Raw genomic sequence first — 215998 nt, forward strand, 5'->3', positions numbered from 1 at the left:
CTTTTTAATACCGGTTGGAGTCTATAACCTTCGTAACGACAGTATATCGACCGTTTATAGGGTTAGGGTAATAAAAGGATTAATTAAATTACGAGAGGGGTAGGAGTAGAGGGTATATTACTACGGGAGGATAAGGTAGTAAGGATTTTATTAGTAGGTAAATCGGTTAACTAAAATTTAAATAATATAATAAAATAATAATACTAGCTAATATAGTAAAGGTACAATTTTATAACGGTTTTATATCTAATATTATTATACTTATTATAAAAATCCTTCCCGGAAATAGTTTTATTATATATAATAACCCGGGCGCGGCAGTTATTATAAATAGCGGTAATATATATAATATTATATAAAGAAATTAATTACTTTATTCCTACGGTTATATTATCGCTAATAATATCTTTTATATAATTTCGCTATATATATAAAATCTTACTAAATAGTATCGTCCTAAACCATTATTTATAAAATTCGCTATTATTTTACTTAATTTTAACCTTTTTAAATAAATTACGTTCTTTAATAGTAGGTAATTTAGTACGGCTAGCGGTAATATATAAACCGACTATATTAAATTAAACCTATATTAAATTAGAATATTTAAAATACAACAGCGGCGGTACTATAGTAATCGGTTTATAAGCAGCGCAGGGCTAGACTAGTAGTACTAAGGTAATTAACTTAATTAAAAAGGCTATTTCACTATTATTATTACCCAATAAATAAAATAAAATATTAAGAACCCGTTTTTTAAAAGTAAAACGGACGGAGAACTATTATTTAACCTTATTATTATTATTAAAATCCTCTTCGTTATTAAAAATTTTAATAAGTATTACGGATTTAAAGGAGGATAATAGCAATTCTAAGATTAGAATTAAAATTAGTTTTAGCGCGGTAGCCTTCCCCTTCTTAACGGCGGTCTTTTTAATAACGGTTTTCTTAACGGTAGTCTTAATAGGAATAATCTTTTTTTTAGGTAGAATAATTTTAAGGATAATTTTAATAAACTACTTAATTTTATAACTCTTTTTTTTAGGGTGGGATGAGGCGCGTTATAGAATTATTAAGCTAGGATCTTCCTAATTTTAATCTTCATGAAAATAAATTATTAATATACTATTTTAAATATAAGATTACTTTATACTAACGGGTTTTAAATTAAAGATTATTTTAGGAGGTATTATTATGATAGATTTAATTAATTATTAGTATTGTAATTACTTTGCATATTGAAATAGCTTTAAATTAATATAGAAATTGTTGTAAAATGATGAATTTTAATAAAGTTGTGCAATATAGAAGTGTGGTGTGTGTGTGTGTGTGTGTACGCACACACACCTCTTGCCAAGACTGCACAGGCGATTGAGTGTGGGAACATGTCATCTTCGACTGCAGTGCCTGGTTCATAACCGAATAAACGACGCAACGAACTTGAGCGTCTAGTCCAAGTACTACTACCTCTACCACAGTGGATTCCGCGCACAATGAGCTGAAATAGGAAGGCGACGTCCGTCGAATTGATCTTTCCCAAACGAGGTAATCTGGTGAATGATTGATGTGTTATATGTACACTACCTGGAGGTAGGTATAAGCCCTTCTTCGTTCATACCCGAATTTCCACCTCAAGCTCGCTATCAACATCCTGTGTTCCTGTCAGACCAAGTCACCTTCATTTCAAGCCAATCCCCAAGGGCACTCAGTCGTCTCCCAACCGCGGTATCTTGCACCCTCTATCTAGGAGCAACCAGTGGCGCGATTAGAGAGGCACTGGGTAGTGCAAGTATTTCCAATCAAGGTATCCCTGGTCAATGCGCTGACATAGCTGTCGCTAACACAGCCATTCAGCGCCTTCCGGGCCGCGGACTGCAGGTACCAGAACTGCGCATCCTGGACGACATTCGCCCAGCTGATGCAGCACTGGTTGCCGCCCTGGCTCAAGCAGACCGAGCGAGGAGACTGCGGGATGGTCTGGCTCGAAAGACCGTTGATCAAGTTGGTGCACACGGGCGCGTAGGCCCGGTGGGAACCGGAGCAGGTCACGGCGTTGGAGCCGCAGCGTTTGTCGAGCTCGGGTGACGGGGTGAAGCGGGCCGTGATGGGAGTCGATTCATCGCCATACCTGGCGGGAGAGGGGTTAGTGGCCACCTATGGTGCGGACGTGAAGGGGATGAAAAGGGGTAATCTACCAGGTGATGGTTCCGTTTTCGGTCTTGGTCTGCTCAATGATGATGAGACCGTCCTCAGCGGGAGCCGGAACAGGGCTAGCGAAGGCAATGGCGGCCAGGAAGGCGCTGAAAGCGAGGATCTGCTTGGGGAGCATCTTGAGGGTTGTTCTGCTGAAGTGCGTTAGCTCTGGCTCAAATCCGGCAAGATGGTCTTGACTCTTGAGCCTACCAGTTCAAAAGGGCTTCGAAGCGGTGGGTTGAGGACTTCTAAGGATCCTGCCGCAGAGGATGGTGATGAAAGTGAGATCTTCAGACCAAACTCGAGCGGCGACTCTAACATTTATACACGAATCTTCTCTCTATGACCAAAGGCCTGGGCGGAGATGCACCCACCATAACCAGGCCTCTCAGTGTCGAGTCGTCGGCACCTCTTATCCAGAAAATAGCCATCTACACTCGAGACCTATGGTGTATGAGCCTCTCGGCAAGGGTGTATGACACATAGTCAACCATTTATTTGACCCATCCGACACACGTGCATGTTACAGAGTGTCATCGTGGGCTACACTTTGGTGTTGAGGATGGTCTTCATATCGTGGCATCAGTCACAAACCTTGGTTGACATGGATAACTTGCTGACCTCGCATGAGCCTCAATACTTCAAGCCAATATTGCTGAGTAACGTACTCTGTATCCTTCTCATGCCCCGTGATCGGTTTTCCTGTAGTAGCTAAACTCCGAGCCGTTTTAGTTTCCTCATTCGGCAACTTGAGTACCTCTAAGCATGCTGAGTAAGTCTCTTCCAACCCCGGGAATTGACTTGACCCTATGGGAAGGCCATGGAGCGCAGCACGTAGTGTGAAAATCTCATCTCCGGACACATTTATGTACGATGTGGTGCCGGTGAGCCAGTACGCTTGGTACCTACCTCTAGTCGACTCAAAGTGCCGAGTAAATGATCAAACCACTAAATCCATTGATGTTACCTGTCGAAGGATTATTTGCACCGGTGAAGAGTGGTAGTTGCGAGCCGCACATGTAAAGTGGCATTGGTGCTACCACTGTCAGCACTATACGCCCGTCAACCCATGTCCATGTCGGTCTATGCTTATGCACTATATCATCAATTAGGGTACTCTCCGTTCGCTTATCGTTTCTCCTGGGCTTTCCTGTCGTCTTCTCTCCATGCCTTCCTCTTCAGTTACTCCTATCTACTCCTATCCCTTCCATTTTAAGAGCTTTACCTCTACGGACATCCATCAGGCCTATTACCCAAACACTGTACCGTACATGCTCCTCCCTTCCCCCATCCTACACGAGTATTCCTCGTTAGCCCGCTTACCATATCTTTCCCATCCCTTAGAAATCGGCAGTGAACAATCAGCTGTTCTGCCGGGCCCTTGAGTTTTGTCTGCTCGCCTCAGATACGCATCCTGCCAGGATATACAACTTTGGTAGCCCTTGTTGTCTCTTTTACAAATGAAGCGTGTGTCCTTCTTGAAGTTTTCGCCTGTGAGCGTGTTTGTGACGTCAAGGCAGGCATCGCGGCTGGCGGCAAAGTCGTCTCGACAGGTGAGGTCAAGCTGATCATTGCGGCAGTTGAGGCTTTGATAGGCGGTGGTTTCGTAGGGAATTTGCAGCCTCTCAGATGGCCTCCATGATATGTAATCCAATGCATCAGTCAACGAATCTCCCAAGAGCGATGTTTTCTCATAAGTTTGTTGCCAACTCGACCCGTTGGAATGCTACCTGCCCAACGCAGACTGTGGGGGATTGATCGCGCAGGCAGGATAGTGCCAACAGAGCGTTAGTCTGTGAACGCATGAGGTCGTGTCTATTTCTAGAGAAGCAAAACGCCAACGGAATACCTGTCCGGATTTCCAAAGGTGTTGTCTTTCCCCGTTGCGTTCTTGAGGTAGCAATAATCGCCTTCTGTCGGTATCGGACGGTAACGGCTTCTCGTTAGCTGGGTGTTCCCCTTGATCAAGACCAGCATGTTTGTGTGCGAAAGTACCCTAGGTAAACTTGGTATTGTTGCCACTCACCGCTTTTTACTATAGCAACACTCCTGCACAGTCCCATATCTGTTCCATCCTGTGCTCCTCCCGGTCTTTGCGGCCTGTTTTCCTGGTAAACAATATTGTACGTTGCGCAAGCATCAATACACGCTTCCAGCGTAGGCAGGTAAAGTTTCATAATGTCCAAAGTGTCTGGGTTGCCGTGGGGTGCTCCGGCCGGATAGTTCCTGTTACAGATGCGAACGAAGGATTGAACCTTTGTAAGGCCGCCCGGGTTAATCGCTACGGTCATGCTGTTTCCTAAGGCATCGAGGGGGGTGTATTGGGTGTTGTTAACGGAGGGACAGTTGTCGCTTGGAGCGGGCGAAGGACCGAAGGCGGTTAACTGCGTGCCAGTGGTGGTCGTTGGCGATGTCGTCGTCGTAAGTAGAGGAGAGGCTGATTCTGATTGCGATGGTGGACTAGCGATTGTTGCTGTTGTCGTGGTCGATGAGATGCTTGATCCGGAGATGGACAAGGATGATGGTGGTGATGCCTTGGACTCTGAAGAGTGTTGGCTTGCAGCCAGACCGCCGCCTATGCCTCCGCCAATGGCTCCAGCGAGCAACATGACTAACCCAATGACAACCGTCCAGAATACTGGCACTGACAATCCAAGCAGTTTCGTGTCTTGGGGTTGTTGCGGGTAGGCATCAGCTCCGCCTTCTAGCCCGGACGTAGCATAAGAGGGAAAATTTCCAAAGCTGCTGGGCTGCCCCTGCCTCTGCGGATGGTATGCTACTTCTAGATTGGAATGACCCGGGTTGTAGCATTTCGCGTTGATCATGTCAGGGTCCGCCATGATGTCATGGGAGATGTGATTTGGAAAGAATGTGTAAAAGAACGGAAGTGGATGAAAAGAGAGCAGAACAGCCAGGCACACAAGAAGGAGAACATGGAAAGCGAGTGGACGCAGGATACCTCTACCTATTTGTTTCGTGTGTCTGATAGACCCCAAATGAACCGTGCCGCCGCCTGAACACGAGATAGGCCATTTCTGGACGAACCAGATACCTACTCTCTGAACGAGAGAGCTTCATTGCTCAAGGAAGCTCTGCCTCATCGATGGCTTCATTCCGTGCCGCACAAAACCTGAGCACCTCATCGCCGGGCTCAGCCTTCCGCTTCAGCTCCAGCGCCGGAAATGCTGCGCTGAAACGTGGAGTCCTGGCGTGAATAACCATCGGCGAGTGTTTTCCAGAAGCACTGCATTGAGTGGCACCCGTCTTTTCTCGATCCAGGTTCGGGAGACATCTAAGATCCGTCCGCCGGGTTTGACGGAACGAAGCATGGAAGCGCCGCTGCCGTGGGCTGAATGCCGATTTTGGTGGGTAAGACGGGAAGAGCCATGGCCCGTGATCGATGCAGGGGCCTGATGCCCTTAAAACTTCAAGTTGGGCAACCGCAGTGAATGCTTCAGTGCTGTGCTCCTTGTTTGGGGGGGGGGGCTTTTCCCCGCCGGCAGGCACTGCAGGAACTGAATGCAGATGTAGGGCGAGACTCCACTCGAAGGCTCCCTATTTGAGTCCGTTGATTGGTCAGTCTCGTCCACGACAAGAATATTTTGGGACCTTCCACTGCACTGAACAAGCTTCAAGCTCCAACTGGGCTGTGCCCCCTGCGTCTACCATCGCTTCACTTTTCTTCCCTTCCACCAACCGGACCTGGGATAACCAAACCTAGGTATCTTACCTACAGGTATTGATTGATTGTGAATACCATCCCACCCACGGAAACATACCTACGTAAATTCTGCGACATTTCTCTTGACACCTTCGCTAGTATATTCGACTCAGTCTCCCATACCCAGAGCTTGCCTTCTTGTCCTGCGCCTCTTTACTGCACCCTGCACCGAGCCAGGCACTGGTAACAACAACATCAACAAGTCATCAAGAAACAATACCCACCCCCTGCGCCGGCGCGGATCGTCATAGTGGGGCACGCCGGACCGACAAGTGGTCATTCCCTCACGGCATCCGGGCCCAAGCTCCCGTTTCCGCCAGCACTCTCTCTTCCCGTCCCAACTTGAGCTGCACCTCTCTGTCAGGGACCCTTGCTTCCGTCCTACCAATCGGAATCCTTCCTTGTGGTATTCATTCAACATGCCCGTCGAAGTCTTCCTCATCACCGTCGTGCCTGCAGCCGATACCACCAAAGCCCGCTCGGTCCTCCACGGCTACACCGAGACGCGTCCCGTCACGCACCGTTTCACCCGTGTGCGGCACGTTCGTCGCCTCGACCAGTCTATCCGGGGCATCCCCATCCTGAGGTCCCTGCAGTCCTCGAACCCCAAGCCCGACAGCCTAGCACAATGGCAGGACCTGCACTCGACGCTGTCTAGGCAGCAATACATGCTGACTGAACGTGTGGATATAACCCAAGACGCCGAGGCTGCCGTGGCTGCTGGTCAGCCGGTGCCCATGTCGGAGCAGACGCAAAAAGGCGAGAGGATCCTGCGCTTCAATGACTTTCCTGATCCTCCCAACCCCCGAGTCCCACAGACGGTGATGCAGCGCAAACAAATCGACATCCGCGAGCCCGGCCCCTTGCTCGAGCAGCACATGGCCGATTCCGGCTTCTCTGTGGCCAACGAGTACATTGAAGAGACGTACCACTGGTGGGACAACAACAACCTCGAGTTCGTTCTGTGGAGGCAGTACAACGACCTTCCGAATCCCACTCCGGCGCCGCTTGTCCAAGTTGCCGGTCAAGCGAACTGGATGGTGCCTGACATGAGCAAGATGGAGCCTGTGGCGCCTTTCTGGATGTTGTATGTGCGTGCCCTGGTAGATGCCAACCCGGTAGACAGGATGGCAGAAAGAATGGCGGAGGCGCATGGCAGGTTGGGAAAGGTGGAGAAGGAGCTGGAGGGCGTGTTCAGCTTTATGGTATTTGACCGCAGGGCGCTTGACACAAGGTATACGGGGGAGGACCCGGAGTAAGAAGTAGAATACTGAGCCTTGGGGGGAAAATATCGGTACGAGTGAAGAGGAAGATGGTGCCAAAGACGACGCGGTACTTCAAAATGTATAATTTCATGGTCAAACACTGATCATTAGCATCTGATGTAACCTATACGGGCTAGTATCAACCCTCCATGATGGAAGAAACAACATTGACTTGATATCGAAACGCCTGGTCAAGCTGACCAAAGGTTTCGAGCCAACAAACGTGATCGGTTTCTAGTTTGCTCGTTGTCAAAAACAGCACCAGGACGGAGGTACCGCGTCGGCTCTGGCCCCAGGTTAGTGTAGTATGTGTTTTGCTCGGGGTACAGAGCTAACACATAACCATCTGCGAAGGTTTTCACTTTGACAAGAACCTCTGCTCACCTCTTTTTCAGAAATGGACATCTCGCATGGGCTACTAAATGGAATACCTTTACACTACAGGACCATACCGCTTGAAGTATGGGGAAGAGGGGTTGGATTCTAGTAGTCATATACAAACAGCTACACTAAATAGGTACTCCAGTGATCAAACCATCCTTAAGTCTAGCGTAGCGGGACATGGGCTTAATCTCAATAAGTACCTACCTCTATGTATTGTTACAGCCAACTTGGCGATTGTGTGTGATGAATGGAAATGGTCAGTGGGTTCGACAGCGTGATGCCGGTGATACCTCTAACACTGACTCGTCCTCGCTCGAATTCCGCAAGTGCGGGATGGCCGCGCGACTGATCGGCAGTCGGCAGGCCGCGGGTCGATCGGGGCGGGAAGTTCCACTTGTAGAAACCGTCCATCCGATTGGCGAGTTCCGAGCACTGGCACCCGACGCTAAGTACCTATTCGAATTTAGTGCACATTTCAATTGCGCCGCGGCGGCCATTCTCCGGCTGTTCATTTTTCGGTTCCCTACCCAAGTACGGCGTCACCGCTTCGTTATACGAATTCCGTCGTGTCGCTCAATGAAACAGCATCATGATGTTCATTGTTCCTTCTCGAATTCTCAAACTTGAGTTCCATTTTACAAAAACGGGGCGAGTCCCGTCGACGCTCACCAGGTCGGGTGCAACACAACTTGGACACTAGTCGGCCGATCGTCTCGTCGAGCCCCGCACACCGATACGACGCTGCGCTACCGTACCGAGGCTTAGTACATACCTACATGCCTCGCTACAGACCTCTAGACGACGCTAAGCACTGGACACACGACGCTCCCTCAGTCCCGGTCGATGGTCTCACGTCCGGCGAGTATAGCAGCGTGTAACGTAGAGGAATCAATGTACTTTGGCTACAAGTAAGTGTCCTTACTGGGCGGATATAGTTACCTAGAGATATCAAGAAAGGTGGCAAGGCAGTCAGAGCTAATGATCATCAACGGTATTACCAGGAACGAAAAGGATGGACGAAAGCCGGACGTTCAAAAATAACATAGCCCGCTCAGCCATGGAAGCAGCCGAAGCAACGTTGGCGCCTGAAACATCCCCTGCAGAATCCACCTCGGCAGCCCCAGAACGCCAGAGACAGCCATCCATCATGTCTTTGGCGTCATGGTGGTGAAACTCAGAGAACACAGGAGCCGACCGTCCATGCCAGTGAGCCAACGGCGGGCCAAGGAGCCCAATCGTCGCCATCGAGACCGCACCCACCAGTAGCAGATCTTATACTACGAAGTCATCACGTCTTTTGACCGATCTGGAATCTCGGACGAAGATGTCAACATCGATTCCATCATCCACACATCGACCGTTGAAAGAGCCCCGCAGCATGCAGGCCGCCAGGCCCCCGCCGCCGACCCTTGATCCCAGTACACTGCAGCGTCACATCCAAGACACTTCAAACGGTCAACTCCTGGCGACAGACAGGACCCCAGGCCGGCATTCCCCTTCCCTGGCAACTCTTTCCAACATTGAACCACACCTCATGTTCCAACGACAAGCTAAAGTCAATCTCTTCTCATCTATCTTCAGCTCCTCCGCCCTCCGTCTCCCAGTTCAATTGCCTTTTATGTCGATCGATTCGAGATGGTCTACGGCGGAAAGCCCTCGCGGGGCTGTCGAACATGTCGCGCTCGCCGTATCAAGGTACGTCGTGCTCTTGCACGCCCCGGCTTTTTCCCTTGCGCGGACGACTGACTGACCCATTTCCCCCCTTCTCGCAGTGCGATGAAGGTAAACCAACATGCAAGCAATGCGCAAAGTCAAAGCGTGAATGCGCCGGCTATCGAAACGAATTTGAGATCGTCCACCGCGACCAGACAAAGTCTACCGTCCGCCGAATGACTAAAGCTCTCAACAAGTCTCGCTCTACTACCACCTCGACCCTGCCGAGTCCCCGTCCGTCTCCCACACGACAACAAACGCCCGATCCCATCGCGACGCTCACAGTCCCCCTCGCTCAACGCGCAATCTGCTATTTTGCCTCCAACTTCCTATACGTGCCGCTGGGCCACATGCCACATGGTCATATGGACTACCTCGTGCCCTTGATCGACTGCGCACCCCCCGATAGCGCCCTCCGAAGCGCCTTCAATGCTTGTGCTATAGCCGCCCTCGGGAATAGAGAAAAAGCAAACAATGTCAACCTCACCAATCTTTCTCTCCGAGAACACACTGTGGCCCTGGCAAAGACGCATGCCGCCCTGGGGAATCCCGCCACTGCCAGTTCCGATGCAACGCTCGCTACAGTGCTTCTGCTGGGTTTGTACGAGGTTCGTCTGTCAACTGCGACTTTCTCCATCTGCGTGGCCCATCCGCTAACGGTTGGCTTGAACAGAGCATCACGGCGATTAAGGAGTCGCGTATGCTGGCATGGCGTTCACATGTTGACGGAGCAATTCAGATTGTCAAGCTGCGAGGCCGAGAACAAATGCGCAGCACCAAAACCGGAACGCTCTTGTTCCAAGCAGTGAGGCATCAAGTGGTACGAACCGCGCTTTCTCCCCAGACAAGCACATACTGACGGCAGGCATACACAGCTCGGCCGCGCACTAACATCGGGTACGCCTCCGCCACTAGGGTCCGATTGGTGGATGGACGACATAGGTGATGGGAGCCATCTCTTGCCTGGTGCCGCCATGCACCGCTTCGCCCTTCGAGCCAGTGAACTGCGAGCCGAGGCAGCTGCTCTGTTGAATGGTATCACGCGGACCGTCGAGAATATCGCACTGATGCAAAACATGGCCCATCGAGTGTATTTGCTAGACCAAGAGATAGCTTCCTGTCTTCTTGCTCTGCCGCCAAACCTACGCTTCAAGACGCTATGCTGGCTATCCTACGAGGAGGTAGGTTTATCGCCAGGGCGACCGAACAACTACTCCAAACTCGAAGTATTCCCCGGCCGTGTGGACATGTACCCCGACTTTGTAACCGCCCGTACATGGAACACTGCGCGCACCATACGCCTTGTGCTAGCCTCCCTCGGCATCCGCCTAGCAGCATGGCTCAACATGCCCGCCGACTATCGCACAACTGCCGAGTATGCCAGGTCGAAAGCCATCTGTGAAGACACCATTGCCGACGTCATTGCCTCGGTTCCATACCATCTCGGATGGCACACCAAGCAACCGGGTCTGTTCGGCAACGATACTGACCGCTCTGGCTTCGTTTGTGGTTACGAGGATGCGATCAAGGCCCTTCCAGCTTGGTTCCTGGTCTGGGCCCTGACTTGTGTCAAAAACCATGATATGGCGACTGACGAGCAGCGCGTTTGGGTGAAGGGCCGGCTTCGGTACATTGCCGACCATGTCGGTATGAAGTATGCCAACCTCGTTAACGACGTAGGTTATTTCCTGCCCTCCCAAGTTGCACCTTGTCATTACTTGCTTGACTAACGCCCAACGTCCGACAGCTTGAACTTCGCTTCCCATCAATGTTCATCCGCCAGGACGGCACCATGCCTTCGGCTGATCCACTGAGGGCCGGGACGTTCAAAGGCCGCCCAGACCCCGTAAGCGCAACGCGCACCGCCGTCACTACTCCTCGGACTCCTGAAAGCATGGTTTCTGGAGGAAGGCGTCCGTCGCCTTGATAGGATGACGTTTAGGTTCATTTTTCGATCCCTCTACCATAACACCGGATCAGGAACCACATGGACCGGCCGGAAGATATTCCCGGCGCGGTGAACGGTAGAGGCATGCAACTACTTTGCTGCAAAATGTCGTTGCTTCAATTGATGAGGAAACGAGGACCTCCGGTTGAACAACGCCTTATGGCCACCAAAACTAGAGTGGGAGCCCTTGCCTTCCGATAGCCAATCGGCCAAGAGCTAACCCAGGCATCAGGCATTTAACAGCATAGAAACCATGAGCTTCTGCCGGTACACTCGGTGCTACCACGACCGACAACGCGGCTCACTGTCGAAGTCGACTTGCATATACCCTACACCCAGCCTCGTTGACGCGGCATTGAAATCCAGGGTGGAAAGCGACATTTGCATTTTTTTTTTTTTTTCAGCAACGACTGGTGTAGAAGACAGAAGGATCACTAGCAAACGTTCGGAAGACGGACCGGTTTTACCTTCGAGTCGACATGCCAATCGCTCCCAGCCGCCGGGCAGTTCAATGTTCAGCACGTACAGTAGATCTGTTGAGTGTAATCCAAAGAATGACTTTTTCAACCTTCAGCACTGCGTATTCATCCCTCTTTACCTTGCTTTTTCCCTACTTCTTCATAGTAGTGCCCATCAAGAACATCGATGCTCAACAATGTCCTTGAGCTCGTACATCAAGTGCAGCCCTCCCTTCGCGCAGCTCAACTGTATACCTCTAAGATAAAGCTTCTGGAAGATGAGATCCAAACCATCGAGAACTCTATTGCAAGCGCCAACAGTCCACGAGTTGCCTACACCAACTCGGGATCGGGTTTCCAGTCAATTCATTCTAGCCGTGGCACTCAGAACAACAACAATGGTAGCGGGTTGTTCGTTAACGGCCCCTCTCCGTATCCGCAAACTTCCACTGGGGAGGATCCCTTCAGCCAGCTGAGCCAAAACCTGCTCCCTGATAGCCAAACCTCAGGGTGCACATGCTCGGCTTGATTAGGTACCTCCCTTACCTAGGTACCTATTTGCGGGATACAACCCCCTAACTCTTTCCATCTGGCAGAAGCCCCGCGGAGAGCCAACGGCAGGCTATCTAAGATGTTGCTGGGGAGCCCATGTCTCTAGCCGAAAGCACTGCAGTGGCGTGTGTTTGCGATGTTTCAGTCTGATGCCCTTTATAACGGCCCATCCCCTTCCGTGTCGTTTTCGGGAGCTGGGGGCGCTCTTTCTTTACCAGGGCAGAACGATCGACGGTGCTTCAGCTAGAGGTAAGTACGTTACCTACACTCAGCCACCGCCATACTTCTCGCTTACCTACTACGTGGCTTTAACCAGTGTTCAGCATGATCACATGGTTGCGTCGAGTTGCACCGGTTCGGTGGGCACATGATCGCGGTGAGCTGACTCCTTTAACGCTGCCAGTGAGTGTTTGGGTGATCTCCGTTCGGCGTCCGCTCCCACTGCTACCCTCGGCGCGTGACGTCATGCATGCCCGTCCCTTCCCGACTCCGATATTCAACGGCCCCGTTTAACGGTGCAACGGCGCATCCCCTCCTCTCATCACAACGAAGAAACCCGACATCCGGAAGCCAGCCCTTCCCGTACACCAAAATGTCATCAACCGTCGACCCCGCCATCTTCCGCGCTCTGGCCCTGGATCCCAACTCCGCCTCCGCCAGCATCACGTCCCACGGCGGCTCCGGCTTCTCCTCGACTTATAAGCTCCTTATAACCACTCCTGATGGCAACAACAAAAGGGCATACTTTGTCAAAACCGGCACCGGGCCCGACGCCGCCGCCATGTTCCTTGGGGAACACCACTCCCTCAATGCGATCCATTCCGCCATCTCCTCCTTCTGTCCACGCTCTTATGCCAACGGGACCATGTCCTCCAACTCTAACCAGCATTTCTTGGTGACTGATTTCCTCAATCTCCGCTCTAGCGGTGGTTCGGCCAGATCTGGCAGTGGTGAATCCTTTGCAGCAAAGCTGGCCAAGATGCACACCATCCCCGCCCCGATCCCCGAGGGGTACGACAAGCCCATGTTCGGCTTTCCCGTCCCTACATACTGCGGAGCGACGGAGCAGGACAATACCTGGAAGGAGGACTGGGCAGAGTTCTACGCTGAAAACCGGTTACGCCATGTGCTGAAAGAAGGTGAGAGGATAAATGGAAAGAACAAAGAGTTGCACGACGCGGTGGACAAGGTCGCATCGATGGTGGTGCCCAGACTTTTGGGGGAACAGACGATAGGAAAGGTGACGCCGGTGTTGATACATGGGGATTTGTGGAGTGGGAATCAGGGACGGGGTAGGTTTTCCGAGGAAGGGGGCGTTGAGGAGGTCATCTATGACCCAGCAGCGGTTTATGGGCACTCGGAGTATGAGCTGGGCATCATGAAGATGTTTGGCGGGTTTGGCGGGGGGTTTTGGAAGGAGTATGGGGAGTTGATGCCGAAGCAGGAACCGAAAGAGGAGTGGGAGGATCGAATTGCCTTGTATGAGCTGTGAGTGTTGCGGTGATCTGACCTGCCTGCTGAGATGCTGTGACGAGTCTGATTTGCTAATGGGGCTCGACAGGTACCACCATTTGAACCACTATGCGTTGTTTGGAGGCGGGTATCGCGGCGGCGCCATGTCCATTATGAAGAAGCTTATTGCAAAGTATGCGTAGCTGGGATGTTCGACTTGGCTGGCGAATGGTCCTCAGAAACCGAACATGTGAAAGTCCGCATATCAACCTCGAGTATCAGGTACTCATCGCGCATCCATGTGTCTTTGCAACACCGTGGTACCAAACATTATTGAAATGTCAAAATGTGTTGATGTAGGTGGGTATGGTCTGGCGCCAGTCGTCTGTTCAATGTTAGGATTGATGAAGAGCGCGTTGGTCCATTGTTTGATGCTCGGCCAAAGATATTCTAGGGGCCTAAAGTAGACATGAGAAGCAACGTGGCCCTCCACTAACAGATTTAAGAAAAGCCCAATGCGAAATCTGTTAGTGGTCTCGTGTAGGTGATAAATGGCCATTGTTGATCGCATTTCGCAAAGACGCCATCCATAACATGTTCTAGCTGATAACGAAATGAAGAGCGATTAGTTGTCGCTAAAGCTGGAGAATACTACATGATGACTGACAGAAGCCAACCAGCTGGTCTCAAGACTCACATTCAACACGTGGAAATGTCAGGTCGAGACAAGTGAAACCCCTATAGCGTGATGTCTCTCTTTGTGAGTCCTCCCAAACTGACACTTTTTGACACGCCGGCATCCATCCGATCGATTGCATGTTCACATGGACGTCATCCGTCTCCCAGCGATAATTGTTAAGGATAGCTTGCCGTGCACAGACCATACATGTCACTGTCCAGGTGTTCAATGCATGTCATTGCAGCCGCCAAGAGGTGTCGTTCCCCTGTCAGCGAGTGACAGCAACGATCCACATCATCTTGTGAGAGCTCCATTCTGAGAAGCGACCAGACCATGCAAGCAACGAACCCACATCCAATCCATGACGGGCAGCTTGTAGGTTCCCCCTTTGGACACCCTTTGGGCCTCGATTCTCTGCTTGACAGTTGGCACTCGATACCACCCCCTCCTCAGCCCGAAGCGTGTGGTCCACGACGACGGGACAACAGCAGCAGCACTAGAAGCACCACCAAGTCGGACCACACCCCTCCCCTCCCCTCCCCCCTCTTCTTCTTCTTCTTCTTCTTTGCTGTAGTACAGCCAACTTTCTAATATCACCACCACCCATTCCTTTCTTCTTCTCCTTCCCCTTCTTCCTCTCTCTCAGTCTGTCTTGTTGCTACCTACCCGCCCTCTCCCCGTCGCGTCGTCCGTCCTCTTCTCCGCCACCCCAGCCAGACAACCAACCACGCGCCGCATCATACGAGACATCACGAAACCACCGCCATGAACGGCCACTTCGCCGCCGTCGACAACGGCAACGGGTCGTCGCCCGACAGCAACGCCCACAACTTTGAACACGGTATCCAGGTCATCAACGAGGACAAGCAATACAACACCAACCTCAATGAGTACCTCAACGAGACACACGTTGCCGAGGCCGGCTTCAACTACCACCTCATCTCCGTCTTCGGCTCCCAGTCCACTGGCAAGTCAACCCTCCTGAACCACCTGTTCGGCACCCAGTTCAGCGTCATGTCCGAGCGAGAGCGTCGCCAGACTACAAAGGGCATCTGGATGTCCAAGAACAAGAACGAGGGAAAGATGGCCGACAACATCCTGGTCATGGACGTCGAAGGCACCGATGGTCGCGAGCGTGGCGAGGACCAGGATTTTGAGCGCAAGAGTGCCCTCTTCGCCCTTGCTACGAGTGAGGTCTTGATCGTCAACATCTGGGAACACCAGGTTGGTCTGTACCAGGGCGCAAACATGGGCCTGCTCAAGACTGTTTTTGAGGTCAATATGCAGTTGTTCTTGAAGGATAAGCAGTAGGTTTCCTGTGGTGCGCCCCTAACCGATGTTCACTTACTAACAGTTTAGAAACCAAACCCGCTCCCTCCTCTTCTTCGTTATCCGCGACCATATCGGCGTCACCCCTCTCGCAAACTTGCGCAACACCTTGATCCAGGATCTGACCCACATCTGGTCCTCCATCTCCAAGCCCGCCGGCCTCGAGAACTCCAAGATCGAGGACTACTTCGACTTTGCCTTTGCCGCCCTCCCGCACAAAATCCTGCAACCCGATAAGTTCATCTCCGAGGTTCAGAAACTCGGCTCCCGCTTTATTGCCGGCCACCGCAACAAGGACTCAGATGCCACCGACGACCAAGAACTCACCGGTGGCGTCTTCCTCCCCGAATACCATCGCCGTATCCCTGCCGACGGCCTCTCCATCTACGCCGAGGGCATCTGGGACCAGATCGTCTCCAACAAGGATCTCGACTTGCCCACGCAACAAGAACTTCTCGCGCAGTTCCGCTGTGACGAGATTGCGCGCGAGGTGCAAATCGCCTTTGACGCCGCCATTGCTCCCCTCGAAGAACAACAGGCCGAGTCCACCCGCGCCGGCAAGCCCGCCGTCCTTCCCGATCTCGGTCAAATCGGCGCCGAGGCCCGTGAGAAGTGCGTCAAGAACTTTGAGACTCAGGCCTCCCGCTACCACAAGGGCGTGTACACCACGAAGCGCGCCGAGCTCGAAGACAAAATCGACAACCGCCTCAAGGCTCTTTACCAAGCCCATCTCACCGCCGCTCACAAGGCGGGCGTGACTGCCTTCTCCGATGCCGTCACCAACGCTGTCAAGGCAGGGCAAAAGGCGGGCGGTGCTTACGAGTTCGCCGAGATTGTCGAGAAGCAAAAGACCAAGACTCTTGAAATTTTCAAGAAGGAGGCGCAGTCCCTCGCCATCCCCGGAGTGGCCTGGTCCAACTTCAAGCCACAGTACCTCATCTTTGAAAAGGAGCTCGACGAAGTCTCTGCGCGCTTGCGCAAGGAGGAGATGCGCCGCTTGGCGATTCGTGTAGAGCGGTGGGTCAAGTCCCGCCTAGGCGACGCGATTGGGCTGGAATTCAACAAGCTCGGGTCCGGTCGTGGTGGGTCTGGTGCTCCGGAGTCTGGTGAGAAACCCGCTACCGAGAAGGACATTTGGGATCGTGTATGGAAGGCCTTTATCAGCATTGTGGGTGAAGCCGAGAGCAGGTTTACCGATCGCGCCAAGAGCTTCGAAGCTAGCGACGATGAAGTCCAAGTCGGCCTCTGGCGCCTCCGCCGCAAGTCGTGGGTCGCGCTGCGCGAGAAGATCGAAGAAGAAGTAATGGAGTCCAACATTCTCATGAAGCTTCGCGAAAACTTCGAAGACAAGTTCCGCTACGACGAAGATGGAGTGCCACGCATTTGGCGGCCGTCGGATGACATTGAAGGGATTTACACGCGCGCGCGCGAGTCGACGCTCGGTCTCGTCCCGCTGCTATCCCGCTTCCGCCTGACATCCACCAGTGCCCCTCCGGATTTGATCGAGTTTGTCGGTCCCCAACCGCACGGCGTCGAGCCAGGTGATGAAGAGGACCTGACGCCGATTGGTGGCGTTGACGAGGACGAGGGTAAGTCCCTCGAGGAGGAGACGACGATTTTGAGCGAGCCCAAGAAGCAGGATTTGGTGGTGAGGTTTAAGAAGATGGCAGATGGAGTGTATGTTGAAGCCAAGAGGAGCGCGATTGGCGGGATCACGCAGGTGCCGCTCTACTTTTATGCTGTGTTGTTGGTGCTGGGTTGGAACGAGTTCGTTATGGGTAAGCTTTCCTCCTCCGCCTTTTCTCTTTCTTTTACGCTTCTTGACCCGAGCACTGACCAATTGCAAACAGTCCTCCGTAACCCGATCCTCTTTCTCCTCCTCCTGCTTATCAGCGGCGGCACCTACGTCGCCTACAGCCTCAACCTCCTTGGGCCAATGATGCAGATGGCCAATGCCGCTTCCAGACAAGGCATGGAGATCGGCAAGGCCAAGTTGAGGGACTTTTTGGAGAACCACGAGGGAGCCAGGGGGGCTTTGGGGATGCCTCCAAAGAACGCCCAGAGAGTTGAGAGTGGAATCAGTATGGATACGCTGGATAGCAACGGCAAGAGGAAGGAGACAGGGCTGGGGGCTGAGGATGACATCTAGGTGATATCGGAGAGGTAAATCCTGTTCGGAAGGAAACAAGTGGGGAGAAAAAGGAGTTGAGTGTACCGAGTTACAGCCAGCAAGCGGATGATCACCTGTTGTGGGAGTGTTAGTGCCTGGGTGGGTTGGTATGGTATAGAAAGCTATAAAGTCACTTTATGTTGTTGTTTACCTAGATATAGGAGTTGCCATCCTTTTTTGGTATATCATTTGGGTTCATTTAACGTCTAGTCTACACGTCCCTCACATCTCCAGTTTCGAGACTGAGCTTCCGGCCTTCCCAGCTTGTGACTGAACATGCCAGTTGGTGCCCTCAGGAGAGCCTGGCCGTTGAACGTGATGGACACTATGGCAGACGAGTTAGTGGCACGCATGTGAATGACAATGTTCGCTCCCATGTTTGAATTTACTAAGCCTGCTTATGGAATCTATAGTTTCCAGCCTGCTTCGACTTACCCACTCGCGCAGCAATCCGGTAATGCTGCCAACGGCAACAGCAATCTATAATAGGACATGAACGGTAGAAAAGGATTCGAGCCAATGTAATACAAGACCAAGAACAGGAGAAAAGCGCCCCCCTCCAATACCCCATTTTAGACTCCAATCCCAATCAGCAAAAGCAGAGCAAAGAGGTAAGTAACCTGACAGCGCGGCTTGTGAACAGCGACGGCAGGGAAATGAATAGCAGGGAGTTGGAAAGGTACTCAAGCAAGCATCTGTGTGTGTTTATGTCACTTCTGTGACACTGAGATTTCCCAATGACTGCACAGCAACCTGGAAAACCGGGAACTCGGACAAGAAGACAAAATAACAAGCGAAGAATTGGACCCAAGAAATGCCGGACACCCAAAGACCAAGATGACCGACCGGTAGAGCGAACGACAGGCTAAGGTAGGTAACCCGCAACTATCATGACAAGGAAAGAAAGCCAACAATTGCTTGATTAAACTACGCCCAAAAAAGCGAAAGAAGGGAGGTTCAAGCATCCGAACAACTCACTCCCCCTGTGTACTTCGACTCCATTCAAACATGCCATCACCTAAGCAGAAGCAGAAGCGGCAGCAGATGTGTCCAACACGGAGTTCTCTGCCCCACTGACACCTTCGTCGCCCTCCGAGGATGGCCTAACCTGCACCTCGCACCCTTGCGAGAAGAAGACGCGAGCGGGTTGGTCGTAGTCGTTTTCAATTGAGTAGTAGTTGCCTGTTTTCGTGCACCAGTGTCAGTGTCAGTTCTGTCAAGAACAAATCAGAGTACCAATAGCGTGGGAAGGTGATGGCCAAGAAAGAAAAAGAAAAGGAAGAAAAAAACATACCCCTCGGCACAAACCACATCCCCCCCTTTCCAATCCTAAACACCGTCTCATTCACCGTCACCAACACCCTCCCCGTATACACAAAAAAGGTCATGAACATTTTACGTGAGTTCTTGGGCCTCTTGACCGCTCCGGGGGGCAGATCCACCACGCCCGCGCCAAAGAAGCCTTCGTTGACCGTCTTCGCATACCTAAACGCCGCGTCCTTGACTTTCTGCGTGCGAATGGCTCGACCCGAAATAGCCAGCTGCTTCTCCTGCACTTCGACCTCGTCGTCCAGCGCGGGCGGGTGGAACTCGTGTTGCGGGTACCAGGTGACGACATCGCCTCCGAGAATGCCGGGGTTGAGTTCCCAGGGTTCTGGAGGGGAAGGGTCTTCGTCTCTTTGGGCCCGGCGAGAGGTTCCACCAGCGGCAGCATTGTTGCCGCCGCGCTTGGTACCCCGGCCACGGCTGCGAGAGAAATCCACGACTTCTTCCTCCACGCGCACGACTTCTTTGATGGTGGGCAGAACAAATTTCCTCTTGCGCGCCACCTCCCCGGCACTAGATCCCTTGGAGGACTTGGGCGCGTGGTCGGCGACGAATTCGTCTTCCTCGTATTCGTAATCGACGTGCTCGTTGCGCCAGTAGGCGAGGGGCTTGAAGGAGTGGCGACCGGAACGGGTGCGGATGATGGCGTTGCTGTCGCCGGGGACTTCGCGCCTGTTGATGACGAGACCGCGAGACTTGGGGAGGGGAGGGCCGCGGGGAATGGCAATCGAGGTATCGGCATCGGCGGCGGGTGCGGGAGAGGGTTGGCGCTTGCGGCCACCTTTCGGTTTCGTGGCCTTGGTGGCCTTGGTGACCTTCTCGTTGACGGGTTCGGCGGCGGGGGTTGGGGCCCTACCCTTTCCTTTGGCGGCCCTGGATCGCGAGGGACCGCCTTCAACGGGTTCTGGTTCTGGTTTCTCGACTTCTTTCGGCGCGGGAGTGAGTGATTTCCTCGGCCTTCCTCTGCCCTTGGCGGGCGCAGGCGCGGTCTCGGTACGTTGGCGCTTGGGTTGGCGACTGGAGGAGGACTCTTCAGCATCGGTAGCGGGTTCTTCCACGGTGCGCCGTTTCCTGCCTGGTTTGGCTGCGGGGGCCGGTTCTTCCACGGCTGCGGCCTTGCCCTTGGCTCCCCTTCCTCGCTTTCCAGCAACCTGGGGCGCGACTTCTTCTGGTTCACCCTCTGCCTCTTTCTCTTCCTCCCGCTCCTCCTCTTCTACTACGGGCGCAGCAGGTTTCCGCCCACGCTTTACAGCTGCGGGTGCTGGTGAGGGTTCCTTGGCCTTGGGCTTCCTTCCAGGCTTCTTCTTGGCGGCGGGCACAGACACAGCTTCGGGAGCTTCGTCTGGTTCCTCCTCTTCCCGGTCTGCCGGCTGCTCCTCCTCAACTTCCCCATTATCCTCCAACATGGCCATAGACTCCTCAATGAACGCATCAGTCTCATCCGGCACCGCAGTGTTTTCTTGCTCCTCTTCCTCCGCTTCATCGTGATAGCCATTTAGCCCGTTGACGCCGTTCGTCGTAGTCGGTTGAGACAGGGAGCGTCCACCAGCCTTGAGAGCCTCAAAGTTCAGTCTCCGCCTGGCAGTGTTGATATCTTCTGCAGGCTGGGAAGAGGAACCGCGATCGTAGTTTTCTTTGTTGGCGCCAAGGGATCCACGAGTGGGCGACGAGCTGCGCGCCATTAGACGGTTCCGCGCGGGCGAGTTGACGACAACCTTGACCGGGGATCGGTTGGTGCGGCTGACGGGGAGGGGAAGTCGGCTGGCGTTGCCGTTGAGGAGAGCTGCTGGGGCGATGCCGGAGGCTATTTCACAGAATAGAGTCAGCAATTACGCGGCGTGTTGGGTGTCCGTGTGACTATGTTGGGAAAACGCACTAGTGGTAATGTCCATGTCCTCGCTATCTGCCCTACCATCCTCCGAGGCGCCACCATCTTCGTCGTCTTCGCCTTCGTCTTCATCGCGGTCCTCGGTCGGCTTGTGGGGAGAGGAAAAGAGGTCCTCAAGGGGTTGCATGCCATGTTCGTCGCGGATGCCCGAGTCTTTCAGGGTGACACCGGTTTTGCTGGAGAGTTGGTTAGCATACCCAGGTATCCTCGGAGAGATGAAGAGAGAGACCCGTGAGCGCATACCGGCCAGCAACTCCCAACTCGTACACATGCTCTGGCTCGGGGAACAGACTGCGCCGCGCTCCTGACGGCCGTGGCGCCATCTTGTTGATTTGTTGTCTGTCGTCGGGATAACGCTGATTTTCGTCCGCCCTTCAGTCGATTGTCGCGTGTTGTTGCACGTGGGTGGGTGGGTGGGTGTGTACTCAGTGTGAAGAGAGCAATTGAAGTGATTGCGCGGGCGGCCGAAGGAGCAGGCAACTAAGTGGAACAGCAGCAAGCACAACTGAATGGAGATGTACAGGAACCAAGCAGCAGGCAAATAATCAATGGCGGGATGCTAGGTGCTGAAGGTTTCTCAATGGAAAGGTTAGTTGCTTACTTGGGGGGTTCTGGGCGCCAAGCTTCCTTTCCCCCCTACAAATCGACTTTGTAGGGGGCGGCAAAAAATTGGGACAGTATTTTAATATGGGACACCCCACATAGAAATTTACTAGCAAAGTAACCCATCCACATACTTAACACCCTACTTATACATGGGGATTTATTAATATAACGTTATTGGGAAGCCTAATAAACTACCCAAATAGGAAGGGCATATATGTAATAATAAATTTAATAATTTATTTTACTTATTTGAGTATATTATAGTATTATACTGGCTAATTAAAGTCCTTCTTTACTTGTATATGCCTTAGATTATCTCCTCCTACCTTAACGAGGTTTGCCCCGGCCATTGCCCGTTTAAATGCCTTATTCTAAATCGGATTGTACCTTTAATTAATAGTTTTATTGTATTTCCCTATATAGTATCCTCGAATCTACGTTCTTGTAAGAGGAGAGGAGTTATAGGGGTAATTACTAAGGAGGGACTATTAGATTTGGGTAATAAGGTTATATTAATAGTAGGGAGTATATACTATTCAAATTTCTTTTTAGGAATTAGTATAATTAGGGGTTTAATTAATTGACCGGCTAGTTTAATCCTTTTTTTACTAGGTAGAAGTTTGTTACCTTCCTCGTCCCTATTGTCGTTATCCTCCTCCTCCTCCTCCTCCTCCTCGTTATTAATTTTTTTATTTATTACTATAGCGATATTATCCTTATAAAAATCCTTAATAAGAATTTTATTTATTTTATCTTTTAATTGTATTTATACGCGGGGATTTTTAATAATTTGAGAGAAAATTTCTAATTGGGCGGCTGTTTATATTAATTGGGCGGTTGGTTAGTAGTTAGTAATAATTTTAATATCCTTATTATTAAAAATAATTAGTAGGGGGTGCTTTGTATAGTATTAGGCTTGCTAGTGAGTTAGCGGCTTACCCTCTTTATTTATTTAATAAGGGGGATTCTCTTCTATGTTAAATATATCGTTATTGTGAATTGGGATATACTTCTACTAGTAATTTTTCTTATACTTTTTAAATTAAATATTCTATATAATTTTAATTAACTTCCCCCTTTCTTTATTATCTTTCTATTACTCTTTAAACTATTTTTATATAATATTATTAATTCTTTTTATAATTTACTCTTACTACTTTATTTCATTTTATATCTCTCATTAAATTCTCTCGATTACTATAGTATTAAATTAGTCTTTTAAAAGAAATAGAGATAATTTACCGGTGGGGATTTTATATATTTTTTTCTTTATACGACGGTTGAAGTTAGCCTCCTTCTTGCGATTATGCCGGTTTCTTTTTTAAATTTTATTATAGTTAAATATAGCTTCCCTTATAATTTAGAATACGTAAGGGTAATTAATACAGGTAGGAGAATTAAATGTATAAGAATAATAGTTAGTAATATAGTTAATAATTTTAATAGCCTTTTTAAACCAATCTTCGTATAGTATTATATTAGGATAGGTGGGGTTGAATTTAAGAGAGCGCTATTTAGTTTTAATTTATAATAATACCCTTTATTTATTAATTAATTAAAATTTAATATTTTTAAATTTATTTATAATATTATAAATTGTAAAATTATTAGTAATAATATTATTAAACTTATGAATAAAAGTTATACGGTTAAAATTATATTTACTCTATTAAATAAATTTATAAAATACTTTTTAGTAATATAATTTGAAAGAGGAGAAGATTCCTATATTAAGCAGTTGTATAATATAGGTAGAGTACGGCGGTAAGGCGAGGATATAGATATTAAATGCTTTAGTATACTATTTGATTGCTATATTGTAGTAGCTATTAAAGTTATTAATAATAAGTAATTGATATATAGGATCTATATTGGGGAACTACCTTTTACTAATACTAATAGTATAATCTTTTAATTAATAGCCGTTAATATTATATTTATATTAATTGCAACCGAATTAATTTATAAAGCTATACCCGGTCTTCTTAAATATTAGCGATATTTTAAAGCTATATAAATTAAAATACTTTAATTAATCGAATATAATCTCTATATTCGAAAAGCCGGTAAGTAACTTTATAAATTGTATATCGCTAAGGAGATTATTAATAGTAAATTCCTTAATAGGATTAATTTTAAAAATAAAGTAGATAGGAATATAATTACTAATAGTATTTATACTAGTAATTAGAATATATAATTCTCTATTAACTAAATTAAATATTTTTAATTGGAATTAACCATTAATATATTACAATTAGAAGGGATTATACTCAATTAAATTAAATTTCTCCTACTAACCTTCCTTTTATCCCCTAACTCTTTTAATATAATAATTTTTATATAATTATTTAATACACAACTAATACAAATACTATATTTGTTGCTATTCTAATAATTATAAGGAAGGATGGTGGTAGTAATATTCTTATATTTATTGAATTAATTATTTACTAATTCGGTATTTAATTCCTAAAAGCGATACTTAAAATCTATAGCACAATACATTATTAAATATAATTCCGGATAATCAGTTATAAACCTTATAAACTAGCGTTTATTAAGCTTGGTCGTTGGTAAGTTTATTCTTATCGACTTTAATTAATTAATAGTAACTATTATTATTAATTATAATGTAAAGAATTTTCCTCTAAAATAGAAGATTATATACGCGACGATAGCCTCCTCTTTATTATATATCAGCGACCGTAGGCGCCTTTATAGCCGTAATAATACTGTTGGCTTACTAACTTCCCGCAGTAATTTCGCATACCGACTAATTAAACTACGAAATTCCCTAGTTATACGTATAATATTTTTTATAGAAGGAGGTTTCCTATAGCTATTACTAGATTTAAGAGAACCGTACCGGTTATACGTATTGAAATACTACTAGGCAGCGGTTATACTAGTATAGGGGACGAAGGAGTAATTTACAAGTATTAGTACTAATAAGTTAATTAGCGATTCAATTAATTTATAAATATATAAAAGTTTTATTAATTTATAGTTTTATAGGGTAATATGATAATGAAAAATAGTAATTGGGCACTGTTGTTAGCGTTGTTATTAAGCGAAATTTATAATATAAAAAAGCGATTTTGCGCGGCGTTAATAGGCGAATGTGCATGGGTTATTTCGGCACTGTCCCATATTAAAATATTGTCCCAATTTTTTGCCGCCCCCTACAAAGTCGATTTGTAGGGGGGAAAGGAAGCTTGGCGCCCAGAACCCCCCAAGTAGGTGTTGATGCTGGGCGTGTCGTGCTTCTTCAGTGCCCGTTACCCACTGGAAAGAGACCGTGACGGGGAGACCAGACCACCTCCAGGATGTGGAGACCTTGGGCTCAACGGGAGTGGGGCATCAGCTCTGAGACCTGGAGCTTGCAATTGGTCGGCGCGTTACCAGACGCGTTCCCCCAACGTCAACTTTGTTTTCTGTGACAACCATCAATTCATCGTACAAGCACCCAATTCTTGCCCACGCAGCGCCTCGAGTCTTCGAACAACCGTAGTCGTATCCGCCCTCCATTTCACAATAAGAACCACTATTAGTCACAACAACAGCCCGTACCGACCCCGACGACCAGCTATTATGGCCGACATCCAAGGCGAAGCAGGACCCTTCCTGCCCCCGACCATATCCCCTCCCGCCCTCCTTTCCGGCGTTTCCCAAGCCTACTTCTCGCCAATTCCTCCTCAACTCCTCGCCGACAACACCCCATGCTGCCTAGGCGTTGACGAAGCCGGCCGTGGTCCTGTCCTTGGCCCCATGGTCTACTCGGCCTTCTACCTCCCTCTCACGCTCTCCGATTCGCTCCTAAAACAGAAGCACAGCTTTGACGACTCCAAAGTCCTGACTCCCACCGTCCGCCTATCCCTAATGAAGGAACTTTGCACCAAAGATACCGAGCTACACGACAACTGCGGGTATGCAACGTCGTCGTTGAGTCCGTTGTCAATCTCGAGCGGCATGCTCAAAGCCAGTAAAGCCCAGATCTACAACCTCAACCAACAAGCCATGGACGCTACCATTGCTCTGATAAAGGGTATCTATGAACGAGGCGTCAACGTTACGGATATCTTTATCGACACGATTGGACAGCCGGCGGCATATCAAAAGAAGCTGGAACGGGTGTTCCCGACGGCCAAGATCACGGTCGCGAAGAAGGCAGATTCGCTGTACCCCGTGGTGTCGGCGGCGTCAGTAGTGGCCAAGGTTACAAGAGATATTGCGCTCGAGGTCCTGTGGGCGGATCGGAGTAAGCAGATGCGGAAGAGGAAAAGGGACGACGAGGCTGGGCTTGGGAAGCGGGCAAAGCTGGAGAGAGGGGACACAACAGGCACAAATGGCACAGATGCTATGGATGTTGACGAGCCATCACAAACTCAAAGCGGTTCGCCAAAGCCAGCAGAGGAGGAGGATGAGGAAGAGGAGGTGGAGACAAACGAAGCGATGGCATGGGGCTCTGGCTACCCCTCCGACAGCAAATGCGTCTCTTGGCTCAAGCAGAACATGCATCCGGTTTTCGGCTGGGGTCCTGAATGCCGATTCTCTTGGGGAACAGCAAAAGACATGTTGGAAACCAAGGGAGGGGTGAAGGTGGATTGGCCGGAGGAAGAGGAGGAGGAGACACAAAAGTTAACCGACTTCTTCATGGCCAAGAGAGACCAAGCAGAGGTGGATGTGGATGACTTAGGGACATGGTTCGGTGCGCCTGCTGGGGTAGAATGTTTCTAGGTGTAGTGGTTCCCTTCCAGATCTTCTGTCAGTCAATGCCTCCCCCTTTATGTCATGTCAACGATTGCGTGTTAACCGACATCTGCCCAGGTTTCTCGAAACAGCCAAGTGACTAGAACTTCTAATACTAAGTTCAACCCAGGCGAATAGTCGTCAAAATAAACCAAACACATTACGGTCAATACAATACACCCGGGCATACCCCCTATCACGCATTCAAGCATCTTCAGTTTACCCTTGAATCTGGATTCTAGGCAGTTCCTGAATGGAAGAATCTCTAAACAACTCTGGCCGATGCGTTCCGTTTATTCTTATAGCCGCTCGCCAGCGTAGCAGCTCGGCAATCATCACTCATCGCCTATCACCCCTCCCTCGGCACTCGTTACTCCTCACTGATGGTATCCAATCTCTCCCGCGCCCAACTGTTGACTAATTCCGATGCACAAATACCTCTACATACATGTCCAGTAGACTTCGGACATCCGGATGAGCACATAGGCCGCAATGACCAAGAAGCTACCTCTAGCCTGCGAAATGCGAGGCAGCAGTGGATCACGACAGAGCATGCAGCCACGAAACGAGTCCCAAAGTCTTCCGTCAACCAACGCCCAGTACCGTTATAAAGGACTCTTGTTCCCACCCAAATGCCCATTGACCTTCCTCATTTGCAAGCCCTGCTGAAACTCAACAACACGACCCCAACCACAACACCAAACCCGAAAATCCAAAATGTCTTGGCGACCACCCCCTATGTCCTCCACTGCGCGCCTCATTGTCCCCTTGCGCACCCCTATCCACACCTCCGATGACGCCTGTAACAACGCCGCCGTCCAGCTGCCGGCCTTTTGCCAGCACACCGGTCTTCAGGTCTATGCCTACGCAACCAACTCTGACGCCCCCAGCCCTTTGGCGACTGCTGTGAACGTCCGGTTGAGCTCGATTCCGGTGGAAGATGAGGGTTGGAGCCGGTATGTGGTGTTGAATGGGTTGACGCTTCCTCGGACTGGGAGGTGGAGGGTGTTTCTTTATGGGGTGGTCCCGCTTCACAGGAAAGTTTGGCAACCCAAGGGCGACGGGACTTGGACCCTCAACTCAACCCCATTGTCCGACGCCCCAAGTAGGTCTTGCCGCATCGTCCAGTCCCTTGGACGTGGGCGTGTAGTCCTAGAGGTTGACATGTCCGATTGTCCGTCGTCCCGCGGCTCGTGTCGGCAACCGAAGCGCATCAGCAAGTACGAAGGCAAGTGCGAAGGCAAGAACGACCTGAAGTGGCCTCAAGGACCGCCGCGAGAACCGCATTTGTACCTACCTAGAGGTACCTCTGTGTAAGCAGCTGAGGATGCGGTCATCATTGACAGGTTCAGTTGCTTGATTTCCGTCCAGGCGGGTGCACGGTGCAATACAATTATTAATCAAAATGGGGAGGCGGCACGGAATCCTTTCTTTCCAGATACTGCAATGGACTGCAGTCCATCCTGCACCGGGCAATCATGTCCGGTTTTTATCGAACGCTGCAGATATTGCAGTCCGCAGTTCCTTGCCAGTCATCTTCCTCTTGCCACTTGACTCACTCGGCGGGCATTCGTTCAATTTTGTCTGGACACTGTTTCCCATCGGGCTCCCCTCCGCCATATAAAGTGGCGGCACAACCTGGAAGGTGAGAACAAAAAGCTTTCCACTGGCCATTTCCCAAACTGGTGTCTCCAGCTCCCTCTTTTCCTGCTAACCCGAGCCTTCTCGAACCCTCGCCGGTACCATCCCCAATCGATACGAACCGCGACAAACATGACCACCTTGACCGAGTTCCACCTCTTTCCCTTCCTCCCGTGGGAGATGAGAAACAGAATCTGGGAACTCGCCGTTCGCCCACTCGACCGACCCAGCGCCCACGTCTTCGATGTCGACTGCGTTTTGCTCGATGAGGAGCGACTAGAAGAAGGTGGCTCCTACAGTCAGTGGCGGGACAAACGCTATCAGTTCGACACGAAGCAAAAAGAGAAGGACAAGCAAGAGCGCCGTCTGGCCCTGAAAGAAGGCGATATTTGGGTCTCGCCAATACGCCAAGACTGTTTCTCCATTAACTGGGTCTCCATTGATAGAGGCTACATTTCTGACACGTATCAGTATCATCTTCTATCTGCCCGTGTTCCTGCAGCCACGCTACCCGCCCCCGGGGTCGCTGGTAGTAACCCGTCGGTATACATGGTTGATGGAGGACTTTGGACCGCTTGCAAGCAATCTCGTGAAGTAATGAAGAAAGCTTTCGATAGTGACAAGTGGGACAAGTTGAGGATGAACCATAAGCAGTTCGAATGGCGATCTGTTCGTGGAAGCGACTCCACTTTCGGGGAGGGGTTACCATACGCGGGTTTGAGTAGGGAAGGAATTTCCAAGATGGCGTCGACCTTCTACACGTCTAGCTCGTTGCCGTCATCATCAACATCATCTAGCGGCAGCACCACTATCACCGGTACCACTACAAACCCAAAGGAAGACAACAGCAACGTTGCATCTCCTACTACCATACTTGGCAAGCGCTACTTCACCGTCCTCCCCCATCAAGATCTTTTCATCTTCAGACTGTCTACCGGGGTCATGACGTCTTCTTGGGACGAGCTATTCTGGGATACTCTTGCCGAAAAACTCCCCCTGTGCGCGCAACACAATGGGTTCCTCGGCTTGACTAACTTTGCAATCGAATTCAACCCAGCCTGGGGACAGTCTGATGCCTACCAAAGCCTCGATAAATGTCCGCAGGTTACAAACATGACAAAGGCCACAGAAGCCCTCGGAGTGTTACACGATCGCAATTATTACGGCAAGACCGGAATTGAAAGACACGACTGCGTTCTGTGGTTTATCGATTACCGGCTGGTTCCCAAGCCCAAAGCAGGCACTGCCAGCACCATCATCACAACCCCTATCATCTCTGACACCTGGGGCACTGCGTCCTGCTCTTCCCAAATGGTCTTTCACGATGGAAACGGTGGCCGCTACGTACCCGTAGAGGAATGGACGATGGATTTCTTGGACTCTATTGAGCAGACATACGCTTCTGCGGAGGAGTACTTCTACCCAGAGGGCTCGCTGAAGCCCATCAAGTATGAAGATGGTGGAGAGTACACGGACTCATGCCGTGATTTTATTTGCAAGGCACTCTACCCATATTGGTTTGACGCGCACGAAGAGTACATGGACCGGGGTAGTGGGACGCCGCCAGAACAAGCAATGCCGTGGGCGGCGCAATGGGGAATTTTGGCTTATCTACCGCCTGGGACAGAGGAAGGGACAGGCATACATACATCATGAGGTGTGCTTGAGAGAGTAGTCTACTGTATGGATTCATTGCGAAATACAGAATCCGAAGTCGGGTAACGGGTTGCCGAGAGTGACTAGAAAAGCAAACTTCCCAGATCATCATCATCGAGGCAACCTCCGACTTGGTTACCTTGATCTCGCAAGCCCATAGGAAACTCCAGATTAGCACGCAATGATCCAACAGTGTTCTATTTAATCTGCTTGTTTTCTTTTCCGATTAGCTCGAACCCTTGGGATGCTTGGGTCAACGTTTGTACACATTTCCGTACTTCTACCATCACACCAATACACGCATATCTTTCCACGATGAAAGACAAGTCTCATTTTGAGCACGCAAATACCTGTTACCTGTGCTGATATTCCACGCCTAAAATTGAAGCTCATTGACGCATTCTAACTATGTACCTATCCAAGCTGGCAGTCTCATGCATCGTCGTGAGGTTTCATAGGACGGGCCACATGCAAGATGACCTGAACCTCGTACAGAGTCCCAGAACTACCAAGCTAACATTGAACCCGAACCAGACCAACATGGTGACACGGGGAGGGATTGGGACATGAATAGCCGGCGATGACTTGGATCTAGAGGGACTGAAATCGCACTGCCCTGGACATATTACGTCGGAAGGGTTTCTTCAGTTCATACTTATGAAGTGGAAATTGACTCGAATTTCGGAGAATGGCATCTCTTCCTCTTGGGTTGCGCTTGGCTCAGCATGGCATTTGGCGCCCCGACCGCAATTAAAGTTAGGATCTCTTGTTCGCAACATCACTCACTCCTTCCTCGCCAAGCCAACTGGGAAGCCAGAAACAGTAAAGGTAACTTCCTTCCCAACACTTCAGTTAACGAGCCGCACGACTGCGCGCCATTCATTTTCGCCATTGGCTGATGAGGGAGTGAAGTCTACCCACTGTGAGCTAAGAAACTGAGCGTACGATTCTTGTGGCTGGGATGGAAACATTGTCATCAATTGAAACGATGCGGGCTTTTCACTTGCTAAAAACAAGCGAGAATGTGGTAGAAAAAAAGAAGAGATGTGACTTGGCTCGGGGTCAAAGCCATGACTTCCAAGTGATTTGCGTTGAAATGGCTACTTCTAAGTAAGAGTTGTTAATGTGTTTGTTGGTTCTGGTGATGCATGCATGGTATTCGGATTGGAGGTAGATGAAGCTTGGCGTATGTAGAGGTATTCTTCAATTTCGTGGGCCCTCGACATCTTGGGAACTCGCTAATTCGTGTATTGTGCTGTAATTACGGCCTGCAAGTAGTCCGTGCACACCACACAAGCCCAATAATTCAGCCAGAACAAAGCGCAACACCAAGCTGGATGAGTTTCGAGACCTTAAGATGCAAGACCCCTTTCTTGAATCCAAAGAGCCCTTCGGAAAGGAACCCAACAAATCGAATGTGTTTCATCCTTGATTTCCTTTCGAGGTTGTGATTTTCTTGTGTGCGAATATGTGGGAGTTTCCCTTCTCCAAGACAAATTCGACAAAGAATGTCTGCAGCATCACCACAATGATGCTCTTGTCATTGCAGCCGCCCAGGCCGCTGGATGTTATATGGATGGGAACTTAGTAAGGCAATTCATAGTAATAAGAGCAGTTGCCGTCGAAGCTTAAAGGTACAATGCAAATCACATTTTTTGCGTCACATTCGGACAGGTGGATGTTATTTTGAACAATCATGAATGAATTGTCTTCATCAAAAGGAAAAGTGATAACCATGGGAATCGTGATTAAATACAAAGCCATGCAAATGTTTCGTTTTTGCCCTCCTCCTTCTCCATTCATAACACTTTTTCCCTCTTTTGTTCTCTTTATGAGACGGACTGAGACTGCAAAAGCAAAGCAGATCTAGGCCTTGTGACTTAAAACCCATACCCGTTTAACTCCGCGTAAGTACCTAAGACCACACCATGTGCGATCGATCGTGCCAATCTACTGCGCGTAGTGTGAAATAAAAATGGGAAATAAGAGATAAAAGGAAAAGGTCGATGAGGATGCATTACTTCAGATCGTGGACGAATGCATTTAGTCGACCTCCTCGACGGTGGGGCCCTCGTTGTCGTTGGAGCCAGGGGCGCCGCCGGGGAAGCCACCGGGGGCAGCACCGGGCATGCCACCGGGAGCACCGCCAGCACCGTAGAACTTCATCATGATGGGGTTGGCAATAGCCTCGAGCTCCTTCTGGCGGTCCTCGTACTCCTCACGAGTAGCCTGCTGGTTCTCATCGAGCCAGGCGACAATCTTGTCGATCTCGGACTTGAGCTTCTCCTTGTCGGCAGCGTCAAGCTTCTCGTCGACCTTGGAGTCGCTGAGGGTGTTGCGGAGAGAGTAGGCGTACGACTCGAGGCCGTTCTTGGCAGCGACACGCTTGGCCTCAGCCTCATCCTCCTCCTTGAACTTCTCGGCCTCAGCAAGCATGCGCTCGATCTCCTCCTTGGACAAGCGGCCCTTGTCGTTGGTAATGGTGATCTGGTTGGTCTTGCCGGTGCCCTTCTCGAGGGCAGAGACGTTCATGATACCGTTGGCATCAACATCGAAGGTAACCTCGATCTGGGGAACACCGCGGGGAGCGGGGGGAATGCCGGTAAGCTCGAACTTGCCGAGAAGGTTGTTGTCCTTGGTGCGCTGACGCTCACCCTCGTAGACCTGGATAAGAACACCGGGCTGGTTGTCGGAGAAGGTGGAGAAGACCTCGGACTTCTTGGTAGGAATGGTGGTGTTGCGGGGGATGAGCTTGGTCATCATGCCACCAGCAGTCTCGATACCGAGGGAAAGAGGGGCAACGTCGAGAAGAAGAATCTCGGAGGTGGACTTGGAAGAAGTGTCACCGGAAAGAATAGCGGCCTGAACGGCAGCACCGTAGGCAACGGCCTCGTCAGGGTTGATGCTTTTGTTTGGTTCCTTCCCTCCCTCCATTGAAGAAAAAAAAAGAGTTAGTTTTGCGGTTGGGCTGAGGGCGGGAGAAAAGACTTACAAAGTAGTCGGAGATCAACTTCTGGATGCGAGGAATGCGAGTCGAGCCACCAACCAGAACGATCTCATGAACCTGAGACTTGTCGATCTTGGCATCAGTGAGGACGCGGTCAACAGGCTGAAGAGTAGAGCGGAAAAGATCCTGGCACAGCTCTTCGAAGCGGGCACGGGTGATCGAAGTGTAGAAGTCGATACCCTCGAAGAGAGAGTCGATCTCAATGGAGGTCTGGGCAGAAGAAGAGAGAGTACGCTTGGCACGCTCGCAAGCAGTGCGGAGACGGCGGAGAGCACGAGCGTTGGTGGAGAGGTCCTTCTTGTGCTGTGAGGGGGTTAGCATCTGACAATATGCATTAAATAAGACGTTTCATGCCATGAGCCAAATGGTTTAGGCATTGAACTCAGTCTTCCAGGCATTACTGACCTTGCGCTTGAACTCCTGAACAAAGTGGTTGACGAGACGGTTGTCGAAATCCTCACCACCCAAGTGAGTGTCACCGGCAGTAGACTTGACCTCAAAGATACCCTCCTCGATGGTAAGGAGAGAGACATCGAAGGTACCACCACCGAGATCGAAGATGAGGACGTTGCGCTCACCCTCAACCTTCTTATCGAGACCGTAGGCAATGGCGGCAGCGGTGGGCTCGTTGATGATACGGAGGACGTTGAGGCCAGCAATGAGACCAGCATCCTTGGTAGCCTGACGCTGAGAGTCGTTGAAGTAGGCGGGAACGGTGATGACGGCGTTGTTAACGGTGCCGCCGAGGTAGGCCTCAGCGGTCTCCTTCATCTTCTGGAGGATCATGGCGGAGATCTCCTCGGGGGTGAAGACTTTGGTCTCGCCCTTGAACTCGACCTGGATGACGGGCTTGCCACCACGGTCGATGACCTTGAAGGGGAAGTGCTTCATATCGGCCTGGACCTCGGGGTCGGAGAACTTGCGACCAATGAGACGCTTGGCATCGAAGACGGTGTTGGCCGGGTTCATGGCGACCTGGTTCTTGGCGGCATCACCGACGAGACGCTCGGTGTCGGTGAAAGCGACGAACGAGGGGGTAGTGCGGTTACCCTGGTCATTGGCAATGATTTCGCAGCTGGTCAAGATGAGTTAGTAACTTTCAAGGTGAGCCAAGGTGAGCCGTCAGGGTGCTGTAACATACCGGTCCTCACGGAAGACACCGACGCAAGAGTACGTCGTACCAAGATCGATACCGACGGCGGGAGCCATTGTGAATGTGTGAGATGTGCTGAAAAAGGGAAATGGGTATCGTTAGGAGAAAAAGAGAAAAAAAGGTCGTCGTTGAGTGAGTTGAGAACGCTTTTCAACAATTCCCAGAATGTGACTGGAAAAGTAGAAAAAAAAAAAGAGAAAAGCTGAGATCGAGTTTGGTTTGCGTGGAGGGAAGTCGCAATTATTTGTTTGCTGAACAGTGGTCTGAGAAAGAAGCCAAGGTGGGCTGTGGAGGGGCAGACGGAGCTCCAGAATTTAACTTGGTGGTCGAGCTTGGTCGTTCTTGCTTCTACGAGCTTCTGTTAGTTTCCTGGCTCCACTACGCCGGGGTACATCAGGGTACTTGTGCGCGCCGGGGCGCATTCTGTCGCATGCTGTCGCATCCAGTCGCATTGCCCAGTCGCAAACCGTACCAACCGGTTCCCGCTCGCCGCCTCCAGATGCTAATCGAACCTTCTTTCACGCGCCAGCAACGTCTTTTTTGGTTTGTTAGCAATCTGACAATCCCTTCACTACAAGGCTCTGGGAGCCGCCTCGCGCGATTCACTGCAAGTAGCTTGGTAATTCGATATGTAAAAGTTGGCTGACCTGGATTTGCGCCTGAACAAAAAAGGTACGTACCTCGGTTACTATTGGCGCGCGAATGGCCCGTTCACTCTCCGCCAAGCCAAAGATGGAGACAGCCTGTAGAGGTACGTACCTTGAATAGACTCAAACGAAGGGTCACACTTTTTCTGATGTGGGCGCCCAGACAAGGCAAGGCTCGAATTGCCCCAGACTTTGATTGCCATGTTCACGGAAGATGGGACTTGCATGTGTTGTGTGTCTGTCAGCCCATGGCCGCCCCATAGTTCCAGCTAGACGGCTCTCGCATGAAGCTGTTCTGCCCTACGGCCTTGTTGAGCCTGGATGTTCACGGTCAGGGGAAGCCCACTATGGGTGATACGTGCCCGTGGGTGGTGGTGAAGGACTTTGACAGCCATGTTGTGAACTACATCGTCCAAAACTTCAAGCAATGTATTGAAAGTATGTAATTATTTACAGTATTGATGATGATTACCTCGCGTGGAAGGCTTCGGTTGCCGTTTGCGACTCTGCAACTACCCCCTTTCTTTTGTTTACATTGCCCCTTTTTTCATAATTCCCCCATTCAGTCGCAGCCTCAACAGCTTCAAATTGCGCCAACGGTCAGACGATGCGATGTTGCGATTTAGGTATATTAACAGCGACCGGCATGTCTGTCTGCATGTTGTAAACTTCCAAATCTTTTTAATTGCTGTTGTGCCTTTTCAGTGGTTACAAGCATAACAAAGAGGCCCCCCCAAGCTCTGTCGCAAACTGGTCGCAAAATGCGGCTGTGTACCTCAGCTTCTTCTCCAGGCTGTGTGCGCGAGGGGTGCAGTGGTTTGTGGTTTGCGCGCGCGCGCTTGGCGATTGCGATCAGTTGCGACAGGTTTCTAGAAGTACCTCGACGTACCTGGCCGCTAAACTTGGATACTCACCCTTGAACTCACCCTTGCATCATGGGCGAGCTGGCAGTGGAATGTGGGGTTTCTGTTTACAGATGGAAAGTCATGACGGTTTCGATGCCTGATTTCTGACGGAGAGATCGAGATTGGTCAAGACCGAGAGTCTCGAGGCTGATTGTTTTTTTTTTCTTTCTTAGTTACGTACGCTTCATCGTTTAACTTCTAATTGTATATCGGTTTGCCGGCGTCTTGATTGGAACTCTTTGCCTTTCTGTATTTTTCAGCTTTCGTTCTTCGGTTCCTTTCAGCTCCAGAAGATGAAAGAAGCCCGAGGTCCCGTCTCCACCAACCCCATTCCAGCATTGCCCGCCGGCCCCACAGCGGCCCATGAAGTCATGGCCCGGGATTGCGATAAGTGGGATAAGGCACTAGCGTGCCCCGCAATCTGACATTGTGAGGCCGAGGGGCAAAGGAGGGCGGGGCGGGGCAGGCAAGAAGTCCCCTCGCTAAAGACTGGCGGGACGGGAGCATCAGAGATGGAGAGCTGACTACTATTGAAGAATTGGAAGCGAGGAGAGGGATCGATTTCGGTTTCCAGGTCCGTCCGAGTCAGCGCTGGATCTTGATCCCAGTCCTCCCCATCGTCTTTCGCGTCAAAGCTCCCATCATCTCTTTGGTCAAACCCTACCTATCCAGCATCATCGACGAGAGACAGGAGCTCCGACCGCACCGCCCATCATGTTGATCAAGGAGAGCTACGCCGACGTCAAGACCTCTGCCAATGGCAAGGAGTCGACGATGAGTTAGTCAAATCACCTCCTTTTGCCTCGCACGTCGAACCCGATGCGCTCCGTTACTCATGAAATTTCGAGTTCCACGCCCCGTCGCAAACACCCATCCCATTCCATAGTCCAGCTTGAATCTGACTGCGCCGAACAATACAATACAGGAATCTTCCTCTTCCACCCAACCATCCCCGGATATCCCAATGCGTGAGCACCACCGTGACATCTAGACATCTAAACGTGCCTCGTCTCATACGTCTTTCCGCTTTGCAGGCGCTTCCCCGGAGTCGCCCTCTTCAGTGAAATCTACCAAGGTCAGACCGATCTTAAGAGCTCCCATGCCCGGCCCCATTCCTTGCGATGCCTACATACCCCACGGACCCCGTGGAGGGATGGAGCTGTTCGAGCTCTAGGCTGGAGAATGGACCACGCGGGAGGTTCTTTGCGGGCAGATGCTCCGGGCGCAAGGGAATCCTTGGTGGCTGGTACCGGTGACCACCGATAAGCTGACGATGACTTTGCGCCCGAACAGTGACCGGTCCCGTTGCCCGTTTTGCCCGCCAAATCGCCGGTCAAGGCTACATCGTCGCCGCCCCGAGTAGCTATCACGACTTTACCGGCCCCGAGCCTCTCGCCTATGATGTTCCCGGCACCGATCAAGGCAATGAGTGGAAGGTAGTCAAGACGCTGGACTCGTACGATGAAGACTCGCGCAGGACGGTAGACTACCTCCTGTCCCTGCCGACCTGCACTGGGCGCATTGGCGCGACGGGTATGTGTCTGGGCGGCCATCTTGCGCTCAGAGCTGCTGTATGTCTCACATTCTTGCTGACCGTCATAAATCAAGCTCCAATAACTAACTTTACACAACACAGCTCGACCCTCGCATAACCGCTGCCATTCCCTACTTCGGCACCGACATCCACTCGCGTACCCTCGGTCCCAACGACGGCCCCAACACCTCACCCTCCGCTCCCGCTCTTCGCCCCGATCCGACAACTGCGTCTGGCTTTGTCGCCCCTCACACCATTGACCAGTTCGACAAACTCAGGCACTGCGAAGTGGCCATGATCTTCGGTGTCAAGGACACACACGTGCCCGACACCGGGCGCGATCTAATTCGCGCCAAGCTGCGCGACGCCGGAGTGACGTTCAGCTTCTACGAGTTTGCGTGGGCGCAACACGCGTTTATCAGGGACGAGTTGAGCAAGGGGCGGTACGATCCCGCGATCACTAAGGTTTGCTTTGAGGTTTTATTGGAGACCTTTGGGCGGGTTTTGAAGACGGACCTGGGCCAGGGGACGGGCGAAAAGGAGGAGGTGGAGCACGTTTGTTAGGTCATGGAACGGAACAAACAAGAAGAGGAGGTGGAGGCGAGTGCTGTGCGAGTGTCCAGTACATCATGCACCACTGGAAACAGGAATTTCGGCTCTTCCAGGTGAGTTCCCGTTGGCTGGCAATAGACTAAAAGACCGCCGAAGCAAAAAGCACCCCCGAGGCGATACCGTTTCGCTGTGTCCTACAAAAGGAAGATCAACAGCCCGACACGATCGAAATAGACAGAGAATATGGCAAGCCACGAACATCAGCGCTAGGGCTGAGTCTCGACATGTGATGGCGAACAGATACATATCTCTTTCTTCTTGAATATGGGCTGGGGATCTCTTATGAGGAACATCATTTCTTCATCACACTAGCTGAAAAGCAGAAAATATCTGTCCTCTTCTGAGCATATACTCCCATCCAGAGTCCATGGATGTTAGCGCTTCGGTTCCATCGGTTTATACACATTCTCCGCGAATAAGTCAGAGCTTTTGTCCGGAATCGAGCGATATTGCCATGCTGTGCCCTCCATCGTGATATAACTTGCTGGATTTTATCTCCGATCTGTCGCCGATCCAGAGATCATATCCTTAGTAGCTTTTGAGTCCAAGAGGAGAGAGATGAGAAGATCATTACGAATCGCCAACGACGGTGATTGTGGATGCAAAGTATTTGATGCTTTGATGGATGGGGTCTGGGCTTTGGACTTCGGACCGGAATGCTTAAGACTCGACATCGAGATACCGAATACAAAGATGCCTATCTGTTACTTGATTTGGTGGTAGAGTAATCTTGCCATACCCTGATCTGAGGAGTTTTGGCCTGAAGACTGAAAAGAGGGTGGGTGATTGGAGTCACGACAAGTTGGGGGGCATGGCTGTTACGGTACTACTTCTGGAGTATCAGATTTGAAGACGATAGATAGCAGGAAGAATCAGTTGAAGCAAACATGATGATAGCGAAGGTGAGCCATTGGACAGGATTGAGATTGCAACAACCCTTCAACTTACGCGAATAACTGTTGAGACGGCTGGCAATGCCCATTGTGAAATTTGATAACAATGACATCCCAAGAACCTTATAGACAACACCCATAACCAACCTGGTATATCAACATCCTTCCTTGCCAGTTCCCACTCTCCGTTTCCTCACTTCTCATCCAACCCAAGTTGTTCCCGTATCAGCCTCCTCCTCTCCACTTCCCTCCTCTTGAACTCCTCATCACTGACCTTTTCCGGGCCCTCCCATGACTGCCTAAACTCACTATCCCACTCGACCCTCGTCTCCCTACTCTCCCACACATCCTCACTACTCGGCTGTCCGCCGCCATACTTGGCCTCCTCCTTGCTTCGGTAGTACTCCTTGACGGCCTCCGCCTTCATCTCGGGACCGAACGATTTGGTGCGCATGCAAAACCAGAAATCGTCCCACAGCTCCGAGCAGTTCTTCATGGTGCCGTACCGGTACACGGCGTTGAACTGCGCACCCGGCGTCTGGCAGTGCCAGGCGTAGTCGAAGGCGTCGCGACAGGACATGGTGGTGGGAAGACAGTGCTCAGACATGGCGAGGGAGGTTGGGGAGCGCGTCTTTTTGGGCGCTGCTGCTGCTTCGGGTTCTGTGGCCGCCGGGTCGTCTTTGATGAGGAGCGAGGAAAAGGGGATGTAGGCCTTGTACTTTGCGAGGACGGAGGCGGAAGCTGTCCCTGCTGGTTCGGAAGAGGTTGTTGGGGATGGTGTTTGTTGCTGCTGTTGTTGTTGGAATGATTGGGAGGACTTCCTGGTGGCGCCGTCACCTTGGAGCAATTCGAGGAACTTTTGGATTTCGGCGTCGCCGGAGGAGGAGACGGCGGAAGACTGAGACGGTGTTGGTGGTGTTTGTTGCGCTGAGGGGGCAGCAACTGGTTGTGTGGTGGTGGTGGTAGGGAGAGGTGAGGTCTCGGTGGGCTTTACGCCTGAAGAGACTGCCGAAGAGGAGGGGGAGGACCAAAACCAGCCCATGGTTGTCTTTTTCTCTTTTCGAAGGTGTAAAGTTTGTAGATGTAGAGTTCGATCGGGTTGCGGTTCGAAAGCGGAATTTGAGAGGGGGTATTGTCGTCGAGATTGAAGCGAGGAGCAGTCGATATTCGGATTGAACAAAATGAGGGGTAGCGAAGCCTCAATGCGGTAGCTGTTGGTGTCGACCGGTCGGCCAAGTCTCGTGATTTTTGGCTGTTGTGTTACCAGTCTTCACTTTTTATTGTTGATGTTGCGCGGCATCAAGTGCTTCCAGCGAGAAAGATGAACAATCTGGGCCAATCAGACTGTCAGTGGAGGAAAATGTCGGGAGCCGCGGCAGGCAACGGCGCACCCGTTATCACAGCCGAATGGACGATAAAGGGCTTGGCAATGCCCCTCCCGATGACGTTGCACCTCAATGGTCAGCTCAAGGTACCTACCTGGCTCACCTGGATATGTAACCGCTTCCAGGGATCAGTTGAGGAGATCAAAGCCTTGAACGGGCGTGTTTACTCTACACTACTTGTGGACTAGGTTATCTCCTACCCTGCTGTCGCCATGTTGTGGTAAGGCGGGGTAGCTAGGTAGGTACAGTACCTCACTTTTTGACTTCCTACACTACCACTCCCGCCACATTCTTTCAACCATACGATGAACCTGCAATGATATCAGCACACATTCTCTCCCGGCAGGCGACAAGACCTGGCCACGGGGGTCCCAGGTTCACCACTCACTCTACTGCCCTCTTGGTCCAACGTTCACTTGGCCAAGGGCTCCCACTCGCTCACAAGAGAACGATCCGAGCTTGGGAGAGCACCTCATCCTCGACGGCTTCCACCGGTTCTCACAAGGAGAGCGGCCATATTGACACTGCCCCTCACGAATCCCTCTTGTTCTTCAACAGTGAGTCCACCCCATCTCACACCCTCACTCACTCAAGATTAACACGAACAGACCTCTTTCCCCTCAAGCTCAGCTCCATCCTCATCTGGCGGCCATGGACGAGCGAGGACCTCCTCCAACGCTTCGAACAATCCTCCTACAGTTTCATCGACCCCATCAGACTAGTCAAGCGAGCTATCAACACCCACGATCAAGTCCCCATCGAGGTCACCCAGATCATCCCTCGCCTCAAGGATGGCGGCGCATTCGTCAAGTTCACTCATCCAAGTGACATGTCCGCTGCCGTAGTCGAAAGCAAACTGTCCGAACTCCTACAGAACAACCCCATAAAACCATGGTTCAACCCCTTCGGCAGGGTTAAGGCGGGCCTCGTTGAAGGCGTTCCCTGGCTAGAAGACCTGTACAGACTTCCTCGCAGCCGTATACGGGTTGAGTTTGTGGCCGCCAAGGACGATGCATCTCCGGCCGAACTGTCGCAGGAAACGCTCTACAGCATCTTCCGCAAATTCGGCAAGATCACTGAAATCACGTCTCAGCCGACAGACTCCAAAGTCTTGCCCCGCTTTGCCTACATCGACTTCGTCCTGGTCCGAGACGCCATCATGGCAAGGAATTGCATGCATGGGTTCGTCTTGCGCGAACAGGGAAGTAAGAATGCAACAAAGTTACGGCTTTCGTACGAGCAACGAGTCAAGGCCCATCACATCTGGGCCTGGTTCACAAGCCACCCTAGGATCGTGATCCCGCTCGTCGCCGCCCTGATAGCGGCCTTTACTGTTGCTGTGTTTGATCCCATTCGGGAGTTCTTTGTCAAGGTGTGTGCAAAAAAAGAAAACATCATATCCCTGATCGCCAAGTCTCCATCGCCAAAAAGATAAACAACTCGATCCACCCAGGGGTCGAACCTGGAACCTCCTGATTCGTAGTCAGACGCTCTGCCATTGAGCCAGCGGACCTTGTTGAAGCTGCGGTCGAGATGTTGTACTTCTGAACGCGATCGCATCCCAGCGGGTGTAGAGGTAAACAACTGCTAACGTTTAGTTCCATAGGCACACGTCCAAAAATACTTTGAGTTCACAAACTCCCGTCTCTACAAATGGTTCAAGTCCCAGACGTCCGATATCCTCGCCTTTCGTCGGCGCAAGACCGAAGACGCCGGTCTCAACGCCCTCTTCACCCACCGCAAAGACCTGATCGACTCCATCCAAACCGGCCTTCTCGAGTCTGTCGATACATTCACTGTCGTCCATGGTCCGCGCGGCTCCGGCAAGAAGGAACTCATCCTCGATCAAGTGCTCAAGGAACGCAGTAATGTGTTGCATATTGATTGCAAGCCGGTCGTGGAAGCGCGCGGTGAAGCGGGAACCATCGGTCGTCTCGCCTTCGAAGTCGGTTACCGTCCTGTGTTCTCTTGGTCCAACAACATCAGCAGCCTAGTCGACCTCGCCGTGCAAAGCACCACGGGAGTGAAAGCTAACTTCTCCGAGAACCTGGAATCGCAAGTCGTCAAGATTTTGCAGACGACCGCATCGGCGCTTAAGCAAGTCGGTCTTTCAGAGCGCAAGAAGGAAGACAAGGATGCCGATCTCTCGGAGGATGCGTACCTAGAAGCTCACCCCGAACGGCGTCCAGTGATCGTCATTGATCACTTCCTCCACAAGAGTGAGGAGAAGGGTGTCATCTACGACCGTATCGCCGACTGGGCCGCGGCGTTGGTGCAGTCCAACATTGCCCATGTCATTTTCCTGACGGACGATGCCTCCTACTCCAAGCCTCTTCAGAGATCCCTTCCCGACCGCGTCTTCCGCTCCGTGACCCTCGGCGACCTGTCTCCTGACGTAGCCAAGAAATTCGTCATCTCCCAGCTGCAGACGGACACCAAGTTTGCGCATGACGGGCAGCAGAAGGATTCGGAATCGGGCGATCAGGATAATGACAACAAAAACCAAAAGAAGGACTCCAACACCCCGGCCCCCCTGGACCCAGCCCTCCTCAAAGAACTAGACACCTGCATCACCGCCCTCGGTGGCCGCCTCACAGACCTGCAAGTTCTTGCCCGCCGTCTGAAGATCGGGCAATCCCCGCGAAAGGCCGTGCAAGAGATCATCGACTCGACCGCCTCCGACATCCTGCGCATGTTCCTCTTATCCAAGTCTTCCTCTTCCGAAAGAAAGTACACGACCGAACAAGCCTGGTACCTGATCTCCCATCTCGCTGCTTCCCCCTCCTCTTCGATCCCTTACAACTCCGTCCTTCTCTCCAACACCTTTGCGTCGTCACCCGAAACAGCCCTCGAGGCGCTGGCCAACGCAGAGTTGATAACCGTCAAATCACAAAACGGCATGCCTTCGGAGATCAAGGCCGGTAAACCAGTTTACCAGGCAGCCTTCCAGAAGCTGGCGAGCGACGAAAAGGTCAAAGCGCGCATGGACTTGCTGGTGTTGACCGAGCTGGCCAAGATGGAAACGCAAAAGATCGAAAAGGTCGAGCAGGAGCTGGTGATGCTGCAGGGACTGATGGCGAGGAGGCCCGGCGATGTGAGCGAGCGGGTGGAGTACCTGCTGGAGAAGATGAAGGGTGGGCAGGCGAAGTTGAAGGGCTTGGAGGAGGAGATGGGGGTTGTTAAGGGGCGATTGATCAAGGGTTAGGAACTGAGCGGGATGTCCATGTCGGCGAAGTTAAGAGCTAAGGGTGGAGGGGTGAGTGTTGTTAGGTATTTGAGATACCTTGGTGTTTCTGTTTGCCAGGCGTGTATACTCTTCTCCCATCACTCATGTTTCGATCAGATATTTTTGTAAGCAATGCCAACCGTACTAAATTTTGTTGATGATTCAATCCGATAGAAGTCGAACTGATATATAGAGATATATACCTACTGATTGGGCTCCCAGCCGCCAAACCCAAGCTCGGGATTAACAGGCCGTTTGGGGTCGTACTTTCAGGGGTATCACGTAGCCTGGTTCGCCAACTGGCCTGCAACTCCAGCCGCGATTATTCATTGTACAGGCCAGCCAAAGGTCTTAGTGAGGCTCGTCCCTGACAAAACTGCTAAGATTTTTCATATTATACCTCTGGTCTACTCTGACTACGCATCCAAGCGTCTTTGATACACCTTTGAACTTAGAGGTAGTTTTTAGGCAACTCCTAGTTAGAAATAACCCAAAGCGACTTTGGCTAATGTGTTTTCGAATTGTCGTAATCCCTATCACAGTTTTGCAACGGCTTTTCTAAACCAACATTGTGTCTCTGTCTCTTTCTATCTCTGTCCCTCGTACCCATCTTCATCTCCTCCTCTCTCACAGCTCTTCGGTCATTCCTAGGGGGAAGAAAGTGGTGGAGGTAGCGGTGGTGGCAGGGGTTAGAGCGATAGTAGTTCCATCTTCGGCAGTGTACTGGCTTATGAAGGACGTTTGTTTCTGGGACACAGAAGTTAGGCATGCTTCGGTGTCAGGTATCAGGTAATGACTGGACTGTAGACTTACATCTTGTTGGATGGCAGGAAATTGCTGAAGAGCACAAAGGCTCAGGCGTAAGAGGATCGCCAATACGGCGAGGGGGTTGTGGAAAGACAAGCAACAGGCGAGAGACCCGAACAAGAATAGCTCCATATGGGAGATGAAAAGAGAATTGTGAAAGAGAAGTGTAGAAAGGGGTCTTCGTAAAGATGTGAAGACAAGGCACACACCACACTGACACATACACTGACACGGAGGGAAGTTGGAACTGACCATTGTAGGGAACTTGACAGCAAGCTGTATGTTGATCGAGAAGAACTGTGATTGAGAAGGGTGCTGAACTCTGCAGTCGTCGATACCACAAGACAGCCCATGTATGTCGAAAGCCGAAATTGCACAGATTTGGAGCACGATGAGGAAGTGTAGGGGTCGGCGGATGGTGCTTGTTGTCGAGACCTTCTCATGGGCTGTGCCGCTGTGGATGCCAGATCGAGGTCACGCCGAAAGCAAGTGTGATGCTGATGGAAAAAGGTACATGTAGGTGGGTGTTTTCGGTCTCGAGGCACTAGACGGGTGTATGGGTCAGTCGCTGAATGAGCATGGCGGGTGTGCCGGGGGCTGAGGGAATGACAGACGTACCTCGTTGATGACGCCGATTAGGGCAGTTCCCCATGACGCAAGCTGCTTATGCAACACCCAGCTGAAGTTGCCGTGAGGCGTGGGAGATGTCAAGCTTAGGTAGTGTTTGTGTCGACACAGAGCTGGGCGGTGAAAGACACTCGAAAGGAAGATGAAGCAGTTGGATGTTCGGTCTCTTGGAGGGCACTACTACCAGTGACTAGAAAGGAAGATAAAAGAAGTGGAAGACATGACGTTTGGAGGGGAGCTGATATACTCGTACTTTACAAAATCAGACTCAGAGAATCTGTGTGCCACAGAGAGCACCAAGGGCTCGCACGGGATGATGGCTACAGTACATTTCGAACACCTTCCCAAAATGATAAAGCCATGGAGTGGTAGAAGGTACCTTTTGACAGACTGAGTCGTCGTAACGCAGTCTGGGATTTGCCCCCATATTTGTCGAAGCCAGGAGGCGGGAGCAGGTCGCCGCAGTTCTCAACAAGTACACTCTTGAACAAGCGCCAACACTCCTGCACCTTCCACACGTCCAGCTCACCAGTGTCGACGCTGTCTCGTACCCTTTTCGTTCCCCGAGTATCGTATCGATCGTCGATTACATATGGCGCAGCCTGAACGAGGTGATCCTCCACCCTGTCCACCAGCTGTTGCATCACGTGTCTTTGTTCTTGATATCTATCACCCTGCATCAAATCCTTCACCATTTCGCCTTTCACATGCTCACGTATGGCGTGCACCGCCTCGTTGACCGGCAACGACAGGCGCCCCTTGGAAATGTTACACTGTTTGCTGACGTGTAGTAAAGCCAGCAGAAATGCGTAGTTGCCGGCTGCGTTGACCATGGCGCGGTTAGCGGCTGGCGTGCCCTCTGCGCCATGTCGCGGAAGCTGAGCGCATATGAACTTAAATGAAATCTTGACGGAATGAAGCGCTTCTTCTAACAGGAGGTAGTAGACGAAGAGAACGGATCTGCCCTTGTGGGTGAGAACGAGCTTGGTTCGGTCGAAAGTGGCCTTCCGCAGAAGGGCGTCGGCAGGCCGCTCGAGAGACGGAAGGATGGCGGCGGTAGTAACTGCTTTGTACGGGGGTGGTGGTGGTGATGGTTGTCGAAGTGGACTCCTTCCAGGCTCGTCCCCGGCGCCCTTGGATTCACATTTGGACGCCCAAAGGAGCCGAAGCGTATCGAGTAACTTCTGGAACAACATGGTGGTGATTCTTGATCGAATTAAGAAAGACAACACCGGAGAAGTCGGAGGTGGGGATTCTTGAAGTAATAGGAGAAAGTGGAAAGTAAGAGCAAAACACGTTGGAGTTGGGGAAGGGAACGGAACTGCCTGGGGAAGGTGGCAGGCAGGCACCCTTTAAATACCTAGGTACCTACCATGACGTAACATGTAGGTACGGAAGAATACCAGACCTCAGGTACCCCTCAGTTTTCTAATGAGCACCTGCAAGAACTCTTTCCACTCCACTCCGCAGTCATCTGCACGAGAAACTTGCAGGTCGTTCCGAGAATGGGAACAAGGCCACGGGAAAAGTCAATGAACAAATTCTTAGGACAGGTTAGCGCTTGAAGACGTATATTAATATAGAGATAACCAACTTTTCAGGTTTCTGCGGTACTTGATAGCAACTTGCTAGGTTGACTGGAGAGAAAAATACATCAGTACAAGTACCTGCTAAATAGAGCAAGAAGCATCCCCAAGGAAATCCATCTGATCTAGTATTGTCCATGGTGATCCTATTTTCCAGTATCAGACGAAATCTTTCAAATACATGTAGGATATTGCTTGTAGTGCAAGGACTAAAAGGGTACCTCTCTTCGTGTACGCTCTAAACTGTGAGAGGGAAAGGGTTGAGTGATGCTAAGTGTAAACCGAAAATAGACAGACCAAGACCACTCGCCTTCGTCAAGAAAGGCCGTCGCAGTAATGTGATTGTAATATGACTCCGGCTCTGAGTCATACAAAGTGGGAGGCACATTGGCTAGGCTCGTCCCTAACAAAATTGGCATCACCCAAGTCCAAATTGAAACTTCAAGTTGGGCAGTCTAAACGCAGGAAACTACCTTCGACAAATGGAATGACTAGGTACATGTAAACATCCCGAGTCTTACATGACTGCAAATTTTTGGAAGGCACCTTTGCTAGGTATTCGACGCGCTAGGTAGCAACACAAATTATTGATTTCCGTAGTGTTTTAGCCCAGTTTAGTTATCTGGGTAGTGGACTCGGGTGCCATCAGCATCAATCCTGTCAGGGACGAGCCCGGGTCTGTTGGGGATTCTTTGCTCCTAGAAAGTGGAAGGTTTTGAATTTCGACTGGAGTCAAAGGTGTATTCAAGATCAATGAGTGCATGCAAGAGCATCCTCATCATATAGGCGTATTCTATTTATTACACATGAAGTGTGCGATCAGGTAGTGAAAGCGAGCAATTGACAGTTCCTGCCCTCCATGTCCTTGATCATGTTATGTGATAATCGAAAAGGAAGGTCCAGGCAGACCTCATAGTTTTAGTGAGCGACCAAACTGGTAAGAGACTATAATAAACAATTTCCTCCCTTTGCTGCCAATTCGTTTTGCTGGCCTTTTTTTTTTTTTCTTTTTTTTTTTTTTTTTTTTCTAATCTCCAACCACATCACACTGAAACCACATACACTGACTGACGAACTGGACTTGATAGGGCACTGGAATACAACAACAACAACAACAACAACAACAACAACAACAACAACAACAACAACAACAACAACCCAGGAAAAACATGTTTTCATGGGAAAAGATCACCACGCTGTTATATCAAGTAGTCATGGGCACATCTGCTGTGCTTGATTATTTTTATAACAAAAGGGAGATGGAGAAGGAGAAGGAGAAGAGGGAGCAGGCGCAGCAGGCTGTGGTTGAGCAGACGGACAGGGCGCTAGCGGCGGAGGAGCGGGTGAGGAGAACCGAGGTTGAGATTGGGAATGAGAGGGCTGAGAAGGAGACGTGGAGACAAAGGGCCAAGAAGGCTGAAGAGAGGCTGGCCCGGGTGACCAGAGATTTGAAAATAAGGGCGGAGGATGATGCGAAGATGGTTCAAGAGGCTGAGGAGAAGGCCGAGAAGGCCGAGACAGAGAAGAAGGAAATGGAAAGAAGGGCTGAGAGAGCTGAAGGACTGCTGAGGGAGATCGAAGAAGAGAGAGAGAGACAGAGGCAGGAGCAGGACAACATGGTTTTTAGATCACTATACTCGTAGGTAGTATCTCGTCACCGAGCTACCATATCATTCTAAGCCAGCACTGCTCAATCGAGAAATAGAGGTAGCGACAGTTCCTCCACTAATATCCTGCACAGCGCTACAGCACTCAGCAGTCTTGAATCGGGTGGTAGAGGAATGTGAACCGGCAGTTTATCCCGAGATCGGATTTCAACCACTGGACCACCCGGGAATGAAGTATAAGAGAACTCGTTGGGCCACGTGCTGCAAGCTGTGAGCTGTCCCAGTGGTGGTCTTGACTTATTACCTCTATGCACCCTGCTATCGAAAACGGCAGGACCCATCTCAGCATCTTCAACATGCTTGCTCCTCGACGGCTGCTGTGCTTGGCTTCAAGGACCCAAAGATGCAGGTCCTTTGCGACAACCACGTCAGGGCCCCTGAATCTTCCCCACGTCATCAAGCCCTCTCTCGCCGAACAGCAGCAGCGGCAGCTCAACCCTCGTAACCTCGAGGCAGCCGTTCACCACATGCACCGCGATGGCCTAGTCGTCGTTGAGGATGCCGTTCCTCTAAATGACCTAGACCACCTGAACCGCAAGATGGTTCAAGATGCCCGCACCCTGCAGGCTCGCGGCAAAGACGGCCCCTTCAACTACAACCAGGGGAATCTCCAACAAGACGCCCCTCCGGTAGCCGAGTACTTTTCCACCTCGGTTTTCGCCAGTACGTCCTCACCATTCTGCATGTACTTTGTGTTGTACAACCTGACTCCCCTCTCTAGACCCCATCGCAACCCAGATAACCTCCCATATCCTCGGCCCGCGCCCCAAATGGACCTTCTGCTCCGCCAACGCCGCCATGCCGCCCCTCCCTGGCGCGGACCCTCAGCGCCAACCCGTCCACTCAGACGCCGACTTCGCCCACCCGGCGCACCCCTTTGCGCTCGTCATCAACGTGCCCCTCATCACCATGACGCCTGACAACGGATCCACCGAGCTCTGGCTAGGCACGCACAACCTCGTCGGGGAGGATAGCAGTGGCCACGCGGCGCAGGAGGGTGCCCACGGCGAGCGTGCCAGCGAGCGCATCCGCCCGGAGCTTCTGGCGCGGCGGGCGGCGGTGCGCGCGCGCGCCGTGCCAGCCGACGGTGAGGAAGGGGAGTATCGTGGTGCGGGACCTGCGGCTGTGGCATGCGGGGATGCCGAACCGGACTTCCGGGGAGGTGCGGATCATGCTGGCCATGATTCATTTTGCGCCGTGGTATCGGAATCGGATGAGGTTAGAGTTGGGGGAGGATGTGAGGCCCGTGCTGGAGCGGGAGGATCTGGGGTTGGAGGTGCCGGTGGATTGGGTCGGGAGGGAGGAGGTGTTGGAGAGGTATCTGAATAGGGGGTTTGGAAATAGTTATGATTTTGATCAGGAGGCTTAGAGGGTTCTGAAAGAAAAACCAAGGATCTGACAGGTTTTCATAGGCTATGAACATGTCGTCCCATCATGGCGCCATCACACTCACTTTCACCATCAAAACAAGGTTTTGAAGGGTCTTTTTGAGTGTCCTAAGGGAATCCCTGCCACACAGCTCTTTGTTCCGTTTTTCCATGAACTGGCAGGACCGGAATGTTGCGTTTCAGGGAATTCATGCCCTTGGGCAAGAAGATGGAATGTGTAGTGTGCGCCTTCCAACTTCAAAATTGACTGACGGTAGAGGCATCTGAAAATGTCCCTGCTCTCTGCCTTCAATTCATCACACATCACCTTTGAGAGTTCAAGGCTGTACTGGCGTGACCCAGAAGCATCCCATTTGGAACCTCAACACTCATGAAGACGGACTGACAGAGATGGACCCTGCAGGATTGTTGCAGTGGTCTACATATAGTAAGACCCGAGACACAGTTCATTTTTCTCATCGTGATTCTCTCCTTCGGCTCCCAACACAACCAAAACTGCACACACACACACGCACACTGACATACTCACTGGCGCTGCACCACCATCGCAACCATGAGCTCCACCACCATTCCCGGATTCTGCGTTTTCTACCAGCATCTCGTCACCACCTGCGCCCCCGCCGCCACCACCACCTACAACGCGGTCACCGAAACCGTCACCGCTGAGATCACCACAGTCACCGATATTACCATGGTCATCCCCACACAAACATGCCCGTCGTCATCGGCGACTGGGTTTTCAGCGTCCCCTTCACCCCCACCGTCATCGTCCCCATCGTCGCCCCCATCATTCACCCACCCACCACCCACACCGTCACCGTCACTATTACCCCGACTCCCACCCGCAGCTCTCTCGGCTATTGGGACTATTGGCTCAATTGGATTTGAAAAGGGATCAAAGGGGGTAGGGAGTAAGATGAATGAACGATGCAGTCTACTTTCATCCTAATATAGGACAATGAGGAAACAAAGCCATCCATCTTAACGCGTGCAAAAAGCTTTCTTACATGTAGTGCGTGATTCACAACCCTTGGTGCGTGTGATATGACTTCTACTATTAGGTAACCTCTTAGTTGTCGTTTGGTTCTTCCATTGCCACTCCTATGTCTGGGTACTTTCAAAGTAACACTCCAATGAAAGCTCGGAACTTGGAGATAAGGTTGATTATCTTGAGAAATGTTCCCTATCTCCTAAAAACAATGATCTAGAAGGTAGATGGATATTACCATATTGGTTTTGGGTAAGATATTGAGGAGTGTCTACAGGTACCTAGTGTACTGCCCATGGGGACAGGCAGACTGGGTCCAGGAAATTTATACTGGGTGCACACAGCAGAATAGTATGGGTAAAGGGGTGGTACGTGCACGGTGGGTTGTTCTAATCTGTTTCGAGAGTCTTACTTCATATGCTAACGGGTCAAGGTATGCTCATCTAACATCATCCTCTCCATCTCGGCTCCGCCACAGCACAACCAGGCCTTTTTATCATTCAGAGCATTTGACATTCCTTCAGTGCCTCACTTGCATTATGTCTTCTTCTTCTTCTTCTAGTTTGCCTTCTCCATGTCTTGTCTTGTCTTTTTTCCAGTCCCAATTCCAGCCCCAGTTCCATTCCCGATCAGTACCCGTATCAGTTTCAGATTACCTAGGTATCAATAGTATCCATCCACCCATCCATCCATCCATCCCAATATCGTCTTTATCGTACATCAAATATCCATCCCCATAAGCTATAAAATTTACAAGAAAAAGAAATATCTCAAAATCGCAAATTTGCCCACCGATTCTCCTCCTTCTTGCTCCAGGAACTTCCACTCCTACTACGACTACCCTGACTCCTTTCCTCATCCCTCTGACTTCGTATTTGTGGCCAATTGGAAGGATGAGTCGCTGATCTCATCCTCGACGCCGGCTTTGGTCTCTCTGGTGACGAGGGTCCCTAACCAATCGGGAGAACCGGGGGAGCAGGAGGAGCCTGGAGAGCCGACTGGGCAGGGGCAGCAGGGACGGTACTACCAGGGCGGTGCTTCTGATTCTATCTGTGTTCCTGGTTGTGAGAGGTTTGGGTTTGAGTCAAGTCGGAGCCCGTCACTGCGGCCGCAGCTTGCTGGGGTAAGTTCCCTGGGAGTTGGGCTTGCGGTGGTTGTCCCTGCTGAGTCTGCTGTGTCTGTCCTTGCGGAGGAGCAGTAGTTGTCGTAGGTCTGTTCACTCCCGCTGTCGGGTTAGATATACTCGCCCCCCTCGGCCTTGCTCCCACCGGTCCTCCTGTCCCGTTTGTCCCGCTTGGACCGGGTGTGGGGGTTGGGCTGAGCGTCATAGGCGACGGAGCGGGCAAGGTCTGCGGTGGTGGAACCGTCGTGGCAGTTGCTCCAGGGGCGGTGTAAACTGGCTGAGGAGTCTGTGGCTGCTGTGAAAGAGGAGACAAAGTCGACTGTCCCGCGTACAATCCACCACTGGTGATGGGCGAGCTAGGACTCATCGGTTGTTGATTCTGTTGCGCGCCATAAGCTGCCCCGGCGTATTGCGACACACTCGGCCCTGGCTGTCCTTGCCCAGCATATCCCTGGCCGTAGCTGTAGGTACCGGGGCTGATTCCGGCTTCGCCTCTCTCTACGTCAAAGGAAAGGTTGGAGCGGCGGCCAGTGTTCGGGCTATGAATGCTGCCGAAGCCACTGCCGACGCCACTGCCGACAGAGGGACGAGTGACGTGCACGCTCAGGGACCTATTCCCGGACGGCAGTCCCTCGCCTGGTTTTCTGCGTCCGCGCTGGGACTCACGGACCGACAAGTAGTTCCGGCGGGCGATGGAAGAGGCGGCATCGTCACCGGCGCGGCCGACGGGGGAAGCGTCACGCGAGCGCAGGGTGGCCCTGTCGTAGCCCCAATCGTCTAGCGCCTCGGCGACGGGATCGGAGGCGTTGATGTTGGCGACTGCTTGTTGCTCGGCTTCCAGCTTGCTGCTTCCTGTTTTGCCGCTGCCCGAAATGTCATCATCCTCCTGCTGGCGTAGTTTGTTAACCATTTTGGCCGCCGCCTTATCCTTGTCCGCCTTTTCTCTAGCCGTCGCAGCGAAATCATCGGTTACAGCAACAGAGTAAGTCGGGTTGTTAGGACCGCCCAACGCCTCACCACCACCGCCGGGGCCGTTGATGGGGACCGCCTTGAGGGCCAAGGCCAAAGCGCACATGAATTTGGAGCGACGGGTGCAACGCACAGCCTCGTTGTGCCAGTTGGACTTGTGCTTGATTTGAATCTTAAGCGTCATCTTATCCAAGTTGCCGACGTCGTTGATCATAATGTTGATGTCGGGCTGGAAGTCACGGCTATTATCGGGCGAGCGGACAAACTTTTCGAGTTCGAGGCGGAGAAGCTCAATATCTTCGAATGAGGTATCATATGATACGGCGACGTCGACGGTTTCTTTCATGGCCTTGGATCGCGTGACGTTTTCGATCCAGAGGTTGTTGAGTTGGATGTTGGGAACCTACATGGCCGTTAGCATATGGACAGGAGGGTTGAGAAGAGGTGTAAAAGGGATAAGAGACATACCTGAACAACTTGCATCTTGTCAATACGGGTAAAGACCGTGTAGAGGAGAGAGATCTTCTCAACAATGAGCTGCTCAGCATCGGGACCCTTGATATCAACACGATCGCCAACATCATACGGATGCTTGACGAACAGGAAGATGCAAGAACCGAGGAACTCCTGCGTGGTAACGGCGAAAACGAAGGACAACGACAAAAGCGTGGTGCCAGCCGTGGCCAGAGTTGTCACAAAGCTGCTCTGGAAGACAACCAAGAAGATAATGATCACAATGATCAGCACCACAAACAGCAAGACCTTATCAAACACCGTCAAGGCTTGACTGATGTCCTTCATGCTGTGAGCGATTGCCTTCCTCTCCTTACCGATATCAACAACCTTGCGGATCATCTCGTCGAGACTAATGTCGCCGTTTTGGTCGGCATCGATAGCGTTAAAGCACTCCTCGGCCTCTTCGCGGTGGTGGGGGCCCAGCACTTCGATGATGTCGTCCAGCAAAAGGGCCTCCTCGCCTTCGGCCGCGAAGGACATCCAGATACGACGGGCCATGGCCTCGGAGCTGCGGACTTTTTCGAGCGCTTCAATGACGATGGAGTGCGCGGACGTGGGGTTGAAGACGTTCTTGCCCGTGATCTCGGAGGCAATGTTGCCGAACACCGAGGTGATCTTGTCGCCGATGCGGTGGACGTCGCCGACAATACGCATGGGGGTGCTGGTGCCTCCGGGGCGCATCTTCTCGGCTCGGTCGCGCATGAGGAGAGCGTTGATACTATCGCTGATGACATAGTCCTCGTCGGCAAACTCGGGGCAGTACATGGGGAAGAGAGTCCTCGAAGCGTCGTAGAGGAGACCCAGGAGGTAGATGTCGCGCTTGGAGTCCTGGATGCGGTTGTGAAAGGAGCGTTGGTGGTACGAAATGCTGATAAGCTGAACAATGGCCTTTTCTCCCAGCAAGACGCCAAACGAGATGAAGAGGGATAGCAGGATGCGCTTGATGGTGTGGACCCATTCGATGCTGTCGTCTGTAAAGCGGAACTTGAACACGAGCCAAGAGGCCAGTAGCCAGAGAAACAAGGACAAATTGATCTCGAGAGCGGCCAGCACGTTGGCGTACTTGCGGGTTCCAGCGCTGACGACACCGCAGAGAAACATGAAGATGTGAGGGAGAACGTGGGCGACGAGCTTGGCGGTCCAGAGCGACAGCCACGAGATTTCGATCCAGAGAAAAAGCCAAAAGAGAGTGTAGTTTTCCTTGTCGCTGTCGCTGGTGCCGAGCTGGATGTTATCCACGTTGCCCGTAAAGGGCAGCACAAAGAGGGGGATAGCGAACAGGAAGGCGATGGGGATGATGTAGATGAGGTAGCGGGTGACGAAGGGAAAGCTGACAACCTTGCGATAGAAGCGACCCAGCGCGTTCAGCTTGTGATCCTCACTCATATTGGTGCCCGGCCGGCTCAGATCTCGCACACGGCGCCGTCCAGAAGGCCCGGCCTGGCGGTGGCTGGCCTTGCTGGGTTTGTGAAAGAGGCCATGCTTCTCGGTGGGGGACGACGATGAGTCGACGGCGCCGCCCAGGGTGTTGGAGAGAGTCTGGTCAGCCTTTCGAACACCACCACCGTTGGAGGACCTCGAGGCAGTAGATGCGTTGGTACGGATGGGTCGTAGTGGGATATCATTAAGTTGATCCATTTCAACGTCGGAGTCAGTGTTGGAAGGGATATGGTGGAATCCCCGATGCCCGGTTGGCGACTTCGTACTTCTTAAGGACATAGCTGAAGAGGTACTACAGCACTAGTAGTTGGACGCGGACGTCAGAGGGGTGGGTCCAGGTCGCCGTCGATGGTTTGGTGGAATGTGTGGGGAAACAGGCCGCGGCGGTGATCTCAGGACCTGGACGGGCGGCCTTGGCGAACGAGAGTCGGTGAAGTGGAGCAGATGGCCGGAGTTTATCGAAGCTTTTTCTCTTCTAAATTTGAACTTGAAGGATGAGTGGTGATCAACATCAAAGAGACGGAGGGAGAGCGAGACAAAGACTGTGGTTGGCTGGTGATGCGGCAACGCAACGGTAGCAGCGCCGAGGGAACGAATGTGGAGAGTAATGAACGCGATTGGATGTGGTATTCCCAGGTTATTGATGAATGATGAGAGGGTGAACACAAAGATGATTGTCAAGGAAAGGAGAAAAGAAAAGCGAAGAGGATTGAAGGTGAGAGCGAGAAGTGGGAGGAATTCAAGGGACTTATTGTTGTTCATCTTCAAAAGTTTAGTTTTTTTTTTCTTCCTCAGTTCCCTTCGTTCTTTGACGGTACAGTATCGTAACTGTGCAAGTACTGTATCGTATCAGTCCCGGCCGTCACTTGGTACTACTACTACTATCCCATACTTACTGGCTTCTCTACTATACAGTAGTGTACTGTGTAGGCATTATCAAAATGAATACATCGTATTGGATCTTGTTGATGACTTGGCTTTCGGATCCTGACCTAGCCATTTTCGTGTTGAAGACTGAAGCTGCTTCTGTTCCTCACAATAAGTAGAATACAACACCCATCCTACTTGTTGGTCCTTGTAAGGCTTAGTAGTAGGAATGATACTGCCGTAAGGTATTGCTCTGTACAGTCAGTACCGTGTCAGTGTGTGAATGTGCCTTCCCGGATCGCATGTTTCTCGTTGTTTCCAGTTTCAGTTTGCCTTTTCGCGGTTTGCATTTCTGACAACGGTGGGGCCCTCTGGCCATTCGTTTTGGGATTAGCCCGGCCTCCATCTTAATCCAGGGGTGCAGCAGTCTCCTGTGGATCTTTTCCCCCAGGTTCAGCCACTGAACGCCTCAGGCCGGTTAGCGACATCCGTTCCCTGTTTCACATAACAGATGGACCCCGATTTGTCAAGCCCGGTGTGTGTGATTGGTCAGTGCTCTCTTTATGTGGCTGCTTGGGGTCCACACCTCCATCAGCCTGCCTTTTTTTCTTCTTCTTTCTTTTCAGTTGACTTCGTTGTGGCATGCCAGTGTCTTCTGTTGACATTCCTCTGGCATTCCGTGGTGGGTGTGGTGTGGTGTCGTGTGGGTGTCTCTTCAGGTTCCTGAACCACCATACTACGATGAAGTTGAAATAGTACTTATTAGTGTGCATATCGGGAATATGCAGCTCGTTCATCCTGTGTTATGTACAGTACCTATGCACTCCAACTTGGCTTGTGCAGTCCGACCCGAGTCCCTGACATCACTCCATCTCTGACCACGAATGGATACACAACATGTGTCTTGTCCTCTGTCATGTCAACAACAAGATGTTCAACCGAGAACGGTGAATAGTCAACACACTCAACCAACGCTTCTTCGATTTAATACTCAGTCATTTACTGTATGTAGCATACTGCACAGTACAAGCAACCAGCCCTTGACACTGCCAACAGCCGCCAGCTGGAATTGCGATCAACACTCGGCATCCTCTCAAGTCCACCAGCTGAACTCAATAGTAACCGTGAAGTGTGTCTCGAGTGTGTGCATAGTATGCTATGTCCTACAATGGACTACGTCACAGCCCATGCCGGAATCCCGTCTCTGCCGTCCCACGGAGCCCTAAGAGCCCACCGTTGGGGACGTAGGTGCGTTAGTCTGTCAATAAAGTCGATGGTTTTTCTGCATCCGAGATTTCGATCTGATGCCAACGACCACTTTGCCACTCCATCTCTCACCGGGTGGATCATGCGAACAATGTTTTTGTCGATAGTGTGTCGTGATCCACCCCGCGACTGTCGCGTTTGAGAGATCAAAGAAGAGCGGCGTCGGAACAGAGTTCGGTTTTCGGTTTGGGAGAGAATTGGCTAATCTCGGAGGGTTTGCCTTGGCTGGGGAAGGGAAGACCCCTGGTGTGGAGGCAGATGGAGGCGCGTGCTTGGCCATCTCTCTGGGATCTGGCAGCAAAGCTGAGACGGGGTGAGAGATCTAGATTTGATGCATCCTCGCCGTCTTGGCGTGAATCATAATGGTGTTTCTGATATAGCTGAGAGCAGTGTACTGTACGTATTGTATGTAGTGTATGTATGCAGGTACGATTGCTTGCTGAGGTGATGGCATTCAAAAGGTTGTCCGTCGTTGGAAACCGCCCGCATTCTGCCGTCCCGTGCCGTGCCGTGTTGAGGCTGAAGAACGGCACTAATACATAGTAGACTACCTACTGTAGTGTGCACCACCAACGAGACTATTGAGGTCGACAATATTGAACATGACGTCAGAGTAGCCATCGTGAAAGTGGTCCAATCCAGTTCGCTTGAGTCAATGGACGGGAGATGCACAGACCATTTGCCGCGGCTGACGACGACTAGCCGAATTACAATCCATAACGTTCAATCAAGGCCTCGACATGCTGTTTTGTCACTGTTACACGTACTGTTACCGTAACTGCAACCGTTACAGTCGCACACTCCAATTCAATGCATGGAATGATGAAAGCTCGCTGTTGGTCATAGCTCCCGCCCACCCGTCCTGTTCTCTCCACTTAATTTTCCCCGCGATAAGGTGTCACAATAACCTCGATAACGACCGTTGTCTCGTCAACCACCACGACTTCAGAACTCAGCTGCTAGTAGAGTCAGTCCGTAGACTCGTATCTACTTAATACCTTATAACATTCACATCAACAACGTCAATCGCCCACCCACCATGAGACCGTCGCGACTGGCCATGCGGCCCTACACCTGTCTCCAATGCCTCTCCCGGACACGCCCCGTCTTCCGCCGACCTACCACTGCTACCTCTATACAAACACCGCGCATCGCTTCCCTCCATAACAGCTCCCGCTTCCTTCAACAGCAACAACAACAACAATCCTCAGACTCCCCAGCTGCTGCTTCTCGACCAAGCATAGCCCCCAAGCCCGTCGTCGATATCAAGCACATCCGCCAAAACCCAGACCTCTACGCCCAAAACTGCATCGACCGCAACTATCACCAACAAGCCTCCTACCCACAACGCATCAACGACCTCCACGCCCAATGGCAAGCCAAGCAGCGCGAGGCTCGCTCTCTGCGTGAACGCTCCAATATCCTGCGCCGCCAGCTCACCGACCCCGGTTCCATCCGCGACGAAAATGCCGACACCATCGCCGCGGGCACCAAGTTCCTGACGAGGGACGAACTCATTGCCGAAGCCCGCAAGCTCAAGTCCCTCCTCTCGACCATCGAAACCGAAGAAACACGTATTCTATCCGAGATCGAGTCCCTCGCCCTGGCCATCCCCAACCTCACCTCGGAAGAATCCCCCCGGGGCCCCGAACCCAAACTTCTGTCCTTGATCAACGAACACCCCGAACCCGTCCCTTCGGCCTCCGACCGCGTCTGGCGTTCCCACGTTCACATTGGCAACGAGCTGGGTCTTCTCGACTTCGCCTCCGCCGGTACCACCTCCGGCTGGGGTTGGTACTTCCTCCTTGACGAAGCTGCCCAGCTCGAGCAAGCACTCATCGCCTACGCCCTCGACCTCGCCGTGCGCTCCGGCTGGCGCCAAGTCAGCCCGCCCTCCATGGTCTACTCGCACATCGCCTCGGCCTGCGGTTTCCAGCCGCGCGACCAGAACGGCGAAACGCAGATCTATGCCCTCGCCCAATCTGCCGACGACGCCGCCCGCGGCAAGCCCGAGCTCTCCATGGCCGGCACCTCAGAGATCCCGCTCGCGGGCATGCACGCCTCCAAAATGCTTCTCTGCCCCGGCGACATCTCCGAGTTTTCTCCCCTGAAATACGTCGCCGTCTCGCGCTGCTATCGTGCCGAAGCCGGCTCCCGCGGCCTCGAGACCAAGGGCTTGTATCGCGTGCACGAATTCACCAAAGTCGAGCTCTTCGGATGGACGTACCCCTCTCTCGACTCGGCGACCGACGTGTTCAACGAGATTGTCGACTTGCAAACCGACCTCTTGTCTTCCCTCGGTCTGCACTGCCGCGTGCTAGAGATGCCCACGCACGACCTCGGCGCTTCGGCCACGCGCAAGATTGACATTGAGGCCTTTTTCCCCAGCAGAAGGGAACGCAACGAAGGGTGGGGCGAGGTCACGAGCGCGAGCATATGCACTGATTATCAGGCTAGAAGGCTGGCGACGAGGCTAAAGGGCGAGGATGGCAAGATGATTGAGGGCGGTTATCCGTTTACGGTGAACGGGACGGCCATGGCGGTGCCGAGAGTGCTGGCCGCGTTGTTGGAGAATGGCTGGGATGAGGAGACTGGAACGGTGGTCATCCCCGAGGTGTTGAGGGGGTGGATGGGTGGGAAGGAGAGAATTGGGCCCAAGGCACCGACTAAGAAGGGGTTGGGAGTTGGTGTTTAGTAGATGTCAAGGGGGTAGGTATGGTCTTTGGGACATGGCAAGGGGATAAAAAGGAGTTTATCGGTGGTGTATGATACAGATGTATGGTTGGTTATATTATTTTGGCAGGAAAAGCATGCTAATGGAGTACGGTTACTTGTTTGTATTGCACATCCCGCCTACTGCTCACTGCCGTGATGCCTCTGGCAGTCCCATTTGGGGAGGTGAGGGACCTCGCTTTGCTCGAAGGACTGGGTTGAAGATTCTGGCATGTTGTCTATCCAAGATTCATATGCATTCCGCTATAATAGTGAGTGTCTACATCAATCCGTGTCTCAACTTTTTCCAGGTCTAATTGGGCCGTTAATATCCCATGACAATGTTTGTTCCGGTCGCCCATCTGTACTTCAGACATATCTAGCTACCTACAAGAGACTGATGGTGTCTCAAACTGTACCTAGGTAGTGCCCTTGGTATTTCTCGGCCCAGCCCCCATGGACTGAACCTGTCTGTCGGTCTTACCCACCTCCTATTGTCCTATCGTGCAGCGTGCCGCTTATGCTGTAATTTCTTTCGCCCTTTGATTGACAAATAAAGCAAGGTTTCGCCGAAGCTGGGTACAGATAACTGCGTGGTAGGGACGGTATAAAAAAACACAATGCCCGACCCTCTTATAAAGCCTCGAGGTAGGATTTGGTTACAGTACTCGGAAATCCGGTGATGCATATGCCGCAAAGAATCGGGCAACATATCCGCTTTTAACTTCCAGGGAATTCAGACATAGTGGTAAAGGTACCTAGGTAGCAGGCAACCCCATGCAGACAGACATGCGTATGCCAGCCAAAAAAAATATTTCGGGAGACGTGTTGCAGCCCCGAAATACTGTAGATTCAATTTCCCAAGTGCCTTATCTTCTTCTACCCGGCATAAATGTTGCAGTATGCTTACAAACCACATATATGCCTGCTTCCTTGGTGGTTGAGAACGGATGGCACGAGTCTTTGCAGGAGCCTCGCGTTCGTGTTACATGTGCCTCATGTATGATTAAAAAATCGAGCATTTTCTTTATGCCCGTACTGACCTCTACAAAACCTCCAGAATATCTCTACCTAGAGGTATGTATAGTCGGAAGTCCGGTTATACGTCGGTGTACGCCCACCACGACGCATACTACATGTAGGTACCTTCTAGAGCACATTCAAACAGCCCCGAGAACATATAAGAATTCCTCAATGCCCACCCTTAATCCCAAGACTTTCCTCTCCCCTCTTCTCTTCAGTCTTCAGACACACTCCCATAGAGGTACCAAGGCCAAATACGCCACCACACTACCACAGCATCCGCTCTCGACCTGATCATTCTCTTTCCTCATTCTCTCTTTGATACTCGCTCCCTCTACTTGAACACCAACGAAGCAGTAACACCTCACACGTCGACCTCGGACTTCCCTCTTTTCTCTTCGGTCTACACCCCGTTCCACCTACCAAGTCCGAACACCCCACCACATCACCTCCGGCAACAAAGCGATAACAATGTCGAACGAAGCGGAGATCGAATGGCAGTCCAGGCCTGCGGGCGAGATTGCCGATGAATCGCAGCGACTTATCAACCTGTTTACGACCTCGGATATACTGAATTCACCCACACTGGTCTCGGCCTTGCAGCTTCTTCACACCGAGGCTAGCAAAATGAGCCGTGAATCGGTTGTTCAGGACGGAGCCTTTTATCTCTTTGTCAAGCTTCTCTTCGAAAGAGTCGTCAAGCATGTTTCGGACAAGAAACATGAAGTCAAAGCGAAACTTGTATATGAAATGCACGAAGGGGCGGCTACTGTTGTACGTTGGGCCTTTGACGAAAAGGATGAGAAAAAAGCCAGAGAAGCCCACAAGAAGGAACGCAAGAAGGCGCACCAAAAAGCCTTGAAAAACAAAGGGGTGCGCGCCAACGATAAGAAGTGCAAAGAGGATGCAAAGAAGGAAACGGGTTGGTCGTGGTTCGACTTGCAGGACACTGAGCACCAAGTCCCCTTTATTGAGCGGGAGTTGGAGGCTCTTAAAGGCTGGAAGGACAGCGATGTTAAACCGCCCACCCCGGTCCTCGACCGTCTCTATTTCTGCTTGAAAGAATCAGACAGGCATTTCACCTTGGAGGAATATGTGGAAGCCTGCATCTGGAACGCGCGGTACACCGAGCTCACCACTACGCACCACACCAGCGGCGGCCCTCCCAAGTTGCGCGACTTTGTCAACGGGTCAGTTCTCGAGATTCAGCAAATGTGCGACCTATGCCAGGCCAGAGTGGCAGAGCTCGATAGATATCTGGAGCGCGGCCAAATCACGCAGGCCATGTACGACTTGAGCCGTCCTGTCTTCGATCGGTGGCGTGTCTCGATTGAAAATTTGTCGCCGGATGAAAGGCAAGAAGCTGTTAGCGAAGCGACGGCTATTCGGTCCACAAAGGAAAAGTTGGAACAAGCATACGAGTCTGAGCTTCGGGTACCGTCGTCCATCGTCGGCGGCCGTGAGAGGTACACGGGATTGCTTGAGGGAAACCCGGTCGATCGCGCCTTGTCTCGAGAGATTGAGGTGCACTTGTACCATTGAAATGGTACCTATTCACGCAGATGTATTTTGGACCACTTCCACTGCGAGTTGGCTTTTGGCTGGGTTTACCGGATTAGGGGAGAAAGGACAGGGCATCTTGATAGAACTGAAGTGGGAGGTGTAGACATGTTATGAAGGAAGGAGGGGTTTGCTAGGTAGTGTAGAAGGGCACCTGCCTTACAGACTCTTGCACATCCCTATTGCAATTTTAATACATTGTACCTATGTGACTCGAGAAATTCAAAACATTTTTCGGATTAAATACATACCTCTATGGAGGTTGCTTTGACCTAGCATCGACTGGAGTGATTCGACAGATCAATGCCGTGTGAAATACGTGCCTTGGTGGTCGGCGGCGTAAGTAACTTGAAACCCGATTTCTCTCACTGCAAGAAATGGAGGTATCATCTGCACTCAAGAACATGATGACCTGGTTGTGTGAGTATGGCGAGGACCAGCTGGCTGGTTGCTAACTGGACTGGGAGCACGAGGAGAGAGTATGGAGAGGAGAAGGCCATAAATAAGGGGAGTGAAGGTCTCTACAGTTACGACTGGATGGTGGTATCAACCTCACATTTTCTTTTGTCAAAAACCCTTAATGTACCTGAAGTAGGAGCATGCGTATATTCATCAAGGGGTATTGTCCCTGGTTATATCTCTGTTCATCCTTTCCCAATTCATTTCTCATTGCCAACATAGTATCCCGTTACTCGTAGGTAGGTAGTTATTACCAATCCTCAGCATCCCACCACCACCCCGTCTTCAATATCGAACCCCCTTCTCAATCTGTTCCTTGATCCTCCTGACAATCGCCTCCCTCCCCACCCTCTCCTTCTCCTCCTTCTCCCTTCTCTTCCATTCCTTATCCTCCCCATACTTCACCCCCGGACAACTTTTCTCGATGAACTTGCACTGCTTCTCAGCTAGCGCCTCCTCCTTGTGTGCATTCTGCTCGCGAACGTGCTTCGGCGGGCGACTACGACCGTTGCCGCTTCCACCCTTCTTTCCCGCCTTGAGTTCAGCGCGGGAGGCGGCAAAGTAATCGAGGCCTTGCAGCCAGAGGACGCGGCCGGGCTGGGAGCCGGGCATGCAGCCAGGAAAGAAAACGGGGCGCGGGTCGTTCTTCTTGGGGCCGACGGTCTTGGTCTTGGTCTTCTTCTTGGGAGAAGCAGCGGAGGCAGCGGCGCGAGCAGCCTTGCGGGCGCGGAGAGCGGCGAGCAGTGGGAGGGTGACAAGGTTGCCCTCGTCATCGCGGGGAGGACGGAGAAAGTCTGCCGTAGAGGGCTTCTGTGAATTGGGGAGTGAGGTTAGTATTTCTTTTTCACCAAGGAAGGATGGGGGAGAGGGATGAATTCGAACTGACCTTGCTCTCCGTGGGGGCAAAGATGGGCTTGCCATCTGCATCCGTTGGCGGCGAGTAGCGCGGCGCGGGGATGGAAATGGCGTCATGCTCGAGCCAAGGCTTGGTCATGGCCGTGGTGGAAGCCATTTGGCTGACTTTCTGTGAGTGGAGGAGATGGTTGGAGAAAATGAGAAAAGGTTGTGATGACTTTGGTGTGTGAGTTCGAAGTAATGTGGTTTCCAGTTCTCGAGAAGAGACGACGTTCGACTTCGGGTCCAAGTCTTGATGGAAAGATTTTATAGATGGGGAAGGACGAGCATTGAATGATCCTGCCAGCTGCCACACATTTCACTTGCAGGTTCTTGATGGACGGTAACCTTATTCACATTCACCTATTGACAGATTTCCATCCCATGTCTCACGAGAGGCACAATAGAACAACAGAACCACAATAGGAAGGGGATTACCCAGAGTACGCTCCGATCTAGGGCAAACGTCCAAGGCGGCACGCCACACAGCCAAAGGCGGTCTGTTCCATCCACTGGGGGACGAGGCGAGCCGGTACAAATTCCGAGGCTTCTGGTATGTTGGAATGGTGGATAGAATTGCCCATCTCACACAACCCGATGGTAAGCCGTAGCAGGCCACTAGGGAACGCGTTGAGCAGGAAACGACCAGCAGTGCCGTCATCAAGAAGCTAACTTCCCGAAGCCACCCTCTCAAGAACCTGCTGAGTGATGGGGTGCTGATTTTAAGGGGTGCCAAGGACTTGGGGGTTCAAATCGACCAGGAAAAGGCCGTGGTCAAAGAGAAGCCACCAAAGTTCAACTATGACGACTTCCGTCGTACCTAGGTATGATTGGGCTAATGAGGACATCGAGGGAGGAAATAGTCGGAGTCTTACGACCAACGGAAGTCGAAATCCCAAGAAAATTGGCAAGGGAAAACGGACGCAATTACTTCAAGTTGTCGGCACGACGGACACAAGAGTGCCGTGAGGAAGGTAGTACCCTAGACGTATCTATTATCTCCGCTTTTCTTTTCATGTTCCGAGTCCTGCCTTGTATGCTATTCCTGCCTGCTCCTTTCCCTGTCAACCGCTCTCTCCTTCTTCTGGGACGCCTTCTAGAGGTACTAGCCACGCCATTCTGATCTCCAGGGCATCTACCCCTCCAGCCCAGGCGCAACTGCCTGTAGATACAGTAGAGGTACCTACCTCTAGGTACACTTCTAGACTCTCAATGATACCGTGATGGACGTCCTCTGTCCTTGTCAATCGGCTTCACAAGACATCCGTCGGGTCCCTCCTACACTCCCGTCCTTTCCCAGGTCCTGACTGATTCTAGCGAAGCAACTCCAATCTTCCTTTCCCCCAACACCCTGGACTCCATCATACACTCTTTCCTCGCTCCCGTCCCCAAGTGGACTTGCTCATCCCAACTACCTAGGTAGAGGTACCCTCTCCTCCAAATTCCCAAACCCCCTCCTCTACTCCTCCTCCTCCTCCATCTTGATCGTAGGCTCAATCGAGTTCTGGGCCGTTCCCATAGCAGCGGCGGGCATAGCAGCGGTAGGCGTGGGCGACTGGCGACGGAGCTTGGACGGCTTGCGGAATCGCGAGCTAGAGCCATGCTTGCGGCGGCGGAGGGCCATGCGCGTGATGGTGGAAATCTCCCACTTTCTCATCAGTGCTTTCCAGGCTTGAGATCTGGCGGCTTTGGAGGCCCGCGGGATCTTCCTCTTGGGTTGGGGATGACGGACGACGGTGGGTTCTTCTGAGACGTCTTCATCTGGGAGATAGAGAGCGGGCACAGCGGGAATGGCTGGAATAGCGGGAACAGCAGGAACAGCAGGAACAGCAGGAATATCAGGAATACCAGGAAAGCCTGGAAAGCCTGGGAAGCCTGGGAAGCCTGGAATGGCGGGAATAGCGGGGACTGCCGGTACGGCGGGCACAGCGGGCACACCCAGCTGCTGGTAGATTCCGTTAACGCTTGGCTCTGGTTTGCTTGGAGGATGGATGGGGATGATGGGTGGGTGAACACTTACCATGTTCAAGTTCGGAACGTCGACTGGCTCGTACTGGAGCTCCTCCAGATTACGGATCGGTGCCTGTACGAAATCATGCCCATGGTTGTGGATGTCGAGGAAGTCGACATTTTGGAAGACAACAGGATGAAAGTTGAGCTCAGCCGGCGGGTGCTGATTCTGGTACCACGTAGGTAGCAGATATCTGATTAGTATACGCCTCCCCTTCTAATGCGAAGAAGATGGCGGGGGACGTGTAGGTAGTAAGGTAAAGGCAGAGATAGGTTGTAAACACTTACCAAATACTGTCCGGTAACAAGCGTAAACGTGAAGCTTTGAGCGCCCGAAACGGTGACGTCTATGACGACGTTCTGGTTCGTGTCTCTCAAGTAGATGGATTGTTCGATTGGAGCCGACATTTTGAAGATGGGGGGCGATTGGATGCAATGCGACGAGACCAGTTGCGCGTGATGAGAATGGTGTTTTCTTTTGAGTCGAGATTACCTCTAGTCGAGAAAATAGAGGTGTTTAATGGCGAAGACGACGTTTTGTGATAGCGCGTATCAGAAGTTGTCAACTGAGGTTGGTTGATATTTGTTTCTCGAAGTGCGATATTCGAGGTAAGTTTGAAAACCGCGAGCAACCAGGAAGGAAGGAGTTTATCTTGCAGACTCGAGCTTTCGCATTTTCCACATTCACTTCCCGACCTGGAACCGTTAACCTGATATTGAATTACCTACCTATTCTTGGCTTTTCATCTGGTGTTCATGGACAACCAGTGTATGTTCACGGACAATAGGTGTGTATTCACGATAATAGGTACCTCGAGGTGGATATTCAGGTTCTTGGCTCCATTTCTTCCTTCGGTGACTGACTATCGACATCCTGACGCGATCAAAGTCTTCCATCCGATATTCGAACATTATTTGTACATTTCACCATCGTCAGCTCCAACACCAGCAGAAGCACCAGTAGCTCCAACAGCATCACCAGCACCAGAACCACTCACTACCACCGCTACCACCACCACCAACACCACCACCACAATGTCTTCCAGCAAGAGCCACCACTTTGGCGAACGTGCCCACCGTGCCCGCCAGGGAAAAACCGCCAAGCGGATTGCCCAGTTCGAGCGGGATGCCAGCATCAGCACCATCAGCACCATCACCACCAACCACCACCATGTCTCCCAAAAAGACTGCCCGTCAAGTCGCTGAGATTGCCGGCAAGGGCAAGACTGCCAAGCGCGTGGCCAAGTTTGAGCGGGATGATGCGTTGGGTGTCACGGCCCACGCTACTGTTGAACTGGCTGCCTTGGAAGCCGACCGCCGGGACCAGAAGCTGGTTCGGGAGGCTGATACCGTTGAACGGCGCGTCAACAAAAGGAAAATGGCGATTACTCGGTTCGAGTCCGAGAACCAGCCGAAAGTGGTTACCACCTCACCCACACTGCTGTCCTGGCGTCCTTCCCAATCCCCGAACCCTCCAATCGGGCACTCTCTCGTCCATCCTATGGACGATGCACCCAATCGAGGATCCAAAACGGCCATACCGCTCCATGTCGGTCTGGCCAACCGACGAATTGCCCTGGACGGGGCTTTGCTCCCACCATTGTCTCACGGAATTCGCAAGAGGGTCAATGACCCATTTGACCATCAAACAACCTAACGAACGGAAATTTTCGACCGTTCAGAAGCAACAACAAGCGGCGGCTCAAAAAATTGCGGCAGAGGTCGGATCGAAACCCGGCCTCTATCAAGGCCTTTACAGCACGGTCCAACGCAAAGTGGAACCCCGTCGAGCACGCCAAAAGAAAATTGGTCAAAAAAGCCCGCCTCCTTTTTTGCGAAGCTTGTTCGGTGGCCTTTCCATCGGATTGGCACCAACGCCATTACAATTCCCTGCCTCGCCACAAGGCAAATGTGGCGGCCGCAAAGGCCAGAGAAGACGCCGAGGCTGGCTGGGAAGACGAGTTTGACGATTGACTACCTAGAGGTAGTTCGAATCCGAGAACCAGCCGACCACGGCTGGTAAAAGTCAACGGTTAGCCGACCAAGTGGCTGCGACCCCGTCTACTTTCCTCGAAAAGTTGGCGTTTGTTGGATGGAGCATAGTCCAGGATCTGAAAAAGATCCATCCCAACTATCGGCCTCTCTTTGGTGATGAAAAGCAATTGGCGAGTTTGTTGCTTTGGTCCGATTTGGAGTTTGCCCCTGGGTTCGAATCCCTACTCAATAAACCAACGCCGCCGCCTCTAGCCTATTTTAAAGGCCTTTCACCTATTTGCGGGCAAGACCTTTGGGGGGTATACCTCCTTATTCTTAAGAAGAATGGGGACAATCGCCCACGCCTATACATCGGTAGTGGTACGGCTACGGCCAACCACGGCCTAATTTGCCGCATACAGAGCCATCTTTCTGGCAACCTCCAAGTCATGCCCAGCAAAGTCATGTTGAGGAGCACAACAAGGCCCCTTCGGAGGCCGAAGTCCCGAAGAAGAAGAAGAGGTGGGACAAGGATCCATGTGGGCAGTTTAATAGATTCTGTCGCAGAAGAGACCGTCAACAAGAGAACGATGACGCTGCGAGATACTTCCAGCCCTTTTGGATTTCACAACCGGGTGCGAGGTATTGGGGCATCTGATATGTTCCAAGTAATCGCCGGCGTCTTGAGGAAAAGACGTTCTGTCTTATAAGTAGGGATGAAAGTTTTCCGACTGGACAGTAAGGTACGGACAGGAGCAGGGTGTCGATGAGTCGCGGCGGGAGAGGTGGACGGCCGGGGCCGCGCGAGTGATGAGGTCCTTGGGAATTTGGGAAGGAAAGGACTCGATCCACTTCTGGGCACGTTTCGTGTCCGTCTTGAAAGTCATTATCCCGTACAACTGGATGTGCCGCGAACGGCCCCTTCTTCAGCCCATGGGAGAGATGAACCGTATGGATTTTCATGGGGGAATGTCCGCCGATGGGTAGGACATCGAACCATTGGGAAGCTTAAGTAGGGTCGTCATACCCCTGTTGACGATCAGTACCTGCGTTTGGCGCATAATTTTGGTAATCAACTTTGGCAGAGTCGGTAGAGGCGATGGTTGCTTGCACCTGCGGGTGCAGGTACCACCACTTAAATCCCCGCCTGTGCTCGATGTCTCGCAAGGCCTTACGACGTCATCCTTGTGAGCTCGTTGCCGTCTGTTCACGTCCCATTTCACGTCTGGGGCAGGGAGAAGACGCAGAGGATGAAATTTCTCATGAAAGGTGTCGGACTCCTGATCAGACATGGTGCCCTTGTCGCTGAACAAGTTCTGACGAGGGATTATGGCCCGGTTCCACTAGGAGAAAGCTCAAATTTTGAAGGAGAGGCAGAATGGGCATAGGTGCAGAGCGGGGAATTGGAAGGAGATGAACTTTGAGGAGAACCGGGCTTTTGGGTTTGATTAGGGCTTTGGCGTGGGACGGACCAACTGTCTTGACCGAAGTCAGCGTCAACATTTCTGCGCCAGCTAGTACGGTCGTAATGTTGACGAGTGTAGGGTTGATGGCCCTCCAGTTTTCATGTTATTTCCCGCTCGACACTTGCCTGTTCACCCTTCTCTTTCGCCTACGTATTCGGCTATGGGTACTTCAGTCATCAATGACACCTCATCAACAGAAGTAGCATTTCAGGGGCCGGGTCTGGTAAGGGCCCTGAGCGATGACTGAAATGATCCCATCGCGGGAATGAAGATGGTCACTGGACACTGCTGAATAACGCGGGGAGGAGAAGGTATACGCCACTCGAAAAGGCGTAGACAGCGAGTGACTACCATGATCTGCTGTCGGAAAGGGTTGACGATAGGTGAGTCATCTTGTGAGTATCTGTTTCTGCACTCTGATAGTACGAAAAGTACATATTGAGGCATGGAGCTGGCCGTGGAAGCAGCGCGCGACATCCAGCTGGCGAATGGGCAGCATGAAAGCCTATCAGGTATGAAGATTGCGTTTCTCAACCGGCAGCCATGGGAGTTCAAGCGTGGTAGGGTTGTTGAAGAAAACCGGTCGACTCACGATGTAGGACCATGATGCCGATGCTGATGATGTCGCAATTCCGAGCCGTCTGTTATCGGCGTCAACAGAGTACAGGGGTAATCAGGTAATTGGTGTAACGAGTTGACGATGAGAATGACCGATGAAAAAGCAAACGAGAAGAAGTGAACAGTAGTCGAGCTTGTCGGGTATCTAGAGCCCGTGTTTGGGGTTCATGATCTGTAGGTCGAGGTTTTGGTGAAAGAGGAAGGAAAGAGGTGACGACGTTGAAGTCGAAGTGCAGATGTTCCACCCCCTAACGTACCCCGGGGGTGAGGAGTTCCATGCTCATAGCTTAGTTTTGTGTTAAACGGGTAATCGAGGGACGAAGCCGGGACAGATCGACGTAGCGGACAAAGGACCTTTCAACATGTCTAAGAAAAACCATAAATATTCTAAACACTGCTTAGTCTAAGCAAACGTATCCCAATACAAAGTGACACGTTTTCTGGTCCTCGAGCCGTCAACGATCCCGTCCGTATGGCGTCTCCATTGTAAAAGTCACAAACTGCCCTGTGTCGCACTAACAATTTCTGCAGGGGCGCATCGCAAACTCAGGGCGGGTCTGCAGGGTTCATGCAGCGGATGAACAGCGGGAAAAGACCACCTGTGCCTACGGGTAAGTACCTAGTGAGTTAAGCCCCAGCGGAGGTTCTGGACTCCAATCGATGGATGCGGGACACAGGCCGGCCGTGACAACCTCATTTTTGAAATCTCCAAATCTGATATCCCCGTCGACGTCACTCACTCACTCACTCACCCCAACATCACGACATTACAAAACACACCCCTCACAACTTCACACCTACCGAGTAATTCAACATGAGCTCAACCCCTCTCAAGATCGACCCCGCTCGGGCCTCCGCGCTCGTTTCCCAGCTCCAAAGCGTGCAAGACCGCATCCTCGCCGTCGCCAAAGGTCGCCCTGTCCGGCTCGTGGCCGTGTCCAAGCTCAAGCCCGCCAACGACATTTTGGCGCTTCACCAGGCTCCCCAAGTCCAGCATGCCCATTTCGGCGAAAACTATGCGCAGGAGCTGCAGCAGAAGGCGGAACTCTTGCCGCGGAGTATCCAGTGGCATTTCATTGGTGGCCTTCAGACCAGTATGTCTTTTTTTTTCTTTTTTCTTTTTTTTTTTTTTCCCACGCGTTTCAGTTAGGCCTTCACCTGCAGAGTATTATGAGGAAGGTGACTACAAATTAACGGAACGAACAGCCCACTGCAAGTCTCTAGCCCGCATCCCCAACCTTTGGGCCGTGTCCTCCTTGGACTCCCTCAAAAAGGCCCAGACCCTCAACCGCGTCCGCGGCGAAGTCATCTCCTCAGACCCCTCTATTCCCAAGTTGAACGTCCACGTGCAAGTCAACACCTCGGGCGAGGAGTCCAAATCCGGATGCTCTCCAGGTCAAGAAACCATCGATCTGTGCAAGGCCATCGTCACGGAGTGTCCTCACTTGAATCTGCTGGGACTGATGACGATTGGTGCCATTGCGAGGAGCAAGGCGACGACTCCCGAAAACGAAAATGAGGATTTCATGGTGCTGAGGGGGCAGAGGGACCTGGTGGAAAAGGAGTTGGGGCTGGACAAGGGAAGTCTGGAGTTGAGTATGGGCATGAGTGAGGATTTCGAGGGGGCGATTGCCATGGGGAGTGGGGAGGTGAGAGTGGGCAGCACGATTTTTGGAGAGAGGGGGAGTAGGCAAGATGCGAAGCTTGTTGTCTAGAGAGGGGATGATGAGATGGGGATTGTGTATTGCATTTAATGGTTCACGGAAAAACAAAGCATGGTTTGGTTTGGCGTTGAAGAGTGGTGGTGTTCAAGTTCGTTATGTGTGGTCTTTGGGGTTTGTGACTTGGGTTGCCACTTGAATGTCGACGGGAGGCTTTGTCAAACTCTCGTGGGAAGTTGTGTGCACTTTCCGTGTTGCAGCCGGCTAGATGCATCCCACCGCAGTTTTTCAATACTTGGGCATTTCACATGATAGTTGGAAACAGCCATCAAGTGCGTTAAGTTTTCATCTTGGCGACATGAAAAATGGTAGCGCACTCGATCCCTCAAACGTCTCACAAACTGATGGAATCCCAAGGACTGGAAGACGGGAGATGCAATGGAAGTCCCAAAAAGCAAGAGCTTCCTCCAGTCTGCTGCTTCTGCAGGACCACTGCAAATCAGTGGAGCACAATGCTGGACTCGGAGTTTGTGCGCCTTGAAGCTTGGGCCACCTGAAGGGAGCTTGGACCTGTGGCAGTGACGACAGAGCTTGGATACCTACCTAACAATTCTTGCGGTGAGCGTCACCAACATTTGATACGTACCTCTACCGCATTCACGTCTCAACTGTCGCATCTGTTTTCTTCACCTTTTCAAGCCAAGACTTCACCACTCATGATCGATGAGGGAAAGACATGGAGGATGACGCGCAGCTCTTCCCCCCTTGTTCCTTTTTCACTTAGCCTTATCGATAAGCAACTAGAGCCTGTGATCCGACGGTGACCTCCTGGGCTACTGTAGGGGGGGGGAATGACTAGGTAGAACTGCGCTCTGAGGTCACACATGGAGGCCAACCCTGGTTCGCGACTAACCGCGCGTTGCTAGGGTGCCTTTTGTGCAGAGCAACGACAGAGGGAAAGAGCACAAACAATCAACAGACATTTGAGACGATGATTGGCTCATTGGTCTCTCCAAATGGGGTCAGAGAGCTCAAATGGACAGATTGATTGGTTGGGCGGAAGGGAGCCAGTGATGTGATTGATGGTTTCCCGTGTGAACCATGGAAGGTGGGCTGCCGTCCACCACGGCTCGACATTTAGTGGACTGGCTGCCCTGAAAGACCCCTGCTTGGCCCTTGACCAACCCACACCCACCCACCCACCCCAGCCTCCCCTCTGGGCCTGGGCGGGCGGCCCCTCGCCGAGAAAGAAACGTGGGTTGGAAATTCTTGGGGACAGGTTTGGCAGGAACAGGCAAGGTTGGGTTCTCGTCAGGGTTTGTCGCAAGAAAAGAACAAGGGCAAGAACGAGTGCAATATCGAGGTAGGTGGTCATCAGGTCGCGAGTCGGATTTCTTTGATTTTAGTTGAGGAAGGAACCGACTGAATTTCAGGTTGCTCGTCCCCCTCCTTCCTGGCACTCGTCAGTCCAAGTTTTCACTTCTGCCACACAGCGAGTTGTTGCCTGGCCAAGTCAAAGCAGCGAGAAAGGAGGTCAGCCAGCCAGCTGTTCGCTCTTCGCACCAAAGCAAACACCATCAACATCAGACCAACGAAGCTTCCTTGGAACGGACGGCATCATCCATTCACTCAGCTCGCTGTCACTTTCAGCGACTGGAGTTCACTCTGTCTGACTTAGCATTGACCATTATACCCTGCTTTGCGCCATCTGCTGCAGTACACTGGACTTGGACAACCAGAAACAAGGAAGGCTTAGAGCTGCTGTGCTAAGTCCTTTTCTTTTTTTCTTATTTTTTTTTTTTTCTTTGGCGATTTTGCTGCTTTGCGACTCTTCGAAAGGATATACCCCTCCAGCCATACAACAGGAGACAGTCAGTCACGTCAACCGACATAGTCCTTGTGTGGTTTGTTTTTTCATTTGGTCGATTTTCCTTATCTCCGTTTTCCATATTGCAGCTTGGATTCTGGATTCACTACTTCTACTACTACGACGACACCTGAGGAGTCCATCGGATATTTGCACTGCCTATCTGCCTGAGGGAACAATCGAACAACAGCTGCTGTGTTGCCTTCAACAACTCTGGAACCCAACCGAAAAGAGGAAACGGAACAGAGACGGGAGACCAGACAACAACGAACAGACGGCAACTGAAAGAAGAAGAGCACGGATCGATATCCCAGGTTGATCAAGGTTCCCGTACCGCCCATCAACGCCTCCTGGTTCTGTTCCAACTTGTCTCAGCCCTGGAAATTGTTTGCCATACCATATCACGCATCATAATACATACTTGTACCCGTCATACCGTATTTACAGTACCGGTCCGATATCCAAACAGCAAGGTCACCCTTCATCTTGGGTCTCGGCTTCAGCAAACAGGGGTCGGTAATCAGGTACCGATTCGGATTACCAACCTCTTACTGTTCAGTACCAGAAACATTACTTCCCATCTCGGCCTCGTCCTATCAAGCCATCCTCCACTATTGCGACACCACACACCCGACCCAGGATCCTACCGCGTTTCCGTCCTTGTTGTTGGCGTAACCAACCGCACAGACCGGACCCTACTACTATCTACACTAGTTCTCCGGCAGAAAGACCCTGGTCCTTGGTCGACCACCCCGGTTCATCCCCAGCTTAGGCCAGGAACAGATTGACTCTCAAACACCTCTGGGTGGTAGTTCTGTTCGCGCCCACCACGCCAGCCAGGCCGCGCCCGCCCTACCGCCCTGGGCTCCCTTCCCTCTCTCACTCCCTCCCTCGTTTTCCCGACACACACCTCCCACACAGCTGAAGCCATGCCGCCCGCTGGCTCAGAGAGGGACCACCATGGGCACCATCAGCTCCCCCGAGATTTAAGACACTCGCATTCCGCCTCGTTTGATAATCATGGCCGTGCCATGATCCCAATGTAGGATGCTTCCCCTCTTTTCCCCAAAACACCAACAGCAGACCATCATGGTGTCATGTCCCTCTTGTTCAAGGAACTAATGAAAAATAGGTGGGATAGCTCAGACCCCGAGAGGGCACCACCGCCGCTTCCACTCAACCCTCAGTCTCCCGGTGTCTCTAGAGCTGGCACCTCGAGTGCGATCCAGTCTGCCCATGCTGCCTTGCAGGAAAAGGCCCGTGAGAGTGCTAACCTGGTACCACACATCCCCAAGCGCGCCGCGGGTGACCCTTCTCCAGAGAGGACAGAGAGGCCCCCTTTGCGCAACACAGCTACGGCTGCGTCACATCGCCGTTTGAATTCCCTTCAGAACAGCACTGTCAAGGATATTAGTTTGATGCTTGAGAGTGGTTACGTCTCCAATACATCAGCCTCACGATCACCAGAGAAGCACGACTTCAAGCACGACTTAAAGCACGACTTCAAATTCGATAGCAAACTCGACACCAAGTTTGACAAGTACGAAAAGCAAGAAAACAACAAACACGATAAGTACGAGAGCAAGTACGAGAGCATATACGAGAGGCCATCCACCCCTACGAGGAGTCGTGAGAACCACGTCGAATTCAAGGACGAAAAGGAAGACACCCTAAAACCCGCCCCCACCATGGGTTCACCACGAACGGGTCCTAGTTTGACCCCCGGCAGCATCCTCCGCCAAGCCAACAGCACCAGCAACATGCGGCGACCACATCAGAGCATCCTCGGCGAGAACACTCCTCCTCAGTCGGCCACCATGCTCGCCCTTCAGAACATGAGTAGTGCCAGCAACCTCGGAACGTCGTCGTCGGTCAGGGACTCGGATCCCCTCGCTAACATCACTAACGGCTCCAGCGGAGTGACCAAGACGACTGTAACACCCCTAGGCCTCGAGGCTCTGTCGAGCCAGCTCATCACCCTTACCAACATTGCTTCGGCTCTTCAACGAGAAATGTCGGCGCTTAGCAGGCGCAGCAGAGATAATGCTACAGACTTGCTCAGCTTGAAAGAGGCCACCAATCAGCGCGATGAGGACATTCGCAGGAGCTTGCGAGAGTTGATCACCGAGGCCAAGTCGAGGGCTGCGCAGAGGGAAGCGTACGGTGGGGGTCCACCATCGCCTACGTCGCTAAAGTCGCGACCGTTTTCCCTACCGCGGATACCTTCGCCACATAGCTTTGGAGCGTCGCTTGATCGAGAGTCGCTATTAAGCACACCATCACTGGTGGCCGATACATCGTCGATTGCTCTTCTAGAAAAGATCCTTCGCGACATGGGAACGAAAGAGGGCCAAGAATCGCTTCTCTCGAGACTTAATGAACTCGCCCGTCAGCTCTCCGGCTTTTCCATGTCTGAAAAGCTAGAGGAGATCATCCGTTTGGTCAAAGCCAATCAGCAACATGCTCTCGTACCAGCTACTGGCGGAGGAGGGAGAGGTGGTGGTGGCGGCGGTCGCAATAAGGCCTGGAGCTTCAGCGAAGACGAAGACGGCCGAAACTCTCGCGTAGGCCGATTCCTCGAAGAATCTGGAAATTCACCAACTCAAACCCTCAGCTCCCGTGCCACCGATTCCATGAATGATGAAATCCTCTCCGCCCTGCGCGTAGTCAAGGACCACCTGGCCCAAGGCGGTAGCCTTACCAGTGACGTCAAGTCTCTCGTCAAGGAACTGCGCGGCGAGGTCCTCGACATGGGCCAAGAAATCGGTCGCCGACTTAACGAAGTCTCCTCCAAGTCCCCTCAAACCCTCCCCGTAGACAATTCTACAAAGGAAGCCATGAACAAGATTGTCTCGGACGGCCTGGAGGAAATGCGCCAGAACATGGTCAGCATCGTGCACGAACACCGCAAGAAGGCGCAGGAGACAGTTGCGGCAGCGCCTCGAATCGACTCCATGATCGATTACAGGGAGATCTACAATAGCATGCGTGCTGCACTCAAGGATTCGCAAGCCAACAAGCCGCGCGTGCAGGAGCTTCGTAGGGAGGACGTTGTACAAGCAGTGCAAGATGCTTTCGAAAAGTACAAACCCGAAATTGAGATCCAGCAGATCGGGTTGGAAAGGCACGAGGTGCTGGATTGTTTGAAGGAGGGGCTAGGGATGTATCTGCCAAAGGAGACAGCTTCCAAGCAAGACGTGTTCGCTGCTATCAACGAAGGGTTCAGCAAGTTTGAGGCGGTCTCCCGGGACGATGTCCTCGAATCTGTCAGGGAATGTCTGGATGAGTTTGACTTCCCGGTCACTCCCCAACTTTCGAAAGACGACATTCTGAGTGCGGTCAAGGATGGTTTGAGCGACCTCCCCAAGCCCCTGAAGCGTCAAGAGGTGGTGAACGCAATGGACGAGAGCCTCAACAAGTTCGACTTCACTGTTGACATGGCCGAAGCCGTGCAAGATGGTGTAAGGTCTCTGGATCTGCCAAAGGACATGCAAACCGCCGTCACCAAAGCGCTGGAGACATTCGACTTTTCCTCTGCCGGCCCATCAAGCGAAGACATGATCGATGCTGTCCAGGAAGCTATCGAAACCATGGATCTTCCCTGCGATGTCACACGCGCCGTCGTCAAAGCATTGCAAACCCCCGAGTTCGCACAGCATATCGCTTCTTACCTCCCCCGCCCTGATCTGTCGCGTGTCGACCTTGCTGATGCCGTCCGCGAAGGATTTGATGCGCTTGATATTTCAGGAGATGTCGCCCGCGCTGTCAAAGAGAGTCTGAAAGAACTAGACCTCTCCGATCTCTCCGGCTCACATTCCAAAGCTCTCGTCCGCCACGGCACCACGCCTCCTTCCATCCTGAAGCCCGAAACTGAAGAAATCATTGAGCGACTGTACGAAATCCGTGACTCGCTAAGAGATGAGTTCCGCGCCTTCTCAGAAAACAGCAAACCCACCTCCCGTGGTGGTGACGCTGAGCGGACTACGCCTGGTATTACCATGGACGATTTCGAGAAACTGAGGCATGACATCGAAGCGTACGTCGACCGCGCCCGCACCGACGGCAACTCCGACGATTTGATCCCGCACATGACTGAAACATTGGAGAGATTTAGGGAGGAAGTGGCGGAGTTGGTCAAGAAGGCTTCTCAGAGCACCAATGATCTGCTAAGGGAGGAACTTGAATCACTCCGCGACGTCGTCAACGGCACCTTGGTCCCCGTAACGACACTCGCGCAGCCCGGCAGCAATGCCGAGATTCTCGAGGCCATTGGTGCTATTCGTAAGGAGATGAATACCACCTCTCAGCACACCGGTGAGGCGGCGGAGACGAAAATCCTCCAAGCTCTGCAAGAGGGACTCGGCGATTTGAAAAAGAGTATTGACAAGCTCTCTAACAAAGCCGGTGACCTCTCGGCTAATGACGAGATTCTGGATGCGCTCAAGGAGGGCCTGAAGGGCGTCAGAGCTGATCTCGAAGAGCTTAGAGCAGGAGGCGGGTTTGATGACGAATTCGCGCTGACGCCCTTTAGCAAGGATGGTGATCAACCTTCAAAGCAGCTTGGCCATGGAAGCGTCGAGGAGATTAGAAGTCTCCATGCTATGGTTGATAAGCTTGGGAAGAAGGTCGAGGCTATGGAAAGTGGTGCTGGCTCGTCAAAGGCTGCGGCGGGTGCCAGAACTGCTACATCCAAGTCTGAGCTAGGCGACGTCGAGGCCTTACTAAGGAAGCTGATCGATTCCGTCGCCTCTCTTGCTGCCCGCGAACAAAAGCAGCAGAAGATCAACCTGTCACCCCTCGAAGAAACAATTCGCTCTCTCCAGACTTCCGTTGACACCGCGATTGGGGGTCTGAGAAAGTCCATTGATGAGTGGACCAAGGCAAGATCGTCATCAGCCGCGCCTAAGCAGCCCGAGCCTGAGCTGCTTCCCACCAGCGACCCTACCGATCCGGCTACGAAAGAAGATGTCCAGGCAATTGAGACCATTCTGAGGAATACCAAGGACAGCTTGGATGATTTTGTGAGCGCCCAGGGACTACAGAAGGAGCTAGTCAGGAAAGAGCATGTGGATGCACTTCAAGTCTTGTTGGTAGAGACGAAGTCGAACTTGGGAGATTTGTCGAAGCAAGTGGAATGTGTGTCCAGGAAGGAGGATGTTTCCGCTCTCGAGTCGCTCATCGCCAAGATGACGATTGCCTTCGACGAAATGAGGACCCGTGACGAGAAAGAAGACTCCGACAAGCTCACCAAAGCTGATCTCGAGGCTGTTGAGACTGTTTGTCTCGAAGTCAAGTCCCTCGTTTCATCGAGACCCGCCACCACTGATGCCACCACCGACTCTCCGACAGCCACAGCCAGCCGCCCCGACATGGACAGCAACTTCAAGACCTTGACTGAGAAGCTCGAAGCTCAAGCCGAGGCTACTACCAAGGCAAACGGCGACATCACCGACCGCGTGTCCGAAGTCAAATTCCTCCTCGAAGAGTTTCATGAAGTCATCAAAGCTAAACTCACTGATGGAGCCAAGGGGGTGGATTCTATCCACAAAGTTCTGGCTCCGATGAGCGAAATTGTCAAGAAGAACGCGACGCTGCAGGATGAGCTCATGGAATTGTGGGGTGGCATGAAGGAGGGTTTCGAGGAAGGTCGCACGACTATCAACAAGGCGAAGACTGACATTGAGACTAAGATCGAGGAGCTTCAGAAGGCGCAGGTCGGCGAGATCAAAGAGACCGTTGCGACAAAGGGTCAAATGGAGGAGCTCAAGACTGCGCTGGAGCCTCTTAGCGGTACGGTCACGGAGGCTGTGGAAAAGATGGAAGTCAGCTCAAAGACTGTTTTCGAAAGGGTGGATGAGCTGGTGTGCAAGGCCGATGAGAATCATCTCGATATCAAGACTGAGCATGCCCTTACTCGAGAGCAGGTGCAGGAGATGACTGGCAAGTTGGACGGCTTGCAGAGCCTTGTTGCCGAACATCAGCCTAAAGTCGCCGAGAACCTCCAGGAGGTTCTTGCCCTTGTTGGTCAGCATTTTGAGCATTCCAAGACGACAACGGAGGGCCTGCAGACCAAGGTCATCAACGCCATGCCCACTGTCAACGAGAAGCTTGAAAAGCTCGTTGGTCATACCGGCGAAGCGGAGAAGGCTTTCGCTCATCTCGAAGATGTCCACAAACAAGTCAAGAATACCTCCGCCGAGCTCGCTGAGTTTATCGCTACCCAGACTCAGCGCGCTGTCGAAGAGGATGAGAACAAAAAGAAGATACTGCAAGAGACTACGATTGCTCTTGAGCGTCAGCTGGCTGAAAAGGAAGCAATCGAGGTTCGTTTGGCTGAGCTCAAAGAGGAGGAAGCCCGCGTTAAGGAGAGCATCAATGTTACTTTGCGTGAGGAGCAGGATCAGCTCAAGTCCCAGTTCTTAGAAAACCTCCAACAGGAACAGGCACGTCTGAAGCAGATGAATGAGTCTCTGAAGCAGGAACAGGAAGAGCTCAAGTCTACGTTCTTGGCCAACTTGGCTGAGGAGGAGCATCGCCTCAAGACGCTGAATGAATCCCTAAGAAAGGAGCACGAGGAGGCCAAGGCGGTGTTCATGGCCGGTCTCAAGGCGGAGGAGACAAGGCTGAAAGAACTCAATGCTTCTCTCAAGGAAGAGCACGAAACCTTGAAAAAGACGTTCACAACTAATCTTGAAGAGGAACGTGACCGCCTGATGGAAATAAACGTGTCCCTCAAAGAAGAACAAGACACCATGAAGAAGACCTTCGCTGCTAACCTCCGCGATGAGCGCGACCGTTTGATCGAGCTCAATTCCGCCCTCAAAGCCGAGCACGAGTCGCTCAAGCGGAGCTTCCTTGCTGTTTTGAAAGACGAAGAAGCCCGTCTGAAGGAGTCGAACGATGCTTTGCGAGAAGAGCAGCAAGCTCTCAAGGATAAGTTCCTCAAGAATTTGCGCGAGGAGGAGTCTTTGCTCAAGGAAGTCAATGAAGGTCTCAGGCAAGAGCAGAAAGAACTTAGGAGCTCTTTCCTTGCCGCTTTCAAGGAGGAAGAGAGGCGTCTCAAGGAGATCAACGCCAGCCTGCGGGAAGAGCAAGAAGAAATGAAGGCAATCTTCCGTGAAGAGCAGGAGAAGCTGAAGGTGGATCTGCTCGCTAACCTGATGGAGGAGGAGTGTCGCCTTAAGGAACGCAACGAGGCACTGCGCAAGGAGCATGACAAACTTAAGGAGCAGTTCTTGGCTGATTTGAGGGCTGAGCAGCAGGGTATTAAACACAACCTTGTTGAGCTCCGCGGGGAGCAAGAGGAGCTGGTGCGCAAGAAATCCAGACTTACGGCGGACTTGTCCTCCCTCGACACTGCCCTCCGCCTCCGAAGAGAAGAGCTCCACGAGATGGAAACCCGCGCCGAAACGCTCGAGCGCCGTATCCTCGAGGGAGTCATGGACCATTCACGCTTACTTCTCATGGCCAAAGGCAAGCGCTTCACCACGGGCGTCGGTCGGGAGTCAATGAACCGCAAGCGCGTCCCCTCGCAGATGTCCACCCGCGCTCCCAGCGTCGTTTCACGCATGGAGTCAAGACAGCCCACGTCGGCACTCAACATGGCTGCTATCAACGCCAAGACCAGAACCCCTAAGATGGGCACGGGTGCGGGATCGTCGGCGTCTAACAGACGGATTCTGTCACTCAGTCAAATGGTCAGCGGAGCTCTACCGGGCGGCAGCATCAAGCGCAGCAATAGCGTTAGGAACGGGGCTGGCGGTGGTGGTGTCGCGGCGGTCAAGGCGGCGGTAGCTGCTCATCATGGTGATGACGGTTCTTCCGGTACTTCGAGACCTAAGGCTAGAGAGAGAAAGGGGAGCTGGGCGACGACGAGTTCGAAGTCCACGGCGAAGGGATATGGTGGTCTATCGAAAGAGGATAGAGACGTCTCCCTGAAGGACACGGATGATGAGGACGAGGAGGGGTATGACACCGCTACTCCACCAGTTGATGTGCGCTCCGGGTCAGATGAGGACATGGTTCACGTCGACGACGACGCGCGCACCGAGTCCTCTTCCCGTTACGGCGGCGACGAAGACCACAACGAAACCGAAACTGAAACTGAGGCGGACGAAACAGCCACTCTACGTCGCTCCTCCCAGGGCACGACGGTCATCACTTCCTCTTCCCGCTCCGGCCCTCGTTCGGCTCGATCCGGTCGCTCAAATGGCAGTCGAGATGACGACAGAGAAAGCCAGTATAGCCAGGACCACGACCAAGATGACGAAGACGACAACTACTCGGACTACGAAACAGGCGACGATAGTGAAGACGACTGGACCGAGAGGGGTAGTGCCATTTCGGGCATGACTGGTACCACGGGCACGAGCAGGACGGGGCGCAGTAGTGTTAGCGCGCCGTCGATTGCGCCGAGTGCGTCGGTCATGAGTGTGGCGAGTTCAAAGATGTCCAAGGCTAGTAAGATGAGCAAGGACTCGGCTATTTCGGGGATTCCTAGGGCGAGTCCGAAGAAGGGGAAAAAGGTTGGAAAGTGAGGTGGGAAGGATGAGGTGGGAAGGATGACGGGTGAACGGTGAGGTGGGAAGGATGAGGTGGGAAGGATGACGGGTGAACGATGAAGATGGATGGATGGTTTGGTCATGATACCTGCTTGGCTTTCGTTTTTCTTGTTTTATTATTCTGTTCGGATAACATGTTTGAACGGTTACGTCTATGGGTGTGGGCTTTTTCCGGTTCGGTTGGTATTGATTGCTATGATGGCTTGATGCTTGGTTGCTTGTAGTTTATGCGATTACCCCTTTAGAACGGCAGAGCAATGGATGATAGATGATAGCACCCACGATGGCAATGGGGTTCTTTATGGGAATTCACCAGGCTACGTGTCAAATTACTTGTTGCTTTTACTTTACTGATCTTGGCTGGTGACCGGGTGATTTTTTTGCTCGCCTGGCAAAGATGAACTATGCTCACCTGCTCGTGTCCCGTGCCGAGTGTGCTGCAGTGTCCTTGAACGATTTCGTAGAGGTAGATCTGGCCCATTCATCACCGCACTCTCATCAACCGTAACCTCTAAACCAAATAAATCGACATCTCCAGTCACGTAAGAGGTATGTATATTGCCTGCATGCGTGTAGGTATGCAGTACAATCCCGGGCGCGGCATCAGTATTAGTATTGGGGTGCAGTACCGAAGCAGTACCGAAGCAGCCGAGTGGTATGTAGTGAAGTCCGAAAATTACACGCGAGCATTGAACAGTTGGTCATTTGAATTCGATTTGACTACGGCTTGCTCTGGTCAGGTAGAGGTAGGCACATGCAAGGCCGGTACAAAACTGGGATATGCCGTGTACTACCTGGTAACTTGGAAGTCTGTCGGCTGCAGTATCTGAAGTATTTGTTCCTCTAGGCACGCTGCTCATGCACACATGCCTACACAAGGTAGTGTACAGGTATCCAGAAAGTTTTTCTATAGTATATGTCTGCATACCTAGGTACATATGCATGTGTACTGAGCCCTATGGCCCCCGACCGACTGGAGGCCCGAGCATTAGGTAGCTCCGTTCGTCCATCAGGGTGCAGTACCCCCTGAAGGTAGGCGTGCATTAAGATGACTGGACCGTGCAGCGACCCGTGTGCACCAGATCTGGACGCCAGAACCAGCACGACCGACACGACTCGGACACTCGACGTTTTGGTCCCCTTTGCACTGGTTTGTGAGAAAAACAAAAAGATCAGGGGATGAACCGGGGAAAGAGGTCTTGAAACCTCCTTTTTTTTGATTTTTTTTTTTTTTTTTTTTTTTTTTTTGTTGGAATGCAAAACCTACCTTCTATGAGCTGCTTAGTAACACCAGTTCCAATCAGTCAAGTGCATGGATCAGGGGGGGGGGGGGGCAAACCAAAAAGAAAAGGACAACATGCGGGAACAAAACCAACTGTTAGCGAAGAGAGGATGCTCATGTCTTCATCATTCATGTTTCTACTTTCTACCAGCCAGGTGGCTGCATACCTCTAGTTAGTCCCTCGGTGTTCGGCGGTAAACATACAAGTAGAGCTCGGCTCGGCTCCAGTCTTTCTTGCACCCTTTGTTTCCCCTCCTCCTGACACGTTTGTCTGATCAGTCGTCAAGCAGAGATTTCAAGATGAAGTGCAGATTCTAGCCTTGCAGATGCGCATAAGGGAGGGCTTCGGAACACTCGGCTGTCCGCGAAGCAAGGCTGCGAACATGAGGTACTAGGGTATCTAGAGGTGACGTATTACCTTTTTGATACCTCTACTTGCGTTGTTTCTATACCTATGTGCTCGCATCCAGTGCAGCAAAGTCGGAAACGGCGAATTTCAATAGTTGTCCTTATGTCTCGTTGCCTTACGGCAGTAGCTCGGAAGACTCGTTGTCCGATGGCTGATGCTTGACTAGGTACCTACCTCTAGGTAGGTAGAGGTATGCTCGAGTTTTCATCAGCCATCGCTCCTTCCGATGAGCGCCGAACTGTTTGGAAGCTACCGTCCGACCTTGCCTCCGACTGTTCTTGAGCCTCTCTGGTGCATGAAGTCCATGCCTACCTCTACATGTATAGACACGTATGAATAGAAGCATTGCAGAGATCATGGAAAGCTCTCTCCAACTTCCAAGGAATCGCTCAGTCAAGTACCATGCAATGCAAAGGCGAGAAAGAACAGTGATACCTGTCTTCAACTACTAGTAGGCAACGTGCAGCCAAGGTCTGATTACAGACGTGTTTTGTTTTTCCCTTTCTCTCTAAATTTCTTATAAAAGAACGGACTCCCCCTGCTCCCTTCCAAGATCCAAGGTACTCGTCAACTCATCGTCTCTCCTCTCACTCCATTAGTTCACTTTCAGAGTCAACTCTCCGCACCCATCTTCCAACTCCAACATTATCGAACTCAACATCGAAGTCTCTGCACCAAAATTCCAACTCCAACAACTCGACATTGCAAATTTAAAAAACCTTCTTCAAATCACATCCATCTCTCTTTCCACAATGTACTCTACACGTAACAACAAGCAGCAGGTGGTGGGCTTCTCGAACCCTCAAGCCCAACTCGCGCCTTTCTTTGGTCCTGGCATGGGCCCATCACCTCTGGTCGTTGGTTCTGCCCCTGTTTTGCCTGCGGCCATGTTCTCTGAGCCGGTTCATCCGGTTTCCCCGATTCTCCCCCTCGGTCCCCCCCGCCAGCATGAAGGTTACGAGAAAAGGACGAAGGGATTAAAGAGGCCGGATCAGCCTCATCGGCCCATTCCTCCCCCTTGTGAGGAGCCGGCAGAGGTGACCGTCAAGTTGGCCACCTGCAAAAATACAGCCAACTATGCCGGACGCGTGGTTGGGAGTATCAACCCTCTTTGGACGGTTGCTGAGCTCAAGCAACATTTCGAGCTCCAGGCCAACCTCGGTGGGATCCCCGCCAACAAGCAGGCCCTCCGGATGGAGCGTCCTGCGGTTCCAGGGTTCGATTCTGCAGAGTCTCTGGACGATGTCGTTGTCCTCAAGTACATTGGGGTTGACCGGGGTGCTCCGGTCTGTGTCATTTGGCTAGAGCGTCGCATGGAAAGTGGTGGTATTCCGGCCATGACTGTGGCTCCAGCCGGGGCTCCGACTGGCCTGCAGCAGTTGTTCCCGTTTTCGACCTCCGACGGGAATCAAGTCCAACACCATGTGCAGCTTCAACTCCAACAACTCCAGCACCAACAACAACAACAACTCCGGCATCAACTACAGCTCCGACAACAAGTCCAATACCAACAGCGGGTACGGCAGCGTGTTCTCCAAGAGGAGAAAAACACCGTTACCGGCTTCCAAGGCCCTATCGTGAGGCCAAGCCAGCTACGGAGCGGTGGTGCTGTGGCTGGAGTTGTTGGTCCGACTCCCCAGGAAGCACCCAGACAGGCTGGGTCCAATGAACCTGCAGGTTTAAGACAACGAGAACCTCCGCAAGCGTGGCGCCAGTCAAACCACCATCAACAACGGCATCACCCTTTTCAGAGGCCGAAAGACCAACACCGGGTCAGCAAACCGCAGGGGCAACGTTCCAAGCCACAGCAGCAGCAGCGAGCTCTCCCAGCGGAGAATTCTGTGGTGACGCTGGGGCTGCCAGGGGGTGGTGAAGTTCATGCTCCGTCTCGGGGAGCTCCTGCTGTGTTTGGTCTGGAGGCCAGATCGCTGGTGTGGCAGGATAGAGTCAGTGCCACCGAGCTGAAGCAATACCAGCAGCAACGTGAACCCCAGCAAACCCTGGGGCAGATGTGGGCGGATATTGATGACTCCCCTATTGTCGTCGACAATGGACATGAAATCGACGACGACAACGGTTTTCTCAACGTCCTGCGTCACATCCGTCCGGAATCCGACGTCTCTGCCATTATTAATGGCTCTCGGATTCTGACCCAGCGGCGGCAGCGACAACCGCAATGAACCAGCAACAGTTGTTGGCAGCTGCTGCTACTGTCAATCAGATCGATCCTGCCCACAATTACTACCCATCGAGGAGGGAAACTACCTACCTACCTGGTCGAGCAACCTCACTGGGAAACGCTACCTTGGTGATGATTTTGATGGCAGGTTGGGATAGCAATGAGCCACGAATACGAACAAATTATCATAGGAACAAGGTTTGATGACATGGACGAAGACACAATCTCTTTCTTTTTCTCATAGGTACACACATGCATGTACGAATAGCTAGGTACCTCTACCCACCACTACAGATTTCTACTTTCCATCAAGAGCAAGCATACCGGTTGCTAAAGAAAAAACAGCAGTCAGCAGAGGAAGACACTAGTTGGGGAGGAGCAGATCCGTACGGCACGCCAAATCTCTGAATGAACAAGGCCAAAATACGCTCCTGCTTGATGCGAAGTGAAAGGGAGCCAGTATACAACCCCCAGGGCCAGCCGCCTTTTTTCTCAACAAAGACTCTCTGTGGAGGGCATTTCACCACTCCAGAACCTTTGAGGTGGGCAAGGATCGCCTTGCGATATCCATCGGCCATGTTAAAAGCCGACATGAGCCTTTGAAGAGTGTCAACGTCGTCTGGGAGTCGCCACTCGAGGTACATCAGGCCAGCTACAGGAGGATGCTTGAGGGAAAAGATCTCCACCTCCCTGGCAAAGACGTGGTGACAAGAGTCGTATTCGATTCCTTGGAGGCTGTCTTCCGGGAGCGGATCAGCTGAAAGATTGATAAAAACTTCTACTTTCCATCACCATCTCATCCAGCCACTCCGTCGTCCACAACACATCAAACCCTTGTTCCCTCCTACAAACTACCTGCGGTCGTTCGGTGGGTTGTACTTCCATCTCCATCAATCTTCTGGGTCAACCGACAACATTTACTCAGCCACCAGCTTCGTATCCCAAGACCGTAACAGGGCAAGCTGCGCGTTGCCGTCTACGCCCAGTCTCTTTCATCATCCACAATGTCCAATCAAGGCCAAGCCACAAAGTTGCTCGGACCTCAGCCCGGACGTGCAGTACAGCAACACCACGAGGTGGTGGACGCTGAAACATACCTACCTACACAACATCCGCACAACACATAGCCCTCTGTCCATAACAGGTTTGGCAACCGGTGGCGGTAAAGTTCATTCATCTTTTGGGAGATGCGCATGCAGACCAGCAACGGAACTGTTAGTCACATCACCTCGACATTCCCATCGGGCCTTACATGTATCCCGTAGACGTTTTTCTGTCACCGGGGACATAGGTAGCGAAGGCTGAAGTAGTAGGAATGGGCACGGCAAGGGTGACATTTCAGCTCTAGATCTTCAGTCCATCCTCATCCAGTTGATCAGGCCTGATACTGACATTCAAATTTGCAATGATTTTTCACCTGTAGGTACGTTTCAGTTCAGTTGAGTACATGCAGGGTACTACCTAGAGGTAGGTGTCATCCAGTGTCTACACTGCCAGGGAGTCATCTTTTCATCTTCTTTCTTCAGCTTTTTTTACCTGGATACCTAGATAGCTCTAGGTCTCCGTCAGTGGATCCTTTTTTGTTTTCTTTTTTTTTTCTTTTTCTTTTTTGCACGAAACTCGCTATGGGTTCGTTACCTCTGCAGGCCGCTTCACCAACAAGCCCCTCTCTAGCACAGGGCAGATACAGGCACATTAGCACAGGATCAAGCAAGTAGAGAGGACAGGAATGACGTCTTGAGCCTGTCTGTTTCTTTTTTTTTTAATTTTCTTTTTTTTTCCTTCTTTTCTCTTCTTTTCTTCCGACCCTCCTGGTCATCAATATGACGGCCAACATCATCATTATCACTGAGAAAGAGCTTTCTGTACCTTACACTACCTGAAGGTCTGAGAGGACAAGGCAGGGTAACTTGCAGATTGACTCGGTAGGTACCTACAATAGTGCAGTGTCTGTTCTGTGGGACTGGTCACTACCTGGGTAGGTAGTTGGGTGTAAGGGGAGATAGAACCAAAAAGAAGAATAGATTTGTTTACTTGCCTACCGTTCGACATGAGATGTTGGAGAGATAATATGGGCACAACTTTTTCAGTCATGTCGTATTATTGGTGTTTATTTGATTCGGTTCAGTTGTGGTTTGGATAGGTACACATTGGTCGAAGGGTTCATTTTGCCTGGGAATTCGCGTCAGCAAGGGGAGGATCGAACCGGTGGGAGATTATCAGGATGGCTTCCGCTTTTGTTAAAGTTACCTCTGAACAGTTCAAAAGAAAGGCAAACGACCATTTTTACACCGAATACCCTGCCAAAATGGAATCTTATTTCACAGTGTCTGCCCTCGATGTTGTCTTGCCGTCTACGGGTGTAAGGGATTTGTCTCGGCAGCGAAACTGGTCCCAGCTGAATCCAGTGTCCGCAGCAAGCAACACCGGGCGAAATACGGATGTTGGGATGGAGTATGATGCTTTGATTCTCATTAAGTTCGTTATCTAATAATGATTAGGTACCTTACTTTACTTTACTCATGTTCCGCCCATGCCATCCATCCCTCCAGTCCATGCCAGTTCCGATTCCATCCCATCGCCTACCTAATATACAACCAAAACAAAGTTGAAAGGAAGAAAAAACTAGAGAAAAAACGCCCGCTGTGCCATTACCAAACCGTCTACATCTCCTCTCATTATTCACAACACCTTTCTCCCCCACCGCCCCTCTACTCGTAAGCCGCAAGCTCCCCCCTCCACAAATCAGACCAATTAGTTACCGCTGCGGCACCACGGGCGTAGGCGGCATATTCCTGATTTGCTTAATCAAAAACTCCCTCTCATCAATAAACTGCTCGTCATCCGTCCTATCCTCCAGAAAGTGACTCAAAAAGTGCAGTAACTTTTCTCGATTCATCAACAAAATCTTTTGCACCGGCACGCTCTTGTGGGGGTTGGCGACAAACACCTTGAAGACATGGAAGCCTTCGTACTGGACCATCTTGCGGTCGTCTCGGAGCAGGTTCATGCAGATCTTGAGGTGCTCGCCGCGGTCAACGTAGGCGGTCATGACGTTGTAGTTGGATCGGTCCAAGAGGATCTCGCCGAGGAGTTTGATGGATTGGCGCTTGGTGACGTACGAGGTGGACTGGATTAGAATGGAGTTGTATTTGGAGAAGAAAAGGTCAAAGTTAGTTTGGAGGTAGTGGGGGACTAGGTCTTTGTGTTTTGTGAGGAGTTCCTGCAACATTGCATTTTGCCTTGTTAGTGAATCATGCCGAAAGAGGGCCGAGGGGGGAGGGTCAAGGGGAGACGAAAAAAAAAAAAGAGAAACACATACCCGGAAGGTAGTAAAGGCATCAGCCGCCACTTCAAACGAGCCCCTATCTATCCAGTCAAAGAAGGACCAAAATATCCCGTTGCCCGTCTGCTTCCTGTTCCTATCAATGGCCCCGACTCCCCGCGCACTCGACCCTGGCTCGTCGCCGTCGTCGTGCAGAATCACGGCCGTGGCGGCCTCACTGCTCTTGATGAGCTCTTTCAGAACGGTACCCGCGTGTTGTGCGCTTTCCTTGTGGTCGTAGCCCTTGCACAGCTCAATCAGGACCTGGGGCCGTCTTTCCACCACGTAGGCGAGGGCAAGCGGTTCGGCGCGGGCGGGCGCGTTGGGTGGGCGGAAGCGGAAGACGTAGGAGAAGATGACTTGGGTGTCTTTTCGGGAGTCGAAGGGGAGGCGGTAGAGGTTGATGGCAAGGAGATACAGGAGGTCTTCTTCGATCATGCCGGTGACCAATTGGTATTGGTGTTCGAGGGACGCTTCTTGTTCTGGTGTAGACAAAGTGTTGGTCAGTCAACCACCGGTGGACACATATGGGTTTGGATAGGATATCGATATGGGTATAAGTATGACATACCATGGGTCCCTTGTAGTAACTGTTTCATTTGTGATAGTACTTTGGCCAGCTCCTCCACCTTTCCCTGGGGACCCTGATCGAGCTTGACGACATGTTCGCGGGCTTGTCGGGGCAGATCGCTGACGTTGGTTCTTGTCCTTGCTCTCCCAAAGAGGAATGACATTTTGGTCTTGGATGAGTAGAGGTAGGTACCGTGGAAGTCGGAATGGGCGTCGAGAGTAGTAGAGTGCCGTATGATGTGTGTGTTGTCCAAGGAAGGGAGGAAAGCGTCGGAGAGTCAACAACAGTGAGAGGAGTCCGGGCCGTCGGTCGTGACTTGGTTGGTGTCGCGACAACGAAGCGGATCGAAGAGCGACGGGACGGAGTGGTGGTCAACAAGGTGTTTGGATGGATGCATGTCCAGGGGTCTGGCCAGTGGAAATTGTTAAGCTCAGGCCCTGCACTTCCCATGCGGGTATATTTGTTAGCCCACGACCTTTGGTCAGCCTGACTGGGGTGTCTCTACACTTTCAATCCACGCCTCCTTATTTCTATCAAGTGTCTGATGGAATATGACTTGTAGGTACCTACATACTAAGACACTGATGGCGTATATTTAACTTTATACTTCCATCCATTCAGCCATATTAAAGAGTGAGTCCTTCTACTTTTGGAGACGGAATCAAAAGGGTGGTGCTTGGAGTATCAGAAGTATCCAGCTAACAGACACATTGGATTGAGAGAGTGCCTGGATGCAGGGACACAGCGGGAACGATGCGTTTATTGAGAGAAATGTAAAAGTGTTAGTGAGTACTCAAATTCACACCCCATTTGCAATAGCAAAAGATGTCTCTCGTATCTCAGCAACACCAACTGAACCCCGCAAACCGCCCGTCCCATCTGTTTCTTGCCCCTCTGTTTTACTATCGGATTGCCGCCCGCCCCCCCACCACCAATCCGCAGCGGCCGGTCGCATTGTTCTGGAATTCCACTTGGAAGAAGTCCGTCGACTTTCTCCAAACGAGTCACACTCCCGCGCGCCCGTCTGCCTTTTTCCCCGACACTTCGCGGCGACAGGAACGTACATAGAGGTGAGTCAGGTCCCGTTGTCTATACACTACTTACACTACTGCTCCAAACCCCTCTTTTTTCTGTCACATAGCTAGTCTGTCTGTTTGCGACTCAAGTAGAGAGCAGCGCATATCAACAACAGACTTGGGGAAAACTCTTTCCGTTCTCAAGGTCTCAACACCAAGAGACACCATCATCACCATCACCACCACCAAACTAGCTAACTAACACCCAATACCCCAGGCCACTCTCAACGTCCGCCCACCATGTCGATCGATTTCCCCAAGGAAGAGGAAAACACCATCCAGCGATGGCGCGAGATCAAGGCCTTTGAGACCCAGGTCGAGCTGTCCAAGGGCAACCCGCTCTACACCTTCTACGATGGCCCGCCCTTCGCCACCGGCCTCCCCCACTACGGCCACTTGCTGGCCTCGACCATCAAGGACATCATCCCCCGATACTGGTCCATGAAGGGCTTCCACGTCGAGCGCCGCTTCGGCTGGGACACGCACGGCCTGCCCATCGAGCACGAGATCGACAAGAAGCTGGGCATCTCGGGCAAGGCCGCCGTCATGGAGATTGGCCTCGAGAACTACAACGCCGAGTGCCGGTCCATCGTCATGAGGTATCGCGAGGAGTGGCGCCACACGGTCGAGCGTCTCGGTCGCTGGATCGACTTTGACAACGACTACAAGACCATGGACCCGACCTTCATGGAGTCCGAGTGGTGGGTCTTCAAGCAGCTGTTCGACAAGGGCCAGGTCTACCGCGGCTACCGCGTCATGCCTTACTCGACCGCCCTCACCACCGCCCTCTCCAACTTCGAGGCCAACCAGAACTACCAGGACGTCACCGATCCCGCCGTCGTCGTCGCCTTCCCCTTGATCGAGGACCCCAACACCTGCCTCCTTGCCTGGACCACCACGCCCTGGACCCTGCCCTCCCACACCGGCCTGGCCGCCCACCCCGACTTTGAATATGTCAAGATCGCCGACGAGAAGAGCGGAAAGAACTACATCCTGCTCGAGAAGCTCTTGACGACGCTCTACAAGGACCCCAAGAAGGCCAAGTTCAAGGTGCTCGAGAAGATCAAGGGCAAGGACATGCTCGGCTGGAAGTACGAGCCCCCCTTCAACTACTTCTACGACGAGTACAAGGACGTTGCCTTCAAGGTCCTCAACGCTACCTACGTCACCGACGACAGCGGTACCGGTATTGTCCACCAGGCCCCCGCCTTCGGTGAGGACGATTACAACGTGGCCGTCGAGGCGGGTATCGTCACCGAGAAGCGCCCCCCTCCCGACCCGGTCAACGAGACGGGTCACTACACCGACCGCGTCTCCGATTTCGCCGGCATGCACGTCAAGGAGGCCGACAAGCACATCATCAAGCACCTCAAGAACTCGGGCAAGCTCGTTGTCGAGTCTCAGCTCAAGCACTCGTACCCCATGTGCTACCGCTCCGACACGCCCCTCATCTACAAGGCCGTGCCCTCATGGTTCATCCGCATCCCCGACATCATCCCCCAGATGTTGAAGAACATTGAGGGCTCCCACTGGGTCCCCTCGTTCGTCAAGGAGAAGCGTTTCGCCAGCTGGATCGCCAACGCCCGTGACTGGAACGTCTCACGTAACAGGTACTGGGGTACTCCCATCCCTCTGTGGATGAGCGACGACGGCGAGGAGATTGTGTGCATTGGCAGCATCGAGGAGCTCAAGCAGCTTTCCGGCTACGAGGGCGAGATCACCGATCTCCACCGTGACAAGATCGACCACATCACCATCCCCAGCAAGCAGGGCAAGGGTGTCCTCAAGCGTGCTGAGGAGGTCTTTGACTGCTGGTTCGAGTCTGGTTCCATGCCCTACGCCTCCCAGCACTACCCCTTTGAGAACGTCGAGAAGTTCGAAAAGTCATTCCCCGGTGACTTCATTGCCGAGGGTCTTGACCAGACCCGTGGTTGGTTCTACACCCTTCTTGTCTTGGGTACCCACCTCTTTGGTGTCTCTCCTTTCAAGAACTGCGTCGTCAACGGTATCGTGCTTGCCGAGGATGGCAAGAAGATGTCCAAGCGTCTCAAGAACTATCCCGACCCTACTCTTGTCATGAACAAGTATGGTTCGGATGCCCTCCGTCTGTACCTTATCAACTCTCCTGTTGTGCGTGCCGAGCCGCTCCGCTTCAAGGAGGCTGGTGTCAAGGAGGTCGTTGCCAAGGTTCTCCTTCCTCTGTGGAACTCGTACAAGTTCTTCGAGGGCCAGGTTGCTCTCCTCAAGAAGGTGGAGAACGTCGACTATGTGTTTGACCCCAAGATGGAGTCTTCCAACGAGAACGTGATGGACAAGTGGATTCTTGCTTCGTGCCAGTCCCTGCTCGAGTTTGTCAACGAGGAGATGAAGGGTATGTCGTTCCCCTCCCTTTTTTGTTGTTAAAGTTCAATGCTAACACTACGTCCAGGTTACCGCCTCTACACTGTTGTCCCTCGCCTCCTCGAGCTCATCGACAACACTACCAACTGGTACATCCGCTTCAACCGCAAGCGTCTCAAGGGTGAGAACGGTCTCAACGACACCCTCCACGCCCTCAACACGCTCTTCGAGGTCCTCTTCACCCTCTGCCGTGGCCTCGCCCCCTTCACTCCCTTCCTTACCGACACCATCTACCTCAAGCTCCTTCCCCACATTCCCAAGGAGCTCCAGGCCAAGGACCCCCGCTCCGTGCACTTCCTCCCCTTCCCCGAGGTTCGCAAGGAGCTCTACAACCCCGACGTCGAGCGCCGCGTGCAGCGCATGCAGAAGGTCATCGAGCTCGCCCGATACTCGCGCGAGAAGCGTTCGGTCGGTCTCAAGCAGCCCCTCAAGACCCTTGTTGTCATCCACCACGACGAGCAGTACCTTGCCGACATCGAGTCGCTCAAGGGCTACATTACCGAGGAGCTCAACGTGCGCGACCTGGTGCTCACTTCAGACGAAGCCAAGCACGGCGTTCAGTACTCGGTCTCGGCCGACTGGCCTGTGCTCGGCAAGAAGCTCAAGAAGGACATGGGCCGCGTCAAGAAGGCTCTTCCCTCGGTCACCTCGGATGAGGCCCACGCCTACACGCAGACGGGCAAGCTCGTTGTGGACGGCATCACGCTCGAGGCGGGCGACTTGGTGGTCAAGCGCGGTCTCAAGGAGGACGACAGCTCTAAGAACCTCGAGACCAATACGGACAACGACGTGCTCACCATTTTGGACGTGGAGATCTACCCCGGCCTGGCGGAGGAGGGTCTGGCGCGTGAAATCATCAACCGTGTGCAGAGGCTGCGCAAGAAGGCCGGTCTCCAGCCGACGGACGATATCAAGATGGAGTACAAGGTGACGGCGGACCCCGAGGAGACGGGTATTGAGAAGGTGTTTGACACGCAGATGGCCATGATTGAGAAGGCGCTCAGGAGGCCGCTGGATAAGCACGAGGTGACGCATGTGGAGGGCAAGATTCCGGCGGAGAAGGAGGAGGGCATCATTATGGAGGAGGAGCAGGAGGTTGGCAAGGCTACCTTCTTATTGAGGTTGTTGAGGCTTTAAGTTTAAAGTTTACACAAGTAGAAAAGGTTGTCGATGTGACGTGGGAAAAGTTCAAGCGAGTCAAAACATGTGTGGGATAGACTAGCAATGATGGATGATGGATGATGAAATGTTCAAAAAAGATTTCTGGTACTTGATGTCTTGTGGTTTACCTAGAGGCAGACTAGGTAAGCTATGCTTTCTTGGCGGCCAACTGTGTGTGTGTGTGTGAATTACCATCATGTCAGCTTTGCCCCCCTTTGAGGAAGTGGTTCAAGTAAATAATGAAGGTGGGGAAGTACACACCAAGTAACAATCCTTCAAGCGCATAAACTCCTTGACGCACATGTCCTTGTGGACGGAGTTGTAGTCTGCTAGGATGCATTTGCCGTAGGCGGCGGACTGCGTGTGGGTGTGCCAGTTTCAGTTGATTGAGTGTTTATGGAAGAAGAGACATGGGAATAGCTTCACTCTTACCTCGACGGAGCACTTGGACACGGCCGAGGCAAACCGCTGGATGGGACGGACGGTGGTTTTTGGTGGCTGCATGTTGACGTTCCGTCTAAGTGCTTTGTCTTTCGATCTCGACGAGAAGGTGTGATTCAGGTGTAGTGGTTGACTGGGAGATTCTCGATGTAGATAGCCTCGCTTTGGAGGCGATGACACTCGTGACGTTGGCGTTCTTCTTCCCCTTCTCTTCACACTCAGTTTATTGTTAGGAAGATACCTTGCTTCAGGCCGAAGAGTCCTGTATGGCTGAGGTCTCCGTTCATCTGATCTCAATGCACTAGCTCAGGTTATTGTTCCCGTCACTAGCGGCAGCGCGCCAAGCAGTGCAGTGCGTCTAATTGATACTAGACTAACAACTTTGGCAGCAGTTGAAGCTGTATTCTGTTAGCATTGGTAATCACAGCCTGCACCTTTTATGGTACCGGGCAATGCTGGGCTCTTCCCGCTGCCCGCCGTGCGCACGCGTCTCCATCGCATTGGGCTTCCTCCCTTCCCTTGCTTCCACTTGAGGTTCCTTCTCCGCACTGCAGTCAGTGGTTGGTTGCCCGTCCAGCGGTCGCATCTCAGTTCGTTCCATGTTGTGCGTGTTTGTGTCTCCTCCACGACAACATATTTGCATCACCACCACCAACTCCACGCTACTTGCGATACCTCTGCACTACATTCTCCCGCTTCGACGGGAAGAAGCACCAGCAGCAATAACCGCAATCGCAAAACTTCCATCTCAGCGAAAACCCCCGTCGATACCTACGTTCACATCCCCGTTCGCAACCTCTGCAGCTTTTGCCCAATTTGCCTTGCTCATCTCGAAACCTCCGGCCGGTGATGGTGATTTTTTCCCAGTCGAATGCCCGATAAACGAAACCTTGTCTTGTATACCCAAGGGTGTCCGTTGTCGTCAAAGTGAAATTGGAATTGGAATTGGAATTGCGACAACCCACCAGACCACTTTTTGTTATCATCAAGCGCGCTCTCGATTCTCGGCCTAGCACAACATCGCCAGTTTTTCGGCCCATCGCAGTCGCAGTCGCAGTCGCATCCTTACTTACCGACCCTAGAGCCCTATAAGCTTAGCATTACACTACGGCATTCAACAGTCGCGAAGAATACAACAAATTGCCCACGCCTATCCAACCGTTGTACGAGGGCGCATACACCGTGCTTTGACCAGAGTCGGGATTAGGCTTTCCATAGTCATGCCTTGGAGGTGGCGGCGCCCTCTCACATGCCGCCTCCATCCTCTCTGCCCCTCCACCACCGAGATGGCAGGGCCGGGCTACCACAGTCATCCTCCTCTTCGCGACAGCAGGCCGGACTCGGAAATCCCAATATCAGCAACAGCAACAACAACAATGGCGGTGCCAAGGCCAACGCCAATACCAGCTTCCCCCCACAAGCTCAAGCGCAAGCTCACAGCAATGAGCCCTACTACTCTAATGAAGGTCCGCTTCTTTTCCCCATCTCCCCTTCTCTCTCTCTCTCTCTCTCTCTCTCTTCTTGCCCTTCCCAGCAGTTAACACAGGCAACCCGGGGGCACAACAGACATCGAGCTCCTCCACGAAATCGTCACCCTCGCCGAGTCCATCCTCCCCTCCCTGCCTGAGCGCGACCGGCTCCCCACGAACGCGCTCTTCCAAGCCGCCGAACAGATCCTCCCCGCCCATGGCTACCCAGATCCGGACCAGGCGCCCTCGCATATCTCGCGGCTTATCTTTAAGATTGGGGGCCAGCGATGCGCTCCGAACTCGAAAGGGGAAACCAGTTTGCTGGATCGGTTTCGAGCCGTCTTAGCGGGTATGGGCATCATGTTGGAGTATGTGCCTAGTAGTCCGGTGGTGGGAGGGAGGAGTCGGGACCAGTCGCCTGCTGGCCCACCAGGAGCGGGCGGAAGAGGGGGGTTGGGGACGGCGCGGGATAAGGCTGCTGGATCCAGGTCGAGGAGTGTCTCGGTTTCGGGCAGATCGCTGGGCGGGTTCTCGTCAGTCTTTAGTGATGACGACGAGGACGTGACGGGCGGCGAACTCGATATCAAGTTACGACGGTTACTGCCGAAAAGGAGACACAGTTCCGTTTCGAGACCGCTTGCGCTTGGAGGACTACCGATTCGGTCAAGGGCTCGGTCGGCGAGTTTTACGGACCCCAATGCCTTGCCTGGGGACACGCTTAGGGGCGAGAGGGCTAGGAGACTGGAAGTGCTGGCGCAACAACGGGAACAGCAGCAGCGAGAAAGGGAGCAGCTCTTGAACCGAAGGGGGAGGTCACCAGAGAAAGGCCAAGGGAGGAGGAGTCAATTGGCTTCGAGGTCCAAGAGTTCGGTCCGCGAGTACGGCGATGATGGACGACCTTTTCAACCGCATAACCCCGTGCTGGACAAGGTCAAACACATCCCTCGTGTATTCGGCGCACCGCATCACTACGACAATGCGGAAGTTGCCGCCGGCGCCTTGCCCGCTTACGCCAGACCGAACAAAGAACGGCCACGGCCCATATCCTTCTCCTCCGTAGGCGAAACTGACCTTAACCACAAATCCCCGCGAACCGATTTCTCCGAACTCCATCGCGCAACCAGTGACACCACCGTCAACACCAAAGACGAGCCCCTGCCTAGCAGTCACCACCATGCCTTTACGCGTCCACCACACCTCGACCCCGAATACCAAGAAGCAAAAGTGCGCATGTTCCGAACCGAAGACAACGCCTTCCTCCTCCGCGACGCCTTTACGTCATGGCACGACCACTTTAACCGGATCCAGCGGGATCATCACCGCCTGCTTTCTCTCGCGACGCAAATCGACGACGAAGACATCAAGACCGAGGTCCTGGAGATATGGCTCGAGGAAACGATCGCCGTTGTCGAAGAGCGCGAGCGCCACGAGGCAGAAGCGGAATATGAAGCGTGGGTTGACAGGATGGAGCGGCGCGCCACGAGGGTGTACGAGGTTTTCACGATTCAGAACATGCTGAATTTCTGGCAGGATCAAGCACGCGAGGAGCTGGACCGTACCGCGGTTGCGAGACGGCATCTGGTACGGAAAAGGGCGTTCGATGCCTGGAGGGCGCAGCATATCCAGGACGAGACAAAGGCGAGGAACTTTGTGCTGATCCATGCGCTGCAAAGGTGGACGGCCGTGGCGCTTCATCAGGAGGTTAGACGGCATGTTGCTGAGCAGACGGAGGAAAGGGAGACGATGAGGGAAGGGTTGATGCACTGGTATCGGCTGCAAAAGGGGAGGGTGGCGGATGATTATGCCGTGTTCAAGGCGATGAAGGGGAGTCTGACGCACTGGACTTCGAGGACAAAGGATGTCCAGGATGATCATGAGGTGGCCATCGCCTTGGATGAGAGACTCCTTCTCGACGAGGCGGTTAATATCTGGCAAGAAGAGGCCGAGGATCTCAGGTACACGGGGTACAAGTGCAGAGGGTACAAGGTTACACGGGACTGTCAGATTATCCTGGCGGATTGGCACGAGCAGAGCCGACTGTTGCGGACACTTAGAAAGTTTCGCGCGGCTGATGAGCGCACGCTCAAGTGGAACTGTCTCGAGCATTGGCAGGAAGAAGCCGAGTACGCCCGGCGGGACGGTCTGCTGGCTGACGCCGTGCTTCTTCTTAACCCCGTGGACACCTGGAAACTGGAGCTGAAGCTGAAACTTTGGAATATTCGCGAAGACGAAGAAACTCTCGAAGACACTTTAACTCACTGGTTCTTGGAGCAGCGTCTGGCCTTGTTCCAGCACCACGCTGCCTCTACCACCAAGAAATCCACCCTTTCAACCTGGCTCGACGCCACCCAAACCTCCCTGTCCGTCTGCCAACGCTCCGAGTCCGAAGCTGACTACTTCTACTCCGACCACCTCCTCTCCTCGTGTTTCTCAACCTGGTTCGACGCCTCTAACGCCATCTTCACCCCCCGCCACAACGCCAACCTCATCTGCCTCTACCGCACCACCAAGCCCTGCTTGGACCGATGGCGCGAAGCCCTCGTCTCCTCCACCACGCGCAATGCTTACTACGCCCGCAAAGCCTCGAAGCAATCTAAGCGCTTCACCATCGCCTCTGTCCTCGACCGCTGGCCTTTCTTGGCCGAACAAGCCCGTCGCGAAAGAATGATGACATCCCTGCGCTCCTTTCGCCACTCCTACAAGATCTCCCTAGCCCAGTCCTGTCTGAGTACCTGGTTCAACGCCCTCTTGGAAGCCGACGACCTGTCAGCAGACGCTGACGCCCTCCACCTCGATCACAACCACTCGGACCTGTACGAAACTCTTGGCTATTGGTCTTCCATTGCCCGGAGAGCGCAAGAGATAAGGGAGACTGCCGCCGATGCCGAGCTAGACACCTACTTGGAAAACTGGATGGACAGCGCGGCAGAGATGAGGGAGGCAGAAATGGACGCCGAAGAATGGGAAGCCGTGGGGACGATGAAGGGGTGTTTGCAGAGGTGGGAGCACGAGGCGCTGCATTTGGTTGCTAAGAGGAATGCGGTGAAGGCGCTGAGGGAGAGGGAGGAGAGGCGGATGGCGGCGGGCGTGTTGGAGGGGTGGTGGGCGGTTGTCAATCCCGGGGCTGTGGTTAGAGAACGACAGATGGGGGCAGAGTTTAGTATGCTTGATCCGAGGATGAGTACGTTGTTGAGTTCGAGGAGGAGTGTGAGGCATATGGGGGGACGGTATCGGGACCGCGAAAGGGGAAGCGGTGATGTATCTGCGGCAAACTTTGGCAATAGTGTTAGCCAGTGGTTTGTCAATTCGGAGATGCCGCCTGAGCGGGAGAGGGAGAGGGATCGGTCGACGTTTCTTTTCCCTTCGGCAGCACCGATGAGACAGTCTGTTCAGCTTCCTATCCGATCTGCTCCCCCATCAGCAGCTGCCCAGCAACCCGCTCAACCACCACCAAAGGTACCAAAAGGCTATCAACCATACCACCCCAACCCCGACCCTCCCGCTACTGCTTCCTACTCCCGCCCCGCAAGTCGCACAGCAAGTCGACCCGCCAGTAGACTCGCGGCTCCCACCATACCCGAGACTCCGATGGTCTCATCATCAGCAGCACCCATCGAGCAAAAACCAACAACAGGCCGAAGCTCGGACATGCGTCCGACGAATTTATCTGCTCGGCTGGTCAACGCGCGGAATAACCCTTCCAGCTCCTCATTTCGGGCAAGCCAGACCCTAGCAGCAGAGGCTAGTGCTCTCAGCGGCGTCGGCGGCGGCCTGGGACCGATGAACTTTGACGACGACGACGACGACGAGGAGTCGTTCCTCCCTGATTTAGACATTAACGATCCAGGGTTCATGAGCACGCCTAGTAGAGTTAGGCGAGCGCCGCCTCTGGGGCGACATGCGTCGCAGTCTGTGCCGCCGATTGTGCCGCCGCCGGTTGTGCACGGGCAGGCGCAGGCGCAGAGCACTACGGTATTTTCTTCTCAGTACCAACCCACCCTAACAACAGACGACAACCACGGCACCTCAAGACCAGACCGACCAGAACGTTTCAACGCCCGCAAATCCCTCTTCCGCCCTTCCACTGCTCCTCCCCCATCCAACCACAACAACTACCACTACCCGCCCTTTCAAGGACCACCAACAGCCCCTTCCACCTCCATGTCGGTCGGCACCAGTACCCCGTCCGCGATCCTCGCTAGTCCAAGAGAACGGGAGTTAAGAAGAGTGTATGCGGAACCTAGCACCTCTAGTGCTGCTGCTACGGGGGTGGGGGTGGGCAATACGTCGGGAATCCTGAGAGGGGGGAGGGAGTGGATTGATCGGGAAAGAGTGGAGAGGGAGAGGGGGGTGTTTTTTAGTGATATACGAGAGGAGAGTGCTGAGGGGTGATTGCATTAGACTGTGCTTCTTTTGGGTTGATGAGGGTTTAAAGGGAGTGTGATGTCGAGTATATTGTGTTGGATAGGTAGGCTGTGGAGGAATCGAGAAAATGACGGATGGCCAAGAGCAAGGCGTTGTCGGTTGCAATGATGAAAAAAGCGAAAAAGGGCCCGGGGGGGAGGTGTCCAAAAGCAGAAGAAGGCATGTATCCTTGGCTGACTGGTTGGCTGACACTAGCTGTCATCATCTATGTCGTTGTTGTTTTGGTGTGGTGGTGTATAGGTCATGTCGTTCTCCCTTCCTTGGACGTACGTACGTGGTGGTTTGTTGTTTTGTTGATCAGGTATTGTTGTAGCAAGGTACCTGACTACCTGACTACACTACCTACCTCTACGTTATGATATGGTAGAGGTAGGTAACATGGTAGAATAGCTAGCAACCAGTTGGATAGGTTACGCATATACCCCTGGGAATCAATCACAGAATTACAAAATCAAAATCAATTGAGAAGTAAATTGTCTAGTGCTTCGATGTTTTTTTCAGTTATTGTATTGTATTGTGTCACCATCACAGATCACTTGATTGCTTGATTGCCTGGATGACGATGTGAAGTCAATTAGTGCAATGGTGGTGTGTCCATTCCTCACTTTAAGTCATGACATCCCGCCATGTCCATCAGGTAAAAGACTCCTCACAACCTTTCGTTCCTAAGTAATCAACCAACAACTCACTTCATCAAACCGCATTCTTCTTTGGTTCCCTCTCCACGACTTTACAATGCGTAGAAGAACGTTACGTAGGTAGGATAGTTTGATTTATGCACCGACTGGGTAAGCAAACTACCTTCACCTCTATGTGCTAACTTATGAAAACAAACATGAAGGGTTAGAGAAAGTGACAATCTTAAAAAACGACCCATTTTCTCTCCTTTTCTCTCTTGCACCTATCCTATACTTGCATCCTTTACATCCATCCACCGGCATCCAACGTTATACTTAACCTACCTAACCTAACCTAACCTAACCTACCTAGGTACGCTTCACTAACCCGACATTCTACAAGTACCTGGGTGTCCAAACTATCCGTCCATTTCATTCTACCTACTCAATCTAGGTACTTACCTATTCTACTTGAAGAAACCAATACCAAACTATAAGTAAACCAAAACCAATCCAATCCAAAGCCAAATCACCTTTCCATCACCTAAGTATGTATGCATCAAGTCGCTTGTTTCACAATTTCCTACTTTCTTACTTTCAAACGCAATTTCCGCTCAGGGCTGCAAAGGTAGCTGAGCTAAGCTAAGCTAAGCTAAGCTAAGCTAAGCTACCCTCCTCTTACTCGTATTTCCCTTTCCTTCCATGTCTCTTTTGTTTCTGACTCTGTTTCTGACTCTGACTCTGAATCTGACTTGTCCGCTTCGGAATTCCGTAACTCCCTTCTGCGTCTCCGTCTCTTGTCCCTTTCAAAGTCCACCAACAGTCTTCTGGGAACAGACTTGAATGTCACAATCTCCTTAACTTCTTCTTCTTCTTCTTCTTCTCCATTACCAGTGACGACACCAGTACTATTGCGTATACAAGTAAGTCTTGGTCCTCTGGTAGCTTTTGATTCCAAGTCAATCCTAGCATGCTCGTTCTTATTCTTATTCTTATCTCTACTCCTCCGTCCAGTTCCTCCAACATTCCCTCCCTCACCCCCCTTCTCCCTGCTCCTATTCATCTCCATTTCTCCACCGTCCTGCGCCTAGCGATGCCCCGCCGTAAAACCCTGCTTACTCAATAGCACATTAACACTCTCCCGCGCATTACTCGTATCCCAAACACTCCCCTTTCCACCCCTCCTCCACTCGTCGCCCACGGGGTCTTCCACCGCCGCCCCGGCCCTCGTGGCTTCGCCCATAATCACCTCCAGATCCCGCTTCTGGCTTGACAACCAGTTCTTGACGAAGCCAACGGGGTCATTGGCCATGGAGGTCAGGAACGTATGTTTGGCCTTGGAGTCGCCAACGGCTTGTATGAGCACCGCCAGGGACTCATCTAGCTGATGAATCTCGCGGAGCGTTTGAGCGTACGAGGGGTTGTGGATGAACGGCACCAAGTGCTTCGAACGTAAGGGGTCGTCAACGGAGACACGGATGTCGTAGATGGTCGGTTTGGGGGCGTCCGGCGCGGAATGGAATTCTTGGTCCACGCGGATGGTATAAGGGAGCTTGATGGGCGGCAGTGGTCTCAAGTGCGGGGTGACGTATTCGTTCAGCTGGGGAATGTGACCCGACTCTCTCCCAATAAGCTTCTGCAGCAGGTCGTCGCACCGAAAGTTGCGCTTCTCGTCGTCTTCTTGTAGCTTCATCAACTTGATGTACTCGAACAAGCCGGCAACGGCTTCCTGGCGGGTTGCCTCCGTCATATCGATCACGTCCGATAGCTCGGGGGAGAGCTCGTAACGCTCCGGGTCTTCGTGGCGGTAGAGGTTGATGGTGATGTTAACATTCTCGTCCCCGTGGCGCTTGAAGGTCAGCTCGTCGAAGTCGGCCGAGGCGGGCAGGTTGGAACCGGCGGGCGTGCGCTCGGGTTTCTTCCATTCTATCGCGGTGGTGTCGACGGGCAGACGGCCCGAGGCGGTGGGCTGGTCGAAGTCGACTGTGAGGGCTTTGAAGAAGTGGGAGAAGCGGTAGCGCTGGCCGGGCTTAGCGGGGACGGGTTTCGCTCCAGACTTTGTTGCTGTCTTTGTGCTGTCGTCGGTTGTGTCCATCTTATCTCCATCCTCCTCGTCCTTTGTGATCTCGTCTTCGTCGTCGAGTAGTCGGCCTTCGATCTTGACGCGGTATGTGGATTCGAGGTTGGAAGGGAAGTCGAAGCTGTCGACGTTGAAGTTGTTATTCTGCCAGTACTGGTCTTCGACGGTGTTGGTGATCCAAACGCGGAGTGTCTTGTACCGCTGTTGAGTGGTGTCAGTCAAGCTCAAACCTCCTTGGAAGCAAAAAAAAGAGGCAGTATATACCTTTGCATTCCTGCTAACCGAATCCACGATATCCAACCTCTTGCGACTCATGGTAGCATCCAGCCGCCTCTCGAAATCGCGTAGCTTCTTGTAAGCCACAGCGACATCGCCCTCGCCCACCAAAGTCTCTTCGACGCCATCGGGTAGGGTCTTGTCGGTAGGTTTGCGACTCCGGAGCTTAGCCAGGTGGTTGACGGCCTCGCGACGGTGTGATTCTTGTTGGATTTGCGCCTGGGTGATGGGCAGTTGGTGGTGAGCAGGACCGGCCGACATCATGGGCCCTGTGAAGAGAGAAGAAAGACCGGAAGAGGTTAGTTGAATGTGTAATCAAAGATTTGCGGTAATGTGGCGGGCGAGAAAATGGGGAGAAGCCAAGGGTCGTCGTCGGGTGGGTGTAAGAGAAAAAAATAAAATAGAAGAAAATAATCCAGCGGGGAAAAGAGTATCCAAGAAAGAAAGCCAGGAAGAAAACAGGGCAAGGTGCGGTACACAAGTTTGTTGTCAAGAATTTCCTTGTGTTCCAAGATGCAAGAAGCAGGAGCGTGGGATTTCGCGCTTGCAGTGTGTATGTATGTTGAATCTTTCCCTGTTAAGCTCGTCGCGAAACCTGAAGCACCGACGTTCAGCTCCGTCGTTCGACCGCGGCCGACGGGGTAGACTTGTATGTATGTGGAGGTAGGCGGGAGGAGTGTCCAGGCACACAAGGGAACGAACGCACGACGGGGGACCCGGACCCAGTCAGTTTGAATCGTCGCCCCTCCCACCCGTCTCCATTCAAGTCCCAAGTCCCAAGTCCCGCTTCCCAAGACTCAAAAAAGATAGACCATCGTTCCCCCGAACGTCCGGGTCTAGCATTGGAAAGGTTTGGAACTAGTCGATAGGTCGCGGTGGAGCAATCTGCAAAAAGCGGAGATCTTTGACGTTTGTCCCACGCCCGTTTCATGCATCAAACATGTCCTCTTTCCATCATCATCATCATCAACAACAACTGTTCATCTTTCCCCTTCCTCTTACGCTTGACACTGAATTGAAAGAAAAACGAGGGATACAAAATAACAAAGAGAGAGAGAAAAAACAAAGAAAAAAGGAAAAAGAAAAAAACTTACCAATCCCCCTCTCCTCGGCTGTGGCACATGATGCTGCTGCCCCCCTCGCGGCCCCCCTCCCGGCCCTGCATGATGATGTCCCACGGCCGCCTGCGGAGGCAAAGGGACCTGTGAATGTTGCGGCGGCCCTTGCGGCGGTCCAACAAGTTGGGGGTTGTGATGACCCGGTGGTGGTGGTCCGATGGGTTGTGGTGGTCCTGGTGCGTATCCACGGTACTGGGGCTGCAGGGGCTGCATCTTGTCTTGTCCTTGTCTTGTTCTTTTTTGTGTTTGTTGAAACTCGCGTGTACTCGATTTCGGTTTCGTGTTTGTTGCGCTGCGGGGAGGAGGAGAAGGACTTGGTAACCGAATTTCCCACTTGGTTGCTTGTCACCTCTTCTTCTTCTGCTGTATTACGTGCTTCGTGTCCTCCCTTGTAGTTGTGATTACGCGTGTAGTACTACTGTACTGAGTAGTCGGTGTTGGGTATGGATTCTTCGCTTCGCGTCGTACGTGGTTCCGTTCTTGGTGTCAAGGATGGACCGAAGGGAAACGCGTTTCGATCGCGTCGTTCGTTAGCTGCGGCGGGCGGGCTTGTCGCAAGTCGCAGTCGCAGTCGCAGTCGCAGTCCGGGGCCAGCAATTGATTGATGGAGGTTCAGAGTTGGGGTCGGCGGGTGGAGCCAGTAATTGTTAAGGCGCAAAAGATACATTGACCAAGTACCGCATCCACAGGGCAGGAAGTTTGGCAAATGTCACGTCTTGGCACTCGTGGTAGGGTCATGTGACACCCCTGAGAGAGACCAGTTGACATTTCAACGTCCAACAAAAGATGGTCAAGAATTACTTGTACTAAAAACAAACAGATAAAGAGAAGCAAAGAAAGAATCGCTGACGAGGTCACAAAAAGAAAAACCATACAACAAGAATCTAGCGTCCGAATCGCAATACCTTTTATCCAATATTTGCTTTTGCATGTACAAGGTGTGAACAGTATTAGAATTTCGTACCTTTCCCTTCTCCCCATCTTTCGCTGCCTTGGCTGCTGCTTGGCTGACTGACTGACTGACTGACTGAATGATTGCCGTCGCTGTCTGCTTGCTTGCTTGCTTGCTGTCTTTATATGCTGCTGCTGCTGCTGCTGCCTCTCTCTATTTGTTTGTTCCTTCTCATCGGACAGAACCTTGACCTTGGTTCCTCATCCACCACCACCACCACCTCCTCCTCCTCTTCTACTTCTTCGTCCTCCTCCTCCTCCAACCAAGGTCAAGGACAACCTTCAAAAAGCAGCCCCCAACCCATTCTTCGACTGCCTCCGACTGAACCGATTGCGCTTTGTAACACTGCTGCTATCATCCAGGCTCGCCTGACTCTTGGTCAGCTGATTGCGGCCCGATCGGTCACTGATGCTGTACCCGCCCTCTCCGCCACTAAAGTTTCCATGGCCCCTTCCATTGTGATGATGTCCACCTCCGCCACCGATATTCACCATGGAACCCGCCGGGCTGGACGACATGGACATGTCTCCAAAGTTGTCGTTGGAACCTACCAGGTTTTGGGAAAGCGCCAGGTCCTTGGCCCGCTCCAGCGACTCGATCCACTCGTCTACTGTAGACTTGCTGCTGCTGCTGCTGTTGTTGGCACCGTCTCTTCCTGCTCCTCCGTCTGATGACTTGTCGGATTTGTCCTTGTGTTGTTTTTCCGAGGACTTGGGTTCTTCAAAGGTGTAGTGTACGCCGCCCTGGATTTGGGGTGTCCTTGAACATTAGCATCAATATCGATATCACCTGATGAATAAAGGGGGGAATATATATTCCACTGGATATCGGGGAAAGGGGCTGGTGGTAAGTTTACTCACCGTGTCAACACACCAAACCGGCTGGCCCTTAGCGTCGATTTGGGCTTTCCACGTGCAATCCGAAGCCAGAAGTGAAATCTCCTGCTTCGCCTTCTTCTCCTCGCCGCCGGCTGGTGCAAACACGATACGGCCGCTCGAGGTGATCATGACAAGCCGCTGTCTCTTCTTGGTGGTACTGCCGCCAAAGAAGCGAGCCAACTTCTTATGCCCTTCTCCGCCTTCCTTGCCGTGTGGGCTGTGCGGTATCGGCGATGACACAACCATCAGGTCGCCCAGCTTAAGGATGCGCTCGTTGTTTTTGGTCAGGACGGGTGACCAGTCAAGATCCAGTTGCGTAGGAGGCGGTAGTTCGGTGATGATCCTAGCAGGTCGGTTGACGTTGTTATTGGCCGGTCCCCCTTGAGTGGTGGTGTTGCCTCTGGTTGAGCTTGGGTTGCCCATGGGCATAGAGTGATGACTATGATTCGAATTCGACCCACCTCCGCCCAAATGCATCATTTGCGGTTGCTGCTCCTGGGATCCTGGTACGTACGGCCTCAGCCGCGGTGCCTTCATCCTCCACAGCTCCTTGCCAAACATTTGTCCGGCAAAGAACTCGTGCTTCTTGATATGTTCAACCGTAAAGCGCTGAGCCGGGTCCAGCACAAGACATCGTTCTACCAAATCGCGCGCAGCGGATGGGAAACCAGGCGGGAATTCGTACTCGAGTTTTACGATCTTTTGGAAAGTAAGATACTCGGTTCCTGCTTTGAAGGGAGGCCGACCGGCGAGGAGTTGGTAAATAATGCATCCAAAGGCCCATATGTCGCTTGCTGTGCTCGCTGACTTTTCCGTCAGGAGTTCGGGGCTCACGTATTCAGCGGTACCAACAAACGAGGCCGCTCGCTCGTCATCCTCGCCACTTTGCCCGGGTGTTTCCTCTGGTGGTCTGGGATCTCGAGGGTCTCGCAGTAGCTTGGCAGTGCCAAAGTCGGTGATTTTGACGTGCATCTGTTCGTCCAGGAGCACGTTCTCGGGCTTCAGGTCACGGTGGATGATACCTCTCGAGTGCATGTAGTCGATAGCGTCCAATATTTGGGCGCCATAGAACCTGGTGCATTCCACGTCGAACGTCCCCGTCTTCTTGAGCACGCCCAGCAGCTCTCCGCCAGTACATAGATCGAGGACGTAATACAGCGAAGTCTCGTCCTGGAAGGTGTAATACAAGCGGACGATACCCGGGTGCTCGGTCAGCCGGTTCAGCGTGTTCTTCTCGATGTTGACGTATTTGATCTTCTTCTCCTTGATGATGTGCTTCTTTTCTAGGACCTTGACGGCGTATTCCCTCAGGGTTTGGCGATCGGTCGCAAGGTAAACCGTGCTGTAGGAGCCCTCTCCCAATATCCTCCCAAAGGTGAAGTCGCGCACTCCTTTCTTGACCGGCTTCATTGTCACCCTCCCATCGGCATCCACCTCTCTCCTAACGCCGACTGCCGCACCCCGGTCTTTCCATTCCTCGCTGCTGGTGGAGAGCATGGGTGGTACTTCTCCCAGCCGCGCTTCTGACGTATAGGTGCCCGGCGCGGCTACGGGGATGCCCGGGATCTGGGAATATCCTCCTTGAACCCCGCGTGAGCTCCTCCTAGGAGGCAACGCGCCGTTGAGATCGACGCCCATGGGAGGACCGGGACCGGGCCGGCCTTGGCGGTATGATCGACTCGGCTCTCGTGTGGGGGCACCAGGGGGCGCACGCCTAGACTCGCTCCTCGAAATCGTGGGCACGCCGTATAGAGAAGTCCGAGACGTGTCGGTCTGGATTTCGTTCCTTAGCTCGTTCCGTAGGTCCCCATATGCAGTCCCGTGTCCATGTGGGTGGTATGCTCCTCGCTGCGGATCGCCCTCCATTGACTGTAGTGCCCCTCCGGGAGTAGGTCTTGAGTTTGGTGGCCAGTTTCCATTTCCTGCTGGCAATTGTTGACTAGTCGGGGGATATCCGCGGGCGCTGAGGTTGTCTTGGGCATTCTTGAGGATCGCGGCGGCGGTTTCGTAGGTATGGGGCGGGCGCTGCGGGGGGTCTTGAGGGGTGACCTGCCGTTCTAGGTCCAACGGTGTCCGCTGAGAAGGAGGCTGTGCAGGCTGTGCAGGCTGGGGAGGAGTCGTCTGGGGGGCATTGTTCGTTGTTGCGTCTTGACGGCTCGCAGAGGACTGATTGGCGGGAGCATCGGGGGTTGTCTGATCGTTCTCGGTCGAGTGGACGGAGTCGTCATCGTCGAGGTTGGCAATTCGTAAGCCGCCAAGCGCTTGGGACAGGCTGAAGTCTCCGTTCATTGTGCTAAGGGGCGACGCCGCCAAGCGAAGGATAGGTAGGTGGGCTAAATACACTACAATACTATGGCGACGGTCGTATGGAAACCAACCAAGCTATCAGCATATAGCTGGCGGAGTATAGTGTAGAGTCGTCGTCGTGGTGCGTGGCGGCTGAAGGGGGCGAAGAGGGTCGAGCAGTACAACGAGTGCGGTCCCGGGGGTCGGTCAATCGAAGCGGTCGATGGCTGAGTGCTCGGGGTGGTAGGGAGATGCTGGCGAGATCGAGCGAGTGTAGGGTACTATGTTCTTGGTTGGAAGGATGAAACGCGTAGTCGGTAGTGGTCTGACTGCTTTGGACTGCTGTGTAGGTAGTCTAGTAGGTACTGTAGTAGGTAGAACTAAACCCTGGCTTGTCAGATCACCACTTTGGGTGTTGCGTGTTGGGCATTGGAAGAACAGGAGGCAGGCAGTGGCCGTCTGTCTTGTCGAGCGAGTGCTGGTAGTAGTAGTGTAGGTAGTGTAAGGCAGTGTAGCCGTGCTGGACTAGGTACAGAATGGAACAAGGAGATGAGGAAGCTCCAATCAACCTCCAGGGTACCCGGGAAGCAGGGGGGGGGGGGGGGGGGGGGGGAGGGGGGAGGAGGAGGGAGGTTCGGCACGGGGGACCGCGGTGGTGGTTTTCTCTGGGAGGAGGTGCGCTGGCCACTCAAGCTGGCTGATGCAAGGCCACGACTGCGGGCTGCTGCTGCGTGCGGTACGGGCAGTGTGCGGTGCGTTGCGGTGATACTTTAATTGGGAGGGAGAAGAAACAGCAATACTCCAAGTATGAATGCAGATTTCAGGAGTTGATGGGGTTGTGGAGGCTTAAAGTTGACAGAGTTCCAGATAGGTGAACTAACAGTAGTAGTTCAGGGTAGGGTACGTACCTCTACCGTTGTGTGGTTGTGTGCCTGAGTGTGTCTGGCTGTGTCGACTTCAACGAACCTCCACTGTTGAGGGAGAGAGATAAGCAGTCAGTCGGTTACGGGACCGCCGGTGATGGTCGGGGATACAAGTCGGTGAGGATTCTCTTTTTCGTTGTTGCTTCTGCCAGTCCAGCTCACGGGCAGCTGGTCGTCGAATGGAAAGTGGAATGGAGAGGGATAGTTGCAGATGGTAGTAGTGTTAGTGTAGCTACCTACCTAGCTACCTACCTAGCTGAACTGTGCTTCCACTCACTTTCCATTGACGGATGGAGAAGCAGGTAAGGTAGTGTAGCCTGGTAGTCCACGTCCGTCCCAACCCGAACAAATAAAGTGTTTAGTTAATTAAGAAAAAGAACAGTTACAGGAAAAAGTGTCAAAACCATCGCCCTTCCTCTCTCTTGACTTGACATAATCCACTCCACTGGCACCTCATTCTACGGTAAGCTCCCACCGGCATCGAGGTCGGGTCCGGGCAGAATACGACAGCCCGTCCATCAAATGCCAAACCTTACTATCTTCCAGTGAATGGGTGGGACCTGCGTGCTTGCTGCTGTCACCTCACTTCCATCTTTTATTTCAGGCAACTCCGCCAAAATCCACTCTTTTGCGGCGTCACTCTCCGATGAACGGGGGGGGACTTGTGGTGTTGGGAACTTCCTTGGGAAATCCAATCCCGTCATGATCTTTTACACGGCATGACGCGGCGGACCATGCTTTGACCCTCCTCTCTCTTCAGGAAAGAAAGGGGATGCGAGATGCTTCATGCACAGAAAACATGGAAGCCGGACAAGGAAGACGACGGACGTTACCGGCCATTTGGGAAGGAAGGCAGGCAAAGGCAGCTACCTACCTACCTACCTACGTAGGTACCTATCGCTTCCTATTCTAATCATAGCACACTACAATACACTACTCTACACTACACTACACGACGACACTCCCGCGGGATTGACAAGCGCTAGGTACGTAGAGTAGGTGACAGGGCTCATGATGAACGAACTGCCTTGGAAATCGACAGGAAGGAAAAAAAAAAAAGTGATTGCCGGTTATCTCGGTACTGTCCTTTTTAATCAACGCTGCGGCCACGGTACGAAATTAGCGATTTTCGAGCTGCGTGATGACGGATGGCTGATGCCCAGAAAGTGGAAGAAGAGCAGATCCATCACTACATGGAAAAAAAAAAAAAGCTTGGACCCTTCAATGCAGTCGGGTACTCAAAATCATAGTGTAGATAAGGAATGGAGGTGCGTTAACGCACTCCTGCGTTAGCTGCCGCTTCCACATGCAACATGAAATACATCCGGGCCTTTTAGGTGGGATCCCCCATGACTTGGAAGGCTTCTTTGATTTGGTTGAATCCATCATCATGGTTTACACTATTTTTTCGAGTCCTCGGATCAATACCTACAGGTAGGTGAATCACCTAGTGGTGGGCAAAGCTGCCCCTACCAGACTGGTGCGCATTGTGAATTGTTAGCGCATAGTTTGTTTAGCACCTCGTGAATGCCTTCCTTGTGACCCCGCCTGCTAGTCTACTCGTTTCTTCTCGTGTCAGCTCGTCTCGTGTAAAGACGGACGCTGACAAACCTCAATGGATTCGAATTGATGTTAAAAAGTGCCGGTTACGGGTTTGTCATTTGCCATGTTTATATTGTCCCACTTCTCGTTTACCACTAGTTCGAAATTCCATATTCTCCGAAACTCCATCTTCTCAACAACAGCTTTGGATTCCAGTCTCATCGTGTTCCACGGCTCGAGCACGGACACCATGGCAAAGCATAAATGCACTTGTTCATGGGGAAGAGACCATAGAGTCAGGTTTCAAAGGTAGTATGTTGAACGGTTGAGTTGTGTTCAGGTTCTTACTGCTACGGCTGGGTCGTTTGTTACCTTGCAATGACCGGATGCCGTCACGACCTTCCTCAACTTTGTACTTACCCCGGACGATTGCCTTCTCGTGCTTACCTTCATAGCCAACATGTTTCTCGGGACCATGCCGACTGACTTCTTCGTCCTTACCTACTTCCAACCCAAACCACCCTCGATAACACTCATTTATTATCAGGAAAGAGCCAAACATCAGCTCCAAGACGGCAACATGACGTCTGAACCAGTAAAGACGATGGAGTCTTCAACCTTGTCCTCATAACCTTCAACCTAGACTGCTTCCAAGATTGTGATTTGGTTCTTTTGTTTCTTTGACGATAACGACTTCATCAGGTAAACCCAGCACCGCCCATCATGCTCCGTCTCCGACCCACCGTCCTCGCCTTAACCATGGCAGAGGTGAAAGAAGTCGAAGAACGTCGCAGGGGTTACCGCCGGGTCAGCAGCAAGAGAAGATGGCCCTTTTGCACGCGCGCCTCTGAAAACGCTACGTCGGGGGCTTCCTCTCCATCGTTGCTGGACTACAGCGACAGTGATGAGGAGACAGACATCCTCGATCATGACGATGCAGAACAACCTGTCCAGCTCCCCGTTTTATCGGCCCGCTTTCCTGAAGAGCAGACCGAAGTGGTCCCCACTGCCCGGCCGCCATACCCCAATGATGCCTCCTTTGACCAGCGTAACTGCGAGCAGTCTGTTGATGGTGCTGGGGATGAGCGTGATCTTGACCCGCAGCCCCAAGCTAGCTCGTCTCGAAGTCAGCTGCCGATTAGAACGCCAAGGTCCGGCCCAAGGATTGGCAGCAACATTCGATCGCCAGCCCAAAGCTCGGTTGGCCAGACAGTTGCAAGCCATAAAACGACACCACGGACTGGGACGTCGTCTGCGCGACGTAGCAACAGAGATGGGGCCCGTAGTTTTGAGCAATTTCAACTCTCGTTTCAGAATCTGACCATTAGGACCCGGACGGCCACTCCCTCTCCTGCAGCAAAACCCGCCTCCGCATCTCGTCCCGGTGGTGAGGTAAGTAGATACCATGACTTTATGGATATCCGTTCAGCTTGACTAAAGGGTCATTGCCAGTGCACGACTCCGAATGCCGCTGGAAGCCATCATCGGGATGGCACCCCTCGTGCTACCCTGGACTCTCATGCCGCAGCTTCAGACTCGCAAACTCCATCCTCCTTCGTCCATTTTTCCAGAAGCATGACGGCCGCTTTTCCCCGTCACGGTAGCTCACCCTCTGAAGGCTTAGAATCAGAGAGTCTCGCCAGCAGCAGAACCCGTACCCCGGCTGCCGCCTCACCCACCAGCGTCAGCACTGGCAGCACCCGCCCTGCACCGGTCAATGAATCCCCGACCACACCATCTCGCCAACGCGTTATGACGCCCAGGCCACCCGCTACCACTCCCGCTAGGACGCCCGCAACGTTCCGGGTCTATAATGACTCCCTTCCGGCATCCTCACAGCCTCGAACACCGCAGAACTTGCCCGAAGCAAGGCATCAGAGTCGACTAGTCGGACAAGGATCGTTTACGGTTCCTGCCGGTTGGCGGACCTCATTCTCGCTGGAGCAAAGGACGCCGACGACTAGTCAGGCGCTGAGGCGAATGAGACATGGGGGCAGAAGAGAGCCGAGTCCACAGGGATTGAGGACGCCCGGAATGGTGGGATTGTATGGAGGAACGGAGAATCACACGGATGATGGGCTAGTATTTGTTGATGTTTTAGGGGATGAGGGTGGTGATGTGGAAGCATCGGCGTCTCTGGCGCATTTGTGAGGTAAAAGCTTGGAGAGGGTGAAATGCGATGTGACGAAGAACGTAGTTGTAAGGGTGGGTGATGGGTAAGAGAGGTAGTAAGATGAAGACGGGGGCATGAGGTAATGGCTTGCTTGGCAGTGTTAAGTTGTTGGCGATGGGTGATGTGTGGTTGATGCACCGTGATGGCATTGTTATCAAAGAGGACAAGACAAGACAGAGAGAGACAGTCCGCCACCCGTTCGTTGTTGGAAGGAGCTCCGTCGTCGTTACATCGATACTAGATAGATTGCTGTTTGTCGCTGATGGATGGAGACCATAAAAATACACTTATAAAATAAGGGATCATCATGGTCAACTCCACCACCTCTGCGTGATCGTCCCATCATTGACCAGTCAAGCAGTCCTGACATGGCTCGCTCTTTCAGGGTTCGGTCTCCATCTTGTTACGTCGTGGGAGCAAAGTGGGCAGCCAAGGCGCGCAAGTGAGGCTGGTTGGTGATGGAGAGATAAATGAAGAGGGATATGATTTGCAGCGAAGGGCTGTGTGTCGAGCCGAGCCGCCCAGTCATGTGAGATCTCGTTGGGAGGGGAAAGGATGTGGAGGGACCAAGATGGGAAGGATAGCTGAGACAGACAGACAGACAGACAGACAGCGAAGCGAGGACTGAGGTCACGTTCGGTTCGTTACGCGACACAACCTCACAACTTGCACAACTCGTTGCACAATTGGAGGTTATCAGTGAGGCGGTCTGCGGTACGAAGATACTTGGTACGTACCTCTACCAAGGCAAAAAGGTGCACGGACATCTACACTACTCGGCAGGCAAGTATGTCGGCAGTCAGCTGACCGGGACGGGAGCTGCAAGAGGAAGGGGTGGGAAAAATCACAGAGGCCCACGAGCATGCCACATCATTGGCTGATGCAGACAAAGGGCGTCAAGAAACGAACAACGTACCAACGCAGGGGTGTAAGATTTCCGCAAGCGAAACGGAAAGTGCGAAAGTGGGGAAGCCCAGCAATGAGTGGAGTCGCTCCAACACGGGATTCAGCGCGATTCAGTCGGTGCAGTTTTGCTGGAATCTGCCGCCCGGCCTCATCGGGGAGAAGAAATCGAGATGTACTTGGTGGCCGGGGCTCAGACAGGGCACGAGCCATCTAGATTCCTTCTCAACGGCGGCGGCACAGGAGTGTGAGAAGAATATGAGACGTGGTACTGGCTATCACTAACAGCTGGCTTACTTCCAAAGTGAAGCATACTGTTAGTGCTGCTGGCTAGGCACACGCCATTTCCTAACCACTTTTGGCTCGGTGACATTCTTGGAGTTTGGACCGCGTCCCGAGTGGAGACGACCAGCGCGGGCTTAAGGTATGGACGTAACTGAGGTGGCTCCTGTCGAGGTCCCGTCCTCCGGGAAAAAAAAGCGAGGCGGGCGGGATTGCCTGCCACCCTTTTCTGAGTGTTTTTTTGTGAACAAGAGGGCAAACCGCCCGCCCTAGAAACGCTCAGTTCCAGTGTGACAGTCTAACCGGATTCGGAGCTATGAGATGTTCCGCAAGAAAACTGGAAAAAACTGCCCCGGGCCCGGGCTTCCATCCTTCTTCTGCCCCAGAGCCAACAAGCCAATGAAATACCATGGAATGGCTATGGCCCGCTTTATCCTCCGAAACGCCAATTGGAGATCGAGCAGGCGATTGCCGCACCCCGGCGTTGCTTGGCGGTTCCTGGCGCGATGTACCTGAGCTACTGAGCAAGCTGGTGCCTTTGTACCTAGTGCAATCGATGCCCTGGCTGCCGCGGCCTGTACTGCCGGCAACGAGTGGGATACGTAGGTACGGCCTACTGCTGTCAGTCCGGGTCATGGCGTCCTGGCCAATAATCAAGAGGGATTGACAGATGCCGGCAAGTGGCTTCGAACCCTCCCCCGTCCGTGCCAGCCGGCGGCTGTGCGCCTGTCAGCTCGATCCAGTTGCCTTGTCAAGTTCCTTTCTGTCTGCCTTTCTCGTGCCATGCACACAGTCTCGCCAGTCTCTTGCAGTCGCAGTCTCGCGCCTCCAGCTTCCCACACACATTTGCGCTTCCACACAATCCCGTCGTCTACAACTGAATGGCACGTCCACCACCACCACGATGGCCTGGGGTCTGAGGTCTCGCCGGTCCCCGTCTTCTGCCTCTCTTTTTGCTTGCTCTCTCCACATTTCGCCGCCTGCATCCCGTCCTGTCCCCATCCCCATCCATCCCCATCCTTCTCACGGTACCTCAGCTACCTGCTGCCATGTACTTCACTTTTGTCCTTCCTCTTCCATCGCTTCCACTGCTGTGATCTGATTGTCCTCGGATCCCCGTTCCTCTCTCCATTCTTTTTTTTTTCTACACACCCACACTGCCTCCTCTTCTTCCGTCCCATCCTCTTCCTCTCTCTCCTTCCTCACTACTCTCACTTATATCTACCTCGACCCTCTTCCACCAACACCATCCTTCCTGATCACGAGGCTCCTCCAAACGATATAAGACCTTCCTCCATCCTCTTCCTCCTCGTCGTCTATCAACCATCCTTACTCTGGCTTATACCAAACCAACCTTGGCGCCAGCTTATACCATCACTTACTCACCTTACCTCGTAGGACGTTCCAAGTCCTCATCTCCCAATCACGACATCACATCCTCCCTCTTCTGGCCAACTACATCGATACCCTCCGGCCAATTCCTTCTTCTAGACGCTGCCGTCTACTACACGTAAAATCACTAGCACCGCGCGTCTGATCTGACCAGTGTCGGATCACCTGCGACTTACACGCCCTCGCCTTACACATTTACCGAGTGCTAAACAGATACCACCACCCATCATGCCGTCTTTCGATCGCTACTACGCCTCGTCGCCCGTCGTCGCCATGCCAGCACAGGTTGCCCACAACTTTTCGTTTGGAAAGTCCTACCTGGACCAACAAGCCTCGCTCAGCCAGCACGTCTCATGGCCGCAACTCCTCCGCAACTGCTCCGCGGCCGGCCGCAAACGCTCGCGCGATGAAGCCGCCGTCAACCTCGATCCTCCCGAGAAGATTGCTGAGCCCGTCATCCAGGAGTCGGAAGACGAATGGGTCTACGGCCCTGGAATGACTCTCATCAGAAAGACTGGCGGATATGTCGCAGATGCCAGCAGCCAATCCGGCACCTGGGTCGATGAGAAGGCTGCCGCCGAAACAGCACGCAAGTCGGAAGAGGCTCTCAGCCTGCAGCAACAAATGTCCCAAGATAGACCATCCTTGCGCAGCCACAAATCGCAACGGCTCGATGTTCGCTCCTCCAACAGCAATCCCACCAGTCGCGGCGGCAGCCCCTTGCGCGACACAAGCAACCCAATGACCGCCTCATCGGATTCGTTGGCTGGCCCAATCGTTGACGACTTCACCGTTCACCTCGGCATCGGGTGGGCCCGAATTGGCGAGAACATCCAAGTCGCAGCTCGTGGTTGGGCGCGCTACATTGAAAACCACTACCCCGTCACCAATGCCAAGATCCTATTGGAAAGTCGTGGCCTGCAGGCGTACCTGGTTGAGGCTACCGAAGGGTACTTTTTATTCGCCGAGAACCTTCGTCAAGGACGACTTGTCAGCAAGACTGCCGACGGCATGCTGCAAAATCTCAAGGGAACACCGCCTGTTTTTGATGGCCCTGTCACCATGGATGCGTCTGAAACAACCAGGCCCTCCAATGCTGGCCCATCCATCTTTGATGCTGCCAGCGAGATGGACATGAGCTAGAGCGTCGCATCAAACAAAGCGTTCTTCTTTCAATTTTGAACTCGGGGTGTTCTTTTGTGGTTGGTTGGCGTTAAAGGGGACTGGGCGACATGCGTTACGGGCGTTGATTGGCGAACGACAAAAGAGGTCACGAATGGCCACAGTGTGGCTTAACGACTCTGCCAGCGATTCGATTTTTCCTGCGAATCTTTTGATCAACATCTTTCATCAGAACTGACTTTCAATGGCTTTATTTATCATTTACGCAAACAGTTTACGAGGTTTCTTTTTTTTCTTTCAATAATGTGTCTCCGGTTCAACTCTTTTTCTGATTTCCGACAAACGATTCGGCGGTAAATTCGGGGTACTTTCTGGGGGTTACAATGGGACGAGCGGGCGACATAAGCGAACGTCAACGCCAATGCAAAGTGTATCGATCTGTAAGAATAGAAGTTTAAAACAAATGAAGTCATGATCAAGCAAGCAAACAAGTAAGGTCGTCGTGATTGGTTTCTTGGTTGTTTATGCAAAGTAAAAGCTAGAGAAATTATTTGGCGGAAAAGTCCAGGCGGTGAGTACGATAAGACAAGCGAGCGGATCCCAAGACTGGGGGCTCGAGGTTCTTCTTCAATCAGAGCTTCGAAATGCCAAGTGAAGTTTAATTGCTCTCGCTGTCTCTGTGAGCGCGATGCATCCACAATTGATGTCAGTGGTCTTGCCCTAGGCAGTGCCATCCAACCGGCTCTCGCGTCATTGAAAGACAAGTGTAGGTCCCCATTTGAAGCTCGGTAGGTACTAGGATGTGATTGTAAACGATGAACGACTCCCAAAGGACCTGATGATCTTTGCGTGTCCTCTGTTCTCACCTCTCCTGTCTGTGCAGTGCGTGTGCTCGGCGGATCAGGATCAGGATGCCAAGACGACCACGACCCGACGAGGTTCAGCCCGCCACGAGCTGTGATTCTTCGATTCGAACTAAAGCAATTGATAGCCTTCGGAGGCAGCTTCTATTCGATGGAAAAGACTTTGATGGGATGCGAGAAGATGGATGTGCTTCTTGATGTCGCCGACAACCCTACCTCCCGCTGTGCCTACAGATCCGAGTCAAATCCTTTGTCAGTTAATGCACTATCAGTATTCTACACAGTCTTCGGCTCACCAAGTTAGTTTGATATCGATTATGAGCAGCTCGACCCTTATCTTATCGCAACCTTTTACGCCCTGAAGGTGGAACAATGCAGTGACACCAACCAACCTTCCTGTGCACTGAACAAAGAACAAACAGACAGACAGACTTTTTCGCCCTCCCTTACTTCCATCTCTTTTACGGCCATCCCTCTAGCCCTTCAGAAGTGTCAGTTCTCATCTTTTTTTGATCTTTGCCCCTCTCGGCCGGAAGCAGCAAGAAAGTTGGACGAATGGACTTGTCTCAAAGAAACCTGACGAAAGTTGTGCATCGGGACGCATGGGGACGTGTATGTGAACCACAAACTGGACTCGAGGGGATGCGGGTAACCACGCGCTCTCTTCGAGGACATCATCATTCAATGTCAGGAGAAACACCCAGAGGTATTTGGTCGTGATAACTGACAGAGGAGAAAAGGGGTTTGTTGGAGGGCCGAGACCTTTTACTTGCAGAAGCCAGCACAAATGGATGACGAGACTACCTAGGTAACAATTCCCTTCAAGGTCGCAGTCAATAAACTCATCTCAGGTCAGGCACCTCCCTAGGTGTGCATACATAGTAGGGTTGTAGTGTACGAGTCATCACTTCTATTAACTAACTACCCATGCTATGCTATGCTATGCTATGCTATGCTATGCCATGCTATGCTATGCAAATCAACGGAAGGTTTCTCCTCTGTCTTTTAATTGACTAAAATCTAAAGAATAGGCAGACGATAAAGAGCAGAGAACCCCAAAACTAGAGGTACCCAGAGATTGAGAGCTTCGAAAGCAGGGGCGAAGAGCCAATTTGCTTGTACCACGTCAACAAGGCTGTATAAGCCAGTTATGTCGCTCCTGCTGTGCTGAGCCAATGACGGTAAGGCCAACATGAAGAGACAGGAACAGAAACAACCAATCTGATAGGCTCGAAGATACCTCTACCTGAAGAAAACGCGACTCGATGCGGGCCAGTTCGATCTAATGAAAAAAAAAGCTACAGGTCGCGAGGTGAGGCAATGCTCACGACATTGTCGGTTGCCATGCGCCATGCGCGGTGTGGTGCGCGGTGCGCTGCAGGTTGCCTGCCTCCAGTCGTTGTGTATTGGCCGAGAGCATGCTTGACTGTTTTCGTGTTGGATGTCAACAATAATAAAGAAAAAGAAAAACAAGTCGAAACAGAGGTTCATGCACAGGCAGAAGGGAATCCTTTGTCTGGCTTCGAGGTTTCTTGAACAAAGGAAGACTTGCATCAACCACAGCTCCACCTTTTCAGGACCAACCGGTTGAGTGGAACAACAGCAAACCTCATGGCATCATCATAGAAGATTGGTTTTCTTTTCTATGTAAATTGCATACCTGGTACTTGATCTCGAATGCATTTCCGCAACCGACTTTGCGGGTGAAAGAGTTTCCATTTCTATGGTATCATACCTCTATCTTATACCTTCGCCAATCGTTTGAGGCTGCCATCCGCTTGCCGACCACTCACACCAAAGACAACAAGACGACCACGACGACTTGGAACCACTTCGAACCATTCCATCGACTCTGATTACATGTGACCAGCCCCTGGCGACTCAAGAAACCAAGCTTCAATATCGCGGCGGTCTTTCTGTCAATCGCATTCGCAGCAGCAGCAGCAGTGGAAATCTCGCCAGTCATTTTGAGTGGCTCAGAGTGTGTTGCAGCAACACACCACCACCACCGCCATCACCACTTGGACTACGAATAACTTTTGGTAGTGGGTGGTATTTCCCTTGTGGTTCTCTGTGGCGATATCGCCATCAATTGCCATCCACCGTCCTCAACGAAATCGACTACACTACCAACTCACACGATGACAAGCTAGTCTACAGCTGACACAGCCTCGACCGGAGATCACAAGCCTTGACAAGTTCAGCTGTTTACTAGTGGCCTCTGTGGCCGTGCCGGTGCCGGGTGTTGGGTAACTGGGCTGAAAGAAGCTTCCATCTTATTCAGGTTTTTTTTTTTTTTTTTTTTTTTTTCTACAAACCGAACTAAACGCAGGGGTGTCTTCCAAGAAAAAAACGGAATATCTGAACTGCCCGTCCCTTGAGATTTCTTTCCCTTTGTTGTTGAATCGCCTCTTGAGAAATTGAGGTCTGTAAAAAAAAAAAAAACACCGCGCTCATCTACTTGATTCACCTGAACACTCACTACATTGGCGATTTCAGTCTGGATGCAACGTCGTGCGCCGAGCGGTACTGTACCTGATCCGGCTCCTGTTTCTACCTAGTTCTTGATCCTGTCTGAGACTCTGCCTCTGCTTGCAGGTCATGTCTTCTCCCTTCCCGTCATTGATCTTGTCCCTGCAGCTCTTTTTCTAGACCTTCTTTCCCTTGCACTTTATTTGCATGGTATTATTCTACCCTTTTATGTGAAGCGGAATACGAGACGACATCGACGACGACGACGACGACGACGACGACGACGAGACGAACTGGAGCAAGAGAGAGAGAGAGAGAGAGAGAGGAAACGCACAAGACGCATCGTATCGCATCGCAACGCGTACAACCCCATACACACACAAACACATACACGATCACATATATTCTCGAAAACAAAAGCTGTACAGGCAGACAGACGGCGGACCAGAATTCTCCAGTCTGTGTCACTCTACGGGACCCAGCTGCCCGCGATTGCGACAGAGAGAGAGAGAGAAGGAAACCAGCCTCCTTCCGTCCTGCCTGCGTGCATTGATGCATGCATCTGACGCTCGCAGCTTCCAGTCGCAGCAGCAGCAGCATTGACCCCTCAGACAGCTTCAACAGCTAAGAACCCAACCACCCACAGCAGGCGACGGCCCGGCAGCCAGCTGTCCATCCATCCATCGTCCCGACCAATTCGAGAACTCACCACTCACAAGGGAAGCCAAGAAAGTGAAGCGGGACGGCGACGATTGACGACAAGGAAGAAAGTGAGGCAGCCCAGCCCAGTGTAGGCCAAGAAGAAAAAAAGAAAAGAAAAAGAAAAGAGTAAAAGAAGAGTTGGATTTTCCTTTACGGTGCTGGAGGAACAAAAGGAAACCGAATCCAAGTTCAGGAAACAAGTAAAGGGAACCTCAAAGGGCAACTTGGGTTCACAACCCAACGACGGGAGTGTTGCGCTTCCAACAGTGGCGCGCATCCACTGAACTGACGCCAGGGCATCTTCCGGTTCCCCTCCATCGCCCGGGTCAGGCCACATTCGGACAGCGCATCAGATACACTCCGCTCCGCTCCATATTGCGACACTCGACAACAAAACAAACATTCCATGGTTGCGCAATACGGGCCCGGGCCCGGCCCTGGTGTTGGCTCACTTGGGGTGGGCGGCGGCGCCAGCGACCGGGATGTGTCCATGTTGGCGTTGCGGGGACCATCCTCGGTCGTGGGCGGCGCTGGTGGCACCGGCGTGCGGGCGACATACCGAGACAGCTACAGCCACCACGGCCACGGCCACGCTCACCACAGCAGTAACAACAGCAACTTTAGCTCGTCGACCCCGTACGTCTCGTCGCGAGCTCGAAGATATAACCGCTCCCACGCCGGCGGCGCTTCCTTCATCCCGCAAAACGAATTCCCTGTTTTCAGCCATAGCGGCGATGTCGAGATCGTCGTGCGCGTCCCCTGCGGACTCGAGAACCGATACCTACTGCATCGACACATTTTGACGAGGTGTTCGGGTTTCTTTGAAGCCAGCACCAGCCAGGAATGGTCGCGCGCCCAGACGGTTCCAGGAGCAGGAGGGGGAGGGGGAGAAGGAGTAATACCAGAGTTGCCCGCGCCGGGCGGCGCATCCAAGGGTGGGAGCAGCGGGAACGGGGCAGGAGGAACAGGAACAGGAACAGTAGCAAGGGCGACGCAGGATTCAACAAGCCCCAAAAAGCGATGGCGATACGAACTCGACACCGGCACCGACGACAACGACATCCCCATGCTCGTGCAAAAGGACGAGTCCTCTGCATCACTAGCACCACCACCAATACCGTCTACACCCTCCGGCCCTCCAACAACCCAATCCTCCATCTTCGGCAACGGCTCCGGGTCAGGATCAGGGTCCTCGGGAGGCCGACACCGCAGCAACAGCCAAAAGTCCAACCACACCCAATCCAATTCCTTCTTCCGCTCTGTCGCCAACCTCTCGCTATCCCACTCCTCCCACCGTCAATCCCACCACCAGAACTCTCCCTCGGCAAGGGAAGAACCCCCTCAGGCAGACCTCGACCTCCTCCGCGACTACGACAACCTCTTCCGTATCATGTACAACTACCCGCCCACCCTTGACCCCATTTCTTTGCCGGACGCCTACGTGCAATGCAAGTCTCTGCTGCAGCTCGCCGACCAGTACGATGCGCTAGCCGTCGTCGGGCCACGGGTCGATCACCACTTGCTGCAGTTCCAGTCGCGGTTATGGCGGCAGATAGCTAAATACCCCATCTCCTATCTGCGGCTGGGGTACTTGGCCAGGAGCAAGGTCATCTTCCAGGAGGCGCTGATACACGTTGTAGGCCAGTGGCCCGCGGGCGAACGGTCGATCAGAGCAGCGATGCCCGAGTCGGTGGTGGATATCATTGAAGACAAAGTCGACGAGCTCGAAGAGGTCGTTTCACGCGTGGAAGCACGACTCTTCCGCTTAGGCGTCACCGGACGCGGAGGAGAGAGGGTAGGGCCGGGAAATGGTTACGTCGATTGGCTCGCCGTCAGTCTTTTCCGCGAATGGCTAGCAGAAAACACCTCCCCGCCTCCTTCTTCGGCCGAGTATACCTCCTCCTCCAATAAACACCACAACTCCGAACGATATAGTCGCGGCGGACATGGACATGGACACCGTTCCAGCAACAACAACGTCACGAGCAATAGGGCCCGCCATAATAGTTCCAGCTCCGGGTCTGCATCAGGTTCCAACACTAACTCCAATTCCGGTCCCCGAGGCGACCCCTACGCAGCAGCAGTAACAACAACATCAGCAACAACGACCCCGAACCTCGCCACTTTAGGTCGCACTTTTCGTCTCTTGGGCGGTTCGCCCAAGGAGTACCTCACCTACGACGACTGCAAGCGCTTTCTGAAACTCTCGCCCGAGCTCTACAACCGCGACAATCTGAGACGGTTCGAGAAGCGGATCGAAGAGCTGAAAGCCATGGCGAGAGAGGTGGTTCGGCCATTGATGGGGAGTGGGCTGGAACTGGAGATTTCCGGCGGCGGGGGAAGTGGGAATCCCGTAACAACAAAAGAGGGGAGGGGAGATGGAAGTGGTGGGAGTGGGGGCAGCATGCTGGGGTATTTGACTTGTACGACGGTTTATGATCGGGATTTACCGTGGATGAGTTATGAGTGATGGGACATGGTGGAGGAACGAACGAGCGAATGAAGGAACGATGATATGGAGATTAAGATGATGCTTTTCTGTGTTGTTTACTATAAATATATACCGGGCGCAGCGTTGGTTAGGGATGGATGGAAGACGTAAGGATTTGGGCGGATGTTGGGATTTGGTTGGATGGATGTTTTGGACAGAGAGACTTTGGCGTCTTTTCTTTATACCCCCTTTTTGTTTTCTGCTATACTTTTCCACTTCTGTTTTCCTGTTCTCACAAACACCAGTTTTTGTCTCTTCTAACCTCTTTTTTGGCATCTATGTTGAACGATATATGATGGATGGCATGTACATGTCAGAGTTGGAACAGACGATATAATGAGGGCATGTTCTTATAGTATATAGCTCCCTGGTTCAGAGCATTTCGAATAAATGTAAAGGATACCCCATACTCGAAAGCATGTCAAATGATATACGTTGCTAACTGATATGGTGAATGATGCCAGCTCTTTTTTTTTGTTGTTGTTTTGATGTCCAGGGTGAGTCCCATGATCCACCTAAGCTGTATTTACCTTTTCTCTAAAACGTAGTTACTGGAGAACGAAGTTGAGCAAACAGAAGTGTTGTCGAACACCTAAAGTCCGAAAGTTATCGGTAGGACGAGCCATTGATCATCGGAGTTAACCATCTTGTATGTCCGTAGCAAGTGGGGATAGGGGAAGAGGGGCTCTCCAGCAGTCAGTCTTGTGAATATCCCGTCACTTCCGTGAACCTTCATATATATAAAGTAGAAATATCTTCCTTCTATCAAGGTGAAATCAACAATCAAGCCACTTGGTTATTCTCGAGATACATTTTCCACAGAATCTAGTTGTAAGTTCAAGTGATCTTCAAAGCCCAATTCAAAAGCCCTGTAAACGATCGATTTCCGAAATTCCCACAGTCTTCATATACGTCATCGATAGGTACTTTCCAATCCTTCACCACAACCATTGACAACCTCCATCACCACATCCACCATTCCACCATCTCAAAAATCTTCCCTCCGAAATCTCAATAAAACCAACTAACAACCTCCCAGCTTACCTCGCTTTACCTACCCAGAAAAACCATCAACATGTCCTCCTCCACCCCTTCCGCCCCCGCGGCCTTCCAAAAAGGCAACACGGCCCTCATAACAGGCGGCGCCTCCGGCATCGGTCTCGCCCTCGCCAAACGTCTTTTGTCTTACGGCCTCCGCGTTCTCATCGCCGACAAAGACATCTCCTCTCTCTCCTCCCTCTCCTCCTCCCCCGACCTCCTCACTTTCGAAATGGACGTCAGCAACCTCGAATCCTGGACCCGTCTCAAGTCCCACATCGACGACGTCTTTCACGGGCAACTCAACGTCCTCGCCCTCAACGCTGGTAGATACATTCCTACGTCATTCAGTAACCCCGACCCGACGAACTTTTACGAAACCATGCAGACGAATCTATTTGGCGTGATTAATGGGGTTACTACCCTTTTGCCCTTGGTTCAGGCGACTGCAAAAGAAGATGGGAAGGGGAAGAAGGGTGCAAAGGGTGCGGTGATTATCACGGGATCCAAGCAGGGAATCACCAACCCCCCTGCGAATCCGGCGTATAATGCGTCCAAGGCCGCTGTCAGGTCGCTTGCGGAGCACTTGTCGTTTGATTTGGCCAAGGAGCATCCGGATGTTTCGGTGCACTTGTTGGTTCCCGGGTGGACGTTTACGGGCATGACGGGCGCTGCTACATCGGGAGCACAGAAGGAAAAGCCGAAGGGGGCGTGGTGGCCGGAGCAGGTGGTGGATTACTTGGAGGAAAAGATGAAGGAGGGTAAGTTTTATGCGATTTGTCCGGATAATGATGTGACGGAGGACATGGACAAGCGGAGGATGGTGTGGGCTATGGGGGATGTGGTGGAGAATCGGCCGCCGTTGACGAGGTGGAGGCCCGAGTGGAAGGAGAAGGCCGAGGAGGGGATCAACAAGTTGGATGTTTGAGTGTCACCATACATGGCATGGAGGCTCAACGAGTGAAAGTTTCTGAGAGAATAGTGTATTGCTATCAACTACAGTCCGACAGACGAAGATGTGCCTCACCATCAAACCTCCAATATCATCGAGTGCTCTCCAAGGAAGTCTGCAGGTGAGACCAGTAGGGTTCCTGGTTAGGGTCCTCTGGTTGGGTTGATCTTCGCCAGTCGTATACCTCGAGAACCGTGGGGCTGTGGTTAACGCGGAGATAATCTGGCGGTCATATAGTCCAAATAATTTGGTCAAATTCTACGTTCCTTACACTGTGGAAGGTGTCCAAGTCCAGAAAGGGGATATCATAGGGAGGTTTGCCATCCCTTGGTCCAAGTAACGACCAGATATGTGAGGTCCAAGATGATGAGGCCTGTGACATGTCAAGGTTAGTAGCAAACTGAAACAACACAAAAGTCACAAGTGCAGACATGCACTTGCAAACCTCTGAGCAACCAGGCTTGATGATATAACTTCGGGAGAACCTCCCATGGAGCATTTCACAAGCTTGAAGCGCAGAGGCAGCAAGTTGTATGTGAAATGGCCATTGAGAACAAATAAAACTGTCTCGAATTTTTTTTCTTGTTGCTCTGGTTTCTCGTAATACTCCTCCTCTTGCCCTCTACCGACCCACGGGTCCTGCGAACATTCCTCCGCAGCGCTAGCACGGGTACTGAGAAACGAGCCCAGCACTCAAGGTCCTAGACACACGGCCGTCGCTTTGTTGCCAGTCGTTTAGTAGTATAGAAGTTGGAGTTCATCGTCGTGTATGCCGTGAACCATTCGTTCGCCAAGATAGAAAAAGGGCGATATTTGGATGTGGGTATCAAGGCCCTTTTGTCGTCGAGTCGAAGCCCTGAGATCGTACGGCGACTCCGAACGTCAAGAGGCATGGTATTGCGAGAGGCCATCACACCACCCCTCCTCCACTCATCCTTCCGTCGTCAAATCGGTCGGACAAATTTAGGCGGAGACCTTGGTGGGCTTGGCGAGCTCACGGCCGCGCTTGATGCGCTCAAGGATGGCCTCACGGTCCTTGTCAAGCTTGAGCTTGGTGATGACGACGTTGGAGGGGTGGATGCCGACGGGGACGGAGGCACCGGTGGCCTTGTCGCGGGTGACGCGCTCGACGTGGATGACGTACTTGAGGCGGTAGACGGAAGTGACCTTGCCCTCCTTGTCCTTGTTGGAGCCGCGGACAATGGTGACCTCGTCGTCCTTGCGGATGGGGATGGAGCGGACCTTTAAGCTGTTAGATTCCCATTCTGTGCTTTTTGTTGGGGTGGAGATGTCCTACGTTGTACTTCTCACGGAGCTCCTTGGAAAGGGGAGCGCTCATGATGTTGCGACGAACGCTGGAGGGGGCGCTGAAGTGCGCCTTGCGGGCCTTGCGGCGGCTGGAGGAGACGGCTATTCCATTGTCAGTATTTCGGTATTCGTCATGTCGATGGCTGACGGTGACGGTGGTGGTACTCACAGTTGTTGACCTTGACCATTTTGACTGATTTGTGCCGACCGAGGAAGGATGCCGAATTCAGAATCTCCGCGTTCTCAGAGAAGAAAGAGCAAAAATTTGAAGGTCAAGTAGTTTGTGGGTGCAATTTGGCAAAACTGTGGGGTCCGCCAAAAAGCCCTGACCGCCTTCTGCATTCGGGCTGGTCTGTGCTCGGGGCTGGCAGAACGGAGGTTGCCGACAGTGACTTTCGGGCAGAGGTGTTCCTGGCCAGGGTTAGGGGTGGATGGTACTGGGACATGAGAGTGGCTCGACGACGAGATGAAGCAACACTCAACGATATTACCAAGATTGATTATAATAACAATTCTAACAGGTATGTAGCCAGAAAGGTATACAATATCTATGCACTCAATTATCACCGGTGAGATCAATAACCGATGCTTCGCTCAACCGCCATCTTCTGCTGCTGCCTTCCCTTGCAGTGTGATGTCGCATCTCTTTACTGGTGACCTCGTCTTCTGCTAAATCCTGGTCCTGGCCAGGAAACAAATGACTTCTCTTTGGAGTTGCTCTGGAGGAACCAACACTTGCTTCTCTAAGCGTTCTGTCAGTGCTGGTTGCCTGTGCACTGTGTCCAGCATCACCTTCCAGGGCGCTCCAGTTCCATTTGCTGCCCAAGAGATTGCTCCTAGTACTCTCTGCTCGCTGGAATGTTCTTGGAGATGGAACCGGTGATGATCTTAAAGCCGGCGAGGACCTTTTCTCTCTTGCTAGCTCCCTTCTTGCTGATGATGAGGGCGAAAGAGTGGCCGTCGCTCGTGGTCGTAACGGGGATGGCGACTTTTGACGAGTCAATGCTCCAATGGAGACAAACGAGTCATCGTCATCCGAGTCTTCTTCTTCGTGGAGGCTGTTGAGGTCGGCCTTGTGTCTCCGGAATAAGGGAGAGTGCGCCTGCGTTCGAGAGGAAGCAACAGGTGCCGAACTTGTCGGTCGGATATCCTTGAGCGAGGCCTGAACTGCTTTCTCGAGCTCGGCATCTTCGTCGGTCTCGTCCTGAAGTGCATAGTTGTTATGTTCCTTCCTCGGAAAAAGTGATGAAGACGAGGACGAGGTGCCTACATGTACCCGGTGTGGTGGTTTAGAATCAAAGGTCTTTAGCCTACTGCTCTTCAGTGATGCAAGCATTGTTTTTTCAAACTCCTCGTCATCATCCGATAGCGGGTCAAGCGTCTTACCCGTCGTGGAAGGCAAGACGGCGCTCTGTGTCCTGCCAAATAACCTGGACCCAGCTTGCTCCTTAGTAGTAGAAGGGTATCCAAAATCCAAGATTGACCTTTGCTTGGTGGGCGTCTTGTCTTTGCCAAACGCCGGTCCCTTCCTCGGTGAACTTGCTAATGCTGATGACTGAGATCGCCACCGTACTGGTTCTTCATCGCGCATAGATCTTTGAGAAGGGTGCCGTGTGGGATCTGACGTCGTTCTTGTTGCCGGTAGCCTTTCCTTCCAAGGAGCAATCCGCGGCGGACTACTGCCAAATGGATCTGGCGAAAACAGCCTGTTGTTCTCCAGTGGGGAATTTGGCAATCTCTTTCCGGGAACCGATGGACTGGACGAGATCAGAATAGGTTCGTGGTCGAAAAGGCTTGTTTTTGCTGCTGGTTGAGAAGATGCAATGTTCTTCGTGATCTTGGTGCTTGCTTGTGAACCGGCGAGTGACCAAGGGTTGCCGGATGGAGGTCGTGATGTTGCTGTTGTCTTTTTGCTAGTCCGGGCGGAAGATGCCTTTGTGGTACCTTTGCTTGTTGTGGTCTTAAGTGAGGTAGTTGTTGCTGTCTCGAAACGATCTGACGAAAGCGGAGGAAGTTGCTGACTGGAAAAAGGGACGTAAGACGACCTGGGCGGAGCAATATGTGATGACCTGGGAGGTGATGAATCCAATGATAAGTAATCGCTCGTTGACTTCGTGACAGTACCAGCAGTTGCCGATCCCTTTGTGACCTTGACGTACTTTTCCAACGCGCCAGCAGGCATTCCACCCGTTTGCTTCGTCGTTTGTGCTTTTCTTGTCCCCTTGTTCGCAGCCTTCAACTCCTTTGCCCGTTGCTTCTCTTCCCAGATTTCCACTGTCAGAGGAACGCCCAGTTTAGCAACCGTTTCCGGAATCCAAGCAAGGTCAGGCTTAAATGGATCGAACGGCTTCGCGCTGCTGCCGCCTTGAGTGCTACCTGGCGGTTCGTCTTCAGCATCGAACTCATCGTCGCTGTTGAGAGCCAGCCCAACCCGACCGAAACCCTCATTGTCCTCCTCTTCAGGCTCAGCGTCCAGATCCAACGTAACAACCTTAATCGGAACATAGGATATCCTCAGCTCGGGAGTCGCATCCGTACTAAAATGCGTTCTCCGGCTTTTGATCGCCTTGACGAGCGCTGCTTCCTCTTTCTCCTTACGACGCAGATCATCAGTGTCATCATCACCCTCGGACCTTTGCAACAGATACTGGACAAGCAAACTCGGTGCCAGCACACGACAAAACTTGACAGCTCCCGTCCGATACTCCCAATCAAACGTCTCCCTCACAAACACCCTCAACCCCTCCACATCCACGTCTTGCTTCCCCGGAAACTGCCTCTTCAGCCTTTGCACCGTCTCCGATTTCGACACCACCGGATGGGTGTAGTACCTCAACACCTCCAAGCTCGGAAACCCCTCCGGGATATCCAACGCCTTATGCCTCGTCCTGAAAAACCCACTCTCATTCGTCCTCAACTCTCTCGTCAACCGCTCCTTCCACCTCTCCAGCGCAGCCTCATCAGCCCTCCTAATGCCACAAAGCTCCTTGCCGAAGCCAGCCCTCGCCGCCTCACAAGCGACCTTCACACCACACCCGGGTACTCCCTCAGGCAAGTAATCGCCCCCGCTCATCAACGCCACCAACACCATCCCCTCCCGATCCAACCCATTGATGCCCCCCTTCCTCTCATCCACATCATACACACTCACATGGGTCGGCGTCTTGGATGATCTCGCCCCCTCAGCGCTCCAATTCCTCAGCGTCTTGCGACACCCAAACATGATGGTATCCACATCCTCACTCAACACTGCATCCACCACCCCTTCCCTCTGCAGGAGCGCACACTCGGCCTCGGCCTCACCGGGCGCATCATGGCACATGAACCCAAACAAGCAAATCATGCGCTTGGCCATGGCGTCCGCCACGCCGTGGCTGTTGCCATAGCTGTAGGAGCGCTTGTTGCGCTTGAAGGCGGGTTTGTTGGGCCCATCGAAGACGAAGAGCGGTTGGATTGCGTGCCCCAAGAGGCGCACGAGTCGGTAGAAGAGCGTGCGGACTGCTGGGTTGGAACCGCCCCGCGCAGCGAGGATTTGGAATTGCCAGATGGAAATGTCGATTGCGAGTCGCAGGGGGCGGCCGGTGGTTTCGAGGTGGGTGGTGGCGAGGGCGGTGAGGGAGATGCGTTGCCCGGGGCCGATTTCTTTGTAGATGCTACAGGAGGTAGTAAGGTTGGGTTGTTAGTGAGAGATCAATGCATTCACTGCAGTGGCATGGCCGGCCGGGTAAGTGCGTGTCGATTTGTTTATTTATTTTCTTTTTTTTTTTATGATGTTTGCTCACTCACCCTTTGATGCCCATTTTTTGGCTTGTTTTCTGCGAGTTTGTGATCACTTCAGGTCAAAAAAGTAATAGGCCAAAAGGTCAAGCCATGGTAGGAAAGCGATTGATGAGCTCGTTGTGCTTACTTGCTCTCACCAAGAAAGGTTGACGGAGGAAGATGCAAACAGAAGTGAATTGTTGTTGACGACATTTCCCTTTCTGGACAAAGGTGGGGCGCAGACGTTGGCTCGACTACCAGCGGCAGGACCCGCCTGGATGATGTGGTGTCAGATCCTTAACAGGTGGTCTATTCCTGGATGAGTAACCTCCCGCAAAAAGGGCGGTTCTTGTGTTAGCAGCCGAACAAGCGTCAGCGGACATCTCTTTCAGGCTTCAATTGCCCTTCAACTTCACTGAAAGCGTTTGAATGCACATCACGTCCACCGTCCATCACCCTTTTTCCTGGACCATGCAACTCGAGCTCCAAAACTCCAATTGATGCGAAAGCGACCATGATGATAAATTTGATTACACCAATTGATTAAATTTCTTTTTCTTTTCTTCAATCAACACCAAAATGTCAGCCTCTCTCCCCCACCGAAGCGTCGCCAACATCCGAGGGGCTGCTCCCACATCCTCCTCCCGCAGTGGCAGCAGTCACCGTGAGCGAGAGAGCTCCAGCCACCGAGACCGCGGAGACCGTGATCGTGAAAGAGGCGACCGTGACTACTCCGGCACATCAACGCCCGCGCGTCCAATTCCTACTTTCAACACGCCATCCAGCCTTCGAGCAGAGGAGGAGCTCATTGTTGTCGACTTTGGCACGCGGAAGATCCAGGTAGGCTTTGCCGGGGACTCGGCGCCTAGGGGCATCGTTTGGTTTGGTCCGGAACAGCAGCGGAGGATTGGTGATTTCAGGGACTGGCAGACGGATTATCACCAGGATTGGAGGTCCAAAGCTGCGGGAGGTAATTGGGGAAGGGATTATGAGCTTTGGAGGCCGGATGTGAGGGGCCTGGAGCTGGGGCAGGTTGGCGATAAGGTTGAGAAGGCCGTGAGGGAGGCTTACACGAAGTGGGTTTCGACAGGGTGAGGCATTCCATTTCCAACAAGGATATGCTAACATGGATACAGATACATGCTCATCGACTCTCGTCCACGAAGGATGGTATGTGTTGTACCGACAGGTCTTCCCATCCCTCTTCTATCAGCTGCTTTGGACAGCCTCTTTCACCGCTTCCAACCACCAACAGTCTCGCTGCTATCATCGCCAGTTGCTGTGGCCGTCGCTGCCGGTGTACGCTCCGCGCTTGTCGTCGATCTCGGCTGGAACGAGACGATAGTCACAAGCGTCTATGAGTACCGCGAAGTGGCAACTAAGAGAACAGTCAGAGGAGGAAGGAGGTTGACGGAGGAGACTCACCGTTTCCTTGCCAAAGAACTTGGTCATGTCCAACGAGACAACAGAGACGACAAGCAAGAATATGTTTTGTCCTTTGAAGAGTGTCACGACATTGCGAACCGGCTGGTCTGGTGCAAGCCCTTCAAGGCAGAGAAGACACCCAAATCCTTACCTCCACAACCGGCAACACCAGAAGGGGAAGGGCTGGCCACTGTTGAAGAAAGTGATGAGGACAAACCCACCATCACCATCACCACCACTACCACAACCACTGCCGGCGAGAAACCACTACCTCCGCCACCCAAAGTCACCACCATCCCGCTCCGCTCCGGCCGATCCCCAACTTCTGTCGAGGTAACCTTTGACCAACTCTCCGAACCCTGCGAAAACACCTTTTTCGACTCGCAATACTCTCTCTCCAGCTTCGACGACCACGAGATACCTGTGCACTTACTCGTCTACCGCGCCCTTCTCCAGCTTCCTCTCGACGTCCGAGCGCTCTGCATGTCCCGAATCATCTTTTCTGGCGGGGGCACCACGGTCTTGGGTCTACGCAAGCGTATTTTCGACGAAGTGTGCCACATTGTTCAGGAGAGGGGGTGGGACCCCGTCTACGGAAAAGCCAAGGAACAACTACGGACGAACCCGAAACTCAAGAAGAGGCACGGCAGGCACCAGACAACAAACAACAGCAACAGCAGCAGTAACAACAACAACAACAGCAACAACACTTTGACCACGCCCGGGGGTGTGTCCCCACCTACTGCTGCTAGTGGAGCCGCAGGAGAAGGAGGAACAGCAGCACCAGCAAGCGGACAAGAAGAAGACGGCATCTGGCATGACGCGGCCAACTCGGTCCCGGAATTCGATCCGATCGAGGCACAACTTGCTCGTACTAACCCCGCCTCGAACGGCCGCAAACCCCTCCAAGGCCAGCTTCGAGCGATCGAGTCCCTCGGTCCCTGGGCAGGCGGCAGTCTAACCACGCACCTGAAGGTTTCTACGGTGTCTACAATCGACAAAGACCAGTGGACCCAGCACGGCGTCACCGGGGCAACGGTTAGGCAAGCAGATGTGGAGGCCAAGACGCAGCAAAGACTAAGCTGGAACGCGATGAACAGAGGTGGGAGGGAAGGGAAGGAGCCGTGGACTTTGGGCGTCTGGGGGGCTGCTTGAGCTTGAGGTTCATTCACCGCCTGCCTTTCCTGGCTGGTGACGTCGACAAGGTACTTGGGTATCTATGAAGGAGGGAGGTACTCATTTACCTGGGCAGGTACGGAGAGGACGGACGAACTGCAAAAAGGAAGGCGGTGAGAGAGAGTGACCGAGCGTTTTCAACAGAAGGGAACCTTGACGGCCCTTAGTCTGAGCAGGTTTAGTTGTTTGCTTCCCCTGGGTGGAGAGGGAGGATGAGCTAGGGGATGAGATGGAAGAAAAGGAAATTATCACTCAGGGCAACAAGGCCACACAAGGAAAGAAAAGTTTTGTAAGCATCCACTTGCGGTTGGCCCTGGCAGTTCCAGTTACCCTGCTTCGTTTACTTTCACTTTTCTCTGCCTCGTCGGGTTCCGATTTCGGGTTGTCTTGTGCCGTGTGTGTGGCCGATGTCGCGTTGCTGGATCAGTAGCTTGGGGGATATGAGCCGGCTCCTTCTTGTTAGATCGTTTTGGCAGGATGAGATATCGTGTATCCGAGAGGTGGCAGTGGCCGAGTACCTTTGAGTTGCCATGACGATACCCGTTTGGGAACTCCCCCGTCAAATTTCGAGCACACAAGGCAGGTCCTTTTGGCAAGCAAGATGCTTATTTCCATTGATGTATCCTAAGTGGAAGGGGGCGCAGCTGTGCTGTTGCTTGCTCATATCAGATTCCATATTACGCAGTCAAGTCTCGGTTTCTCATATCACAGACACTTCAGTTGCGAGTGGTCAGAAGAATAAAGAAACCTTGACTGAACAAATGACCGCCCAATACTCTTGCACTCATCACCACGTCTTGGTCACACCTCGGAAGAAGAGCTTCACAGCATGCATTTACTCATTTTCCGGGCTACTGATGTTTAGGATTCCACACTCCATGTGCTCGTCTCAACATCACTCGAGCCGTTTTGCACGTGGTGGGTATGGACGGAGGTTCACCCGCAACCGCAATACGCATGGCTTCTCCAGGTTCTTGTCAGCGGGATGAAGTATCATCTCAACCACCAGGATACTGTGATCGTGGTCGTGGTCGTGGTTCTCCGGGACCGAACAGAGGAAAGCTGACCGAGTTCCTGGAGCGACCGACTTCGGCTTGCTACACAAAACAAATGACGTCGTTACCCTCTTTTGCTCCTGCCTCTTTTCCTCTGCTTTATCACCTTCTGCACCTTCCAGAACGCGGTTCTTAGGTCTTGTCTGTTCCCTTGTTACTCCACTGGTACCATTGTAGTGTCCTTCGTCCCATGTGGCAGCCACGAAAATCAGCTCAGAAAGACGGCAGGTGCTCCACTTCAACGGGTGGTTGAAACCCGGGCTGCATAGGCATTCCTGAATAAGTCCCCAAGATGTGAACCTTCATTTCCCGAAGGGGTGGCAGCATGGGAAGTTACGATTCTGCCGGGCAGAAACTGAGCTCCGAGTTCGGGTCCTGCCCATACGTATCAGAAAATCTCCCTTGCTCCTTCCTTCGTTTTCTTTTTTCTCCTCCTTCCACAAATTTTTACCAAGCGTAGCGTTCTGAGTTGAGGGATTCTTTTCCATCTCACTTCAGGAAGCCACGTCGTTTTGACCATCGCGTCCATCACACTTTCCACCACACGAACAACAACAATAACAACACCAACACCCGACAGCTCTACAAGGCAGAATTATCCGACACTCTTACCACAGCATTCATTATTCCTTCCATCCTTGGACTGAATATTGATAGCGCGAGAAGCCTTACTGAGCAGCGTTACTCGTCACGGGCGACAACCATCCCTCACGACTCGCGACAGCCTACCACTCACACTTTCTGCCTTCCACAAGCTCGTCCATCGAGTTTGAGGTACTTCTTCTACCTTCCTCTCTTCTTTGGAGACAGACCCCTCCTTCTTCTTCTTCTCTCTCTTTTTGATCTGTAGACGTTCTCCATCGTCGTTCTCCATCTCTCATCACTCCGACATACACACCAACACTACCGGTCGCCTCCAAACCACCGAGGCTTCAGCAAGATCACCACATCTCTGCTGGAAACAACAAACTTCCAACCCCGCACTACCTTGGTCTCCTAACCAACTTTTGTTGACCGGAAAATTTTGCTTTTTGGTCTCTATCCAAAGCTATCTTCTTCCTCTCGTCATTCCATTCTGCCATCGGTCGACTTCATCCTCTTCGGCATTTCCATCGTTGAGCTTGACTCGCTCCGCCTTGTGATCACTCAAACCAACACTAAAGTTTGGTTGTGAGGTAAGTCTTTTTTTCAGGTTCAGTCACTGTCACCCACTCGTGCTTCACTTGCTTTCACACGTGAAGTTCTCGAAACACCAACGACGACGACAACAACAACAACAACAACAACATCAGGTGCAAGTGCGCAGCTGGTACCCCTAAATACTGCTTTCGTCTTCTTGGCTTGTCATCAGGCAACAAACGCACAGACACAAAAGGACATCACTGCACTTACATAAAAAGGGGGAGTGGGTATTGGCAACACTTCACTCCCGGCATCTTAGGCACCAGACACCACAGACACAGAGGGCATAGAAGAGACACAGGGGGAGCCAGGTTTTGGCAAGACCGGGAAGGTTGTACTCCAGGGACGGATCTTGGAAGTGTGTGGCAGCACTTCATAACATATCTAGGCACATACACAAACGTCGGTGGTATCAAAAGAACTTGATGATTTGGGTTGGCATCCAAGATGAACATCATCAACAAGAGACCTGTCCATCATCCTCGTCACGTCCGCAAGTTCCTCCATGTGCTTTGGGAGCTTCAGGTGAACAACCGACCTCTCCCAGCGTACATGGTCCTCGCAGCAAAGCACCTCCTCCGCACCACCAGGCTTTGCAACCATGTCACCATTGTGATCGAGTCAAGCGACTACTTCAGACCGCTCGACACATATCTCGACTCCTGCCCCATCTTCCTCTTCTCACAGTTGGAGGCCCAACATCTAACACGAGGTCCTAGCGTTCGGATACCCACCCTACCAGTTCCGGCTCTTATCCTGCCGTATCTGCCAACTGGCGACGACGACGAGGTCGTTCTCTATCCGACACTGTTCAGCTGGCATTGTGCCGTAAGACACCGCACGTACCACGTGTTTTCTTTCATCCAAGTCAACATGTCTGCTCGGCGCTATACCATTGACGAGCTGAAGGAGCTCCACCAGCCTTCCATCGGCAGTGCTGCGCTCAAGTTTTCCGGTAATCCTGAGATTGGTAAGTACAGTCTTCATTCCCATGGCCCCGCAATCTCTGAACTAACGAGGGGACCTCCAGGAGACATAATCCGAGGCTCAGGAAGCGAATCGTCCGATAACAAAGCGCATCTAGCCCACAAACCGAGACACTGGGACGACTCGTCGGTGGCTTCTGAGGAAGTCTTGTTCAAGGGCAACGCCAGCCGTCGCGCTCACCGCGAGGCAACTCGTGATCCTCACCTCGACAAAGCCCATCACACAGTCCGCGAGCCAAAGCGTGAAGCTACTGCTCACCGTCACATTGCCACTCAAATTGTCGAAGACCCTAACGCTTCAAACGAGGGCGACTGGGTGTACCGCGGCCGCAGCGATTCAGACGTCGCTTCAACTGAACCCATTTCAGCCCCCGGAGGGAAGGTGACCCAGGCTAACGAAGGTTTCAAGCGGTTCTACAAGGCCGTTGTGTCACCTACTCACGTCCGGGTTACTGCCGGAGGACGTATTGTTCCCAACACTCGCGGTCCGCCCTCGCCGACTGCCAAGCGTTCAAAGGAGAGCGGCCTCAATGAGAACCAGGGCCTCTCTGACAAGACAGTGCAGTCCAGTCCGTCGCTGGGACAGATGCCCTTTGCTCAGCCTTTTCCCGTCATTGCACCATACTTCCCCGGCTGCCCTCCTGGCTTCCAAGCTATCCCCGCTGGCATTCCGTTCATGTCCATGCCCTACGGTGCACAACTCCCCCCTGGATTCCAGTTCGTGCCTCAGGCTTTCAACTCTGCCGGTATGGCCCAGATGCCCCAGAACAACATGGCACACAACAAAGACGTCAATGGTGCACATTCTGCAGGTTCGCAGGCTCAGACTCCTTCCTTGGGTGACAAGAACGACAAGGTTAAGATCACTCCTCCCGAGTTCTTCGACCAGAGCAAGCCTTTCATGTTCAACGGCCAGTATTTCATGCCCACCCCATCTGGTGCAACGACCAACCAGACGGCTGTGCCTTCCATGGTTGGCGTCCCTTCTGGCGTGACGGGTATGACTGGACATTTGATGCAGCAGTTTCCCGGCAGACCTGGTGGCGTCATGGGCGCCTTCTCCATGCCCAACCAGGCAGTTCAAGGCTCAACCGGTGCTTCTGGCATCAACTACCAAGGCTACTCGGTTGCCAACTACAAGCCACCTCCCATTCCCCCGGTCATTTCTTCCATCAAACCAAGTGACATCACCAAGAAGCAGATTGCCGGCTTTAAGCAGTCTCTCAAGTACCATGAGGATCAGCTTCAGTACAACCGTCACCAGATTGACGAGAAGGAGATGGAGGCAGCCATCCACAACTATCGTGATCTCATTCAACGTTTTGAGGTCAAGCTCAAGACCGAGCTCGAGTATGAGCAGTCGGTTCTTGGCCAATCCGAGCCCAAGGATAATGCCACTACTGGATCTCAAACTCCCAAGGCTTCCAAGATTGCAAGCAAGCCTGCTGTTGCTGCCGACAGAAATCTCTCTCAGCCCATGTCATCTCTGACCGAAAGCCAGTTGAACTCCAAGTTCAACAACAAGGCTGCCAGTGAATACACTGAGGATGAGGACTCTCAGCCGGATTTGATCCAGCGCAACGACTATGGTGAGATCAGGATGAAGTTCGACCCCGAGGACTCCATGACTTTTGAGGAGTTCCAAAAGATGACTGCGAATCTGCCCCCCGCGGCTGCCGCGGCTCCTGCCTTTTACCCTGGCCGCTTTCGTTCGCTCTCCGAGCTAGAGAGGGCTAGGATGGAATCTGACAGACGCCTGTCTGGCATTCCGGTTGAGGACCCAATTCCGCCCCCTCCCATCGACTATGTGGAAGGTTCTGAGTCCCATTTCCTCGGCGTTCCCAGTCGAGAGAATCTGAGCTACTTTGGCAGCAAGTCAAGCACAACTGCCTCGAACTACGGCGTTCCCTACCTCCTCGGAGCCCTTCCCAAGAACGTTGATCCTCGCAGTGCCACGTCCGAGGATTATGTGTACAGCCGACCCTTGACCAATGATGAGATTCGTGCTCGCTGGCTTTTCCAAAACAACGCTCCCAAGGATGTCAGCAAGGGCCTCCCCAGATACGATGGCAAGCATTTCTACCCTGCTGCCTCCTCATCGGTTGCCGAGTCTACTGTCCCCGACAGCCCTCAGATGCGCTCACCTCGTTCTGGCGGTACTGTTAGGCCTGATGAGTACCGTCTCACTCGCTCGGATCCCTTCAATCCCAGCAACCCATTTCACAGGGGCGAGCCTGCTTCGACCTTGGGTGACGAGGACGACTATGGTACCAAGGGCTATGATTCCAGGCTCTACAGTCAGTCCGACAACATTCAGCCTCACATTGAGGGATTCCACTCCCGTGAGCCGACTGCTACCTACGGGTCTCGCGAGAGCAGCCTTGATGCTCATTCCATGGCTCTTCAGGACCGCCAGGCAGATAATGTGTCTGGTGGGGCCAAACTCTGGCCGGATATGTTGAAGAAGAGCGGTACCAGCAGTGTCTTATCCTCGGCCACTGCTACCGGTTGGTTGCCTCAGTACCAGACTTCCACGATGATGTCTTTTCCTCCCAGCAACGATCGTCCGCACAGAGCTGCCCCTTCCCCGGATAATGATTGCAGTGATGGAGGCGCGCTACTCACTCCTATTCCTGAGAAGCGTGGGGAGAACCGCCCCCTGCAGCATGTCAGCTCATTGGGCGATCAGTTCAAGAACGTCACCATCGAGGCTTCTGATCGCCGTAACATGAACAAGATTCCTGCTCCCTTCAACCTCTAAGGAGGCGCGGAGGAACCCAGAAATGCTAGCCAAATGGACAGTCATGGTTATGTAGTATGCCATGGGTCAGGGATCACTAATCTCAGTCTGCAAAAGCGGAAAACACAGATCAAGACCTTTCTTCACTGCGCCTGGCCGGAGAGTATGGACCATCTACACAAGAAATGGAAGCATCGACATATGGTTGGAAGCCTGATTCGAACACAAGAACATGGCAAAAAGCCTTCTGCGAACACACAACTTCATTATTTCTTGTTTCATTATTGCACTACCCACATCAGTTTTATGGCTTTTATGATACGCGGCATAGGCTCTACAGATGAGCATAAGTTCCGCGCAGATCCACATTCATAGATGCGTTGTATCAGCATCTTAGTTGAGGGGAACATAAAAGAGAGATAGAGTATCGGGATATGACCGACAGATTACGAATTACCAAATCATGTAAAGTAGGGTTAGCATAGCACCGAACAATATTGTAGAACAGAAACGTGGCCAATGCAGTGATTGTGTGATTGATTGTGATGGTGACTGTTATTGTATACGTGGTAGATAAGGTACACAATGATGCAAGTCATGAATCGCGATCAGGCTCAGTTACGTCCCACAGAAAGATGCTGAATACTACAAGACGGAGGATGGGTCTATGGCCAATTCATGAGAATGCAGATTAGTCACTGATTGAGACTTAATAACAGGGTACAGATGCTATTGCGAATGTTTTCGCATCTGGTATCTGAGCATGAATCCCAGAGTGTCCTCATAGCGTTTATGAATAGTTGCAATATGTTGCTTTTGTGATATCAATATCAAGCTAGTCTAAACCAGGAAAATGAAACTTTTCCAGGCGCCATGCTCACTCCCGTTTCCCGAGAATTGGGGAGAGAGAACCGCCTCAATCAGTGAGACTAATTCAGAGTGTTCTACCAATTTGTAGTGAAGAAAGCTCATCCTGGGCTTGGTTGGAGGTAGATTTGGTGATAAGCACCAGGATGAACGATTACCTGTAGAAAAGCGAGAAGAACTCGGTGTCAGCAATCATTTCGAGGATGCCAAGTTAGTTCTAGAGGGCGTGAACAAGGTGGCCGTTTTCTGGAAGTCATTATTGTCAATTTCCACGATTCTCAGATAGAGAGAGAGAGAAAGATCTGGGTGCCCATTACATGTAACGTAAAGTCACAGTACCGTCAAGCCTATATACGAGCAGAAGATCTCCTTTACGAACACGAGGAGGGAGGGAGGGAGGGAGGGAGGGATAACATGGGATCGAGGAGAGGAGAGGATGGGAAGTAATAAGTAGAGATACCTACCTATTATGTTCTGAAGTAGGTAGGTAGGAAGGAAAACACGGATTCAGATTCTCGGAACGTGCGTGGTAACAGGGTGGGGAGATGATCATAAGGTAAATAAAAAAAATAAAAACCTTTTACGTACGGTTTTTTTTTTCGCGAGCCAGTGAGCGAGGGAGGACTTTATATCAGATTCCAAACATTGGAGGGGGGGGGGAAGTTTCCTTCACTGCAGTGCTGGGAGCTGTTGGAGAACGAGGTAAATAAGAAGAAGAAGGAGAATAAAAAATAAGGAGGGGAAGTGGAAAGTGAGAGAAATCAATGTGCTGCTGCACACAGAGCGGCGGAGTGTGTGTGAGTGAGTGACTCCAGCCCCAAGCACAGGTCCATTTATGTATGGCTCTGGCAGCATGAATGATGAATAATTCTCTACAAAAGACCAAAAAAAAGAAAAAAAAAAAAAAACAAAGAGGGGAAAGCAAAAAGGAGACAAAGAGAAGAAGGAAACAAGTTCCGGATGAGTCATGAAGAAGATCAAGAGCACCACCAGAAGACCCCGAACCATACATAGGCCCATGGAACTTGCCCGGATGGACGGTATTGTCGCTAGAAAAGGGAAATAACACCGAATGAAATGCTGACTCTGGAATCTGGACCTGGTGAGGGAAGTAAGGGCGATTCGAGCCGATGTTATGCCGGGTTCTGAATTTCCTCCGAGAATCCAACATTCACAACGAAAAATCAAAAAGCCAGGAAGAAGGTTGTGAAGACATCAACAAGGAAAAATTTTATTTTTGCCCACCCACACAGACACACACAACGCCGGGGAATATTTCTATCATGAACCCTTTAGATAACCCTCCCAACCACTCCAGCTCACACACACGCACAATGATATTGTTACAAACAGATGGCAAAACAAAACATGATGACAGATCATGTTCTCTATCCATCAAAAAGGCTTCCTTTCCGATCCAAAAACAAACGCCGATTTTTGTTGTTCTTTCTTTTTTGCTCATTCCTCATCGACACTCAACTCCCCGCTTTACTTGCGGAAAGCAATGTCAAAGGCAGGAATCAAAGTCTGAGCCAGCCAGAAAGAGAAAACAAGCTTGGGGCCCGTCATCAAGAGCTTGGGCACCAGACCCTTGAAGAAAGCACCGGCGCCCTCGTTCTTGGCCATGTTGGTCAAGATGCGGAAGCCCGACTCGGGGTTATCGAAGTTGCGGTTCTGGATACGGGTCTTGATGACGTCGAGGGGAGCCGAGACGACGAGCGAGGCAGAGGCACCAGCAATGGAAGCGACAAAGTTCTGGAACCACGTCGCCTTGTTGTAGTCGTTCAGACCAAAGAGGAACTCCTTGGCGAAGGCGGAACCGCCAAACAGCGCAAACGAGCCGGGCGCGTTGCGGGCGGCCGTCCAGCCCCAGCCGCGGTACAAGTTGCCGAAGCCTTCGTCCTTGATGATCTTGAAGACGCCACGGCCCTTGAAGGCCTCGGGGTTGGTCTGGCGCTTGATCTTGAGGACGTCGAGGGGAAGCAAAACGATCTCGCCAATGCCAATGAGCGAGCCGGCCGTCGAGTGCATGATGGCCTTGCCCGTCTTCTTGCCAAAGGCGTTCTCAAAGTCCTTGCCGTAGTGGGTGCCGAGGAAGTCGCGGGCAACTGGCTGGCCGCCGTACTTGTAGATGCGCTGGAGAACCTTGTAGCCGGCGGCGTAGCCGAGACCGGGGAAGAGGGAGACGAATTTGCGACCGAAGGGGGCCTCGGCCTTGTTCTTGAAGATGACCTTGTTAAGCTCGGCGGTGTTGGAGATCTGGGCAGATGTAAGTCAGTACGAGGGTTTTGGAAGTAGCCATCAAGGTGCTGCTTTAAGCAATTGATTGGAAGTGGCAGGCTTTCAATTTACGAACCTTGGTCTCGTTGGACATCAGACGCTTAGCGATGGTATCGACCTATTGTAACCAGCAAGGTCAGTAGGGTGCTCATGATATTCGCACTTTCTTGTCCGTGTGTTGTCCCTCTCTTTGCTTTTCGTCCTGTTCATCCTGTAGAGGAGGACAGCTCCAGCCAGCTACCAATCCAGATCACCAATGCGGCAAACCAAAGCTGCTAGGTCAGCCATTGGCCTGTCTCGGTAGCATGGCATGGAGCTTCGAGAGCTTCGAGAGCTTCCTTCCTTCTCGCCCGGACTTTTCTGGACAAGAGACTTCGAGAGGGACCGGTGATAACTAAAGTGACCAGTGTTATAGTGGTACCCGTGAAAACATACAGGATGGAAGATGGCCAACTCGGCGATACCAGCAGAGCCTACATCACACACCCAAGGAATCAGCAACATGTTTTCCCCAAACAGCGTTGACAGAACAGACGTCATCCGTCATTGCAGACAGTAGAAAGACATACCGGATCCCAGCAACCTAGCCAGGTTGGACTCCTTCTCCGAACGACCAGCAGCAACGGGAGACATTTTGTTTTGGTTGTTTGTTGTGGTTTGGTGTTTTAAAGATTAAAAAAAAAAAAAAGACGGGATGTATAACCGCTGTGTGAGGGGTTATAAGGGAATTAAAGCTGCAGCAGTGCGTGTGTGCGGGGAGGGAAACTGGCGAAAAAGGATTGCAGAAGATCGGACTCGAGGAGACGAGGGAAATTGGGAAGAGAAAGGGAATCACGACGGCGGGACGGAAATGAATCACAAGCAGACCACAGTCAGAGAGAGAGAGAGAGAGAAAGGGAGGGAAGACGGGACGGGACGGGGACCGGAAGATAAGAAAACACACGACACAGTACGGCGAGCAAGGTACCACCTCGGACGAGGAACGGGGACGGGGACTGGACTGGACTGGACTGAACTGAGTGGGGGAACGGTTGGAGTCACTCGGGTAGCCCAGGTCCAGTAGGTCACTAGGATGATGATGCCTTTGGTTGACGGGGTCTCGAGTCGTCGGAACTCAACGACCGAAATTTTTTGAAACTTTTTTTTTTTTTTTCTCCTCGTCCGCGGCGTCCCCCAAGCGCAGCACCGCAAGCTGCGAAATTTCTCGCGCTAACGAGCTCCGACAGCGGGATTTACGAGTGCAACCCTTGCCAAGCCAAGGCACGCTAGTATTGGCTCAGCCAATCCGGGGCTTATCGAACACTAGCGCCAGCCTTATCTGAACCACCGACAGTCCGATGCTGCTTTGTTTGTTACAGGTATGTATGAAGCTTACACTACACAGTACACTACTAAAATATATCCCAACATCTCAAGTATCCGAAATAGTATCCTATTCAGGACCAGATCACGCATTGGTCAGATATGAAAACGCATTGGAAGGTTGATCCAAAGTCTTCAGCTAACAAACAAGCGTCACCCGAGTGTTTGGCGCCGGCAAAGGGGAACACCGTGATCGCACATGTCATTCTCAGTTTATTCTAGATGACTGAACTCATAATGATGACCATGTTTTTGTTGTCCCTATGCTGAAAACGCTCAAATCATGACATTCTCGTCTTCAAAGAGTTAATAGTCCTGTAAAAGAGCCAAGGTATCATCAATCCGCATCATCTCCGCCATCAGCAACCTCTCGTCCTTCAAGAACTTGGCAAACCTCGCGTACGACTCGTCACGCATCATATCCTTCTCCTTGCCCTTGACGTTCGTCCGCTTCGCCAGCGACAACACGTCCTTGTCCTTTTGCCGCCGCACCTCCAGCACCTGCAGGCAGTGCACCATGGTTGCGTAGCATTTGGCAATCAGGCTGCTGTACGCTTGCTCCGTGTCACAGTACCAGAGGAAGATGGACTTTTTCGGGTCGGCCTTGTTGTCGCGCGGCACTTCTTGCGTATGCGCAAAGCCCACAAGACGCATCTCCAGCATCTTTTGTTGAAGGTCCACCTTGCGCATCAAGCTGAGAGACTGGAGCGCTTGCTCCCCTAGCTTGCCCTTCGTGCGGAGGATGCGTATCAACCTGAGGCCCTGGCGACCGCTGGTCTGCTCGATGATCGAGTCGAGTTCTGTCGCCCGGAGATTCTCCATTAGAGGCTTAAAGTCGACCGTCCACTCATCCTCTCCACAGTGACGCACAAAGCCTGGGTGGCCCTCGGCCAACAGCAGGAGATGTTGCCGCAGCTGCTCAGGTCGGCTCATCCTAGCGACCGGTGCGTCCCCATTTTCCTTCTTGGTGTCCATCTCTTCGTCGCTGTCGCTGTAATCACCATCCTCTTCGTCATCGTCGCTATCGTCTTGATTCATAAAGGGAATCTTGTCCTTGGGCGCAAAAGGAGTGAGTCTCTCCGCAGCCGATTTCGAAATGGACTTGCTCGGGATCTTGCCGATTCCAAGTGTGAGATCAATCGAGGTCTTGACCTTATCAAGAATCTCGTTTGTTGTGACCGAGGGCGTCACCTTCTCTTCCGGCGTCAACGCGTCTATGAGCGGGTCTGATTTGCAGCGCGAAATGTTTTTGGTCAATTGCTTGAGCAGTTGACCGTAAACGTATCCTGTCGTCTCTCCGAGGGTCTCGTTGACATATTGGACAAGGCGGCGGCTGCGTAGTTCTACTATGCACTTTTCGTAGTTAATGCGGATGACTTGTCGGGGCTGGAGGAAAGGGCAAGTTAGCGACACCAATTGGACCCTTGTCCCATGGAAAATAACCTACATCCAACGCCGGGTCCAAGTCCTCCTCTTCTTCCGGAGCCCCATTCGTCTCGTTGCCAACAGCCAGCTTCCTTCGCTTGCTTGCGCCTCCATTCTGAGCCAGCTTGCGCTTAAGAGTCTTGGACTCCTCGCGCACCTTGCGAAGGCCCTCAGCCACTCTCTGTTCAAACTCAACCTTGGCCTTGGTGCCCTTGATGCCGTTGGGAAAGTACACGTCCATGACCTCTCTGTGGACTTGCTTCTCAATTTCGTGGGCGCTCTGGAAGGTCTTGCTGTGAATGACATCGATCAACTCGGCCTCAATGAGTCGGCAAAGCACCGAGTTGAGTTGCGCTTTGCTCTTGATCGCGAGCTCGGGTTTCTTGTCGTTCAGCCATGCGTCATCGTTGTTGACCTCGTTGATCTTGGCCTGGTAGGCGGCCACCAAGTCGGAGATTCGGGTCTGTCCGAGGAGCAGGAGATTCTGCATGACGTCGCGGCCGGCGGGGCCGTAGCTGTTGTCCACCATTTCGAGGATCTTGCCGGTGCGCACGAGGTTGTAGGCATATTCGTGATTTACCGAGTATTCGGCCTCGCCCGAATTGGCGTCGACGGAGTAGAAGAGGAGGTTGTGTTGTTGGAGGACGCAAAGACCATTTTTGACTTGGCGGGCGCTGAGTTTGGAGAACTGGCTGATGAGGCGGACCGAGAGCTTTCCTCGTTGGAAAAGAGTCGCATAGACTCTCTGGGGGAGGTGTCAGTATCGATGTGCGTACTCCGGATCGGCATTGGTGGTGGTGAAACCTACTGCGGGGAGTTGGCCGTAGAGCTCGTCGACAAGAAGAGTGCAGCACTCTGCCTTTTCTTTGATCTGTGGTGGTCATTGGTCAGAAGAGAGCAACGAAGAGGAATGAAGGACGAGTACATACAACTGCCATGGTGGGCTATCAGATGATGTTTGTTGCCGTTGGTGTCGGTGCTATAGCAACCTAAATTTGAAGAAGATGTGGCTCCTAGAGATCCTCTCACTATCTCTAGAGCTTCTGCGGTTACTACCGATATGATGGCATGGGAGATCTCCAGGGTTTGGTGAATTGGTGGGGGGGAGAAAAGAAGAGGGTGGAGTCGTGAAATTATATATTAAGTTGACAGAAAGTCACCTGGAGTGGTTATGGTGGGGGACTACCTGGTGCTGGCTGTTCTAGTATTCTGTGAGAGATGCGCAAAGTAAATGCAATGCGCCTGCAACAGTTTGGTGGTGAATAGTGTTCGACAGACGGCGGGGAAATCCGAATGACAAAATGCTCCAAATTATTTTTTTTTCCGAGTCGCATGCGCGGCGGCGGCAGGGACTCTCCAGGTCCGCGCGTCAATCGCTATGGGCGCGCCAGACCGCGCTAGGTACCTAGCCCCTGGGGTCCCGTCCACCCGTACGTACGTTGTAGTGTAGTGTACCTTATGTGCAGGAGCTAGAGGTACGTACCTCTACCTTTCCCTTTGTTAGTACCTAAGCCCAACCCACTTTTCCAGAGTTGCCCCGACGGCAATCCCAGGTCCCGTCCCGTTGAGTTGAGTCGTGCAAGTGAACGACATGAAGAAATCCATCCGCCGCCCGGCAAACTGACCCAGATCATGATGCTTTTAAAGATGAAACAGCCTTGTCACCTTGTCCTCACCGAACCCGAACCCGGTAACTTCCATCTGATAAAAGACGAAGCTTCCATCCTTGGAAGGGGTCGTCCATCCGGCCTGTGATGGGCTTATAGGTATCTACAGGTAGGTAGTGTAGGTACATAGTGTACTCATATCCACATCTTCTTGGCTTCCGTCGTCGTCGTCTTCAGCGGATCGCGGGGCATTTGATTCCCTTGCTGCTGCTTCGCGCCCAATGATGAGCTGTGTTTCACTGCTGACCACTGAGACCGCTGGGTGATGGCCTGTGCCAGCCCGTCGTGCGGCTCCCGACTCGTGCGTGGCCGGGTGTTCACGCCTTGGGAGCCTCAGCGCTGGGCGGGCCTGGCAGTGGTCTGCAGCTGGGCAGTGGTCTGTGCCCGGACTGGGCAGCTGCCGGTGCACGTGCAGCCCGGCAACTGGGGCGCTGGTGCCAGGGAATTTTCGGAGTCGGAATTGCTACACTAAGTATACTGAGAGACTACGTGAAGCTCAGTCCTCCCAAGCAGTGCTCGCTGCGCAATCATCTAGAACCGTCAATTGGACGACATCGACCCCTCCAACCATGATCTCCCGATCGGCTCTCTCGAGGGGAAGCCAGCTGGCCCTTCGCCGCCCGGCCGCTGCGAAGACGGCCCAGCGCGGCTTTGCTGCTGCTGCTGCTTCTCCCGCGGCGTCATACGAACCCACCACCATCGCCGGCGTCAAGGTTGCCTCGCGCGACGACTCCGGCCCGACCACCCGCCTCGCCGTCGTCGCAAAGGCCGGTACCCGTTACGAGCCCCTTCCCGGTCTGACCGTCGGTCTGGAGGAGTTTGCGTTCAAGGCAGGTCCCCGGTCCACCGCATCCGGACCATGAGAGAGAGAGAAGACGCCCATGAGCTAATAATTGGCACACCTTGGCGAGGTACACAGAACACCAACAAGAGAACCGCCCTCCGCATCACCCGCGAGTCCGAGCTCCTCGGCGGCCAATTGCAGGCCTACCACACCCGTGAGGCCGTCGTCCTCCAGGCCTCCTTCCTCCGCGAGGACCTCCCCTACTTCACCGAGCTCCTTGCCGAGGTCATCTCTGAGACCAAGTACACCAGTGCGTGATAATACCTTCCCTCCCACGAAACCAAAAGATGGCTGTTGTTGACAGTTGTTGTTGTTGCCTTGCCGCCCCATAGCCCACGAGTTCCACGAGCTCGTCGAGAACTGCATCCACGAGAAGCAGGCCAAGCTCGACTCTGCCGCCATCGCCCTCGATGCCGCCCACAACGTCGCCTTCCACAGCGGCCTCGGTTCTCCCCTCTACCCTACCGTCGACACCCCTACCTCGTCCTACCTCAACGAGAACTCGGTCGCCGCCTTCGCCAACCTCGCCTACAACAAGGCCAACATCGCCGTTGTCGCCGATGGTGCCAGCCAGGCCGGTCTCGAGAAGTGGGTTGAGCCCTTCTTCAAGGGTGTTCCCGCCACCAGCTCCGGCAACCTGAACACTGCCGCCTCCAAGTACTTTGGTGGTGAGCAGCGCGTTGCCAAGAACGGCAAGAACGCCATCGTCATTGCCTTCCCCGGTGCTTCCCTTGGCGTCCCCCACCCCGAGACTTCCGTCCTCGTCGGTCTCCTCGGCGGTGTCTCCAACATCAAGTGGTCCCCCGGTTTCAGCCTCCTCGCCAAGGCCACCGCCGCCAACCCCGGCGCCGAGGCCTTTGCTCACAACTACGCCTACTCCGATGCTGGTCTCCTCGCCATCCAGATCACCGGCAAGGGTGCCGCCGTCGGCAAGGTCGCCGTCGAGGCCGTCAAGGGTCTCAAGGCCATCGCTGCCGGTGGTGTCTCCAAGGAGGACCTCACCAAGGCTATCGCCAAGGCCAAGTTCAACCTCCTCTCCGCCAGCGAGGTTTCCGGCACTGGCCTCGTCCACGCCGGTGCCAACCTTCTTGCCGGTGGCAAGCCCATCCAGGTTGCCGAGACCCTCAAGGCTCTTGAGGGCGTTACCGCTGAGAAGCTCCAGGCTGTATGTGTGAACCTACAAGAAGTTGGAAAAGAAAAAAAAGATATGCTAACAAACGTTCAACAGGCTGCCAAGAAGCTCCTTGAGGGCAAGGCTTCCGTTTCCGCCGTCGGTGACCTCCACGTCCTTCCCTATGCTGAGGATCTCGGTCTCAAGGTATAGACGTAGACTAGACTTTGGGGGCGCAGAGCGGGTTGTGCAATTCGTAGTTAATTGAAAGAGGAAATACCTAAACGCAGCGAAACGAACCGATTGAAACTGGAAAGGCGTGGAACCTTTTTTTGAGAAGACGCCAGGGTTGGGAGACAAAAACCAAAACCGTGTACCAACAGCAAAACCGGCCGGGATGAAGTGTGTTGTAGACCTTTCTCGTTGTGAAGCGGGAGATGAAGAACGAACGGGGACCGACGACTTTTTGTGCATATACAAACCTCTAGACTTTTTATCATTCCTCGCCACTACTTCTCTAGCAGAGCTACAAAACACAAAATGCAGCAGGCATTATTTCTTTTGTTGACATTGGACACCTGTTACAAACGAGGGTGAAATGTCAAGCTTAAGGAATGAGATGAGATATACTAGTGAGTTTTACGGCGAAGATAAGTAGTTTGGAAGAGACGAGAATGCTTGAGCTCATTTGAAAGTTTACAAATGCGATATCACATTCAATGTCAAACATCAATCACACAGGTCCATTCAAAATAGGTATCAGGGGTCGATGTTTACTTTTGACCTTGTTAGGTAAGCTGCCGAGCTTGCCCTGGCGGCGGCGGCGGGCGCCCGTAGCTCCTGTTTCGTCACTGCATGGCATGGAAGGAAGCTTGGGGCGGCGTCTCAGTTGGGGGAGTTGGGGTCACAACTGAAGACAAAAAAAAAAAAGGAGGGGCATCACGTGACACACGACGGAGCTTCGGGCAGCGGAGCTTCTCGGGTTCCCTGGTGTTGGATGTGGATTGGGTGGATGGGTGTGCCAGGGTGGGGACCAGTTTTGTCGAGTCGAGAGTGAACCGAATCGCGCGCAAGCAAGTACCGCAGCAAGCAGCAAGCAGCAGACAGCAACAAGTCTTTCTTCGTTTCACCGTCAAGACAACACCCACCCACCCACCCCACAATCTTCGCCCAACATGGTGTTCGCTTGGAAGGCCGCTGGCATTACGTGAGTATCTTGTCTTTTCGTTTTTATTGGCTTGGGGACGGGGAGAGGCAGGGCAAATAGGGCAGTTTATCGGAAGTGTGGGAGGAAGAAGACCAGAATTGCCGCGACAGAGAGAGAGAGAGAGAGAGAGAGAGAAGGATGGAGGAGGATGATGGGACCAACGAGCCTGCCTACCCACGAACGAGCTCGACAACAGAGATTACAACGATTACATGCGCCGAAATCTGGGGTTGTAATTGCCCCGCGACTTGAAATACGATCGATGGACGACAATCTACGGGCGACCTACAACAGGTGGAATGAGAAAGACTGGGAGAGAAAGAGGACGGAGATAACCCCAGGTCATGGACGACAGCAGGACCCAGGGAAACATTGAGGGAGATCAAGGAGAGAGATAATACACGACACACTTGGTCGAGAAAAGCGCCGAATGTCCATGACATGGAGAGACGGGCCCGAATGCGACAAAAACACCGGAAAGCGAGCAAGCGATGCGTAACGACGACTTCGAAGCAACAAAGCAGGCCAGCATTCATCCAGAGCTACGACAGACATACGCACTACAATCACCAGATAGCGCACGGAATGAGCAACACACGAGGATCAGGAGCAGGGCAAGAGGGGGGAACATAGCAGAGGGGACCGGACGAGAGAAAACAGTACTACAAGACAACGAAGGCTAACACGGTTCACGAAAATTACAGCTACAACCGCTACCTCGCGGTCGCCTCTCGTGCGCTCCGTCGCTCCCTCAAGGAGGATAAGAGAATCATTGCTGAGCGTCGTGGCGAGGCTGCCGAGGTCAAGTTCGCTAAGTGGTCGGTACGTAATAATCTTTTTGTCTTTTGGCTATCGGGGAACAATCAGACAAGAGAAGAAAAAAGAGGAGGGGGGAATGTCACGAGTGAGGAGACGGAGAGAAAAAAAATCATGAAGATGGATGGACACCGGCACTGGACGTAAACAACACGAAAGAGAAGCTAATCACACCCCCTCTCTTTCCAAACTACAGAACGGCAAGCCTGGCGAGACCGTCAACCTCAGCTCCGCCAACGCTGCCGCCGCCGCCGAGAACGCCACCTCCGTTCCCTCTTCTTAAGCGGATCGACACACACACAACCAACACACCGTGACGATGTGCTAGGAATGGTGGTGTAGTGGTGGACCGGGAGATGAGAGAAATAGGGTCATATCGCGAATCGCTCCCGCATGGCACTCAAATCCTCACCTCCTGCCGAGTGTCACTAAGCCCGAAGACGTATGACCTGTATCATCAAACATATTGGGGGAGCGAGGAAGAGAAACTCAATAGACGGTTTATTGGCATTTACTTTGTGAACTGGGTGTGACTGCTGGGAAGTGAATTGGAGTGACATATCCGACTGTAATGATTGTAAATGAACTAGAGAAGGTGTGAAAAGGGTGTGAGGCTCATTGACAGAGGTAACAGGTCCGAGAGTCGTAGATGTTGCACAAGGGGTTCCTTTCCCTGAAGCACAGCGTCTCATTGCCTCTTTGGGCTTCATTGCATGATATGCAAAATACGGTAGGCGCTTATTCGACGAAGCCAGTTGAGTTGAAAGATTGGGTTCTTAAAAATAGAAAATGTGATCAATAAAGAATTGTTTGTCATTTCTTAGCAGCCTCATCAACCCACTGACAAGCGGAAAGTGAGGAAGCTTACCTCTAGGTAGGTATGTACCCGAAAGGGGAGTCGGTCGTTAACATTCGGGCTCACGGACGCTACCAGCAAAGAAGTCCGGGCAGCCAGGCACAGACTCAGGTTCCTCCCCTAACAGAGCCAAACATCACCCGACTTCCTCCACTCACCTAACCACAAACAAACAAATGTTCATCTCAAGTGCATACTAATTACCTTTCCTACGGGAGCCCATCCATAGCTCTTGTAAAAAGAAAAAAAAAAAACACAAGACCATGATCCCAGACGACCACCAAGCTGCAGTTCAAAGAGGTTTGTTTCTTTCGCTACAATTCCCAAAATTTCAAATATTTCAACAACGGCACCACCACTACCACACCACGTTGGGCAACAACCCCGCTATAACATTGTAATGACATCTCACTGACCTCCTTGGTGCCACCACCACCACAATCAGAACTGCTCACTCTATCACTCGCAAACAACGACCGCAATTTTTTGTTCGAGGAGCGTCAGGCTCCCAGCATGTCTAATCCGGGGATCATCGCCACCAACATTACCAAAAAGTTTCTCTCTGCGTGTAAAAGTAGGTTTTCCATCTCTCTCCAGCTCCTGCCTCCACGGACTGAGTGAGATCTCATGATGATGATGATGCTAACCACTCGTTTCCCACTCACACAGCTTTGGAAACCGGTGAGATCGTGAAAGATGGCTACTTCACGCTGTTCGAGGCCGTCGGGGCTCTCGAGGTATGTGTTATCTTTCTGCATCCCTCACAGCTGCATGCACAGGGCACACACACATGACTAACACCACCTCCAGATCGGTGATCCCAAGATGGACAGCGGCTGTCTAGCGCCCGGCGAAACTCTTGAGGAGACCTACGATGTGAATCGACAGCTATCGGCCCCGGAAGTCCTGGGTATCATTGACCAGCTGCTTTGTCTCGAAATGGCATGGCATTTGGGATATCCCCTTGCGCAAACTATCCTCACCAGCGTCTATATCGAAGCTCTGGTGGAGCCGGCGCCGGCTACGTTGCAGGAGGCAGACTTTGTGAGGAATCGCAAGACGCCGAGGGATCCTATGACGACTGTTTTGAGGGCGTACTGCTCGGGACTGGTGAGGACTTGTGCGGATGTGTTGGAGACGATCAGGGATGAGCTCTATTACGAGGTGAGTGCGGCTGCATGAGATGCTGCGAGTGAGTGAGGGCTGACATATACGACAGGAAGAGGATTTTGTCACCAACACCTACCGCCGCAACCTCATGGATCACATTGACCGGTATGAGATCAGGGATGAGATTTTATCAGCCAAACACACGCTCCATGAATTGAGGGCGGAGATCGGGACCGACATCACACAGGCACTTTCATTCCGTCTTGAGCTAAGGTCAGCCTTCCTTCGGGCTCTCGAACTCATAGAGGATCGCGGTAGCCCCGACTCTCTCCAGATACCCTGGTATCAAATGCACAGCGTGTGGGAAGCCATCCTCAAGCTCCCCGGTCTGGCAAAAGAGGTGCCCGAAGCATTCAGCACCAAGCTTCAGCGGAAACTGGCGAGTAGTATGCCTCCCCGGCCGATAGTAACGCTCAGTTTTGACGAAGCGGCGAAGCACTTCAAGAAGCTATGCAGCGACGCCATCGACGCCATCAAGATTTTGGACTATCATGACTCTCAGAGCCTTCTGAACTTTGTCTTCCACTTCCAAGCCCAGAAACCTCAACCGCTGGTCTACATCCGCTGTCTCCTCCAAAACCTCTTATTCAAAGACATGGTCCTCCTTGACCGGCTCAGCATCCGCCAAGTCATGGACGACGACCTCTCCATCGCGGTCATGCCCGCGCACGAGCTCCTGGACCCCAACAACGACCTCGTCGAAGCTCCCCACTCAGCCCGCTTCGCCATCGCCCACCAGATGGAACTCTTCCGCAAGCGCGCCGCCCAAGCCTACATCGACATTTTCCGCGTGCTATGCCAGAACCGGTGTCGCGTTCGCCGCATGCTCTGCCACTTGATTCAGGACTGGGAGCAGGTCCAGCTCGACGCCGAAGACATCGACCAGCTTCTGCAGATCCAAATCGACGAGACGCCGCTAGCCTACCAGTCGCAGACCACGCTCACCACAGGTTCCGAACCAGGTTACTCCCTGCCTTTATCTTCGTGGGCATACCTCTACAAGCTTCGCTTAATGGAGTGGATAGTCCAGTTGGGCTTCGAGCTTGAGGTCTACGCTCCTGACGAGCTGGCAGGCATGTACTGGTATCTTTCCCACCTGGCCAAAACAAGAGCTCAGCATGTGGAACGCATCCAAGCGTTTACCAACCACCGGTTCAGCGAACTTCGCTCTTCCTCTTCTTCTACCTCTTCTACTTCCCCCTCTCCTTCCTCCTCGTCCAACCCACCTCCTCCATCTTCCTACACGAAACCTCCCATCCCCGCCACCCCCTGGATCCCCCCAACCCAACCCTACCACCCCCCGCGCGGCTGGCCCGTTTCCATTTCCTCCTCCCTTTCTGACCCCTCCTCCACCTCCGGGGCTGGTACTACCGGAACAACAACCTACCACTACTCCACAACCCCCGAAGCAGCCTTCACTCGCTCCCTCACCTATCTTAGATCCACAATCCTCGACGCAGCCATAACGTGGGAATTCGCAGACACCGTCTCGGTGATCTACACCATTCTCTCCCGTTTGGGTCTGATAACTCCACCGCCCAGACCCTACGGCACAGATGAACAGCGGTACGAAGTGCGCATGAAGCCTTTTAAGGCGGTGAGTTTGCCGGAGGTACCTAGTTACCAGACGTGGAAGGGGCATGCTTTGGGGATTGGGACTGGTGGTGTCAATGCCGGTGGTGAAGCAGGGAAAAGAGAAGGAGAAGGAAAAGCAGGTGGAGGAGAAGAGAGACAAGGAGAAGAAGAAAAGGGAGAAAAAGAAGGAGAAGAAAAAACAAGTCATCTCTTAAAGTTCGCCCAGCAAGCAGTGGGACAAGCAAAGAAGGCCTTTGAGGTTTTGGAAGGACTTGGAGAGCGAGAGGCGTTTGCTGCTGGTGGTGGTGGCGGCGGTTTGTCTGTATCCCCCCCCGCACCTCCCACAGCAACATCTGTACATCCTCCCACAGCAACAGCGACAACATCCGGATCAACAGCAGCAGCAGGGGGCGCAGGGCCCGCAGGAAGTGGTAATACCAGACAAGCACAGCAACACCAAGAACCAGGAAAAGGAGGACACAAGCGATGGATGGAAAACGTAAGTCGGTATCGACGCAGTGTGGAAAAAGCAGAGAGGATCCTGAAAGAAGGAATCAAGAAGGCGGTGGAGATGGATGCAGAGGGAAGGACGACGGAGGAAATCAAGCAGGTGGTGAAGGTCAAGGTACCGAGGAGTGAGGAGGTGTGGGAGCAGGGCGGGCATTGGTGGTGGATTGTGCCTGATGTAGAGGTTGTCGAGTCAACTTGAGGAGTGGGTAGGTGGTGGTGGTGATGGTGGTGGTAACGAAAAGGAGATAGAATGGTTTGGGGTCACGGTGGTATAGGGAAGGTATGAGATAAACGATAGGCAAGGTGTGCATGTGGATGTTATTCTAGACGAAGTGTGCGAACTGGATCGATATCAAGATTATTCTTCTTTACCTTACTATCTAACTTTAGAGACTGGTTAAAGCAAAGATGTGTAATCAAAAGGGAAATGGATGGAATACTTAATGCTAAAGTTTACAGGCTAAAGTTCATTCAAAGAAAAGACAATACAACGAAAGTAGTTTACATTCATCCCTCATAATCCAAACTCCCTAGCTAACTTGTTCTCCCGCTTGGACAACATCGCCCGCCTCTCATGCATTGTACAGGGTGTATCAAATCATCATCCTTCGAGTCCTCATCGCTGACTTTTTCCGCTTTTCCCCGTCTTCTCCTTCTACTTCTTCTTCTCCCCATTCATGTCTGAGTATGCGATACCTAGACGTTCTGTTGTTGTTGATCTGTTGTTGTTGCTGTTGTTGTTGCTGTTGTTATGTTATATGACGACTGTTGCTAAGGTTATCTCGCCGTGCCTTACAGCCACTCCTCATCGTCATCGTCATCGTCGTAGTCGTCCAAGACCAGCCGGTCGTTGTGGCCAAAAGTCTTGAGGAACAATTCGACGTCAAACTGATAGAGCAAAAAAGGAAAGCAGATGGCATCCCTCGCCCACTAAGCGTAGTACCTTGCGAGGTTCGGCATGGCGGCCACAACAGCCCTCTAAGCAAGGGCCTTGCGAGTGACGCGGCCCCGTAGCTTGACCGTCTGCTCGTAGAGCACGTCCTTGAAGGCGAAGAGGAAGGCAGCCGTGAGGACGGACTGAGTGACCTTGGGGCCGATGCCTATTTTTTTTGGTCCTTTGTTAGCTTTTATCCCATCCCATAGTCACAATACCACCAAGACAACAGAGAGGTAAAGACATACCCTTGTACAACCCAGCATACCCCTCCTCCCTCACCACGCGATTAATCGCCTCCATCATGCCCTCCCTCTTTTGCGTCCCGGTGCCATCGCTAGCAGGCGCCACATGCATCTGGCTCTTGACCGTAATGTACGGATACGTCACACTCGTCGCAAACAACTTGCCCGCCGCACCCAAAAAGAAGGCCAGCGTGGCCGTCATCTTGCGTCGCTTCTCCACCGCGTTCTTCATCTGCTCAAACAGGGTGTACTGCAAAATGGGATTAATCACCAGCACCAGCGCCGGCACCACTCCGGCAAACAACGCTTGGGGGCCCTCGTTCTTCAGCAGCGCAAGTAATGTGCCAATGGTACTGGGCTTCTTAGCTGGCGGTGCGCCTGGCAAAGCGGCGGTGTTCTTCTCATCGTCATCAGCAGCAGCCGCTTTGCGCGTGGTCATGCGCGTGTTGACTACCCAGATGGGGTTCGTCAAAATGACGGTTGCCGAACCGGCGATGGCGCCGGCGATCATGGATTCCACCGTGGTTAGCTTCTTGGAGGCTCGGCCGGCTTTGACGGCGGCGGCCTCGAAGAAGGCGCGCGTCCATTCGTACCAGTAGTAGTAGACAAAGTTGGTGACGGAGATGCCGAAGAGGGCTGACGAGAGACCAGAGTAGAGACCCGAGATGCCTTCGCGCGCGACAATCTTTTGGACGGCGGCTAGGAAGGTGGTGTCGGCGGAGCGCTTGGATTCGACTTGGGCGCGGGTGGAGAGGGTGATTAGGGGGTAGCTGGTGGTGGGTGTTTGTGTAAGCGTAGGTCATACAAAGAAAGAGATACCAGGTTACCTTGAAGGTAGGCAGGAATGGATGGATGGAGAGAGACAAAGGAAGAGAGATGCTCACGTCAAGGCCATGGACAGGATGCCACCACCGGCGCCGGCGAGGGCGTGGGCGACGTTGTCATTTTGGGGGACGACGGGCTTGGACTGCGACATGTTTAATAAACTGGTGATGATGATGATGTTGTTGTTGTTGCTGTTGTTTGTTGTAGTTGTGATGTGTAAGAGAGGCGGCGGGGTTGTCGCGGAAACAAACGGGGAACGGCCAGAGTGTATCAAGTCAAGGCAAGGGCAAGAAAAAAGAGGCTATCGCCGTCTTCGAATTATCTGTATTGTGAAGAGGAGTAGGAAGAAGTAGAAAACAACTGAAGCGAAGAGATGATACATCCTAATTATCTTTCAATGGACAAGTCCAAGAGAGCAGCCGAGGTCCGATTATCAAGTGGGTGCACTAACAAGCAACCCCAAGTGGAGGTTACAACGGGCCGGGGCATCTAGTCCACTGTAATTGGGGGTTTCTATGGGGTAAAGCTAGGTAACAGTTACATACAGCGACGTCACAGGGCAATTACAGTAAAGTCCCCTGTTAATGCAACTAATGCCGGCAGCCAGATTTCTTTGCAAAAGGGGGGGTTTTGTAGAAGGGGGAGCTGGTGCACAGACCACAATATAGGCTGTGGGGCTGTTGGATCACGGCCGACCACCCTAAAGGTGGGTCACCCAGACCTGCCGCACCGCCGGTATTGCTCCGGCTCACCAAAATAGGACCCCTGTTAATGCAAATCCCCAGCGTCAGCGTTGCAAATAGCAGTTAGCAGTCTTCACCACCAGAGGGAATGCGGGCAGTCAAAATCTTTAGCAAAAGGGGGGGTTTTAGCAAAAGGGGGGGGTTGCATTAACAGGGGACTTTACTGTACCTCTAGGTATTCTCCGCCATGGAAGCACGGAGCACCTCAACTGAATCATGTGAAAGCCCTGGGATTCGGTAATTGGATTCCCGTCCCGTTTGTATCCGGCTTGCTTGTATTTCTCCAATGGTGCGGGGGAATGCTGTTTCATGTTCTTGAGTGTTTGACTACCTAGGTATAGTATATCCAATATTACCTCTATGTATCGTGACTTTTTTCCCTTTCCTCTCTTTGCGGTTCCAATACTGACCGCCTCATATAATTCAGACGACATGTACGAGTTGAAGGATGTGGCCAACGAAATGACGGCAACTTGAACACCGAGTTGGTATTGGACGATCCATATCAGAGTGGCATGACAGCCGAACCCTGATCTAGCATGACCCCTTTTACTTTGATACACTCTGCCTGCCTCCATCACCGTCGGTCATCTCGTATGATGAGTATTGATCCAAGTATCTTTGGGGTAAATACCGAGTCAGCCCTCTGCACGTTTTCCGGGGCCCCGCATCGGCCTGTGTGTAAGTCGGAGAGCGGCGAAGCTGGTGAACTGCCACTGGCTGCACGTCATGTACGCCCCAGAAAAGACCGCTGAATATGTCAACGTTATCCAAACTATACACAGCATTTTTACCGTTAACAAAACATGGCCCTCATGGTCAATGTTGCTGTCAGGGTGCCGGCCTCACAGATACAGGAATGTGACATGTAACGAATACGTACCGTACGGGTTACAATCCATGTAACGCCAAGCTACTATAAATACCACAGCAAAAAGAAAGTGGCGCTCAGCCGTGGCCCAGTCACAGCCCACCAGTGGCTGGAAAGTGGGGAACAACCAGCCAATTTTATCCCCTTTCCGTGCAGTTTAACCCCCCTTCTTCGCCCCATTGTCATTGACCTCGACGATTGACACTGCCCATTTTGCCCAACCACTCACTATCTCTATGCCAGTTGCGGTTTTGTCGATTCTACAGAATACCGTACTGCTTGATATCCTCAGACACTCATACAGCTGGTGATGAAGCATTGGATGAAGGCTCACTGTCTTCAAGCAAACTGCTTCAATTCATTCCAAGTTCCAATTCCCTCGCGGTGGAGCAATCAGCAAAATCCGCTAATTTGCTCTGCGGCTCCTCCCGTCAATTTGTTTTGCCCTTTTTTTTTCTTCAACTCTTGCTTATAAGCACCAGAGACACTCAGTGATATTCATCGGCACAAACAACATACATACTCATTGTCAACTCTCTTGACAGGCTTCGAGGCCATACTCTCACGCGGTCCGGCGCGTTGTGTGAGACATACCGTATTACCTCAACATTGGAAAAAAAAGTTCTTATAAAGAACAAGCCGATATGATACACTGGATTCCGCCCGTCACGTAAATGCCACTCACTATTCACCCCTTCATTACCTATAATATCTATATGCCATATCCTAACCTCTCACCCAGCAAGAAATCATTCAAGAAGCAGCCGCATCCTTACGCTTCCACGCTTCACATCAGTGACAACTGGAACACGATGCAGGAAGGCCAACAGGCCTTGGAAGAAGCAGAGTCAGACCAACCAGAGGATCCTCAGGCCGGTCCTTCATCCGCTTCGCAAATCCAGCCCGGCACCTTGACGGCATCCCCCACCTCCATCGACCCGACTTCAGACATGGGCCAGGCTGCTAGCACCAGTGCCGAATCTGCTGCCGAGTCTGCCACCGCATCCCCCACCGACAAGACACCCACTCAGTCAACCAGTCAACCAGCGGGTGGTGCCTCAAGTACACCACAATCTGCCGCCATGTCTGCTGCTGCTGCTGCTGCTTCTACTTCTGCTTCGGCTGCTCCCGCTCCCACATCACAAGCGCGCCCTCCTCGACCAAATTACCCACCATATGCCACCCGCCCTCCTCTACCAGACGTGAACATCACGCAAGAGACAATAGAGGATGCCTACGTCGACTTCATCTTCCACTGTAATCCCCATGTACCGCTGGACACCGACACCGTCATGCTCCGGGATACATTTTCGGATCCTCCAAAGAGTGGCGGCAAGTCCTTCAACACCTTTGTCCTCTTTGGTCTGATCAAGCAGCTGGAGAACAAGGAAATCAAAACATGGGCCGAACTGGCTCTCAAGCTGGGGGTGGACCCACCTGACCCTGAAAAGGGTGAAAGTTCGCAGAAAATCCAGCAGTATGCTGTCCGTTTGAAGCGATGGATGCACTCGATGCACATTGACGCGTTTTTCGAGTATTTGGTCGGACGAGAGCACGATTATTGGGTAGATATCCCACCATTGACTATCCCTCTCAGCGAGATCGAAAGAGACGGTGTGCGTGCCGAGGATGACATGGCTCTCAGAGCTTTGTTGCCGCACATCAGGCCACGGCGAGGCAGGAGGAAGCCCGGAGAGGATGATGCCCTGTCCCCTCTGCCCCCAGGTGGAGAACCTTGGTCTGCTCACCCAGCTCAAAGGGGGAGTGTCTTTACTTTTGACAACACCAGGCTCGGTGTACCTGGGCAGGGAGCTCCATGGGGTAACAATGATGGTGGTCAGACTCCAATGACGGCTTATCCCCAGTCTGCCATTACCCCCACGACAAGAACCAACTTTTGGTCTGATGAGCCTAGGTCGGCTATCACCCCCTCAGGCTCCAAGCCCAAGTCTCTGAGTAGGCGCCACGGGGCTAAAGTGGTATCATCAGCATGGAGGACCGGTGGAGCCACAGGTAGAGTACGAGGACGGCCGCCCATCAACCGACAGCTCAACAGTGATGGCCCCTTTTCGGCATTCCCAGCATCGAGCGACTCGCCTCATTACGGAAAGCATACCTTCCCTAATAACCCACCGCCATCACAAACCCCGATCTTGCCGCCGCCTCGACCGAATGCCCCAACAGCTACCCAAACCCCCACCTCCGCAACAACAGCTCAACCATCACCAACGGTCCGAGAAGCTCCCGCTCCAGCAGCCTCCGGCCGCCCAGCAAAGCGCACGCGCCTCTCCCTCCAAGTACCCGAGCGCGTAGGCAACGAAGTCCGCCTCGCGACTCCCCCCCTTCTAGCCCCGGCCCCGCCCACGCTCATGATCAACGGCCAAGCACAACCATCAACAAATAATTGCAGTTCCACGGCCACCCACCCTCAACTCCACCCTCAATATCAAGCCTCATCATCATCATCATCATCATCACAACCCGCCTTGTACCTCCCCTCCGGCCCCTCTTCCTCCACACATCCAGACCCCAATCCCAACCCCAACCCATCTTCCCTCACAAACCACACAGGTCCCCTCGGCCCCTCCCCCTTCACACCCTCCTCCCTCGCCGACCCGTCAGTCGACAAATACAACCTCCTCGACGTCGAAAGTATCTTCATGCACCAGATCTTAACAGCCACTTGGCTCGATAGCGCAGGGAACCCTATCCCGGCTTGTTCAGTCGACGAGGCATTTGCGTTCTGTCACACGGTCATTGAGAATTTGCATCGGAACGCAAGCAACAAGCAAGGATTTTTGATCAATCTAGCGGCGCTGGTGGGGGGGCATACCCTGTTGAATCGGGATGGGGGGCCTGCTTCACGGGTAGATGGTGATGCCGGGCACGAAAGCGGGAGAGGGAGGGGGTTGAGGGTTACGAAATTGGGGGAAGGGGTTTTTGATGAGTCTGGAATTGCCTCTGGGGAAGGGACGGGGACGGGTGAAAGTGGAGGGAAGTGGATTAAAGTGTCGGCGGTGTGGGAACTTAGGTTGGGAGGGATCTGTGGGGATTTCTCGATGGAGGAGGTGATTAGAGTTGGGAAATGGTGTGGTGGAAAGAGAAAGAAGAATAAGGCTGATGAGACTTGTTCTTCTGCTGCTGCTGAAGGGTCAAGTGCTGGTGGTGCTGGTGAAAAGAGTGGTGGAGGGGGAAAGAGACAAGGAAAAAAGCTATCCAAGAAGGAAGAAGAAGAAGTGGAAAAGAAGAAGAAAGAAGAGGAGCTGAAGAAGGCTGAGGAAGAGAAAGAGATGTGGCAGCAGAGGTTTATGGACATGGTGGCTGCGGTGAAGAGGAGGGATGAGGAGTTGGCCATGTTGAAGGGGACTATGTTGCATGCGCTGAGGGAGAGGGAGGCGTAGGAGACCTCGATGAGCCCATCTACTAAGATGCTTCTAACTAAAATATGTTACAAGAAGCATCAACACATACAGTAGTAACCATTGTTGAGTGTATCTTCATCTGAGAGACTCGCCTTGAAGTCAAAAGGGGGGGTGCTGTAACGGGTTAGGGTTGGAGCCGGCCGCACCGCCGCACAGCCGCACAGTGTCCAGACTTGAGACTAAGCCACAGCCACAAAAAGCCCCCGGCTGCCCCTTATCGCGGGCGGGACGTTCACTACCTTAACAATTAGCCCGCTGCTGTACAGTAGATACCCCTGTTTATACAAGTAATTCCGGCACTATAGGGAACGGCTCGAGATTTTAGCATTAAGGGGGGTTTTTGCATTAAGGGGTACCTTACTTATATACAAAATCGGGAACTAGGGCCCCAAAATCATTTGCAACTAATGGGTCAATTTGTATGTGCTTGCAGAAGGGGGGGCTTGCATAAACAGGGGTATCTACTGTAGATGGAACTGAACGAAGTTGACCTCTTCTCCTGAACATCTCCGAGTTGTCAGCCTCTCTCCTCCAACCAACACTCTTCCAACAGACAGTCCACGTCGTTGGCTTCCTGCTTTTCAGTTTCTCGAGCCATGAACAATCTCTAATCGAACTGCGACACTCTCGTTTCCCACTCTTCCTTTTCTTAGTAGTGTCCTTTTACCTAATGATTTGATCTGATATCCTCCGAGAGTCGCGAATCGAGAACCCCAGAATATTGTTTACTGCAACTTGTCGCAATCCATCGCGAACTGCACATACGAACACAATGCCTCGACAATACGTCCTCTTTGGACGGCCACTCCCTCGACTAGGGTCACGGCACCTCTCCCTCCTCCTCGTCTCCGTTTCCCTCTTCGCCATCTTCAGCCTTCTCTTCACCCTTCCGAGCGCCATCCCGACCGGTCCCAGCCTACAGATCGCCGACCACAAGCTCTCGATCCCCGACTCCATCAAGAACCCCTGGAACAAGGTCAACCCGTTTAAGCAGCCGGCCCACGCGCCCCCACGCCAGAAGAACGACACGTACGGCCAGTCCTCCTGGTACGCCAACTGGAAATGGCTGTCGTACCCCTTCAGCAGCTCCGTCACCCTCGACGAGAGCCGCTCTCTCCTGCCCGAGCTCGCCCAGCGCCCGCCCATTTACGTCTACTATGACAACACCATCGAAAGAGAAAAGGCCACCAAGGAAGTCGAGAGCGACATCCTTCTCTCGTGGCGCCGCGCCTGGTGGGCGCAGGGTTTCAAGCCCATCATTCTCAGCCCTGCCGAGGCTATGAACAACCCCATGTACGAGGAACTGCAGCACCGCAGCGAGGGAATGGACGCCTCTCTCAAGACGGACATGATGCGCTGGTTGGCTTGGGAGAACATGGGCGGCGGCTTGCTGGCGCATTACTTCCTATTCCCCATGGGCGCCTACGACGATCCTCTGTTGGTCTACCTGCGCCGCGGCGAGTTTCCCGGCCTGACCAGATGGAAGGATCTCGGCGATGGTCTCTTCGTCGGCCCCAAGGCGGACGTCGCAAAGGCCATCAAGCTCGCCCTCGCCAGCCCCAACCTCAAGACGGCCAAGAACTTCCTCGAGGCCACCAGTGCTTCCAAGGAAGCCGGCCCCTTCACCATCGACGACACCGAGCCCTCCTCCCTCGCCTTCTACTCCGCCTCCGCCCTCAAGCTCTACCCCAAGGTAGCCGAGACCATCGGCGGCGACCGCGTCGCCGGCCTCAAGTCGCTCAACGAGCTGATCAACGCGCACCTGCACCAGACCTGGCAGAGCCTCTTCTCGGAGGGCATCGCGGTCGTCAAGCCTCTCCCTCAACACACGACGCACATGATTGCGCCCTCGTACTCTGTCGCCTTGCGCCTGGCTTCCTGCCCGGCCAACAACCCGCTGCCGTCCTCGTGCCCGCCCAACCGCCCCAAGTGCGTGCCCTGCTCGACCACCTCGCACCCCATCAAGATCTCCACGCCCGCGCATTACAAGAACAGCTCGGCGCTGTACACGATCGGCACCGTCCCCCACCCATACACCATCCAATCCCTCTCTTCGATGCGCGAGCAAATCACCGTCCCTTGGATCCGTCGTGAATCCGTCCGCGACGCCTGGGTAGGCGACCTCATGACCGATCTTTTCAAAGGCAAGGCCGTCCCCGCCGGCGCTCGCGTCCTGCGCTTCAAGGAGGCTGTAGCAGGCGAATACGGCTCTGCGCGCTCTCTCTGGCTCACCGCCGAGCGCGACGACACCCCCGAGGGTATTCTTGACTGGCACTTTGGTTTCGACCTCCCTGCTCTTCCTGCCTCTTCCCCCAAAGACAAGGCCAAAGAAGAAGGAGAACACAAACACGACGACGCCACCGAGAAGATCGAGAGCGAAATTCATAAACCCAAGGATAATTTCATCCTGCCTCCCCTGCACGACGAAAAGGAGGGCCCAGTCCCTACGGAGCAGGATCTCAAGCTGGAACCGAATCTACTGTCGATCGCCAAGACGATTGTTTCGTCTGCTGCCTCGGATGATGGCGAAGGTGCAGCCGACAATAAAAACAAGAAGATTCATGTGACCAAGGAAGAAATCAAGATTCGCGAGGCGGTGGAGGCGTGGAACTTGGCGGATTGGGAGGCGTGGAGGTTTGCGAGGGCGTATTTGGCGCGTAAAGAGATGGAGAGGGAGAAGTGGGCGGAGGAAGAGGAGAAGTATGCCGGGGGGATGGGGAGTGAGAGAAAGAGGGGGAAGAGCGGGGGGTGGTTTGATTCGGATTAGTTTGGAAGATGAGCTGGTATGAGTATGAGTGTTGATGTTGATGTTGATGTTGATGTTTATACGGATGATACCTACCTTATGTGAATGTATAGAATTAAGATTCAATAACTGAAGCTTCGGAAGGAAGTGGATATCAACATGGTGGTTATGGTATGTGTTATGGAACTTGTAATTGTACATACAGTTAATTTATCGTTTTTGACGTGTGATTTGTGTTTGGGAGAACGGTGAAGAGAAGAAGAAAGAAAAAAGGAAAGAAAAAGAGATAAGAAGGGGATGATGGGAGGGTACTTAATACCTACCTACCGTTTACCATTGACGATTGAACAAGACTTCATTGCTAGCTAGCTACTTGTATACAATTTACCCTTGACACCGTCCGTGATCTAGAGACCAGCTACCTACCTACTAGTTGCTTATTCACTACTTCCCTACCTACCTACCTACCTACCTATATCTGCATTGAAGACATTCCGATATCAACACTCCATGCGCTACACTCTATACAGTGCACTCTATACACTGCACTCTAGCTCTGTACTCTATACACTGCACTCTAGCTCTGTACTCAGCTCTACAAGATCTTTTCGAGACGTACCATGTCCCGCCAAATATACCAGCCTAGAGGTATCAACCTGTAAACCTATCAGCCTGAAAACTTGTAAGCTTATTTGCCTGGAAACCTGTAAGCCTGGAAGCCTATCAACCTGGAAACCTCAGGAAACCTAGAAGCTGGAAACCTAGAAGTGTACCTCTACCTACCTAATGAATTCATTCAACTACCTAAAATGGGTGACGGATCCGTAGAATACCTACCCTAGGTAGATGAATAATAAAGGTAGGGAGGTACTGGAGTCGTGTGAGGTTTGTTAGGTAATCACTGGAGGGATAGAAGAAGCCGTTAAGTGTCCGTGTGTTTGTTGGTTCCGTACATAACCTACCTAACTACTACCTACCTTACCAAGGTAGTCAAGTTTAGGGGTTCGATGATGAATATAGGGGCGGAGAGGATGGATAGATGGATGGATGGATAGTGATTGGAGTAATTAGACAGGTACAGTGGGAGCAAGGCAACCTACTATCGACAGTGCATGCATGTATTGGCCAGTTGATGTGGTAACTGAATTCAATAAGTGGAGGAGCAGGAAGGGTTGGTGGAATAATGTGGTATCGAGTAAGTCACCTCGAGAGTAGCTACCTAGGTAGGAGGTAGGTAGGGACAATACCTCTGAATACTGGACACTAGACATGACTGGAAGTCTCGACCAGTCATTTACCTAGGTAACTATCCCTTCGCTTTCATAACTAACTTCCAACCCATCCTATGCACCTTTTCAAAGGGCACAACTCCAGGGGTAGACAAGGCCTTGGCCAAGCGACGTAGACATACTTTACCTACCACATAGGTAGCTCTACATATACTCCAAACTATCACTCCCGTCACTCTTCAATGCCAGTCCCTTACGTTCGTTGTCTCGTCCATCTCTTTCATCTGGTCCATCTCTTCCATACCTATACATCTTACTGTCCCTTCCATTATTTCCACCCCCTCTATCAAAGATCACCTAACCAGGGGCAATTCTCCACGAGAATAGTCCGGAATCCGGATAATCAAACAACCTACCTAGGTATCTATCGTCAGCACCCAGCAAAGCAAGCGCAAACGGACGTCCTCAGTCCGCTAATCCATTTATTCCTAAGCTCCTGCCTTCTGGGCCGTTCGGGGCGCGATTGATTAGCTTGGTAGTCGTAGGTAAGGTACCTAGGTACTAGTAGTCTAGACTACCTAGGTAGTTGATGGTTACTGCCTGGCTGAGAAGCTTCCTTCCACTTCTGACTTTTGACTTCTAACTTGTAACTTTTAATTTCCGGCTTTCGACTTCCGACTTCGGACTTCGGACTTTCAACTTGCGTAGGTAGATAAAAACTACCTAGGTAGGGCTTTCTGTTCGTCCTGACTCTTCTTTTCTTTCTTTTTCCTGTCAATGGCCAGTCGGAGCCAGCACGTCTTTAAAATTCGATTCTTACCTATTCTTGAGTTATCTGTTCTTCACCTGCCGCTATGTTTTTGACGGGAAGATGCCAATGCCAATGCCAACACTTGACCTTGTGGAGATTATTCAGTGAGAGTGAGTGAGTGAGTGTTGGATCCAGTTTCCTCTTGTGGATCTGTCTGTCTGTCTATTATACTACTGCTTAGATCGTTAAAGGCGGTAGCTGGAGTACGTATGTACAGGTATCTAGTTTGCTGTGTTCCCGGATCTCAAATACCTAACGTAGCGTCTATACCTATCTTTCCATGTCAGTAGATGTAGGTACGAGGAACCTCACTCACTTAATCCCAACCTGAGCTACCTAGGTACTGATGCCGCGCGATTCCTTCTCCCTTCTTCCTTCCTTCTTCGACCACTTCGGCAGCTACCTACCTACCTATCCACCCACCTACCTTACTACCGAATCCGGTCCACGCAAGCAGTCAAGACAAGACAAGACAAGTCAAGTCAAGTCAAGTCAAGTCGAATAGGTAATGTCAAGGAGAGTCAAGTCCAGCTCCAAGTCCCTCCCGTTCCAACCCAGCTGGACCCACCGCCACCGGAGCCGGCGGAACCGCACAACGACACACAACACACGACACCCAGGTCTACCTACCTGGCAAACAAACAATAAGCTCCGCCATCCAAAACGCTCCTTAGAGGTACATAGATAGGTTAGTTCGAGTCCTCGTCGGCGCAAATATAACACCACACGCACTATACACCACGCAGCCCGCACGCAGCCCGCAAGCATCCAAGCTATGTCCCCTGCGCCACGGACGTCCTTACCTTACCATTTTCATCACTCACCCACGTGGTTTCTATCGAGACGTGCAAGGCTGTATTTACCTACCTACCTTTTTCCTTTGCTTTGCTTTCCTTGCTTTATTAGGTAGGTATGGTTAGGTAGATAGGTACCTACCTACCTACCTACCTACCTACCTACCTTCATGCAACCAAACACACTGGCGCTTCGCTTCGCTTGTTTGATACTTACATACCTTACCTACTTCTACCTAGGTAGTGAGCCTAGTGAACCTAGTCTACCTACGCACGTGGTTGTGGACGAAGAACCGGAGCAAACGGCCGGGACCGAAATGGCCATGTGCAGGCAGGCAAGCCAAGATTTTATTTCCCTTTCCCCTGTCATCTTCTTCTGGGGGACAATCTACGATTCCTACGACTAGGTAGTCTCTCTTTTCTCTAGTTCCTTCTGTCTTGGACTATCATTGGTCTTCAGACCCTTTCAGCCGTGGTTTTAAATCGTCATATCCCATATCTCGGATCACACATAAAACATAGAACACCTAACAAGTTACTTTTACGCGTCACTAGGTAGTCTACTGCCCCTCGCTGACTTATTGAAGCCCCCATGTCACTCACTGCTTCCCCTCTCTGAATTCCTCTATGTTGCGGATGAGAATCCATCGTGGCCCCCTGCTGTCCATCATTGCCTTGAACGTAGTAAACGGTCTGTCGTCCCTTGGACTTTGGGGCTGACTGTGGGTATTGCAAGTCCGGAAGTGATGCTTATTGGTTCGGTGAGGCCGCAAAGAGAATGCTGACCAGCATACCCAATGCCTCTACCAGGATAGGTACGTCAGTAGCGCTACCATCGATGTGATATTCTTATCCAGCCGGAAACAGCATAGACTGCCCGGTGAGCACGTGGGGCGGGCCGAGGAATCCTCATTCAATCATCCTGACATGCTACATAGCCTTTCTTAACTCTTTGTTCATCATCTTGTTCATCAGCTCCTCATCTTGTCAGCACCAGCTCGTTAATGAGGTAAAGCTTTGCCAATAGTCTTTGCCTCCATTCCCTACTTGACCGACTTGCTACTCTTTGCGGCAATATCCTGGAAAATCTCAAGACTTTCCCGTCTGTGGTGTAAGTGGCGCCGTTTATCCTGGCATGCCATGTGAGCTGGAAGCCTGGAAGACGGCCGCTCGACCCTGGGATCTGGTTACGGCCGAAGTGGTAAAGGTGGCTCCATACACACATGGGTAGCCGTGTTTGAGCCGTTCGTCAAGGCCGCGCACACCTCGAGCGTGACGAAAACTCGGTGTGCGAATGACATGATATGGAAACAATGATTACTGAGATTACTCAGTGGCAGGGCTCAAAATTAAACCACCGGGGAAGAGATGGAGGGGCGCCGCCATGGTTAGAACTATGCATGGAAGCCATAATCTATGCATGAGGAAGATCAGATCAACGAGACTAAAAGACAAGCAACGTCTTTTCCGGGGGGGGGGGCAAGGACAGAGTGTGCGTCAGAGTGAGAAAAGGAAGGATCAGTAAGCGAAAGAGAAGACAGACTAGGAAGCTGTAAGCTCGCTTGATTTTGACCATGGATGTTAGAGAGCGTCATAATGGCACATGGTTTCCCGTGCATTTCGGTCCCGAGCCTAATACGATTTCCATCTAAACCTGCTTTGTTGTAGCGAACAAGAGACGGAAAGTGAGAAGTGAGAGATACACCTATGTGAACCTGGTGGTAACAGGGTCCTGTCAGACTACCAGGGGGGTTTTGTTGCTCGCTTGCTTGAGGTAGGAGTGGAAGCAAACATCGCGGCTGCGGGGGGGTTGCTTGCTGCGAACCTGGTCAAGCAGGGGACTGTGGGGGACTAGACGCGCGTGTGTTGGGTTGGTTCGAGAAAGAGGAAGACGGAGCAGAACAAAAAAGCAGGGACTCGAGTTTGTCGCACGTCATGTCCGCTTTTTCGAATCCTGGCCAGATATGCTACTTTTGCGCATCATGGACCAGATCCGGCGAGGGCCCCGAGGGGTAATGGACTCCTTCGACAGTCAACAAGGGGTCCAGCGCAGGTTTACTAATGAAGCTATTTTCGTAGGCGTCAAACATGCTGATAATCGCTGCTCACTTGGGACGCCAACACCAACGGTTTTGCACCCAATGGCCCCCAAAATAGTCCAAGAAAACGTGGCCCGAGGTTTCGAACAAGGTTCTGTGGAAGATGTATGTTGTTGTTGTTGTCGTCGTCGTCGTCTTCTGCATCATGCAGGAACTACTACACCCACTTCTTCAACGTCGTTCGGATGCAGTACCATGCAACCTTTGTGACGGAAGCAGGCATGCATCCGAAAGCCTCGACCATGTTACACCACTTGTAATGGAGCAAGAATACCGCGGCGTACACGTGCCAAACACCCCCGTGGCGCACTTGACATTTCCCAAAGCTGCATCCCGCCTCACCAAGGGCACGAGATCCGTGTAACACGCTTGTGGAGCCTCATAAAGGACAGCCTGGAGGCGGTCTGCAAGTGGCTTGTATGTCATTTGAACACCATGATGCCGTCCAGCCCGATCCACCTATCCAGGAAAAAAAAAAAAAAAAAAAAAAAAAAAAAAAAAAAAAAAAAAGGTTCGTCACACTGTCGGTTCGGCAAACCCTCACTTTCTTGAATCTGTTGGAGGCTTTCGCCGAGGTGGCTGTATCGCTGGTATTACCATGGAACCTCCTCTGGTCGTCACAGTCATGCCATATCTGAACAAAGCAATCAGCGATATGCCCCACTCGGTGAAGCTCCAAACATCAGACCTCGGTGTCTTGTCAAGTATGTCGTATATGTACCTCAGATCATACCAGGCATGTCAACCTGCGACGCTATGAGGCAGCCTGTTGAGCCAGATGGTGTGCAGGAAGACCGATTAAGAGATGTTTCTTCGCCGGATGTTTGCCATGGGCGGCTATCAACGGATGGTCATTGCAGCAGTTCACATCAGGCAGGAACAGATATATCGCCGTTTCCGTCTCTGGGAGTGAAGTCTGCCTTGCTGAAGGCCAACCAGTCATATGGCCGGACGGGTAGGGTAAACGGCACACTCCAGAAGAGGAGAACCTACACTAGCGGGTTCTGGATGGTGATGAGATTGTCACATCAATATTCAAGTTGCACGGACGGCAAGTGATGCACCTGTTCGAAAATGTGCGACCAACTCTTCAAAGAACTGACATGAAGCTCGATGGTCGCGGAACAAGCCGAGCGAAGACCAGGCTCAAATATATCAGGGTTTTGCTTGACGCAGGAACCAGACTGCCCTGGAACAGAAAGGGGGTTCCGACTTCTCTAGTGAGACCCCCTGCTGTTGAGATGGGTGCAAGGGCAGCAGTCCAATGGAGAGAGAGAAACAATAAACATAAGTACCGCCATCTAATGGCAAGAATCGAACCATCGGCCAGGCAAGCAGTAATTCCCATGCCGTCGTAAGCAAGGTTGCAGCATTTGCCATGTGGAGGCCACTTTGGGACCTCGGCCCCTGCGTGAGTGTGAGCGTGTGTGTTGGGGGACACCGTGAGAGGTGAGTAGTGTCGTGAAATGGGAGAGAACAAAACACTTGAATACGGGTTGAGTGTGTGTTGGTGACAGGGGGCTGAGTGGCTTCCGAACGGTAGCTTGGCCAACTGTGTTTGTGAAGGAGAGCAAACACTGGGCTCCAGGTGTGGCTGAGAGAGATGAAGGGCAGAGGCAGTATGGTGGATCTCGAATGAAGCATCGATCCGAAACCAACCACCACCTACTGTGCATGGTCTGGTCAGTCAGTCAGTCAGTCAGTCAGTCATCCACCTATCGATGGTGGAAGTAAGGGAAATCCGTAAAAAAAGTTGAATCTCGATGTCGTGCAGGCCATTGAACAGTCGCGGGGAGATTGATGAGTTTTAAGGGCCGATAAAAAGGCGGACAGGGAGAAACGGGTTTTGATGACTTTGAGACATTCAAGACAGACATTGGAGTTGGACTCCGGCATACGGAAAAACGGCGAGCCGCAAGCCCGCAGTCGGCCCTTGACACTTTGGCCCGTGGTCCGTGACACGATCAAGAGGTCCGTGCACTTGCAGCGGCATCTAAAAAGATCTGCAGTGGTGGATATGATGGGGTTCCAGGTGGTGTGTGAAAAAGGTCCGGACACCGGCTGGGTATGGTTTGGAATCTGGTGTTGATGCCAGGCGACAGTCAGGACAGCAGCGGGACGGGATGGGATGCAGGAAAAACACTGAGACTCCAAATCCCCCGCCCCGAGGGGTTCAAAGAAAAGAAAGATGCTGGTAGACAATGGACAGCGGACGATGGCGGTCGCGCCCGTGTTTGCCTGAGTGATGACTCTTTGTCTGCTAATAAAAGCCTTTGAGGGTATCGTGAACGAGGGCTGAGCAGGAAATGGATGCATTTGCAGTGGAGTGGAGGATCGATGATGCTCCCGAAACGTTGAGGCTCCAGGCGGGGGTTTGGTGAAGCCGCTGCAAGATTACCTAGGTACCGTGACGGACCGGAAAGACCAGGGCAATCTCGTGCCCGAACGGACAAGTGTCGTCGAGGTCGCGAGAGGCACAAAGTGGCTCCTCTCCACAAATCGTACCTGGCTCGAGGTCACCCGGATACGTGATTGGTTGAAGGAGGATTGCTGTCCCACTTGCCTCGCGTGCAAAAGTCACAGATGGGACAGTGCGATCAACGTCAAAATAAGGTTGTTAGGGAAGGTGGGGTCAAAATGTCCCCCCGTTGCCCCTGCTAGATTGGATGATCGCGCACTCACCCAGAGTCCCAGACCCAGTGGTGGGTGCTTGGGGTGGGTGTCACGAACCGCCAGTCCACAACCCCGGGCAACGGAACCGGGCAGGAACGACTGCGACCCTCGGTGGCTCTTCGTTTAGGTAGATCTCCAGCGCGCGTCGGTCTTGCTGGAACTGAAGCCCCAGCCAGGTCCTCCGCAGTCAGGATGGCCGCTGCCGTGGCTTTTTTGATGGCGTGAACAGCGAAAGCTGTGTAAGATCCCGCGCTGCGATTGGCTCACTTTCATTTCTCCTCGACACCCACCAATCCCCGACCGAGTCCTTCCTTCTCACTTCTGTCCAGGGCTTCCTTCCTTCGACACTACCTACCTACCTACCTACACCTCATCACGCTACTAGACCAGTGTCAAGCGTCATTCGTTCCATGTCACTCAGTGCCGATGACAAGCACCGTGAGATTCGGGTTCGCCGAGTGTCGAATCACATACACCCACCACCAACGCTTTCGACCCCAATGTCCATCAGTGCGTGTTGACGTCGTGGGCGTTTTCTTCCGGATGTGGAAAGCCCCAACACACTCACCAGGAACACGGGCAGATAGCAACAGTAGGTAGGTAGGTAATCTGTTATCTCGGAGAAGCAACAATCGGCTGAGGTAACTGGCGACAAGCGTCGATCCTCATGAGCCGGATCCAAGACTGGTTGGGGCAAAGGCTTCTTCATTCCTCCAGCACCCTAGCATCATTCCAAGCAACACCTTTACCCACAGACACTCAATATTACAGATGCTGCATGTCTTGGTCTACTCGACGATTGCTCCAGATAGTAGGCAAGGTACACTCTCGGTCAGATCAAGCCCTGCATCAAGAACCCCCGGATTTGCATGGTGGGTAGGTGAGGATGGTTACTTTGCCGTATGCAAGTGTTTCTTCCCAGCCGTGTACAGTAGCAAGCCCTGGCTCTGATCATGTCCTACAATGGGTGGGACTTGATTCAAACCTCTCTGCTCGACCAATTTTCCGCGTGGTAGAGGTAGTATTCTACTGTTAGTAGTCCACTGCACCGTCAAATTCCCGTGCCAAACCAAAGTGGTGAAGCTAGTGTGACTTGTTAGCCGCTTCTCCGAAATAGGCAAGCAAGAAGCAACATGAGCACACACATCTCCCGTCCTTCTCAGGCTGTCCCCAGTCAGATCTTCCACCCCTACCCTGCAGCTGGTCTCTAGTTCTAGTCTACACTACAACCACTACAGTACCGGGCAGGTCTAGTCAGGTCCACAGCCAAAAAGGCCCATCATGCCAAACATTCCCACCCCTGCGGTTCCTACTCTCAAGTTCCCTTTATATTGACAAGACTATTCCCTCCTTCGACACTTCCTCTCCCCAGATGTCTAAGGGGTCAAACACGCTTCTTGACGATCTCCTCCTCTGGATTGCTGTATAACTAGAGGAAATCACCTCCATTGCTTTCCCCTTGTGACCCCTCGTCCACTCATTGTTTTGTTTCATTCCGTCTTTGCTACTTTGGACAACCAGCCAACCAGTCTACATACATATTCATCATTATCAACATGGTCACCCACGCACTCTCCATGTGCGACCTGCATCTGGACATGGACCACCACCACCACGACGCTGGCTTTCTCGACTACCCGCCTTCTGCTTTCACCGGTATCAGGTCTTCCTACTCCTTTGCCTCCAACGGCCCGTTCACGCCATCATCCGGCTCGTCCACGCCTGCTCGCCACAACTCAATGGACTTCGGCCCGTCGTCTTTTGCCCCTCCGGTGGACAATGTCTTCACCCCGCCGCCTTCTTCCGTGTCTGCCTACTTTCCACTCAACATGAAAGCTGGAGATGGCTCCGATTTATTCGCACCCGGAATGCCTCTCACACCTTCTCGAACCCAAGTCAACAACAACGTTCACCCAATGCAATACTACAACGATGTCGCAACCCATTTCACATCACCTCAGCAGATGGACTACTACACATTCCACAATGGCTTGGCTCCCTCACCTCTCGCTCCCAGCCCTGCTGTACAGGCGATCCAGCCTGGCAACACGTACGATGCGTGGTCTGTCTGGGAACAAGCGGAAAGCCCCATCTTCAGCAAATTTCTCTCGCCATCGTCAAGCTCTTGCCGGTCAGTCTCAAGAGTAAAACAAGAAGGCGACATGTCTCCCATGTCGGCCGGTGGACACTCGTATCCTTCGCCCACAGAAAAGAGACAGCTTTATGTCGAAGAGGCTCGGCAAAAAACCACAGCTCTCCAAATGGTCCAACGCGATGCCCCTTTGGCTCCCCGCCCCTCCATGCACATAAACGGAGAAGGCAAGCCAGAGCACGAATCACACAACCCATACGGGCCCGGGTCGATACTCATTGATCCCATTCAGAGGGTCTCTGCCGGAACCAACATCTGCGACTACCCAGGCTGTGGGAAAACATACAGGCGATCGGAGCATCTCAAGAGGCACAAGACAAAGTAAGTCATCCCACTTCCAAAGTGTATAACACACAGGGCCAAGCTGACAGCTTAAACAGTGCTCACTCGGAAGTCCCAGTATGGTATCCCTGCAGCTTCTGCGACAAGAAGTTCAACCGACCGGATAACAGAAGACAACATCTCGGGCTCCACGCCAAGCCACGGCCCACCAAGATGAAGGGCGTCAAATATGCTCCCAAGGCCAAGGCTGCTCTGGAAGAGGAGCTGAAGAACATTCCTCGACGGAACAAGAAGCCCAAATCAGAGCATCACGCCTAGGCTGCTTGCATCAACCTGCCAGGCGTTTGGGGTCTTTTTATTTCTGATTAATTTCTTCCTTCTCTTCTTCTTTTCTCTTTGTTCTTTCTTTTCTTTTTCTTTTACTACTTTTTGGTGCTGCTGTTTTGCTTTTACTTTTCACGCAGCAATTTGTTTCATTATCGCAACATACCCATTTTCTATATCACGACCGTCGGCGGCGCACTCAACGTGCTATGCTTCCAACAGGCTTTTTTTTTTGGCTGGCATGGCTTTTGCTTATCTCTTTTGTCCACTGCAATACTGCATCCTATCATCTGGGCGTTTGGAGGCTTCATACCTTATCTAATGTGTGAGATCAGTCGAGAGCGAGAGACAGAGCTGGGTCTCCATAACGAAGACCATGTATTAATCACAAGTACTGTAACACACCTGGTGCAGCCGCGGGCGATCATATACCCGGGAGGCAACAGATCCGCAGATGGGAGTTGTATGGATGGGACCTACCTAAAGGGCGCCCTAATGGGAAGGAGGGGCACGCTTTGTGCCGGCTCGGCTAGGAGGGGAAGGAAAAGCAAAGGGAAACTTAAACTAACAAAGGAAAAAGCAATTTTCCAAATGAGTATAATGTTACCAACTAAAGTCGAAACCGATTGGCCACTTTGTCACCTTGAATCTTTCTGTTTCAATGAACGTGGGAGATTGCTTTGCAGTCCCTCTGCTGTATGTAGTTCCACTCTTTCTCAAAAAACCCGGGAGTTCCTTGCAAGTAAGTGACAACGGGAAGGAAGGAAACAACCAATGGCTAAACAACCAAACGTCGTACGATCAAGGCGACGTACGACGGGGGGGCAAACTAAAAACCAACTATCAAAAAACCACTACACTACACGTAAAAACCCAGTGTCTCAGATTCAGTTCTCTCAACACCGACTGGGCAACTGCAAGGCACACGGCACCCCGCAATTTTCCAATATCTGCCCGAGACAAGATTCTTTGGGGGGGGTGCTGCCCCGTTACTTACCGGTAATGGGTTGATGTAGCAGTCACTGAGCGAGAGAATGTCGAGACTCGAACCGTCTCGGCCGGGTAATGTTGCCGTTCGTAACTTGAGAGTGGCCATTCGCCGTCAATAATGGGTATCTATTTTGCCCCGTTACGTCGGGCCGCTTCAGGCTCGGCACTGTACTACCTACCTAGGTACCTCTAGTGTAGGCAGTATTAGTGGTACTAGCTTAGGTCAATAGTAGGTAGTGTAGTCGGGAGGCAGATAGGTAGGTAGGTAGGTAACTGAAGGTAGTCCCCTCAAGCTTTGAAGTATGTCTCTATCTCTAGTGCGGGTACTTGGTATACTACACACACCTACGTGCTATGTACCTAGGCCTTGTGAGCTTGTGGGACTTGATGTCAGCTTGTGGAGTTTCTAGGTAGGTACCTAGTCGGGTGGTCGTCAGCCCAGAAGTAATAGCGCCAGAAGAAGAAGACATGGATTGAAGAGTAAAGGCGGATTTCGTCCAATCGGTCGTCATCATTTTCTAGCGGGCGGCTTAAGGTTCACTAGAGGGTACAGTAGGTAAGTACCTAGTCTACAGTACACTTGGTTTCTTACCTCTACTCGGCTCCCCGGCTTTCCGGGTCCTTACCTACCTAGTGACCGGAGGACTAGAGGACTGCATCCCCACCTAAGTAATCTAACATAGTAGAGGGTACATATACTAGTGAGACTAGTGTACTGCATATGTAGTAGAGGTAGTGTAGTGTAGTGTAGGTAGTATACCTACGTGTGCGTAATCTTGAAGTACATGACAAAAGGAAAACAAGAGGCAAACTAATGCACTGCGAAGGAGGGGTCCAACCATATCCTTGGGTAAGTATCCATACTTCACTTTGCTTTTTTTTTTTTTTTTTTTTTTTTTTTTTTTTTTTTTTTGTTGGGTAGCCGTCTTTGCTTTTTACTTTGCTTCTTTTTTTTCGGTTCTCTTCTCGGTTCTCCTCTCCTTTCGGCGATAGTACATTAGAGGTAATTAAACCTAGGAAGCCGAGCAAAAGCTACCTACTGCGGGTAAGAGAGATTGGAGTGAGATGTCAACTCAACCTAACCACCAAAGGGTGTCAAGATGAACTGAAGTTTGCCTACCTACCTCCAGACTTACAAAACTGCCAAGACGAAATGGGGCCAGGCGGCCCTATAAGGTTGACTGGGCTTGGGTTAGTTAGTCCCATCTGTTACATACCTACCTATGTAATGGTTAGGAGAGATCTAGTGTAGTGTACCTAAGTTTCGATAGCGAGCAGAGCTGAGATGGAGATGGTGGTAGTTGGTGGCGATGAACTATGTGAATGGGGAAGTTTTTCTTTTTTTTCCCTCCTAGAGGTAGATAGGTACCTACCAGGTACGTAGTGAGGTAGTGTGCGCGTCGCAAGAGTTGTTTGAGAATGTTTCCAATCCCCAACTTTGCTGGGGGACAAGAGTAATAGTATTTGTCCTGTCAGTAACAAGTTTGGATGGCTAAAAGTACAGATTTGATATTTTTGTCATGACTGGGGTTTGTTGTAGATATAAAAGGCTAGAGTAAGTCATCATGCATAAGTCGCTTGTTCTTTCTCACTTTCTTCCTACGTACCTTAGGTAGTCCACATAGAGGTACCACGGTGGGTGATAAGCTACCTCTAACCGACCAACGAACGCATCTGATAGGTCAGGTCGAGTCCAGTTCACCACACCAAGCCCAATCGTGAACCTGTGATTGATGTTTTGCTTTTTCACTAAGTACAGCGAACAGGCAGGTTAACGTACCCTCATTGAAATCACGGGTCCAATTCCATCACCGGCCATAGGTCCAATAAGTAGAGGTATTCTATCACTTACCGCCTTTCTGCGGAAACTTGACACTTTCTGGTCAATTTTGCGAATGGTAGAACAATTGAAGCTTTACCCAGAGAGATATTAATTTTCCATTCCTGAGATGCATCTTGAGGCTGTCTACGTACTTATCAATTGGGTCTGATCACAGCAGAGATCTTGTCCTACCACATTTACCCCATACTTCTAACCGATGTTCAAAGACATTCCCGCTGTTGCTGTGTGGGTGTGGGTACACAAAAAGCCACCTGTCAGAGGAATCGCCTCCTCAAATGGCCACCCGGATGTTGCAGGTACCCGCGACTGTTTTTTGTCCTGGACCTGCATAATCGGTCATTCCAGTCGTTATGGTGGTGGTACGGGTAGAGGCTGCAACCTTTTTACATGGCAATCAGTTCATCACTTACATTGATACTCTGGACAGAACGAACTAGGAAAACAGCTGGGCTGTGTCTGTTGTGTGCCTGGTGGGTTTGCCGAGGAGGGGTACTGGAGAGTCCAAAGTTGAAAGTGGCAATGGTGTGTAGGTACCTAGCTACATTACACCACAAACTGGAAGTGAGTCAAACCTCGATTGACTTTGTTCGTCTTTTTGGGAAAGCCGTCTTTGCCGATCTGTATGCCGCATTCCGGCTTTATGTGCGAATTGCGAAAGAGGTAACTGAAGTTCATGCACTTCTGAAACCTTTAGATTGTTCACATATCGTTCATCTAAGAGCCTTTGAGTTACAGGGTCCAGTGATCATCCACAGGTACAGTAGTCTTATGCATGGGAAATGATGAACAGTCAAAAGCCGCGGAAAGGGGTTCTGTTGTTATGCATGGCGATAGATAGATGGCATGAGAATGATTATCATTCTTGGCGAGGACTCGGTGATGACCAAGATCAGGAACATGGAAACTGACAGGTCGCCAGTCCAGATGCCAGTGATTTGCAGGCGGGTAGTCGAGAGGGGAGCCCATAGGAGGAGGAGGAGGAGGGGAATGCGAATTCCGATACTTGCCAGCCGAGCAAAGCTGAGAGAGGAGGGGTCCTCTTTCCCCGGACTCTCGTCGTTTCTTCTTCCATCCATCCATCATGCCATCATTTTTTTCCCACAGAGCTGATCGCCGATCATATCCATGGTAGGACCCCGAATTATTTTCTACAGTTACTTTTTTTTGCGCTTGCTATGTTAGCTGTAGGTTCCCTCTAGATAAATCCGATACCAAGACGAGGAAGCTATTTTACCAACAGATGCAGCAAGTGTTATTACCCGACTTGGCGACAAACGAGATAGAAGTGTTATTTCTCCATCTGCACGACAACGCCCCGGTGAGCTTGTATGACATGGGTTTCGGCAACAGTGCTTGGGATGCCGTCAGTTGTAGCACTTGTAGGTGCGACTGCGACTGCGTGTTAATGCTGCACTGTACGGTGCGGCTGGCCGGTCGAACGTGCGGCGTGGCCGGCTCCTACGACGGTTAGGTAGTAGATGACTGAGTACAATACAAGTTGGCAGTTGGTAGCATTTGAGGAACGAGGATCGAGAAAACGACGAAACAGACGGACGGGTGCTACCAACCATTCAACCAACCAACCAACCAACAAGATAGGTTTCGCCTCGGGTACACGTAGAGTAGCAATCTGGACCGAACGGAAGGCTCAGCTTTCACGGGGTCTAGAGTATGGATCGTCACTGGACTGGGCTGTTCTAGTGTAAGGCCTGCCTCGCTCGAGGTCGCATCTGAACTGGGTCGCACGGCGCTTGGTACGTTCCAGTGGCTCGGTTCTTGGTTTTTGGTGTGTACTCAACGACGGGGTCCGTCGGATGATGACCTCCAAGGATAACTGAAGTAAACGTCAAGGATGGCGTGTGTGACGGAACCAACACCGACCCTCGTGAGGCTGGCCACTCATAACGCAGAAAAGAGGCATCGTATCATGGTGTACACTGCCATACTGTGTAATGTAGAGATATCCATCACCATCCTGGTTTTGATCGCCCACCATCTTCTCTTGGCATTTTCCCACTTGGGAGACCTACTGTACCCTGGAGGTGAATTCTGAATCGTGGTTGGCTAGAAAAACGAGCAGGCCGGATACGGTACTAGTATTACGACAAAAGATGGAGGGTGTGACGAGGCGTGTGAGGCTTGAGGAAGCTGGCTTAGTACTCCTGTGGTGACAGCCTGTCAAGATGGAAAACAGAATGTCAAGTGAGGGGTCACACAGACACGGGTGCTCCCAGAGCCACACGGTCATGTGTTTTTCACTGCGCTTAGTTGAGGTTCACGTCGGTTCGGGTAGGTGGCCCGGAGCAGTGTTGTTGCAGTGAGTGGTGATGGAGGGGCAGTTGCCGTATTGGTTGTTTGGGGCTCGGTGGCTTGAAAACATTCCACTTGGCAGATGGAGGGGTTAATTTGGGGTGGAAGGAACGCTGAGCATCGACATACCTCTACCTAACATTTTGTCCAACGGCAGGAGCTCCTCCGAGAAGATTTTCGGTCAACTTGGCGGGAAATTTGCTTGTGTGTAAATAACTGTGGAAGGAGTGGTGGTGATGCTAACAGTAGCAGAGTGGTAGACGGTAGTTGCTGTTAGTGCTAGTATACAGCTCTCACGGAATCTCTAACAGCTCCTGCTTGGCCATCTTGCCCGTGCATCGCCTCATTTCAATTTCAACCTTCCCTCACCACCACCACCATCACCACCATCACCACCACCATCGCCGGCAGCCATCAACAACGTGACTCATGCTGTCCAGTATCTCCCGCCTCCCGGAAATGGCTCAACATCTCCTTTTCCGGAAATCCATCAATCCTACGACTTGCTATTCCCGGGAAGTACATTGAACTAATATCAACATCCCATCCATCAACAGTCAATATGCCGGAAACAAGCCTGCCGTCATACCAGGAGGCTACGAGGACGCTGGACTGGCTGGAGCTGGTTGGCCCCTCCACCTCGATTCGGGACTATGCCCGACTCTGCCGTGTGTCGAGGCACTTTTGCGATTATTTCCTCCCCAGGCTCTGGACCGATCCGTTTGCCATGTGCTACGCCCTCGACGAGCCAACTGACAGGCTGGATGGGGGAATCCCGAGAACCGAACTGTTCACGCAAACCGTTCCTAATGCCCGTTTGAGCACCCGTTCCCTGGTTTTCGCCTTCACTCCACGCATCAGGGACTGGCCATCCGTGCTCGACCGTTACGTGCTCTCCTCCTGGCTCCCCAACGTGCGCTGTATGACCCTGATTGACTGTCCTCCCCCAGGTGATCACGAACGTACAATCCAGTTCACGGCTAGCCAGTTTCCAACCCAACCGTATGTCGTGGCTGCCGCCAGGTGTTCTAAGCTGCGAGTACAATTGCCTGACCCAGAACAATTCCAGAAAGTCGTCTACCTTGATGACTCTCGCGTTTATAATCAATATGGACACGCCCTGCCCGTCTTCAAGAGTATGCACAGCTTACGCATCCTGAGGGCGACTGGCCACAATATGGGAGACTCGCACGCTGCACAAATCTTGGACAAACTTTGGCAGTGGTTATGGAGTCTTGACCTGTCCAACAACCGCTTGTCCGATCGCTGTCTCCAAGCTGTCGCCAGGCATGGCTTCTGGGGTTCTCGGCGGCTCGGGAGACGTCAGGATGATGGATCATGCTCATGTGTTGGCCGCGGCTATCGTCACGAACTGGAAGGCTCTGTATGCTCGAGCAAGATGGGTCTCTTCATTCACGAAACACCCTGGACCGAGGACTTGCGTTTGTATCATCCCCGGAGGTACCATGAGGACAGCCCCGAATATGTATTCAGGGCCAACCCGTTCGACACCATCCCAGAGTCTGAAAAAGTAAGAAGGAAAGCCTTCGATGACTCGCTTGATGCTGCCATCAAAGCCATCTGCTTGGAGAAGGATGTTTCGTCGATTCGTCATCTCGAAATTTGTCAACGTCCCCTTTGGGGTATCACTCATCTCTACCTCAATCAGAATCCTTTGATCACTGCCGAAGGCTTCAAATCGTTAATGGAGTTTGGGCTCGAGCAGCTGCAGCGGTTTGAGTGCGACTCCATGCTGTGTATGACTGAAGCCGACATGTCCCGATTCAACGAGTACTACCACGACTCCAGGGCCGTACCATCATCCGTGTCTGGCTGCAAGACCCAGGCGCTAGCCGGCATTTTGGGTCTCTCTCATCTGTTCCGCCCTGTATTTTCTAACCTGCAGATCTTACGTATTCATCACTCTTTGGTCACGAATCTACCCTCGCTGGTGGGATTCGATGATCTATCTGCCATGGAGAAGATATGGTTCGCCGAAACCTTCCTCCTCCCTCGAGCCGACCTAGTCTTTCCCAACCCCTTTCATCCAGCAATGAACCCCTGGCTGAGTTCTCTGACCCTGACGCACATCCCGCGGTACTCTGCCGGGCCTTTGATCGAGAGACTCAAGGGATTGTTGAAAGCTGCATGGTTTCAGGAACAGACAATCGCCAACCTGAGGGCAGAGTATCGCCGTGTCCAATCACGCCATCCACCCCCGCTGCTCACCGGACTGCGCAAGATCTTTCTCGAGTTTGATGCGGACCTGCGTGAAAAGCAAGGGAAGGACCATACGGGAACTGCTGAATTGGAGGGTTTTGATGCTGAAGCTTTGCTCAATAGCGGTGCTACTGAGGAGTTCAACACATTTGGGGGATTTACTTGCAGCAGCAACAGCCACGGCACAAGCGGCCCATCAACTTCGTCCGCTGTGAGACATGTCAATGCCAGCAACAACGGTACGACAAGGTCCCGGCGGCAACAACCGCAACACGGCTCAGAATTGGACCGACTAGGCACCGAGACATCATGGGTCCGAGCGGTGCTACAGTCCCGACACCAGAAATGGCCACAGGAAGTTGAACGACGGGCGCATGAGAACCTTGATTGGAATCAGCCGATCTACGTGACATCCATCTCCAAGGCGGCGTCTGGGAAGACCAAGGTATTCGTTGGGTATCATCATGAAGGTCACAACCAACCGGTGCTCAACAACAACGACGGCGCGTCCTCGTCTAAGCTGGCATCACCATCAGTTCAAGATCTGTACGATCCATGGCAATCCCCCTACCTTTCACAAGAACAAGCCCGACAACCACCAGCGCTTCCCCCATTACCAGAACGGATACAGAGACGAGCCAACTCCCTACTCCCCCAACCACCCGCCTACACGGCTTGGCCCATTCCCCCATCCACCCCATTACCACCACCAGCAGAAACTCCAGACCTCCTAACCCCAGTTCCCCCCTGCTACACCTCCTTCCCCTACTTCCTCTCCCCCCAAGAGAAGCAAGCCTCCATCAACACTTACAATCTCCTCGTTTCCCGCGTGTTGTGGTTGCATCCGAACAGCGTCCGTGACCCTGGCGATAGGGTGGATCCCTCAGCTGCTGACCATGTTGGTCCTGCTGGGTCCCCTACCGCTGGTCTCAATGCTTCCAGTAGTTTCAATGCCTCCAGTGTGTTTGATGCTTATGAAGGTCCTCGTGGTCCCGGTGATATTGAGCGAGATGATGAGCTACTACGAGTCTTTGGTCCCATCATGGCTGCAACACCGAGTATGGTGAGGGCAGGGGTGCCAACACAGTCTCTTCCGCGGGCGGCGGGTGAAGGGGGTGGAGGGGGTGAAGGGGGTGAAATGCGTCGTGAACGATTATATCGACCTGATCACATCGTACGCCGGCAGATGGAACAAGATGTACGTCAAGCTGCGGACAGTCAAGCGAGGGCAGCGGCGGCGGGGAGAGAAGGAGTAGGAGCAGGATGCTATGTATTCTGGTCAGCTTGGAAAGCCGGTCTTTTCGGGGATGTTGTCTTTCCGGTTTCTTCGTCTGCGTGTTCTGTTTCTCGGGATGAGCACGGTGGGTTGGACGGTCACGGTGAAAGTCAGGACACTGGGGATTTCTCTGGCGGGAGAATGGCTAGCGGTGATGGTGCTGGTGGGCAAGACAGCGAGGCGGTAAACGCTAGCAACGCAGCAAAGCCAGAGAGAAAAAATAGCGCAAGGAAGCAAAATCTCTTGAGAAAAGACATGCGCCGTCCTACGCGGGAGGAACTGGGGCAGATGAAGGATGTGATTGAGGAGCTTAAGAAGTTCAGGCGTTTGACTGGTGGTGGGACCACTGGCAGTAGTAAGAGTCGGAAGTCCAAGGACAAGGGGAAGGGAAAACAAAAGGCCGTGGCTGTAACTGCGGATGATGGGTCTCCTGGTGGAAATGATCAAGAGGGTGATGAGCAAGATGAAGACAGCAAATGGGCAGGTAAACATTGGATGGGTGAGTTGAAGGTTATTAGGAAACAACCGGAACCGGAGGGAGGGGGCTTTTAGGAGAGGGACCTCTAGATTGGTCTAGATGCCTAGAGATCGATTGGATGGATACCTATACTAGGAAATAGCGGTTGTAAGAGAGAGAGAGAGAGCGCGGAACCGTTAAAAGGTAGGATAGATGGACGGTACACATGTATTTAGAATGTTAGAGCTAGCAGCAGCATAATAGAAGTAAGTATGCTTATTAGATTTGCAACCCCTTAATTCAAGTTCAACTCTGTTCTCCGACCATTGCCATCACCACTACCTACGCTAGTGTACCACAGTCCGTGTCCATGTCCATCCATAGGTATCTCTTAAACTTAAGCATTGTTCAACGGACATGAGCTTCTGAATAACTCGTTAGTCGTGAACCAACTTTTTCGTTGGCGCAGAGCAACCGGTATCAAGAATGAGATTTCATGCTGGTCTTCGAACTTAAGTACGTAGTAAAGTAGATGAACACAAAAATCGGAAAAATTAAAGACAAAACCAAGAGAGAAAAGTTGAGAAGCTAAAGTAAATACCTACGTGAAGTCAGGTGTCGAATTCATCAAGTTCTAGTCAAGACCCAAGGTCTATCTATCTATCTATCTATCTATCTATCTATACCTACACATCCAACACCCCCCCCCCCCCCTTTTTTTTTTTTTTTTTTTTTTTTTTTTTTTTTTTTTCCTTTTCTCTTGGTTAGTTAAAAAAGAATTTTCATTTTTTCATTTTTTAATTTTTTTTAGATTTTCTTTTTTACTTATTTTTTGGTCTTGTTCTTAGGTGCTGGTGCTGCAATGCAGTTATGGAGTTATTGAGTTATGAAAAAGAGAGCGAAGCGAAGAGTAGTAAGGAAGAGAGTACAAGTGAGTACCTAATATATGGAGGAGGACTGACTGACTGACTAACTAGTCTAACTAACTGACCGCCGTCCATGGTCCACTTTTTAGTATTTATTCCTACTATAAACTAACTAGTCTACTAAACTACCTACCTACTTTTAATTGGTTTCGCAGCACGGGAACGGAACGTGTATCACGATTGATTGGAAGCTTTTTTTTTTGGCTGCCCGTTGGAAAAGTTAAATCGTCAAGGGTACTAGTAAATCTGATCTTTGATCTCTGTTCATTTCCCATTTTCGATATGGTATGGTATGGTATGTAGCTAGGCATATTGCTTGCTTCGTTGCTTGCTTACTTTGCTACTTCTACCTGGGAAACCTCATACATGAATGAGCAATGTGAAATCATGAGAAGCAATGAAGCACTTGATGATGAAGAGCCACGAAACCATGAAGAACCACGAAACCATGAAGAACCATAACAATGTTGGATATCTCGACTGTGTGAAAGAAAATAAGAAAAAAAGAGCCTTTTGTGTAACAGCGCTGGCACTGATGGTGGCCAAGCCTAGCCTATCCTTTTCCGCATTCCCTATTGCCTGTTTCCTATTTCCTGTTTCATATCGCCTATTGCCGTTTCCTAACAATTCCTCCAAAAGCAACCAACCCTATCCAGTTACTGCCAGAGTTAGGGTATAAAAGGACCTATCTATGCATGGAAGAAGAAGATCTAGAAATGTACACACGCCATCAATCAGTCCAAATGCGTCCAATTCCAAAGGCAGGGTCACGTCTGTCCTTGACTCTTTGAGCGTTCGTATTGGGATTCGGCTTGAGCAGCCTGCTCGTTTTGTTCCTGCTCCTGCTTTTGCTGCCGCTGTAGAGCTTTCTTTTCCCGACAATATTTCTTGATGTACTCTCGACGATGCCTTGCTCGTCTTTGCCGCTCTGATTCGATATGAGGTCCAGGTTGAGTAGCCTGCTCGTCCTTTTCCTGCTGCAGCAAAGCTTTGTTCGTCCGATACCATTTCCTATCATACTCACGCTTACGCTTTCTTTTCCTTGCACTGGGTGATTCGACTTGGAATTCAACTTGAGTAGCCTGCTCCGGCTGCTCCTGCTGCACCTGCTGCTGCTGAGCTTTATTTTGCTGATGCCCTTTCTCATTGGACTCTCGATCAAGCAATTCCTGTCTTTCCCTTTGTTCTTCCCTGTGATTCTCTATCTCAACAGGAATCAGGCCATGCTACATCGCCTGTTGATCCTGTTGCTCAGGCATGATCATCCCCTGTTGCACTTCTCCCTGTTGCTGCTGACCTTGTTGCTCTTGAGCCCCTTTCTGATCACTTCCATCCCCATCGCCATCATCGTCTTCCTCAACATCAACTCCAGGAACGTCAGGAGGAACGTCCTACATCCCCTGCTGATTACCCATCATCCCTTGCTGTTGACCCTGCTGCTGCTGCTGTTGTTGTTGTTGTTGCTGAGCAGCCTGTTGAGCAGCAGCCTGTTGAGCCGCCATCTGCAATTGCATATGTTGTTGCAACTGCTGCATCGTCATGGGATTCATCTGCCCGGCGGCCATCTGCTGGCCCATTTGTTGTGCTGCCATTTGGCCAGCCATACCGTTCATCTGCCCAGCCATACCGTTGCCCATCTGTCCCTGCATCCCTCCCTGGCCCATCTGGCCAGCGTTCATTTGCTGAGCCATCTGCTGCATCTGCTGCTGGCTCAACTGACCATGTCCACCAGCCTGTCCCGCCATCTGCGCCTGTGCCTGTGCCTGCGCTTGCTGTTGTGTCTTCAAGAAGTTCTGTATCACCATGGTCTTTGCATGCTGCCGACACTGGTTCTTGAACGCCTCCAGGTCCCCTGGCGGGATATTGGCTGGCTGACCTCCCCACTTCTCGGCAAAATTGGGAAGCTTCTTGGAATACAGCGAGCTCGTCACATTATTGATCTGCTGGATCACAGCTGGGTTGACGGAGAGGGCAGCCAGTTGCTGCTGGCTTATTGGCGGCATCGCGGGGTTAGGCCGGGGGACACCCACTTGGCCGTGCATGCCGGGTTGACCGGGAGCGGAAACGCCGGGCTGGCCTTGCTGTGCGGCTTGCTGCTGTTGGAGCTGTTGGGCCATTTGTTGCTGTTGCTGTTGCTGTCGCAAGGCGATCTGTTGTTGCATCATGGCTACTTGTTGAGGGTTTAGACTGGCCATATTGATCATTCCCGCTTGCCCTGGTTGTCCAACCATACCCGCGCGCATCTGCCCTTGCATCTGACCCATGTATTGCTGCTGTTGTTGTTGGTGTTGCATGGTAGCCAGCTGGGCAGAGTACTGCGCAGCAATATCTCGAGTGCCAGGAGCCATCATGTGCGGCTGCTGTTGCTGCTGCTGCTGCTGCTGCTGCTGCTGCTGCTGTTGACGAGCAGCGAGCATCTGTTGCTGGGCAATCCGTTGTTGTAGCTGGGCTTGTGTCATCTGCCCGGCCATCATGGGGTTGCCATGTCCCTGAAGACCAGCAGCAACCATGCGTTGCTGGAGCGCTCGCTGTTGTTGAGCAATGAAGACAGCAGCCTGTTGAGGATTCATGTTTTGTGGCGGAACCGAAATACCGCCCATCTGAGGCATTCCCGTAGGGCCGTTCATCAGCATGGCCTGGCCAACTTGCTGGTTCGCCATCATTCCAGGTGGTGGGCTTGCCTGGGACAGGCGTGGCGTTGGTACGACGGAAGGACGGCTCATGGGCGTTGCGTGAACCATGTTAGGGGTAGCGCTGGGCATCCTAGGCGTTCCAGCTGCGTGGCTCTGTTGACTGCCTCTAGCAGACATACTGGTAGCCATGGGAACGGACATCGGACCATGGCTCGGAGCCACAGATGGGGGTCGTGCCGGGCTCCCGCCCATGTTGGAATTGGAAGCTTGCATGGCCACGCTGTTGACCATGGGTGACGATGCCATCTGTGGCGTGTTTTGCCGGATAATCGGTGATGATACCTGGCCTTGCGATACTTGAGGGAACCTAGCTACACCATTAGGCATGTTGTTACCCAAATTCGGGCTATTTTGCATGGTAGCAGGCATAGTATGTGGTGTTCCCATCGAAGTCGGCTGGACCTGCTGCTGTTGTTGTTGTTGTTGGGCCTGCTGCTGGGCTTGCTGTTGGGCTTGCTGCTGGGCCTGCTGCTGAGCCTGAGCCTGAGCCTGAGCCTGAGCCTGAGCCTGAGCCTGAGCCTGGGCTTGTGCTTGAGCTTGTGCTTGAGCTTGAGCTTGCGCTTGCTGTTGAGCTTGCGCTTGCTGAGCTTGTTGCTGCTGCTGGGCCTGCACCATAGCCATTCTCTTTTGGTTTTGCTCCTTCTTCAAGCGCTCCATTTCCATTTGTTTTTGTTGAGCGACAAGCAAGGCTTGTTGTTGTTGCTGCTGCTGCTGCTGTTGCTGCTGCTGCTGATCCGCCTGCGCTTGGGCCGCCGCCAACTGTTGTTGCTTCGCTGCCTGAGCGGCTGCCAACTGCTGCTGCTGCTGCTCGCGTTGCTTCATGGCTAGGATCCGCCTTTGCTCGGCCTCCTGAAGCTCCTTCTCAGCCTTCTCCTGTTCCACCCGGGCCTTGATCTCTTCGAGAAGCTGGAACTGGTTAAAGCGCGGCTCGAACCCTGATCCGGTCGCTTGCCCTGTCCCATCTGACCCATGACCAGCTCCTGGGGCACCAGCAGCCCTGTTGGACCTGCGCTCGTCGCACGCAAGCATATACTGCTCCATCTGCCTGGCATTGGCGTCTTCCTCTGCCAGCTCGGCGTCCGTCTTCTTGCGTCGCTTGGGTTCTGGTGGGGCATGCGAATGCGCTGGGTCTGATACTATTTGCTGCTCGAGCTTCGAGATAAGTTGTTCAGCATCTCTTGTCGGTTCCAAGTCGAGAGGTGGTAGGGTGCTTAGCAAGATCTGGGCCTCGGCGGCCACAAGGTTGCTCGGGTCCAGGTCAATCTGGTCCAGCTTTCTTTTCCTACTGGGCGGCCCCATGGGTGTCTGGACTGGCTGAGCAAGGGCGCCGGGAGTTGGCGGAATTGCCATAATCTTGGACATGGGGTTGCTGATGCCCAATGCCAGATCCGTAGACAGACTTTCTGGCGTGGGGCGTAGCACAACGGTTATGGGTTTGCGGGCCACCTCTTGATTACTTTGGCCGTTGGCCTGGCCATCTTGGGCGGGGATGTTTTCCTTGTCGTTGCCCTTTGCATCTTGCTGCTTGATGAGTCCGTTGGGCTGGGCGCCCTGGTGCTCCTGGAGGGCCTCCTTTGGGTATGGCGCATACGGCGAGGGAGTAACGTAGGAAGACCACCTGTGGATGGAGTGGTCACTTGAAGCAGGAACCGGCTCTGCCGGGCCCTTGGACGCAGTGGCTTTCCCATAGGTGTAGACCTGGACGATCAAGCAACCGTCGTAAAAGGAAACGTCGGCGGTGTGGAAGTCCAGAAGGAGAGAATGAGGAATAGTGCGAGTCCTTAGGTGGGGGATGAAGGCCGCGCCAAGGGCTGACGTGTAGCTGGTAACGGTTTCTTGCTGATCGAAGCGCCAGTGGTTCGGATGAAGGTGTACGATCAAGGAAGGCGGGTTCCCGGCGTGCTTTTTTAGGAAAGCCCGGTCCGATATTGGGACATTGGGGACAGACGGTGGCTCGAAGAGGGTAGCGGAAGCTGGCGGGCGTTGAGCGCTTCCGGGAACGGGGCCATGGCCAGACGGGGCCCGATTACGGGGACGATTCGGAGGGGGTGGTCGAGCAGGGGAGCCGTTGGCCATGGTGTTTGCGCCGGGGGGATTTGACGGCTGACGGGCGGAAGACGGGGCGCGCTTGGCGGACATTAGAGGGGAGGCCGCGTTGGGCGAGGCTGTGTTGATGCCGTTGGTCTGGATTCCTAGGGAAATAGGACGCTTGACCTTGGTCGCGACTAGCGGCGGCGGCGGTTGGGGTTGCGACATGTTTGGCGACGCGCTGGTGGCAGTAGCGGGGCCCATTGATATCCCGTGTGGTGCGCCAGGGGCGACCTCGTAGGTAGATTAAATGACAGACTCTTGTTGTGTCCTCGTATGCGACCGTGTTCACGTTGGAACTGGAACGGGATCGGGATCGGGGCTATGTTAAAGGTTGAGGTGACTAGGTAGGTAGGTAAGGGAACGTCAGGCGGAGAGCCGCTCGCTCGGCGATGATCCAACCAACAACGGTTCTCGATGGAGTAAGGACCACAGTCTGGGGTGACTACAGTACGCAGTAGGTATGGAGTCTCTGTCGGACGGGGCGTCAGCAGCCGAGCATGTCGGGGGCTTGTTTGTCAATGGGGACGTCTCCGGCGGAGGGGATGGTAGCGATTAAAAGTTGTTGTTGACATGTGCGGTAGTGACGGATTGACGACGATGATGGTGGATGGATGGGATTGACTGACGGATGGAACTGAATTGAAAGAGAGAAGCCCGGACAAGCAAGATCTGATCTGATGATGATGTCGGAAGGCCTGCCGCTGCTGTTCTTGGCTGGAAAAGTGTTGGTCACTCACAGGGCATGGAATCCAGTGTCGAGGCTTGGCGCTTGCCCCTGTGTGTCAAAGGGCCTTTGAGGTACCTTCCACTTCCATCTGGTGAAGAACACAGTGAAGTAGGAGGTACTGCTGTAGGGCAGATCTCACTGCAGCAACACGCTGTAACTAGGTGCTGGTGGGCTGTCTACAACCCACTAGAGATACCTGTGACCAACTGTAGGGTTTCTAGGTATCTGAGGTGTCTGCTTTGTACGACGGGAGCGGGCAACCAGGTCTTAGGTTCCAGGTTGTCCGGGTCAGCACCTCGAGAAGTATCAACGATGGTGATGATGATGTCTGTCTGTCGCCGGCACCCAGTCTCCACGAGGAGGTCTCAGAGTCTATATATATAAAAGGGAAAAAAAAAAGAAAGAGAAACAGTTGAAAATATCAACCTGAACCTGATGGTATATTCTTAGCGAGAGGAGGATCCATATTGAGTGCGAAGAATGATCTGATGATATGTCAAGTCTCGACCTGGGAGGATTGACAAGGGAAGAAAGGAAGGCAGAAGAACAGAGTATGGATGTCGAGGAACGCTTATAAAGAGTTCAGTTCCATAGGTATTGGACCTCTGGCTGCTCGCCGCGGGCAGCGCATATACGAGCGAGTTTTACCAAGTAGGTACTGTACCTACAGGTGCCGAGGGGGACAAACTCGACTATAACCCTAACCCGCACCCCTGAATCGCCGAGGTCCATGCCAACAACTCCCGAATTGCGAAGGCTTTCGAAGCGACGGAGGACCAAGGAAAATTACCTACATCATGAAAGGGGCTATACTAAAAGTGCCTGGGGGCTTCCGGCACACAGACAGCTAGGTAATATATCGATTTGTCTTGACCACCATCCCAAAGGACCTTCCCGTCCGTAGGTACTTAGCTACTTCCAGCCCTTCCCTCCCAACAGCCGGCCAGCAGCTGCAGAAGCCCTGACCTAAACGCTTCGGGAGCGCTTACTGATCTGTGGACTCCAAACAGTCCTGCTTCTTTCTACGCATGCTGGTTGTTCACTTCATCCACCGAAATCCGTCATCCGTATCATCATATTCCATAGATAGGTAGGTATCTTAGCCAAAAGAAACACTGGCCCGCTTCTTTCGTATAGAGCAGAGTGGTATACATCAACAGCAACAACAAAACATGGATATCATCATCACTCACCCTTCTCAGCAGCCCAGCTCACTCCTGACCCTGAACCCTCCTAACCCAATCATCCCCCAACTTGCCCGCCCTCACATCCACCACAACCACTCCCCTCCCTCGCCCCACTCGCTCTTCCTTCTGCCACCACTTGACCTCTTTGTCCTTCTTCTCCTTCTCTCCATTCTTCTCTGTGTCGTCGTCCTCAGAATCAGAGTCCGCCAGACCGCCGTCTCCTTGCTCGGCGCCAACCACCAATACAATGTCGTGCCTTAACCATGTCTGGAGCGAAGTGATGACGCTGCCGTCGGGGCCGGCCAAAGATTCCTGGAGGTAGATGATTTCGGGCTGGATGTGGCGCAAGATGTGGGAGTGGCCGGCGGGGGTGGAGAAGGTCAGGATATGCGAGGGCTTGGAAACGAGAGCGGCGGCTTGGTTGTAGAGGGACGTGTACGCAGAGTCGGCACTGGGATTAGAGTTAGCCATGGACAAAAAAGAAAAAAAACAAAAGTGGAAAAGTAGCAAGACAAGGCACTTGACTTACAGAGGGTCCTTGTCCTTGCCCTCGGCAGGTGTCTCGGCAGGGGTCTCGGCCTCGATGTTGGAGAAGGAAGAGCTTAGCGACGCAGGCTTGGAGGAGCCTTCGGACTTGTCCTTGAGTTGAGGGGCGTAGATCAGGATGTAGAGCTTGGTAAGGGAGAGGTCGATGTTGCGGGGGATGTGGGAGAGGATGGACTGGAGTAGTACGGGATTATTAGTAACTGGACCATGGTTCTGTTTAGATCGACGAGGACTTACAGCATGTTCATGATACTCTTCGTCACCGGGTTCCACATGGTTATCGGCCGAGACTATGATGGCAACCTTTTTCCGGCGTTGGTTCTTGTTGGAGGTGGCAGTAGTAGTGGTGGTAGTTGTAGTAGCAGCGGGAGCGGGGACCGGGGCACTACTAGCGGTAGGCTGAACAGCGGGCGTATCATTTCTGGAAGGAGTAGCATTCTCAACCTGTTTTTTGGCATCCGGGTCGGACCACGTCTCGTCGTCAGCAAATTCGCTCCTCAGGCTGTCTTCCTCACGGATGGCGGAAAGGGCGGTACCCACAGCTGCGCCCGCTGCAGTCACGCCGGCGGCAACCTGTCGCTTCGCGCTGTTGAAGAAGTCGGCCGGACTCGGGGTGCGCCGGGGGCCCCATCCTCCTTCGGCCTGTTGTGCTTGGGCTGGTGGCTTCAGACGGCCTTCGCCAGTGGCTCCGTAGGGCGGGTTGTCACCGTAGTCGGCGTTCTCGTAGTCAAGTTCCTGGACGGTCGAGTTGGTGTCGTGTTCGCCGGTCCGGTCCTTGCGCTGGCTCCAGATCCATGCCGCAACACTGACGGTAGCAACGGCAGCCGTCACAACCAGCGGCACCCAGGTACCTAGAGGGCCATTACGGCGTCTGTTGTCGGACATGATAGCGATCGAAGTGGCGAAGACGACGTTCTTGTTCTATGTGTGTCGGACACGTTCTAGATGGCCGCTTTCATGGCAATGTCGTGTGTGCGTGAGCCGTGTCGAGCTGTCGGGTACCGAGAACCGTTTCGCTTTCTTCGTCTTTCGGTCACAACTCGCAGGCGTGCTTCCAGTCCAACAAACAGGAAGAAGATGAAGACGGAGGATGTTTGCGACAACACAACTGAAGTGAGGAGAAGTGTGTGTATGTAGGCGCGCAAAGATGGAAATGTTGTGGCTGGTCGCTAGTTGCCGAATGTAGCGGCCCACTGACAAACCATAGGGCGGAGTCTATCACATCAACCTAGTAACTGGGGAGAGAGGTAGGGGTCTTGGACTGGGTTTGTTGACTGACTGGGCTCCTGGGGAAGTGGATGCCTCTTTTCCAGCTGCACATGTCGAGCCAACGAGGGCAGTTGCAAGCGCCATGTCCGCCAAGCATCCAAAAGCGCACTTGACCACATTCGGACTGGCAGCGAAGATCAGTCAGGGCGTGTCTCTAGCAATGCGCTTGCTCGCACTCCCGTCGCTCTGCATTTGTCCGTCTGAACTGTAAGAGCGCACGGGCCACTTCCCCATGCCCCTCCATCAGTGATTGAGAGAGAGCTTTCGCTTTCTTCAGTGAGACTTTGCGATTGTGAGTCAAGAAATCGACATTATTTGAACAAGACAAGACATTCACCACATCTACCAAATATATCGACATCAAAGAAACAACACCACTTACGCGCTCTTCTATCACACGGCGCTGTTGTTTCTCCGTCGATTTAGATACCCGACATCAAAATACCGGTGTCACCTTGTTGTGCGCAAAATAATTCGACGTCAACATCCAAGTTCCTCTCAAAACATCTTCAAGATGCCCCACGCTGTAACTATCGCGACTCCGGGCCTCCAGGCCTTGATCCTCTGCGGTCCCGGCAGCTCGTTTCCCACTTTCACTGCCAACCCAGATGAGAACCCCAAGGCTCTCCTACCAATCGCCAACAGGCCCATGGTCTGGTATCCTCTCGACTTTTGCTACCGCGCAGGCATCACAAGTAGGTCATGTCTTTGTCGTCATTTTGGTGGTGTTTGAGTGAGATTGGATATCGGCATGTCTTGGTTGACGACATAATACTAACTCTACGCAGACATCACCCTCATCTGCCCCCCTACGGCCCAGCAAGCCATCCAAACCGCCCTCAACACAAACCCCTTCCTCACCAGCCTACCATACCCCAGGCCCGATCTCCTAGCACCCAAGGACCTCGACCAGAACACGGGCACAGCAGAGATTCTCCGTCTCCCCCAAGTCCAAGAAACAGTAACCTCCGACTTCCTCGTCCTTCCCTGCGACTTGGTATGCGAGCTCGGTGCCGACAAGCTCCTCCAAGCATGGATGGTCAAGTCTGCCAGTCTCACAGACCTCCTTGACGACACGCGGTCCGAGAATGTCCCTCCCAAGCGTAGCGGTGGTCTCGGCGTATGGTATCAGACCAAGACCGCCACCCCCATCAAGGGCGAGGAGACCGATTTCCTGGCCACTGTTCCTCTACCATCCTCTTCCGTCAGCCCTCCCAGAGGCTCGCTGTTCCCCAACATCTCCAAGGTCGTCTACTCAACACCTACCGACTCGTTGAAAGATCTCCTCGAAGAAGAGAAAGGCTTCCCCATACGCCACGCCCTTCTCAAGCAGCATCCCCGCGTGCGCATGCTGACCACCCACCGCGACGCTCACATTTACATCTTCCCCCACTGGATCATGGATTTCGTGAGGGAGAACGAACGCTTGGAGACCATTGGCGAGGATGTCCTAGGTTGGTGGGCCAAAGCCGGCTGGCAAAAGGGCCTCTCCAAGAAGCTCGGTCTCGACGCCATTCTCGGTCAGTCCAGCACCGCCGTCTCCAACACCGACGGCAAGACCTCCCCCGTCGGCTCCCACAGCCCCAAGGACTCCACCGTCAAGCACCCAACGGGCTCGCAAATCCACGATGCCATCTCCGCCTCCGGCACCACCAACCTCGAAGGCCCCGTCCGTCCCGTCATCCGCACCGGCGACAAGCCCGGTCACGAGGAGACCGAGTCCGCCAACGAGAAGCAGAACGACAGCACCATCCCGCCCATGCTCGCCTACATCCACCCTTCCTCCTCTACCGATTCTACTTCCACCCCCTTGATCCGCCGCGTCGACACCGCCCAGCTTCTTCTGCAAATCTCTCTGCAACTCGCCAAGCTGCCCTCGATTGAAGAAGTCGGTTCCGCCGAGGCTGCTTCGCCCTTCGCTCACACGCGCAAGGTCGCCTACCCGGAAGGCGTCAAGCCGCGCACAACCATCACCAAGCAGGACTCGCTGGTGGCGGACAATGTCACGGTCCAAGAGAAGACGAGCATCAAGGAGTGCGTCATTGGCGCCAACTGCCAGATTGGCGAGGGCGCCAAGTTGAGCCAGTGTCTGTTGATGGACGGTGTGGTGGTGGGCAAGAACTGTAAGCTGACCAAGTGCATCCTTGGTAAGCGCAGTGAGATGGGCGAGGGGTGCACGTTGACGGAGTGTGAGGTGCAGGAGAATTTGTTGGTTGAGGCTAAGAGTAGGTTTTTCTTCTTTTCTTCCCTTTTATTGTCCAATCTTGTTATGGAACAGGTACTGACCAATTACGAAAAACAGCGGAAACAAAGAACGAAAAGTTCATGTCCTCCTCCGGTCTCGAAGCTACAGAGGAGGATCTTGCCGAGGATGATGACGACGAGGAGAACGATGGCAACGGCAATGACGAGGACGGCGAGGATGAGGAGGATGATGAGTCGGCGGAGGAATAGGATATCCTTTCTGCTCCATCGACTCCGCAAACTCACCAGCACGGGCACCAGCACGAGTCGCAGCAGCACGCGCCGCAACAACACCAGCACCATGAGTTGCAGCAGCAGCAGACAAGGTCCAGAAAAGGAAGCTGGCTCAGTCGATTGTCGGGGTCAGGAGGAGGAGGAGATGAGTAGTCTATGTGTCGTCAAGTGGCATGTTTGGGATTGGTTGGTTGGTTGGTTGGTTGAATGCTTGTTTGAGTACACATACACATACCCTTTAGAAACGGTTCTAGGTTATCCAAAAGTTCTTTTTTTTTTTTTTTTTCCTCCATCCCAATCCCAGGAAACGTTGCCCGAGTGGGCGCTGAATTGCATTACATTGCTTTCGTTGCTACCATAGCATTCTTCGATCACAAAATGTCAGAACAAGGAAAAGGGATTGCTGTAGATCGATGAATCCAGAATTAAGTAGGGCTATCGACCTAGTTAGGCACTATTCTTCTATCGTTTGCGTGTCTAGTTGGTAGTCAGGTACCTGAGGTATACTTTGCAGAGAAACAATACAGCCGAAGTCTCTTACACAGCACCTATGTCTTTCTTGCGGAGGTACAGAAGTTCGTGGTTGGAATTCCAATACACCAACCAAGTCCTGATGTATCTATTGAGTGCTCTTAGTTTCCCATGTCTATAGCTATCGATGATCAGTTTGCCTCTAGGCTTCCTTAGTTACTCGCTAGAGGTAACCTTTGTAAGATTAAATGTACATTTCCAGAGACTCCCTACATTATCGTTGTAAATGAGATCTACCTCTCTCTGCCTAGACATTGCTACTAAGTACCTACGGGGTCAATCTTCCCTGTTACCTTAGTAGGTACCGATCCCCCCACCATTGGTAGCAGCAGCACATGTCAAGACCCTAATTGTTAACTTTTTTTTTCTTTTTCCTTTTTTCTTCTTCTCTAAACAATACCTACCTCTACGTACCTACATACGTAAACTCCCACAGCATCCCCCCCCCTTCTTTCACCTCCGTCCTCCTTAGTTAGGTAGCATCTAGCGAGCTCACCGCTCAATCTATTATACTTAGACACACAGTACCACAACCAGTTTCTGGAAGAGGTTACATCCATTCAGGCACGAGATATACCTGGTAGGTACTACCGTTACGGTATGTAGAGATAGATACCCGATAAGGCTCGGCTCGAGAAAAAGGGACGGGTTAGAAAAGGGAGGGAGGCCTCCCGGTACATACATGACACCTGCAGCTTCTTCAGTTGTCTTTCAGTATTGGTTATGTTGCTGTAGTGGTGGATCAGGTAGGTAAGGTGATGCACACGCAAGTTCGTAAATAGTTCTAGGTAGGTAGGTAGGTAGGTAGGTACCGACATGTTGTCCTATCCCAAATTTCCATGCAGTAAATCAAAGTGAATACCTATCTGAAGGTTGATAACCTCGTTTTGTCTCGAACAGGTCGAGCCATGCGTGATTGGTAAGAAAACTTACTGTATTTGGAGACATTATGATGATAAGTACGTACTCTTGAGGTGCTCTTGAGGTGTTATAGGGGACATCAAAGTATAGAGGTAGTTGGGGGTTATTTGGCTATCGACAGACACTAAGTCTACCTACCTACCTACTTACCTCCAGTACACCTCGAACTCAAATCTTGAACAAAATGAAAAGGACAGGACAGGTGGACCTGATACCTACCTACCTACCTCTAAAAAGAGGGAAAGCCGGGAGAAGAGAGAGGGCAGGGAGACCAAAGCCTTCCTTTCGTGGTTTTTATGGGGCAACACGGTACAACACAATACAAGACACACATAAACACAGAGACACAATACCAGTGGCACGCAAAAAGATGACCAAAGACTGTGCTATTGAAACAAATCATGCATGTCGTCGTGCACCATAACATAGAGGTAGGTATTTACAACTACGTATCAAAGTAACAGGGCACATAGTAAGTGGTACAAGGCGTGACAAGCAGGACAAGGCGGGAGGCCCAGCCTAGACGACTAAGCCCTAGCAGGGCTGGCTGGCTGGCTGGCTGGCTGGTTGCCAGTGTTTCCGATGATGCAGGTTATAGTGTAGGAGTAAAATATCTTGTGGGATCGATGGCATAATGAAACGAGAATACATACCACTAGTGTAGGGGTATTATATGTGGGAGGATGATGATGATGATGATGATGATGGGGGGAGGTTAGGTTTAGTATTATCTAGTGTATTCTAGTGCTCGGGGGGTTTGGAGTGTAGTGTAGGTGAAGTATAGATTTTATATAGAACCCCCCCTAATTAGAAAAAACATCAAACCAAAGAAAACAGCTTTAGAAAAAAAAAAAAAAAAACGCTAGAAGAACATGGGCTATGAATGACGTGCAGTGAGTATCCTCAAGTCTATGTATGGTGTGTGTGTTTGTCACTGACACTAGATGGGTGACTGACTAACTGGGGTGGCACCACCTACCTGGTCGAAAGAAGGAAGCGGTGATAAGTACTGGACCTGTGAGAATTCTTTCAGAGAGCACCACGCCGTCAAGTCGGTGGTTTTGCTTGGGTTAGGCTATCTGGCCCACGAGCCTGTGTTCCTCTGTTGTTCTTGGGCTTGGGTTTGGGCTTGGGCGATCATGATCGACATCAAGGTTTCTTAGCCTAGAGGTAACTATTTCGACTGCGTTTCTGTACGACACTGTGTCCTCCTTGACCACGACGACGACCCATAAACAATCCAAGCATCCAGGGGCGGCATGCAGTTCTTGTGTAATGTGTAGTGCAATTTGTGACAAGGGCGTGGTGAAGCCATTGGTAGGTAACAGTTACCCCCCCGGAAAACCGGCTTGGCACAATGACGGTATTTGCTAAAAATTAGTGTAGACAATTGCCAAAGCCCTGCCCACCCGCCGATCTGGATCTGTAGTGTAGAAATACTGCGGTGCTAAAAAGACCCACGTGTTCGCGAGCGACATTGGATCTGGCGGACCTAGCTGGGGATCTGGACTTTTGCTAGAAACCTCTCAAAGCGATCTAGCCAGCCTTGGGGGAAAGAAGATCTTGGGCAAATCTTGGTGAGATGACGGAAGTCGTTTTCCAAGCTCCGCCAAGGACATAGGAACCTAGTGTAATGTCGGCATAGACGAACCAAATCCCACGGAGAAGCCAACGAGGTGAGGACCGCATGTCGTCTGGGGTGGAGACTGGGAAATGTCCCGTTGGTAAAATGGGAACAAAATGGGGTGGAATCGAGGCTGTTAGTGGACCGGTCAGTTGGTACAAAGTGGCTCCGGGCTGAGCTGGAGTTCCCGTCCAGGGAGCGGTCAGTTTCAAGCACGTTTTGATTTGATTGGTTGGGGGAAACCATGTCTTTTTCGCTGTGGACAGGACGAGAGTTGAAGTCTCGAACAAGCACAATTGTGAGAGTTGTCTGTACCGAGCCGAGTTCGGACCCCAAATGGACGAACCGGAGAGGCCATCGGGACAATGGGGTTCGTCTGCTGTTATTATTTGTTCCTGAATGACGACGGCTATGCCGTGTGGCACGAATGACACCAAATTGAGAAGCAGCAGGCTGAGTGGGAGCCCCGCTTTGACAATCACGACTTGTAGCCGTTGTTGGTCGACCGGTCAGGTCAGTATCGACAACGAAGCGAAAAAGGTGTGTCGCACACCCAGCGTCGTCAAGACGGATGATTTGCGCCGGGGATACATGATTGCCGTCCGCGGTAACAGCCTCGAATTTTGGACTAATAGGCCATGTTGGGCTCCTATCAGCCAAAACAGGGATGGAAAACTTGGAAGGGATGATATGCTCCTCGCCGGAGTCCGGAGCATTCTGACAGACATACATACATACGGACGTATGGCGGGCCGTCATTGATATGTACCTACCGACTAGAGGTAAGACGGAAGACAGAGATAAGGATAATCCTTAGTGTAATCAAGGCACGCCGTGGATCATACATACATACGTGTAATAGGTAAGCGGACACGGCGGGAAATCCTGTCGAAGGAATTCGGAGGATCAGAGAGAAGCAACTTAAGCCAATGGGAGAAGTTCCAGGAGCGGGACGAGCCTGTCAACGATTAGAGCCCGGGAACGTGACAGATAACAAATGCTGTTCAGGACCGAAGAAGACCGAGTGACAGATGGAGTCCCGTCTGGAGAAGAAGGAAATCCCATCAAAGCTGAAAGTCACCCATGTTGTACAGCAGCTAGAGTCCCGGGGTTAGGTTGATGGGAAAAGGTACGTACCTACCTACCTGGGTACCTTTAGGGCCACGAGTCCCCTCTCTTCCATCCTCTGGGATGGAACCGAGAGAGCCCTGGAACACTAGTACCTAACAGGACTGAGGGAATCTCGAGTTCAGAACAGTAACGGCAGCACTGTACGTAACCTAACACGCTGACATCAAATCCCATTCCATGATCAGTGCACGCATCACGTCCCCTGCACCGGCTTGTACTTTTTTTTTTTTTTTTTTTTTTTTTTTGGGCCACTACGCGTAACACATATTGCTCTATTCCTGTTCCTAGTGTTTACTATTTATTTCCTTGCTTGCCCAATTACAAACACCCCTGATCGGGCTGAAAGTAGAAGACAGCTCAAGAGACGGTGCGTGACCATGACCATTTGAACTTTTCCAACTGTTAACGAGGTACGTACATGACTGTTACCGTACTAGCTAGTGCTACACTGTACTTGGCGGGCCAAGGGCGCAACTGAAGGAACCTCGAGACGAAGAAGAATCGATGGAAAGCGGGGCGCGGCATTGGCATATCCTCCTAATGCGCACTGTCTCCACACACGGCCCTCTTTCAGCGACTGAGATGGCGGGTTCAGTTCCCTACCGCTGCCACTCAAAACCTCCCCCAAAACACTACACTACACCAATACTCCCGTCTAGATTCGACACCCACACAAACCAACATCACCACTACCCACCGGCGACAGATCGACTGCCCCAACAATCCCGCATCCATTTCCTGTACTTCCATTCCTGTATCTGCGCAGCTGTCAGATGTCCTCCCCATGTCGAACTCGCATTCGACCAACCATGATGCCGCCGCCGCCGCCGCTCCCGTTGCTGCTTCGGTGAGCCCTGCTCGGCTTGCTGCTGCTGCTGGTCAAGATGCTTCAAGCTTCTCCGACATCACTTGTCCATCTGCCGAGTCCTCTCCCTGCCGTCTGGTACCCCCAGTCGAACCCCCAGAACCAGACCAGGAACATGGCATCATCGTCTCGGCGCCGTGCCTGTCCCCGGGTCCTCCACCACCACCAGCAGACGGACACCAGTTAGGACATTGTGGTGCTCCTCCTCCCGCTTCTGCTGCTGCTGCTGCTGCTGCCGTCCCCACTCCCACTACCCCCCTGGTCACCACAGATAATACCATAGATCGTACCGTTGCACATGCCGCTGCTGCTGCTGCAGACCCGATCAAATACCACCGCGGCCCTGCTGCTTATCTCCAGAGACACCCCTCCGGTCCTGGCGCTTCCTTGCTGACCCAGGCTTTTGCTACAGCTCGTGGCACAAATCATAACAATCCCCATCAACAACAACAACAACAACAACAACCACCACCACTAGCTGATAACACTCTTCAACCTCAACCTCAAGTCGTCTCCTCGTCTCATCTTCTGTCCGCCGTTCCGTCTGAAAGTCATACCAGACCACCACCACCACCACAAGACCACCGTTATAGCCAAGACGAAGAAGAAGACGCCCTGACCCCGAGAGCCGGCTCTCCTCGCAACTCCATCTTTCACAAGACACAACACACCATGGCCTCCATGACTGCTACCGTCACGTCGACCGCCACCATGACGGGCCCTCCATTGGGTAACGCCATCGAGCTCGATTTGCGTCAGGTCAACTCCATGCTCAAGGGACACCGCGAATACCTCACAAAGAATAAGGGCCGGGCAAGGTCTCCAGAACGGCTCGAGTCTACAGATACTGATAATAGCACCCATCCCGTCATCTCCACCAAGCTTTCAGAATCCCCTACCGCTCTGAATAACAGCAACAACAACCATGACGGAGCCGCTGACAACGGTGACAATGCTATTCCCAGACTGCGCAAGGATCAACGAGCACAGACGGTTCCCGAAAAGGCTTGGTCCATCGGCGTGGGAGAGTTGACCGACGACCAGGACGGCCAGGTCGAAAAGTCCATTACCGAGGTCCTGGCCGGCGTCGAGCCCAATGCCCGCAGCCGCAAGGCCAGCCACAGTTTGCGCTTCTTCAAGGAGGGTCTGCCTGATGAAAAGTCCAAGAAGAAGGACGCCAAGCGAGAGAGGCTCGCTTCCACCGCCGAGGAGGCTGAGGAGACCGAGACAGAGGGTGAAGGGAAGCCACGGGCCCCTACTGCTGTGCCTGCATCTACATCAGAGGTCACACAGTTACCCGAAACTGACGAACCAAGCCAGGCTCGCTCTATTCCCTTGCTGACTCCAGAATCCCCGACCGGCAGCAACACCGCTCCAGACTATTTCTTATCCAAGCCGCTTGAGGAGCCGGCCCAGCCAGAGCAACAGCCTCCTGCTACCCCGGGTCGCGAGCATACGAGTGCACTACAAGATACTGCTGCAGCTGTTGGCAAAAGTTCTCCGTCGTTGGATCGCAAGCCAGAGCCTCGGCGCAAGTCGGATGCTAGCATTGAAGGTGGATCGCATACAGAGGAGGGCGAAGAGTCTGGGGAGGAAAAGATTTCGTCGGCCGTGTTCCTACCACATCAGGGCCCCGAGGAGGCCGAGGAGGAGCACTCCGACGTGCCTGGCGCCGCTTCTTCCCGAACTGCGCTTCCCTCCAGAACACACTCACGGGCTGAAGATTTCCATTCGTGGCTTGTGAAAGCGGGTGAGCCTGAGGTCGAATGTCTAGACGAGTGTCCTGACGTTGAAAAGACCCATCGGCTTGCCAAGCCTGCTGCCGACAGCGCTGCTACTGTTCCTTTTGTAGGTTCTCAGATAGACACTGGCAAAGTCAATGAACCTGCCGTTGCGGACGAGATTGAAACTGGTGTCCCTCCACCACAGAAGCCATTCCAGTCCATTGCGCATCATGCTCGTCATCATCATCATCATCATCACCACCACCGTCATCCCGAAGATGTCGTCCATGACCACCAAGGGGAGACCAAAGAAGAGCAGCCCCTAGATGCAATTGAACTGATCCCTTACAAACACCAAGTCGGAGGGCACACCACTCTCTGGCGCTTTTCTCGGCGGGCCGTCTGTAAACAGTTGAACAACCGAGAAAATGAATTCTATGAAAAAATTGAACGATACCATCGCGACTTGTTGGCTTTTTTGCCAAGGTATGTTGTCGTCCCATGCATATCATGTATAGCCGTACGATCCCATGACTAACCCTGTTGTTGCTGCAGATATATTGGTGTCTTGAACGTTACCTTCCAAAAGAAGCCTCGCCGAAAGTCGGTGCACAAGAAAGACGAGGCGGCTGCTGCGCTGGAAGCCCCTGCAGCGGGCGAAAACGAAGCTACAAGCTCCGGTGCCAAAGGGGATGAAGCAGCACCAACAACAAACGGTGCCCAGCCGGCGCAGCTTGAGCAGCGCATGATTAGCCAGTCGCTGCAGCAACCGCTGGGTCAGATCCCTACCGTCACCTTTGTTGACAACCAACATATTCTCCCTCGGAGCCTGATTCAACCAGCGTTGGCGTCGTCAAGCTCTTTCACTCGCTTACGGAGTGCCTCCTCGGCTTCTCTCCATGGGCGTAGGATCCTCAACGGACAATGTGCTGAGAACCCCAGCCACATGTTGCGACCAAGGCTGGAGGATCGGCATGCTAACAGCTGGGGAGCCACCATGGTGAATAAGCGGCTGCGCAATGAGGTGTTCAACGACGCCTTCCTCAAGCAGCCCGTTGCTGTTCACCGTCATAAGAAGGGTCACCAGAGGCCCTTTTCCCGGCGAAGTCTGCAACCAGTCCTCCGCCACACCGAGTCGGATCCGAACCTGGATGTCGCTCAAGATGCCAAGCCGCGGGCTAGCAGTGCTGGTGAGGAGTCGCGCCTCAAGCCCTGCGACCTGGTACGAAGCGAGGAGAACCTAGCCACCCGACCGCGCAGCTTCAGGGAAGAAGGAGTGGAAGACGACGGCCCTAAGGACGTGACGGGGACTAGTGCTCCTGAGCCAGAGATCCTGAAGGATGCGTCGCCCGCCCAGCCAAAGAAGAAGCGTCGGTACTCGGGGACGGGACTGAGGAGAAAGCCAAAGGATGTCGAGGATTCGCGCGGCGACCTGCAGTACTTTGAGGAGGCTGACTCGGCTCCCTACAAGGCTGATAACGAGGAGCCCGTGTTTGAGTCTGGTGGCGTCCCGGACGTACCAGGAGAGGAGTCCATTGGGCCTTTGGACACTACACACAATGGTACTAATGGTACCAACGGCGTCGACACCGCCACCGCCGATGACCTCGCTCCTTCCAGCCCGCACAACGAGATCGCCAAGATCCCCCGCCCCATCAACCCCAAAGAAGCTCAGACGCAAACCGACTCCCGCGTCGAGTACTTCTTGCTGCTTGAAGACCTCACTGCCGGCATGAAGCGTCCCTGCATCATGGACCTCAAGATGGGCACCCGTCAATACGGCGTCGAAGCCTCCCCCAAGAAGCAAAAATCCCAACAAGGCAAATGCGCCAAGACCACCTCTCGCGAGCTCGGCGTGCGCGTCTGCGGTCTCCAAGTCTGGGACGTCGCCACCCAGTCCTACGTCTTCAAAGACAAGTACTACGGCCGCGACCTCAAAGCCGGCCAAGAGTTCCAAGACGCCTTGACCCGATTCCTCTACAACGGCGTCGACCGCGCCTCCATCCTGCGGCACATCCCCACCGTGCTGCACAAGCTATCAGAACTGGAAGTCATCATCAGAAGACTAAAAGGCTACCGCTTCTACGCCGCTTCGCTCCTCATGTTCTACGACGGCGAACCGCTTCCCCCTCCTGCGCCTCCCACGCCCTCCACCACCACGCACTCGGAATACGACACGGCCATGGAAGATTACTACTCGACCGACTTTGCGACGGATAACGACGACGCCGTCTCCATTAAGCATCGCATTGACAGTACTTTGAACGGCGGCAGCGGCGGCGGCGGCGGAGGCAAGAAGAAGAAAGACAAGCACGAAATCGATTTCAAAATGGCGGACTTTGCCAATTGTGTCACGGCCGAGGACTTGGCTGCCAATGGCATCGAAGGCAAGCCGTGTCCGCCTCGGTATCCGCAGGAACCGGATAACGGGTTTTTGAGGGGTCTGAGGAGTTTGCGGAGGTACTTTTTGAGGATCCAGAGGGATGTGAGGAGGGAGTTGGGGTTGGGGACGTGGAGGGCGGTGGATGAGGAGATTGAGAGGGAGATGATGGAGGATGCTGCGTATGGTGCCGAGGAGGATGAGGGGTTTGTGTCGGAGTAAGGCCAACTTACGAAAGATGCGATTACAGTGTGGAGATTATAATACAGAACGGAAAGTAATGGGAGGAGACTGGAGGGTGTCGAGTTGAGAAATGTTTGATGTACAGACTTGGCCGGCTGTTTGTTTGTTTGTTTGTTTGTTTGTTTGTTTTGTTGATTAGTTATTGGAGTATCCGGTTGGTTGGTAGATTGTTTGGTAGGGTGTTTAGGGAGTCTTCAAGTTGGGTGATTGATTGATGGAATTTATGAAAGTGCAATTGCTTGTTATGGCTGTGTTGAAAGAGTTAAGTTTGGTGTTTGTGTCTATCATAACATCCGGTTATTTTATGGATATATGGATAAAGACAGGACAAGAGTGAGCAGCAGTGAGCAGCAGTGAACAGAGCAAACCAGAACAGACCAAAACAGATAAGAACCAAGCAGAACAGAACAGAGAGACAACCCGAGATTATCATACCATGAATAAACCTCGTCACTTGTATCACTGTACCTAGGTAAATACGTAGTAGGTAATAAACGCAGTGTATTTACAACTCTATAAACTCTCATTCCAAAAATTATTCAGTGTACTACCGTATAGTCCTTCCTATAAGTGAGTGGGTATTTTACCCGTTGGCTTGTCAAAGAAAAAACTCTTGTTCTGTTTAGGTAGGTAGCCCGTATAACAAATAACCTGTCTAACCCAACGAAGTCTGAGGAAGTGATTGCAAGATAGATAGTTAGTTCCTTTCTTTCTCTTTTTTCCCTCTCTCTCTCCCCCCACCCCACCCTTCATATATAGACGTATATATAGATGTATATGTAGATGTATATATATATATACTTTTGTTTTCTTTTCTTCCCTTTATCTTCTTTAGTGATAAGTACCTACCTAGGTAGTGACAAATTTCCTTCTAACCCTCCAAGTTATTGCTGAACTGGGAGTTAGTACTACTACTACCTACGTTATTATCCAAGTCACTCAGTTGTCCAGGCTAGTCCATCAGACCAGACCAGACCAGACCAGGCTAGTCCCGCCATGACGGGATTCCTATTTGATAGATAGTTGATAAGTAGTTGACTGTAGATAGATGATAGCTCTCGAATCAGCCAACCAACCAGCCAGCCGGTTAGCTAGCTAGCTACCTAGCTTACTACCTCTACCTAGTTTCAACTGCTTGCTTGCTTGCTTGTCCGTGAATCTCGGAGACTCTCACAAACTCACTCACTCACTCACTCACTCACCTGATAAATGTGTGAGAGTGAAGAAGCTGATTGATTGATTGATTGTTTCGTACGTTGGAACTTTTGGTAAGTAAGTTGGGCGTTGGTAAGTTGGTACCTACTTTGGTACCTTGAATGTAGGTACGCTGGGACTAGATGGCAAAAAAACTACCTATTCAAGAAATTGATGGTGAGGATAAAGAGTCATTCATATAGACGAGATTCGTCTGAAGCTGAGGAGAGGAGCTGAGAAGCTGGGATAAGTAGTTGTTAATGTCTGTGGTTGTACCGTCCGTTCTTTTCGAATGAGAATGGTCCAGGGACTTTGTTCATTAGTTAAAGTAGGGTGTTACTCGATGGCGACGACTGGAGCTGTGACAAGTGTACTTGAATGTGTACTTGAAAGTGTTTGACGTGGTGGGGTGAGTGAGGTAGGTATTGTTACTGTTACTGTTACTGTTACTGTTACTGTTACTATAGCCAGGCGAACAACGGTCTCACATCCAACATGCACGGAAAGCAAACCTTGTTTCCAAGAAGACAAGGAGAAGAATCATTTCATTCCACTTCTCAATTCATTTCATTGAGCCATTCTCTCTCTCCTTCTCTCTCTCCTTCTTTCTCTAAACACCCTCACCCCTTCCCACCTATTTTTCGTTCCCTAGTTCTAGTACACACGATACCCTAGAATCATAACCATGCCATGCCATGCTATGCTTGTCATGAAGCGCCCTTTACCGACTATCTATATAGCCATAAACTTGATCCCATACTACAAGAACAAGAAACATTGAGAAGGAAAACAATGAGAAGGAAAACAATAAGAAAAAAAAAAAAACAAGAATCCATACACCGTAAACCATACCAGAAAACAAACCGTTGCTATGCACGCGTCATCATAACTCCTTGCTTGTTGAAAAGAAAACCATAATAGAAAGAACAGAGCCAGCCAACCCAGCAAAAAAAAAAAAAAAAAAAAAAAAAAAAAAAAAAGGAGAAGGAGAAGAAGAAAGAAAAAGAGAAAAACTTTTCGTAATCATGACAGTTCATGACAAACATTTCATGCATCCATCCATTTATCCATCCAGTCATCAATCAACATTCGACATTCGACAAAAGAAACCAGCGATAGCAGCCAGAAACCCCCCTCATAGAAAGCGAAACCGAACAGTGCAGCTTCACCATTCCACCCAGCAGGAAACTCTCCACTTACTCCTCAACCAGCCAACCACCTCTCCTCCCTCTCTCTCTGCATCTGTCTGAGCCTCTCTTCCATTTCCCTTTCACTTCTCTGGCTCTGGCCCTGTGTCTCTCTCTGTCCCATTTGTCCCATGAGATTTTGATTCGGAGGACACCCATTCATTCCATAACCACCACCACCACCGCTCACACCACCCATCCCGCCATTAGCGTTCATGTCCACCTCTCTTAACACCCCGCCATTCCGCCGTCCATTAACTCCATTAACTCCACGACCTCTTACATTCGACGGACTTCCATTTTGCGTCATCTGCTGCTGCTGTTGGTACGGAGACTGAGACTGAGACTGACCCTGCCCGTTGACTGGGACGCGTCCAGCCACAGGACTCATGTTCATGTTTATGCTCATACTCATGCTCTGCCTCCTCCCACCAACACCGTGACTTTGAAGGTGTCCCGGCCCTTCAGCATCACTACCCACCACTGTTGTAGGACTACCGAATCCAAAACCTACAGCTGACCCAAAGCTGGAAGCACCTGTAGGGAGGCCAGGTACGCCTCGAACATTCGGGACTCCACCGCCTCCCACCAAGTCATTCCCAGGAGCAAGGGCAAAGGCAGGGGCAGCAGCACTACCCGGAACAGGAGCCGCAATCGCATTCGCGCCCGCTGGAGTCTGCTGACCGTGACTCTGACCGTGACTCTGGCCCGGAACTGTAAACACCCCGCGAGCAACCAACGCTTTCCAGACTTCGTCCCTGAGAGAAAGGACATGATCGCGATCAAACGGGAGACCATCCACTTTCTTCAGCCTTGTACACTTCTCAGCCAGTAAATGATCATAGACCCTACGCCGCATCTTGGTCTGCAGATCAAGTCTCGACGCGTACGCTTTATCGGAAGCGAGCGTTTGCGAGGGGAGAGTCCACTGGTCTTTATTCTCGTGGTTTTCTTCCTGCTCCTGGCCACCACCATCTGCTTCTTCCTGTCCCTTCCGTGCATCCTCGTCTGCGTTGGTGGTGGGTTTGTCCTGCTTGCCGCCGAGGCTAGTGTTGCCTTTGCAGAGTTCCTGAACAGGTGAGTAAAACCCCATTACTAGTCCGTTCCCTCGCAAATCAACAGCTGTGAGGCAGGAAAAGTTGGCAAGGACGTCAACTAGCGAACTTAAATCCCTAATTCGGTTCCCGGAGATGAACAGCCGCTTTAACCGCGGTACATGTCTCAATGGCGACAGATCCTCAAGCGCATTCATGTTGAGGTTGAGAACCCTCAGGTTGGGCATCATCTGTCCGACGTCCACGGGTAATTTGGTCAGGCCGCAGTTGGCTAGTTCGAGGAGTTGCAGGTTGAGCAGATCGATGGGAGGGTTGAAACCACTCTCTTCAACGCCCTTGGGGTTGGTGGTGCTGCCTAGGTAGTTGCCAGACAAAAATAGTTTGCGGACTTCGTAGGCCCGAGAGAGGAGGTGATCGAGGTCGAGAGGTTCGGGACCTTGCTGCTCGCGGAGGGAGAGCGAGTCGAGGTGGCGAGCACGGGAGAAGCCGTGGATGCGGACGAGGCGGTTACGGTCGGCATGGAGGAGTCGTAGATGGGGGAGGTGGTGGATGGACAGATGGCTCAGACAGTTATCGTTGAGATGAAGGTACCTCAACGGACTAACGGCCTGACCGTGATCAGAAACGGGAGAGGAACCAGAGGTAAGTGCGGCCGGCGAGCCAACCTCAAACACGTCAATCTGGTTCCCTTCGAGGTTAAGCGAGCTCAAAACCGGGAGCTGGTCTAGGTTCACCACCCTCTTAATCTTGTTACCCCTCAAGTCCAACTCGGTAAGATGCACCAGCCTCGCCCCATCAAAGTCCACCTCCTCAATGCAATTCCCTCGCGCCCTCAACACCTGCAACCCATCATGAAACTTGATCCCCTCCAAGCTCTCCAAACGGTTATTGTCCACCCTCAACTCCCTCAGATGCACCAACTGCTTGAACGGATTCAGGCTCGTCAATCGGTTGTTGGAGATATCCACATACTGCAGGTTGGTCAAGTGTCCCCACGCCGTCAGGCTTGACAGCTGATTGTTGGTCATCTTGAGGAAGCGAGTAGTGGACGGAGCGCCGGTGAGGTTCCTAATCTCGTTGTGGCTGGCGTCTAGGGATTCGAGACGGCCACAGAACTCATCGAGAGCATGCAGGGATTCCAAACGCTTGTGCGCAAGGCAGAGGTTGCGCATATCTTCCCAGTAGGGCTCAAAGGGCTCGACTTCGGTGAGCTTGGCGACGAGGTCACGGGTAGACATGGACATAGAGCGGCCACGGGAGTGGTGGTCGCCGGTGACGAGGTGGTGGTTGCCAATAACGTAACTTGCTTCAAGAGCCAATGACGACTCGTCGGGAGGGTGGATGGTGAAGTCCGATAGGGGGCTGAGAGAGAAGGTGCCGACATACTGGCCGATGATGTGAGCCGGGTCAGCGCCGGACATGGAGCATGGTCGTAGATGGTGAGCGGGTGTTGCCACCAGGAAGGAAATGCTGTTGTGTTGTTGGGCTTCGTGGTCGTCTTGGTTGACCATTGATGTATCAGCAGCAACGATGCTGAGTTCCATACCCTGAGGTTGTGGCGATAATAACGGCGGCTGGCCATGACCATGAAATGGGAAGCTGTTCTTATTAGCATTACTGGATTCTTCATCATGCTCGTCAATCCGTGAAACAGGTCTTGCCATGTACGTCTGGCCTTTGACGGACAAGTGACGCGGCGGACCTCGTGAACGGCTGCGTGACCTAGACGCTGAACCAGACACAACGTCGTTCCTGAGCTTGGAGACGGCTCCGCGGCCTCGGGGTTGCGGGTGCTGCTGTTGTTGCTGTTTGGTGTAACCTCTGGGCGGCAGAGGTGGCAGGCTACGCTTGCGCTGCTGCTGCTTGTTGTTGCCCTCCCCACCTGTTGTTAGTCCTAGCGCGCTCGGGGCGTCGGCATCGGAGTCAACGTCGTCTGCTACTTCCTGGATGTCCTGGATAATAGACGCAATAGGTGATGAGAAACTGATCGTGAGACGTCTGGGCCGGGCTGCTTGTGGGATGTTGCTTACTCGGTCCTCGTATATCCCAATTTCATGTTCGACATCGACTCCTGTGCTGCTTGTACCTGTGCCCGCCGCCGTGGTTGGTGACTGCAACGAGGGCTTTGCGTCGCGCTGTTCGTCAGTTCTGGCTGGCTTGTTTTTCTTGCCAGGGTTCGACGTGTCAGAGTCTTTGCGACTCCCGGTTGGCTGCCACTGCGGTTCCGAGTTAAGGAAATCGTCATCGCCAAAAGGTGCCGCGACATCCGATGCTTGGTCCAGGTCGACATCATCCTGCTCGTGCTCGTGCTCCTGCCCCCGCTGGTTGGTCGTGAGCCGCAACTTTTCCAATTCCTCCGTGATGTCCACGGTGAGATCGGGAATGTCAGCGAACGGGTCATCTTCGCTCACCTCCGAGGCAATGAAACTATTTTGTCTGCTGCCCATGAACCCGTTAGATGGACGCTTCCTGACCCACACATTTCTTTCCCTGTCCAGCACCATGTTGCCGACTCGGTCTGGAATAAGATGCAGTACACTTTCCGGCGCAATCGTCTTTCTACTATCGGAGCCCTTGGACGAGGTGGTGTGAGATGACCGTCCCGTGTAGTTATCAGACTCGGACTGGGTATGCCTTCCATCCTCAACGTTTTCATGCGACAGCTTGGTCTTGAGCGCTGGGTTCCAGGAGATGCGAATGTTTGGCGGGTCGCTGATGACACCGTCTTCCCTAAAGTTGGGCAACACAGGTCCACCCTTCTTGCCTGCATGATGCTTTTCATCCTGCCGTACAGTACCAAAGCCTTGCCGGTGCAGGGCAGCCGAACGCAGAGACGAGCCCATGATGTCGCCCATATCGCTTGCTTCCTCATACTGTTTGAGACGCTCTGCAAGGACGGGATCTTCCTGCTTGGTTGGTCTGCGCGTCAAAGGCGGGCGTCCCTCGCGGCTGGGCGGACGCAGGAACGATTCCTGAGTGGACTCCTCATAGGAGCTTTCCCCATCTGCATCATGGCGAGAATCATACTCATCCGACTCCTCAACACTAGTTAGACCGCTGGCGGCATTCTTGCGAATCATGGCCATGATCTTGTTGGCTTCGATGAGGAAATCCTCGGTTTTGATGGAAGGTTTGCGGTCGGTGTTCATTGCCGACCCTGGTCCGCCATGTTTCTTGGGCGTGCGGCCCTTAGAAGACGCCTTGGATGACGGCCTAGTAGGACGACTGGATGGCTTTGTGATGAGCTCCGTTAAAGGCGGCCTTCCCTTCTTTCCGTCCTTCTGAAGAGACGATCTCTGGAGAGGTGTCGGCGTGCGTGGTCTCGGCACATCTTTGCCCGAGGGCGTACCAGGCTCAACCTGTTCGCGATGTTTTTCAGCGTGTACTTCTTTGCGCCGCTTCTCGATAGCAGCCTGTATCTGTTGGTACGACAGCTTCATGGACTGCGTTTCCGGAGAGGGAGAGATATCTTGCAGTCCAAATTCGATGTCCGACTCATGCAGAGTCCTACGTCGTTTAGGGGTCGGATCCTTTGACGGAGAAGTGCGCGGCCGCTTGAACTCGGGGGCTGGGTCTGATCGTCGCTTGCTTGGCGTTGCAAACGTAGCGGGGATATGGGTGAAAGCATGACGTTTCTTATGCGCCATGCTTGACCCCATCCTAGAATGTCGCTTCGATGAACCCGAGTCAGCGGGCTTTTGGCGCTTCCTACGCACCGAAGAGTTGCTCGCATCAGCGTCGTCGCCGGCGTCGGCTTCAGAGCGCGAAGAAGGACGGCTGAAGTCGACGACAGGGATCCGGGGTTCTGGCTGAGAATCGTCATTTGGACCCTGGTTTTCCTTGTCACCCTCAATGCCGGATGCGCCAACCGACTGGTACGAGAAATCGTCCTGAAACTCGTATCCATCCAAGACCCCAGCTCCAAATTGGTTGACTGCAACCGAGGCCTTGCGTTGACCCGTCTCCTGTCCTCGACGCGTGTGGGTCTTGGGTGGTGATAAATAGCCTCCAGAGTCCATGTAGGAAACGTGTACTGGAGACTCATCTCCAGTTTGCTGTCCAGAAGAAGCCTGTTCACCCGGGGTGTCGTCGTGATATTGACTGAGTCGTCTTTGCAGAATCTCGCTGGTAAAGGTATCGTAGGGCTGGAAGAGCTTCAAAGGGCTGCCGGCCCCTTGCTGTGAAGATGGTACGCGCTTCGTGGATACGCTGAGATTAGGGATTCGGGGAACTGCAGGTCTGGTGCGGGGAGAAATTTCGTCGGAGATGTGGCCAGAGACCTGTGCAGGAACGTGCTCGTAGTCATCCCAGTTCTCGATCTTGACCGAGGGAAAGCGCTTGGGGGTGCTAGCTTGAAGAGACTCCTCTGGATTGAGATCCGAGATATCGTTCAATGCTGAGCTCAACATGTGGTTCTGGAATGATCCGTCGGCAGATCGGCCACCTCTTCTGACGTTGATGTAGCTTCCCAGCTTTTCGTAGTCCTTGGAGGTGTTGCTAGTGTCGCCTGCCTTGTTGTCGCTTCTTGACGAACCACCCGTCTCGGCAGCCTCAGCCTCGCTCTTTCCAGACTCGCTCTTCCCCGAGACACTACCTCCGGAATCGCTCTTGCCAGAACGGGCCATGCGCAACTGATTCTTTCTAAGAGTTTCAAGGCGGTATCGGAGCTCGTCTGGGGAAATATCCGGCACAAAACTCGAGTTGCCCTCGCCCTCGTCGTGCATAGTGAGTAGGATCGGGCTGAAATCCTCATGGCGCAAGACGCTCTGGCCGCTTGCCTGACGCGATCCAGCGCTGAGGTTTCCAAGATGGGACGAGGCGGAGGTGGATGGTGTGCCTGACCGGACCTTGGGGTAGGTCTGTTGCTGGCTAGTAGAGGCGCGGAAACTGGACTCGGATCCTTGACTGGGGTCAGTGGAATCGGTAGCCCGTCGGTACCGTATTTCTGGTATTGTGCGCCGTTGTTGCTCTTGTTGTTCCTCTTCGACTTCCTCCTCTTGCTCCTTAGGTATTGGGGGAAGCGATTGGAAAGACTCATCCACATGTATCTCGACGGTTGAAGGGTCCCGTTCTCTGCCCAGAAAGGGCGGGCTCGAAGGCAACGTAATTTCGACATGGGATTCGGCTTGCGACTCGTACTGGGATTCGAAACCTCGGCCGTTTCGCGTATCCGCATTCGTATGGGTGTCCGCCGCATTCATGTTCGACGCAGCTGGAGGAGGTGGTGGTGGTGGTGGTGGTGGCTTGAAGATGGATTCGAGGATTGCACCAGCCGAAGTAAACAAGTCGGGTGCTTCGCCATAATCAAGCTCTCGGTATACCAAACGTCTCTTCCACTCTGGAGTATCCTGTTTCCTCCCTGGCGAGCCATTCACTTCCTTGCGATTAACAGTGTTGTGGATGACGGAGCCGGCAGACTGGACGGATTCGGCTACGGAGGCGGTGCGACTTCGGGCGTCAATGGCTCGTTGGCGGTCGCGAACTCTATCGCCGAGGGACTTGGTCGAGCCACGGCGCGATGCAGGGTTGGAAGCGGTGTTGCTGTTGCGGCGATCATCGGGTAGGATGCTGTTGTTGGCACTCGTTCGACTCGAATTCGGTCTAGGGATTCGGCTCGGAGGGGTCTTTGGAGGTTTTTTCCTGCTTTGGGAAGTCGCGGAGTCTGCTTGGGATAAATTGCGACTGTGAGCGGTGGCGGGTCGAGATTGGGATTGCGACTGCGACTGCGACTGCGACTGTGACCGCTGATGGCTGTCCAGCTTCTTTGCAAACTGGGACGCGTCCGAGGCTAGAGAGCCAGGCTGGGAGGGCCAGTCCTCCGAGAGGGAGTCGAGCCAAGCATGCCCCATCCTGGGCGGTTTGTCGGATGGTCGGATGCCAGTTTGGGAAGCAAATCCTGGAAATGGAAACGGGGGAAAACGAAACGGGTTGTCGGAACACGAGACGAGTTGGGAAGTTGGTGGGTGGGTGCGCAACGCAATCGGCGGAGAGTATGGTAGGTGGTGCGTGTGTGTGTGTGTGTGTGTGTGTGTGCTGGGCGTAGTGGTAAAATGTGGATGGACTGTGACAACGCTGCTATGACGGGACGGGACCTAGTAGCCTGTGACGAAAGCTCTGGGATCGGTGACTGGATGGAATAATCGCAGTGGGCGGAAGGGTGGATTCTTCTTCCCGAGAGTGGCCCAGAGAAATTCAAGAATCTGTTTTTTTTTTTTTTTTTTTTCCCTTTGTTTCTCTCTGTCCAACAAAATCGCGGGGTACGTATCGATCTCTTTCCGTCAAGTTGTCGTCGGTTTGTTCGTTGAAGGTGCTCTTTTGCTGAGTGCTGTTTGGTTGAGCTTGTTTGTTACCTAACGCGGTACCCGTATGGACAGCAGCCGTGGTGCTCCGTTTGCAGAAAAAAGGTTTCCGTCATGTGTTTGACGTGGAGAGTGGACGACGAGAGGAGCGGGGCGCGGCCAATGGTCATGTTCAGTTACTTACCTATCTATGTATGTTATGGACCTGTACCATACGCCTGTTGTCCACGGCAGTCAGGTGTTTAAACACAAGACTAAGTTGATGAATGTTGGGTTTGAAACAGCGTAAAGATATGCAAGGGTAAGACACGATCGGTGGAAAAGGCCCGGTTTGTAAGGCTGGCCGTCGATGGTTGATATGCTGATGTTTGGCTATGAAAGTGTTCAGTTCTTGTTGTTGAAAGTCAAAAAGGTACTTTAATCCGGTAATGTGTAACAGGAAGTCTTGAACTGAGAGAGAAAGAGCTGGGCGGCCCATTAACGCGACCTCCCTCTCTACCACTCACGACCCAAGAACACGGCACGACACGGCTACAAGGAAGGAACATAATCCAGGTGGCTGAACCCATTTGCTTGGATCATAACTTGCCTGGGTTGCAAGGGAAGGCTGGTTGTTGTTGTTGTTATTGTGTTTCTTGTGCCTGGATGGAAGCTTGGATCAGACCTTTCCTTATCTCAGATCAGGGCATTACCAGTCTTTTACATATTTTGCTGTTTCTTAACCATCCATACATTACAAAACGCTCCAATCACAACAGTACCTCTAACTCTTCCCGCTCTTGTGTCTCTCTCTGCCTTGTACTTTCTCCAATTCTACATGGCAGAGACTCCCGGTAGTGTAGTGTAGTGCTTGTCCCCGGCCACCCGACTCCCTTGTGTTTCTTCAGTGAGACGTTCAGATTGACAACGCCATAGCGCTCGCGTCTCCAATTCCTGGTAAGGGAAACAGACAGCGGCATAAGCCGTGATTGGCCCACCGTCGTTTACTGTCCGTCTTGAAGTTGCTGTCTCACCTTCAAGTTGATCACTCATGGGAGCACGAGCCATCCCGCCTTGACAGCATTTGTCGATCTTCAAAGTGGAAACTGCAGGGCAGATCCGCAAATGCCCCGCTCTCCAATCTCCACCTGTAGTGTCCAGTTAAAGAGCTTGCAGCTGTCTCCAAAATCATGTCACATGACTTGGCGAACCCTCTTTAATGGTTTTGCGCGAACACCACACGAAGCTCACAAAGAAAGGAAATGTGACGCGATCCGTTAACATAACCCTGACACTGTTTGCTATGTACGATTGTAGGTAAGTAGCGATTGCGAGTCGCCAAGCTAAACCCGAATCTGATGTGTGCTTGAGACGACAGAAAAAGCAACGAATACCGACGAATGACAGCAAAACGGCTTCAATCACGACTTTTCCCTT

At 52.3% G+C, this 215998-nt stretch overlaps 61 protein-coding genes and 1 non-coding gene across 62 annotated transcripts; 36 read left to right on the forward strand and 26 right to left on the reverse strand.

Annotated features, from left to right (window-relative positions):
* Window positions 1–1447: 1447 nt before the first annotated feature.
* Window positions 1448–2826, reverse strand: B0T23DRAFT_381121 (uncharacterized protein). The gene is made up of 3 exons (XM_062837246.1): window positions 2199–2826; window positions 1847–2131; window positions 1448–1590 (listed from the first exon to the last, which is right to left on the reverse strand). The coding sequence occupies exons 1-3, from the start codon at window positions 2327–2329 to the stop codon at window positions 1581–1583; spliced, it is 426 nt and encodes a 141-aa protein (XP_062691323.1). The 5' UTR covers window positions 2330–2826; the 3' UTR covers window positions 1448–1580.
* Window positions 2827–4014: 1188 nt separating this feature from the next.
* Window positions 4015–5415, reverse strand: B0T23DRAFT_317995 (uncharacterized protein; the record flags this gene model as incomplete). Its single annotated transcript, XM_062835045.1, has 3 exons — window positions 4015–4152; window positions 4230–4935; window positions 5324–5415. The coding sequence occupies 3 exons, from the start codon at window positions 5413–5415 to the stop codon at window positions 4015–4017; spliced, it is 936 nt and encodes a 311-aa protein (XP_062691324.1).
* Window positions 5416–6333: 918 nt separating this feature from the next.
* Window positions 6334–7514, forward strand: B0T23DRAFT_319179 (mediator complex, subunit Med18; the record flags this gene model as incomplete). The annotated part of the gene is made up of 2 exons (XM_062835110.1): window positions 6334–7169; window positions 7418–7514. 2 exons carry the CDS (start codon window positions 6334–6336, stop codon window positions 7512–7514), a joined length of 933 nt encoding a protein of 310 aa, XP_062691325.1.
* Window positions 7515–9198: 1684 nt separating this feature from the next.
* Window positions 9199–11203, forward strand: B0T23DRAFT_318108 (uncharacterized protein; the record flags this gene model as incomplete). The annotated part of the gene is made up of 5 exons (XM_062835052.1): window positions 9199–9258; window positions 9336–9884; window positions 9950–10096; window positions 10152–10952; window positions 11024–11203. The coding sequence occupies 5 exons, from the start codon at window positions 9199–9201 to the stop codon at window positions 11201–11203; spliced, it is 1737 nt and encodes a 578-aa protein (XP_062691326.1).
* B0T23DRAFT_155598 (uncharacterized protein) lies at window positions 11178–12327 on the forward strand. The gene is made up of 3 exons (XM_062832626.1): window positions 11178–11401; window positions 11457–12215; window positions 12282–12327. Exons 1-2 carry the CDS (start codon window positions 11264–11266, stop codon window positions 11946–11948), a joined length of 630 nt encoding a protein of 209 aa, XP_062691327.1. The 5' UTR covers window positions 11178–11263; the 3' UTR covers window positions 11949–12215; window positions 12282–12327.
* A 499-nt stretch (window positions 12328–12826) lies between these two features.
* Window positions 12827–13889, forward strand: B0T23DRAFT_429276 (Fructosamine/Ketosamine-3-kinase; the record flags this gene model as incomplete). Its single annotated transcript, XM_062840183.1, has 2 exons — window positions 12827–13722; window positions 13796–13889. 2 exons carry the CDS (start codon window positions 12827–12829, stop codon window positions 13887–13889), a joined length of 990 nt encoding a protein of 329 aa, XP_062691328.1.
* A 1154-nt stretch (window positions 13890–15043) lies between these two features.
* B0T23DRAFT_155643 (root hair defective 3 GTP-binding protein) lies at window positions 15044–18171 on the forward strand. The gene is made up of 3 exons (XM_062832627.1): window positions 15044–15672; window positions 15725–17472; window positions 17545–18171. The coding sequence occupies exons 1-3, from the start codon at window positions 15131–15133 to the stop codon at window positions 17841–17843; spliced, it is 2589 nt and encodes an 862-aa protein (XP_062691329.1). The 5' UTR covers window positions 15044–15130; the 3' UTR covers window positions 17844–18171.
* Window positions 18172–18882: 711 nt separating this feature from the next.
* B0T23DRAFT_319905 (kinetochore CENP-C fungal-like protein) lies at window positions 18883–21401 on the reverse strand (the record flags this gene model as incomplete). The annotated part of the gene is made up of 4 exons (XM_062835149.1): window positions 18883–19046; window positions 19159–20994; window positions 21067–21284; window positions 21322–21401. 4 exons carry the CDS (start codon window positions 21399–21401, stop codon window positions 18883–18885), a joined length of 2298 nt encoding a protein of 765 aa, XP_062691330.1.
* A 3724-nt stretch (window positions 21402–25125) lies between these two features.
* Window positions 25126–26557, forward strand: B0T23DRAFT_155691 (ribonuclease HII-domain-containing protein). Its single transcript, XM_062832628.1, has one exon. It carries the CDS (start codon window positions 25279–25281, stop codon window positions 26422–26424), a length of 1146 nt encoding a protein of 381 aa, XP_062691331.1. The 5' UTR covers window positions 25126–25278; the 3' UTR covers window positions 26425–26557.
* Window positions 26558–27153: 596 nt separating this feature from the next.
* B0T23DRAFT_405058 (uncharacterized protein) lies at window positions 27154–27586 on the forward strand (the record flags this gene model as incomplete). Its single annotated transcript, XM_062838958.1, has 2 exons — window positions 27154–27527; window positions 27565–27586. 2 exons carry the CDS (start codon window positions 27154–27156, stop codon window positions 27584–27586), a joined length of 396 nt encoding a protein of 131 aa, XP_062691332.1.
* Window positions 27587–27981: 395 nt separating this feature from the next.
* Window positions 27982–29832, forward strand: B0T23DRAFT_155694 (uncharacterized protein). Its single transcript, XM_062832629.1, has one exon. It carries the CDS (start codon window positions 28210–28212, stop codon window positions 29731–29733), a length of 1524 nt encoding a protein of 507 aa, XP_062691333.1. The 5' UTR covers window positions 27982–28209; the 3' UTR covers window positions 29734–29832.
* A 1589-nt stretch (window positions 29833–31421) lies between these two features.
* B0T23DRAFT_339204 (heat shock protein 70) lies at window positions 31422–34151 on the reverse strand. The gene is made up of 4 exons (XM_062835855.1): window positions 33882–34151; window positions 33146–33815; window positions 32726–33043; window positions 31422–32661 (listed from the first exon to the last, which is right to left on the reverse strand). The coding sequence occupies exons 1-4, from the start codon at window positions 33947–33949 to the stop codon at window positions 31777–31779; spliced, it is 1941 nt and encodes a 646-aa protein (XP_062691334.1). The 5' UTR covers window positions 33950–34151; the 3' UTR covers window positions 31422–31776.
* Window positions 34152–35985: 1834 nt separating this feature from the next.
* Window positions 35986–37575, forward strand: B0T23DRAFT_155784 (Alpha/Beta hydrolase protein). The gene is made up of 5 exons (XM_062832630.1): window positions 35986–36223; window positions 36371–36413; window positions 36480–36520; window positions 36739–37016; window positions 37082–37575. Exons 1-5 carry the CDS (start codon window positions 36160–36162, stop codon window positions 37541–37543), a joined length of 888 nt encoding a protein of 295 aa, XP_062691335.1. The 5' UTR covers window positions 35986–36159; the 3' UTR covers window positions 37544–37575.
* Window positions 37576–38278: 703 nt separating this feature from the next.
* Window positions 38279–39788, reverse strand: B0T23DRAFT_381164 (uncharacterized protein). Its single transcript, XM_062837247.1, has one exon. The coding sequence runs from the start codon at window positions 39524–39526 to the stop codon at window positions 38678–38680; it is 849 nt and encodes a 282-aa protein (XP_062691336.1). The 5' UTR covers window positions 39527–39788; the 3' UTR covers window positions 38279–38677.
* A 185-nt stretch (window positions 39789–39973) lies between these two features.
* Window positions 39974–43479, forward strand: B0T23DRAFT_381166 (RNA12 protein-domain-containing protein). The gene is made up of 3 exons (XM_062837248.1): window positions 39974–40426; window positions 40478–41241; window positions 41476–43479. Exons 1-3 carry the CDS (start codon window positions 40186–40188, stop codon window positions 43072–43074), a joined length of 2604 nt encoding a protein of 867 aa, XP_062691337.1. The 5' UTR covers window positions 39974–40185; the 3' UTR covers window positions 43075–43479.
* B0T23DRAFT_t262 lies at window positions 41311–41382 on the reverse strand. Its single transcript has one exon. It is a non-coding gene; the product is annotated as a tRNA-Arg (tRNA).
* A 1263-nt stretch (window positions 43480–44742) lies between the features above and the next one.
* On the reverse strand, window positions 44743–45823 carry B0T23DRAFT_381167 (uncharacterized protein). Its single transcript, XM_062837249.1, has one exon. It carries the CDS (start codon window positions 45723–45725, stop codon window positions 44850–44852), a length of 876 nt encoding a protein of 291 aa, XP_062691338.1. The 5' UTR covers window positions 45726–45823; the 3' UTR covers window positions 44743–44849.
* A 641-nt stretch (window positions 45824–46464) lies between these two features.
* B0T23DRAFT_396352 (uncharacterized protein) lies at window positions 46465–47758 on the forward strand (the record flags this gene model as incomplete). The annotated part of the gene is made up of 3 exons (XM_062838239.1): window positions 46465–46610; window positions 47009–47036; window positions 47204–47758. 3 exons carry the CDS (start codon window positions 46465–46467, stop codon window positions 47756–47758), a joined length of 729 nt encoding a protein of 242 aa, XP_062691339.1.
* A 320-nt stretch (window positions 47759–48078) lies between these two features.
* On the forward strand, window positions 48079–49151 carry B0T23DRAFT_443027 (uncharacterized protein; the record flags this gene model as incomplete). The annotated part of the gene is made up of 3 exons (XM_062840840.1): window positions 48079–48445; window positions 48504–48841; window positions 48879–49151. The coding sequence occupies 3 exons, from the start codon at window positions 48079–48081 to the stop codon at window positions 49149–49151; spliced, it is 978 nt and encodes a 325-aa protein (XP_062691340.1).
* Window positions 49152–49723: 572 nt separating this feature from the next.
* Window positions 49724–50132, forward strand: B0T23DRAFT_396354 (uncharacterized protein; the record flags this gene model as incomplete). Its single annotated transcript, XM_062838240.1, has 2 exons — window positions 49724–50081; window positions 50125–50132. The coding sequence occupies 2 exons, from the start codon at window positions 49724–49726 to the stop codon at window positions 50130–50132; spliced, it is 366 nt and encodes a 121-aa protein (XP_062691341.1).
* Window positions 50133–51204: 1072 nt separating this feature from the next.
* Window positions 51205–54404, reverse strand: B0T23DRAFT_396355 (Mechanosensitive ion channel-domain-containing protein; the record flags this gene model as incomplete). Its single annotated transcript, XM_062838241.1, has 2 exons — window positions 51205–52653; window positions 52719–54404. The coding sequence occupies 2 exons, from the start codon at window positions 54402–54404 to the stop codon at window positions 51205–51207; spliced, it is 3135 nt and encodes a 1044-aa protein (XP_062691342.1).
* Window positions 54405–57224: 2820 nt separating this feature from the next.
* On the forward strand, window positions 57225–59497 carry B0T23DRAFT_381170 (uncharacterized protein). Its single transcript, XM_062837250.1, has one exon. It carries the CDS (start codon window positions 57379–57381, stop codon window positions 59032–59034), a length of 1656 nt encoding a protein of 551 aa, XP_062691343.1. The 5' UTR covers window positions 57225–57378; the 3' UTR covers window positions 59035–59497.
* A 1048-nt stretch (window positions 59498–60545) lies between these two features.
* Window positions 60546–61616, forward strand: B0T23DRAFT_405069 (uncharacterized protein; the record flags this gene model as incomplete). The annotated part of the gene is made up of 1 exon (XM_062838960.1): window positions 60546–61616. The coding sequence occupies one exon, from the start codon at window positions 60546–60548 to the stop codon at window positions 61614–61616; it is 1071 nt and encodes a 356-aa protein (XP_062691344.1).
* A 762-nt stretch (window positions 61617–62378) lies between these two features.
* On the reverse strand, window positions 62379–63105 carry B0T23DRAFT_405070 (uncharacterized protein; the record flags this gene model as incomplete). The annotated part of the gene is made up of 2 exons (XM_062838961.1): window positions 62379–62903; window positions 62980–63105. The coding sequence occupies 2 exons, from the start codon at window positions 63103–63105 to the stop codon at window positions 62379–62381; spliced, it is 651 nt and encodes a 216-aa protein (XP_062691345.1).
* A 1341-nt stretch (window positions 63106–64446) lies between these two features.
* B0T23DRAFT_429293 (uncharacterized protein) lies at window positions 64447–65405 on the reverse strand (the record flags this gene model as incomplete). Its single annotated transcript, XM_062840184.1, has 3 exons — window positions 64447–64932; window positions 65008–65166; window positions 65286–65405. 3 exons carry the CDS (start codon window positions 65403–65405, stop codon window positions 64447–64449), a joined length of 765 nt encoding a protein of 254 aa, XP_062691346.1.
* A 763-nt stretch (window positions 65406–66168) lies between these two features.
* B0T23DRAFT_405071 (uncharacterized protein) lies at window positions 66169–66971 on the forward strand (the record flags this gene model as incomplete). Its single annotated transcript, XM_062838962.1, has 3 exons — window positions 66169–66267; window positions 66372–66550; window positions 66683–66971. The coding sequence occupies 3 exons, from the start codon at window positions 66169–66171 to the stop codon at window positions 66969–66971; spliced, it is 567 nt and encodes a 188-aa protein (XP_062691347.1).
* A 2898-nt stretch (window positions 66972–69869) lies between these two features.
* Window positions 69870–70770, forward strand: B0T23DRAFT_396361 (uncharacterized protein; the record flags this gene model as incomplete). Its single annotated transcript, XM_062838242.1, has 2 exons — window positions 69870–70149; window positions 70202–70770. The coding sequence occupies 2 exons, from the start codon at window positions 69870–69872 to the stop codon at window positions 70768–70770; spliced, it is 849 nt and encodes a 282-aa protein (XP_062691348.1).
* Window positions 70771–83587: 12817 nt separating this feature from the next.
* B0T23DRAFT_318808 (uncharacterized protein) lies at window positions 83588–85015 on the forward strand (the record flags this gene model as incomplete). Its single annotated transcript, XM_062835091.1, has 2 exons — window positions 83588–83737; window positions 83783–85015. 2 exons carry the CDS (start codon window positions 83588–83590, stop codon window positions 85013–85015), a joined length of 1383 nt encoding a protein of 460 aa, XP_062691349.1.
* Window positions 85016–87717: 2702 nt separating this feature from the next.
* B0T23DRAFT_359316 (uncharacterized protein) lies at window positions 87718–89290 on the reverse strand. The gene is made up of 3 exons (XM_062836222.1): window positions 88911–89290; window positions 88337–88821; window positions 87718–88237 (listed from the first exon to the last, which is right to left on the reverse strand). Exons 1-3 carry the CDS (start codon window positions 89071–89073, stop codon window positions 87773–87775), a joined length of 1113 nt encoding a protein of 370 aa, XP_062691350.1. The 5' UTR covers window positions 89074–89290; the 3' UTR covers window positions 87718–87772.
* Window positions 89291–89963: 673 nt separating this feature from the next.
* On the forward strand, window positions 89964–93647 carry B0T23DRAFT_359320 (putative isoleucine--tRNA ligase). Its single transcript, XM_062836223.1, has 2 exons — window positions 89964–92357; window positions 92415–93647. The coding sequence occupies exons 1-2, from the start codon at window positions 90227–90229 to the stop codon at window positions 93521–93523; spliced, it is 3240 nt and encodes a 1079-aa protein (XP_062691351.1). The 5' UTR covers window positions 89964–90226; the 3' UTR covers window positions 93524–93647.
* B0T23DRAFT_381183 (uncharacterized protein) lies at window positions 93648–94251 on the reverse strand. The gene is made up of 3 exons (XM_062837252.1): window positions 93980–94251; window positions 93809–93904; window positions 93648–93716 (listed from the first exon to the last, which is right to left on the reverse strand). The coding sequence occupies exons 1-3, from the start codon at window positions 94049–94051 to the stop codon at window positions 93696–93698; spliced, it is 189 nt and encodes a 62-aa protein (XP_062691352.1). The 5' UTR covers window positions 94052–94251; the 3' UTR covers window positions 93648–93695.
* An 868-nt stretch (window positions 94252–95119) lies between these two features.
* Window positions 95120–99868, forward strand: B0T23DRAFT_443038 (Sfi1 spindle body protein-domain-containing protein). The gene is made up of 2 exons (XM_062840841.1): window positions 95120–95454; window positions 95555–99868. The coding sequence occupies exons 1-2, from the start codon at window positions 95238–95240 to the stop codon at window positions 99847–99849; spliced, it is 4512 nt and encodes a 1503-aa protein (XP_062691353.1). The 5' UTR covers window positions 95120–95237; the 3' UTR covers window positions 99850–99868.
* A 1718-nt stretch (window positions 99869–101586) lies between these two features.
* Window positions 101587–103119, reverse strand: B0T23DRAFT_319890 (uncharacterized protein; the record flags this gene model as incomplete). Its single annotated transcript, XM_062835148.1, has 2 exons — window positions 101587–102780; window positions 102844–103119. 2 exons carry the CDS (start codon window positions 103117–103119, stop codon window positions 101587–101589), a joined length of 1470 nt encoding a protein of 489 aa, XP_062691354.1.
* A 1933-nt stretch (window positions 103120–105052) lies between these two features.
* Window positions 105053–108092, reverse strand: B0T23DRAFT_359330 (kinase-like domain-containing protein; the record flags this gene model as incomplete). The annotated part of the gene is made up of 2 exons (XM_062836224.1): window positions 105053–105684; window positions 105799–108092. 2 exons carry the CDS (start codon window positions 108090–108092, stop codon window positions 105207–105209), a joined length of 2772 nt encoding a protein of 923 aa, XP_062691355.1. The 3' UTR covers window positions 105053–105206.
* Window positions 108093–111277: 3185 nt separating this feature from the next.
* B0T23DRAFT_318210 (uncharacterized protein) lies at window positions 111278–112705 on the forward strand (the record flags this gene model as incomplete). Its single annotated transcript, XM_062835061.1, has 2 exons — window positions 111278–111946; window positions 111995–112705. The coding sequence occupies 2 exons, from the start codon at window positions 111278–111280 to the stop codon at window positions 112703–112705; spliced, it is 1380 nt and encodes a 459-aa protein (XP_062691356.1).
* Window positions 112706–115421: 2716 nt separating this feature from the next.
* Window positions 115422–116565, forward strand: B0T23DRAFT_156102 (uncharacterized protein). The gene has a single exon (XM_062832631.1). It carries the CDS (start codon window positions 115533–115535, stop codon window positions 116445–116447), a length of 915 nt encoding a protein of 304 aa, XP_062691357.1. The 5' UTR covers window positions 115422–115532; the 3' UTR covers window positions 116448–116565.
* B0T23DRAFT_156103 (uncharacterized protein) lies at window positions 116566–117317 on the reverse strand. Its single transcript, XM_062832632.1, has one exon. The coding sequence runs from the start codon at window positions 117158–117160 to the stop codon at window positions 116684–116686; it is 477 nt and encodes a 158-aa protein (XP_062691358.1). The 5' UTR covers window positions 117161–117317; the 3' UTR covers window positions 116566–116683.
* A 992-nt stretch (window positions 117318–118309) lies between these two features.
* On the reverse strand, window positions 118310–119598 carry B0T23DRAFT_420724 (uncharacterized protein; the record flags this gene model as incomplete). The annotated part of the gene is made up of 4 exons (XM_062839738.1): window positions 119083–119598; window positions 118950–119010; window positions 118618–118715; window positions 118310–118424 (listed from the first exon to the last, which is right to left on the reverse strand). Exons 1-4 carry the CDS (start codon window positions 119253–119255, stop codon window positions 118310–118312), a joined length of 447 nt encoding a protein of 148 aa, XP_062691359.1. The 5' UTR covers window positions 119256–119598.
* Window positions 119599–120869: 1271 nt separating this feature from the next.
* Window positions 120870–122933, forward strand: B0T23DRAFT_429306 (uncharacterized protein; the record flags this gene model as incomplete). Its single annotated transcript, XM_062840185.1, has 1 exon — window positions 120870–122933. The coding sequence occupies one exon, from the start codon at window positions 120870–120872 to the stop codon at window positions 122931–122933; it is 2064 nt and encodes a 687-aa protein (XP_062691360.1).
* Window positions 122934–123694: 761 nt separating this feature from the next.
* Window positions 123695–125253, forward strand: B0T23DRAFT_156154 (uncharacterized protein). The gene has a single exon (XM_062832633.1). It carries the CDS (start codon window positions 124030–124032, stop codon window positions 124918–124920), a length of 891 nt encoding a protein of 296 aa, XP_062691361.1. The 5' UTR covers window positions 123695–124029; the 3' UTR covers window positions 124921–125253.
* A 654-nt stretch (window positions 125254–125907) lies between these two features.
* On the reverse strand, window positions 125908–126440 carry B0T23DRAFT_429308 (translation protein SH3-like domain-containing protein; the record flags this gene model as incomplete). Its single annotated transcript, XM_062840186.1, has 3 exons — window positions 125908–126186; window positions 126242–126354; window positions 126422–126440. The coding sequence occupies 3 exons, from the start codon at window positions 126438–126440 to the stop codon at window positions 125908–125910; spliced, it is 411 nt and encodes a 136-aa protein (XP_062691362.1).
* Window positions 126441–126730: 290 nt separating this feature from the next.
* Window positions 126731–130191, reverse strand: B0T23DRAFT_420727 (uncharacterized protein). Its single transcript, XM_062839739.1, has 2 exons — window positions 130039–130191; window positions 126731–129905 (listed from the first exon to the last, which is right to left on the reverse strand). The coding sequence occupies exons 1-2, from the start codon at window positions 130050–130052 to the stop codon at window positions 126809–126811; spliced, it is 3111 nt and encodes a 1036-aa protein (XP_062691363.1). The 5' UTR covers window positions 130053–130191; the 3' UTR covers window positions 126731–126808.
* A 266-nt stretch (window positions 130192–130457) lies between these two features.
* On the forward strand, window positions 130458–132867 carry B0T23DRAFT_156460 (uncharacterized protein). Its single transcript, XM_062832635.1, has 2 exons — window positions 130458–131087; window positions 131148–132867. Exons 1-2 carry the CDS (start codon window positions 130591–130593, stop codon window positions 132589–132591), a joined length of 1941 nt encoding a protein of 646 aa, XP_062691364.1. The 5' UTR covers window positions 130458–130590; the 3' UTR covers window positions 132592–132867.
* Window positions 132868–134920: 2053 nt separating this feature from the next.
* B0T23DRAFT_339260 (uncharacterized protein) lies at window positions 134921–139067 on the forward strand. Its single transcript, XM_062835856.1, has 2 exons — window positions 134921–135819; window positions 135880–139067. Exons 1-2 carry the CDS (start codon window positions 135297–135299, stop codon window positions 138594–138596), a joined length of 3240 nt encoding a protein of 1079 aa, XP_062691365.1. The 5' UTR covers window positions 134921–135296; the 3' UTR covers window positions 138597–139067.
* Window positions 139068–140704: 1637 nt separating this feature from the next.
* Window positions 140705–142151, reverse strand: B0T23DRAFT_156495 (mitochondrial carrier domain-containing protein). Its single transcript, XM_062832636.1, has 2 exons — window positions 141799–142151; window positions 140705–141701 (listed from the first exon to the last, which is right to left on the reverse strand). The coding sequence occupies exons 1-2, from the start codon at window positions 141814–141816 to the stop codon at window positions 140931–140933; spliced, it is 789 nt and encodes a 262-aa protein (XP_062691366.1). The 5' UTR covers window positions 141817–142151; the 3' UTR covers window positions 140705–140930.
* A 796-nt stretch (window positions 142152–142947) lies between these two features.
* On the reverse strand, window positions 142948–145856 carry B0T23DRAFT_420731 (RNA polymerase III subunit C3). The gene is made up of 5 exons (XM_062839740.1): window positions 145439–145856; window positions 145318–145380; window positions 144532–145254; window positions 143139–144470; window positions 142948–143080 (listed from the first exon to the last, which is right to left on the reverse strand). Exons 1-4 carry the CDS (start codon window positions 145445–145447, stop codon window positions 143391–143393), a joined length of 1875 nt encoding a protein of 624 aa, XP_062691367.1. The 5' UTR covers window positions 145448–145856; the 3' UTR covers window positions 142948–143080; window positions 143139–143390.
* An 889-nt stretch (window positions 145857–146745) lies between these two features.
* On the forward strand, window positions 146746–148344 carry B0T23DRAFT_317903 (ubiquinol-cytochrome C reductase complex CORE protein 2 precursor; the record flags this gene model as incomplete). The annotated part of the gene is made up of 4 exons (XM_062835033.1): window positions 146746–147010; window positions 147088–147270; window positions 147353–148185; window positions 148249–148344. 4 exons carry the CDS (start codon window positions 146746–146748, stop codon window positions 148342–148344), a joined length of 1377 nt encoding a protein of 458 aa, XP_062691368.1.
* A 723-nt stretch (window positions 148345–149067) lies between these two features.
* On the forward strand, window positions 149068–150510 carry B0T23DRAFT_156565 (mitochondrial ATP synthase epsilon chain-domain-containing protein). Its single transcript, XM_062832637.1, has 3 exons — window positions 149068–149338; window positions 150043–150160; window positions 150351–150510. The coding sequence occupies exons 1-3, from the start codon at window positions 149307–149309 to the stop codon at window positions 150435–150437; spliced, it is 237 nt and encodes a 78-aa protein (XP_062691369.1). The 5' UTR covers window positions 149068–149306; the 3' UTR covers window positions 150438–150510.
* A 604-nt stretch (window positions 150511–151114) lies between these two features.
* On the forward strand, window positions 151115–154689 carry B0T23DRAFT_339273 (Mak10-domain-containing protein). Its single transcript, XM_062835857.1, has 5 exons — window positions 151115–151310; window positions 151456–151584; window positions 151680–151747; window positions 151821–152174; window positions 152230–154689. The coding sequence occupies exons 1-5, from the start codon at window positions 151274–151276 to the stop codon at window positions 154462–154464; spliced, it is 2823 nt and encodes a 940-aa protein (XP_062691370.1). The 5' UTR covers window positions 151115–151273; the 3' UTR covers window positions 154465–154689.
* Window positions 154690–155188: 499 nt separating this feature from the next.
* Window positions 155189–156698, reverse strand: B0T23DRAFT_156592 (mitochondrial carrier domain-containing protein). Its single transcript, XM_062832638.1, has 3 exons — window positions 156329–156698; window positions 155448–156214; window positions 155189–155365 (listed from the first exon to the last, which is right to left on the reverse strand). The coding sequence occupies exons 1-3, from the start codon at window positions 156418–156420 to the stop codon at window positions 155244–155246; spliced, it is 981 nt and encodes a 326-aa protein (XP_062691371.1). The 5' UTR covers window positions 156421–156698; the 3' UTR covers window positions 155189–155243.
* A 1791-nt stretch (window positions 156699–158489) lies between these two features.
* B0T23DRAFT_156615 (ARS binding protein 2-domain-containing protein) lies at window positions 158490–161381 on the forward strand. The gene is made up of 2 exons (XM_062832640.1): window positions 158490–158553; window positions 158630–161381. Exon 2 carries the CDS (start codon window positions 158696–158698, stop codon window positions 161282–161284), a length of 2589 nt encoding a protein of 862 aa, XP_062691372.1. The 5' UTR covers window positions 158490–158553; window positions 158630–158695; the 3' UTR covers window positions 161285–161381.
* A 425-nt stretch (window positions 161382–161806) lies between these two features.
* Window positions 161807–164451, forward strand: B0T23DRAFT_413024 (uncharacterized protein). Its single transcript, XM_062839503.1, has one exon. It carries the CDS (start codon window positions 162078–162080, stop codon window positions 164070–164072), a length of 1995 nt encoding a protein of 664 aa, XP_062691373.1. The 5' UTR covers window positions 161807–162077; the 3' UTR covers window positions 164073–164451.
* Window positions 164452–168867: 4416 nt separating this feature from the next.
* Window positions 168868–170043, forward strand: B0T23DRAFT_396385 (uncharacterized protein; the record flags this gene model as incomplete). The annotated part of the gene is made up of 4 exons (XM_062838243.1): window positions 168868–169089; window positions 169204–169401; window positions 169496–169688; window positions 169721–170043. The coding sequence occupies 4 exons, from the start codon at window positions 168868–168870 to the stop codon at window positions 170041–170043; spliced, it is 936 nt and encodes a 311-aa protein (XP_062691374.1).
* Window positions 170044–172790: 2747 nt separating this feature from the next.
* Window positions 172791–174573, forward strand: B0T23DRAFT_156638 (uncharacterized protein). The gene is made up of 2 exons (XM_062832641.1): window positions 172791–174130; window positions 174190–174573. The coding sequence occupies exons 1-2, from the start codon at window positions 173214–173216 to the stop codon at window positions 174407–174409; spliced, it is 1137 nt and encodes a 378-aa protein (XP_062691375.1). The 5' UTR covers window positions 172791–173213; the 3' UTR covers window positions 174410–174573.
* Window positions 174574–176418: 1845 nt separating this feature from the next.
* On the reverse strand, window positions 176419–178733 carry B0T23DRAFT_443082 (uncharacterized protein; the record flags this gene model as incomplete). Its single annotated transcript, XM_062840842.1, has 10 exons — window positions 177982–178733; window positions 177821–177936; window positions 177659–177786; window positions 177380–177437; window positions 177258–177284; window positions 177009–177154; window positions 176779–176874; window positions 176623–176626; window positions 176542–176586; window positions 176419–176441 (listed from the first exon to the last, which is right to left on the reverse strand). Exons 1-10 carry the CDS (start codon window positions 178329–178331, stop codon window positions 176419–176421), a joined length of 993 nt encoding a protein of 330 aa, XP_062691376.1. The 5' UTR covers window positions 178332–178733.
* A 698-nt stretch (window positions 178734–179431) lies between these two features.
* Window positions 179432–184149, forward strand: B0T23DRAFT_396388 (uncharacterized protein; the record flags this gene model as incomplete). The annotated part of the gene is made up of 7 exons (XM_062838244.1): window positions 179432–179537; window positions 179870–183553; window positions 183675–183679; window positions 183748–183777; window positions 183873–183895; window positions 183981–184027; window positions 184127–184149. The coding sequence occupies 7 exons, from the start codon at window positions 179432–179434 to the stop codon at window positions 184147–184149; spliced, it is 3918 nt and encodes a 1305-aa protein (XP_062691377.1).
* Window positions 184150–185167: 1018 nt separating this feature from the next.
* Window positions 185168–185455, reverse strand: B0T23DRAFT_319108 (uncharacterized protein; the record flags this gene model as incomplete). Its single annotated transcript, XM_062835105.1, has 1 exon — window positions 185168–185455. One exon carries the CDS (start codon window positions 185453–185455, stop codon window positions 185168–185170), a length of 288 nt encoding a protein of 95 aa, XP_062691378.1.
* Window positions 185456–185706: 251 nt separating this feature from the next.
* B0T23DRAFT_156665 (Spt20 family-domain-containing protein) lies at window positions 185707–189692 on the reverse strand. The gene has a single exon (XM_062832642.1). The coding sequence runs from the start codon at window positions 189420–189422 to the stop codon at window positions 185829–185831; it is 3594 nt and encodes a 1197-aa protein (XP_062691379.1). The 5' UTR covers window positions 189423–189692; the 3' UTR covers window positions 185707–185828.
* A 1000-nt stretch (window positions 189693–190692) lies between these two features.
* On the reverse strand, window positions 190693–192953 carry B0T23DRAFT_454047 (uncharacterized protein). The gene is made up of 3 exons (XM_062841195.1): window positions 191919–192953; window positions 191665–191855; window positions 190693–191586 (listed from the first exon to the last, which is right to left on the reverse strand). Exons 1-3 carry the CDS (start codon window positions 192564–192566, stop codon window positions 191160–191162), a joined length of 1266 nt encoding a protein of 421 aa, XP_062691380.1. The 5' UTR covers window positions 192567–192953; the 3' UTR covers window positions 190693–191159.
* A 216-nt stretch (window positions 192954–193169) lies between these two features.
* B0T23DRAFT_156695 (nucleotide-diphospho-sugar transferase) lies at window positions 193170–195745 on the forward strand. The gene is made up of 3 exons (XM_062832643.1): window positions 193170–193645; window positions 193739–195175; window positions 195253–195745. Exons 1-3 carry the CDS (start codon window positions 193465–193467, stop codon window positions 195402–195404), a joined length of 1770 nt encoding a protein of 589 aa, XP_062691381.1. The 5' UTR covers window positions 193170–193464; the 3' UTR covers window positions 195405–195745.
* A 4520-nt stretch (window positions 195746–200265) lies between these two features.
* On the forward strand, window positions 200266–205321 carry B0T23DRAFT_454049 (SAICAR synthase-like protein). Its single transcript, XM_062841196.1, has 2 exons — window positions 200266–202710; window positions 202780–205321. Exons 1-2 carry the CDS (start codon window positions 200420–200422, stop codon window positions 204824–204826), a joined length of 4338 nt encoding a protein of 1445 aa, XP_062691382.1. The 5' UTR covers window positions 200266–200419; the 3' UTR covers window positions 204827–205321.
* Window positions 205322–207062: 1741 nt separating this feature from the next.
* Window positions 207063–214242, reverse strand: B0T23DRAFT_413031 (uncharacterized protein). Its single transcript, XM_062839504.1, has 4 exons — window positions 210785–214242; window positions 210166–210748; window positions 207865–210012; window positions 207063–207765 (listed from the first exon to the last, which is right to left on the reverse strand). Exons 1-4 carry the CDS (start codon window positions 214130–214132, stop codon window positions 207245–207247), a joined length of 6600 nt encoding a protein of 2199 aa, XP_062691383.1. The 5' UTR covers window positions 214133–214242; the 3' UTR covers window positions 207063–207244.
* Window positions 214243–215998: the final 1756 nt, after the last annotated feature.

The sequence above is a fragment of the Neurospora hispaniola genome (assembly GCF_033458365.1).
Source record: "Neurospora hispaniola strain FGSC 10403 chromosome Unknown B0T23scaffold_5, whole genome shotgun sequence".
Lineage (NCBI taxonomy): Eukaryota > Fungi > Ascomycota > Sordariomycetes > Sordariales > Sordariaceae > Neurospora > Neurospora hispaniola.

Bases quoted from the DNA above. Each gene is read 5' to 3' on its own strand.
- B0T23DRAFT_420731 (XM_062839740.1), bottom strand. The intron at 145,255-145,317 runs GTAGGTTTCACC...CACCTCCCCCAG, and splicing joins TCTACGGCCAACTCCCCGCA to AGAGTCTATGCGACTCTTTT. The intron at 144,471-144,531 runs GTAGGTTATTTT...CCTTTCCTCCAG, and splicing joins ACTTGGACCCGGCGTTGGAT to CCCCGACAAGTCATCCGCAT.
- B0T23DRAFT_381167 (XM_062837249.1), bottom strand. From the start codon at position 45,725: ATGTTGTTCCAGAAGTTACTCGATACGCTTCGGCTCCTTTGGGCGTCC.
- B0T23DRAFT_339273 (XM_062835857.1), top strand. From the start codon at position 151,274: ATGATCCCAGACGACCACCAAGCTGCAGTTCAAAGAG. The intron at 151,311-151,455 runs GTTTGTTTCTTT...CACCACAATCAG, and splicing joins CCAAGCTGCAGTTCAAAGAG to AACTGCTCACTCTATCACTC. The intron at 151,585-151,679 runs GTAGGTTTTCCA...CCACTCACACAG, and splicing joins GTTTCTCTCTGCGTGTAAAA to CTTTGGAAACCGGTGAGATC.
- B0T23DRAFT_155643 (XM_062832627.1), top strand. From the start codon at position 15,131: ATGAACGGCCACTTCGCCGCCGTCGACAACGGCAACGGGTCGTCGCCC. The intron at 15,673-15,724 runs GTAGGTTTCCTG...CTAACAGTTTAG, and splicing joins TTGTTCTTGAAGGATAAGCA to AAACCAAACCCGCTCCCTCC. The intron at 17,473-17,544 runs GTAAGCTTTCCT...AATTGCAAACAG, and splicing joins TTGGAACGAGTTCGTTATGG to TCCTCCGTAACCCGATCCTC.
- B0T23DRAFT_381170 (XM_062837250.1), top strand. From the start codon at position 57,379: ATGAGACCGTCGCGACTGGCCATGCGGCCCTACACCTGTCTCCAATGC.
- B0T23DRAFT_413024 (XM_062839503.1), top strand. From the start codon at position 162,078: ATGCCTCGACAATACGTCCTCTTTGGACGGCCACTCCCTCGACTAGGG.
- B0T23DRAFT_156615 (XM_062832640.1), top strand. From the start codon at position 158,696: ATGCAGGAAGGCCAACAGGCCTTGGAAGAAGCAGAGTCAGACCAACCA.
- B0T23DRAFT_156154 (XM_062832633.1), top strand. From the start codon at position 124,030: ATGTCCTCCTCCACCCCTTCCGCCCCCGCGGCCTTCCAAAAAGGCAAC.
- B0T23DRAFT_156565 (XM_062832637.1), top strand. From the start codon at position 149,307: ATGGTGTTCGCTTGGAAGGCCGCTGGCATTAC. The intron at 149,339-150,042 runs GTGAGTATCTTG...CGAAAATTACAG, and splicing joins TGGAAGGCCGCTGGCATTAC to CTACAACCGCTACCTCGCGG. The intron at 150,161-150,350 runs GTACGTAATAAT...TCCAAACTACAG, and splicing joins TCAAGTTCGCTAAGTGGTCG to AACGGCAAGCCTGGCGAGAC.
- B0T23DRAFT_359320 (XM_062836223.1), top strand. From the start codon at position 90,227: ATGTCGATCGATTTCCCCAAGGAAGAGGAAAACACCATCCAGCGATGG. The intron at 92,358-92,414 runs GTATGTCGTTCC...CACTACGTCCAG, and splicing joins TGTCAACGAGGAGATGAAGG to GTTACCGCCTCTACACTGTT.
- B0T23DRAFT_381164 (XM_062837247.1), bottom strand. From the start codon at position 39,526: ATGGGCTGGTTTTGGTCCTCCCCCTCCTCTTCGGCAGTCTCTTCAGGC.
- B0T23DRAFT_454049 (XM_062841196.1), top strand. From the start codon at position 200,420: ATGTCGAACTCGCATTCGACCAACCATGATGCCGCCGCCGCCGCCGCT. The intron at 202,711-202,779 runs GTATGTTGTCGT...TTGTTGCTGCAG, and splicing joins TTGTTGGCTTTTTTGCCAAG to ATATATTGGTGTCTTGAACG.
- B0T23DRAFT_381166 (XM_062837248.1), top strand. From the start codon at position 40,186: ATGATATCAGCACACATTCTCTCCCGGCAGGCGACAAGACCTGGCCAC. The intron at 40,427-40,477 runs GTGAGTCCACCC...TAACACGAACAG, and splicing joins ATCCCTCTTGTTCTTCAACA to ACCTCTTTCCCCTCAAGCTC. The intron at 41,242-41,475 runs GTGTGTGCAAAA...TTAGTTCCATAG, and splicing joins TTCGGGAGTTCTTTGTCAAG to GCACACGTCCAAAAATACTT.
- B0T23DRAFT_156665 (XM_062832642.1), bottom strand. From the start codon at position 189,422: ATGGGCCCCGCTACTGCCACCAGCGCGTCGCCAAACATGTCGCAACCC.
- B0T23DRAFT_156695 (XM_062832643.1), top strand. From the start codon at position 193,465: ATGCCCCACGCTGTAACTATCGCGACTCCGGGCCTCCAGGCCTTGATC. The intron at 193,646-193,738 runs GTAGGTCATGTC...AACTCTACGCAG, and splicing joins CTACCGCGCAGGCATCACAA to ACATCACCCTCATCTGCCCC. The intron at 195,176-195,252 runs GTAGGTTTTTCT...TACGAAAAACAG, and splicing joins TTTGTTGGTTGAGGCTAAGA to CGGAAACAAAGAACGAAAAG.
- B0T23DRAFT_413031 (XM_062839504.1), bottom strand. From the start codon at position 214,132: ATGGGGCATGCTTGGCTCGACTCCCTCTCGGAGGACTGGCCCTCCCAG. The intron at 210,749-210,784 runs GTGCTGGACAGG...TGGGTCAGGAAG, and splicing joins CAGACCGAGTCGGCAACATG to CGTCCATCTAACGGGTTCAT. The intron at 210,013-210,165 runs GTGGGGAGGGCA...TGTCTGGTTCAG, and splicing joins CGCGCTAGGACTAACAACAG to CGTCTAGGTCACGCAGCCGT.
- B0T23DRAFT_156102 (XM_062832631.1), top strand. From the start codon at position 115,533: ATGCCGTCTTTCGATCGCTACTACGCCTCGTCGCCCGTCGTCGCCATG.
- B0T23DRAFT_156592 (XM_062832638.1), bottom strand. From the start codon at position 156,420: ATGTCGCAGTCCAAGCCCGTCGTCCCCCAAAATGACAACGTCGCCCAC. The intron at 156,215-156,328 runs GTGAGCATCTCT...ACCCACCACCAG, and splicing joins ATCCTGTCCATGGCCTTGAC to CTACCCCCTAATCACCCTCT. The intron at 155,366-155,447 runs GTATGTCTTTAC...CAAAAAAAATAG, and splicing joins GTATGCTGGGTTGTACAAGG to GCATCGGCCCCAAGGTCACT.
- B0T23DRAFT_381121 (XM_062837246.1), bottom strand. From the start codon at position 2,329: ATGCTCCCCAAGCAGATCCTCGCTTTCAGCGCCTTCCTGGCCGCCATT. The intron at 2,132-2,198 runs CTGGTAGATTAC...CCCCTCTCCCGC, and splicing joins ACCGAAAACGGAACCATCAC to CAGGTATGGCGATGAATCGA.
- B0T23DRAFT_359316 (XM_062836222.1), bottom strand. From the start codon at position 89,073: ATGTCATTCCTCTTTGGGAGAGCAAGGACAAGAACCAACGTCAGCGAT. The intron at 88,822-88,910 runs GTATGTCATACT...TGTCTACACCAG, and splicing joins GTTACTACAAGGGACCCATG to AACAAGAAGCGTCCCTCGAA. The intron at 88,238-88,336 runs GTATGTGTTTCT...GCAATGTTGCAG, and splicing joins ATGCCTTTACTACCTTCCGG to GAACTCCTCACAAAACACAA.
- B0T23DRAFT_156638 (XM_062832641.1), top strand. From the start codon at position 173,214: ATGGTCACCCACGCACTCTCCATGTGCGACCTGCATCTGGACATGGAC. The intron at 174,131-174,189 runs GTAAGTCATCCC...CAGCTTAAACAG, and splicing joins CTCAAGAGGCACAAGACAAA to TGCTCACTCGGAAGTCCCAG.
- B0T23DRAFT_381183 (XM_062837252.1), bottom strand. From the start codon at position 94,051: ATGCAGCCACCAAAAACCACCGTCCGTCCCATCCAGCGGTTTGCCTCG. The intron at 93,905-93,979 runs GTAAGAGTGAAG...ACCCACACGCAG, and splicing joins TGTCCAAGTGCTCCGTCGAG to TCCGCCGCCTACGGCAAATG. The intron at 93,717-93,808 runs GTGTGTACTTCC...ACACACACACAG, and splicing joins GCTTGAAGGATTGTTACTTG to TTGGCCGCCAAGAAAGCATA.
- B0T23DRAFT_454047 (XM_062841195.1), bottom strand. From the start codon at position 192,566: ATGTCCGACAACAGACGCCGTAATGGCCCTCTAGGTACCTGGGTGCCG. The intron at 191,856-191,918 runs GTAAGTCCTCGT...GTACTACTCCAG, and splicing joins AAGAGTATCATGAACATGCT to TCCATCCTCTCCCACATCCC. The intron at 191,587-191,664 runs GTAAGTCAAGTG...CTCTAATCCCAG, and splicing joins GGCAAGGACAAGGACCCTCT to TGCCGACTCTGCGTACACGT.
- B0T23DRAFT_339260 (XM_062835856.1), top strand. From the start codon at position 135,297: ATGAACATCATCAACAAGAGACCTGTCCATCATCCTCGTCACGTCCGC. The intron at 135,820-135,879 runs GTAAGTACAGTC...GGGGACCTCCAG, and splicing joins TTCCGGTAATCCTGAGATTG to GAGACATAATCCGAGGCTCA.
- B0T23DRAFT_156460 (XM_062832635.1), top strand. From the start codon at position 130,591: ATGTCAGCCTCTCTCCCCCACCGAAGCGTCGCCAACATCCGAGGGGCT. The intron at 131,088-131,147 runs GTGGGTTTCGAC...ACATGGATACAG, and splicing joins GTGAGGGAGGCTTACACGAA to ATACATGCTCATCGACTCTC.
- B0T23DRAFT_156103 (XM_062832632.1), bottom strand. From the start codon at position 117,160: ATGGCACTGCCTAGGGCAAGACCACTGACATCAATTGTGGATGCATCG.
- B0T23DRAFT_339204 (XM_062835855.1), bottom strand. From the start codon at position 33,949: ATGGCTCCCGCCGTCGGTATCGATCTTGGTACGACGTACTCTTGCGTC. The intron at 33,816-33,881 runs GTATGTTACAGC...CATCTTGACCAG, and splicing joins GGTGTCTTCCGTGAGGACCG to CTGCGAAATCATTGCCAATG. The intron at 33,044-33,145 runs GTCAGTAATGCC...ACCCCCTCACAG, and splicing joins TTCAGGAGTTCAAGCGCAAG to CACAAGAAGGACCTCTCCAC.
- B0T23DRAFT_155694 (XM_062832629.1), top strand. From the start codon at position 28,210: ATGACCACCTTGACCGAGTTCCACCTCTTTCCCTTCCTCCCGTGGGAG.
- B0T23DRAFT_155598 (XM_062832626.1), top strand. From the start codon at position 11,264: ATGGACCGGCCGGAAGATATTCCCGGCGCGGTGAACGGTAGAGGCATG. The intron at 11,402-11,456 runs GTGGGAGCCCTT...CCCAGGCATCAG, and splicing joins TTATGGCCACCAAAACTAGA to GCATTTAACAGCATAGAAAC.
- B0T23DRAFT_155784 (XM_062832630.1), top strand. From the start codon at position 36,160: ATGTTGATCAAGGAGAGCTACGCCGACGTCAAGACCTCTGCCAATGGC. The intron at 36,224-36,370 runs GTTAGTCAAATC...AATACAATACAG, and splicing joins TGGCAAGGAGTCGACGATGA to GAATCTTCCTCTTCCACCCA. The intron at 36,414-36,479 runs GTGAGCACCACC...TCCGCTTTGCAG, and splicing joins ATCCCCGGATATCCCAATGC to GCGCTTCCCCGGAGTCGCCC.
- B0T23DRAFT_443038 (XM_062840841.1), top strand. From the start codon at position 95,238: ATGCCGCCTCCATCCTCTCTGCCCCTCCACCACCGAGATGGCAGGGCC. The intron at 95,455-95,554 runs GTCCGCTTCTTT...GGGGCACAACAG, and splicing joins GCCCTACTACTCTAATGAAG to ACATCGAGCTCCTCCACGAA.
- B0T23DRAFT_155691 (XM_062832628.1), top strand. From the start codon at position 25,279: ATGGCCGACATCCAAGGCGAAGCAGGACCCTTCCTGCCCCCGACCATA.